The sequence below is a fragment of the Colius striatus genome, chromosome 7 (assembly GCF_028858725.1).
Source record: "Colius striatus isolate bColStr4 chromosome 7, bColStr4.1.hap1, whole genome shotgun sequence".
Lineage (NCBI taxonomy): Eukaryota > Metazoa > Chordata > Aves > Coliiformes > Coliidae > Colius > Colius striatus.
Window position 1 is genome coordinate 13,627,569 of NC_084765.1, and position 253,395 is coordinate 13,880,963.

General features: G+C 37.6%; 3 protein-coding genes across 11 annotated transcripts in view; 1 reads left to right on the plus strand and 2 right to left on the minus strand.

Moving 5' to 3' along the window:
• SOX6 (SRY-box transcription factor 6) overlaps positions 1–43,366 on the minus strand; it is a 366,925-nt gene extending 323,559 nt beyond the window's left edge. For 2 of the 6 annotated variants that reach the window (XM_062000289.1, XM_062000281.1), the window contains exons 1-4: positions 38,868–39,051; positions 37,373–37,543; positions 37,184–37,296; positions 8,878–8,990 (exon numbers count right to left, since the gene is read on the minus strand). The gene's annotated coding sequence lies outside the window, so the exon portion shown is untranslated. Of the gene's footprint in view, positions 1–8,877; positions 8,991–37,183; positions 37,297–37,372; positions 37,544–38,867; positions 39,052–41,029; positions 41,084–42,861 lie in introns of those variants that run through there. The other 4 variants (XM_062000290.1, XM_062000283.1, XM_062000280.1 and 1 more) reach the window with 3 other exon arrangements.
• Positions 43,367–78,655: 35,289 nt separating this feature from the next.
• C7H11orf58 (chromosome 7 C11orf58 homolog) lies at positions 78,656–84,726 on the plus strand. Its single transcript, XM_062000246.1, has 5 exons — positions 78,656–78,857; positions 79,070–79,150; positions 80,503–80,563; positions 82,328–82,437; positions 83,184–84,726. The coding sequence occupies exons 1-5, from the start codon at positions 78,798–78,800 to the stop codon at positions 83,388–83,390; spliced, it is 519 nt and encodes a 172-aa protein (XP_061856230.1). The 5' UTR covers positions 78,656–78,797; the 3' UTR covers positions 83,391–84,726.
• Positions 84,727–93,256: 8,530 nt separating this feature from the next.
• Positions 93,257–243,013, minus strand: PLEKHA7 (pleckstrin homology domain containing A7). Of its 4 annotated transcripts, none has more exons than XM_062000198.1 (27): positions 242,929–243,013; positions 242,701–242,777; positions 242,463–242,520; positions 159,019–159,102; positions 150,512–150,623; positions 145,797–145,901; positions 143,976–144,048; positions 142,657–142,757; positions 136,700–136,818; positions 133,170–133,652; positions 127,982–128,498; positions 125,861–125,947; positions 123,561–123,614; positions 117,968–118,036; positions 117,720–117,800; positions 116,348–116,497; positions 114,168–114,269; positions 110,536–110,644; positions 109,211–109,449; positions 108,603–108,791; positions 108,215–108,332; positions 107,381–107,460; positions 106,795–106,995; positions 103,594–103,746; positions 100,952–101,085; positions 99,984–100,126; positions 93,257–94,620 (listed from the first exon to the last, which is right to left on the minus strand). In XM_062000198.1, exons 1-27 carry the CDS (start codon positions 243,009–243,011, stop codon positions 94,598–94,600), a joined length of 3,744 nt encoding a protein of 1,247 aa, XP_061856182.1. In that variant the 5' UTR covers positions 243,012–243,013; the 3' UTR covers positions 93,257–94,597. The 4 variants fall into 4 exon arrangements, with proteins under 4 accessions (XP_061856182.1, XP_061856181.1, XP_061856180.1 ...); XM_062000197.1 differs by having other exon boundaries at positions 109,214–109,449; positions 136,700–136,878; XM_062000196.1 differs by having other exon boundaries at positions 136,700–136,878.
• Positions 243,014–253,395: the final 10,382 nt, after the last annotated feature.

Here is a 253,395-nt window from a genome sequence, read left to right on the forward strand (position 1 = left end):
ATCTTACTTCAAGACCTTATCACTGGTTTAACTAAACAAAAGAAAACAGAGGAGGAAAGAAAAATTTACAGGGAGTAACTTATATTTCTTTAAAAAGAAAGTTCTTTGGAAGGTGCTTCCAATTTATTTCTGTCTTGTGCTAAATTCCACAGCCATTGCTGTGGAATTTTAGGGTGGTTTCTCCCTTTTGTTTTTGAGGAACACCAGAGTGGACATTATAGAAACACCCATCAGAAATCATTGGCACACAAGTTATAACAACTCCCTGGCAACTATGAAGTATGTAGGCTGTTTCCTTTTTTTCTTAATAAAAATTTATGATTCCTCTATTTTGTTTTATCTAGACATACTTTAGAGGTCTAAGACAAAATTTGTCTTAATCCCTGCTCTCTTTCTCCAGCATATAGACCCTTTGGAATGCAGTGCAAAGTTCATTATTTCTGTATAAGTAAACTTACATTCAAATTTTCTAGGAAATTGAGGAAAAGGGAAATGTTTAAAATCTTAGCCAATGCTGCTTTCAATAACCAAAATCATAGTCACAAATCTTTCCCACTTGCCAAAGTTTTTAATCCTTACTCTTTCTTCATTCAAGAAATCGTAAAATGTTAGCTACCGTTTGAATGCCCACATTTATCCTTTCAGGTATTTTGTTGCTAACTACTACCTTGCTTACAAATAATCCACATTCTTTCCAACTAAGAGCATTAAGGTAGTAATGCAGGTTGCAACTATGTTCAAGACATCTTTGTTCTCAGGGCTGTGTAAATTACCGTAATGGGTCTTAAAAGTGTTCAGTTCTATGAGGGCATGCATTTGGAAAATAACAGTAGACACATTATTCAGCGTGAATAAATACGATCCCTCAAAGAAATCTATCAAACCCTTGGGACTGCCCCGAATTCACAGGAAAGCATGACTATTTTTGAAACGTGGGGTTAAAACCGGGCTGTACTTGATTTATCACAGACAACAATGATTTTAATGGATTTTATACTTGATTCTATCATTCTAATGAGGCAATGAGCCTCTTAGAAATTTTCAGAACTTGGCTGAATTATCAATACCTAATAATGCACTGCAAAGTCTGACACTACTATTACTACTCATGCCAACAATATACTGTGCTTCTATGTAACCTTATCTTACAAGACAAAATATTTCTAAACACTGTAGCTAGGTGATATATTTTCATCTGTACAGAATGCCAGCATAAAGGTTGTGGAAATTTCAAACTATAATTTGAGGATCTAGGAGGGAGATCAATCAATACACATTTCTAATACTGATACCCTATACTAGGGTCATTTGTGCAATTAAGCAACACCTTAATGGAAAGTCACTTCCTTAAAAATCAAGGAACAAGATTTTACTCAGTAAGATGAGAGAAAGCAGAATTCCAGTCTAAGCCATGTAGAGCTTTGCAAAAATCTGTAAAAATACTATTAAAATATTTTAAATTTTTTAAGTATTAAAAAATACATTACTCTCAGAAGGCAGATAAATCATCTCTGTGACCATGCTGACTCCAATTTTAACATGAACTAATCAGAAGTTGCTTAAGTGCATGTACAAAAATTAAGAGATAATTATATAAAAAAAAAATTACAATCTGGCTCAATGCCAACAGGAGAGTCGTCCATCAATCATACATGATACTCTTTTTGATACATCTCCCTACTTGGAAAAGCAGCTCTGTTCTATAGCAAGTCCCAAAAATCTTTAAAACCTGGCTCCTGCAGACACAATAAGAGGGTCTGAAAATGTAACCAATTAAGCCCTTCTGGTTTTGTTCACTGTTGTATGACAACATAAGAAGCAAGATTCTCACAGTTTATAAAACTCAAATTTCATGGTTGCACCAGTCTAATCCTACAAAAGTCAAAGAAGGTGCATGATATGTGACGGATGGCTATATTCAGCTTCATTATCTTAACTATGCCTCACCCAAGATGTGTCTCAACAAGCTGATACTGTAATCACACTACAGTCAATAGTGAAACTTCCAATAACTTCAATTACAACCAAAAACTAGAGTTTCAGATATGTGCAATAATTTTCTTGTATAAAAATCAGAAGTAAATACTAGATTCTCTGACATTTCTAGGATTTAGCAAGCATATCATCCAAATGCAAGACTCATTCAAATAAAATCCTTTGTAATTACAGCACACAAACTAAAAGTTGAATTTTAATAACGCAGAGGCAAATTGATCAACACTTCAAACCTGAATGACTTACTTTATGAAATCAAGCAATATTGCAAGAGGTATAAAATTAGCTGTGTGACCTGCTACTTAATGTTTTGGTTTCTTTACTCTTTAAACATGGCCTGTCCAAATTCCTATGATGGGAAAATATTCTAGAAGAACAGGCCACTGTTGAGCCATCTCAGACTAGATGCAGAAAATAAATATCACTGTTCCATACGTGAACTCAAAATGTAGGATATACTCAGATTGTAAGAGAATTATACATTAGTAGCATACTGTGCAAACTGAGCATGCTGGAAAAATACCAAGCTGCTCAAACAAAACCAGTATTGTTCATAATGTAGTTTTTCCACTTTGGAAACATAATTTGGCACCTTTATATTAGGCCCAAGTATTCTGAGTTTCAGATACTCCTACAAATAAGTGGGTTTTGTTCAGCTATATGCAAAGAAATAGACAGCTATTTCTTCTCTATATCTGAAAATAACTTGTCTCTCCCGAGAAAAAGTATGCCGCTAGAGAGGTTGGTAATTAAGGCTTTGGAGTTTGCCATCCATTAAAACTTGGTGATCCCACCCAAAGCGCTTCATCATCAGAACCATCTGGTGTTCTTTCTGCACAATTACCAAAATACAGAACATATTTTGACTTGGCACTTGCATTTGGTAGACACTTTAGTCATTTTATAAGCAACAAGACAGCGTCTTGCCAAAGCACGGCCTTGAAAGGAAATTTCAACACACCAGCATATGACTTCTATCCTAGGAAGCCCTACCAGAAAAAAGAAAAAAACGTCTTCACCTTCAGCTAGGGTCTTCACACTCACATACAAGATTCATTATTCTGTGCTTTCTCTATATGTTAATAATTCAGAGCATTATCTAACGGGTTAAAGGTAAACAGAGTAGCCTGTAGTTAGACCGTTTATTTGAAGATGTTTGTCTCTGAAATCAAGCTAAGGATCCACCAGATATTAAACTATTAGAAGTAAAAGGAATCAAAGCAATATCAAGAATATTTCACATCACATTCTCCCATCACATTTTTTTTCAGTGTCTCCACATACAGAAATAACATGAGCACAGCTCATAGAAATATAGAAAAGTCTAAAAAACAAAGGGAGAAGACAGGGAAATGTCCCTCACCTACAATCATCCCATATACAAAATAATGCAAACGTATTGGAACATAAACTCTAAGGAATTCATTTTAAATATCATAGGTGGAAAAATATACTACTCTCAGAGACTTCTAATTATGGAACATAGATAGTATTAGTCTGGTTGATGTCAAAATGAATCAACTGCTCTGAAATTTGTAAAAATATATAAAAAAAAAAAAATAAGAGGCAAATATTTTTAAAGTAGGACAGCATAGAAAATATATCCCAAATGACAACTCCAAGTTCCATATAAAAAAAATAAGCTGCCACGGTCCATACGGTGTGGAAATCTTTAAAATACCACAATAATAAATAAACTAGAAAACACAAGTTTTCAAGTGGAAATAGGCCACCCAGGGAGCTGGTGGAGTCACCATCCCTAGAGACATTTAAAAGATATCAAGTCAATAAAGTGCTGAGGGACATGGTTTAGTGACGAGCTTGGCAGTGTGAGGGTAGTGGTTGGACACAATGGTCTTAAAGGTCCTTTCCAACTGAAACAATTCTATGATCCTACGATTCTAAATTGTAATGATCCTATCAGGACATGGATTTGTACACATCAAAATTTACATAGACATGACTTGGACTTTTATAGGAAAAGAATAACAGATAAGACAGTTGTAGACATGGAAAATTGAACAAAATTTTACCAAAAGATTAATGAGAAAATTATGTAAGAAATTTGGATGGAAATTAACAGTATTATTAACAGTAACTTCATAAGGTTAGTTCCTCAACAAAACAACATTCTAAAGAAACACGTCTCATATAATTATGACAGTAAGATGCAAAGAAGAGATTGATAAAATATATAATCATACAAAAATACAAAAATATATTTTCACGATAGTAAAAGGCAGTGGAACTAATGAAAGGGAGAAATTAGAAACAGTCAATTTGGTGAAGAGAGCTACGAGTACAATCTGAGGAATCACAGTCACGTTCATCCTTATTAGACAAGCCATCAGACAGACAAAATGTAAGATACGAGCAAGTAAACATTTGACTACATACAGAATCATTCTCTTTAATGACATTCAAAAAAGTATGTATGTCCTCTGTTGCCAAAAACCAACTGCATATTGCAGCCTTATTTTAATATAAGATTTCAGAACAAAATTCCTAACATCAGAGATGTGAAAAACAAAAAAGAGTTTACTTATTTCCTGCGGGTATTTTCCCTTTAATTTTATCATGGCTAACAATACTGTAAGTATCAAATTGTTAGCAAGTCATTTTCTCATATGTTTTGGGGATCAGCATGACTTTCTTCAGCCTTTACCAACCAGTAAAAGGAATTAACTACTTTCAGGGAGGATATTCACATTACTGACACATTACAAAAGCATTGTGGGATCTCTCTGTTATTTTAACTACTGTCATCACAGTGATATGTAACAACTACAATGTGATTATAAGACACCATTCCCAAAAGGACCGACCAAATCAAAATGCATAACAATTAAGAGAGAAATCATTCAACTTACACCTTAGAATCTTGAGTAACTGCTATAATATCAGAATAACTTTCACAGGGAAAGGTGCTGCTGCTTTCAGGTCAGTGGGATTAATAATTCGTTTAAATTTCACAGCATCTAGAAAAGGCCAAACACAATGGAGCAGATTCTCTTAATGTGTTACTTCAGTTTTATTGCACTTTAACTTCACAACAGCAGTGGCATCACACTTGCTATGAGACAAAGCAATTAGGTCTAATGTCTATATCTCATAAAAGAAAAAACATATATGACAGGTCCTTGCTTTATCTTTTCTAATAAAACTATCAGTTTACCATTTATAAAAGTGATATATTCTGGTATATTTTCAATGTACAATAAATTCATATTTTCTGTACAAGCAATAATATGAGATAGTAGCAGACCTAAATTCCTCGAGCACACTAGGACTGAGCTTCCAGCTCTGAAAAACAGACAGTTTTTACAAAGTATGTGAGCTAGTCATGAGCCTAGCATATGGTTGTTTCTACAATTGCGTTCCAATCAATGTGAAGAGAAGCTGATGGACATAAGCAGAGAAAGATTTATTGTCTGGTCCTATTCTTATCTACCTCAAATGGGAACAAGACCCAGTAGAGATGTCCCAAGTCCCCCCATCCACATATATATCCATTTCTATATGTTTTGGCCTTCACATCTGTGAATCAGAAAGCAGAATCAGCCCAGAAATAACTGCAGTCTGCTTTCACAGAAATATAATTTTCTTGTTATACCTTACTATAGTTACATATCTTGTAATCTTATTTTTCTCCCATCCTAAAAATCTGCATCACTTTTCTTTTGTGCTTCAAGATGAATTCTACCTTCAGCTGCAAACTAGGAGTTCCAACAAAAGCCACGGCGGTTGCACTCTGGTGTACGGCGAGACACTGAACACAGAGTTAATCATACCCTAGGTATTAACACACTTCTATAGTAATATAATACAGACAGTTTATGTTCTGATTTAAGAATTTAAAACTAATCATACGTAAAAGTGGGCCATTCAAGAAATAACGGCCAAATAAGTTGGAATTAGAGCTTATATGAACCACTCAATGCTTGTATTTGCATGAGCAAACTGGAAAAACTCAGTAAGCCAGCAAGGCTTGGGTGCAGAAGCTGACGCTCCAGAAGTGTTCACAATCCCCTCTCCTTTAAACAATTAAAATAATCCTGCCATTTAATGTCAAGAAATAGGAAAGGAGCAAAGAGGAAAAAGGAAGTAAAGGATAAGGAAAAAAATGCTTAACAGTGTAGCCCAGAAGAATAATTATTTTTCAGAGTTGTGTAAAAAATTATTCTCTTCTGTTTAATTCTGAATGCATCTGAAGATCCTCCTTCTCTAGTAATTAACTATAATATAAAATTCTATTAGAGAAGGTAAAAAAATTTCTAGACCTCAAATTAAAAAAGTTGAAGCCTGCCAATAACAAAATCTATTTATCCTATTCTAATATGCGTTTCTCCACTTCCCATAGACATATTAGGAAGCATTTCCATCACTTTCTGGCAGCAAAATATCTGTACTGAAGTAAATACGCCATTTTTCACTAAACTCAGTGTAGATATTTTCCTGGAATCTAGGACTGCAAGTCTGTAACATGCTAAATTAACCTAGAATATCATCAGTTGATCCATAGATGACCAGGTTACAGCCAGTCATATTAGTCTTAGCAAATTATTGTGTTGCTCATATTCTGATATCAACAATCTTTAGTTCATTTTTCCTAGCTACTTGGCTGTTAGAATGAAATTTTCATCAGTCCTTTTGATAAACAAAGGAAAAAACAGCTGATCTATGATATCTGTGACAGATCAACTGCTTTTGGGGGTATTATTTTAGTTGACTATGTAACTTCAAATTATAAAACATGTTTTTTCAATGGAAAAAATGAAAACTTGACTGTTTCCTTCAACTTTTAAAATCTACAGGGAGTCTACAAGCTCTATAAGTTCATTCTTCTTTTTTCCCTCCCCCCCCAAAAAATTCTCCCTGCTTTTTATGAACAGAAACTGCCCTTTGACTTTTCGATATCGATTTTGATACAGAACAAATATGACAGGATGAACAGAACTCTGTTCCTGCAAAAAGGCAGAAGACAATGCAGAAAAGCAGTTACACAGGGAATACTGAATATGCAAAAGAAAACGACAGCCAGTCTTTCAAGGAAAAGAATGCTGAAATAACCGTACAAAACTGCAGCAGGTATTTAAAAGTACATAAAGTAAATCTGTCCTTAAACAGGCCACTGATTTTGTAAGATTCTGTCTTGAGATTACCTTGATTTTCCTACAGATGGTTCAGAAAATTAGTTCTACTGAATCTCAAGTTTAACCCTAAAAATAAAAGAATATACAACTAATTTCTCACTGAAAATGTTGACGTTTCATACCTTACAAGCTGCTGGAAATATACGGAACAAATTCCTTGAACTTGCAAGCTAGGTAATAGCTATGAGGAGTAATCAACCAATAGCAAATGAATTCAACCACGCAATTTGAACATGGCTTTAAGGAGGGAAAAATATAACCTATTAAAATGAGAGAAAAAAAACCCCAAAACTGACACTAATGAAAAGAGCTGGGTTATGCAAGAGGCCTGAGAAATAGCAACAGTTGTGCATTTGGCCTGTTTGTGGCCCTTAGGCAGATTTTCACCCTATAAAAAAATTAATGGAAACTCACAAATTCAAGCAGACATAAAATACCTTTTCACAGATGCAGATATATAGAATATGACATCTCAATATCTGTTTAATTACAGAGGAGAGAGTATAGGGTATTTAACAAGTCAGAGAAAACAAAATCTTATCACAAGACTGTTCTTACTAAAAATCTGGGCTAGCCAGATGCTGCTACATAAATGGATAAGCCATTTGTGTATGCTACACAGTTTGAGATAGTCTGGAGGAAAAACAGGGTAGGTAGACCTGATTAGAAGCCATCACTAAGGACCTACAGCTTTGGTAGCTAGCAAAGCCCCACAACTTCTGTATGGGCTGCAAGAAGCAGTTAAGATGTATCACCGTGCATCCTCTGATTCAGTTCTTGCCATGAAAATTCATTTGCACAGTTCCTGGCAAGCCTACTGTTATTTGCAAAGCAAATCTCTACTAGTGTTGCTGCTGGGGAGAGTGAGAATGTGTGCAAGGTGAAGAATTTGACTCTACATCCTTAAACACATTTGATTAGACTTGTGCAAGTGATCTGCCTGAACTAACTACTCACCAAACCTGTGTAGCTTAAACATAAGTCAACAGCCTCAGCACACGAGAAGTACCCACATATGCAGATGTATCAGTGCTCTAAGCTAATTAATATCACCATAAGGTGTCCCTGGTTTTGCCCAATTTCACATATATCTGTACCATAACTGTCTTTTAATGTGGAATTTACTAAAGACATCTGAATTGTCCTTATTTATCAGAGCACATTGTGAATACTTAGAGAGCAGTTTAGGGGAAAGCAACCTGGGGGTCTTGGTGGACAGCAGGATGACCATGTGCCAGTAATGTGCCCTCGTGGTCAAGAAGGCCATTGGCATCCTGGAGTGTATTAGAAGGGCTGTGGTTAGTAGGTTGAGAGAGGTTCTCCTCCCCCTCTACTCTGCCCTCGTGAGACTGCATCAGGAATATTGTGTCCAGTTCATGAAGGACAGCTGCTGAAGAGAGTTCAGCACAGGGCCACAAAGATGATGAAGTGGAGCATCTCCCTTATGATGAAAGGCTGAGGGAGCTGCGGCTCTTCAGCTTGGAGGAGGCTGAGGGGTGACCTCATTAATGTTTACAAATACATAAAGGGTATGTGTCAGGAGGATGGAGTCAGGCTGTTCTCAGTGATCTCCAATGACAGGGCAAGGCACAATAGGTATAAGCTGGAACATAAGAGACTCCAAAGAAACACAAGGAAGAATTTCTTCACTCTGAGGGTGATGGAGCACTGGAACAGGCTGCATAGATGGGTTGTGGAGTCTCCTTCTCTGGAGACATTCAAAACCCACCTGGGCGAGTTCCTGTGTGACCTACTCTAGGTGGTCCTGCTCTGGCACAGGGGTTGGACTAGATGATTTCTCGAGGTCCCTTCCAGTCCTTCAGATTCTGTGATTCTGTGATACTCAAGAAAAAAAAACAAAAAAAAAAAGTGGTTTTTTTTCAGTAAAATAATGGTAATATATGGACAGGTAATGGCTCAAATCAAAAGGCTGACCTTTATTCTTTCAGTGGCAATAATACAAAAAATTATATTGCTGATAGCTCTCAAATACATCAGTGCTTTTTTTTCAGACCCAGTACGTATGATTTCTCCACCATAAAAACAGCAAGCAGAACACTTGTGAATTATGAAGGTCCTTCCTTTTTAAACAAATTTAGAAATTGTAATCATCCTTCACAGGTGAGATATTCTGTTTATTCTATGGAGAATCATTTCAGTCTAAATTAAACTCTTCAAATGGTTTTGATAATTGCTGCTATAAGGACACAACAGGGAAAAGATCTGGGAAGAGAATAACACGTGTTAGATGAATGGCTGACAGAAATATTTCTAGTATACAAAAACACTGAGTTTTTTTAACCAAATATCAGTATTATTTTTTCAAAGCATAAAAACTAGTGCTGCTTATCTGTCCTAAGTGAAAATGCCAATCTGCACTCTCCTCTTTAATTACCTTCAATATGTACTGAGTGCTTAAAACATAAATAAAAGACAGGTATTTTCAGCATTCAAAAAACTGAGTGGTAGCAAAGACATCTTCTAGCTACCAGACTGTCAGAAAATCCTGTCCATTCACCATTTAAAAATGAGGCTTTTTTGAGTGTCTTGACTTTGAATAACCAAACACATGGTAAAGAGAAAATGGCTTTTCTGTTAAAAATTTAATACATAAGTTCTGACAGATTGCTTAGAATCTAAGCAACTCAGAATCTAAATGAGATATTGAAAGGACAAAGTGACAAAAAGGAAAAACAAACAAACAAAAGGGAGGTTAAAAGAACAATATAAATCTCTGGCACTCTCCGTTTTTTCTAGCCTTATCCTCAAACCTCACAGACAGAAAGGACATAACCAAATAGATGCCTATCAAAAACTTGTGGAAAAGACTGTTTCATATCTTCCCCTCTTCTAAGCTGTCTCTAAATTCCTACTTGTTTAACAGTATGATTAAGAACACTTCTGCAAGCAGTCATGGATATTTCACAGAACTACACCTGAACTACTGAAAAACAGGCACGAGATATGCTAGTACAGATTTTTGTTTTCTAGTATAATATGGCTGTCAGTTCATGACTTAAGTCAACAGCAAATATTTTTAAAGAGAAAAGATTTCTCAAATCCAGATGACTTAAAAACAGCTGTGTGAGGCATGCTATAAACTGTCTTTTCAACCTACAACTTGCCCATGCCCATGCTAATACTCTCATTTCCAAGGAATACTGAATGATCCTTTACATACTGCTCAAGGTAAACTGTAGCAAAACTCTGTTTGTCAAGTGTCTTCTCTAGGAACCATTTGTCTTTCTTAATGACATTTGCTCTCCATAGCAATGTACCCCCTGGAGGCTTTCTTGCACATACCAAGCAGTCAATAAACAGGATGAAGAAGAGAGAGAGGACCAAGACAGGCTCATTTCACCTCCCTGGATGATGTTCCCATGGAGACTCTTTACAAAAGACAATGCAGCTCCAGGCTGCACTTGCACTATTTAGCCTCCTCAGTAACAAAGAGGTCTCACTGAAGCCAATGTCCTTGCAATTATAGTTGAAACAGGCATAGTAACAGAGATCAGATCCAGACACACAGGGTTTCTTCATGGCAGTGCTCACTGTGCTGCTGGTGCCATGAACTTTGCCAGGTTTATGGACAAGATTGAGAACTACTGTACAGTTTGGTCCCTATCCTCATCATTACAATAAGATAATGAGCCTGATGGCAGACTCAAAGTGGAAGAGCTGAACTGCAGCTTAGGGTTAGACTTAAGGCAAGAGAAGGAAGTGAGGAAGATGACCTGGGATGTCATCTACTCTTGCTAGTAGGTCAGTCGGTAGAGTATGGAGCTTCTGAAAGATAAGGGGTCCAACCTACAAAAGGGTCATAGGTCTAAAGTTACCATTGTACATAATTAGGCAATAAGAAGCTTATTATGTGCCTGATTGAGTACCTCATAATTAAGGGCTTGTTCCAAAGCCTGTTTAAGTCAATAGGAATCTTTCTATTGACTTCAAAGGGGCTTTTGATCAAGCCCTGCCTACTTAGTAGGATACTTCTCTCCCTGTGTCATAACTTAGCAGTTGCCATCAGGAAGCACTCAAACTGACAGTCTCATGGCTTAACCACAATGGTGCCGGTGAGAGGACACTTTCATTTAAAGACATTTGACCCCATTTTGTAACTCCATCTGGCTGCTGATTTTCAGTACCTGGGACATCTACTTGGTCAAAAGAGAAAAAATTCATTTATATGACTTGAGGGAAAGGGTAGTGCTGAGAGACCTCTTGTGTTAACTGGGTCTAATGTTCATTGACGTATGTACAACAGACTATTGGCACAGAATACAGAATGCACACACACATTTTTCAATCCAAACAAAAGAAGTGGAAGAATTACAAAGTTCCCTCTAATACACATAACACATTATTTATATAACTCCCTGACGACTAGGCAGTATCATATAATAACCATTTATACAGTTATACATTCATGCATACATATTAATTCTGAAAATGCAAACTGTGTGGCCACATTGTAACTTGTCACTGATAGATATTGTGGAAATCCCCCTTATTTCATGGATCATTGATCCAATGTGTAAATCCTTCTTAGCTTGCAAGTCATTGACCAGATAAACCATAAGGGCTCCAAAGGGAAAGAGCCTTTCTGGTCTGTCGAGCAAATTCAGCAGTAGCACGTGTACTTCAAATCCACATGCAAAAACCTCTTTGAAATTAGGGTCCTGATCCTGCAAATCCTTATGCCCATAACCTCTTAAGTTATTCCAATACAATTCTGATACCCTTATCAGGCACTCCTAGAAAAACAATTCTATTCACGTTAAATGTGTTTCCAGAATCAGGACCTAAATCCAATTGGAAGAATAATGTCTAGAAATAATTCAGCCTTTTAACTAGGAACTGCGTGAATCAGGTGGGGGGGGGGGGGGAAATGGAGTTTTTTTAATTAATAAGTGGGAAAACTTGCATCTATATATGCTGACTTTTTTAATTAGTGTACTCTCCTAACTTTCAAAACAGCTAATTGGAGTTCCACACCATCTTTAATACTATTAAAAATCATAGACTTTAAGTCAATTCTGCAAATTTCCTGCTATGATTCAACAGCTGGATGCCTTTGAAAAATGTATCTGATAGTAATACAGACGATACTGTCACAATAATATTTTGCCTTTTAAGCATTTTGTTAGATAACCTCTATTTTACTTCATTTCAGATCGGAGGTGAATACAAATTCAAACTACAAAAACACAAACATTATTTTCTGTGGTGCTGGCACACTGTTATTTTCCAGATCACCCTAACATGAGGTAACTATTATCGATTGTGAAAGCACAACAGGTGGGTCACATGAAAGGTCACATTAGTTTTGTTCACAGGGCCAAACAGAAGGTTTTCATTATCCTTAATAAAAACAGAAGCAAGTAATAAAATATATCATTGCAATAACATATCTCTCCATTCATTTGCAATAACCTCATACATTAGATCCTACCATTTCAAAATACTGCTCTTGGCTCCAGTAGCATGATTATTTTTGCGGTTGCTACTTAGAAAAATCATATGATAAATCATAGTTTGACTTGCAAACTTCCACACTGTTCCTTAGAACTCCTTTTTGAAATGTTTTTCGGGACAAATCGCCTCAAAGCACGAGTTCATTTAGAAATATTAAGCACTTTAAATGGTCAATAAGGTAGCAAAGATTTTTCATAATTCCTGTGATTAGTTTAATAGCAAATCATGGCACCTAGAACTAGTTAGACATCTTGCTCAAATCCTGATGGTAAATTAAAGTTCAGTCATAACTCAGGCATGTTGTAAAAAAGTCAAAACATATCAGATCATTTCACAAGTTTTCAGGACAAACTGGTTGACCAGCTCCGTTCCGCTTACAACATATATGTACATACACACACACACACACATCTGTGCTTGCATCAGTGCACCAGCATGGACAACAAAGGTTTAGAGTTCAAAGTAAATAATACATATTCTTGCATCTACTGAAAGTATTTTAATTTTGTCACTTAGATTTCTTACATGTATATCATCCCTCTTAAACACATTTCAATAAAAATTAAATAAGGTCTGTATTTTAAAAAACACCAGTCATGGTTAATATTTTCTGGTTCTTTCCAGATAACTAGATTTAATTCAAAATTTGCTTTCATTTATTTCTAAATAATGCCTAAGGACGAATGATAATCAGTAAGTTTGCTTTGCTCCCCTGCATTTCCTAACTAGATTGTTCTCCAATGCCTTCTTTTGCTGCTGTGCATCCCCATGTCAGGGTGAACATACCTGGGTATTACCTAGAATTGAAACCAAAAAGCATAAAAGAAATTGGTATTTGCCTAAAACATTATTTCCCAGAATAACATGGGCTATACGCATCAGTAGTAACAGTTAACAGTGCCTTCCCATTGATACAGCAACAAACAGAAGGCTTGGTCTTGAAAACAGTAACTTGTTATCAAAAAACAACATGTGTTATTGGAAACAGCAAGTGCATGGAACAATGTACAGCTATCTGTGAATGCAAAATAACCCTCCTAGAATGACTTCTGAATTTGGTTCCAAAAAATTGAGCTGCTTATCAGTCTGCCACCTAACTGTGCAAAGCTCATCGTGGGGCATGTTATGTCTGCAGAATGACTTGCATTCTGGCAGCATAGCAGCCACAGACAATGCAAGGCCCCATTCCCTGGAGATCCCCATTCCTACAAGTTCCAGGACTACGCATTTCTTTTCAGAGACACACCTGCTGGCACTTCTGACAGACTATTTTGTCATATGCTTCCTTAAAGCTTTAAAAAACTTTCTCAAAAAACCAAAACGCAATTTAACATTTTTTCACACCTTACTCCTCCCCCCTTACATCTTGATGTGCTAATATTAAAAATCCTAGAACACAAATCAGTAAATATATTTCCATGTTGAGTGAGGCAAAGGTGAAGAGGATCTCAAGTATTTCAAGTCAGGAAAAAACTTCTCCTCAGTTACAGTATATCTGATACAGCCACACGTTGTGTGGTATTCTCCAGTTTACAGGGTATGCCAAAATCTTTATCTATAAAGTGCTAAAGTAAAAGTAGTGGCAGGTAAATAACTCAGACATGAAAAAAATGCATCTTGAAAGCATACTTTGACCAAACAGAATGTGCTTTATTCTCTTTCTGCTTAAGCTAAAAATTCCTAGGAGTTACTGGAATTATTCCAATCAACTTAGATAACCAAATTTGTGTTTCACTTTTTGCTTAAATTCTTTGTGTGCTGCACCAAAAGCACTTTACAAAAAGAAATATCATTTAGAAAAAAAAAAAACACCTCTAATCTCTGTGAACTTTAGAATAAATTAGTACTTTTTGACAAATTATCTAAAAGCACAGTGATAGAGGGGTGCAAAGGCTTTCCTTTTGCCTCCCATATCCCTAAATGAATCTAATCTAAAACATGGTATGTAGCTGACATTTTGTAAAGAAAATCTAGTGTAAAAAAATAAAAACACTGGAGGAAAATTTTCACTGTCAATAACACGATTTATATCATTTACAAAAGGTCAGTCATTTCTGGACAATCTTTTGAAATATTTACAATATTCGCAATTCAGTTATTTGTACATTTTCCATGGTATTGGCACTAAAATGAATATTTAATTTCTTCAGTGCTTATATCAAAGCATTATCTACACATTAAAATGGAGGATCTATGTACAAACAGCTCCTAATCAGGTACAGCCACATCTGCACTACAGACTGTCCCTCTGAGAAGCCATAAGTTATTAGATTTTTTATAAGTATAGGGTGAATTAAAGCTGATGTTTTGTTAAGATTGGCATCTATAGTAGCTGTGTCTAAAATTTAAATGGTAAAGAAGCTGAAACAGGAGCACCTAAAGCAAGACTCCTGAATTCCTAATGTAGCCACCAAGTCAAAGGTGGTTTGATTTTGAGAATGTTTGGCAAACATCTCTTCCTCGCTGATTTTAAGGGCAAGCAGCTTTCAGAAGTCAAACAAATCCACTTCGAAGTGTCAGTGTGGATCAGAACTCTAACTTCAGACATTCCTACTCTGAAAACATCATCCCAGTGTCCATGGGATCGTTTCAGTAAGACTTCTCTAGCCCGGATTTGCAGCATATGATTGTTTTCTTTCCCCCCGAGACCTTGCCTGATCAATACATAGCATAGTGGACTCATTCTCGCCACCCATCCCAACTTTCCCTGTTTTCATACAGCAGTTTGCACACCTCTGTACTTCATATGTTTCTGATTTGATGCAAATTGGGGTTTTTGGCTCAGCTTTGAAACAAGTTGCTGTCTAACAACAAACGTAGTGCTTTTTCAGTATCAGACACATGCATGTGCCCATTCACACACACACTTTAATGTACATGTACTATACACCCCTATCTAGGCAGAAAGACCAACTCTCTTCAAAAATATATGCAAACAGATGATAAACACCTGTTGCATTCAGTCCTTCTGTAGTATATCAGATACAGACTGAAGTGCTTTTGCATTGTTCCTATTTATCTGTCCCATGTCACACTGAGAACTGCAGGCATAAATGGCTAGTTTCATAAATAAATGTTATTTTTCATCTAAAAAAGGAACTGACAGTTTGGACTAAAATTTCAAGAAGGTCATGGAAACCTGGAAGAAAGCCACTGCATTCTGCATTCAAAAACTGCAAAGCCAACCTTAATAAATGCATCCTCCTCCCTCTCCGGTATTGTTCTTAGGTCTCAATTACATGTTTTCAATAGCAATGAAGTACATGCTAAATGCAACAACTTTGGCTAGCAGGAGAGCCATCTATGAACAGTGACACCAAATCAGAGGCTTAGCCTTTGGATTTTACTTGTGTGATTAATCTGGATTGTCTATAATCTTGATAGCACTCATACACTTTTAATTAATACCACTAATGCAGGTAACATACCCATTGACTTGAGGAAATTTCAGACTTTGGTCAGTACAAGAAATTATGTTACATCCTGTGGATGATGAAAAAAAGGAAGGAAAAACCTTTGTACCTACCGAATTGAGCTGTTGTGATCTCAAATCAGTTGTTCTGCACGTACGGATATAATGACAGGAAAAAAAGTAATTATAATTAGGTGTCTATTTTGATTTTTCTCTTCATAGTATCCGTACTGAATGTCATTTGATTTTAACAAACTATAAAGTCATTTCAGGCAGGCACTGTATATCATTGCAGTTACCACTCTACTTGGAGTCGCTAGTTCATTTGAACAAAATTTTCATATGCAAGAATTTAAACTATTTTAGGGCTTAAAAAAAAAAAACAACCAAAAAAAACCCCACTTCAACAGTGTAGTGGTAATCCAAAAAGGCAAACAAAAGAATCCTTGCTCTGAGAAATGTAATAACTGGTTTTGAGGGATTAAAATAGAGAAAAAAAACATCAAAATAAAACAAAAAAACCACAGAAATCAGTGAGTTTCAGATCAATTAATAGTCCAATTTTGTAATTGGAGCTACTCTACAGTCAAGACATGAGCCCAAGAGAAGTCTTATTTGACTTTTAATAAGACTCCATGATGTGGCTAAGGGCTTGTAACATATAAAGAGGATATTCGTGAGGATCAAGTCCTTCATTTTCACCAGATGCCTATATCAAAATTAAATTTCTATGACTAAGATGCCCAGTTTACTACTTTTACTTGCCTGGAAATTTTCACTGACATCAGCTTCATTGGCAGCAACAGAGCTACTCTCACACTTCATCGTTACCAAGAAATTGATAAATTCTTATCAGGGTATAGTCATGTCACATCACTTCAGATATCTAGCATAAATGCCTAAATTAGGAGCCAGGGCTTTCTACACAGTTGTCGCATTCCCAGAATCATAAAAGCAACATAAATAAGAGATTATCTTTCTCTATGAATTGTATTGTAGACAGAATCATAGAATCATAGAACAGTAGTGGTTGGAAAGGACCTTCAGAGATCATCTAGTCCAACTCTCCTGTAGAAGCAGATTCACCTAGATCAGGTCGCACAGGAACGTGTCCAGGCAGGTCTTGAAGACCTCCAAGGAAGGAGACTCCACAACCCCTCTGGGCAGCCTGTGCCAGGGCTCCCTCACCCTCATAGTGAAATAGTTTTTTCTTATGTTTAAATGGAACTTTTTGTGTTCCAGCTTCATCCCATTACCCCTTGTCCTGTTGCTAATTACTATAGAAAAAAAGTTATGTCCCAACCTCCTGACACCCACCATTTAGAGATTCTTAAATATTAATACGATCTCCTCTCAGTCTCCTCTTCTCCAGACTAAACAGCCCCAGTTCCCGCAACCTTTCCTCATAGGAAAGATGTTCCATTCCCCTAATCATCTTGGTGGCCCTGTGCTATCCAGAAGTTCTCTGTTCCTCTTGAGCTGAGGAGCCCAGAACTGGACACAGTACTCCAGATGACGCCTCACCAGGGCAGAGTAGAGCGGAAGCAGAACCTCCCTCAAAAGGGAGGTTGTGTAAAACAACTAAGCTTATCCAGGAAAAAAAACAATCTCAGGTTAAATAAATTGAGTATTTCTATTAAAAGAACATTCAGAATACATGTAGATTTCAGGACATGTCTAAGAATTACACTTCAAGAGAAGTTAGTCTTGGAAAGTTTCAGGGAGTTTCAAATGCAGATTCTCATTTTAAGATGTTCAGATTATTACTGAAGATTCTCCACTGGAGAAATAAGTTAGGTAAAGGAAATTAATTTGATACTGATGAAACAGATTGCAATAATAAATCCATCAACCTAAGGAATGTTTTCCCAGAGGTAGCAGTAAAAGTCCAAATACTCTGTGGAACATTTAAATACATACTAAAGGCGATAAGGAAAAGATATTTTGGAATGGCAATGATAAAGAAGAAACATTTATATTCATAGTCGTAGAATATTTTAATAACTTCCGTTTGTTACAGTAGCTTATATGGGGGGGGGGGGAAGTCTCTTTAACAATAGTATCCAAATAGTAACAAAATAGTATTCAAGCTTATTGGAAACACAAACTACTTTCAATTTCATATGCATACAAAATGCTGTTGTTGGTACTATATACCTGGCTTTCTGCTAGCTACATCAAGAAATTGAAAACTTTCTGAGCTAGTACCTCCAAAGTCAGTACTGGAGCTTCTCCAGTTGTCCAAATCACATTCAACTCTTCTGTATTTCTGCATGCTTCACAAGCGTCACAAAATTGTACCTTAGTAACCTAGGTTCTCTCTAATTAATCCTTCTTTACATAGATCCAAAAATAAAAAATAGGATGACAGTATTATCTTCATCTCAACACCACTATTTTATATGCAGACATTGTTGAAACAAGACTGTTTCACAAACACAGCTTTAGAAGTTGCATAGTCATTTTTAAAAGTGTTAACATGGAAAGATGTAACGATATTTCCTATTTCTATGCTCTGATTGCTCAAGTTAAAGATTTTGCTTCTTTACTCTATTGTAATCCATCCTTAAAATACATAATGTCAGATGGTTTCCTAGTCTATGAGAAACTTCCAGGACAGTATTATCATATCTAACAGTGCTGAAGTTGCATTTGTTGAAAAGTAAAAGTATTTCCAGGCTAGTTTTGCCTCCCACCCTGCCTTCAGTCTGATATCACCTTGATTTGTTTTTTCCAGATCAAGCAAATCACTTCTTCAATCCTATACCTCATTTTCTTTTACAGGCAGTTTTGAAGAGGCACTGGCATAGAATGAGCTGTGAAACTACACCAAAGGCTCAGACTTAAAATCTTAGCAACTGGATGTTCACTATCTTTTGACCTCACAACAAGTAAGCTTCTACCTTATGTTTCCCAAATGACCAAATCTTTTTAGATTAGAAATGCCGAGCAGAAAATTACAATCATCCTTTTTAAGTTTGCATCCTATAATGCTCTCCTTACCAAAGAAAGACAGATTATCTGACTGGTGCATTTCCTTTTTCATTTGTCTGGCCCAATCTAACACAGAAAACAAAGCTGGCATGGTTAAGTGTTTTTTCATTCTCCCTGGCCAAGAGGAAACACAGTTAGAGTCACCCTAACCTACTTTTCTCTACTACTTTTGCATATGGGCACCAATTAAAATATTGAATCCGTGAGTTAAATAAGAGGTATCTCATTCAACATTAATGACAACCCCCTGCCACACGTTGCCTAAAAGTTAAAATGAATACGTTTAAAAAAAAATAGTTTTTAGTACCAACAAGAATGTTAATTGTACTAAAATGAACAATACTGAAATTGTTTGAAGACAAAATTAAATTTAATGACATTCACAAACAAACTCCTTTTAGAAAGTAACAACAGTTTTTTGAACATTAAAGAGAAGCTCATTATATCAAGACAACTCCAATGTAAAAGGCAACCCAACTTCAATCACTGCATATCTGCATGTTAATGAACTTGCTGTGTGCAGCAGGGACTGAACAGGCTAAGTAATAGGAAGACTGTCTTAAAGCATACAGTACACTTTAAAAAAAACACGCCACCTTTAATCAATGAAACACCTTTTCATTCGTACCTTAATAGCAACTGAAATGATTTCAAACGTAACACAAAGGGAAGATGATACTCTAGTAAAGGTTTCTTTAAGACATAACATTTCTTGCACATTCTTTCTGCATTCACATGCTGTCAGCATCACTGTGGCAAAGACTTTCAAGTTTCAGCAGACAGATACCGCCTAGTACAAAGTCTTTGTCATAATAATTTCATTGCAGCCCCCTGATCAAACATCTAGACAAATCTGAGACTGAAAAGTGAGAGCTAACCAGTGACCTTTGATTAGAACCACAAGCACCAGTTTTAATAAAATGCCTCATTCATTGCCTTCCACTGCCAACAAGGAAGGTGTGTTTGAGTCTGAAAAATGTAGTCAATATACCATTTACACCCATATAATGATTCCTATTATTCACAGAATTTGTGACTGTAGCAAGTGAAACACAGACATCTTAAAATAGCTAAACGAAAACATACTGACAACATTCTACCTTTAAAATATATTCAGGAGCCTGTCTCTGCCTTTCTGTTGCCTGCTGCTGGCTTTCATGTCTTGCTGATCATATTGTAATAGGGTTGGCTTTTTTCCCCCCACAAACCTTCATTTACACAATGTTTGGTTTGTTACTAGTTCTCAAAATCTATGACTGTTGGCAAAGTCCAGTTTTAAGGGGCCTTTAAATTTGTACTTCACTTAAGTAACAGTGAACCATTCAAATACGCATTTATAAAGCTACCTTTTGTATATTATATGTGAATATTTATATATTAAATTTTGAAAATTCAAATATCCTATCAAATTTTGCAGGAAGGTTGTAAAAACACTCAGCAAACCTGAGCAGTTGTTCAACACAAGTTTTGGCTTAAAAATATCCAAGTTGTTGGTCTCTAACACAGATGTCCAAGGAAATACAATTAAAATCTATTTCACATATTTGTGCTGTAGCATTTCAGGCAAGAGGACAGAAAGGGGGTCTTATCACATTTATTTCCCACTTGAAAAGAGAAAGTCTTAAGCAGGGTAATAAATATTCAAATGACTTTGCACCACTGAGCCACCATATCAAGCTAATGATCTGTAGTCTGGAGCTCTATAAAAAGAAAGCTTACTGCCTGCCGTCACCTAGAGGTGTTGCTGTAAACACTGTGGGGGAATATTCTCCTCTCAGTGTGTGTGCACGTAACTACACTTAATGTTGTTTTCAAGACAGGATATATTGCTGAGTCGGAAAACAGAAGGACAGGATGAAACAAATGCAGAAAAATGCAAGGACAAAATGAATTAAAAGAAAGTTTCTGGAGATTTAACTTAATTTCTTCTTTCACCATGCTAGGAAGGAGTGGGTTTGCATTTCAGGCCTCACTTGCATAGCCACAAACAAGAGAGATACAGATACTCATTTGTACATATGGTGGGAGCTCATGGCTAGTTAACTAAGAGCACGATGGGTGAACTACACAGCCTGCCAGAGCCTGCTGCAATCTTGAACTCACTGTAATAGAACTACTGATGTTATAAAGCAGTATGGACCATTGCTTAAGAGAGCAGTCCCCTTCAGGCAGGAAGAAAACAGGAATAAATGACAGGGTTGTTATGTCTCGCTATAGCATGGATCAAGCAGCCATATGCTCCATCAAGACCCATGAAGAAAAAGCAGCTCCAAATACATAAAGAACTACTTCTAACTGCATATGTAACGGTATAAAAAGTCATATCTTTATTACAAAATATCGCACAAGAAAAAGAGAGAGAGAAGGTCTTCAATTGAAGCACAGGCCTGGAAATAAGCCATATCTTCCAAGTTCAAATTCTGGCTAGGACCCAAACCATCTTGAAACCTTCCTGCTTCAGTTTCCCAACTGGAAAAGTGAGAATAAACATACTTGCCTACAGTATTTCTCTCTCAAGAGTGGAGGATTAATTAAACACGGTGTACTAGTATCTTGTCTATTTAGAAGCTCCAATGTCTCTTAACATCTCTAAACAGCATATTGTCTCTTACACACATTCGCTTTTTAACCTGCAAGAGAGTTCAGATATGGTTAGGTAGGTGATTTAGAGAAAAAGACAGACTGAAAGAAAAATGCATGGAAAAGGCATATAGAATCGAAAGTAAAATCCTCCAAGGTCAACATTTACATTCTTCCAAGTCTTACTCTTAAAAAAGCTCTAGCCTTCTTCTAGACCTGGAGGAACATGCTTGTCATCAGAAACCTTCAGGTATCTCTTATCAAAACCAGCAGAGCTTTAAATGACAATTAGCCTGGAAATGGATAGCAAGGGAGGGTGAAACAATTTGTCTCTCAACACAGTAACATAAGCAAGGCTTCTTCTGTGTCTGCTACAGATTCTTATAGATTGCATAGCAATCCCTGCTGCCTCAAAGATGGCTGATGGATCCTTCTTGCCTAACATATTTAGCAAGCAGTGCCTTGACAGTTTTTTGGGCTTTTAAACCAGTTGGAAGAGCCAAAGTTCTGTTCAGTTGTATAAAAATAACGTATTATCAGATTCCAACTTTTGACCTACCACAACTCCATCAAGACTGAACTACTCAACTTTACTCAAGCAGTCATTCAAAGTCTAGGACATGAATCAGCCACAGTTTCTCCCACACCAGGATACAGCTAAAGATCCCGTTCAGCCTCAGTTCTGGAAGACTGTGTACACAGGCTTTTGCAGCTTCCTTCCAGGACCTGCCTACAGTACCTCCAGTGTTTCTGGCATCTCCAAAAATGGGAACCCTTAAGTATCCACTCTCCATTGACTTTTCATTTCTAGTAGACAGCTCTAAACCAGATCTGTCGGAAACAAAAAGATTCATGACTCTGTGAATAGAAATGAGATGTTAAATAAGAATGAGAAGCTAAGACAGCTGAGACCTCTGGAACATCTAAATTACCGTTTTTGGGGCAGGGGGAAGTAAAAAAGGGGGGAAATGGATCCTTTTTATATTTCATTTGAAGAAGAAAAACAGTTCTCCATTATTATCACCATTTTTGTATCATTTTAATTAAAAAAATTAACTTCAATTTACAAGGTTGGCTCATCTTCCAAAGGACACTTTCTGAACTGTCCAAGCACACAAGTCGAAGCACAATATATATGTAAACACTTTGCAACTACAGAATCAGGCTCACAGAATTTGCTTCTGTTTACTTAAGGCCTGAATGACTCCTGAAAACATAACACATATTTAACATCCTGATTCATTATATATTTACCAATGCAAATCTGAATGGCTGAGAGAAGAAACATTATCACCATCTACTGATGCTTTCCTGATTGTATTTTTAAATTTAAACATGCAAGAAGAGACAAAGACAACTGCTCAGAAGTGGAGTCTAACAAGGCAGGAAAACCTAGTTATCTATCTGAAGCTGCCAAGGGATACTGTGTATATACCTACTACACTTATATTGACTTGGTACTTCTTATTTTCATTCTAAAACCAAAAAAGCTAGTAACAGAGTAACCTAACAGAAGGTTAGATTTCCTAAACATATTTTAGATTTAGAATAGATCTGTCTCTGTTTCCTGTTGTAAATTTTTAAACTGTTTAATATCCATTCACGTTAGACATTTTTTCAAGTTTTCACTTGCAGAAAACTAAATATAATTGCTGCTGTAATACAATATAATACTACTGTTTGTTTCTTTCCTAGAACTGCCTGGCCTTTACATGAACATTGCCACCAAAATGGAGCAAACCAGAGTGTTACGCATTAGATCTAAGTGAACTGGTAACATGATCCGTTTAGTGGCACACTTATCAAGTCAGTTATACTGCTGTTTATTTAAACAGAAATTGAAATATTAGCTGTTCAACAAACTCCAGGCATTCTATGCAGGAAATTGAAAGGACTCGAGACCTTCCTATAATGAGAGAATTTTTGACAAGTTCTTCCTAAACAGTTTCCTATTCTGAAGTACAGTAACATCTCTAATAGTCAAGAAAAAGAGAAAGAAAAAAAAAAAAACCCAAAAATGTAAAAAAGTTGCAGGAAGAAAAATGTAGCCAGGAAAACCACAGTGCAGATACACTGATAAGCATCATTACTTGAGTGTAACAAAGTCCTTTAGGTTTTGTCATTACAACCTAAATTAAAAAACAATAAAACAATAAAATAGTCAAATGAATTCCTGATAGTACACATTATTTGCTAAGAAATGTGCTTAAAACTACAATTTTACATCATACCTTTTAAAACATGGAAGATAGGAAGAGAAATCTACCTACAATCTCATGCTCTCAAGGGCATCAGAAATATTGATCAACAAATACTTTAGATACAGTAGCCAACCAGACTTTATCATGTACCTTTGTAATCACTTTGAAAATTCTCTGCAATACATAGCTCTACTACCCACGTTTTCCTTTATATATACTTTAAATGTTGTGATTTGAGATTACAGAGCAAAAGGATAATTTTGCATTCCTCTGTTGCCACCTGTCAGTGATTATTTCCTAAGGGTACTGCCACTACTCCCAGAGCTTCAACCATCCGTATGAAGGGCTGAGTTTTCATTCTGAACTAGCTGCCTCTGAATGCTCAGCCACAAAGATTTTGATTTGCTGATAGGTGTGTTGTAATGCAGGGAAAGCAAAGCAGAAGTCAAGCAATGTTATCCAAATAAACTAAAACCATTATGCCCGATCAAAGTTACCATACAGCTTGTTTTGGTCAAATAGCAAAACATAAATGGCATATCCTTCTGCAATATAAACTTCAGAATGGACCCTGAAAGCTTTTAGTGAACAGAATAGCACAAAAATAACCAAATGATCTGTTTACCTGAGCAAGAACCTCAAAATCATAGCTCTTATCCCTGGCTATATATATTTTTTAAGAAAAAAAAGTATCCCACTGCAAAGCCAAAGGTACATTCTGAATGTATTTTTTCCCATGACTGAAAGTAAGAATTAAATATATAGCACAAATTACGCTGGTTTCTTGTTTATGACTAAGCAGTACTGTTCAACTTAGCTGGTTTTTTTAGCTAGACAAGTATTACTCTATCATACATATTTCCATTTTTCACAGATGATTCAGTTGCTTGATACCAAATGGAACAAATGCCTTAGTAACGTAATCAAAATATGCAGACATGTGTTTCCAAAATTAATTTTGATATTTCCTGTCACTGAACTTGCCTCATCAGAGCTTAATAGTAATTTTATAGTTGTAACAACACTGATTTCACCACAGAAGAATCTACAAGAACATTTGAAGTTGCGCATGTTCAAGAATTATTTTTTTTTTTTGTCACGAACAACACAGCCAGTTACTTTCAAATTCCTATCATCTTCCCGTTAAGTCAGACAGAAACTGGATTCAGAATTTCCAAAGAACAATAGTTGAAATTGCAATCTACACAGAGTTACAGTTTCTCTCTTACAAAAAGATGCAAGTCTCAGAAACCACTATTAAGCTTTTGCTTGCCATTTCAGTTGCATTCTTACTTTTTAAAATGTGTATCTTGATCTCTTTAGGTAATTGGGCAATCAGTAGGAAAAAAAATGGGGCTATTACAATTATTGTTCAAGGCTTAATTTATATATACATTGCAGGGACTATACTGAATACTTATTTTATAGAAGTCCTTTTTCTCATGTTTCACATATTTTTCAGAAAACAAGCAGTTGCACAAAAATGTTAACATATGGCAATATTTTTGTGACTGCTGTAGAAATTAAAGGCAATAAAAATTGCCTTGGACAAGAAAGGACAAATAGGCCAAACCAAATAATTATTCTTGCAGCTTTCTTTAACCACTAACTCCATTTTATATGCAGTTTCCAATCTCTCATATTAAATCTGATCATATATATTTAATTCCTTTCTTAAAAATTTCAGTAGACAACTTCAGTGCTAACCTACAACTGCCCTGTCAGAAAATCTTTGATGTCACAGCATAATAGCTCCTGAAAGAACAGCACTAATACTTAATGTAACATGAAACCAGGGCCCTGCAGTGGGGCTGTCTGCTGTCAGGAACAAACAGTTTCACTTCTGTTCCCCAGAAGTGACAAGATTGAGAACTAACAGGGCAGCACCTCCTCAGTGCTACAGGAGACCTGTGCACCAGAGTCACCGGCAAATTCAACTTTATCATTTTAAATATATCCCCATTACTAAAAAACAAACAAAAAAAAACTAAATAAAAATGCCCAGCATTGCAGCCATAATTCTGAGATGTCCTCTGTATTTGTTGTAAATACACTGTTCTGATGTGAAGGCAAATTATTCCCACACTGTGTTCATGCAGAATTTCTTCCAATTTTATAGTTGTAAATAAAGATATTTGTATTGTCCAATGCACCCTAAATTATTTTCCAGAATTTATTATTTGTATGTAAAGAGACCTTTGATCTCTTCTGGTTTGAGTTTAAATTTTAAAAGTATTGCTAGACGGCCTTCAGCAGAAAACATAAGATACTTTTCTCCATTGCTAACAGGTGATTACGGGCCCACCTCTGAACTTATTATCAGATTTTACTAATGAAAACCATTACATCTGACAGAAAGCATTAGTAAGATCTGATTCTAAAAACTTACGTGGCCCTTGTTCTAAGCAGTACTGAACAGCACTTGCTCAGTGCCCCCTTCAATGGAACTAAAGGCTCTCAGGGGAGGTATAAGATAACTACAGAATCAGGCCCCATATGTCTCTGCTTTGCAGTCTATATTTTTACCCCTTTCAAAAAAATGTTTAACATTTGCATGTAACATTGCTTTACATTATACATGAGAGTACTAAGCTCCCATGGATATCAGCTCCATTGCTGGAATTATTTTCCCTCTTGGAAAGCTGACTAGTCTATTTTATAAACTAGCAATAGCTGTATTTTTAAAGTTTATAAAACCTGGCCTCTGGCTAACTTATAAACATAGGATATATTATCCTTTTGTTTGTAAAGCTTAATCCTACAACTGTCAAGCTGGATAAATCTTTAGAATAATAGTAAAAATACAAAAACACCAGTCATCATTAACAGAAAATTGAACTCAGAACGAGATAAAAATGTCAGTGGCAAATTTTTGATGTATGTGGTAGTATACAGAGAATTGGGATCATTTTTGTCATTCAGATGTCTCAAAAGCATTATTTGACCACCTAATATTAAGTCATGAAGTGATAAATGTTTTTTACAAGTATCTAAGCTTTGCCATTCTCCTTCAATGAATCTCTGCTAGTTACCAAAAACAACTGTAATGTTTTAATCACGTAGGACCTTACTGACACTGAGCTGGAAATTAGATTCTCCTTCCAGATTCAGACCACATATCCATCCAGAAGCATTAAAAACTATCTGCTCATTAATTTGCAACTCATACCATTTGTTCCCAGAACATGCTGAAATACAATAACCGTGGTACAAACACTGAGTTCAGACATTATTTACACCTTGTAGACTAAGTAGATTACACAAGAGTAAAGAATGGTACTGTAGGTAAAGTAATGCATTTGCAATCACAGGCTCTGGCAGGACCAAAACAAAAGATAACGCCAAGTTCTTCTACCTCCTCAATCGGTGCCCTAAGTACCGGTGACCACCGCTCCCTGAGCTATGCGAGATCCTCCACTTACAAATACAGCTAGGACTGCTTAAAAAGCCACTGCTCTCCCTGCTAGAACTTACTGTCCTTCCACTTAGACATTACATGGTTCGAGTTGCTTCAGCTGTGGTTTCAACTAACTGCCACACAGTGACATTACATTTGAAGCATTCACACAGTCATTTACTGCACCTCAGCTGAGAAGCAGGAAAGAAGAGCTAAACGTATTATTTCTTCTGTCCCTGCAGCTAGACGTGCAACAACATGCCTGTCTACACTCTAATCTAGGTTACATATATATACTTTTCCCTAGCTATTTTAAAGATGGAGAATAAAAAGAAAGACAAACAGCTAGCACTTAACTGTACCCCTATTCCATTTTAGTGGGAGCAAGCGATAACTCTTACAAAGAAATCCTCTTTCCTCACTAGCTTGAAAAAATGAAGTTTTGTTCCTGCTGAAGGAGAAACTGCACCCATTACCTTTGTCTGAGTTTCTTTTTTTTTTTTAATTCAGTTTATTCAGTTGATCCTTTATGATTCTTGGTCAAGAATTTAGAGACGATTATGGACAAATACATAGGTGAAAGTTGTAAAATAATATTGGGAATAATCACACAATAGCATAAAGAGGTTCTCTGGCTTCTGTAATTCTAACACCATTGAGATACTGCCAAGGTTATGTTTTGTAGCAGAGCAGGTGAGAGAAGGAAGAAAACAATTACAGCATTACCTTATGTGGGCAAGACATTTTGAGTCAAGACCAAATATCTGACAAAATTGCCTAGAGATTTCAGTTCAGGTAAAGCTTACTGCTAATTACTGCCTGAAAAACACTCTATCAGAATGACAAAGAAAAAAAAAACCCACAAAACTGGTAAAAAGCAGAGATAACTTGGAAACAGAAAAAGACATTTTAAACAAATAAAACATATCTTCAGAACTTCGTATACTAATTGTAGACAGGCATTATTAATTTCTGCAGATAAACAACATAGTTCTAAACAAGGGAAGAAATAAAATCTGAGTCAAACGTTGGTCTCCTGATCAAAAATCTTAGCAATTTCACATTAAACATAAGTTGGTTATAAAGAAAGTATTTATTTAGCATCAGTAATTATGTAAAATGAGCCATTCCCTCTAGAGATTATCCATAGCCTTCTAGACAAAACAAGCCCCAGAAGTTTTTAATCCTGACCATGTTGCGGGCTGACTATTAAACAAAGGAGCAGGTCAGTGAGGAAATTCATAAGCCAAAAAAATATATAAACCACCACTAGAGAATAAGTATTCAGTCCTCCAAAGTGCTAAGCACATTGGCCCCAATCCAACAAAGTACTTAACTACATGCTGAATTTTAAGCACATACATAGTCTCATTCCCACTGAGATTATTCACGGGCTTTAAAGCTCAGCATGTGCTTATATAGTCTGTTAAACTAGGACCAGAGCACTTGGTATCTTCCAGGACTTGAATGCTGAGTATTATCAGCTGGATCTGAAAGAGCTTAGGCAAATGAATTTCCTACCTTCCTTAGCCAGTAACTCTCAACTTCAACCTGAGGATGTGAACCATTCAGAGATTATGAGTTCAGATTACCCTTCTTCCACAACTACAAGTAAAAGAATGAGAGCTTAACAGTCATTCCTACAGTCCATTGCGGCATTTTCTTATGATTTGAGTATCATCAAAAAAAAAAAATACCCTTAGACGTAGCAAAAGGACCAAAGACCATCAGCTCCTCTGGCTGAGAAAAGGCATGTGGTGCTGAGTTTAGTTGTAAGAATCATCATTGACTGATTTATTGGGAACAAATGGCAACTACCCAATGCATCATTGGTATTTATTTTAACAGAAAAATTGTGATAAAAGGCAAACTGGTCTTGACACAGCTGATCACGTTCAATACAGCTCCAATACCAAAGAACAGGCAGCCTGTGTCTGTCAATCACTTCTGGCAAGTAAGAATCTCTTACCCAGTGATTGCCTTTACCATAGCTCTGGAATTGACCACAGGGAGATTGCAAACCAAAAGTGACCTATGAAAATCTGTGTGACACGGAGTGTGCTTTCAGAGGAGCTAAAAAGCAGAGGAGTAAAATGCAAATAAATTAATTTCTCACATCAAACAAGTAATGGCTAATGCTAAACAGCCTATTATCTGTGTGCAAAAGGGGTTGTTTGTTTTATGGTCTGCCTTTTTTAATTTCAAGGCCCTATTAATTGCAAAAAATATATAGATAGCTAGATATACATCAAGTATTTTTAAACACAAGTAAAGGCATTTTGCTAGAACCTGAATTTTAAAAAATCTTAGTAAGACACCAGCACATTAATCAAGTGAGAATTTGCATAGAGAAATTTAAAATGAACCTTTCTGAAGGTCTGAAATTGGATTCAAAACAAATTGTGAAAGACTATTTTGTGTGGTGGCTGCTGTGCCTCATTTGGACAACTATATTACATTGTGGTATAGAAACTAAATACTGAACATGCATAACTAGTTACAGAGTGACTCCACAATTACCCTACATCATGACTGCCATGATGTAGCAGCTCTGACTAGACAGAACATTGCTACAGGGAACACTGGTCTACAGCATTCACCAAGAAAAGAGTTGATGTGTACCCTGGCATAGTTTTACACGCTCAAGAATTCCAATCAAGCCACAGTAACAGATGATCCTACTAACTGGACACTCTTAGGAGAGACACTGAGGACATACGGATCCTTCCCTGGGAAGTCTCAGTGGCTCGATGATGTTTTTTATGATTAAACTTCATATTTCTTGTGTTTTCAGACAAGTGTTCCCTGTACAACGTGAGCAGGCCAGTCTGTGTCTCAGATATTTAAACATGGTGCAGTGGCCCCAGCCCAGCCTAAGATTCACAACTGGAAGACTGTAAGGCATGGTCTAGTTCCTCTAAAATAATTGTCTATCATGAGAAGTCAAATAAAATTCTCATTAAATTACAAGAACTGCACAATCTTTCCAGAAAGATTAGAACATAGGAAAACTATTTTCTCCCTTTTACACAACAGAATATTCCCAGCTCTGGAGGTTATAAATCCCAGTTGTCAACAGCTGTTCCTTTAGTACTCCCACTCTAAGCTCAATTAATATCCCATTTAATTGTGAGTGGCAGAAATGCTGATTTTGATATCTCATCCTTGGTTTCTTGGAAAGAGGAAGAGTATAGGTGAAGAAGGAGAATAGAGTAATTAAGCGTGCCTTGAAAGGCTGCCTCCACTACTGCTAATCTGCCCCCACACATCCTAGTTTTTTCATGTCTCTTTGCTTCTCACTCTGTTCTTTTTCTTTCTTCTCCCCCTCTCATTTCCTCTCATTCAAGTAATCTCCCTCCCTTTTTATCCACAGAAACTACTTCTGGTTCTAGAGCACCTATTTCACTTTTGCTTTGTTTTTAGCTAGTCTCAAACTTTCATCACTAACAAGATCAAAAAAGCTACCCCTTTTCCACTCACAACTATTTTAAAGACATAAAATACAATTTAATTTCACATTCAACATTCAGACCACAAAATGGTGTGTAAGTGTATTGGGATTACTAATTTATACTGATAATTCAGAATCTGTAAAGCCTTCCAACAGTATTTGCCAGCAATCAGTGGTTAGAAAGATCAGTAAAACACAAAAATGTTTAAGATTCACGCTAAATATTTAGTCTGATCATGTAAATAATATTTATGTCAATATATTTGTTAAAAAATTACCAAAATTATCAAATCAACTCACTCAAACCTTTTCCAGAAGCCTACTTTTTCAAAGACACCAAGGACAGATAACTTGTGTCCCAAAGGATTCACTGTGAACAACTCAATGAACAGCAGAAAAGGAATATTGAGCTCAGTCTTGAGCACAGTAAGCACTAAAGGGGACTTTTCTTGACCACCGCATGTTATCTTCTTTAAAAACGACAGCATTAAGCCATCTACATAGAGAAGTTTTAATAATTTAAATATATCAAGACATTAACAAATACTGAGTACAGATGTTCTCTATGAACGTTCAACAGCAATAAGAGCATTGGTTACTATGCAGTTCAATACATTCACTCTTCACTTCCATCTTTGTCCTTTCATATCCCTTCCTTTCCCCTTCCTCTCCCTTTGTTTTTTCATCCCTTTTTCTCTCTCACACACTTTCATGAAGGCCCAATTCAGCACAGTGTAGAATGGGCAGAGCACTGCAACAGCTGCTGTTCCAGCTACAACAGTGAGTGGATTTAATTTTTTTTTGGAAGTGGCAGCTTTAAAGTTTGGGAGAGCTGTTTAAATTGAATATGTAATAACTCTACTGAGGATTTGGACTTCAGCTACACTCAATAGGAGTGCTTCATTACCTACTTGTGGGAATGCCACTTGTTTGTGATGAGGTCACAGCCTCCCGGTGATAAATTCCATATCTGCTGTTTAGCCCGGTCAGCTGAAAACAAACTAGCAGATGCCATGCTGATTTGCATCCAGTTGCTATCAATACTAAAGAGACAATATGTGAAAGACAGGAAGTATCATGTAGGAGCCACACTTAGACAGCATGCAGGGAAGTAAATGTTCACCTTCTTTATCTAATCTTCCCATGTTAAATTACTGAAATAGAAAGTCCTCTCCAAGAGGAATACAGTAATGAAAATCAATTTGGGTCTGAATTTGCCTCTTACTGGTTTATTTGTTATCCTAGGCATTTCTGTGCCACTTTGACTGAAAAAATAAAATAAAAGACATTTTTAAATCCATCAGAAGTAGAATCAGCAACAGCTTATGCCTTGAAGTTTACACTTCTGTAAGAAATCACTCTTACACATGATTCAGCAAAACAATTTCCTTCTGTTCCTTTTGGTTTTGGTCACGTTACACAACATACTCACATCATGAAAGACTGAATTCAATCTGTCCAAGGAAGGTCTTCATAAATTAGAAACTCCAGCTAATCCTCAGAAATTATTCTTTAGGTCCCTCAACTACTTTCTCTCTCCAATCAACATTTTCCCTTTCCCTGAAAAAACTACATATATAAAACCACTCGGAGCATTCGAAGCCTTTCACTTTTACACCATCATCTTGACTTTGGGTCTGTAATTCAATCCCATTCCACCAGTGTTGCACAACGGGGTTTTCAAATCAACTGTTAATGTACACATCCATTCACCCCATAAAATATATGGCAGTAGATCTGTATTAAAATACAAGCCAATGTATCTCCACTACCCCTGCTAATTAGAGTTTCTGTTACATTCTTAAAATAGACTCTACCAACTGAATCGTTGTTGTTAAGAAGCAATGGTGAAGATTAAAATAATGAGACTTTTCATTGACTGGGGTGCAAAAAAAAAAAAAGGAATCACAAGGAAAGGCTGTTTACACAAGCAAGGAAAAAAAAAGAGAAAACTTTTTCAGCTTTCACCAAAGGCTGAGGGAAGATCTGCAAAGCAGGGAACTGCTTGAATATGCAGTAAACATAGTACCCTGAAGTCTAGGTAGAGCATTGTGGGTGAGCACAGAGACACACTTGAACTGACTCCACCATGTCCGTATGAGTTCTCGTAGGGAGGCAGCAAAGGGTGAAAAGTTAGAGGGATTGTTGCACCTAATAGGTGCTACCTGAAACTTGCCATCCCTCAAAGCACCCTGCATATGGTGCAGAAGGCTAAAGGCATGATAACACATAAGCTAACATATCCCCAACCTCAGTAAGGCCTTCTTGAAGAATAAAGGGAGCCTGTTAGTTATTTATTTACCTGCAGTAGCAATATAGTTGTGAAGTAGAAAGGCCAATAGCATCTGCTTTCCGAGCCTAAAGAGGACAGATGCCAGAACAGCCAACAATAGCACATTCTTCCACCTTCAGGCAGCAAGGTGATTGCCAATTCAGCACTTCAAATCTAGACAGAAACACGCTTTTTTTTCTCTGGCAGATATGCTAAGAGGTCTGTAACTTGGGGTATTCTAAAAGTGATCAAAACACATAAATAACATCACTAGGAAGAGTACAAAAGATCTGTTGTGCTACTGCTCAGCAGAAATGAGAATGTTTCATCTTACTCCTTTTTCTAGAACATTAGGCGGCAATACCTTTATTTCTTGAGTGTTTTTTTCATGTTTTTCCACCTCATAACACTTCTCTAAACTCCTCACAGCCTGGGTAGCTGTCATCCTGTGCCGATATTGGTTAACTATCTTCCAGCTCATGAAATCAAGATGAAAATCTGATCATAACTAACTTTCTCTGACATGAGTAAAAATATTCCATCATTACTTCCAAAGAGAAATACCACAGGTACCATAATTTCTATGTGGAAAGAACAGGTCGTATAATGGGAACCAGAGCCAATAGAAGGCAACCAAAAAGTATGAAAGAGTTTTCATACAATTCATCTTTGACCTTTTGGACAAGCAATGAGAACAGATGTAGACAGCAGAATATAAGAACATAGGCATGTAAATTAGAGGTGAACATAAAAATCCCAATCATAGGCACTACCATAACAAAAACACTACTAAAAAATAGATTTAAATATGTCTGCTTACGTACATAAAAAATGTTCACATGCACATCTACATACGCTTGCACTAAAGGTTGAATAAAGTACATTCTTACTGTAATGGCCTACATGAATCCCTCATGAATCCCTCAGCGGTAGAAGAATATTGAAAGGATCTGCCCTCAGCAGATCAGGTGTGACTGAAAGAAAAAACAAAACATACAGCCACAGTTTCCTTCTTTACAGAAGGTCAGCAGCCAGAGTTGTCACATGCTGCATATCCCACACCAAAAAGCCACTGGAAGATTAGATATGGAGGGACAGTTGATCTAATATACACTTTACATTAGATGAGTTTCTGTTAAATGCATCCTAAAGCCATAAGCAACATTATGTAGATAAACCTGATTCCACCCTAACTGAAATCAAGTTATTTTCTACAGCGAACCCAACGCAAACAGGGCCTTCACATACAATCTCCCTCCCAGCAGTCATGGAAAGACCTTTCCATTGAATCCAGAAGGAACGGCATCATGTCTTAAGGAATGCCCCTGTGGCTAGAGTAAAATGGCATCCTTCCACTGGCAGATGAGAATCTGACAAACGATATCAAAATATTCCCCTGAAATAGCTGAATATCCAAATATCATATACATTAAACCACTCAAAATGTTCATTCTAATAATAATAATCCAGTCAGGCATATGGCACTCCTTTTATCCAGAAAGCTCCCACCATGTCATTCATTACCCAGTTCCACCTATTACTTCAATTGCTGGACTTGGTACTTCTGAGGTAAAATGCTGCCAGTGTCCTTAGCACACTACTCTACTGCATTTAGGAAAGGAAGTAAGGATTAACTGAGTCAGTTAAAGCTATAAGAAGAATGCAGACGGGCAACTACATCCTATCTTAGCTGGAATCAGGCCATGACATTGAGGTTAACCCCCCCACACTTGTGCAAAAATACCACAGGTTTTTGTTAACCACTAATGGTCAGGAACTCAGTAGAACAAGCCCATCTACAATAATAATACAGATATAAAAAGCATGCAGAACAATCTCTGAAAGTGTGATACTGTAGCTCAAACTACTCACATATTCATGGACCAATTGTATCTAAAACTAGACAAAATGAAGCAAGATTGTAAGCCATAATACAATCCTTTCACAGTACAAACATCTGTGTAAATACCAAGGCTTCATAAAAGTTTCACCTCAATATTTTTAGAGCATTAATGGACAGAGCCTCTGCAGAACACGTATCTATGAGTAATGAGGACGTTTGCAGTACTCACTGCCTCCTCCGCACTGGGACACTGACCAACACAGTTTATGAAGTAAACAATTCAACAGCAGCCTTTCCGGAACAGCTCCTTACCAGGGCAATCTACTCAGGAATTAAAGTCACATTTATTCCAGAAAAGACTATCCAGATAGGGAGCTCTCCACAATAGTTTACTTCAAATCTCCCACACTGTCAGATCCTTGGAATAATGTATTCATTCTCCTTTTGTGTAACAGTTAGTTGGAATTAGTAAATACATATTGTTCCAGCACATGCATTTAATTTGCCATAACGTATGGTAAAAAAAAAAAATCACACCATCTCAATAAATCTAAAAACATATTAGCATTTCTGTTTCTAATACAAGATATTTCAAGCAAGTAGTAAAATTTCAGTGGTATATGGAAGGGGTCTTAGAGAAACACACAAAAAAATATGACTATAAACAAGCCATCATTCTGGTAAGAGGAAATACAAACAACCAGAATAAAAATAGTTGATGCACAAAAGCCATAATGAGGGGGTTGCACAAAAAATAACTTCTACTTTGAATGGTTTGGATGAAATACAAATTATCCACAGAAAAGTGTGGACTGGCATAAATGTTTGTACAAAATTATAAGTGTATTTCTAGAAGTATGCAAGAGACAACCGCCTGCATGCTGCACAAGGTCCCAACAACGCACTGCGTAAGTGCTAGTGCACCGAGTCCAAACCACTGCATTTTAATTACTATGCAGCCTCAGATATATTGCCTTTGATATGGAAATGTTCTTGTTCTCTCATCTTCACATACGGTCTCATGCACAGAAATCTTTATCTGATTCATAAAAAATAAACTAGAATCCAATCTCTACACCTGACCTCAGTGCTTAGAAGTTTTTTACTAAGCATGGTGTCACTATAAAAAGAATGGGTAATATTGGTGTAAAGTTAGATATTTGGAGCAATGATGTGAAGGATTTGCAGTTAGGAATCAAATCAATACCGCACCTCTGAGGTTTCAGAATTTCCTGTTGCCTTATGTCAGTCTACCAGTGACTGAAGAAACAATTGACTGTACATCTTTCTGTCTAGCTTAAGAAGAAAGAAAACAATATTTAAATGACAGTCTGTCTTACCACCGATAGAAAAGATGCAGCTTAGTCATTTGCTGTATGAAAGAGGTTCTGACACAGAATAAATCACTAACAACAAACTTTCTGGCTTTAAAAAAAATCCCAAACTTTATGTCACATTTTGGTGCGTATTTTAAATGTAAGCACTACAAAGTTCAGATGGGAAGAAGGAAAATGCTTTCCAAGCTTTACTTTATCAAACAGATAAAACAAACATAAAGGATACTTGAAAAACAAATCCAGTACTTTTCTACATCTTATATTAATATTCTGCTTGTAAGAAGGCTAAAAAATGTTGCTTTGACAAATTCCACTAGTCATTCAGAAAAAAACATTAAATATTCAGATCCATTTAGATAATTCTACTCGCTCTACAGAATCACAGTCTCTTTTTATAACAAATATGAACTGTGTAACCTCTCTATAGAAGACAATGATCCATCTGTAAATAATTTTGTTGCAGGTTATCTGGTTTTTATCACTTCTAGTACCTGTCTGTTCCTGATATGATACCCTTAAACATGTTAACTTGATGGAATGTTTTGCCTAACTTCAAAAAAAAAAAAACATTGATGGAGAGATATTTATTCTCCATGGTAGAAAATGAATTACTCTGATTAATCTAGTTTACCAATATATCTAACTTTATATTGCTCTTTCCAATTCCCAAAGCTTAAGAAATATTCGATTAAGCTAATTTCCAAGCAATGACTTTCAAACTTGGCATAGTACTCTTTCTTCTTAATTTAAGGACACAAAACAGTAAACAAAAAAAAACTGATACAAGCATTTTAAAATATACAAAAGGAGGAACAAAATGTCTGTGTACTGATTCTTGTTCCTTTAAGACAAAATCCATTTTTCAGGTTCCTGTTGTACTAATTGAAAGAGAATTATTTAAAACTTCACTGAATACTTGAATATACGATGGGTATGTGTAGCAGTTTCACCAGTGCCAACGAACTCCAGACTTTCTGAAAGACAGTAAACTAAAAATTGGCAGGAAATCTCTTTACAATGATGTCACAAATATTTGTTGTTGCCACAGAATAATGTTTTAAAAGAACACCTACTTCTGTGCTGAAAAGGCTTTGGGAACATGTAATTATCCAGTTTTATCACTGTAGAAATCGGCTGCTTTCCAGAAAATGAGTCTCGAATCTCTCCCTTCTGCGCAGAACTACATCTAAATAAACAGACACGTATTTCATAGACACATCACACTAGTCCAGTACACAACTTTACTAAGGACAGGACTTTACCATATTTTGTTGTTTTCACAATATAATGTCATGGTCTGTAATGATGCATCAATAAATACTGTGGGAGGATCGCGTCTAAAAAATTCTGTAGAGCTCATATAAAATAAAAGGAAAACCAGTTTCTGTGGTTTGGTAACAAGTCCCTTTAAGTTCCCATTCTTGCTGTTCTACCTAAGGGAAAAATAGAAAATGGCATAAATTAAAATTGCACCAAACAGACACTGAAAGAGATGAATAGAAATCAGCTTACTAAGGCACAAACTCTAAATGTGCACCTTTGTGTTTGGCTGCTACTTGACAAGTAAGCCATGTGTGAGCTACGGAACACATCAGAAAGCAGTACCTCTCTCACAGGTTCTAACATCACGCAGAAACGTTTCAAAGCTGTCTCTGTGATTTACTCTATTATCTGAAATGTTTTAAAAATACGTCATTGTATCACTTCAGTTGATACAGCTTATATATATACAAACACCCATATTGACATAACTCTTAAAACATTAGGCATTACACACAATCTCTGCCAAACCAGTCCACTGATCTTTACAGTCACACTATAAAAAAAGAAGTATACATCACCCCATTGTATGGGATATAAAGAAAAGTGTGTCACAGCTTCTCTTTCCTAAGTAATTTTTGTTCTGTGAATAAATAAATAAATAAACAAGTGGAAGACTTTTAAGTGTGATCTGTACACTTTTAAGAGGGAAATCAAACCAACTGTAAAAGATTAACGGATGTGCTTCCTGAAGTGGTGTCTCCCAAGGTGATTACAGTCTTTAGCAGATATAAGGTAATGACTAAAGAAACTTTCTAATGCTCACTGAGATAAAATATATTTGAGTTTGCTATTATCATGCAAAGCTCTGGCCTTTATTACAAGATATACCAAGGCCTCCAACAACTGAGATATATGTCGCTACTTTAAACTAAAAATATGATCCAAGATGCAAAAAACACATCCAAAGGGATCTTTTTCCCCATTGAGCAAAAGAAGTTCAGTTGGAAGTGACCGCACACTGTTGTCCACATATTAAAACCACTGGCTAGGGAACAGGCACTGGCAGTTCCCACTTGTGAACAAAATCAAATTGACAAGTGAAGGCAACTCACTTTGGACATCAATTATTTTCTACAAGTCAGGCACCAGTAGGCTTACAAAGGAAATTTATGGGCTCCACTTTGTTTCTCTTCTCACTTTCACCAACATGTAAACACACAAAGGAAAAAATGAAGCAGAATTACATAAGTTCAGCAGAGAATCAGTAACGTGCAGGGAGAGACGGCCATCTGTCTCATTCGCTTGACGCTACGTGTTATACACATGGCACTAGTGTGCACCCTGCGATCTAGCAGGAAAGGGAACTAAGTGAGCTTTGAAGCAGCCCAGCTGAGTCTCCCATCAGTACTGAAACAGAGTAGTGAACTGCATGGAAGACAGAAAATAATGCATTTTGGCAGAGGGTGCGAGATTGCAGACCAAAGGGCCTCTTACATTCTCGTCGCTGAATGAATTAAAGTTCTAGGGGAGGAATCCGGAGAAATCAGAATGAGCGAAACGAAAAGTATGACAGGAGAAAAGGCGCCAGGAACCGTAAATCCGAGGACAGCGTGGAGGCACGCCAGCGAACGGAGACCGTGGCCCGGCGGCGGCTCCGGCTGCCCCTGGCTGCTCCGGCTGCCACGGGAGCGAGACCCTTCCTGCCAGCTGCTGCAGCTCCGCGGGGCGCGGAGGGCCCGGCCAGCCCCCCGCCGCGGGGAGGGAGCTGGCGGCACGGGTCGCCGCGGCGGCCGAGGCGCTGCGGTGGGACAGCCCGGGGGCCCCTGGCTGCCCCAGCCTGCGGCAGCGGGGAACTCGCCCCAGACCCGCAGCGCGGCCGGAGGAGAACTGCGCCCCACCGGGGCTGCCGCCGGGCCTTGGCCTCCGCGCCCCACCCCCGGCGGCGGGAGCCCGGCGGCGGCCAGGGCAGCGGCCCGGGGAGCGGCGCTGGGAGCGGTGCCCGGGGCTCACCTTCCCCTCCCCCCGGAGAAGGGCGCTTCCAAATGGCTTTGCAGGCGAGGCCGGCCAGGCTGCGCTTGGTGCGCCGAGTCCAAGTGCAGTGCCTGGTCTGGTTTCCGTATATTCTTTGGCTTTTAATAGCTAGCTGAGGAAAAAAGAAAGCATTATTGTTTTCTTTTTTCCTTCTCTCATTGCCTATTCTAAATTTGACTCCAAAGTTTAAGCAGTTGAATTGGCTAATTCTGAATACAGTCTATTGAGAGACCAGCCACAGCAGTATATCCCTGTATAGCAATAGATACAATGTGCTGAATTGGCAGTCTAATTATAAATGTGGCATTTGGACCTCCTTTCAGACCCAGTGCCACCTTACCTTATGAGGGAACTTCAACTACAGCAACTGTTCAAAACAAAATGCCATTACAGGATCAGCTTCACCCAACACTGGAACCAGCCAGGGGATTGTTTTACAAACAGCCTTTCTCACTTAGCACAAGAATGTATTATAAGGAAAAGTTACGGATAGTGCAGAGTCTGAAGAAAACACATATGTAGTTTCTGCCAGGTGTGGAGCGACTTCAAACTGCAACATACTCCAAATGACCTCATTATTTTCCTTTAAATGTACTCACTATAAATAGATTATTTCTTAGTTTTACTAGAAAGAGCTGGTAGGTACACTTGGGTGTTTATATTCTTAGTATAGTGTGTTGTGAGCACAGAAACACGCAAAACAGCCTGGCTCAAAACAAAAACCTGCAAAAAGATCTTGCCATAGAACCATAGTGTGCTGAAAAAAGTTTTTTAACCTTTCTTTTCCAGGGAAATATTTGTTTATAATGGCAGATTACATGCACATATCTCACATTCATTCTTATTATTTACTTTATGGTATAATGGCTTAATTAAATGAGTGGGCACAAGAACGTCAATAAAACAAGTCAAGTCAAGTCGAACTCTCAAAACAGGTTTCAAAATTACTCCATTACACGAATACAGAAAGGGAAATTCGTTAATTTTTGGACTCCAAATCTTGTTTGGGGACTGGAATAAAACTGTACTTCGGCCCTCACGGTCAGCACTGAAGATGGAAATATCAAAAATACTAAAACGAGGGTAAAAGAAAACTGTAGGAACAAAGTGCTGCTCGTGTGCCGAAGGCTATTTAAATTAGCTTAATAAACATACACCTTATCTACAAACAGCAGGCGAAGATATATTACTTTATCACAGAAAGTTTCACCGTCTATGTTTTTGGGAACCACCCCTAGGACAGAACTAATCTGTCGTCCCCAGGCTCCCACCGGGCTGACTTTCCTTACAGCCCCCCCGCTGCTCAGACACACCACTAATTGTCTTTTCACATTGCCACTTTCACTCCTTCCCGTCATTTAAAAGGAAAAAAAAACCAAAACAACAACCACCGAGCACCACCGTGAAAGGGTCCGCTCCGCAGCCAGACAAGACAGCAATCAGACCGATCTGATCGCTCCTCTGCCTGCCCCCGAGGCCCTGCTCTGCTGCAGCACGCAGCCCCGCTGCAGAGCGGGTTCGCTGCTCCCCGCTGCTCAGCACGACTGGGGAAGGGAGCTGGGGAGCTCTCCCGGCAGAGGAGCAACTCTCTGGCTGCTCAGTTATTAGTGCACGCGTGGAAGTACCTGCTCACATCACGCCTATATGTTCTCCCTCACGTTATCTACACACGGCCGCGCTCCCGCAGGGGCGACCCCTCCGCCGGTCCACGCGTGCATGCATTACACGAGCGGGCTCGGCGGCAGCGGCCGTGCCCGCTCCGCCCCAGAGCAGGGCATGCCGCCGAGGCACACTCATTAGCTCCCACTGGTGATTCCTTTCAGGATCATGAATGGAACAATTGTCAAAAAACTGCGGGAAAAAAAAACAAGCCCCGAGACTATTATATACAGACACAGCTTGTGTGCGCGCATGTGACAGTTGCCGGCAACTCAGATTTGTTCATAAACTCTTCAGCATTATCTGAGATAAAACATTAAATTGCTTATACGGTTAAAGAGGTTTCTCATCCCCAATCAAAACCCAAACCGCTTCGAAGGCAGGGAAAGTCAGGAAGAGAAGAAGCTTTCCACCAGACACACCTTGCCTCACTCGGATCCTACGGCAGCGGCTGTAAACAGCTGCGTTAGCTGGTTGCAACTGTCACTATTTTATTTTAAAAGAAGAGTAATAGTAAGGGAAATACTTCCTGAAAACTTACTTTGCATTTAGTTTAGGCACTATTCTTTTTTTCAGCTCGCAAAGGAAGCCGTTTTGTCCAGGTTAGGTATTGTCTACTTATGGATCAGCCTCTGGCTAAGGCTTTATTTTAATTTATGGCTTATGCATTCTTTTAAGGTCGATTTGCATGACCTCCGGCAAAGAGCTAAGGCAGCAAGAAAGCCCAAGTCCAATGTTGCCACAAAGCGGCACGCATCTCCCCTGTCCCGGGTGTAAACGCAGCTCTCTGATGATGGACTGCTTTCTTTCTCCCTCCTCATGTATTACAAATTAGGATGCGATATCAATTTTTAAGTTTTCACTATAACTTTATCCAAAGCCTGTGCTCGGGGAGATAAGAGCCGTAGCTCCTCGGGACAGTGCCGCGGCGTGGCCGCATGCCGAATTGCCGCCTCCGCTCCCGCCGCTCGGTTCCTCCCTGCTCGGCGGCCGGCACTCATTTGTGGCCAACTTCAAAGCAGTCATCCACCTCAAACTTAACGGAGGGTTTACAAGCACTACTGAACTCCCTTCGCCTTTCCCCATCGCGTGTCTTTTGGGGTTAGCCGTGAAGAGAAACCCACGCGAGCCCTTCGGAGCAATGACAGCAGCGCTCCGCTCCCAAAGATTTATTTCGGATTTTATTTTTCCTCTCTCTCTTTCTCCCTCTCGTGTTAGTTCCTTACGTACAATATCTTCCCGCACCATGTGTTCGCCTGCCGTGGGTGATCTTAAAATACAACGCTGATCTGTCACTACATTTTAAAATAAACTCTACTCGGGAAGGATGAGAAAGTGTTGTGATTTCAAGGAACTGGGGTCCCTTAACGTCTCGGAAGCCTCAGGATTCAAACAGCCCCGGAAACTCGCAGGGGGACGAGACTATAGCTACTTTTTCCTAAAGAAGGGGGGGGGGGGCAAGGAAAACAAAACAAAACAATAAAAAAAACCAAACACTACCACCCTCGTGGTATAAAAGTAAATAGTCGTGCAGGGGGAGGCGGGGGAAGGGGTGAATTCAGAGGAGAAAGAGGGGAAAAAAAAAAGCTAAACAACAGATCTACCTCCGGACGCTGCTGCTTCACTCTACTGCAACTAATAACCCATTAGAGACAGCGCAGGGGGAACCGGATTCTCTCCTGCAAAGCGACATAAATCCAGCGAAACCCCATTAAACCGCCGCCACCGAGCCACGCAGCACTACACACCACAGCAAACAACAGGTATACAACACAACAGGGCTTTCTTTCCTGGTTACCTCCTCGGGATCCAGTGTGGCACAAAGCACTGGGAGAGCTTCCTTTTTTTTTTTTTTTGCAACGCGCTTCGGTAATTTTCATTAAAAAAAAAAAAAAAGAAAAAAAAAGGGGAGGGGGGAAGGAGGTGAGAAGGGAGAGAGAAAGAGGGATAAATGGGTAGTAATTCGGTAAAATAAAATAAAAGAAATGAACTAGAGTCTGCTGGTGTTTCTCCGGGCCATGGATGTGCAGGATCCCGATCGTTAGAAGTTTGCGGATGGGTTGCCTGGAGATTTGGTTACAATCAGGTTCATTATTATTTTTTTTTCCCTCCTGAAACAAGTGAAGGCGATGGTTACTGCTGTCAATCTTGGCAATCAATGTGAGCGGCCATGTCGTAAGTATTCAAAGCATTTCCCGTCGTGCAACATCAGAAAGTGAGTGGCCAGGGCATTGATCTGAGGAAGGCAAAAGGAGGCAGGGCTCCCCCGCCCAGACAGCACAGGCAAGATGAGACAACACAGAGAGGGAGAGGGGGGGGGGAAGAGAGAGAGAGAGAGAGACTGAGAGCAAGCGGGCAAAGCAACAACTGCAGAGAAAGTGAGCACAAAACAGAAAGTGAAATCACCCCGGGCTGCCAGCCGCATCCCCGCGAAGCTATCACCACTCACATTGCTGTTAGACAAATGAAACCTTAAACCTCTCTCCTCTAATGACCACTGATTGCCCGGAGTGGTGAGGAAAGGTACTAGAAAGTTACTGGGGAGGGGGTGCGAGGGCGGGGCTGCGAGGGCGGGCGGGGGCCGGAAAAGGAGGAGGGGGAGCGGGGGGGCCCCGGGAGAGCCGGCTCGCGGGGCCGGGGCTGCGCGGGGGGAGCGGCGTGTTACGCGCCGGCCCTCCCCCGCCCGCCACGGCGCTTCCCGGGGAGTGCGTGGGGAGGCACACGCCGGCAGTCCTGCCGGGCTCCTGCTCGCCAGCACAGAACAACAACAACAAAAGGAAAACGGTCGAGAGACACGGGCAGGACGTGGGAAGGACGGGCTGGTGGGGAAGCGGGCTGGGAAGGAAAGCACTCAGCGAGCGCTTACTGTCAGATGATAAATGGGACTCTCAGGAGCCCGATCCCACAGCACGGCCGGGTTAAAAGACAGATGAAATGTAAAGTATAAGTTGTGCGAGAGCTGGGAGTCCGGCTACAGGAACCCAGGAAAGAGGAGAAGGCACTCGGAGCAGTGCCCACGGAGTCCACGAGCTATTCAGTGATGCGTTCATCAAGAAGGTGGAAGGTGAGCACAGTTGAAAGGGAAAGACAGGTATAGCCAGAGAAAAAAAAACGATCTGGAACGCACTTGAGTTGAAGTTGGGACTCTCATGGCGACGACTAGAGATTTTAGCAGCGGCAATATGTAAATCTCTCCTTGCCTACCAAAAGGCAACAGATAGGGACTTGAATATCAGCTTGAACACCAATTTAGGAACTCACGCTCCCTTGGAAGTGCTAATAGCGAGGGGGAAATCTGGGAGAAAGAAGGGAAAACTATGAGGAGCTGAGGAGAAGAATCAGCCAGTGGTACAAAGTACTTCAAAACCAAGAAAGTATCTCTGCTGTATTTCTACATGCCAAAGGTAAACATAAAAGAGTCTTTCAGACTGTCAGGGGCCCGCAGATCAGGTGGGCAAACAGCACTGCAAAGCTAACGTCTCCCGCTTTTGATATTATTCACACCTAGGCTAAACTGTTGTTAAGATGGGAGTGCGGAAAGCAACCTCAAGCCCACAAAATGAGAGGGAGAGGAAAGTTGTTGATTCATCCCTGTATTTTTGGCACTTTCTCCCCATTTTCCAGAAGGCGCCTGGAACAGTTAGTAACAGAGAAACTTTTTAATTTTAAAATAGCTTCATAACTTATAGAGGCCAAAAAGATGAGGAGAAAGGCTGGTCTCGCTTTCCTCCTCTCTCAAGCAGAAATGTGTGGAGTAGGTTAGCCCCAGAAGCATACTCAGACCCACTGTGGGTGAACCTTTCTTCATAGAGACGTGCTGAAAATTGAGTATTAACTTGATGGCACGGGACTGATCTGATCTGGCTCTAGTTCACTTTGTTAACAAGCTGTAAAACTCGACACACCACTGGCGTCGTGCACATTACATCCTCTGCCTTGCTCTCCGAAGTACTACCCTCCTTCTCGAGTCGAGCCCAGGGAAAATGAGTTTTAAGTCAAAACCTTTTGGAATAGCAGACCTATTTTATACCGTAGTTTTGATAATTCCACTGCAATAAACGGAGCAATCGAGTCCTATTCGGCAAGCAGCAAACACCTAGAAACAGAACTTTAGAAATATCTAGTAAAGTTTTATCATCAAATTACCTGGCTGAGGGCATAATAACTAATTTCCACGCATTCTTTGCATTTTAATAAAATATACTTTAAAAATGAAATTCGGAGACGGGGTAAATTGGAAGATTGTAAGTACTGAGCTTGTATTCACCTGCGCTCAGCTAACTCAAAATATTCACCTTGCTGCAGTTACCTGGGCTGTGGATTTAACAACAGGAAACGGCTTTCTTTCCACATATTGCTATGTCCTTTTTAACATGTAAGAATTGTAAGAATTCTCGTGATTGGTCCCTAACACTTCTCTGTAACACATTTAAACCTTCTGCAAGTAAAGGAAACACCTTGACGTTTTGTGTAACTAGTAGCTTTGGCGCGCTAAAATGAGCCCTGCAAGAAAAGACATGCAATCAGAACATAAGGACAAACCATCCTTCCCGAGTTTGCAACCCTATCCATTTGTTACTGCAAGTTTTTTTTTCTTTCGAGAAACAAACAGGAAAAAAATAGCAACCCGACACCCCTCAAACGTAGCGTCCTCTTTATGATGTACGAAGCGGTAACGGGACAAGAGATAATGAAGGCATCAGATAAATCTAACCGCCCACTTAGCTCCAAATTGGGGGAGCTTCTCGCTGCACTCCCGAATATCCTCTGTAGAGACTGACTCTGGGCTGGGGCAGGACCCCGCAGCGATGCGCCCACGGTCCCCGGCGGAGCGCAGTCGTGCTCTCCAGCTTGTTGCTTCCCTGTGTGATCAATTAAGTTACAGATGTAACACACAGTGCCAGAACTACAACTTCTCCGCGGTAGCAAAAGAGGGCTCCTTGGGCATTGTATGCAAATAGGCGTGTATGTGCGCAGCGCAGGAGTAATTGTGGGTCCCTCTTTGTTTGCATAAGTGAACACCCGCCGTGAGATACGTATACACGTGCCGAGAAACAAGAAAAGTCTTTTACTTTGAGCGTTACCATACGTTTAGAGACCGCGTTTTAAGTAACTTCCCTTGCTTTTGCTTCATTAAAGCTAAATCCAGACAGAGCAGGCAGCTGTTCAGGAGGGATGCTGAACTGCTGTGGGTCCTGGCAGAGAGAAGGGACGGGAGGCGCTCGGTTCACGTCGGGGCACTTACCTGTTCACAGCTGTCACTGCGTTTTGCGCCGTCTCTCTCATTAAATACGTTAAAGTAAAGCAATATTCAACAAGCGAAGGAAGCTGCCTGTATGTTAAGTGTTATATACTACGTCTTTTAACATGACGAGAAAACCTACAACTCCTGTAGAGTTGATGGAACAGCCTCAGAAGTTTTGATTCAAAGGGCAAGAAATTCCTCCTTAAAAGTCATTCACCCAATTCTAAAGCCTCCTCTATCCCCAGTTAATGCCGGACAATTAACAGGCACATTTATGAATTCCCTCTGCTGACACTCTCTGACAATGAAGACTTTTATAGGCTTGTTAAAGATGTTCAGAGGAACTTTTGCAAAATAATCAGCATCATCTGACACAAAGCTAAAGGAAAAGAAGTTAAAACCTGAATATCCGATTGGGAGAAAGTTTTGTTAGCCTGGATAGAAGCACATTACTGCACGTTTCTTCACAAGCAAACCCATCAGCTGGTACGAGTTCCCCTAGAACAAGAACCTCTAGCGATCTCCTCCAAATTTAGGGGACATTTGCATTTCATAACGCTCAAAGCTAGAGATCTGACTGAAAACAAAAACTCTGAATTCCTTACAGCGTCATCTGCCAACACAATGTATTGTCCTGGCGGAAAGAGGATCAAACAGATTTTAATTTCATTTGAAACTGTGCATCATCTTGATGGTGAAGCAAAAAGCCGCAGCAGCAATGTCCCTACTCCACCCCCCGTTCCGAAAAAAAAAAAGGGGGGGGGGGAGGACACGACACGACACCTGGTAAAAACACATAAACTTTTACAAAGAAAATAAAAGCAAGTTTGACATGAAAACCCCTTCCTGTCTTAGAAAGTTCATTTTAAAGGTCCCCTCTGTAAATCTAAAGTGCAAACACCAGGCTAAGGTAGTGAGTGGCTGGAATTTGCATGCTGATAAGAGAAGGCTGTTGTACTTACAGTGACAGAGGGCAGGCTGCGGAAGAAAAGCTGTTTGTGTTAGCCTGAGAGTCACCCAGGGCTGCAATGAGAGGAGAAGAGAGGAGTGGGAGTGCCAAGCTGGATACACCTTCACCGCATCTCATCACATCTGCCAGCCTCTCTCTCCCTCTCTCTTTCATTTCCACATTCCCTTTGTTCCTGAAAAAAAAAAAAAAATCTACACGTCACATCAGTCCCCAGATGCAGTCTACACCAAAGAAAAAAAATGAATAATTCAATCAAACTGTGCATAGTCTCTAAGGCAATAAATCTATTGCACTTAAAGAAACGAAGGGTAATTACCGCTATAGAATTAGAATAAGGCCAGAGCGTGTAAGGATCCCAGGGTCTGTAAACTCCACGGTCAAATAAAGTTTAATTTATTTAATCCTTTGACAAACCCAATGTAAACTAAAGGGGAGGATCAGAAGTTGTTCCAGTTGGGTTTGAGAATGCTTGAAGTGAATGCTACAAAAGGAGAGCGCCCGTGATCTGTAACAAACACAATGCAAGGAAGCAGAAGTGTTTCACTGCATCACCTCCAGGGTCCGTTCCCCCCTCCCTAACGCAGAGCAGACCACACTCCCGCTTCCACTAGCTTCTGCTGCTAGTGCAACGGGAATCGCTGGCAGCCGGCAGCCGCCTTACCTGCTCCTAGATTGCCAAGAAAGCCCGAGAAAAAGTCAGGGTAACCGGCAGTTTTGTTCCACACTCTGGCGGAGAGAAGCCCTGAGAGATTTGCACCGGCACGGATTGACTCTAAACGCTGCCCCTGACTCCTGGCTTTGTGCTGTGCCGAATTTGGGGACTGCCTGCCGGGGGGCGGGGGGAGCGCTGAGGTGCGGAGCCCAGCCGGGCAGGCAGCGGCAGCGCTGCCGGAGCCCTGCGACAGACCGGCCGAGGTGGGATAGAGGGGAGCCGCACTTTTCCCTCGCCTACCTCTAACGTTGCTCTCTCGGCTCGGAGGTAAGCAGACTCTATTGTGTTTATTCTCTCCGGGTAACTCAGGTCTCAGGGGCATGCTTCTGTATTAATGAAGGTGGAGGCGCAGGGGTGAGTCTCAGATCGTTATATTCAAATCAAGCTGGAGTTTAACGTCGGCATCTGCTGCTTTACACTTTCAATCACATTCTTTGGAAACTTCCCGGGGGGGCTGAGGGAGGAGAGAAACAAGGCGGGGGGGGGGGGGGGGGAACAACCCCAGGTGAGCCCGTGCTGTTCAGATTACACAGACTCTCGTCGCGATTCAGCCGAGCTTTGTGCTGGTCAGAAAGATAAAAACACCTTACACTGACGTAGAGCATCGTGCATCTCCTGTACTTGAACCGCTTTAATAGACAATTTTGATTTATCCAAAACATTAACGGAACTGTTACTCTAATAAAGGTAAACTAGAAAACACACTTGCCTCTCCGCTCACTTGGGCTTTGTTTATGTGCTTAAAACGCCACCGTGAGGCGACTGCAAATAAAGCAGCGAGAGTAGCCGCCTGCCAAGGAGCTCTCGGATTAGCACTTCGCAAAGCAAAACAAACAGCGTTAGCGGCAGCGCGAAAGTCGTCGAAGAAAGTGAGCGCCGGCGGGCGCGGGGCCGGGGCTCCGCGGCGGGAGCACGGTCTGGCTGCCTCCTCCGCCCCGGGAGCTCCTGGGCGGGCACGGGAACATTCGCGCTCGATTACGGGCGATAGAAAGGAGGATAGAATTTAAGGATGTGAGAACACACAAAACACAACTCCAGCAACAGCCTTTTCCTCAACCATCTGCCCCGAGTCCCTCTTCTCTCGCCTTTCTCCCCAGCGCCGAGCGCACTCTGCCCGTTCCCGCCAGAGCTCGGCGGGTGAGAGAAGCGTTTCCCAGCCTTCTCCTCCCGCCGGCAAGGTTTGTTCTCCGAGTCTGTGCCAGGGAGCACTTCTGACTCCTCTGCCTATCTTCTTCCTACTTCCTTCCCCGGACACAAACAGGCTGGTGGCACTGCTCAGGCTTTCCTTCACGAGTCTTTTCGGTGATTTCAAGTCGGAGGCTGGATTTACAGTTTATAATCTACACTCGATTTATTTTTCTAATGGAAGGGGAATGGAAAAAATAAAAAAGCACTATGACCCATGAACAGTATCTGGGGTGACACTGCTAGAAGTTGTGGGCAAGACTCAGCACAGTTTCTTAGGCACGCTCCAGGCACTAGAAAGCTATAGGAGTGTATCAGCTTTAGGAGACATCCTGTTATACACGGGCATAATGCATCACAAAACATTGCAGTTTTTAGTCCCACTCCCATGAAAAGCCTTACACTAGAAAGGGGGCCTCTTGTGGAACTTTCAGCAGCTGGTGGGGCTGATGGTCTCCCCAACTACCAGAAAGCATTCCTCATGTTAGGGCATCCCCGCACCCAGGAACACACTCATTGCTCCAAGCGAAGTTGAAGTCACCAAACTCTTGGGCACAAGTTGCTCTGGCAAAACAAGCTCTGCAAATGAATCACAAGAATGCTGATAACAAGCTCCAAAAAGAGGCAATTACATGCAGCAGTGATTAGAAATCACATTAAGATTGGATACCTGGTATTTTGTAGGTATAAAGAGAAAAAAAGAAAAACAGTAGGGTGACTGCAGAAGGTGCAAACATTTCCACTGAAAGGCATTTGCTCTTCCTAAGTATTTCACCCAACAGCTGGATTTGCCTACTTGTCAATTTATGCATTTTTCTACTCCCATGTCTGTAAAATAAGAGGATCGTAAAACACCATTAACATACAAAATACCCATTCAAGATTATTAACGATTTTAAAACTACTTTTTCAGAAGCAACCCAAAGCCATGCAAGAGACACTTACAGCAATCATCACAGACATACTAAAGCCTGTCTGCCCTGAGCATCCACCTGTGTAGTTTCACGTTCTATATCGATATTCCCAGCTTCATCTGGGAATAACTGAGCTTGTCTTGTGAATGAGGAAGGATGGGAAGATATACTGGCATATCAATACCTGCACAGACATTTGAGGATCTAGGAGGGGACACATACTAGAAGTCCCACTTATAGACCACTTAGTCCTATTTTTTTATTACAATCCAGAGAAAATTGTAAGTCAGTGATATAAACATGAAGGTTACTGAATATTTTTCCTTAGAATCTCAATCACAGAAAAACCTTTGATAGACATGACAGCTGTAACCCACTGTGAACTATTGTAAGGGTTTATCAGCACACCATGGTGCTTTTCTCTTTTCACTGTCAACATCCGATTCCAACAGCACAGAGTACGTACAGACTTTATAACAGTGTATTTATTCAGGTTTTGTTTCTCCTCTCCCCTGCCCCAAAAAAACCAACTCAACAAGAAATCACAAATGTTCAAGTTCTTGGCCCAACTATCATGCTACAAACAAGATACTATATAAAAAACCAAAAACCCCACCCTGAAGGCTACAATAAATATATAAAGCTGTCTTTCACCTGAGGACTGGCCCACACTGCAAATAAATGCATTGCCACTAAGCCACAAGTGTATGCCACAGGAGCAGAAATAAAAGGAATCCTTGAGATAGGCCAATGGTTTTATATTTTATATTACTGCTGCTGTGCACTTGTAGATTGCATGTTTTAAGATGTTCCTGTGAATTCGTGATAATATGGTCTAACCTTGTAGACTCATGTCATTTGCAATTGTTTCAACCATAAGCTCAAGTCCTCTGCATGCTTCTTATTGAGAGGATCAAAATGATGATGCTGGAAAGGATAAGCTGTTTAGAAAATATAAAGACAAAAAGGTGAAAATGTCTACAAAGAAACTTTGAGGTGCAGAGTTGTTTCCAACTGTCCCTTTATGCCCGGAGCTTATACATATCATGGCATATTGAATGGGTAGCATGGCTATCTTCCTTCTTTGATCACCTCTTAGAACACTTTACATTCTCTAACCAAAATATTCAGTGGTAACTTCTTGCAACAAAGTTGACTAAGAAGCAAATTACTGTATAAATCTTTCAAAACATGTTTAAATACGGCTTACTAAACTGGGAACATTGGGTAGAAACTGCTGAAAGTATTCAGACTGTTAAAAACGAAAATGCGACATGATCTCAACATATTTGAACATTCAGTTATATGAAATGTTTCTTCAACATAGTATCAAATTCAAGACTGAGTAAAGCAAATGTGATTTGACTACTTTGGAATCTTCCTAAGACAAATGACTGAAAGATCAAGGTGTTTTATTTCCTATTTGAATCCATGATCAGTAAGCCTTGTGCACAAGAATCATGTATTTTGAATATAAACCACATTTTTTAATAAGAGCAAGTTAGACCAAATAAAATAACTACGTCTTGGGAGCAAAACTCTCTATTTTTTAAGTCATTGCAATCCATATAATTAAGGAGTAACTTGAATAAGGCATCTTACATTGGTCTTAAATTTTTTACTCAAGTAAAACATTCATTGATTCCAATGTGAGTGTTGCTTGAGTAATAGAGTTCCCCGTCTAACTGGTCAAATCAGCTAACTTCTAAAAGCCTTCAGATTGATGGAATAGCATGATTATACTAGAGGTATGTATTTAATATGGAAAAAAAAATCAAGTTACCAGGCAAAGCTTTTTAATGTTTACAATAAAATAAGGCAGTAATATGAGTAGATATTTTTAGGAGATTTATAATTCGGTGGCTGGTCATGCAGACACTCATGCTTGTGACTTCGTTTGTGTAAGTCATGCCTGTGAATCAGTACTCTCATGTCACAGGCATCTGAGGTTTAGCATCTAGGACAATAGAAATAAGAATCAATTTTGCTAGTGGAATATTTAAAGAAAACAAGATTCTTTGTAAACCAGCTGCAGTGGATGACGCTGTATTAGCTATTTTGGAATGTCATACTTAAAAGTTTGTGACTGATGATACACATTTCTTTCTTTTGAGCGAATTAAGCTCTTCAACAACATTACGTAGCACACTTAGATTTTTAAAATGTTTTCATTAAAACTCCTTTACAAAAAAATCCAACATCAAATGAAAAAATACTGACCTACACCTTTTTCTGTTTTTTTAAAAAGAAGTATTGAAAGCTTAATTCTAACAAGACTCTTAAGTAAATAAATGTTAACTCTACTCAGTGGTATTAGCATAGTTGAAACTGTAGTTTATAAATTTTTGAGAGCATCAGCATCATGATATGGTTGTCATAGAAACTGCAACAATATGTCATTTTGATTAATTTTACATGCAGTGATGCTGAGGTCCGTGTAAAAATTCTTTTTAGAAGTTCTAGAAGTAAATATTGAAAACAGGAACAAAAATATGAATAGGCATCAGCACACTTCAATTATTATTTAATTAACAGAACTGGGAGAGTTCTGAATTTTTTAAAAACTATAAGCAAGCTGGAGAAAAGTAGTTTAGCTTTAGTTTAGTTTGACTAAAAAACCACCTAAATTAAAGTGTGAAAACTACAGAAATGTTCAAACTCTAACTGTATCTTTTCCCAACAAAACAGATCTGGAAAAATATGTTAAAAAGGATTTATTCCTGTGCAAGAAATATAAAACATGAAACAGTTTTAAATCTTGAATGTTCCTTCTGTGTGTGCAAGAAACACAAAGTCAAATGTTACAAATCCAGGACCATAATACAGGATTAAAAAAAGCTTTAAAGGTAGGAAATGTAACATGAATAGATTTACTTTTCCTGTATAATGCAGCTACTGTGTGTTATGAATGCTACCTTAAGTAAATCATTGCCAGGCACACCCAAATGACATTAATGACTTGATTATTAGAACAGAAAATCTAACCAAAATAAAGGCAGTGTTTTTAAAAAAACATGAATTGCATTGTATCAGTATAACATTTATTTCCTTATTTTTGCTGTTATAAGACAGTATGAACATATACTCTGGTTTTCCTATTGCTTATGTGTGATACGATATCTAATCTGATAGTTTATACAAGAAAGAAAATACTGAGCAGATCCTAATGAGAAAAAAATGTAGATTTTCAACACATTTTACACAGTAATCAATAATTACATAGCATATTTTGTTTAAATTCACTGAGTTGCCATACAGACTAGAATATGCAAGACCTTTCAAACTGAGACATGGAACAAGCTGTATATAAGTAAATAAAAACTATCAACATTAACAACAAAACTAAAAAAAGGGGGAAAATACCCCACCGAGAAGCCTAGAGAAGCTCTTTGCAGTGAGAAAGGAGAAGCATCTAGAGCTATCCTTTCTGATAGGATTAAGGAACGCTACAAAAGAAGCATTTAAATCTCTAGTTTTCCCTGACAATTAACAATGAAAAGCAGATGTTTACAAAGCTATTTTACATGCTCATTTATAAGATGCTAAAAGATGGTTTGTGGATGGTAAGAAGGAAGAGCTGGATAACTGCTTGTCTGGTGTATATTTAAAAGCATTTTCATTGGCTCAGTTATTGTTAATAATGAAAGAAACACTTTGTGCTGTATGGCTGTGACTATAGAAAACTGCCGTCATAAAGTCCTCAACAAACTCTTAAGATGCAATTTACAAAGATAATAATAACACAGAATTATTTCACTTCTCTGAATGGTACACATTTGCATACCAGGACTGTGTACAATATACTCATAATGCACATTCATAACAACAAGGACTTCTTAACATTGCAACAGCACAAGATCTGTGCATTAAAAATCTACAGTTCCAAGTTTTCCTTTTTGGTGGGAAACCATTTGTACAAACCAGATGCTCTGCATCTATACAGGGTAAGCCCACATTCAGTTTGACACCTTTACTGAATGAGATCATATCAAGGAAATTATGAAACACTGGAAGATAGCAACAATATTAAGAAATTCCCTCTCATATTGAAACACGACAAATTAACTGTTCCCATAAATTTAAGAAAAAGTCTGGTCTATAACTGTGAGTCAGGAGCTGTGGGTTCTATTCCTGGCTGTGCTACAAACCTACAGAATGTTTTTGAACAAGTCACTTACACCAAGTCACTTGAGTAGAAAAAATTCAAAGAATGCATGCCTTGAGCTCAATTTAGACAGATCCCTATCGTCTTATACTGGATGCATGCAAATGTAGGCATATGTGTCTGAGAAGCTGTGGCCTGCACTTTTTGGCCTTTGCACCTTAATCTATTCTTCTACATGGAGAGAGACTGTTAGCAGGCTTAATTCCTAAAAGACTCCTCACTTATCAATTATATTTATGTGTAGCAAGATTACCAGTCAAAGTCCGAGCCCTGCAAAGACTCATACGCACATTTCACTTCACACATTTGTAGTAGTCCAATTTACTCTAACAGAATTATTCACTCTCTATAATGCTAGGCTTATAAACCTCTGCTGTATCAAGAACTAAGTTAATGGAATAGATAATGTGTCAAAATGCCCATAAAAGTTGGCAATGAGATTCAGGCTTCACATTCTTTAAGTTCTCTATCACATTCAACAGAAGGATTTTTAAAACATTGTTATTATAATGCTTTGGTACAAGTCAGAGGAAGCACAACTGACTTGACATTAAAAATTTTGCTGTCTTATCATATCTACACTTTCAAAACAAACAAAAGCCTCTTGGTGACATGTAAAATAATTCCTAAATCTTCAGTTCTAATCATAAAAGGTAAGTCATACATCACCTGTGCATTGCCACCATCCAAGTTGATTTTGGGGTTTGCTTCACACACAGAATAAATTCTAATTTCTGTTACTGCCTATGCTGTCCCTACTACTTACTCAGTTGTGAACGAATATATTACACTAAAGTACAAACATATTTAATTCATGTTAGCTAGCCAGATTTCATTTCTTTGATGAACTCTTCTGCAACTCAGACTTCCCAGCTACAGGCTACTCTCTTGGACTAAAATTACGCTACATAGAAAACGATAGGTAAAGTAGGTCAAGGATCCAACTTGCAGCTACAGTCATCCTTAACTTGGCCCAAATGGATACTGCTCACATGGTTAAAACTAAACATGCATATAAATGTTTATAGAGTTGGGGCTGAACGTAGCAAACAGTCTTCCTGATTTGGATAGATTTTTACCATAACACAAATTATTTACACAGAAATCTAACAGTGGGGTATAATTGAAAATATTTTGCATAAGTTTCAAAAAAACACCCTGGGGAGAATACCTTCCCATCAGCTGTTACTGGTAGAGCAGAGAGCGACAAAAGAAGGAAACAACTTCTCCTTCGGGCTATAATAGCCTGCATTGGTATTGTGGTAAGGCTAAGGACCAAATTAGCTAATATAGTGCAGCTCACCACTGCCTATTTTTTCTTGTACATGTTCCTCAGGCAAGAGGCACAAAAGGTATCTTCCCTTCCCTTCTTCCCACAGAAATTATACTCCTGACTGGCTCCTTAAATACTGGCCTGCCACAGCCACAGAAGGGACACAATTTGCCTCTGTCTCAGTCTTTTGACGTTATTTTAATTCGATGGCATTTTAATAATATGGAATGGTTAGCTTTCTCAGACTACCATCTGAAATGCCAGTGACTAAGGTTTCTGTTCCATGCATTTCTTTCTTTTTTTATTCTTTTTCTTCTTTCCCATTTTGAACACATCTTTCAATTAGCTAATTTATGCAATAGAAAGGTATGACCAAGGTGAACAGTATAGGTTAGGGGGTTTTTAAAAATTTAACTTAGGAAGTGTTCAGTGTTCAGCAAAGGAGCACATGCTCATGGCAGCTGGAATTAGAAAGAAAAAGATTTTGAGCAAAAGGAGGAGCACTTTAGAATCAATATGGTCACACATACCGCAAATACCCAGCTCTTACGATCAGCAGGTAATAACTTCTTTAGTATGGTAATTTTCCACTTAAGCACTGAAACCTAAACCTAGATTGTAAAGCAGCATTCAAGGGGTCATAGCTTTTGCCTTTGCTTTTCCTGTCATTTCTAGAAGTCAGAGTTACAAAGAAAATTTGTCACATTATGGGTTCTAATGTGCAAAAGTGGGGTGAGTTGAGTGTGGAATCAGCAAGGTATTAGATTTGAACTCGTGCATCTATTGTAGCCACACATGATGAACCTTTTATAAAATATCCCCTGTAATCACTGTTTTCAGCACAGGTAGCAATTCCTAAAAAACAACACTAAATACACTGACATACTTTCTAAGGTTCTGGGTTAAAGGAGATGAAACAAGGATTTGTTAAGGCCTATTTAATGAAAGACTGAGATAGGAAAAGACTAAAGTCTGTGCTTTAAATGTAAAATGCCACACCAAATCCTTTTTCAGTTCTAAAATACTCAACTTTCTTCTATATGGTATTTGGCACACTTGTTTTCTGAGTGAGATTCAAACTTTCCAAAGCCCTTACGTGAGGACCTTGTTTCTTTTTTGCTTAAAAAATTAATGAAAGATACAAATCCTTTGATTTAGAGAGAAGCTTTATTTTGTGGAGAATATTAAGGGATTTTACTGTTGATATTTTCATATTAATATACATTATTTATCTCCACAGGGTGGTGAAAAAGAGAAAATTGCAAAGACTTACTGGGTGGCAGGAAGTGGGATTCACTATAATCAACAGCAGCAGGGGACTCTTTGAGGTTGTGTTGCAAGATATATTCAAGATTTTAGCAGAAAGAAAATAATTGCATTTAATATTGTGCTGGTGGGAAATAACATATGTTCAATCTTTCCCAGCTTTTATACTTACATTCAGATTTAGACTCTTGCCCTCTAGACAGAGAGATACTACTCCTAAGATCTGGATACTTTTTAGTACACTTATGCAGAGGATGGCCTGTTATTAACCAGGTTTAGCTTTGTGCTACTTGCAAGTTGTACTTAAAAAAAAACTACTATGGTTTCATGAACATACTTACTGGACAAAATAAAGAGCTCTAAGTTCAATAAGCAAGCTTTTACCAACATTATTTTATTTTAAATTTTTTAATGCAAACTCAGAAATTATATGCTTTCTCAGATGTTTGGTTGATTTTTTTTTTCTGTGTCAAATCACTGTACTTCTTATAAATACAGAATTTTATTAAAATGGATATAGTTCTGCCTGTATAAAGAGTAACTGATAAGTCGATGAAATATTTGAAGTTTGTTAATACCAAAAAAAGCTGCTAGTCATGTAAAGGTTTTCCACATAAAGGAGATAAAAATTTGTGCATGAAATAAAATATTGAGGCTCAATTTTGTCTTATATATGTTAAGGAAATAAAACTAGCTGTCTAGTCTAAGCTAACTCTATAGATTCTTTTATATTCAGACACATACTGAGAGATACCTCCATAGCATGTTTCAACGTTGCCCTGTTTTGCAGCCTTGAATAATTAAAGTAGAAGAGACAAACCAGCCAGTGGAGGAGTCTAGCCCTTTCTCCCAACTTAAAAAGAACCTAGAAATAATTAATTTAGGCCAGATACTTACCTTTTAGTGACTAGAGCAAGTGAGGTGAATTCTATCTTGCATGACTATTGCAACTCTTATCCAGTCTTGACATTTGCCTTTGGTCATTCTTCTTTGTGTTGCTTCAGAATGGGAGTCTTGGGCCAGACCATCATCTCTGTAAGATGCTAAAGGGTCAGTGATCATTTACACTGTATGTGGATCTGCCTGCTGCTCCCCTGTGAGGTTTGTTGCACACCTTAGGGACGCATAATTTATTTTTATTTTCAGTGAAAATCTGTTAGAGTCCTTGTTTCCTGACCCTATTGTTCACTTTATTTTCTGCATAAGTACAAATGGGAGTACATTTCTGGAATGTGAACGATGCCAAATCTGGGCATTATACTGACGTGGACTTAAAGGTGTCTGCAAATAGACTTAAACTGGAAGCTGTATGTTGGGGAAGGAGGTGCGAGGAAACAATCTTCCTTTCAACAACAGTCTTCTTAAAAGTCCTATCAAGGCTAAACAGATTGGTTACATTGATAAAATGCAATATATATATACTTCACAAGCTGCAATTCCACGGTTACTTTACCGGGCTTAATGGCTGGCATCACAGAATTTACATTTCTTGCTCCATTCTCACTGCCAGCAGTAACATTAGGTGGCTACATACCACTGAAAGAAACTGCTCTGGATTTGGGTGGCAGGGAGAGGGCATCTGTTGTGATTTTGAATAATGCAGCTGCACAAAAACTAGTGCTGCGCAGCACAAGAGGGTACAGCAGTGAGTGAATGGGTGCTGGTATGGAGATCATACCAGCTTAAAGAAAGAGAATTGCAGCCTGTGTGTGGGATCATATGGCACCTTAAACCAACAAGCATTCAGGTTGACAGAGTTTTGCCTCCCATCTTTTCTCTGCCAACTAAGCATTTCTGTTCTTTCCCCTGCATCAGCACTAACACCCACATAAGTGTGCAGGAGCCAGCTCAGGGAGGTGACTTGTCTGGAAGCTAACGCCACAAAAGTGAAAAAAATAAAAAAAAAAGGAACAACCAAACAAAAAAGACTTTTCAGCCAGATCTGCTCCAAGGAGCAATTCACAGAATGATCAGACAAGAGTTGGTGCCAGCACAGCACAGAAGGTGGAAACACAGAGCCAGAGGCAATAGAGGAGAAGACAAGGCAGCCCAAACTTAGATCAACTCCAGCTGTGATGGACCCAGAGCTGGAGCCAGCCTGACCGCTTACAAGCTTCCTCTAAAACCTCTGCACTTTCTTTGAAAACACTATGATAGAATGAGTAAGTATACAGAGTTGAAATTACCAAGATGCCAAAGAAATAAAATCAGTACTCTTATTTATACACTGAACTAGACAAGAAGCAAGAAAAAAACCCCATGGTCTTAAAGCTATCTAGCAGCGTTTCTGTGGAATGTATCAGGCAAGGACAGATCGTTCCTGACTGGAGTATGGGAGTTATACAGACCACACTTTAGAGTACATTTCTACTTTCCTAGTCTTCATTGTGTAGTTTTGGACTGACAAGAAGACATTAAAAGTGGCATTAGAAAGCATTACTCATAGTTTACAGGACTCCATATCATCATCATTATAAACCACATTGTCCTATGTATTATTTTTTTGCAATGCAGTCATCATGGAGATGAGAAGATAAGGTAAAGACAGCCTGAGAATTATTGGAAAAGACAGAAACTTAGAAATCTAGGAGCTAGCATTTGGAAAATCAGTACCATAGAAGACCAGACTTCTTTTCTCTATGCAAATATCTAAATTCTGATATCCTGCATACACAAAAATAGCAATTCTTTGTTACTTGAGGATATGTAAGATTTTATAACAACAGATTTACCTTACCTTTAGTTTGTAAGGCCAACTATGTAGACATGATGAAGTCTTAATGAGAAAAATCTTTATTCAAGAAGAAATAAAATCAATCACAAAAAGATTTCTAACATTACAGTCACACTCTAAATAAAAGTCTAATATGTTGACTACAGAAACTATTAAGTAAAAAAAAATGTTCTCTAAAAGATAGATTTTCTTAAAGCTTTGGAAATTGCAGACAGAAGCTTAAGGGAAGCTATAAAGGACTGGCATGTTAATTCCTGAAAGAGAATAGGCTATTTGCAAGTAACTTTGATTAGACAAACCACTTGGAGACTGACTCAGACCACTGAGATACTTGATTAGTTTATGTATGCAAAGTGCATAAATAAATAAATGGATATTTATTAATAGGTTTAGATTTCCCATTCACAGATTGTACTAGTTGGAAGATAAAGACTGTCACCGATTTAAGGGAAAACATCTAAGAAAAGATTGGAAAGTCTGATATTGACCACCTGACTTGCCAAGAAGGCCCAGAATGAAGGACTCTAAGACAAAGTGACATGTGGACTGTGAAACCTGTGTACCCACAATTATGCACTGACAAGTTAATAGGTCTTTGAATCTAAGTCGGATAAACCAGTACTTACAGATACATTTGTGCTCCCACTGTTGCAGTCTCCTCCTACAGTGAATTACAAATGTGCTAGGGTCCTCTGCTGATAATTTAGGAAATTAGTATAAATTATATGAGGACAGAAAAGTATTTTCAAACATTAAGTAGAATGGTAAAGGTATATTAAAGGTTAACACAAACATTTGAACACATGATGGGATAAAAATGCTTGTATCTGCAGGATAGCAGTGGAGAGCAGCAAGGAAAGAATGTAAAGGATACATCATGGGGAACGTGCTGGAAAGCAGCTTCAAAGGAATTCAAAGAAGAGAAAAACAGGCAGAGATATTTCACATGCAATCAATCAGTTTTCAGATTTGGAGAATTATTGGATCATAGTTTTCTAGAAATAAAAGTTTCACGGTAATAAAAGTTTAATGCGTGACTGTCCCCTGGTCTCGCAAACAGATACTGAGGAGAGGGAAGGTAAGGAATTAGATTTCTGAAGCTTTGATTACTGGCCTGCCCCGTTTGAGATTATAAAAGCAAAGTTTAGTTGAGTTAATCCAATTTGGATGTATATTGATTTCTGTTGATAGCAGCATTGCTAGGGTATACTACTTGCCTTCTTGGGCAAAGAGAAAGCTTCCTGGGAAGGGAAAGATATATGGCAATGAGAAGAATGGAACAGCACCTTTGAGGCTGGGAAAAGGAAACGTGGGCTTTGATGATACATCTGTAATAAACACCTGTAACTCTCACGTCTTTCTGGTCTGCATTGTTTGTACAGATTTGGTAGCAGTTCTTAAAACTGATTTCTCATGAGTCAAGCAGATTAAGTCAGCTGAACTCAAACTTCCTGTAGAGGCATAGCTCAAGGATCCAGCCACACTTAGTGACTAAACTTAATTAGATCTCACATCTGAATATATTTCCTTAGGGAATTTGTCACAGAGACGACAGTCTTTATTTTTATAAAACAAACAACAACAAAAAAGCAGCTTCATCTAAACAGCAGAAGGATAGTAAAACATGTGAATAAGAATACAAGGACCACAGAACGTCTTTCATATCTAGAGTATTTTAACCTAGAAATGCTAATTCTCATCTAAGTCAGTTATCACAGAGGAGATTGCTCAGATTTGAACTGATAATCTTTTTAACAGTATGCTTTGGTATACAGCTGTGTACCTTTGAAGGAAGTCTGGAACCCGTGTCTTCAGAGCAGACAATTCAGACAATGTTTTGCAACTCCCTTACACTGCCTACTAGAGGATTGTTCAATCCAACATGGCTCCTCACAGTCCTGCCATCACAATAAACTATGATACATACACAGAGAACATTACAAAAACACAATTATGAAGTAGCCACCCTAATTTACTCGTTCATATATACTATTCCAAAGCAATAATACGTTTCTTACCCAAAATTTAAAAGATTGCTACTAGTGAGGGGAAATGACTGCTTTCCCTTTGTAATAAGTTCATGATATCAAATGTCCTCTTTATTGGATGTTGGTCACTGGTAGAATTCATAGGTAATCAGTAATCCTTTAAAACCTGCTGGATTGTCAATCATCTCCTGTAATACCCCAAGAAGTATGGCCTTTTCTGATTAGACATTTTGGTACTGAGAAAAGACAATTCATTTTAAAAATCACAGTGAATTTAAGATATTCAAATGTATATCATTTGTGTATAAACTTAAAACAGTTATACGCTGAAGGTTCTTTTTTCATGCATGTTGTCCTGTACTGGGCATAAAGATCTTTTTTCTGCCCAACTGTTAGAAGTATTTTCAAGTTCACATAGACTCTGCACATTTCTCAGGAATTCTAAGTTTGAACATTTGAAGCTGAGAATTCTTAATTAAATTATGCATAATTACAAATTATCCTTTGGTGTCTTAGAATTTTAAAGTAATTTTAAAAATACAGCAGTTGCCTATTTTCATGTTGAAAAGTTGTACTTTAAATTGGAAACAGATATGGTTCCAATCTACTACTCATAATATGCAAAAAAATAACAAATACACACAATTCCAGGAGGCACTATACTTTATTATGTTAGCTTGTACCAAGGAAAACATTTTCAAGTAATTTTTTTGACCAGAAGTTTATGAATGAAAGTTGGAAAGGTGGCCTATAAATCAAGTAGACAATTTCACTACCGATGACTTTCTGCCTTGCTTCCAAGTATCTGTTGCACACAGAGACTTCATTAAAGTGGATTGCAAAGAAAAAATTATACAACAATATTTACCTGTCAGGTTGCAGCTTTAATTTACTTCAATATATTATCATACACTTCAAAATCAGTAATCAACAACCTTACATTTAGAATTCCTTTCACCAATAAAAAAATACTTTAAAAATATTAATTCTTTTAATAATGTCGTGAATATTAGTTTAATTGAAAACAAAAGTAAATTAATTATAGTGCTATCCAAGAATAACTAAGTTTCAAACAAAAAAAACCCCACCATCAGAAATGAAAAATAACTTTTGCCTTTATGTTAATTTCATTACATATTTAAAAGGTTGTTATCTCTGTTCAATTGCTCAACACTTCAGTATTCAGAATCAATATTTATGGCTCCAACATTCTACATTTGGTCACTTTTAGCCGTGTTATAAACTGACCAAAGACTAGAAACCCCAGCCCACAACTGCATCCTATTATACCAGGCACTATTCATACACACAGAAGATAAATGGTAAAATGCAAATCCTGTCCTGAATAGTCTGAAGTAATAGACAAGAGAAACAGAAGATGTGAGGAAAGAATGTAATGCCTAAATAAAAGCATGGAATGTGGGGCAAAGAGAAAGTAAGCAAGTGGCTCAGGGTCACAGAGGAAGACCATGACAGAGACAGAAATTACAGAAGATCTCACTTCTTCTGACACAAAAGAATTCCTATCTGCATACAGATAGCATTGTTTGCTTTTTTGCAGGTCTTAGGCTTTTATTAAAACTCAGAGTGGGATAAGCAAGATATTTAGGACCTTTACTCACTTTTTCAAATTAAAATCTGATCATTAATAGGCTAAGCAAGAAGTCCCAAACATCACCCATCAAGATGACAATGTCAGCTTGTCCCTTACCTGCTAATGGCTTTCTTTTACTCAGTGTGTACAGAAGAAAATTTAAAGTAAAAAAATTTCATCCAGCAAGTAAAGGAAGAAAATATAATCTGAAAGTTTCCTTTGACATCTTCAAATGGGAAATTGTTACCTTTAATCCCATGTCCTCATTCCATTCCTAATTCTTAGTTCACACATTCACTTAACAAGAAATATGCAGCTCTTTTGCAGTCAAAATTTTTACTATGGGTAATTTTTTTAAAGAAAAATCTTTCTTCAGCAAATTTCCAATAATATAAATGAAACATTTTCCTTCTATTTGAATGACAAAGATGTATTTTTGTTTCAATGTCTCAGCATTTCTAATCTCTAAAACAATACCTGCATAAGTAAAAACCAATTCACAGCACTCTAGCACTTACAAGTAAAATCAGTGCCTCATAAAAAAAACCCAAAAATGACAGAGGCCAGCACATAAAAGGAAAAAAAAAAGGGTTCTTTATGGTCTTTCTGACACACTTCCTCCTGTATCAAACAGTTCAATAATCTCTTTCATCCATTAATTCTCTAATCCTAATTCTTGCCTCCATGACAGAAGATACTAGTTTTGTGGCAATCAAAACAAAAGCAATGAGCACTAGGGATGTATTCTCAGAGAAGGTCAAAATACTCGTGGAAACAAGGAAACCAAAAACCTCTCCAAAATACAGCGCTGTGCTTTAACAACTTGAGACAAACCTTCCCTTCTCGCTTCTGTGTTGTAGTCTTCTACCAACATCTTTGTTCTGCTTCAAATGTGCACAGGTGTCACCAGTGCAGTCATCAGACTGGTGTTAAGGCCAGGTATTCACAAGCTGATCGTTTCAGATAATGGCAATACTGCTTAGCAGACATGCTAAGCAACATAAGCTATTTATTTTCTTAAACTCCACATGCTACTAGAGCCACTGAAGCCCTGAAAGAATTCTGCAGCGCTGTACCTACTTCCCTTGACAGGTAAAGTCAGAACCTTTCAAACAAAGGTAAGATTTTCTTTTAGATATAACCTATTTCTATTACTCTGCTGTATTTCTGCAGCTGTATTTGTCCACTGTTGTAATTTATCTACTCACCAAGTTATATGTTTTGTTCTTTGTTTTGCCCAGCAGAGATATTTTTGTTGCATAAGGGCACCAGGCAAAACAATAAACAGTTCCAAGTAAGTTCCCTTTACACAGCCTTGGATATGCTAAACATTTACCTGCTGAAGCCTGATCACCAGTGAAATGTGTTTGAACTTGGTCACTCCTTAAAACTGAAAGTTTTCTTTTATCCTGACATAAACATGATGAAATCTAGATTTAAATCACTGTAAAACAGAACTAAATGTCCTGTTTCTCAGTGGTGCTCAAGAACACTCAGAATGTTCATTTAAAAACAGAAAGTACATATCTGAAATAAAATTTATAGACTCGATAAACAGAAAGACCATTATAACAGCAGATCCAGCGCTATTCCTTTCTACTTGCACTAGTCCACTGTTCTCCTGATTTGTATTAAATAGGTTGCGGCCACTGATATGTCTCTTTGCAATTGCATTTGACATGAAAATTAGCAGAAGATTAATTTTAGAAATGTTTCAAGTATCCTTCTAGAAGTATATAATACAGGGTTTTTTTAATACACAAAACATCAAGAAGATAGTAGGCATTCCTTATATAAATTCCTTTTTTAAAGCCCAGGTGCTCCACGTTTCACTGCATTTCGGGAGAGCTGGCCATCAGTAGGGAACAGAGGGTCAAAACTGCTGAAATAATTGACGGGGCACTATGCAGACTCCAAAAGGCTTTCTTGTTTCCTAATTCTCAGAGTATATGGAAAGAGTTTATCCAATAAATACTTTTCCAAGTGTCTTAAAACATGTTACATAGGCATTGGGTGTTTTGTGAGATTTTACGTTCAAGTGCTCGGCATCTTTAACATTCTTCACAGAAAACCAAATTTGCTCAAACAGTTCAAAATGCAGAGGTCAGCCTATATTGGTACATCTAAAACGCATCTCCTTAAACAGCATACCATCAGTGTGGTTTTCAGACTCACTAAGCTTAGATTACTAAAAGATACCACCTTTTTGGAACAGTGGCATTGAAATTATGAAATATTTTACAAATCTGTACACTCAAAGCAGCCATATTGTATCTTTAAAAGTTATTGCATGCACCTTTCAAATAATAAACCAAATACCATCCAGCGCTGCCTGTATACCATCTCTGCTGTTCCTACAGAGAAACGGAGATCTCAAACAAGGACTTGATTTACCCCACTCACAAAGTATGTCAGAAGCATTACTGCAAGGAAACCTCTGACCTCTTGAATCCTTATGCCTTAACCACTCGGCCAACATAAACACCCCCCCTGCCTCTTCATAATTATTTCCTAAGAAATAAACGTAGCATACTTGCAAAACTGTAGCATAGATAGACTGAAACAACTCTTCAGCTGCTTATACTTACAGATATAAACAGTACATAGTTCATAATCCACCTGGAGTTTTCAAAAGGTTTTGATGTCAATGCTGTTCAAACACATCCTCGAAAATGTTGAGTCTATAATCCCTCAATATGTGTCAGATAAAGGATTTCTTATTGATTTGAGGTCAGGATTTCAACATAGTGTAACTCATGCAAACTTAAGGCTTTTTATGTTGTTTCTTTTCCTTTGTCTGGGTACTCTCTTTTCACTTTTAAACACGCAATCTGTGATCCATGAGACTTAGATAAAAATCCTAAACTGTTTTCCTTGTAATTCAGTACATCCAGATAAAACCATGCTAGAAGGTTATTATTGATGCCTTGTTTGCTCACACTATAAGCACGATCTATTATATGTAATCCCTGGATGTTCTGAAGAATCATTGCTAAAATTAAAGAAGCTTTGTCTGAACTTAAAGTTTCAGTGAGTGAAAGGCATCTGATAATAAAAAAGAAAAAAACAACTTAGAAAAAACTGCAGGAAGCTGTACTTCCTTACTGTTACTACTTTTGCCACAAAAATATCTCACACTAGGTAACCTCAACAAATTGGTTCAGGTGTCTAAGATTAACATTCAGAGGCCTTTCCTGGGACATATCTTGCCCTCCTTAACACATGCAGAGTTGCATCATTAACTCCTTACGTTTATTTAAAACTTGTTCTCCCTGTTTGCATGATAGGCTATAACAATCTGTTTTGTAAATTAAGCAAGTTTATTGTTGGTCTGTTCATGCAATGCTTAAGATTTGTCTGCATACAAAAGTTATGCTTAATTGCACTGACTTAATTTAATGAGCTTCAGCCCTGTACTGTGATGAGATCATAAGGTTGTTTTCTACGTGTGAAGTTGTTCTTGTTAGTGAACACAGACACAGGCCTTTTATATTATTACATTTGCAACCATAGCCAGGTTAAAAGTACTGACCCTGCCCTAGAACCCATGGTTAGAACAGAACAGACATCTGAAAGAGCAGATGGTCCTTAGAAGTGTTAATAAGATATTTCACTAGGAACTAAGATACTCTTATATTTTGATGTATACTGTTTTAAAGCTGATAAGACGTTCCAGATACAATAGTCAGGCTCTACCAGAAGAGAAAATGGTATAAGTAGCCAGAACTTTCTGAGTTTCTGCAGCATCTCAATAACTGAGAAAGTGTTTCAATTTCTGTGGCAAACAATCCCTAACTTTGGGTACTTTTAAATAGCACTCAGGATATATTTATATTTGTTGCTTAGAAAACTGAAAGATTTTAACAAATCCTAGTAAATACTTGAAATTTCACAAAATGTTGAAAATATCCCAGAATTTCTTTCCATTGAGGGTGAGGTTTTTTTCAGTATTTTGTAAAATATAATGGTTCTTTGCTACATGGTAGTATAGGCACTGAACTATAAAAAAAAATTGTGAAACATTAATAATTTGGAGTTTTCTTAATGGAAATATCTAATAAAAAACTGTAATCATTGATGACATTGCTATTTTTATAACTGAGCAGGCAATTCCATTTTAGGACACTAAGAACAGAGGAAAAATAAAATTCCAAAGCCCTAGAATATGTAATTTCACTAATGGAATTTCAACAGATATACATGGTTTTAATGAACATGTTGCTCTGTAAACAGTAATTTACGTGTAGCTACCAGCTGATTTGTGCTGTTTCACGCTCTTGCAGGTCCAACCACAATAATTGCCATTTGCTGCACCTATGTCCTGTGTCCTCTCCTTCCATGTTCCCCTGACCACTGCACAACCAAAACCTCAGGTTCCCTGCAGTACTTCACCAGGGAATGCAGCTGGGTACTCAGCTAGGAGCTGGGCCAGAGGCAACACGTGGTTCACACAGAAAGGAAGACAAGCTGTCCGATTGGCTATAGACACTGCTGCCTCCACTCCGCAGGGTCGGCTGCACAGAGGAACACTTTGCATTGCCCACTCTCCCTATCTAGTCACCAACATTTCTGAAGCTCCTAAGAACTTTAAACTTTTCAGACACTGCCCCACTGTCAAATTATATTGAAATCAGCCAATGTTTTCTGAGATACAGACCCACGAAGACATTGCAAATGTGTTTCTATTAGAAAGGAGTTTGAAATGCACTTGATGATCTCTAAAGGTCTCTTCCAACCCTACCATTCTGTGATTCTGTGATACTCTTTTTTTTTTTTTTTTTTTTTCCTGGAGATAAGTAGTTGTCCTGTTTTTCCTCTCCCAGATTCCTAAACATTGTCCCTCCATGGCTGGATAATATGAGAGGCCTAATCTTGCACAATCACAACAGCAGATAGCAGAATGGTATAGCCACAGATTTGTTCCATTCCAGCATCATCTATGTTTCTAAGCAATTCCCTACTTCAGTAGCATAAAATCATTAATAACTACATGCATATGATGACAGAAACATTTTAAATGGTATTGAACTGTAAAAGCAGTATGTTATGGACTCCTGAAATAGCGAGCAACAGGTTATGGAATATCCTATGTGAGTTTTCAATTTTGGAAAATAACATTGTTTGCATATGGAAATTTATAGGCATAATGACATTTCCTCACAAAATGCTTGTAGATTGAAGTGTTAGTTAGGTTTATATGCAAATGACAGGGTACGTGCAAGAGATTGTGTGCTCTTACTCATGTATGATAGACAGAGTATGCATATTTATGTATGAATTGAATATCTTATGAAATTCAGTGTAAGATAAGGAAAATAGAGACAGACTTACGTAGGAGCAGTTAGGCTTCTCACTCAAATTTCTGTTCTCCACTGTAAAGCAAAAATAGTCTGAAATGGACAAACATTCCAAACTGTCCTCAATACATAGATCTCTTTTAAGTAGATATATAAATGTTACACGTGGTCTAAAAAGTTTCATGTTGTAAATCACCTCAGCAATAACTGTAGATTTTCACCTCCCACTCAATAGTGCAAACAAGAGCTACTCTAATCCAAACCACTGGGATGGAGCAGGTTGCATGATACACCCTCACTCAGGACTGTTCAGATCCACCTAAGCATCAGCGCTGAAAGTTATTGGCAAGACATAAAGCATTTGGAACTGCAGTATATTTGCTATTGTTCATATTTAAAATCTCCTGTTAAATATTTTGTGACTTTCTGAAGTTTTATTAAGAAACATTTATGGTTTATTAAATTACTTCCCACCCTGTTGCTCTGGGAGACAACACTGCATGCTCTGAAAGGCTTGGGTGGCCTTAGAGGGTCTGTGGCTGTGTTTGGACTCCGCTTGCTAGATGTATTTAACTTATTTCAACGATTTCATATGGAATTATTTGTTAGTTTCAGTGCCATTCCTTCCTCTGAGCCAGCGTTTTCATTTTATTTCATTTTTATCTTTTAGATTCGTTTTTGCTTCTTCAAGGGATAAAGAAATTGAGGAACTAACTCCAAATGTAACTTCTTATGGCTTCCATCTCTTTCTGATAACCCTTTAGATTAGCAGGCACATGCTGAAAAGCACAATGATAGATTCCTTTGTATAGTGGTCTCTATTCAAAGCCCACAACTAAGCACCAAAAAAAGTTCCTAACTAATACGGAATTTCAGCTTAGATGGTCACAAATTAACCAGAGAAGGGTGTATGTTAGTTTAAACAAATTACTGGCATTTTCCATTTTTGGTCTATAGCACAAGAAATTAGATAGTTAATTTTAAATGCAAAACTTTGTACAGCGTGCAAATCATGTCTGTATGTCAAAGTAAAATAACAAATCTAATGAGAAATGTTAAAAAAGCAAGACCCATTAGTTTAAAGATACATGGAAGCAGCCAAAGATGACAAACATGCATAAAATTCAAAACATGATGGAAAAGGGAACAGGCACTGAACCACATAAATCAGTGTTTTGAATTCTATTTCTCAGTGGGTATAATTGTACCTTAGTTTCTTATAATGATTTATTGAGGTAAATAGTCTGTATGGTTTAACAGCTACAGCTTCAAAGTGTCAGGCACAGACTCTCCTTTATTCATGAGGCAGCTGAGTATTGGGATGTGAATTAGCTTCTGTATTCTGGGACTTGGCAAAGTTTGTTTTTAAGGTCCTTATAAAGGATTCATGTTGATGCAGCTATTCAAATGTGAAAAACACTGTGCTGTAATGGATGAAATAGAAAAGCTTTACAGTAATTCTGGAGGCAAAAAAGTAAAAATACTGAAATAAACCATTCAGAATTACCTTCAGCAAAAGAAAGAAATGCCCCAGAGTTAATTTTCATACCTTATATCATTTTGGAGAACACAGAAAAAAAAAATTTCTTAATGAAGTACAAAAATGTGATGGGATTCCAAAATTTACTTTTAAGTTAAAATAAAGTACAAAAAAGAAATGGTAGAAGTTTAAGCTGTGATATTCACATTTTGGGTTGATTGCCAAACCACACGTGCTATTGCTCTCAGACCAGGATAAACCAACCATTAACTAATCAAAAGAATCATTATCCATGAAAGCTATGATGGCATTTTAACAGTTCTTAATCTATTAATAAGAAAGAATAATTTGCAAAATATATTCCCTCTTCTGTTTATATTCATAGGGCCATTCTTAGCAGAAATTATATGTAGACTCCCATGGTGTGGAAACCCTATGAAAGCCATGAAAATTCACTAAGCTTCCTTACGTACTGTGCCAAGATATTCAGCAGGAACTCTGATGGTTGCCAAGAAACACGTGTGCCTCAGCTACAGAAGCTCTGCATGTACCAGTATTTCAACATTCCTGGAGAGAAATGTGACCCCTTGATGCATACACTGGTTTGCTGGCATGCTTGCATTCCTCCCCATCTGTCAGAGTGGCATTCTGCCTTCTCACAAGGTGAGATGCCAGTTTTGCAGCACAGGTGCCAACCAAATATAGGTTCAGACTAATACTCTGCAAAATGTGGCAAATGACATTTCACCTGCAAGATCGTCCTACCCCTGACCTATGCCAAATTAGGATTGCATGCTTCATTAGCAAAGGGGGTCATCAGCTGAAAATCACAGGCAGCACCAGAAATGCTGGCTTTCTGTCTCCTAGTTGAGAGTCTTAAGCACAGAAGCTTAATTTACAATACAGCAATTTTTCCCAACATTGCAGACATACAGCCCTTTTGAGAAAGCTGCAACAGACCATGGACAGAGATCTGTTGGATTCATCCTCCCAGACTAATTTCTGATAAATTCCAAGATTCTTAAAAATGGCAAATGAATTAACAGTGGGGGAAAGGCATAAGCAAAGATTTGTGTTGCCTCTAAGGGGATTTGCTAACAACACAAAGGAAACTACCCTTAATATGAGAGTCAAAACCCAAACCAACCACCTGTTACCAACCACCAAATTGCTCATATAATTCTAAAATTCTAAAAAAATATTTATTATTAAAATTTTCATACAATATATAAAAAGTTATGTTAGCTTTTAGTTTGAGAATTCATGCACTCATGAAAGCACACAAGTCACAACCAACCATTATACAAAAACCATTCAACATACAGTGATAATGCTGGATAATATAAAATGATTTTTCAATATCCTCAGAATAAAGTATATTTTAAACTCTTCCATTCATAAAAATATTCCACAGTAAATTAATCTAACAAAAAAAATAGATATTCAGTTGATAATAAGCAGAACAGCCACAATACAGTGTTGGTTTTGCTTCCAAACTAGCGTAGCCTACTTTATTTATAAATGTACAAACCAAAAATGAAGCATAGCTAGTCTGAAAATATCACTTGTTTTCAGGAAACAATTCATTATCCCTCCTTTGGTAATTTTCTATGATTTCCATAACTTTTTTATCCCAGGATGCACCTGATATATCATCCATCAGCTTTAGGTGTCTTTGTTAAACTGACTATCCAAAAATAAGAATCATATTATGCATAATTTTGTATTATTTAGGCTGTTCAGAAGGTATGCCACTGCTATTCCCTAATGACAAACTCACAGCTATTTATTCTTACTAGAATTAAATTACAACCCAATACATTGAATTCTATAATTGTAATCCAATACATTAAGATGCAGAGTCCTGCATCTGAGATGGAGTAACCCCATGAAAGAGTACAGGCTGGGGGCCAACTGGCTAGAAAGCCTATTTGCAAGAAAAAAAATGGAGGTCCCTGTGGGCAAGAAGCTGATCATGAGCCAGCAGTGTGCCCTGGCAGCAAAGGCAGCCAGCAGCATCCTGAGCTCTTTTTAACAGGAGCATGGCCGGCAGATTGAGACCTGATAATTTCCCTCTTTCTGGCACTTGTTAGATTGCACCAGGAGCACTTTCTTCAGCTCTGGTCTTCCCACTACGAGACAGATATTGAAACAGTGGAGCAAGTCCAGCAGAGACACCAAGTCTACAACTAGGAGGCTACAGCATGACATACAAGAAACTGAGAGCTGGGTTTGAAGTCTGGGGAAGAGCAGGCAAAGGCAAGAGCTTATTGGTGCCCACACTGCCTAGTAAGACAGTGTAGGGAAAGTAGAGCAAGGATCCTCACAGAAGTGCACAGTGACTTGGCAAGAGGTGATGGACACAAACTGAAATATTTGGAAATTCCAATTCAATACAAATAAAAAACCCCATTGATGGGGGTCAGACACTGGTCCAGGTTGCCAAGAAACACAGCGGCATCACCACCTTTGGAGATATCCCAATTTGATGGGAGATGGCCCTGTGCAACCTGCTCTAATTGGATCTGCACTGAGCAAGAGGTAGGACTTGGACTAGCAGTCCTTTCCAATCTGCATAATTCCATGTTGCTATGATACACATGATTGGATTTTGTATGCATGCATGTATACACATACCAGTTTGAACAATATACAGGACCATTTATGAGTATTGCCCTCCAGGCACTTATTAAACTATTTAGGGACAGTATACAGCCTTATTTTTGCTTTTCTCAGCTTCTCATTCAAACAAAGGCTTCAGTCTTTTGTATATAACTTACTTCTAGTAAATTAACAGCATTATACACATCAGTTACAATAAGCCCTCCCGCTTCAGACCTTTAAAGCTTTAGAAACAATGCATTACTTAAAATAGAAAAAGGCACCTGTTATGTCCCCAGTAAAACAAGGAAGGTGGCATAAAGTCAGTAGAACGGCATATTTTTATTTCCTGGCATGCTGTGCCTGTAAGTCACAGCCACTGTCCTAATGTAAAGGACACTGTTCTGCCTCTAGGCAGGATGCCACAATTCCATGACAGTCTCAGACTTATCATAAATATCACGATATTAAGAGGCCATCATCTTTCATGCCTAGGTTAATTTATTTAAAATTTATTATCTCAGACTATTAAAAATACCCTGATGCTTGGGCTACAAATTTCAATGCTCAAAGTCAAAATGTACATAAATTGTGGCAGTACTGCACCTGCAACTTAAAGTAATTTATTATAAGAGAATGAGTACCAAAATGGAAAGTCAACTTTAGTATAAGCAGAGTGCACACTAGATTCTTGGCAAAGTTGCCAGGTAGTTTATAGTTTCTTAATACAGTATAGAGCTTGAAAAGATCACTACATTAATTTTAAAGATCTGATGTAAGAAATAAGATGTTGGTCTTAAATAGGTAAAAGAGGAATTTCCCTTTTATTTCTGTGTTTATTGAAGTCTCTCAAAGCCAATAGGGTGTGACTGATACACAATTAATAATCCATAAGCCCACTACATGGACAAAGCAAACATGTATTTGTGCACCCTTTCATACCTTATAGTAGCTAAAATGAGCAAAAATCACCATTGCCAAGGAGACATGCTGCCTGTGTTTTAAATAACACAAGTCACCAAAACACATACAAATTGGCTACAACTGAGCTGATTCATCTTCCTATAGGCTCCTGTAAATAAGAGAGGTAACATAGTCAGAACATATACTGTCAATACACAAATTAATGAAAAAGTTTTTGCAGGAGGAAAAATCTTCTGATGCGGTGGCAGCATTGTGATAACCCATTGTCATGGAGATGTAGACACCGTCAGGAAAGAAAAATTCTCAGCAGTCTTCAAAGTTTATTTGGATGTTGGGTGCATATCAAAAGTCTATGTACTCCATCAACAATGAAAGTTAGGCAGAAACATTTATTTTCAAAAAGGACTCTGACTTGGGAGCTATGCAGGTGTACACACCCATTTTTTTCCACACCTGTAGAATGTACAGGTTAGGAAGGAGAACACAGAGAGACACTATTTTTCCCTTAGCAATTACACTTCCTTCAGATTTCTCTTTGCCCATACAACGAAAGATTGAAAAGCGTTAGGAACAGGAATAATTATATGAAGAGATAAATTTTTTAAACAGACAAATTTCAACTGACTTCAGAGACTTTGGCTTTCACAGCACCACCTGACAAAAAAAAGGCCAATGTTAATTGTTCAGCCTTCTTCAGCAGCGTCACACACTGAAGTATTTTAAGGAGTGTTTTTTCTATGTCATTTTCACATTAACCAATAACTTAAATTCCCTAAGAGGAACGTTATAGAAATGTTAGATTCCTTTATCCTCAAAATATCCTGCTTTACTAGAGATAGATGAAACTGAAGACATACCAAAGGAAGAAAACAGTGAGTTTTCACTCTAAACAAACACAATTCATTTTGATAATAGTGAAGATTTTGCCTCATCGTTCAGAGTCTCAGTAGAATAACTGAATTTGGCAGATACTTTCCGTGAAATGTTTTTATTGCTGCTTTTATATGTCAGCAAGCACAAAAGAAAAAGAAGGAAAAGAAGTGAGATATATAAAGCTGTATCTTCCTTGCAATAAAAATGATTTTTACTCAGGCACAATATTCTAGCACTGCACCATGTGCAGTGGTAAATGAAGAGGCCTAGTCAGTCTAATACGATGTAAAATCCTAGAGGAAGCAAAGCACTATATTTCTTTATTTTGATGTAGCTGGTTCACATCAACTCCAAGTAAGACATACAGTTGGCCTTGGCTGGCTACACTGGCATAAAATCTGCCTGTGTCCTATCTTCACTAGGATTACAGAAAGTCATCCTAATTTACCTTTTATGATGTTAAAAAATGGGGATTTAAAAAATATTAGTATTGAGGACAAAGCCTAACACGTGCAACGGAACTGGAAGCCTGCACAGTGCTAAGTTCAAGGGCATAATTTCTCCATTCCTTGGTTTCTTCATTCGTTAAACTGAGGCAACAACTTTCTTTCTGTCATATTGAATAATGGCCTGTTCTTCTAGCCCAGAAATAAAAGTAAGTGAACATAGTCTTTGTGTTGATGTGCTGCCTGTCTTGTTTACGATAGAAACTACTTTGTTTTTTGAAGGGAAGTGTTCTAAGAAAAGCTTTTATAACAGGTTCAGAAATATAAAAGCCATTTCAGGATTCGGACATCTCTATCCTTTATTTTGTTAGTCCTTGAAAGGGCTTTTTAAATGTTAACAGTTATGACTGCCTTCCCTCAACTGACACTCACTTCTCAGCAATCCTTCTGTTGACATCTCTTTGTTTGTTCTTAGCTTGTCTGTCTGTCTTCCCAACCCCTTAAAACAAAACTTAGCAAAAGCTTGGAATTGAACTTCTGGCAGACACTGGACCACTAAAACACACTGAAAAGTATGTTTCATAAGTCAGATTTCAAGAAAAAAATTCTCTCCCTACCACCAGTGATATACAGAATATTTTCCACTCTGTGACAATATCGCAGTGACAACTACTAAGCAGAGCTGATCAGAAAACAGGAAGACTTTCCAGCTTACAATACTGAAAGAGATGAAAGAGTTTTGAAATGCCAGGGTAATGTCCTGTTTCCATTTTAAAATAAATAAATCTTTCTGCCTAAAACAAATGTCATTTAAGTTGTGTACTTAAAGCAGGTGTATGTGTACATACTTAATTTTTTTAATTATTTCAAGTAAAAAACAAAATAGTAGTTTCCTTGTTAAGCTTTCCTACAGACAGATTGGCAGCATTCCCTGTCTCATGGTGATAGCTGCTTTGAGTATCAGTTCATTAGTAACAATTAGAAATTCTACAGCACTTGAGAAGAGGTTGATCCTATTTTATATGGCAATGTCAGGTAGCATATTCTAAATTACAGTAGTCTAATTACACTATAGCTAATATTTAGCACTTACATATTGCTTTGCACGTACACTGTGGATCTCTTAATTAATTCTTAACGCTGGCATGTAGATATATTATCCTAATTTCACAGATAAAGCAGAAAGGTGTGATAATTTGCTAAAGGCCACTTAGTCTTATGTGAAGTCAAGACTATAACAGGGAAAGATTAAACTCTGAATTCATGTTTTCACATCCAGGGCTGTCCAATACCTTGGTCACCTTGTGATAGTTTTCTTACCATAGCTTAATCAGTCACTGCACAGCAAAGACATCCTTATCACATTACACAATTGAAAGAATTCTTTTATCTCTCAGACCTAGTTCTACTTTACCTTATCTGTGCACAGAGAGCTCAAAAAACACCCAAACAACCCAATTTGAAGATTCTACATCAGGTTCTTAAAAAAAGAAAGGCTTTCTTAAAAAAAAAAGCAAGCCTCAGCTTTCCCGTGCCTAGCTTTTCTAAGCTGTTGTCTGCCTGAAAGTTTTTATAATACAGACTGATGAGGATCAGAACTTGGAATTGGACTAGGGTGGAAAATCTTCATTGAGGTAGTTTTTCTGATATTTTCTGTTACAGAGCTGGTGGTCACTTACCTTCCACCTCCAAAATGTTCCCATCCATAGACTGAAGCTCACTACAGAACCAGAAATACACAGAAAAGTCTAAGACAGAGTATGATTGGACATGACAGTGAATAATTTTGTTTGTTCATCATTTCACTTCATTTCACTCTCACTTTCTATCTCTGTTGACTTCCAACAAGAAACCTCAATGTTCCTCCCTATTCTGCTTTAGCTATACTGATAGTCAGTCACTTAGTTGGTTTAGTTAGGAAGCATTGCTTTGCTGAGAGAGTGGTCAGACACTGGAACGGGCTTCCTAGAGAGGTGGTCGATGCCAGAAACCCGTCAGCATGCCCTCAATAATATGCTTTCACTTTTGCTCATGCCTGAAATGGTCGGGTAGTTGGACTACACAATTGTTGTAGGTCCCTTCCAACTGAAACAGTAAAATAGTCAAATTCAATCCAACTATTGAGAACTGAAGATTTGGACCATATTCTGACCACCTATACAAAGCATGCAAGTAGACTGAGGGAACAAGCATGCATAATTTATGGATACTGCTGGAGATGAAAAATCCATGGCAGAAGTGATTGCCTTTATGTACATGGACAACACTAATGTACAGATTGTCACTCAAAAAAAGATCTAATTAAGACACCAACTTTGGCTCTTTGACCAAACAAGAAAATTGCAATAATTGGTTTCAAATCAGTTGCTAAGGAGGTTTCAATAAGACTACATACACTTATGGATGCTCGCATCTGTTTTAATCTGGATTTACCTCATTTTAATTTCAGAAATCCTTAAGCAGCCAACTTTAACCTTAAACTAGCTAGGTCTGATCTGCAATATGAATTGGCACACATCATTTGCACATTTCCAGAGACAGGCAACAAAGCATGAGAAGGTTCTGGAGAACAACTCTTATGAGGAGCAGCTGAGGGAGCTGGGGATGTTTAGCCTGAAGAAGGCTGAGAGGAGGTATGATTGCTGTCTACAACTACCTGAAAGGAGTACATAGTAAGGTGGAACAGGTCAGCCTCTTCTCTCCAGTAATGAATGACAGCACAAGAGGAAATGGGCTCAAGCTGCACCAGGGGAGGTTTAGATTAGATATTAGGAAGAACTTTTTCACTGAGAGGGTTGTTAAGCATTGAAACAAGCTGCTCAGGGAGGTGGTGGAGTCACCATCCCTGGACATATTTAAAAGACACATAGATGAGGTACTGAGGGATACTGTTTAGTCTAGTGGTGGGATTGGCAGTGTGAGGTTAGTGGCTGGACTCAATGATCTTAAGGGTCCCTCCCAACTGTAACAATTCTGTGATTTCAGTGTACCCACCTTAACCTCCTGTCATTAGTTGGACGGCTATGGCTTTATTGTGGGGACAAAGTCACTATGAAATTGAAGAAACAAACCAAAAGGGTTTTTCTGAACATTAAGACCTGAAGACATGCCTGTTCAAGGACTCCAGAATGTTATCACTCAATGGCAACCCATTCAAACTGGGTTGAAATATGTGAGGAAATACTAGCCGGGGAAAGTAAGTAAAATTCAGCTTTGCACACGGCAAAAGATGAGATGTAGAAGAGATGAGGCCGCGGGAATGACAGTGATGGTAAAAGGCCAGAGCACCTGAAGGGTTAACTGTGAACACTGAACTCCAGAGAGTTCCACGCAGGTTCTCCGTAAGAGACGGCGGCACCGACCGGCGGGAGGGGAGCCCCGCATCACCCCAATGCGGTGGCGAGAGGGAGTTCGGGCCCGGCTACTGCTGACGGACCACAGGCTGCTACCGAAGCGATCCTCACCACCTCAAGATGAGAACGGCGGGAACCTCGCGGCGTCCCGTTACCCGAGGTGCGAGGGAAGAGGGGGACGAGGGGCGCTACCGCCGCCCTCCGGCGGCCGCTACCCACAAGTGACCCGACCTGAGGCACCGGCAACACCAGCGGGGACAGCGGCCGCTCCCGCGCCTGTGGCTCGCGCACTCGACTGAAGCCAGAGTCTGCTTCCCCTCAGTGGGGCAGAAGCGCAGCCCCAGCAGCCGGGAGCCTCACGTTGCCCTCCGTCTCCCTGCAGCACATCCACATAGCGTCCCGTCCCGCCCCACCGGCAGCCCCGCCGCGCCGCGCCGCGCCGAGCCCCGCGGCCCGGCCCCGGCCCCGCCGCCCCGCCCTCCCGAGGCGGAGCTCGAGGCCGGCCCGCGCGCCTGCCAATCACTCAGCGCGGGGAGCGGCGCCGCTGCCGCGGGGGCCTGTGGGACGGGTAGTCACAGTCCGCCCGCGCCGCGCCGACGAGGGCCGAGCCACAACTACCGCTCCCGGTGCGCCCCGCGGCCGCGACCCGCCGCTGGCCCAGGGAGCGGCTCCGGCAGGAAGGCGGCGGAGGGGCACGGTCACCCAGCCGCAGCGATGAGCTCGGCCAGGGAGTCCCAGGGCCACCACGGCCTTAAGCGAGCGGCCTCCCCTGATGTAAATGGGCGCGGGGCCTGGGGCAGCCGCGCGGCGGGAAGGGAGCGGGGGGAGGCTGGGAGGGAGCCCCGCGACGACACGCAGGGAGGGCCGCGGCCTTCCCAGCCGCCCCATCCCGCGCGCTGACGGCCGGCGGGGAGGCGGAGGCCTGGCGGGGGGAGGCTGTGGCGGGGCTAGAGGCGAGCGGGCCCAGTCAGCGTGTGCTCCCGCAGGGCTCCAGCAGCTGGGAGACGGCGGACCTCGGCAACGAGGAGCGGAAGCAGAAGTTCTTGAGGCTCATGGGCGCCGGGAAGGTGAGGCCGCTCCGCTCCCCGCTGTGCTCCGCGGCACAGGGGGACCCGACCGGGAGAACACAGATACACAAACACATCCCCCCACACACACACACACCGCCCGCGACAGCGATTACGCGGCGTTTTTTCTGTGGCTTTTTCAGGAGGCTTTCTGCAGGCCGCCGAGCTCTACCACTCGTGCCTTTTTTCTCAAAAACAAGTTCGCGTTGGGACTCTAAGGAAGATTTTGGTTTTACAGCCATAGCTGTTAAGTTGCACAAGTGCAGCGCGAAATATTACTCTGAAATTGTCAAGTGTCTACGGCAGCCTCCAGCCCACCCCTTTACATTTTGAGACCAGCTATTAAACCAATTTGTGGAGCTCTTGTTACAAACGTAACAAACTGGGGCACTAGGTCTGTAAAATTCAGCCTCATTGGTAAAAGAGAAAAAAAAAAGATTTAAAAAGATGATAGCTGATACAGACTAAACCAGTAAAATAGGAAACCCAAATGCATAACCCAGAAATCATTTTTAAAGAAAAAATGCTCTAAACCAATATTTCTTGAAAAAACTTGCTGCAAAACTTGTAAAATATAATTGTACTTTTCCCATGTACAAAATGGTGGTTTAGCATTACAATTCTTACCTTCAAGAAACGTAATTTCACTTAACTAGCTTATTTTGCTTGAATACAGTATTTTTGTAAGCTAAAATGTTTTACTGTACTGAAGAAGTAAAAGTTGATACATCCTGGTATCTACAATACTCTGTTAAAACATCTCCCTACCACTAATCTTCAGTACCTACTCGGATGCTTCAAGCTGCTTGTTGTGTGATGCCAGTTCTTACATCTGTTAATAAGAAACTATTGAGTCAATATATTAATGAGCACCGTGAAGGTCTCACCCGATACTGTGACCAGTCTAAAAGTGGGATCATGTAAGATGCACAGACTGAGCTATTGTACCAGAGACAGAGACCCAAAGGGAAAATTGGCAAAACCTAAATTCACACTTGTCCAGTGTTGTGTAGTGTCTTTTTCAGGTGATCACCATTCTTCCTTGTTTAGCTGACATACTAGCATGGCTTGTCTTCATGTTTGGAGTGGCAAGAAATGGAATGAAATAGAACGAGCTTTGGGGGTAGGGGAAGAGTGAAGAGCATCTAGTTGGTGGGGATTCTTTTTCAGAAAATGTAACAAAACAAAGATGAGACAAGTCCATCAAGAGGCAGCAGTTGTTAGCTAGTAAAACTTACTTACAGTTGATGGTCGAGGTTTGACAGCAAACCTTTTGCTTTTGAGATTTCCACAATGTTGGCAGAGCTGTCAGTGCACCCTCAAGCTCCAAAACAAACTACCTTTTCTTTTAGAAAGAACATACTGGCCGCCTTGTTATCGGAGACCACAGATCAACCTCTCACTTCAGGACAGGTCAGTTTATCCAACAGCTGATACAAAGTTGGAAATCAAACTCTTAATGTAGGAACATCCCACTACTTTGAGCTTGGTGAATATTGTAGGGATGGATTTTAGGTTTCATGGCTGAAGCTGAAGACAGGTCAGGCTGTGGAGTGGTGTAAGTTCCTAATTTCTCATTAGATTACTGACAAACAGTTTCTCTGACTGCACTTCCTTGCCTTCTAAAGTCTAGGTTCAGCAAAATATTTGATGATCAGTTCAACTTTGTGTACAAATGCTCTGGAAATCAGGGCCTCTATGTCTTCAGTCCCATACTATTATCAAAATGAGAAAGTAAAGTTTTATTGCTATTGGTATCTAGCAGTATTATACTTCTTGCTTACTGCCATGTATGGATATCCAAACCTGCAAGTCATTGTGCATGGAAAAGAACAAGGTTGATTTCTCTCTCCTCCCACGTGATGACCTGTCAGACAGAAAGATCTCTGCCCAAAGACATCAGGCTTCTCTTTTCATGCATAATCTAAAAGATCTGTAAGGTCATCTTGGCAATTGGCAATAATTTGATGGCATGTAATCTATGACTATGGTAACTTCTTATCAGGCTCGCTGAGGTAGTAAGTCAAAGTACATTGAACACAAGTTGGGCTTGACTGAGAGAAGCTTTGATAAGCTGTATGATAGTAGCTGTCAGAGTTCCAGAAAACCTCTTTCCCTGATAGGCTCTGCTAGTAATTTTTCAGGTGATTGGACCAAAACACTGAACAAAGCCTGGGGATTGGTTCCAGGTTTGCAGAGCGACTGAGAATTGCTTCTTTATACCTGAATTTCCTAGAAGGGAGATGATGCTTCCCCTAAGGAGTCAGAATCAGCACTGCTTTGTTACTAGCAAAAAGACACTGTTGGTTTTTCCCCCCAAAAATAAAAGTAGTGCTTTTCTTAGTGCTTTACTTCTTTGTCCAACATATAGTTGTTGTTCTTTTATAACAACATACAGCTCCAGCTTCCAAATGAAGAAACATTAACTTACAATACAAACTTTTCATTTTACAGAGATACAAATTAAAAACCAGTGTTGTAGGCCTGTTGGAGGATAATTAGAGATTCCTCTCTTTCACAGGAATAGAGGATTATTGACAATTTTAGACCACATTTTCCCTTAGTAAAAATGGGGTTTTTTTAATACTTATTTGTTTGAATTAGTAAAAAGGGCATACAGAGGTAGCTCATGACAATCAGTTTTTCTGCTGTTTCCTGAGGATGGAAAAATGTTGAGCTGTAGTAACTGCTGCAATCATTTAGGATACATTAAATAGTTTCAGGTAGAGCTCTATACACAAGAGTGGTGGTATTGTCTCAACTTCTGCTGCTATACATTAATCATGGTTTAATCATCATAATCACACGTTACATAGTGAAGGTCGGAAACTTTCTTCTTGCTGTGAGATGGTGCAGTATTGGCAAGAAGGACAAAGGAGTTGTACTAGTTACATTTACAATGTTTTTGTAGAACATATGCTACACATAGTAGAGCTCTCTGAAGGCTTCAGGTCTTGGGAACGTAGTGTCCCATCTTTGTATCAAGGCAGGTTTGCTTGCACACTTCCTACAACTGCTTACAAAGCTGGTGGTCTGTATGCAGTAATACTCAATCCAGTAGTTTCAGATGGCTACATTTTTCACATATGTAGTGATAAACTGAAAATGTGACTTCATGTAATTGGATGTCTTTGTTAATTCGAATGAACCATAACCAAAGTACACTGGACAATGCAGGGGAAGAAGACAAGAAAATGAACGAGGAACTGGAGTCTCAGTATCAGCAAAGCATGGACAGCACCATGTCTGGGCGGAACCGGCGCCATTGCGGACTTGGCTTCAGCGAGGTACTGAGTTGTCTGTTTCCATGATGCTTTGGCTTTCTCTTCATTAAGATGTGACAGGTGGTTTTAAAGTCCAGTTGCCACAACTCCTGGCAAACCTCTGCAATTTAGGTTACAGGACAAAATTAATGCAGGCTCTTGACCCCTCTTTGTGTAAACTGGTGGCCATTGTTCTGAAAAATTATATTTCATGCTCCATAGTAGTCAAGACTGATTAGGACAGAAACTGACAGGATGTTGCTAAGGAATATTTAAGAAGGCAGGATAACCATGTGCATTGTGGCAAGGCAATGGTCCTGAAAAGTGGCTATAGAGGGGTCAGGCAAGGAAAATTTGCTGTACAGAGTCCTCCAGCAAGTGGACACATGGATGGTCTTGTACTTGCAAGGAATTCCACAGGGACACACAGGAAGGGAAGCGTGACAAAAAAGAGAGTTTGGTTATTGGGACATGTCTTCATCTGCCAACTGAAAGGTGCAGACTGACTTAATGGTGTTCTTAGGATTTCTGCTCTAAACCAGAATAGGGCTGGTGAAACCATGGATGTCACAGCTGGTACAGCTAACCACTTCAGGGGAGTTGCCTTTTGTGTAAGCATTTGCATGCTAAAAGACCCGTGCTAAAAGACTAGGCCTATTTTAGTACTAAAATGAAGGATTAAGCAAAACATTCTCAATGGAAAATTTTAAAAGCTGCAGCAGAGTTGCCAGGAAACAATAGTTTATCTGTCTCATGATCTGAACTTCCAGTTTCAGGAAGATGAACAAGAAGAGGCAGGTGGACACTCCTCTGAAGAGAGTTCAGATGACTCCGAAAGTGGCTCTGAGTCAGAGCAAGAGGAGTCTGCAGAGGAGCTACAAGCTGCTGAAAAACATGATGAAGCTGAGGTTCCAGAAAACAAAAAAGAAGCCAAAAGCAACTATAAAATGATGTTTGTTAAAGCCAGTGGCTCATAACTGCAGATGTAACAGCTTTGTATTTGAAGTACAGTAAGCCTTATTGTTACAGTGCAAAGTGGAGGACTGCTACAGCACAAATCTTTGTATTATGATTTTAAAAAGACCCCCTTAGATGACAAAATGTAGTGTTTGCTTTCCGTTGCCATGGATAACATTTTTATGGGCACAGTGACATTTCTGGTTTTTGTAAAGTGTATAAAATACTGGATGGAGAAATAAATTCTTTTTGTTCCTGCCCAATCTCTACAATGTTATCTCAGCTATCCCCCCTCTCCTTATTCCATTCCAGATAAGGAAACTTCATGTTAGTGGTTTCTTTTGTTAGTACCCCAGTCTTGAATTTTTAACTAGTACGATGACATGTGAATTACTGGATGTTGCATTAGTTGTAAAATACCAATGTCAGCACTTATTCTGTGATGTACTAGAGCTTTAAACAATGATTTTGTCTATAGATGCTAGTGTCGACAGGGCCAAGAGGAGAAATCACTCACTTTTGTGGCAGTATTAATCACTATATCCATCTGAAGTCCTACAGCAGCTGCACGGGAGAAGATGCTTTACAACGGCATAACACACCAGAAGGCTTCAGTTGCTGCTTTGGCTTTCCAATGAGGGATGGCCGTAGTTCTTTATACCTTTGAGTAGAAGAGATTGATTTTTGAATTATTGGTTCCAAGGTCATAGCACTGTTATTAAAAATAACTCCTCCCGAAGAAGCCAGTTTAGTTTGAAAGAGAAAATATACTTTGATAATGGAAAGGATATACAAATCATTTAGCTTTTTTAATGTGGAATACAGAGTTAAGTACGCAAGCCCTTCTTCCCTTTCTCCCTGTACACACGTTGCTTGGAGGTCTAAGTCAATTGTGACAAAAAGGTTGTACCTCTCAAGTAAAGCTGCTTCTCTTACAAAGTTCCAGTAACACCTTCCAGCAAGAATGAGGCACATCCACTGTAGTTTATTGTATTTGAGGAATTAATTACATACCAGAACTTCTTAAACTTTGTTTCCTCTTAGTATATCAGACAGATCAACAGCCTCTCCTTGCTGGGAGAAGTGAACATCTGATCTGTACCTGCAGCACAGCCACATTCTGCCACAACAGCATTTCAGGAGACACTCCAGCTGCTTGCGGAGAAGTGGCTGTGTCTCTGTGCAGTTGATGCTGTGCCGACAGCTTTTGCAAGGCAGCTGGCTCACCTGCAAGCAGCAGCATGGACTGTCAGTGTACAGGTTTATTGAACATAAACAGTGCATCATCGGTTACTGGGGAAGGACTTGGAGTAAGTTACCTTATGGAAGAAATAAAAATATGATTGTAAATAAAAACTGAGTGTAGGTTTTGATTAATCTGTTTTACTATATTTGCATTTAATACAAAATATTTCAGTGTTAACAAAGGCTACAGCAGCCACTGGTCAGTGATTTGTGTGGATTTTGTTGTTTTCCGAATACTGTAAGCTTCTAACAGACAAAAATTAAAGTTGCTTGTATGTGGTTAAGAAAGAAAACCTCACCATGGCTGATGAGAGCTGCTCTACCTCTCAAAGAGATGGAGGCTGCCCTTAAACCCACACCTCACATCCTTTTAGACGTGGCTGGTGGCTGTTTATTGCCTTGAGTGTGATTACAAAATTAAGGGGCAGACTGCAAAACGTGGTCGAGGCACTGACCTCTCTGCCTTCGTCCCAGCACTGCTGCTGGTGCTGCTTTGGTGGACATTTCTTCCACCAAGCCCCGGGCTTGCCCATCAGCCTGCACCTACACACCCACTGGCTTCATGGTATAGTCCCATCCTGCCATGGGCCCTGCTGCTTTCCTGAAAGCAAAGGAAGGGCATGGTAGAACCTCACCTGAAGGCTTTTCTCCACAGTGCAACGAAACTGGAAGGACCCAGCTCCAGCTGGCAGGCCCCACACGGCTGGCTGCCACCAGAACTGGCTGCCACCATGAATGACATCAGGGGCCTCTGCCACTCTGCTCTGCCCTGTATTGATTACAGCCTCCTGCTTGTAGAACTCACTTGTCCAACAGTTCCAAATATAATAAATGGACCACAGAAGGATAAAAAATAAACTGAAACTAAGCTATTCTAGTAACAGCTCTGACCGTAAGAAAAAGTTAGGAACACAACTTCCGTTCCCCAAAAGTATGACATCATATTGTGAACACCTGGTGAGGGCTGGTGTAACTTTTATGATGCTGACCCAAGATTCATCTCCTCAACACAGGAAGAGTTCTACACAATCACGTCTGTTTCTGTGTAACACTTAGGAACATACTAAGAATTTGTGGAGGCGTTTGTGAAGCAGCCTAAGAAGCTTCTCCATATCTACTGAGAAAGGCTGATTTAGTTCAGCATAGACTAAGCAGTAAGTGTTTTAATGCAGGAGTCAGTGTTAGCAACATTTGGCCTAACAGCAGCAGTGGCATGGATAGTAGCAGCAGTGTTCCAGCTTCTCATACTTACTGGAGACTGAGAACACGGGGAAAAAAAAATCAAGGTTGGTGTCTTGGTTGATTCTAGTCAGTTCTTGGCTTTTTCAGGTTGGTGTGGAAGGGGCTCCCAGAGATGATAGCAGACACATAAACAGACACTGAATAATTTGTCTTTTAAAAAAAGATTTGGCCACTTAAATTCCTCAACCCAAAGACCAGCTTATTCCCATCTCAACAGAAAGGCAGAAGTCTGCTCTACTCCTGCATGTCTTGGGAAACAACTGATAAAAGTTCTCTTTGTCACAGAGCAACCATTGCATCTGGTAAAAGTTTTCATCTCTTTCTAAACCACACTGCAAATTTACCTACAGAAAGGCCTGTGCAGATGCATTGTCAGCATCAGGCTCTTAGAGACAAAATGTTCTGAAAAGGTCAAAAGCACCGGTGTGCCCATTCCTCCCATTTGCCCTGGAACAGGGAAGCCCTCAAGAAGAGTACACCATCACAGCCCCACCACCCACAAGGTCCTGCAGTCCCAAGAGAGGATGCTTCTAAGCCAAGTAAAAAGGGATTCTCAACATCATATAGGAATTCTTCGAGGCCAAGAAAACTAGATCTGTAAGTTGCCCTGTAGCTTTATGCAACTGCTTTACAGTTTACTTTCCCTTTCTTCCTGAAGAGGAGCCTGACAACTTGATTCCTGAAAGCACAATTTATAGGCCAGCTTCAAAGCTATAGGTCCTTCTAAGGCTCTGGTTGGGGAATTCACATCAAAGACGACGTGCACATGTTGTTCTGATGCCAGAGAGGACGGCTGGTAGAAATCTCTGTGGATTTGCTACAGTCCCCAGTACAGGGATTAAATTATGCACTGAGGCTGCCTCTGTAAACTGCAGGAGACAAAGAGAATAAATGGCAATGCAATATCTCATAATCAAAGCCTGGCACAGTTGTTTGCATCAGTCTCTTGGAAGCCGTCAGGGGATTAAGAGAAGGGACATGTGTCAAGGTACCCTCACTGAAGGGACAAAGCAGATGTTGGTTTTGTTTGCTTTTAAAACTGCCACCTCAACTGCACTTTTCTTGAGGAAAACACCTTAGTAGTACACACGTCTACAACATCATGATGGGTAGATAAGTTTCCTTAGTTTTTTGCACAGCACTATAAAAAAAATACTCTTGGATTTAATCTACTTTGTTTTGGTTTTGATGGGCAGGTGCAGAATGAGATCACATTGACAGTCTGCTACTATCTATCCAAATCCAGTACCATCTATGGCGTCCATAGCTCAGGAAGGTCTAGTTGAGGCAAAAAGAGGAAAGGAAAAAAAAAAGAATAATGGAGAACAAAGACTGTTTTTGTTATTATCACCAGATGAACAATATGGAGTCTTCTATGAAAAATAAACTTCCCTGCTTTGTACTCTTTCATAGCTGCCCACCTTGACATACAGAGAAATTCCCTCAAACTGTTTCATATGTAACTGTTCTCATTGCGAGTATATCCAGCTACATTAAAGATACAGAAAGGTTTGATAATCTGAACTGGCTCCTTTCTGCCCTCATATTTCGTGATAAAACTTTAAACCAAATGCAGGTGAAACTTACTAACCTTAGCTGATTGGGGCCAAGTCGTCTTCTTCCTGTAACAGCCACTACAATCTAGCAATTGTGATCTGCTTGTAAGGATGCACTAACAGAACATCTCATGCCAAAGGTTTTTTTTTCTCTTTTTGTCAAAAAGACTTCTTCACATAAGAAATTGATACTGGGGTAAAACCGAAAAAGTCGTGGACTGATGGAGCCACTACCCAGATCTTGAACAAAATCTCCATTAATAACCACTTGAAAAGTAACTTTTAAGGTGGATTAAGTGAAGAAACTGAGAGTCCTCATAGAGGTGATTTTGAGATAGTTGAGGGACACGGCCACACTACGAAATGCTACTCTCTCCTCCCTCTGAGCCTCTCATCCAGGTTAGGACTTGGAAAGTAAGCAGAGCAGCCAGCGCCGGTACTCATCTCAGCAGTGGTCCCTCACCTTTTGCCAATTCTGTGTTTTAACATCACACTGTCATGGTTTTGCAAGGAGCTGCTTTTGCTTGCTAACGGGGAGCAGGTTGCAGTGCAGATCCTGTAAAGAGTTCTCAGACTTTCCCCCGGGCTCTTGGGTTCAAACCCCCCTCCAGCCTGGCTGGGCCAAATGGTGCCTCTGCCATCACTATTTAAGGAGGGGAATTTGAAGTGCTTAGTAGGAGGTATAAGAGTAGTACAAGATGGAGGCAACCACGGAGACCTCACAGTCAGAGAAGGAGGAAAGAAGGAGGAGGACCAGAGACCGCTCTGCAACCCATGGCGAGAAAACAGACTGTGCCCCTGCAACCCATGGAGGGCAATGGCAGAACTGAGAGCAACCAGCAGCTCCAGGTGGGTGCTCCTGGATGGGCAAGAGATTGTGTGAAGAGGCAGCCATGGTGCAGGCTGTGCTGGAGAGCCTGCAGACACCAGAGCAGACCCACACAGGAGGTGGAGAGGAGCTGCAGCCTTTGGGATGAACGCACGTCAGAGCAGCCTGTGAAGGGCTGCTGGGTGTGTGAGGTACCCCATGGAGAAGCAGGGAGGATCAGTGAGGAGCCCACCTGCCCTGAGGAGAGACATACGGCAGAAGCCATTGGGAAAGGACTGACTGAAACCCTCATTCCCTGCCCCCCTGAGCCGTTCAGCGGGGCAAGGAGAAAAAGACACCAGGACCAAAGCTCTGAGGCCGGGAAGAGGGGAGGAGTGGGGAGAAGGTGGTCTTAAAGTGCTGGTTGTACTCTTCATATTTGTACCACTCTGTGTTGCTTTCTGTTTGTTATGTTTTGAGGTTTTATAGTTATCCTTTAGTTGGTGTTAGATTACATTATTTTCTGTTTTCTTCCCCAAGCGGAGTAGCCTGGTCTGTCTTGTTCAGGACCATAAGCAGCAATTAAGCCCTCCCTGCCCTTTGGCAATTCTCAAGTCTGTGGTACTTGAGTCTAATCGAATCTAATTGAGTCTTTTGTCCTTGGATGGCCTAAACCATGACACACACAAAAGCAGAATGGGACCAGGACAAATGCATACATGTTCATACCCTCAGCACATACACACAGACACACTGCAACCATGTTAAGCAGCAGATAAAATCCTGCTCCATGACTGGGAGAAAGAAGATGATGCTCAAAGGCACTCTATGGAAGAGGCAGAGCAGAGACACAGAACTGTTTAAGCTTGAACTAGGCAGTCAGAAAAGCCAACAATAAAGACAATACAAGAGACAGAATTAGCAGTGACTTCTCTGATGTCAACTTTGTTTGTACCCTAGAGTGGTACAACTCACTGTCACCAGCTACTTGATTTCATTAGGGTTACACCTTGCTTAAGCCATCAGCCAAGGTTTCAAAAAACGTCCACAAACCTCCCATGTCTCAAGAGATGAACCAGAAAACAATGTAAAGGCTTTTCTCAGTTCTGACTCTACGGATAAAAATCAAGTCAGTCTATCCTCCCTGACAGAGTAAGAGAGCTGAGACCAGAGAGCACAGCAAGCCATACAACAGTCCTTTCTGTGCCAGCATATCAGCTCCTGAGAAACACACACTTCAGCCAAGCTCTGTGCCAAGGGAGGACCAACCATTTCCACTCCTGGCTCTAGGACAAACAGCTTCTACACAGAATAGTGTTTCACTCACACTAGCCATTGTTAACTGCATTTTGGCTTAAAAGAACAGTGTATAGCAGCTAACAATGGAAGACATAAGTGACCTGTTACCAAAACACTACTTCAAAGTCATATGGGATTCTCACTTTCACCTACTACCACTACCAACACTCTGTTTATCCCCTTCACAAGGGGTTTTTTTTGTACTACACAAGGGACTTACATACTTAGTTGCCAGCTATTCCTGCTTATCATCCCAACTACAATTTAGGCTTAGTCTCAAGGTTTTTGCTTCCATCCAAGTCCACATACTCCAGCTCTCTAATTTTTTTTCACTATCTCTAACCTCAAATGTGGCTGTTCTCCACAGTTTCCTTCAGCCTCTTAAGTCTTTAAGATACTCTTGCCATTATTTCGTACAAGCTCATTACTCACCTGTTTTCTTAATCTCTTCCTTCTTTTAGTGCTTGCTTACGCTCCTGCTCATGGTAAAGAGCTTCTTCAAATGGACATTGTCCGTCAAGCTTACATCTTAGAACACAATTTCAATAACTGCTCCAAAAGTGCTGTCTAACTCAGGTACTGTTTTCTTTGGAGGCTGTTTTAGACTCTGTAAGGCAACTTCAAGCACCGACAACCAAATAACAAGTAAACAGTACACAAATGTGCATGTATGCAAAACTTTCTGATTTTACTTACTTTTAGAATTAGCACTGAAAGTTATTCTGCCATCTCCCAGTAATTTCATGGTAGGCTTTATAATCTTACCTTCTTCTTAGGTTTACCTGTAGTTTAACATTCAAAGTATGGTTGTTGCACAGAATACCTCCACAGACTTGTATTAAAAATGCTCTTTAAAATTACAGAGCTTTGAACTAAAGAAATATCTCAAGAAGTTTTCATGGAAAGTTCATCTCAGTTGGTTCAATTCAGCTACAGTTAGATGCACCTTTTCAAATAATGGAAAAAAATGTAAAGGGGTCAGACCCAATCAATACAGTTGTTCAAACAGAATTTCAGGCACTGTGATGTGTGTATTTTTTGTGCTCTTTCTTTGTACTGCTCCACTATGAAGAAAGGTTTCTTTTGCTAGTAGAGCAATAAAAATCTTAGCCTTTTGAATACAACCAAATAACCAATAGGAATGTTTACCAGGTGTGGAAAATATAGCAATTTTTCATGCTCTTCTTGTGGATGGCTTTTTTCTTTTTATAACTATGCAATATATAGACACACACACGCACGGCACAAGCAAACACTTAAAAATACCCAAAGACAGACATAAATCAGAGGAGTAGCATTAGATCGTGCTTTCCACATCTAAATTTTGGCACTAAGTAAATCTGGTCTTGCCTTTATATAATATCCACAAGTTAATTGCTAAGACACATGGGAAATATGTGGTTTTACAGGAGTAGATGCAGATATAAAACACATATAGGTATATTTGAAGAGCTGGAAATGAGATGAGTAAAGGTGCAGGTGGAAAAGTAACAATGTAAACAACACCAGAACACATGAGGAGTGCTCTGCTTTCTCCAAACACCAATTCCCACCTCCAAAGGCCCCGAGGGAACCCGAGATCACCTTGCTGTACCTTCAACTTTTTGGGAATAGCACCGTACAAGCTTAGTAGCATCTTTTAGTTCCATATATAACTTTCCTGAGTAAAGTTGTTTCCTGAAAAAAACCTTCCATCTAGGGTTTTTATCCAACTGTTCCAAAACAGTCTGGATGCCTCTTAACTACCGATATGCTCCTTCAAAACAAAAAGCTTTGTACAAATGTACAAAGACAAGTAACAGCTCTATAGCTGAACAGCATTTCCTAACAGCCCAGCAATACCTATCCACTCCGTATCAACAGCAGGGACGCAAAAAAGGGAGTGGGGGGTAGCATTATGCAAGTTCAAAAAGGTGAAAGCAGGGCTACTTAAGAGTATCAGGTTGTGATTTTACAAATTCAGCTGTGCAATAAAAATTTAATAACTTTCATTAAAGAAATTGAAAACAGATGAACAACGGGAGAGAAGTCAGTCTGTATAATTTCTGCTTGCTATAACATTACAAATCACTAATCGGAAAACAGTGCCTTCAAAACAAGAACAGAAACTGCTTTCTAATGAGTTTCTTTTTCTTTAATTATAATTAGTCCCAAGCACTTAAGCTGCTTAATAGGCAGAGGAAAAAAAAAAACCAAACACTTTCTGACCAAGATGATATTGGTCTGCAAGCAGATAGCATCTTTTTTTTTCCAGTCTTAATATTAGAGCATAGTCTCTGACACCCTAAAATCAACAGTCTGATTAAAAGAAACAGAAGTGAAAAAGTAACTATATACATATGAAAATTAGCTCTATTTAGAATTGCACCCATCCCTGCACAAAAAAAAAAAAAAAAAGATGGTCACTGCAGAACAGCATTTCACATACGCAATAAAAAGTTCTGGAAGAAAAATTATCTTGATAAATTTTTCCCCAAATATGAGATTAACTATAGATGGAGACCAAAGAACAGAAATATTAGTATTGTTGAAAACATTAACGGTACAACTAACGTAGGGCAAAATCCTCTCTTTCACTCATGCTTGGATGAGCAGATTTTGTGCATGTGATCAAAGGGAAGAAAATTACCATCTTCCAGAAAACTGCAGAGCTGAAGTGCCAGCAGCCCTTTCCCTTCACTGCTAGGGCAGCAGAGAGAATCAGGAGGCAAGGGCTCTCCTCTGCACTCGCCAACAATTGGCCAGCAGCTAGGCCCTCCTGCCTTACACAGCTGCTGGAGAAGGAATGCAGCTTCAGTGAACCACGAAACCTGTGGTCAAACGGCCTTTGTGTGCCTGAGAAACGGGATGAGCACAGCACAAGCAGCTCAGCTCTGAGTTTCTGCTGCACACATCTGAAAGTCAAGTACTTACATTCTCAAATAGTTGCTCGCAAGTTTGCAGAGTCCTCACTAAGCTGCAGAAATACCTCTTACTGCTTCTTTACATGCTGTACTAGAGATTAAGTTTCAGGAGAATTAAACATTTCCACTGCTCTCCATCAAACTGATGTCATTTGACAGAACAGTTAGTGTCAATCACTACTGGTTAGCTGCTAGTGAAATGTGCTTTGCAGTTCCCACCAGCCCTCTCTTTGGTCAATATTCTCACACAGCACACACATTACTGTGTGACGCCTCCAGTTTTTTGGGGGGTTTTCTTTTGTTTTTAAATTGTTACTTCTGATACTTCATTTCACCAGAAACTAAAGGGCTGAGAATGTGACACACAAACATAAGAATCTGTGAGACAGAAAGGACAGTATTGTAGTCATTGTGTTCAGAGGAGAACTCTGAAAAAATCTCTCTATTCAAGAATGAAGACAGATTTAATCAAAAGCTAAGAAACGGTGCTTAAAAATGAAAATTAAAATTAAGTTTTGGTTTAGGGGATACTTGATCTGAATCCCAGTGAAGTAAATGCAAAACTGTGGAACTTCAATGTGATTTGAACCAAAGAAGGCAAAATGTGATAACAGGAAAAACGACTCTGGATTTTCAACCATGTGGGCGCTGATAAGAGAGGAGAGCAGACAAAACAGAGGCAATAGGAGACAATTAGGTTAATATTTTAATCTGTACATATACCATTTTCCAAACTGTTACATTTTATTTAAATTAATGTTTTCTTGCAAAATATTCATTTATGCTTTCAAAACTTTTTAAAAAGGCAAAAATAAATCATTATTTTGGCAAAAGGTTTTGAAGTTGATACTGGCAGTATTGAGGTAAAATAGATTGCATTAGCTAAATATATACTTTAAAGAGTATAGTTATTATAATATGATTTATCTTAAAGTCTGAAACTTGAAGGTCAATTTTAAGGGTTCTGTAGCTATTACTTGAATACAGTAAGTGAACAAGTTAGTGGTTTCATAAAATACTGCAGAAGTATTTCTCACTCATTTCCAGAGCTGAACCCAATAATTACATAATGGGCAGGTTTTTGCATGTCTTGCATTCAATGCATACACAAGGAGGGTTTTTTTCAAGTAAATTAGTTGCAGCAATTCATTTATTTTCTCCTTCTTCCACCCTTTCCCCTATACATAAGTAAAACACTGTATTTCAAAGTTTGGCAAAGTTAAGCACCAAGTGAACATACACAACAAATGAGTGGGTGCCATATTACATCAGTTTTGCTGTTTCCAGGATAAATACTGGTTAATACATCTCATGGTAATGTTTATTTTAAAAAAAAGAACAAACCAATTGAAGGAAAACCACATATTTACTAGTAAAATGACATATCCTATTATATTTTTTATAGCTTAGTTCACGTATTTTAATTAAAAGTTTTCTTCTCCCACATCTCAACTTTTAGAAAAACAGAATTTGTTATCTGTTTGCTACTGAGGGGACAGCACTACTGTCAAGAGAAATCTAGCCTACTGCATCCTCATACCAGCAAGTTAGTCAATGGGATCAAAAAAGGGACACGGGAGTTAAAACTGCCTTTAGTTATGGCTTTTGTGGAAACTTTCAACTACACAAGTCTTTATTGACACTAGAAGTTCCTTGCAATTTATTATTTCATAGGCAAAAGGGTGTGTGATGACAAAAATACTTGATCCCAAACACCCTTTGGCAAACCTCTCACTTGAGTAAGCTCTGCTCATACCTCATGAATGTGTTTCTAGGCTTGTTCAAATTTATTTTCATCAAGCTTTACATTCTGCATCTGAGCCTGACGGGGAAGTAACAGCGTCTTTTAACATCTACGTAAGTAGTTTCTCTTAAAATGAATTCAGCCCTTGATTTAAAAAAAACTAAAATACATTGTTCTAAAAATACATTGTCAGTATTTTACAGAGTATTAAAAAGTGCCTTTTATTTGTATAAAAAGTCTGAACTAAACTGGTCAAAATAAAATGTTTTGCAATTCTCTTCATTTTCATAGAAAATCCCCCTATTATTCTCTGAATCTGTTTCCAGAAGAACATGTCATCAGCTGATGAGTATCTTCACAGAAAGCTGGTAAAGAATCTCCTCTTCCTTCCACATGGCGTCACGAGGTGGGATTTGCTTCGCATCTTATGTCAGTGTTCACTTACTGCTTTGGCTGGCATGAAGTAAAATAAGACATGGTTAAATATCAAAGCGACTACACTAATGCCAAGCAGTAAGCACTTTAGGAAACATGTTTTTATTATAGCCTTCAGCAGTTTGTCAGAATGAACAATTCCTAGAGAGACGTTAAGCGAACAATTATCTCATGATGCCAACTGATGCTCAAACAGCTGTGTCCCCTACATGTTGCTACCTATTGCAATTGTTTTCTTGATAATTTTCCTGAAGAAAATGTAAGGGATTTTTATATATATGTAAAACAGTACCTATACATACACATGTATGTATATTTATATAGACATGTGATACATGTGATTTTAAATCAGTCTGGAATCACAGATGGTTAGGGTTGGAAGAGACCTCTGAAGTCATCTGGACTAAGCCCCCTCTCAACTCTAATACCCTGGGTTATCCTTCTGGGTTCCTGCAACCATACGTGGACACACTGTTCGCATGCAAAGATCTCACATGACCGTGATAATCCACCAGCATGTCCCTAGACATAACAGCAGAGTCAAGTGTTATTCAGATACAGCAAAGATGGTAGAATCTGGTTCTCAAAAACATAAACTGAACCAGAAAAGCAAAGAGCTATTTTCATCAAGCTCTGCGGAGGCTCTGAATGTCTGTACACCTCTCAATGTATATTTGTCATTTTTCACAGGCTTTGTACAAAGCAGGTCATTGCCTCTTTGGGCGTTTTTTCTTCTTTGCACAGACACTTGACTGATTAGTGACAGTGAAAACAGGTATCAACAGATTAATGCTATTGAATGAACTCTCTTTACTACTTCATTTTTATTATATCTTTTGGCCAAATTCAAGCAACAACATTAGGCCAAAGGAAATCAGAAAGGTGGGAATAATTTGAAAAGAAACTATGGAAGCATGGCAAGTGTCTTAACTAAGGGCACACTTAGCAGTCAAGTATCATAATATTTAAAGATTTTCCTATTTCAAATAGAGAAAACACTGAAAATACTACTGGGAAGAGATGATACATGTGCCTTTATAAGGACAATGAAACCATTTACTATTCAAAATGGCAAATTAACCTAATCAGAGAGATTAAAAATCATGTCTTCTGTTAACACAATCCAATGAAAAACACAAAGGCATGAAAAAGCCAAACACAATACTATTGAAGTAGTTATAAAGGGCCAAATTTTCAGCTCACCTCAATTAAGACTCCGGTGTCAGTTCATGTGTAAGATATCAGCCCATAAACAAACCCCCTGCTTACACAACTCTGCACTTTAGATTCTCTTGAGCAACAACCATATATGCCACGCACAGGCAAAAATACCTATGCATCCCAACAGTACCCACTGGAGTACAAACTGCTGCTGAAAATCTGGCCCCATGCTCCCAACAGTACAGATATCTCTTTCCTTCACCACAGTAAGGTCACAGAAGCATCTTAGCTGTAGAGCAACAGCAGTTATTGGAAGACTTTATTAGCTCATATGTTAGCTCAATAGAAGCAATATTTACAAGAAGAAAAGGTTTCTGAAAAACAGATGCATGCGTTTGTTTGGATCTAATTCAGGTTTAGTGAAAATGTTAAAAGTTCAGCAAGCCACAGCAAAGGTACAATGGCGAATCAGACATGCTGAGAGCAGTTAGTTCTTACTTTTAAGGTGTTTAAACAAATGTGTAGTGAAATCCATTGCTTAAGGGGGAGTGAGGTGGCTGTGGTACAGAAGGTGAGGGTGCTTTAGATGGATAGGTCAACTGCTGAGCTAGAAGGGATCACATACAGGAATTAGGCTGCATAATCAAACATTCCTATTGTAAATGGAGTGACCTTAATTTTCTAACACATGAACAGGAAATGTGATTAGTAACGCAATGAGGTGTTACACTACTTTAGTTACACAGAATGCAATTTAAACGTTTCCACCTGCATTTTTCTTTCTATTAGTTGCCCAAGTTATGCAAATAAACATTCCTGCTTTGATGAGACTATGGACAAATTGTCTTAAGGTGAAGTTTTACTGGAACATTTTAAGGCATCCAACACTGATATACACAAATCTAGGCCTCCTTTTAAAATAGCACCTGTAATTTGATTTCAAGGTTTCACCAAGGTTATAAAGGTTTTCAACATTTCCTTTGTTACGTGCCAATGAGCAGAAAGAAAAATAATATTAAAAAAAACCCTCCACACACTGAAAAAAAATACATATGCATACAACATTTTGCTTAGTACAGTGCATTATATAGTAAGCACATTTTCATATGTCAGCATGAAACTTCAGGATAAAGCGTACAATGATTAAAACTGTCCTTGTTTATAAAAGAGTAATGGTTTTGTATTAAAATACAACAATCACAAAACTAAACAGACTGAAACTCAGTCTTAAATTCTGCTTTTACATTTTGGAGAGCCAAAGGTAGACCTAATTCCAAAACATACAGTTTAGCTAATGACTTCATGATACTCCTGCATTTCATTATAATCTTCCAGATTCTTGGCATGATTTCTATTTAGAAGGTTGATTTCTTACTAGGAACAGAGGAACTCCAAAATGCTGCTCTACAAGGATTAGATACATGTACAATTAACTTCAAAATATTTATATTATCATAGCATCTTCATGAACTTAACTGCTTCCTCCTAAAAAATGGGAAAAGGTAAGCTTCACAGTTTTTCATAGGAAAATCTTGGTAAAAAATACAGATATTTAGTTTTTGATTTTCAGATATGATCTGCTTCATCAACAAGGAGCAAGTGACACCTTACATTAAAAATGAGACTAAGAAAATCAGAATATGAAGGAATCTGTAAAATTACAACAAATCATAGAATGGTAGGGGTTGGAAGGGACCTTTAGAGATCATCTAGTCCACTCCCCTGCAGAAGCAGGTCCACCTAGATCAGGTCGCATAGGAACACATCTGGGTGGGTTTTGAAAACCTCCAAGGAAGGAGACTCCACACCCTCCCTGGGCAGCCTGTGCCAGGGCTCTCTCACCTGAACAGTAAAACAAGTTTTTCCTTATGTTTAAATGGAATAAGAAAGTACAATCAGCTGTGCAAAACATCAAATGCTATTCTTTTAAATCATTTTAGCTTATCAGAAAATAGGCCATAACTAAAAAATCTGAGTGTTTTTATGGTTTGTGTATTTTCTATCAAAACCGAACCAATCTCGCTTTTTTGGATTCTTTGGAAGGTGTTTGTTTTTGAAGGAATAAGTAATAATTGAAATCACAGCAAGACATGTTACAAGATGTACATGAGAAAAATGCATGGACATAAAGCTTTGAGCTTCCTTCACGAATTAAGTCTTTGGCTACCATGTAGGATTTTTAAGTGTCTGAAAGACGAAAGACCTAGCTGTTATACTTCACAAAGAAAATTAAATTATAAATCATCTCACAACTAACTGTCATATTTTCAAGCAGCATTTAAATGTTTCAGTGACAATACACATTTTAATTCTACCTTTAGGAAGAACTTTGGGGAGGTGCTCAAGCATGTCCAGAGACAGCCAACAGAGAGCTGGTGAAGGGTCTGGAGAACTAGTCTGATGAGGAGCGGCTGAGGGTAAGGTTTAGATTGAACATTAGGAAGAATTTTTTCACTGACAGTGTTGTTAGACATTGTCCCATGCTGCCCAGGGAGATGGTGAAGTCCCCTTCCCTGAAGATATTTGAAAGATGCACAGATGATGTGCTGAGGGATATGGTTTAGTTTAGTGATGGGCTTGGCAGTGTGAGGTGAGTGGTTGATCTTGATTATCTTAAAGGTCTTTTCCAATCAAAATTATTATATAAGAAATTAAGCTGATTTCTGTGGTTATATATACCCAAGACTACATGGTTATTGCACTTTTAAATAATGACAACAAAAAAATTAAGATATAAACAAAAAAACCTATAGTAATGAAAACACAGTTACTACATTCAGCATACAACACAAAAAGATGAAGCATGTTTCAGTACTGTACTGTTACTGCAACTTCATCACACCCAGAAGTTAACTAGCCAGATGAAGACTGTTTAGTATGGCAGACACTCTGCTCATGCAGTGACAATAATTCCAAGTATGGGCTACATTCACTTTGGTTGATCTTAGCTTTGGTATTACTTTTAGGCAAAAGCAGCTAGAACTCAACATGGCAAAGTGCTGAATTGGCTTGTCATAAAGCACCAAGTTCTACTTTATAACCAAAGTGTACAAGGACCTGGTTACTGGAAGTGAGAATAGACTGCCTGCAGAGAAGCCATTTTGGTGCATAGATGCCCGAAGGTCCAAAAGGTTAATCCTCAAATGCTTCACAGATTGGTTTTAGGTTTTATAATGTCCAGCCTCCTTAGTGAATCATTTTATCCCTTCCAGTTAACTAAATAACCCACAGACCCTCTCCAAAGCTTCAAGATTCCTATCTTGAAAATGTATTCTAACTCCTCAAAATCCCATTCCCCTCAGGTTTAGCTGCCATTGCATCCCTGAGTAAACAGCCACATTCCATCATCAGTCTCTTACCACAGATGCATGTTGGAATATCGGATATTGGAATAATCTGTCTTTAATTGTGAGGTCTTAAGGGTTTCTGTGGCAAGTGCCATAAGTTTAAACAAACAACTTCAGATGAGAAATGTGTATATTTTTTCTCAATCATAGTTGAGGATTCCATTACTTTCATTCTCCACTGGAACAGTGAACTGTGCCAGTTACAAATGGCCAATCAGATAATTGCTAGAATAGCTGCTGCACATGTGTGAGACGAATCTCTTGATATTTCTTACTTAATTCCACTAAAAAGCAATCAAGACTGAAATAATCACTTTTAGTAACGTATTGCAAAGGATGTAATAAATTCCGGGCATCAAGCAGAATTCATGACAGAGTTCTTGCTCTGACCTCTAATCTTGGTCACCAGACAAACTCTTTTCACAACATCTTTTTCAGCCTGTTGTCATACAGCTCAAGCTGCAAATGATCGTACTCTAATGTTAGTCAATAGATCAGGGAGTCTCTCTGTTAAAAAGAAAATAATTTAAAATACCTTTGTCTTGTTTTTTAAGTCACAGATCAATTTATGTATTCAAAATGAATATAGAAATACCTTATTTAATATAATTATGGGGAGATCACTGGAAATGTTTGGGTTTTAGTACTATTAGTAAGAGCAAGTTTCCAAGCTCTGAACTTGTCATATGGTTTTATACCCTTCACCCTGTCCATTAGAGGCCAAATACTCAACATAAATGGTCTCTCTAAATTTCTTATCTATAGAATATAAACAACAAAAACTCTCTCTTATGCCAGAAGTTCAACAACAACCCACACAACTTTAGAAGCTAGTATGAAATAGCTGTTATTTTGTAAATAACTAAGCATTACCTGCTACCTCCTTGCTCCTCTGAGAGGCTTCAGAAGCCAAAGCGTATGATATGGTAATGATGCGCTCTTGCTCTTGCAGCTGTGAATCTAAATCAACTGAGTTGTGCTTGTCCTGGGCAACAGTAGGCTGGAGATTGTGCATACTAGTGGGAAAGTGCAAAACAACATTAACATTTGCAAACATATAGAAGAATCCATCACGCTGATAAGAACAAGCTTGAATGCATACAGCAGTTTTCAGATGCTCTCTGTCAAGCTCTGCATTTTACTGACTTTTTTAAAGTAGTGTTAGATATTGTATGCAAGTGACTACAGTGTACAAAGGGTGCAGCCCTTACATGTTCAGTCACTATTTCTGCATAGCCTTAAGTACACATGAAAGCCCTTTGTTGTAAATACACTGTTTGTATGAAAGCACAAGCGAAAAAATGCTGTTTATTTGAAGTTGTTAATACAATTTATTAGTGCTCAGAGAAAAAGTTTTATAACCTGGTAGTTCTCAGGCACAGCCTCTGTGTCTTCCAGAGACACTGCAGATCATTGAGGTAATCAAAGTCTTGAAACCAAATATTTCAACTGACTCTACATTAGCTGTAAGTAGGCAAAGGTGTTCTTTCAGAACTCCAGCTCTAGAGACACAATAGAACCTTGCTCTCACACTGACTTTTCCCCTGCTTTTGGCCAGATCTGGGCCTTCCCTCCCCTTCACTCTCATTCATAAGTTGCTTAGCAAAGACTTTTTCAGGATGCCCTGAACAAGAAAAAAGACATACACAAAATCTGTTATTCTCTCCACTGTTTTAGAAGGAGCTTTAAGTACACTACATAAATTCTGTGTGCATTCTGTAAAAGCCACAAGTTACACTTTCAAAATTCAATAGGAATTAAGAGTGTTCTATGAAGTTAGTTACCAATGTTTAACATCAGCCCCTATATAAGATTTGGGAAAAAAACATCCCAAAACTGACCTAGATTTAGTGAGAATATTCTTTATCTTTTCTGCTTTACGTTGCCTTGCTGCCAGTTCTTCTGTAGAAAGAGGCTCTTCGGGCTCCAGTTCAACATAGCGTTCTGGAATTGCAACCTTCTCAGGTTTTGACAACTGTGGAACAAAAGCAAGCATCACTCTTTTAATAAGAAAAGACTTTTAAAAAAATATTGAGATAAATGCTCCTCAATGAGGGAAACACCATGAAAAGAATAAAGCCTGGGTTTTCACACTCAATGCATGTACCTGATGCTAAACACTCCCTCTGGATATGAGATAATGCCCTTTTAACTGTCTTTTCCCTCTGATTCGTTTTACTTTAGAAGACAGATTGAACAAATATTAAAGTGATTACAAAAGAAATCAGAATCAACAGTGAACCTTTCTTCAGCTCAGGCTTAGAACTCTAAGTAGGACACTGCTTAAAGTTGTGACAATAAAAGAAGTAACTACAAGAAGACTGACTGGACAGTCCGAGATTTTAATGTCACAATATTTATGTGATGTCAGCAAGGACTTCCTACAATTGAAAGGAAATATCACCTAGAGTTTTAATCTAGGGTATCATGTGCCTGCATAACCTTCTTCTGTGGGCAACAGAGAGGAAAACAATCCAAACGCCATCTTGTAATCATCTTAGGAAATTCTTGGGACTGTAAAATCTGAAATGCTAGGTGTTCAAAAGTTGTTCAGGGAATTGACCCAGAAACACAGTCACACTGTGTTAATTCTAACAATACACTGCATACACATAGTTCTGTAGATTGAGAACCTTAATATCAGCACATAAAAGCTAGTAGCAAGTTTTTGTTAGGATCAGTTCCTTTGTGGGAAATTTTTGCTCCATGTAAGCGATCCAAATCACCCAATGAAAATGTAGTTGACAAATGGACTTGGAAAACCAACATTTGTGGTTACAGAATCGGCTGCTTTTGAAAAGCACAAATAGAGGATGTGTGAGTAAATAAAAAATAAGTAAAGGGGGGGAACTGTTTTTTTTCTTTTCCTCTTTGAATTTGTCTTAAAAACTCTCATAAGGCAATGAGTTTTCAAAAAAAGTCAAAGTTTTAAATAAAAGTAATCCTGAATTTTCCCCCACTGAACTTAGTCCATATGTGAAGTGGCCTGACCTAACCCCTAGTGATTAAGGTCAGTAATTCACAAAGGCAATCATAGGCCCAAAACACATAATACAATCATTAGCACTTATAAGCACGTTAAAATCACAACCTCAAATTTTTATATTTCCTTCTCAGTAAATCCAAGACCAATGCTTCCGGAAAAACCCTCCCTTCCTGATACACTTCCTTACCCTCAAATTCAACTCCTTTCTGGAGCTTTGTAGCTACATGTTATTACTTCTTTTTGTTTGGTTGGTTTTTAATTTATCTATCTCCACACTATAACTAACCAAGATCAGCTCATCCTGCCACTTACAGAATAACAAACCCAGTTAATACGGGAAGAGCAGATGTATTGGCCTTAAAGACACAACTGAATACATTTCCTCACAAGGCACAAAAGTACCTCAGGTATAGAAATGCCTGCCAGGTGAAGATGACAGGTAAATGAAATGGAAAAGGACAACTTGGGTAACCTGAGAAAGAAACTTTACATTCAGAGCTTCAGACCTGCTTCAGTTACAGTTCAGTAAGACAGAAGTGCCTGTATGCAAAAACGTTTCCTACCCTAGGCTTAAGGTGCTAATTTGGATGTACAAACCAATTCACATAGCCCTGGAGACCTTCCAGAAAAAAACTTCATAGCAGAGTGCAACAAGGAAAGGCAACACAACAAAATAAAGCAATTTTTCTGTTCCTGAAATTTAACACTTTCTGTAGAAAATGTACAAAGACTAAGTGAAAGCTACATTCATTCATAGAGATCAAGAGATAATGGCTCACAGATTCAAACTCTTACAAATATCTCTCTATAGAAAATGATCCACTGCCAACTGCTTTCAGAAGAGTAGAGACACTTACTAGTCTAATTAGCATTAATAATGTAACAGATTTTCCATCCATCACAGCATTTTACACAATGTGTAGTACCTACTGAAATCTTTCCACTTGCTATATTCTTTCTTTCCCACCAGATGGCTCAATCGCATTTCAAACAAACACTTTACTCAGCTACTAGAGCTAAGAAAAGATCTAAAAAAACATCAAAACTTCAATGGAGTCATTTGAAAAGCTGACATTTGGTTTTTGTTCTGACCAGAATAAAGCTGCTGCTTCTCTACCATATCTTGCCATCAAAATGAAGAGTAAGACAGCTCTGCAGAACTAACTTCTCCTTCATTGTTCCTTATTTTCAAATACCTTTGATTTTGTCTTCTCATCTTTTTTTTCCAATTCATATAATATTCCCTAATTTAGTCACTTTTCCCGTTATAAAGCCTGAGATACATATTTCAAGCAGGAGAGCCAACCTTTCAGTTTCTTCTCTCCACTAAAGCACAAAACATGCACAAGCCTCACAGAGATTCCAAGTGACAAGTAACAAATTTTCAGTACTCAAAAGTCTCCTTTTAGTTCAAACTTCCAGCTAACTTTTGGAAGAATTCACTACTTATTATTATTTTGAGACACAGAATAGGAGGCAAAAAATGATAAATGTTACCTCTCTGCTGATATCTAGGTCATAGTCTTGAGGCTCCAGGTCTGTTTCTGTCACCGCTACTGGCTGAACTTTTAACCATTCCTTTTCATCCTTGTCTTCTCCACGAATTGCCCTCTCAAGTAACTGCAAATCAAATTCTTGCTCTCGTTTCCACTGGTAATAGATACAAAACAATTAACAACATTCAACCACAGTGCCAAATTCATCATTTAGCAATGTACATTAACGCTATATGGCTGAAAGAATCCAGAGCAAACTCCTAAACTGACAAGAAAAAGACAATCCGACTCTATTTCTTGGAATATACGGTTGGAAGATTTGATCTCTAGCTGTGCTGCACAGATTTCGGAGCATTGTTTAAATTTGCAGGTAACATTCAGTAGTACTAAACTCCAATGCATGTATTAATCACAATTCCTCATATGCTGATTAACATGGAACTAGCTACACACAAGCATCTTTGGAAGTGCAAATGTCAATACGATTCCATGGACTGTCGTAGTCCTAAGTATTCTAACCAGACAGTGCTGTGTGATTTTGAATCATCACACAGAAAGGGTACTTATACTGCAGGTTGAGAATTACAATTTGAAAATTTTATGTAACTTTTCAGTATCACACCTAGAGTTTAAAGCTGGTATTTTATGTACTAGCAGTAGCTTGTCTTGAACTAAACCCACTAATTTAGTAACTTCTAAGCTCTTCTGACTTATTAAAGTAGTATCTAGCTACCTGCAAAGATTAAAAAAAATCTTTCATGTTCTGTCTCTACCAGGTAAATATTTAGCAATAACAAATTCAGAATGTATTTAAATTAAGCAGTGTAAGTAAGAGTTCCCGAACCATTGCCTAGTAGCTCCTTCACAACTCCACACAATACAGCTGCAGATAAACTCACTCTTAAGAACACTACCAATATTTTTTTTCTCAAAAAAATTAAGGTCAATTGCAGCATTATTCCATCCAGCAGATCTCAGCAATTTTACCATACAGAGTTGAAACGTGATATTAAAAGCAGTAGGAAAGAGAAGGAACAAAAATAACAACCAACTAAAAATGGCCTCCTTGAGCATTCAGGGGCATCAATAGGAGAATGTGCCATTATGGTTTTTTGTAAGTATCTCCAGTATTTCTGTCACAAATCTCTGGCTTATTTTGGCTGAATTTTGAAGTCCTAGACTTCATTATGCTACTTGCATTCACAAATGTAACTGAAACCTATTCATGCACAAGCTCTCAATATTCACTCAGAAGATACACATCTTCCATGTAAATTTAAAAAGTTAAATACCTACAAGATAATAATATCTCAAAAATTAAGATGCTTCTTTACAGAATTCAAAAGAGAAAAAAAAATTCTCTCATATGAGTACTCCAAACTCATTCTTCTACTCATATTCGAACCAGGCCTGATTGACGTACTAGAGTTTAAACACACAGTATCATTGTCAAGTTATTATATATAGGTAAAAAAAACATCAAACCATTCTTATGAAGCAGTATTTTTATTGGCTTTGATGTTGCGACTTTTACATTAAAAAAGCATTGTATATAACAAATGAATTCATGTACTGTGATCAATACTTAAAATGTCATACTACACTTGAGAGATGACCCATTAAAATCAGTTACACATACAATGCATGTTTAAAGCAAATGTTACATACTGAGCAGCACTTCAATTATACATTTACTTGTTTGCCATTTTGGCTGCTAATTTTTAATGCTGTAAGTAATTGTGCTATCAAACATGCTTTTTGCGTGTCAAAGCCCTGTAGGTACAAGAGATGACCTCTACAAAACACTGCTAGGGCTGAAAGATTTTGGATTCATTCTTTATAGAAACAAAAAGACCAAGATGGCACCCAAACTTAAAGTTTTTGCCACAAATGCTAATAAGTAGTGTTATGAAAATGTTTAAATTCAACTTGTGTATGTTATGTGAGTCAGAAAACACAAGCAGCTCAGATTCTTCTAATTAATTCTTCTAATTAAAATATGAGAATAATGGTGATAATGTCATTCTACAGTTCCCAAATATTATGTGCTATCTTTAATAAGCTTGTGATTGCAAAACAGAAGACAAAATGGATTAATGTCTCCAAGTAGTGCACTCATATTTACTGGGAAAGTAAATACAAACAACTGGTTGTAAATTAGTGCTACTGAAGAGTAGGAACAAAAGGCTGAATATTATAGGGGTTTTTAATGCTAACTATTGACACACGTGTACTAAATGCAATTAAGCCTGGTAAAAATTGAGTAGTCCAGTTAGAAATTTAAAAATAACTACAAAATTCTGCAAATTAAAAACGAGCAAACAAAAAAAAAAAAGAGGCATTAGGTATGATGAGTGACAAATCTAAAAGCAGGAGATCTTGTGCAATGAATTAGGTAAAACAAGGTGACCATTCTAAAGCTCTAGTGTACCAAATAAAAAATAAAAGACCACAGCAAAGTGCAATTACAGTAAATTCTTGGTTTAGCACCAAGTGAATGACTGAGTAACTTCACCAATTAGAATTGCTTTGGTTAGTATCCAAAATGCATCGTTACAAACTTATCTGTACAGCATATAATCTCAGAACACAACAAAAATCCTTTTTTTTAAATCTGAGCCTTATTAGAATATTCTTTTTGAGCTTAAAATAAGAATTTGTATCAAAACACATTAGCTCTTACATAAATTTCTAATCAGTGCAATTAGATTTTTAGAAGTGATTAACCATTTATCATCCCTTTAAAACAAACACACACACACACCACCTTGGTCTGCTATTACCATGACTATCTTGCAGCCTAATTTATGGATTAAAGAAAAATACTCATGGTGAATAAGAACATTCTAAAAGGCCCATTCCATTATGAAGCAGTTTTAAAACTGTACAAGCTTCTTATGCCTTCTAAATACAATTCCAATAAGAACATTCATGTCTCTGAAATCATTCCAATATACTCACATCTCCAGTCAGCACACTAACCTCCAACCAACTTACCTGCTGAACCTGCGACATACACTGTAACTACTAGCAAAAAAGATCATCTGTTCCTCACACTCTCTGAACTAATTTTATACTGGTATAGCACTAATTTAATTAGACAAGAAGCATCACGCACACCCAAGTGAAAGTGCTGGCTAGGAAAAAAAAATAAATCCAAAGATATTTTTAGTTTAGTCCTTTTAAGGCATATCTAACATACTGAGCCTATGTCTGCAGAAATGGGCCTGATGAAAGACCGAGATGAAACAGACTGCCTTTCTCCTTGGCTAAGAGTTCTCTTGCGTTCACGAACTAATGCCTTCTGATGTCGCTTCATTCTTTCTAGTTGTTCCTCTGCACTCATCTTGCCTCTTTGGTGGTCTCCAGAGTATAAACGTTCCAAGGCACTCTTTGGTCTCTCCTGCAGAAGCCACAAGGCACACAAAACACATGTTGTAATTAATACTTTATAAGTAGTACACAAAATGTTAACTCTTTCTCCTCCCTTATTACTAAATTATTTTTGTTCTACTCTTTTTGCATTAAATATTTAATCTTCACATTTTCTATTAGTAGTGATGATTTTTGGCTCTAAACTTTGTTTTATAAATCTCTTTCCAATGCAGTAAGTTGTCTGTCTGCTTCACGATTCATTCAGGTGACAAATTTGAGATTTTATTATATCAGAGGTGTTCATCCTCTCCCATGCTACCACAATCCCAGTTCCTGCTATGCAAAATATATTCTGGGCTTAATTATCTTGAACACTTCAGACATTTGCCTTCAGAAGCTCATTTAAAACTTACCTTGGACCTATCCCTTCGAAGTGTTGCATAAGATGATATGGTAGATGACTGGTGCAATCTGGAAGTTGATCCAGATAAACCTTTATAAGGAAAAAGAGAATGCTTTAAAACCAAATGATTGACAAAATGAAAACAAGTGTCAGATACTTTTCAATTATCTTTTTTCTGTGCCATTCTGGTTACTATTTTAGAGCACTTTTCACATTTTGCAGTTCAGAAGATCATGAGAGGCATGAAATTTCATTTCAGACAGAGATAATGTGATTCATGTCACCATTGATCGAAATTCAGAAAGATCTACAATCATTTATATGCTTATATTAAATGAAGTATGCAGTGAACTCAGCTGTGCAGCAGAAGGTAAAATTTACAAATAATCACATCTATGAAGAAAATCAGACTTTAAACATTCACAGATAGAAATGATAGAAATAAGAAGAGAATGGCTAAGAAATTAATTGCTTTTCCCTCTCTGTCCTCGTTTGTGAAACACTTACAGGACTGTGTTTAAAATAAATACTTGCATTTGTAAAAAATCACACAGAAATTATGAGAAAAAATAACTCTGAATATATGAGATAGGTCTAATAGCTAATTTCGTGTTTTACTACGTTTTTTTTTAAAGTATTATATTTATTAAGCTGTTTTGCAAAAAGCTGGTTGTCTGTTACATCACCATTAAAATGCACAAAATCTCTAGACTTTCATGGTATTGCGTAACTAATCTAAAAATAATGACTTGACAATGAAGACTGTCTCCAGAAAATCCTAGGAAAGAAAAGCTACTATACAGGCACTACTGTTAAAAAAATCAAGGACAAAATCCTGGCTTACCACGGGTGGGTAATGTCTGGTATCCACTGCCAGAGCTTATCAAACCACTGGAAGATTGGCTGAGGTCACCACCTATCATTGCTAGTTCTGGTTCACTCATGTATGAACGTAGTTCCACCTATATGGAAAAATACTCATCAGTTCAAATGAAACCAAAGACAGTAATTCTCAGTAACCTTAATCAAATCCTAAAGCTTTCCTTCTCTATTACTAAATCTCTCTCTGCCATTATCAGACAGCACAGATCTCTCCCTGCCATTACTACCTCTCTCATTATCTCTCTGTCCCTATTACAAGATCTAGAGGTCCATATATTTCACACTACTATCTTTTTGTTATAGGTCCACATATCTTTAAAGTGCAGGTATATAGGTGTATGAGTGCTCACCCTATAATCTCCATTTACATACTGTCCAAGTTCTCTGTCTCTCTTTCTTTCATCTGACTGACGTTTCAGGCCCCGCACTGATGTGTGTCTGATGACACTGGCTTCTCTGGGGAGAGGTGGAACAGCTGGTGGCTGATCATCAGGACTGTACAACTGAGGGAGAGGAGGTCTGGGCGGCGCTTCATCTTCCTGGTAACAGCAAAGCACAGGCATTTGGCAAAAGGTCTGAAAAGAGTCTGGCATAAACTGACTGAAAGCTCATTACATTATATGAGTTTTTTGTGACTGCTTTAGCATGCTCTCCTCTGTTCATACCAGGAGCCTGACACTTTAAAAACCAAACAAGATCCAAGAATGCAAACTAATCAGCCACAAAGCATCACCAAGGCTCTGCAACAGTATGTTCTAAACCAGTACATGTCTACTGTACAAAACACTCCAGGTTACACACATATATTCTGCTGTCAGTGCTATTGCTGAGCTTCAATACAAAAGTGTCTCACTTTTGTTTCTTCACACTGTGTACACTTTGTAACAGTGTGACTTTCACTATTCCTGCCAGAAGTAAATGGCAACTGTTGAATGAATGTCACCAGAGCAGTACTTACAACCTTTGGCTTGAGTTTAACTGGTGATGGAAGAGGCGCCTCAATCTTTTTCAGCTGCTGTGCTTGGTGCTGCGTTCTGGCCTGGAAATAAGGTTGTGGATACAACCTAACCTCCAGAGAGGACTTCACTGGACTGGCTGGAGGGCTTTGTGGAACTGACAGTTTGCTCTCCGTAGGTGTGAAGGAGGCTGGTAAGGAAGGCACTGAAGACTGAGAAAACGAAGGCACTATTTTTCTCTCTAGAGGAGAAATATGCAGATGTTTCAGGTCTTGTTCCTTACTTATAATGTTCAAAAGAATAGTAATTAATGTCCTTAGATTTCATAAAACAGCACTAAAACTCCACTTGTTGCTTTGAACGTAAACAGTGGGGTTTTTGGACGTAAAATGTTTGATTGTTACAATGGTGGTAAACATTTTCTTGATGAGGATCAAGCAATCTTTTCAGGCCAAAACTACACACACACAGACACACTTTAATATCATCCAGTAAAATTCCTTGGAGAGGGCAGGGGAGTGAAGGAAGGAAGGAAATGCCAGAGAGTCATACAAAATCAGTTCACGGGTTGTATGTGGTCTCATGCCACAGGCTGCTGACGATACCTATACATCTAGACAAGCGTAAGCACCTATAACCATATCTTAAAATAAGATCTCACCATCTCAGAATTATTTTATCTCTATATGTAGAAATTAAGCAAACATACTTTATATTTAAAGCGAATTTTCAGTAGACTTTGAGAGTCTCTTGGTATCCCAATGCATTAAGTGTTTTCTTGGAAATATAGTAAGGTAATTGAAATGCAGATCACGCATTCTTTCCCTTCCTCTTTTCCATAGCTGCTGTTGTTGCTCTGCCCACCAAACATATGCCTGAAGAGGGAAGGGGAAGGCAACTGCAGCAGGGGCAGCAGGGCAGCATCCAAGGTGGGAGGAGAAAAATAAAAATTAAAAACCAGAGGAGAGAGGTGCTCCTGGGGAGAATGCAGAATAGATACTATGGTGTTATGAGTCTGACGTGACAGAAACTCTGTTCACAACTTGAAGAACTTAGCCCATTTTTATTACTGTTACCTTATTTATGGTTTGTTACATTTTAGTGTCATCAGTACGTGAAAACAAACAACATCAACAAAAAAATCTTTTTGCCATCTCAACCAAAGAAACACCCAGTAAACATGCTCAGTCAATGAAGATTTCTGATGTGGCCAACAGCAGAATTAACTAGATTTTGTGCAGAAGAACAAACTTCTAGACTATTTGCAGATATCCGAAGATCCAGATACATTTGTGTATTTTTTTTGTTTTAATTATGTTCTCCTTACCTGGATTCTTGATAGAATCTACTATGGTTTTGTAGTTTGCTTTATTTGCACTCAAGCCAGCTGTAACATCTTCAATTCTCCACAAGTCTTTTTGAATTTGTGTTTTCTCCTGAGGTTTGTAGTAAAAGAAAAAAAGAAAAATCAATTATATCTCATTTTTAATTTATAATGGGCTTATCCTTCTTTTGATACCAAACCCAATGTTTGATAACTTGAAAACCTAGGAATCAAGAAATGAGTTAAATTATTATTATTTTTTTTTAAACCAACCAACACAAACACACACATGTTGTCCATAAAATTTATTAGAGTATTTTTGAAGTCTTGAGAGACTTCAAGTAGAAGTCTAGGGGAAAGAGAGACCTCTACATTTTTATCTACAGTATTATTCAGGCTACAATCACCTATTTCAATGTGCCACAAAAAATAAGCTTACAGAACCTTTTCATTTGAACTTTGTTCTTAAATCCTGTTCTAACACAGTTAAGACTGCTAAGGCAACCTTACGAAGCTCATCTTAGTACATTTAGGATAAATGTCTAATACTAAAAAAGCAAAATTCAGGTAGTCTCCCTGAATACTACTTTGAACTGCCTGCTGGCTTTTAATAGATGAAATGTAAAACCAAAAGTAACTCACAAGGGCTAACAAACTTATTTTCAGCTTCTATTTGGGCTTAGGCCTATCAGACATGTTGTATTATAGGTTGAAACATATATTGCTGTTATTCCAGGATTTGGTCTCATCTTGCACCCTATTTCCTCTACTGAGGCTCTTCGGGAGGAAAGAAAGTGAAGCTCTGTCTACAGTCTGGACTCCATCTTTCAGCCAGAGCCCTTGGCTACTGAAACCACCACTTCAGTCAGATGTTCATTGCAATAATCATAAATAGCTATTCTCACATACTTAATCAAAGTCTGGCAATTCTGCCTTAAGAAACTGGCATTAAGAATAAACTTAGCAATACCAAAATAATATTATTTAAGGAAGTAGAAGGCAGTGAAGCACTTTAGTTAAGAATTACTTACAAACTGCTCAAGAGCTCTAGAAATCCATCACTTGCCATGAGCTGTAAAATAACTGCTAATTAATCACATAAGCCAGAAAGAGAAGAATTTTAGTAAAAGCTCTTACATCTCATAGAGCTAAGGAAGGCACATAAATCGCTTTCCACTTTCTGTCTTAGATCAGAAAATATGTTCAGCCAGGTTACAGATCAGCAAACAGGGTGCCAAGAACACAAACATTTAAATGATGGAGAACGTTATTTGCCTGTAGTAAACTCATGCGATAGATGGGACATATCTTGAAAGACTGTCAGGATACAAACTATAAATTTGCACATTTCATTTCATTTTTCCAAAATTAATCATACTACAAGGACTCAAATGATGGATTTACAATAATCAAGCCTCAGAATTGCTTTAAAAAAAAACGCCCACACATACAAAAAAATAAAATCCTGCTTCTGAAACCACTCAGAAAATGTTCAATTAGTAACATACAAAAGCCAGGAAATCTTTTAATATTATGCTTTCCCATTACTTAAATATTGATTTGAAGAGAGTATTTTTAGATTAAAAAATTGCCTAGATCTAAAAGATAAATAGATACTTTTGTTTTTAAATTATGAAATGCTGTTTACGAAAGAGTATAAATATACTTTATGGGAAAGCATGAAAAGGTAACTTGGATAGATAAATCAATTTCTCTCAATTCCTTCATTCCTTATGTTCCTGTAAACACAATTTGGAAAGATTTATAAAACCAGAGGAGAAATACTTAACAACTAAAAAGTTATCATTGGGAAAAAAACATATCTCAGCTAATTTCAGCATGCCTAGATCCTACCAACCCTTAAGCAAAAGACAACGAAGCTATACTCTTAAAAGGAAGATTTATTCTGGCCAAGCTGCAAAACATTTAATTTTTAACCTCCCAATTAACGCTATATAGAAACATTAGCTGTTTCCCACAGCAACTTGAGTCTGTAAATTTATCGATTTTTAAAACAATATTCCACAAAGACTGCATTTTTTAAAATACAGTGTGTATTAATTTAGTGCTATTGAAAACACTAGATAAACAACCTTGAGCCTACATATCCTTGGGCAGAGATCTATTATGGGTACTTCAAGTGAGACTTCCTTGAAGAAATGTAGTTTTAAGAATATCTCAGTACTTTCTGAAAAAAAATCAGCTCCCCTTCACATCTCAAAAACAGATATTCAGAAACAAGCTTCAAAATCTTAGCCAAAGATAAACATACCTGTGCACAGATATATATACATATAAGTATGCATACACAAAAAAAATAACCTGCCCACAGCTCTGTGTCTGCACATGTGGGTTTTTATCATTATGCAAGTGTGTAATCGGAGATGATAATAAAACTGGGTCTATTTTTTTTTTATGCCAACTACCTTCCCTTCTATATGTATTGCTGAATCACATGCCACATCCAGTATTTTAAGCATGCTCAGTGCATAACTGGAGATTGTTTGTTAAAGTACTGTAACAAAGCATATTTTGTTTAAACTTGTAATTTCTCCTTGTTCCATAAAATAATTTCATACAGGAATGATTTTATTTGAAGATATCCCTGGGGGTTTTTTTTGGAGGGTTGTATTCTACAGCTGAGCTCAATTACTTAATATGCTGGCTCTAAGAAAGTGAATCACTTTCCCATCCATAAAAACTAAAAGTAAATGAAAGTGGACTTTGAATTTTGATGTAATCTAGAAAGATTTTACAACTCTTGCCTTAACATGAAACATTTCTTCAGTAATAGTGAAAATAAATAGACTTCAATTCACATCTGAACTGATTTGTTGTATACACATTGAAAAGTTTAACTGGCGAGCTTTTTTGGTACAGGATATTTGGGGAAAAGTAGGCTAAGATTTGAGTACAACATATAAATTTGCTTTGTTCCTTGTGTTTTTTTCTTTTAAATAAAACTATTCTGCTTAAACACAAGGAAAATAATCTGGACTGTATTCATTGATCTAAGAATAACATCACTAGTTGTAAGTAGGTATGTAGAAATAATCTGGTATGCCACATCCAGCTCAGCAAACAGAATAATTTAGCTTCAAACAAAGCTTGTGAGATTAAAAACTGAATAATTGATTTAAAACCATGATGCCTTTCAATTACTGATGGCTGTTAAACAGTTATTCCACTTCACAAAACAATCTGCAGAGATAAATCTTCCATAAATAGAAGAACATGACAAAGAACAAGTAATGACAATAACAAGATAGTGACTGATGTTTTTAAAAATGGATAAAGAAGCCAACAATGTCAGATCAAATAAATGGAAGACTAAGAAGTCCTGCATAGTCTTATAAATTAAATACGTTATCAATGTCAAGATGTCAGTATGTAATAAAAACATAATGAAATAATGACAAATTTGCATAGACAAGTTATGAGAAACTATTACATATGCTGCAAGACAGCTAGTTATGCACAGCTGTGCTGTTGCACAATATCGGAACTTTGCAAACTGAGATACATGACAGCTGAATACAGTGCAAAAATTACAGAGAGTTTCTTTTATGAGATGATAGTTTCCAATTCAGACAAAATCATCTCGTAAGTTATCCAGCATCTGGAAATGGACTCACCTGAGATACCAATGAACTATTCATCTGTTCCTGTAAGGCCTTTTTCAGCTGGCTCACATCCTTCTCTAATTTCAGATATTCATTCCAGGCATTTTCCATTTCCTATTAACAGAGGGAACACTCTAACATAATGCTATGACAAGCCTTCACATCACTCTGTCCATTCTCTAATTGAGCACCAAAGTGTTTTTAAGATGTTCTTAAAACATCTTAAAGCAGCAGAAAATCCATTTTGCGGTCTACATTTTTTGTTAAGAGTTGATGATAAACTTCAAAATTCTTTATAGCTTCCAAGGTCAAGTAAAGAATCCCCAGTTAAAAAACTCTGGCCACATTACAGTCCCTATCTGCTCATTTAATGCTCATTCTTAAGCATAAAAATGGCATGTAATAGAATCTGAACAATGACTAACATGCCATGAAGGAATCAAGTCTATTCCAGTTTCACTTTCTTTTACTTTAGCTCTCTATTTAAAACAAGTTTATAATTAAAATTCAGACACTTAAACCAGAACTCATGTTTTACAATACAAAGCGGGTGATCTTGTAAAGTTTTTACCTTTAGCATTAGAAGCAAATAAACAAGCAGACACTTGGGGAAAAAAAAGGCTATGCAATCACCTTTGCTTTACTTGGATTATTTCCAGTACCCATAGAACCATAGTCTCCCTTCTGACCCAGAACTGAGAAAAATCAAGTGTCTGGAGTTATGTAAGGAATGATGAAATAAGCTTTTTCTTTGAAGTATGGAAAAGAGATCACTTGGGATTGAGGGGAAAAAGTAATGGAGGTCTAGAAAACAACAAATAGCATGGAGAAAGCAGGTAACAGATGATTGTTTCCCATTCCTTCTCACACAAGAATAAGGGTCTATCATATGAAATGTGCAAGTCAGGCTCAAATAAAAGAAGGCGGCTGTCCACACAGTGGGGAAAAGAACACCTTGCCAAATGATGCTTCGGATGCCAAAAGTTCATAAAATTTAATAGGAGACTGAAGTGGTTCTTGGAAATGAGATCTACTGAGGATTACTAAATAAACAAAAAAACTCACCAGTCTCAGGAATTCTCTAAGCAGAAAATAGAGGCTGGATTGGTTACAACACCTCTCCTATCCTTACCCTTCTCTAAGCATCTGCTTATGCCTACTGCTAAAGTCAGAACTCTAGGCTACAAGGAGACTTGGACGAGACCAATACAGCTATTCCTACAATTACTTGCTATCTATATCCTGACTAAGTTTTAAATGCTGTCAGTTTTTCTACACAAAACAGGCACAAAACACTGCATAGATACATTTAAATAATACTAATATTTTAATGATTAGATCTTGCTATAAGAAGAGTGTTTGTGCAATTCTATTTCTTATGGAGAGCAAGTCCCATATTCATTAAGAGGTTGGAATAATACAGTGAGCATACAACATCTAGGTTTAACTAGATGATCTTTCCAGGTCCCTTCCAACCCTAGAGATTCTATGATTCTTTCAAAGTCAAGTCTTAGAAATATTTTTATTAATAAAAATGCAACATTAAATTGCATTTGAATCTTATTAAGTTATAATATTAACAGTCAATTTTTACCAAAATATTAAGACTTTCCCAATTTCTTTTCCCCTGGAAAAATACCATGGAATCACATCTATATTTTCAAAGGACTAGCTGAGAGATTTGTAATTTAAGCCCCATACACAATGAAAAAGGTATAAAACAGGTTTTTTGAGGTTGCAGAGGTTGGGAAAGGTGCATTGAAAAGGAAAGCTAGTGAGACTGTTTTCATTCTTTCATAGAATCATAGAATGGTAGGGGTTGGAAGGGATCTTTAGAGATCATTTAGTCCAATCCTCCTGCAGAAGCAGGTTCACCTAGATCAGGTCGCATAGGAACACATCCAGGTGGGTCTTGAAGACCTTCAAGTAAGGAGACTCCATACACTCCCTGGGCAGCCTGTGCCAGTGCTCTGTCAGCCTCACAGTGAAATAGCTTTTTCTTATATTTAAGTGGAACTCTTTATGCTTCAGCTTCATCCCATTACCACTTGTTCTGTTTTTGTTCTGGTTTACTATCCTGTACATTCACCAAGTCAGTTCAGAACAGAATACAACTTTACAACGAACAATACAACTTTATTCTAACTGGTACTTTAATTACGATTTTCTTGAAACCACCAAAAAGCACATACCGTTGAAACTTTGGATATTTCGGCCCGAATATGTATGAGATCCTCTTGCAAAAGTCTCTGCTGGTAAGAAATTTTTTCTGCATGTTGTGGTTGGTCTTTGTACTGTTCCATCTGCCTGTGTAAAACCTCCAAAACAGACTCTAGCTGATCCTAACAAAGAAGATAGCAGTAAGTTTACAACGTTTACATGAAATTCTACAGGAATATGTTTACCTGTGGAAATATAAAGGTTGATTTCCATGTCCCTAGTCTTTCCTATAAGCCTGTTGTGAAGACTTAAGACATAAACAAAAAAGTGCAAGAGCCTTAATTAACTATTATAACCAACATTATCTGATATTTTCCATTAAGCAACCAAAACCATGGGAAATACAATGAGGAATTCTTCTATTAACAGTCTGTACAAAACCATAGTTTCCAGTTTCAAAAAATTCCCTTAAGCAGTACAGAACTGTGTCATTCCTATCATGGCACAGCATTAGCTGTTTATCTAAGGACAGACAGGTTCTCATTCACTGCTATAGCTGAATTCACCATCAAGGGATTAAAATATCGTCTAAAACATGAAGTAGGTCCCAATCAGCACATCAAGAGTAAATAATGCTGAATCTTTTTTGCACAGTAGCTCTTCTAAAAGATCCACCTGAACAATACTTTCATTTTAGAATCGTTTTTTTTTCTGAATCACCTTGATTTATTGACAGTTGTAGCTGATTGGCAGCGAATCAGACAAATATATATACAGGTAAGCTACTGTTTGCTATTTGAACTCCAACTTGAATGGCCACAGAGGGAGGAGGTACGTTCCAACTACAAACTTTTCACAGAAGATACTGTAGCATTTCAGTCATAACCTTCATGAGTTCATGGTACTGTATATAAACAAGCACAGCTTTCTGAAATTGCTACAAATTTTAATCTCTTTCCCTCCTCACTTTTTTTTTAAGAGACAATGAAAACCAATAACAAAACAACAAACCACATCAGTAACAGTGAGAGCACATGGTAGCATGTTGCTGTCTAACGCAACAATGACTGTGCAGGTGGGAAGAATTGCAAATGAAACATGACTCAGTCTCCCACATACGTATTAAAACACAAAGGACAACTACACAGAAAAGTGTACATATCCCAATTTGTAATAAATGTTAGAAAATTAAATATATTTTGTTTTAAAACATTCATTTTCAAAAACATGTTTTCTAAAAGTGAGTTCTCAGGATAACAAAGTATTCCTTTCAAGTTTAGACACATGTCCAAAGAAAACTTCTACCATGTAAGCAGCATCCAGCTTTTTTTACTTTGTAATTCCATATTTTATTATTAGATATACGTTTTTAATTTATTGTAAAACTCTTTTGAAACTACTTACTTTATTTTCCTTAAGGGCTCTTATTTTGTCTTCCAAGTCCTGTAGAATTCTGTCCTGCTCACAGAAAATGCTCAACTTGACCTGAAAATGAAATTATGTGAGTATGTATAGTTATATTTTTAAAAAGTGGAAAAGTCTCCACTAGCAATACTTTACCCCAAAGAGCATAATAATGTGAACACATAATGGTACAACGTATCAAAAAGCCATAACAATGCAAGATACCTGAAGTGGTATTTGATACTTACATCAATATCACTTTCCGCAATCTTGACAGGTTTTGTACTTCGTTCCTTTAATGTGTCCCGCCCTGTTACCTATCCGGAATAGGTTTTAAAGATGTGAGACATTTATTGCAAACTGGAACCTAATTATGCTTCAACAATTAAAAATTTTGTTAAATATGCACAGTTCTTAACAAAGATGTTAACAAAATATTTTTTAATATTTTTTTAACAAAAATTTTGGACACAAATCTTTTAAAATACGGTTTAAAAAATGTTATTGGAAAAGGTTAGTAGTTATATCAGGCTATTTAGTAACTCCTACAGTAGCTTAAAGTTCTGTATAAAACAGCATAATCCCACGTCTGTGGTTATAAAGTTCCTGTTCCTTCAAAACCTAGTAGTTTTAACAGCTAAGCTTTAACAGTTTTCTTGAAGCCAAAGGACTTGGATAGTTCTTTAAATGGTGGTTGTAAGAATAACAGCATTAATTAATGACTAAAAATACAACTTTTTGGCAACTACTTATTTTTACAAAGGATAGCCTCTTCCATACTACAGGGTGAACTATTAAGAGAGCTATAAAAGGGATAGAGTGGAATTAAATATAATTAATCTATTTCAACATGTTTATGATAGATAAAATTTCTCATTTCATAAACCACTGTTCTCACTATTCTGGTGAGACTATCTTCTCACATAACACAGTTCTTAAATTGGTATAGAAACTATATTATATTACACTTTCAACCTTCACAGCAATCTTAAAATGAAGGTGTATCCATTTCTGTAGAAACATTTATTATTTCCACTGTCTACATGAGACCCTTTTTGTGACTAAATAAAGTTAAGATATTATACAGCTCATTGACCACACATTTTTTAAAAGTCTTAATATCTAATGACTTACTATTACTGGATTACAAACACATTTAAAGATTCCATCTTACCAAAGAAACATCTGGTATTTACAAGTATACTACTTAAATACATTTCTATTCATATACAGGAGAGAGTTTATGAATTAAAATTCACCTAAATACTGTCTTTAATGAGACCAAATATTTTAATATGACATAAGTTGTTGGCTTTTTTGGTGGAGCAGAAGGTGTCATTTGCTTTTTTACTGACTGACTGATGAGGTCCAGACTTGAAGCTCTATAGTTTACTTACTAACCTAACAGGCAGCTACAAGATGATGCCAGCTTTTTACAGGAAATTAGATTTTATTCTAAGTGTAGATAAATCTTTGATATAATCTCAGTTTCTCATCTAAAAATGTTATACAAAGTTGTTCATCTACACATAGTATTTTCAAATAACAAAGCAGGTTAAAGAGAGAAGAATATGGTCATCATTTATGTTTACTCTCTTCTCTCCCACGGCAGACTCCATTCAAAGACCTACATATTTTAATGGGGTCAAATGTTACCTTCCCATCACCAAAATCAATAGCATTTACTGTCTCTGAAAACTTTTTATTTTCAGGTATTTTCATTTTCAGCAATTGTGTGTTTTCTGTGTTTTCTTTCAAAAGCATTAATGGAGTTATTTAGATGCTAAATCCTGTGTATAATAGTAATAAATAGTAAAATACAAGCATAAATACTAGCATGTCAAAGTAATATTTTTGCACATTTAATTATCTGCAAACCAAGGGAACGCAAAAGCCTCTTTCAAAGCAATGGAATTAACAAAAACTAGTGTCTACAGATTCAGGAGATATTTTCAATTACACAATTAGAACTTTAAAGAATTTATTAACTATCAAGCAGTGAACGTGAGAACATAATGAAGACTTGGCATGCTTTCACATTTTCAAAATCACACATAGGAGTCACTACTTGACACAATCATTTTCGAAGCATAATAAAATGAAACCAAACACTGAGGTCAGCCATAATTTTGCATACAGACTCCAAAAGGGGAAGTGAAAAAAAAGGGGAGGAGAAAAAAATTAAACCTTACAGAAAGCATTACTGTTTACCATAAAACACCTGCAAAAGCCAGAATATGTAAACATTGACTGCTATTTTAAAGAGCAATGGGATGAGCACATTTCAGATGCAAGCAGTCTTACATGTATACTGGATAGTAACCCTTGTGCTGAGTTCTTTAGCACTTTGTATATCATGTTGATCAGAGGTCCATTATTTTCTATCTGTTTCAAACAAAAGTTTAGTAATAGTTTGTTATAGGTCTAAAAATTAAAAACCTCAAACCTTACAATTCTAAACTCCATAAGCAGCACTAATCACATGTTGTTATGTCACATTGATCCTTGAGGTTTATAATGTATATAATCTGCTACTACGGAAAATGCAATTGCGTTATCTACCAGTCCTATCGTATTGTAGGTAGATTGTTCATCCAGCCATAAGACTTTTCTCCTGTTGCAAAGCATGCATACAAACACACAACACAAATTAGGATTTGATCAGACTTGTCCAATTGCACTTTCAAGAGTGCTAGAAATTACAACATATTTTCTGTCATAATATGTGACAGCTCTTGGTTGCACCAAGAGCTCTATATTGATCATTTGAGCAATCTAATTAAAAACTCAGTGAAACAAGTTCTTCCAGACACACTTACCCGTCCTCCCATAACAAATACCTGCCATGCACTATTTTCTTCATTATCTATGTAATACAAATTGGCACTAGCAAAGTCTTTCAACTGTAGCAGAAGCTTCAGATATGACTATATGATTGCAGAAAAATGAAGCAGGACCACTGCTGAACCACTGAGAGAGCCCTAGGTTTGCTTCAACTGGTTGCATCATTCATATTTAGTGATAAAAACTTTCCTGTACTTCATCATCCACCTTTGTATAACTTGCTTGGGAATGTTTGTAAAGTATTCTGAAGTAAGGCTGCCCATCCTTCCCTCCTGCAACCTGCTCGAACTTGATTTCATAGTGGAGCTTGCTTCACTACTTGTCTTTCACATTACTTGCAAAGTCATCTTAGAAGACTGTGAGGAAGACAGTTTTTCTTTCCTTTCCTCTCTCTTTTTGCCTTTCTAACACAGGTTCTATCCACTTCAGAGATAAAAAAACCCAAACTTGTAAATCCAACTGTGGAAATCTGCTTGCAGAAGAGACACAGTTATGTCATGGCATACAGATACATACCATTTCTTTCATGCTCCACAGAAGTCTATTTCATGAGTGAAAAAATAATAGTCACAATTGTGGGGGGAAAAAAAAGTTCATAATCTATGGGCAATGTTGTTAAAGGAAACCACCACAATGTGTGGTATTGGAAAAGTTCAAAATTATCATTTTTCTTCAGTGTAAGGAGACAACCTTCACACTTTTTTTTCCATGTAAGAACTAGCTTACATGCAAGAGAAAATTACTGGAATGGATTAATAACTCTAAAGCATTTTTATCTCATTTATACTCATGTTACGACAATGCACTTATAATGTTGGACAATATCATCTTGATAGTAACATAAAAATTATTTCTTAGATAATATTTTAAACTCCTTAAATAATAAAAAATAAGTTCATATAAAAGGATAATAGCAAGAGGGGATGACAAAACATGTGAGTAATGGTAACTACTGAATGCTGTGTAACCAGCTAGTGTAATCAGTTTTACATGTTGAAAAGATGTATTTTGAAACCTCTAAGAGAGACATTCAGAAATATTTTTTTTCTTTTCACTAAATCCATTAACTCCAGTTGTAAAATCTTCAGTGTTATCTGAAGTTGTTTAATCAGAGTGGATCTAACTCAAAAAGCCCAGTGAGGTCAAAAGAGAAATTTGAATGAATAGGCTTTCTAGCTAAGCCTTCAGTGTCTTAAATGAAAGGTACCAGACAGATTAACTGTGAATTTGCCATATTCCACCATTAGTAAATCAGTATGTAATTTGCTTAGTTCCCCTCTCCACTCTATTCTTTTTCCCTTGTACTGCACAACAAAGCAACTCTATGTTTAGTGCCAAAACACAAATTTAATGAAAGATACCTTCTCAGTTTGCACATGGTATCTTTAATCTCTCAGCTATCTGACCTGAATTTTTACATTTCTGGACCGCTTCTGAGAGAAATGCCCATTTTGAAAAATTACTCTTATGCAAACACACTTGACATTTTGACTGTTGAAATTTTCAAAAGGGAACTAATGCTGACATTAAGTTTCTTTTCACAGAAAGATCGGGTGGCCCCACATATTTCTTTTTCTGGCTGCTTTCATCAGGTACTATGCAGACTGCAAGAATGCACAAGAGGAACTCCTGGGAGACCAAAGAGCTCTTCATGTCTCCAATTGCAACAAACCAATCTGGATGGAATCCACTAAAAAGTTAAAAACCCTAATAATTCTAATCCCAGTTATCTTGCTAAGCATGTAACATTTTCAGAGGCTTAAACTTGTGGCCACTTTTACCAGTTGAAAATTGTTTTTTATAATAGACAAAACACTGTGTTTATTAATAATTTCTCAAACTGTAGGACCTTTTAAATTGAAATCTGTCATGAAATTGAGACGATGCCTTGGGATGCTGTTACGTTTGGTGAAGCCACAAATAAATCAAGAAAAATGTCTGAAGTGAAATGTGTCCAACCAGTTTTGAATTTGTATATTAATAACACCTTACATATTTGACCATTTAGCACAGATATTATTTGATATTCTATCTTTATATATGACATTATACATATGTGTAATATATTTTACTCATCTTTCCCATTAATCTATTTTGTTATATATTCATCCATTAAAATGTCAGATAAAACTGAAACATATATGTCAGTAAGTTCAGTCAGCTCATTAGTTGCACATACGCAATTCCCCACAGCATCAGTGAGAACTACATACATGAAAACAATAAGGGTAACAAGATGATGCCAAATTTCACTCCACCTTGATTTTTGGAAACATATATATATATATATATATATATATATATATATATGGTGAGACATCCTACACACCACAGAAAGTGGTAGACTGCTTTGCTAAGAAAAATTATTGGTTTTATTTCCTTTGAAACATATTAGTAAGTCTAGATTTGCTTTCAAATTGCCAGTTGTCAGGCACAGCAGATACAGAAGCAATTTATTTCAGATGGACACTTTGATATTTGAAATATTTTACTTTTTTTTAAAGGAAATACCACGTAACATTATTTGGATGGATGGATGAATGAATGAGGGCATTTGAAATCTCATAGCTGTAATAGTATGGAAACAATGACAGGTGCTAATTAATCACCTCTGTCACAAGAAAGCAAGGCGTTATAAATATAGGATATTAAAAAAACAAGGGAAGTCATCTCAAGAAGATTTAAAGACAAAAAGCTGGATTAAGAGAACACCAGTTTTAAGGAGGAGTTAACTTTATATTGGTTTCAGTGCTGCAGTAGACAAACATTTTTAATCAGTTTTTTATTTGATTTCACTAAACCCACACAATATCATTCATCTGGAGTACCACTACAATAAAGACACTCGATATTCTAAACATAGCAGCTACAGAAGAAGACACAGAGTTTCCATCTCTGAATAGAAGGTGATTTGAAAACTGACAGGTACAAAGATGATATACAGAAGACCACTGGGTTAAAAAAAAATAACGGAAGTAGACTGCTATAAAATTTTACCTTTAGATCCAAATACTCCAAATCCTTTTTCAACTGGATATAAGTGTCATCCGCCTCCAGGTAAGTACATAAGGAAAAAACAATGCAACAGATTTGAATGTTTGAAATGATTTCAGAATACTTGGATTGGTTATATATAAGAAAATGGATGAAAACAGAAAAAAAATAACAGAGTAGGAAGTACATAAAAAAGCACATTTGCTCCACCATATTGCCATTTACTGCTGAAAAATGGGCAAAATATTTCCCAAGAATATTATTACTTCATGCCCATCCTCCAAGCATAAAAATTAGTTTTCCACCTCAAACGAGAGATAAAACTAACTGAAGAGATTTCTACTGACTATCCCTTCACCAGAAAAGTTAAGTTTTCCTTTCCAGCTTGATGTGTCTCTTGGGGAGAACAGAAGACCTGTACCTAACTGAATGTCAGATGTAACTAGAAGTCATCATGTAACAAATCATAGAATACTTTTGATCACATTTCATACACATTTTAAGACATCAATTCCTTTATTCAGGGAAAGCATAAAATAAGTCTTGTGGAAAAAATATTGAAAAAAAAATCTCACTTATTATTAGAGAATCCATTTTGTCTTTTAAGCAATTGCATTCAACTTCATCTTTATTTTTCATTGGCTCCCTTGTAACTGTTATCAGATTAGTTTTACAGTTACATTAATCTAGCAACATCTTCATTATAGTTGCTTCAAGAAAAGCATGCACAGAAGTGGTAACAAAGTTTTTCTTCTTTTTTCAAAATGGGTATTTGCAATACAAAACAAAATTAAGTTTAACTTTGCAAATGTGCTTTGTAGTCTGACAAAATGCACCAAAATTATTAGAATTTTTACTGCTATTTTGACAGGATTTTATATCCAGGGTACATTACATTTCAAAATAAAAAAACCCCCACAACTATACCTTTTCTCAAAATATGAGTCAATGAGAACATGTTGTTAAAAAGAAAAGAAAAACCCTTTACAACGTAAAATTAACAGATCCCACTTGCACTTATTTAGAGGAGCTGACTTACAATTCTGGTCTGATCACCTACAAATCTAGCCAAGGACTTGACTAGAAAGTCTGTCCATTTTCTGAGAATTATCACCCATCAATTGTTCTGTATGTGAAGTAAGTTGAGAAGTGAAACTTTTCCAAATTTTAAAAAAAAAAAAAATGTCCTTTAGTTTTGGGCAAATTCACCAATTCAAGAGGAGTCACTGCATTTTACTCCCAGGTGGCTCCATTTTTGAGGCTCTACTATGGACTAAAGAGCTCTATAAGAACATTTCTGTTTGATCACACATTTACAAGTTTCATACATCAGTGCAACCAAGAGCACTGCTGATGATCCGAGATGCCCTTGAGCTTTTATGAACTAACGTTCACCTGCGGAACTGACAGTTACAACCTCATATGAATGTACATACTGTACATTTCAATTTGCAGGTGATGCAGCATGTGGCACTGGGAGCCAATCTCATGATGAAAGCAGCACAAAGAAATGGTTTCATTTTAGAATGAACTTCTCTAATTTTAACCCACATTTCTGAAGATGCAGCATTTTCAGAAATAGTATAAAAAGAAAGTATGCGTAACACTTCAAAACATATGCAGTGGCACTCTATAACTTAAAATGCTCATCTTTTATAGCAAATACAGTAGCAAAGAAAAATGCAAACGATCTGGGAATCGTAGAATACCAAAGAATGGGCGAGAAAGCACAGACTCAAGCATGGCATTAACGAAGCATTTGCAGAGTCACAAAATGTCATACTGCACAGATGAGCCACGCAGCAGCTGACCTGATAGGTGGAATTAGTTGGCAAGTGCTGCAGTAATTGTGCGATTGTGTAATTTCGTATACTAGCCAACTTAGCCTGATGTCTCCTTAATCGAATGAGAAGCAATGTTAGCTCTTCAGGCTGCAGGTATTTAGACACATTGTAAAGAGGAAATTAGCAGTCTTCAGGAAGAGTAACTGTAATTACATTTTTCACCTCAGTGCCCAGAAAGCAGTTACTTGACATGATTAAGCAATTATTTCATTAACTCTGCATTTGGTCAAACAAACGTAATAAAAGTTGAATTCTGCAATAACAGACAGCTTGCCCCTGTTCATGTTGCTGCTAATCACAAAATTCCTACAGGCTTTACAGGGAGCCAGTTAAGATTAAATTCTCCTTCACGTTATTTATGTTTTAACTAACAAAGGTACAACTGCTATGAAATGAGAAGGATTTTAAAACTTAACTACACTACTATGATGACACAAAAGGAAAAGTAACTGCTCTCACCGACTTGCCGTGCAAACTGGGTGCACTCACGGTATGTGTCATGTAGCCCATAGCAGGCATTGAGCGTCGATCGATGTGAGTTGAGCTCTGTAAGAAGCAACAGATAGAACTGTAAGGATTGTTTCAAGTTAGAGATATGTTGTACTAGAGGGAAAATTCACAAGATATGAAGCTCTATCACAAATTTTCTATTTGAACCCACAGCATGCTTAGATCAGGGTAACACTCAGAGTCAGCCAGGTCCTTTGATAATTCAAATTTACAAATGAACAAATGAAAATGTAGCCCTTGTGACGCTGGTCAGATCAGTGGATTCTGGCAGCTTAAGATGCTTCAGCAGAACATGCAAAATGGCTGCCAGTAAATACAAAAAAATATTCACAAAGTTCCCCCACACCTAATGTCTCCACAGAGAAAGGCTGGTTGGCTTGTGCCCTCCAACAGCAGCTTGTACTCCACACAGTAACAGCTGTGCATGCCCTCTTTCAGCCAGGAACACTAAGCTACTGACATGAGTGACACCTTGTGGCAATAGGTTCCATTAGTACCAGGGTTTTTAAAATAATCATAGTTGATCTGCCCCTTTCTGTTTATAATGTGAAAACCCACTGCACATCCATTCTCTCATCTTTCTCTTAATGACAAACTTTTATGGCTTTCTTCAAGGTAGGTTAAATGTCTCATGATTTACTTTTATTCCTATCTCTAAACTTGAATGCTGGTGAAGGCTGTTCTGCCTTACCCCCACCCCTTCCTTTTTTTTTTCCCTAAGTGTAACTGGATGGAATTTAATAAAGCATTCGTAGGAGGGAAGAGTATCACAGATCTCTATAGACATCTACATTTAAGTGTAAAATATGCTTACATATAAAAACACGAGTGTTTTCCTCTAGAAATTTTGACAGAAGTTTCATAAATGAGCAAAGCTGTTTCTCTGTATTAGTAAAACCAACATGACATAAAAAGAGTTTTATTTTATGGGTAAAATTTATGCAGATACATTGCACAGGAAGTGAAAACGCTGGTGTACATTCCTTCATAAGGGATGTAATGCTCCTTCAACTTACATGTGCAGAAACCAATGTCTGGTTTGATATAAGCAGGAGTGAAAAAATATTAATTTCCAGTGCTGCACAGCACTAGACTATTTCATCCTCTGGCAGAATATTACAAATCTATAAATGTTGAAAGACATCCGACAGCTACAGTGCATAGGAAAAGTCCAATCTGTGCACATAGCTGGAGTGCAACCTGAAGTCACAGTCCCAAAACCCCCGCTGGGTATCTGAATTTACAAGTCTCTTTCTTTGCAAATACTCTCCCCATCAGAACCCATGGAAAGGGTCAAAGACTTGGGTGAATACAGAAGCTTCCATTTCCATTTGTTCCAGTCTATGAGCTATGAAGACAAGCTAATTCTACATTGATTCAGTCTTGAACTTCCTCAATTTTATGAGGCAAGGAGAGCCATGTGAAGCACCCGATAGGGAAACCTCTGTCACCTCTAGATAAAAAGGTACAACAGTGCCTACAAAAACCCACACTGAAATTCTGCAGAAGGTTAAAGTTTCAAACCAACACTATCTGATTTTGGTTAGCCCAACGATATTGATCCTGTAAAGGGCTTAAACTATCAAATATATGAAAAAAAAATAGTTATTGATTAGAAAATAATAACTGAATCAGCTGTATGGCTAACTACAATAGCAAAACATACGGAGAAAGCAGACACAGCAAACAGCGAAGAGTATGAGCATAAATAGATAACCAAGGAAGAGTCTACCCTGCTGAGTTTTATATTCTTGCCTATATACTCTATACAGCAAAATACTACAATGTGTGTACTTTACACATGTAAACATATGCCTTCCAGCTTTTGGATAAAAATATTCCAAACCATTGTGATGTGCCACTAATTTTCCTTTCCTAACCAATGAAAGTGAATAAACCTGGAATGATCAGAAAAGTAAGAGCTTTAGGAGAAAATTATTCATTGTATTAACTCTACAAATCCATGATCTTTGCCATACTAGGAAGGATACCATGAAAATAACTAAATTAAACTATCAAATGTATGACACCACATAGAACAGTTTGCTTTCATTTATACTGTATACAAACCTTTATAGCATGATTTCGTATCTTCCTGGGTGAGCCGGCAAAAGGAACATCTACAGTCTGCCTCCCATCAGATGGTTTAACTGTAAGCCTTTCTGCAGGAGTATGTGGTCTCCTTGGAGGAAAGCTTTTTGGAGGTCCAGGTGGAGGAATATCAGATGGAGAGGGTGGAACAGATATTGATCGTGGAACATCTAATGAACTTTTTGACTTACCACGATCAATAAAGTCCGAAGAACCTACATAAGGTGGGGCAGTGGGGCTGCCATGTTTAAATTGCTGTCTCTGCTGCCATTCATATAGCTGCCAAACAGTTCCATCCTTATTTGCTTTTCTTTCCTCCTGAGACATCTTCAAGTGGCTAACACGATCTTGTGCATATTTGTAGTCACTCGGCAAATTGCGGTTTGGTGGTGGTGAGCTCCCTGAAGGCTGCCTGGTGTTCTTTGGTAAAGTGTGATAGTTTTCAAGAAAAGGTGGATTGGGACCCTGACGTGTAAGAGTCTGATCAGAAGCAAGGCTGTAAAGGACAGAGAAAAACAGGTAAATTACAGCATACATAGACGAGCGGGAGTGACTGATTAGAAAAAGTAATCCCTCATGACATGAACATAGGAACTACAAAACAAAATACACAAGAGTAATTTTAAAAGCATTTATAGAAATATTAACAAACTGTTAATGAACTCTATCCTGCACAAAAACAATACACATGACAACAGGCAAATGGTATAAACACAGGCTTTTAATTTTGTGTCTAACCTTGTATGACCTACTAGAAATAAATTTAAGAGACAGTAGCATTATGTACTCAGACCAAAAAGAATGTCAAGAACATAAAGAAAGGAATTATTGTTATGTTTTAAGAGCCAATCCATAAATGAAAACACTTCTTTTCCCCAAACGCCTGCTCACCACTGGGTGGTGCAGTTTGCGAACAACAAATGCATGCTCGTTGTAAAAAATTACCGTAAAGAATGAGAACTCTCACCAATCACTGAACGAGCAGCTAGGATAATTTTTTTTTCATATGAATGAAGCAAAAAAAGGGTAAGAAATTGCACAAAGTCCCCAGGTCTGTATGACTTATGTTCATCTGACCCAGTGCTACTGGCTCCACTGTTTTTTTGTTTTTGTTTTTTTTCGCAAAAAGCGTCATGTTGCCTAACTGACTGACCATCTAGAATAAAAAGGCATTACATCTTGGCTTTAGTACTGCATTCATAATATACTTAAACTGTAGACATTACATCATTTGGTAAGTAGAGAGCTAAGACAAAATTGGCAAAAGTGTGGTTATCTTCCTCTCCTACTTTGAAGTAGAAATCTTTCTGCAGCCCCATGAGTAAGAACCTGTCTGTCTCATTTCTCATTCTGCAGATAAACATCTGGATGTTTTGTACTTGCAGTCATTTGTTCACTGATTGAGGATCTGTAAACTGAAAACCATTCCACTAGACAGAACATCACCACAAAACCACAAATGAAGAAACTTGGAGCACTTTCACGATTCCACCGGGTAGACTCCACTCTGCATGGCAAGGAGGGAGACCCGACGGTGTGAGAACTACAGGAATTCCACATGAAAGAAAGGGCAGGATGGAAAGGAACATCTTTGGCATCCAAGAATAAGGAAGCAGGGGGGAAAGATTTGCTACCAGTAACTGCTGCTCAGTGGCTGTCTCCAACTCCTTCCACTTGAAGGATTTGGCACTATTGGGCTGTCCTGAAATATGGACGCTCTTGAGAGGATACCTAATTTATGTCAGAAAGCAGAATAACTGCCCTGTACTGCATGGAGGATTACAAAGTCATAAAAGCTCTACTCTCTCACACTGCAGAACTTTGATCTTACCTCAAATTACATGAAAGCAACTCAAAGATCAACATTTAGTGGTCAAGTACCCTCTTATTTGTCTAGTTCATTACACATCACGTGTACTCTGTAGGTTCTGTACTGTCAATTTTTTCCACATAGAAATCAAAGCAGTTAGTAGAAACATATTTTCTCTACATAGGAATGAGAATTGAGAAAGCTTGGAGCAGGTTATGCCTCAAAAAGACATGTGGGACTGGCATAAAGCTAGCACACATCTTTTTGGTGATTTCTCTGTGGAAAAATGGGAAGGACGGTTGACAATTCCTATACTCCAACCTAGTGGAGTCCTCATAAATCCATTGGCAAACTATTGGATGATTCAAACCATCTGTGTGTGGTTATTTTCTAACTGGACATGGAAGTGCTGAGATCAGCAGGAATGAATGGTCGTCAATGAAGTGATCAGGGCTAGCTGCTTCAGGAACAAAAACAGTCTGAAACTGAAGACCCTGCAAGGTGGAGAGAGAGAGAGAGAGCAAAAATCATGCCTTTCTTCTACAGAAGGCTCAATTTGCCTGAGAGGAACTAAAAACTGTTTGGATTAAAGCAATTACTTGAGTAGCTGGGAAGTGCCATGCAATACTTCAGCCTGCTAAAAGAAAGAGCAAAGTTGCATGTGCATAGCACAGAGGTAGTCATATTCAAAGACGAACTTTAGATGCAAGTAGCTACATACACGTTGGTTTCAATTTCTCAGCAAATGAAGCGGGGAGAAACCTCCACCTAAGATGATAAGCTATAAGCAAGTGGCTTTTCTACCACACAAGGTTTCAAACCTTTAAAAATAATTAATATTGTATAAAAATAGGCACTAAGACAACATACCAATTTTGTAACAGGAAAGGAACAATGTTCTGACTCAAATTAGTCTACAATGGACAATTGCTTTCTCAGGGATCAAGAGTAAAAATGAGCAAAAGCTGCTGTTCTTGAGAATCTCCCTCTCTTGAATGAGGTATAAAGCATTTGAAAAGGAAAGTAGCCACTGAAGAGTGAAAAAGGGTCTGATACCATATTATATGATTACTGGCCATGAAAATAATTCAGGTTCTGCAATGGGATGCAACTGGATAGAAGATATTGTAAAAAGATAAAACAAACGTCAAAAATGTTCAAAATAAACCAAATAGAACTATTGGAAACAATATGTCCATTCATGGGAATGCACAGAAGCTAATACAGACAAGTAATGTTTCTTCTTTAAGCAATTCAGGAAGGAATGGAAAGTTCTGCATAACAAGAAATGTTTAGCACTGTATTTGCAAGGAAGGAAATTCCTCAACATGACTGCATTTAGTTGGGAAATATTAAGCTTACATTTATCTTTTTTTTAAGTGCAAACAAACTAGAAATAGCAGATTCTCTACAGTTACGCATTCATTGTGTCTATCCACGTATTGAAATCGGATGAAAGACTAATAATTTCTTGACAGCTACCGCTTCATGGTCCTGAACTTTTATTACTTAAAACCAAAATCTCCTGAAAGCCTCCTTTCAAACTTCCTTCCGATTCTCTAGATCTGTCTCAAAGGCTGGCATAAACCTTACCAAAGCGGGTATTACCCCTTCCTGAGAACAGAGGAAGTTTAGATGACTACATTGTAGTGCAGCTAACAGTTCACTGTCCAAGACAGATGAATCTCCAAAGTGACAGCTAACATTTAGTCATTCACAAACAGTTCTGAATGCTTTATAAAAAGGGGAAGTAGGAGATCCATTTGAAAGATCTAAATATCTATATAAAAAGATGTGATCTCTGCAAATAATTACACAAACAACTGCTGTATTTTTGTGAAGAGCCTCTAGTTGAAAGAGTTCTTTCTTGTCAAAATCAACTTGCTGGCAAGCATTGCATCTTCATACATCTGATCCAGGAAACAAATAGTACTGTACTCTGTATTCAAAATTTATAAAGCCTTCTAAATCCTCAGAAGTATTCTATTTGTAACATTGCAGGTGTAATAACAGATATGGTAATTTGATTGACATTCCATTTTCATTTTAAGTATGAGTAGACCAATTAATGCTCTATCTTAAACTTCTACATCTTGAAATCAAGATGACATTTGACATCTACTGTGCCACTTTTATCCATCAGCTAAATGTACTGCAACAACCTCAGCAGACTGAAAGAAGGTGCCATTTAAAAAAAAAAAAAACTAAACTAAAAATCAATGCATTAATCAGTCTAGGAGAACACTCAATGAAATTGAAAAGTATGAGAGCTTCTTTAAGAGTAATTTCAAAGATAAGACAGTAGAAGAATGGACTCTGCAAACCTTAAATTTCTTACTGGATCCAAATGACAAATGTTAGCTTCAATAAGCATTCAAAAAGTGCCCCAAAAGTTTGCTAACTTCTAAAAAACCACATGCTAATGTTGCCTATTGATATACATTACAATTACATTTTAGCAAATTTATAAGGTACTAATTCAGTAAGTTACACATATTTGAAAAATCCTCACCAGCAACATAGAGCCCAACCGCCCCTGTGGCCACTTGACACAAGGTGACATTCCAAACAGACACATACATAACTTCATTTTTTCAACTGGTACCTAATCTAACTGCACACTTTGAAAATAAAGCACTTCGGAGATTCTCAATTCATAAAAAGCATCCTCATGTGCATTCCACCTTTTAGTACAATTTAGGTATTTTTCAGGGATTGAAAAGGGAAAAGAGAAACTTGGAGAACATGGGAAAATTCCAGGACCTCTTCATTAACTGAATGAATATACAGAGACCTTTCAATATGTGACGCACACAGTTAATGTGAGTGCAGTGACCTGATGTAGAGAAGGGAATGGATGTTTGGAACAGCTACAGAAGGGAGTTGTAAAAAGAGCCTTTTTCAAAAAAAACCATAAAAATCAGCATTTGTTACTTTTAGGTGGAAAACAAATGATAAACTATAATTTAGATTATGTAGGAATGTTGTTTAGGAGTAAGAGGTAATAGGACTGCACTTCACTTTCTGGCTCTAACTGTAGAAAATTTTAAGAAGGTTTAAGCATCCATAGTGATTAAAAACAGTAAAAAAAAAAAAAAAACCAAAACCCAGCACTCTAATTTCACTTTTTCTCTTTGCAATGTAGTAACAACATTAAAGGGATTTGATTAGGCAATCCCATATTGACTTTCCCATGAGAAAAACACCTGAAAAATACTACTCTGCACTGAAGAAGAAAGTTAAGTTTTGTTATATATCATTTTTGTATTTGCACTAAACATATTATTGATATATGTTTTTCTTTAACTTAAGAAATCAACATTCAGCATTCTATCTAAAGATGGGCCTATTACTAACCTTTTTGTATCGCCTTTTTGGACTTTTACCCAGTGTTCCACTTGAGCCATGTTACTTTTTCTTTGAATCTGTTTATCTGGATTAGTTCTTGGAACAAACCCTCTTTTATATGAGCTGGTACCATTCTGCTCCACTAGGCCAGCACTCAAACTTAATGAACTAGGAAGCGTTCCATTTTTCTCAGCTGGCTGAGGCTGAGCTACTTGGGACCTCGATGCGTTTAAGTCTGGAAATAATGAATCAGCTTCTGTTAACGCATGCTTAGCCTTTCCCTTCTTAGTTTCCAGAGTTCCTTTTCTGTGAACATAACGCTCCTCCTCCTCTTTTTCTCTTGTTATTTCTTCCCGCTTATCATATCCAAGCATTTCAGATGATTTTTGATAATTTTCTTTTACATCTGTAATCTCCGTCTTCACACGCTCATTACAGGCATCCACATGATTGACTTGGGGAACAGCTTGCTGATCCACTTTTTCAGTTTCTCTGAAAAGAAGACACACATCACTAATGAACACTGCTTAATTCTGAAAAGTTGATGCAGTCTTGTTACTATTTTAGATAGTATACCCACGAAACAGCTTCTCCAGGCTATGATAGAATTAACACGTTAAGATAGATATGCCTGGTAAAACTCTGTTGTTATCCCAGTTAGACAAAAGTTACCTTTAGAGTGCTATCAAGGTAGCAGAAGTCATTTACATGCACCTGTAAAAGTTACTGAAAATACTAATATTTCATGAAAGAAGTGTTCAGCTGGTGTAATAGTATTTACAAACAACTGTAAAAAAATCCCATTTGGGAAACACTGAAAGCCAAAAAACCAGAACCAAATTGCACACTACTCATTTCAAAGTCAAAAAAGTCTTTGACATCTTTGTAGATGTCTTAGGGACTAGATATTTCTGGCCAAGAGGACATGTACATTTGAGCCAGTATTGTCATTTTCCAGGGAATTTCTAGCGTGATGCAAAGCACAACAGTTTACATATTTACCTTATTATCTAAGTATTTCAAAATCCAATACTAGAAATCTTGATATTAAACTCACACACACTATAAAATGTCTAAGGATCTTAGAAGTTTTATGTTGCTTTTGTCACATAACATACTTTGTTTGCAATTTTCTTCATCTCCTTATAGTGATAAGCTTCTTGCCAACATTTTTTTATCTTATAATTCAATCAAGTATCATTAATCCTGGAGTAGCATCTCATCTTCTCTGGAACTAAGTTTATCTTCTTTAAAGCTTTATGGAAGACAAATTCTGAGTAAGTGCCATGTAACAACTGCTTGCACTTCAGTCTACTTAGTGTCCATAGTGGTTTTGCCTTGGCCAACAAAGATCTGCCAGAAGCTTCTCCTGTTGCCGATAGGGCTAATGACAATCAATTCTAAGATGTGCCTGCTGCTGACCCAGGCCTGGCCAATTAATGATGGAGGTAATGACTCTGTGAATAACGTATTCAAGAAGGGGAAGAAGTTCCTGTGCAGCAACAGGGAGTCAGAACGTGAAAACATCTCCACAGACATCAAGGGTCAGTGGACGAGGGAGAGGACGTGCTTAGGATCTGGAAGAAAGACTCCCCTGTGACCTGTGGTGCAGCTCACAGTGAGGCAGCTGTGCCCCTGCAATCCATGGAGGCCACCTGGAAGCACAGATCCACTCGCAGCCCATGGAGGCCCCCACATCGGAGTGGGTGGATGCCTGCAGGAAGCTGTGAGTCTGTGGGAATCCCATGTTGGAGCAAGTTCCTGGCAGGGCCTGGGAGCCTGATGGGAGAGAGGAGCTTATGCCAGAGCAGGCTTACTGTCAGGAGTTGTAATCCTGTGTGGGACTCAGGCTGGAGCAGTTGGTACCTGAAGGGCTGTTCCCGGTGGATGACCCACGTTGAGGCAGGGTGTGACAAGCTGGGAAGGACCCATGTTAGGGCAGTTCATGAAGAACTGTAGCCCATGGGAAGAACCCACGCTGGAGAAGTTCATGAGGGACTGTCTCCTGTGGGAGGGACCACACAGTGTTGCAATGGGAAGTGTGAGGAGGCCTCCTCCTGAGGAGAAGGAGCAGCAAAGTCCATCTGTAATGAACTGACCATAACGTCCATCCCCTCTGCTGCTGGAGGGGAAGGAAGGAAAGTTCTGGCAAGAAAGAGAGGTGGGAGGAGGTGTTTAAAGATTTGGTTTTATTTCTTATCTCCCTGTTGTGATAGCTCATTAATAAATCAAACCCTTTCCTCCCCAAGTTTAGTCTGTTTTACCCAGGAGGCTAATTGCTGAGCCATCTCCCTGTCCTTAACTCACAAACCTCCCATTACATTTCTCTCTCTCCTGTCAAGTTTAGGAGAGGAAGTAATATTATGACTTGGTGGGCACCTAGAACCCAGCCAGGGATAAACCACAGTCTCAAAATGAATAGTCTACTAGGAGGAAGGACATTAGATTAATACTCCTAATACACCAGACTATCCCAATTTTCTTTCAATTATTCCTATCTTTATAAAGAAGATAATTAAAAACAGGTAACAGGTTACACATGTTATTTGAAATTTAAATTAAATCCAGAAAATCTTACAACAAAAGCATAGAGGATGCAAAGCTCTGGAAGAGATGTTGATCCTTTGATTATATTTGATTTGCCCAAAGCAAGCAGCAGCACGAGATACTCTGAGAAAAATGCACTGTGACATTTTAATCCTCACAGCCTCAAGGGTTAAAAGCAGCAGGGTGTTCTCACGGTACAGAGTCTTCTTTCACAAGAGTTGTAGGGAAAGAATCACATTCCAAAGTCAAAACATCAAGAAGGCTACATATATTTTAAGGAAAGGGGAAAAACTGGAAGCACCTGAAGGCATATCTGAACTCATTTGCCTCTGGCACCAATTAAGAACAATGGGACAAAGGATATCCCATCTTCGTTTTGTAACAGCACTTTTTTTCCATACAGAGAAAAACAAAAAAACCCTTTCAGGTACTAAAAGCCATCAAAGTGGGTTAAAAAAATAAAGCACATAATACCTAAATATCCATAACTCTATGCACATATGAGTTACCCATCTTTAACATTCTTTTCCCTCTTAACAGCATTTTAATCCCAGGTCTAAACACTCATTTGAAACAATTTATTACTCTTCTGTCTTTTACTGTTTTCTCTTCAAATTAGCTGCTGCAAGTGTATGAAATTTGCTCAAATCTGTGACTTTTTAATTGACATTTCATAGGAATTTATATATATAGGCATTCATAGGAATTTATATATATACAGAAATTAATCCATGGTACTAAATGTGGGCACACAATTTGTGTAGATACAAGAAACAACAGGTTTTCTTAATTAACATTAGTTAACTGATTTGCAATACAATGTAAATTAATATTTATTTCATTAAAATGGGAATGAGTTTCATGTACAGTCTAAAAATGTGACTTTCAGAAATCATTACCAATGTAGTTTGTGTATGTGTGTGTATATATATAAAAAAAAAACATGTATTCAAAATGTTGTTAAAAGCTAATAGTTTCTGTATTTAACTTGCCTCCTCAGTGAAGAGCGTGTCTGCATAAGAGCAGCTTGATTCATAGCCCGGACCCAGCCATTCATATCCTCTTGTGTATCTGCACTGAAGTAATATGTCCGCATCCCTGAATGCTCTGCCTGAGAGCCAATAACAGAATTCTTATTATAAATATATGCCCTCATACCTGTGTGAACAGCCTGCAAGGAAAAAGAAAAGAAATAGAAGTCAAAAGAAAGTCAGACAGCCCTTTCATTTTTCCCCCCCCAGAAAATTTACTGTAACTTTTCCTGGTGTCTTTTAAAAATTTTTCAGATTATTTGACAGTTTCTTGAATTTTGGGTAAAGTTATTACTGCCACAATGGGCTATAGCGCAGCCAACTCAAAAGGCACCTATGTGACTTTTACTGCTATAAGTGGCAGCACTTCTGTTTTTCATAGTACAAAATCTCAGCTTTTCATTTTCTCTTAAGTGACACAATTTATTTGCCATAAATACCATACAAAACAAATTCAAGAAATCCTCACTGAGACATGCATAAGCAAGCCAATTTTCTCAGCTCATTTAATAAAGCCGTTTAGACAAAACATAGACAAAAATCTTACCATTCAAGCAAACTGCTTATTTAAGAACTGATTATAATGCATGTTAACATCTTTCAGTTAAAGCGTGCACTTGAACCTCTGTATTAGCTGCAAAATCACAAGACTTACTGATAGTTAGTAATACTGATAGAATAATCACAGCACATAAAATATTGACCTCTGCACACCAAAATACTCCATGAAATTCCACTGCAAACCAGAGGAATTTAGAAATTTATCTCTAAATACATTCAATAGTCAAATGTATTCAATATGGAATGTCTTTGTAACTCTAGGCTACTTGAATTTAATGAAATCTCATCCATATTTGTATAAGCAATAGTATAGGTATTACTAAGTCATATTGGTTCTGAAACACTTCACTCTGCAGAGTTACATTACACACATACTTCAGATTAGTAGGGAGAGATTAACTTCCTTACTTTCCAAAAAAAACTGAAGACAGTATACATGCTTGAAATCTCTTATAGTGATATTAAGAACAAAATAGTAATTTAAACTGCTGTTTATAAACCTGCCATCATGCACAAAAGCTAGAGGCATGAAACACTGCTGAGACAGGACTGGGTTTTTTTAAGGGAAAAAAAAATATTATCTTAACTTTTTCATTTGGCTACATCTGCTTTTAAAGGTTAAACATATTTCACAAATCTTCCCAAATGACTGGTCTTTTTATTTTGATTAAATCCTCCCCCCCTCATTATTACCAATTAAAAAACTCCACTTTACAATCGCAGATGTCTTCAGAAACACAGCAGTAGTTTTGACAAAACCCAGGCTATTTAATGCAGTACAGCTCTCCCTAAATGTTGTAATTTCAGTTCTTTACCCTGAATTTCCCAAATTACCATAATCTTAGAGATCTATATCAACAACTCCAAACAGCAAAATATTTGCTTGCTATTACAATGGTCAAAATAAATATGATTTAGAAGCATTTAATTCATTCCAATTTACGGTTTGCATCTAGAATGAGAACAAAAATTGGCAGCTCCAGATGTAAAGGGACACAGTGATTTTAACGCTAGGCCTTATGAATATAGGGTCCCTTCACAGGCTACATAGAGTCCCTTGAAGAAGATGCTAGAATTCAGAAGTGAAGTGACTCCTGTGGAAATGCAGGCGAAGTGTGTTCTGCTGCAGATGACACAGTACGGCCCTACCAGTCATTGGTTATATACTTGCTGAAAGAAAAAAACTCAGAACCTTGGGAAACTAACAGAGAAGACAGTGTACCACATCAATAAATGGATTTAACAGCTGTCTGTTTTAATTGACCTGTACATCCTGATCAACATAACCTATTTGCCTTTCAGGTTCTCTTTCAGTGGTGCACAGTGAATGTAGCTGAAGAGGCTGTAAGTGAAAATGGGATAAAAATGCACAGTATGTTACACCATTCCCCCTTGAGAGAAAGAAGCTATTACAGCCATAAATGTTCATAGCTTCAAAAGGGATAATGGAGATGGTGTGCTATTATCAACATATATGACATTCTGAAGTTTGTAATATATAACACTGGTTAAAGAAAAACTCCAATGTATCTTAGTTATCAGCAGCGTGTTTTATATGCAAGAAAGCCACTTTGTACCAACGTCATGTAGTTGTCATTGCTGGCAGACACAGAAGCTAGAGGTCTTTTTTTCTTTTCTTTAAAGCAACAGCTATTAGGAAGACTACAGCACACTTAAAAGCCTAAAACACAGCACATGCGCACATGTACACCTGACACACAACAGGGAAAAAATAATACTGGTACCTATTCATGCATTCAGGTGACTTAATGTAGACAGATTGAGAAGAAAAGCAGTCTCTCTCCCATAATGCACAGAAGGAGAAATGGACAGTAAAACCCAAGAGCATTTTGATAGGACAAGACAAGGACAAAAATTAAACAAGTCAAAATCATGAATTGATTCATGTTTCTAAAGAAAACACAAACGACTATACCAAAAGTAACTAATACCTAGAGCTGTTATGTTTGACTCAAATAATTTGAAATTAAAATACTACCCCGAGCATTCACTATAAATGCAACTGCATACTCCAATCTAATCTTTCACCCTCAAATAATACTGAGACTTCCAGAAGCTAGAACCTTTCCTTTTCCAAATTAAACATATACTTGCATACATCTTTGCATGGGTTTGTTTTCTTTACAGCAATGGTTGGTAGGCCTTCCAGGTTTCTCAATTTGTATTACTGTCAGATTCATACAAATTAGTAGACTTTCGGTATTCTCTCGTATGTTTTAACATAGAACAACTTAACAACCAACTAAAAATACTTGTCATGGTTGAGGAAATTAGGCCTCTAATGAGACTGCAATGACACAAACCTTCATAAATTGATACTATTCATGTTTAAATTGTTGTATTACTATAAAGTGCAGCCAATTCTCTATTACAGGGAGTATTTTCAGATATAATGTTCTGTGTATTTTCCACATTAAAATCTGTACATTGGATTTGTGTCCCCTCACACTTATATCAAGAAAAAATTACTGTATTAAAAAAATATGGCAATATAGATTAATTACATGTCTTTAAGATGTTGGCTACTGAATTAAATATGCAGTAAGGTTCTTGAGTTCTAAAAGGCTGTCACACAGCTTAGTGCTGGCTGCTTACAGCTAGTCACACAGCAGTTTCCTTGGGACAAATAAACAATGTGGAAAATTTATTAAGATAGATACTTAAAAGCAGAGTTCCTAAACAAAAACAACTTAACATACATATGGCCACACTTCAAAGTAGGTTTTTAATTGCTTTTGAACAGCCTGTGTGTGCTTCTGCAGGCCTATAATTGCTGAACAGCTAGAGACACACAAAAGCTTAAAGCTGCACCTCAAGAGACAATGAAAGGAAAAGAATTTTGGGAACCCATATGGTGTGCATTTTAGCAGTTAGGTTTTAACATATATCCAAGTGAGCATGTATTTTACAAACTTTCTTCTGAATCATTTGCAAAAAAGTATCCATGCATTTGCTAAGTAAATTTCCTTCCTTTAGTTTACAAACCAAAACATTGAATTTTTTCACAGTTTCACTGTTTCCTCAGCAGCAAAAACTGTTACTTAAAACAGCCATTTAAAATGGGAGCTAATGCCTCTGTTTTAACAGAGGATTTACAACATAAATGACAGGCCAAATGTAAAAGGTGACATAGCACATTCTCCCACTCATTCAAGACTTAAATGTGAAAAAAGTCTTATCTTTATTTTGGGCTTAATCTGCTTTGTGTTTTCTATTTCTGGATGCACTACACCATAAGACAGAATGTCCGTCTACGCTCTGGATATCGAGGTGTACCGAAGAGATTAGATAAAGGTAATGGCTGCTGAGTGATGGAATGCCAGTACAGCCATGTCCCTAACACTGTGTGCCCACAGCCGGACTCCGTGACCACTGAATGGTGTTGAACAGAGTTCCTGGGACAGGAATCTTACTAAGTCCTCCTACTGCCCTAGGAGTTGGTTCTAAATAAAACGAAACAGCAGCACCAAATCTGCAGTCAATCACTGAGCACCTAAAGCAGAGTTAAGATTGGTCCAGCAAACAATACATGAAATGTTTATGTTCTACATAAAGTTTCTTTTGCTATCAACTACTTCCATATCAACTTTTATGTTATGTAGAAAATGTTGAAAGTCTCAGGTTACTGGCCCATGCTGATTTACAGAAAAAGACTTGGATTAAAGACTTAGTAGAGCTAACTAAGGTATGATAACCTAAAAGGAACACACAAAGTCTACATTTGCATCTGAAAACATTTCACTGTGATCACACTATGGGTTCTGCTCTATAACAAAGGAGAGGCAGTGGTGACTTGATAACTTCCCTACATAGAACATATTGCTTGGAAAATATATGTGTGTATGTGCACATGGGGGCAGAGGGGGTCCATCACTGAGTGCATTAAACTGGTTAACAATCCTAATATACATTCTATTAACATTTTACAAACACTCTTTCAATAAAATAAAAAGCAGACTGAAAAAAAATTCTAGTCTAAAGCAACTAGATACCATCTCTCTATCTCCTTTGCCAGTCTACACTAATAGTTATTCAAGAGACACAGCAGCCTAGAAGTACATCAGGTACTCTTTCACTATGTGCTTCTTCCTAGGAAAAGGCTCTAGAAGAGAAGAGCTTTATGAATGACACTCATTAAATATTGGAGTGGAATGTTTTTCTTAAACAAAGGTTCCTTTGTAGCTTGTCTTGCTATGTCATGCTCAATGCATTTGAAAAAGTACAATAAACGTTTCCATAAAGTGCACTGGGTCTTCTTTTAAACACATTTCCCAAGTTAATATTTGTTTAATAAATTTCAAAGCATTATCCAATTGAAAATAGAACCAAAAGCAATAAAAGACAGTTTTTAATTTTAAAACACTCCAATAATAAAAATGCAAGACAAGGTCTAAGCTGAGCAGATATTCTTTGTAATTTCAGCACAGAAGAGACTTAAAGTTTCCTTCTAGATCTCCTACAGTATACCTGATCAAGATCTGATTGCTAAATTTGGCTCTTTCAAAGTACATAGCTCATTTGCTTGAAAGAAAAACAAATTCTACTCCAAGTATTGGTGGAATTTAAATCCCCAACATACACTGAAGTTTCTGAACTTTGCCTTAGTGCTGCAGCTCAGACAACCAGAGGTGGATTTTTCCACTGTCAAGAAGGAATGCATGTTTTGTTCTCATAGGTTTTTATAATGAAGAACTGCTAATTAAATTTTTTTCTGCTTAAAGAAAAAAAACAGAAAATCAACCTCAAAAACTCTATCAAGCTTTTTTCTTTAAAAAAGTCAATGTCACTTAAGACTGTTGCTCTCCCACCACCACCCCAACTCTTCAGAGGAAAAAAAAAAGTTACTCATTTCCCCCTGAAATGAGGAAATTCTACATCAAAAGTTACAGTGCTGTCAATTTCTAATTGTGAGAATTGAGTTGATTATTTGATTTAAAAAATCAAAAACCACAAACCCCCACCCAAACAGCCATCAGTCCACTATGAGATCAAATGCTCTACAAAGAAAAAAAGACAACTTTTTTTTCAATTTGTAAACAGTACTGGCACAACTCATCAATACTAATTTGTGATTTTACAAACATGTTCTTTACTCAAAGACATGTTACTAAGCTCTAAAGACACTTACACAGGAACTGACACATATGAATGTAATTTCATATGCAACAAAAAAGTGCTATGTCATGTTGGAACAGGCAGTCAATAAACCAGTCTACTTAAAAATACACAAATAAAATAGGAAAGCAGATGATGTTTCTGTTTGTTTACAGCAGCATTTTTTCTAATGCAAATAGACATTTTGAAATAAGATTGGCTAATAAGCTTTGTAACTGTACCTTAAAAGAAAATTTGCGGTTTATACGATCTTCAGGTCCAACTGGAGATATGACATAACTAGGCAATGGTATGCTGCCCAAGACAGATTCTTCTCTGCTGTCTGTTGAATAAAAAAAACCCAAAACAATTCAACACACTTCTTAGTGGGCTAACAATATATTTTCCTTGATAGACGTACAGACTACAGGCATTAAGTAGAAGGAAAAGTGGTTCAGGCTGGATGTAAGGAAAAGTTTTCCCCATGAAGACAGAAGAGCAGTGGAACAGGCTGACCAGGAGGGCCATGCTACCTCCATCCTTGTTGATTTTCAATGCCTGATTAGATTAAGCCTTGAGCAACCTGGGTTGATTTCTTTCCTGCCCCTGGTTTCACAGGTGGCTGGACTAGATACTTCCCAAACTGGACTAGAGACCATCTGACCTGAATATTCTTGTGTCTCAACATCAATAAAACGTGGGAAAAAATGTTTCATCTTTAGAGAAACAAGATTGATTTCTATTTTTTTGTTTAAAGAAAATCAGTTTGGTTTTTCATCAAGGTTTATTTTTTTTTTTTTTTGGGGGGGGGGGGTGATTTTTCAGATTCAGAAAGAAGAATACACTTTGCAAATAAAGCTTATTGTGACAAATGAACTCTGACAAGCCACATTGCATGGCAGACCTTCCATTTAGAATTCTGTGTCCAGGCTAATTGCTATAATTAGCAAACTTCCATTACTGTTGGCTCTAAAGTGATTAGCAGCAGAAATGAAACTCAGATTCCTGTTTCTAGGAGCTGCATATTCTGTAATGCTTTCTGAAAATTGTGACACACTACACAATATCCAAAACTCTGAAATAACCTTATGCAATAGCACTATTCCTAGTTCAGCCTAAGATTACATCAAGCTTTTATTCGTAGAAATACTCAGTTTCTACTCTTATATTGCCCTTGGACTAGAGCTGAATCAATGTTTTGATCTGGACATAGGGCATTCTCAAAAAATCAGCTGTCCAAGTGCAAGTAAGCAGGTAACACAACACAGACCAGCGACATGATAAATCTTAAACTGGTACTGCTGCCAAGTATTTAATAACATAAACTTTGGGATATATAAAGATAATCTATGTGCAAAAAGATCATACAGCACATCTTTGTTCTCTAACTCTGGCCTGAAAAATGCTGCACGTTAAAGACATCTAGATAAGTAATTGTTCCACTCTGCATCTTCTCAGAATACCTAACTGCATCTGAAGAGTTCAACTAGTTTACACTTGCCATGTGGTTTCAACAGGTGAACTGTTACAGACTAACTCAAAAGAGCTAGCATCTACTCACCTTTGTAGTAAAACAAACAATAATCAGCAAGCACAAACCATCGTCTTTTCCATAATCGCATTCCAGAGCTATCCTGAAATGGAAGAAATATAATACACTTTTCATTTAAGAAAAATAACAGCTTATCATACAATGCTGTACCAGTGGGTAATTCACCACAAGATTACTTAAATATGGTCATAATTGCAAAAATAAGTAGTTTATATTGTGCAAAATATTATGTACTAAGAAAGTTAAGAGGCAAAACATCCAGCTATAATAATTAGGGTATAATAACTGTTAATTTTCATTAAGTAATTAAACTCAAATCCCAAACAGAATTCAGAATAACCTTATACACAACCAATGCATATTTTAGCTAAACAGATTTATCTCCAATAAAGAAACAAAGTATCTAGATGGCACCAACTCCAACAAAGACTGCCTGCAGACCAAGATGAATATCACTGCACAGCTGTTAAGTACGGCCTCACATTTCAGACAATGATCTCTTACAATTCTGCAGTTGATCTACCATGTGTTACCCATGCCTAAAATGTAATTTAATCAAATATTCCTTAGGAAATAAAACAGGGTGCATCATGTTCAAATTTTAATGATGAATAATATAATATGCCTGTGGAGAGAAAAATATATTTCTGTATTTAAAAAAATCTTGTCAAAATGAGTAATATTTGTATTGAAATTAATTTTAGGAGTTTGTAAAATTGTCAGACTGTAACTTAAGCAAGTACAACTTATTCAGCTGAGACAGGCTCTTATGAGACCAGCAGCACAGAAAGGCCTTAAGTGTTTGCAAGTACAAGTAAGGGCACAAAAGAAAACAGTTAGAGGAACCTCGCATATACTATTTCCTTTCCTCTTTCTGCTGTCATATTAAGTATATAAGGAGTTTCTTTCCTTTCCTTTTTCATGCTAAAACACTGTCAACACATACAGTGTCTGAGATCTGATTCTGTCTTGAAGACTAACGGACTTGGGTAGTGGATGTCAATGGAGTTGATAGCAGAATACAGCTCTCCATGTAGGAGGAAGCAGATGGCTGTCAGCAATTTCACTTTCCTGTATATGTAGAATCATAACTGGAAGCCTTAGGTTTCAGCCTTCTCCTACTCATCTCTAAACCTAGCTGCTGGTCTCTAGTTATAAACTGATGGGACAGCCACTGCCGAATAAGAAACAGGAAAGTATTCTCATGTAACAAACAGCTTTATTTTTTGCACTCAAGGACATGCTTCTGTCAGCTTAAGAGTTTAAGCAGCAACTGTACAATTCTTTTTACTGAATGAAGTCCTATAATCCAGCTTTCGCTTGGACAGTGGTCTTGGTGACACCAATGTCGAGTGAATGGGTCCCTATTTCACTTCTTTTTCTCTATCCTGCTTCAGGAGAACAACAGGCATGTGGGTTGGAATTAAGATCAGTGTGTAAAGGCATAAGCAAGCAGATAGAATAAAGCCTTCACAGCCAACCTCAGGTTTATAATGCATTCTGAAGGAGACTAAGATCAGCGTAGCAGCAAGCCAGCAGGTTGTAAAACCGGGAAAACAACCAGATTTAGACAACAAAGTTATAGCCTCAACATTAACCACGATGGCGATGTCCATTTATCAGTTTCTACTTTGGAATCAAGCCTGTATTTAGAACTTGGTTTTCACGCTGAGCACAAGCCCCTCATTACAGAAGCTTGTGAGAGTAGCCAGCACTGCCCTACACCACCAACAGCTGAGCTTCTATTTTTTCACGTCCTTGGAAGGCACATATTTTTATCTGATGATTGTATTGAAGTATACGACCAAAATCAGATAATTACATGCATACCTGTTTGTGTAGCCAGCCTCTTACTATAACAGGAACATTGGGATTCCTCCTGATAGCTTGTTCTCTCTTTCCAAAGCTATGAACTTTGTTTCCAGCCTTCACAACCTGTAAAGAAGTATAATGTACCACTGTTTTTTAAATGGTAGTGAGACTCATTTCATGTTACAAATAACCTCACTGCAATAATTCATAGTTCATTACACAGAAACAAAGTATTTATAGTATGTTCAAGGATAAGTAAATAGACAATGATGTTTACACCATAGTAGAGTCAGTCTTCTGCTTTCATCAACATATCAGTGCCAACTCCCTGTTGAACATCAGTGGCACTGGTGACTCCAGTCAGAAATCCAGAACTGCTAAAGTTTTACTGTGCTTCGAAGTATTATTGAGCGCACTACAAGAGCTGTGTGCAACATCGTCCAAGTCTGTTACATGCACAGGACTTTAGGCACAAGAACCTTACTCTTGCCCTTTGTTGAGTGGGGAGGGCGTTTGGTTTTCATTCCTGTTTAAATTCAATCAACATTGATAGTTTAATAAAATGCTTGGACTTTGATCCTGCAAATAAAAGTAGAAGACAGAGTGACACTGCTAAGGAGGAGACTTCTTATACTGCTGTCTACAGTAGTAAGTGGAAATCACAAAGACTAGGAAATGGTTTGTGTTTTTATTGCAACCTCAGGCTTGACTCATATGAGCAAACTATTTCAAAAACAAAGAAGGAAAACTTATCAGTCTGAAAAAAAGACAACGAGAATCTACAGATTAATGACTCGCCTGTTTTTTTCCAATCTCAGCACAGTTTTCTACTGCAATTGCTTTGGGAACCTGAGGTACACAAACCACCCCTACAGCTGCTCCCAACTTCTCCAAGGGAAGACTTGTCCAGATTCACACTCTGTCTCCTTCCCATAATGTCCTTCCTTTGCTTGAATCTCTCCTCTCAGGTAGTTAGGGTACTGATGTCCTGTCAGCTGCAGACAAACAGCAGCTCTGGAAATCAGCACGTGTCATATGCAAAGGATCACTTCATAAAAATATCTCAGTGTACTGCTTCTGACAGTCAGAAAACTGGACTAGAAGTCAGCATATAAAATAATAAAATATTCTACCAATATATGAGAACTTTACATGGATTCTGTTAATTTTGAGGCCAGGCTTTAACATCCTGCACTAAATCTCACACATTTCAGCAGACATAAGCACACATCTTAATGCGACATTAAGATAACTGCAATAATCAGTAAGGAAAAATCAGATATCTACTTTTCCTTGGTGCCTTAGCATATAAAAGATCAATGTAGATTTAATATTTGTAAGGAGATATCAGACGGCAGATTTTACTAGGTAGTTTCCCTGAGGTCTGTTTACCAGGAAGCAGCTCTGTTGAGAAGTCAGGTGAACTGCATGTCACAGTCACTTGTTTATTAGGAGACAGTAAGAATGCCCCGTATGGGCTTTTCCCAGGGAGGAACACCTCACTCGACACCTGCTCAAGACTCATCATGGCCCAGGGCAGCACAGGAGACCACTTGAGCAGCCCAGCTGCCTAGAGCTAGCACAAACCTAACAAGCCAGGTTGTGAACTGCAATAGGTTTCTGAGCAGCTGGCAATCACCAATTCACAGTAAAAGACAAGATCTCCCAGCTCATTTCTCTGCCACACCTGTCCTAAGGCACTCAGCTCACAGGCTGCAAGACCCTGGCTCTGTGCAAACAAAATGTGTCAATTGTGACCAAAAAATGTCTCTGGGTACCCACTCACAAACCTACAAGCAGCAAGACTGACACTAAATGAAGGAAGAAACAAGATGTTAGGCATTTTGTGTTTGCTGTTGAAAATGTTTCAAAGATAACTTATGCAACTGTGTCCAACTATCACTTTAAACCAACAAAGATGTATGAGGATAGCTGAGCTCTGGATGATCATCAGGCTAAGCCATATATTTTTTTTGTTAAGAAAAATGAGAAGTAAGAGATTCAGTGAAGATTTTAAAAACCTGTAATATTACTAGGGTGATGAAAAACAGTAAGGCCTAACTGTTTAAGGCTCTGAAAGTAAATAAATAAATCAATCTATCCTTTTCATCTGAACAGAAATCAACTTATCAAATGTACAGAATCCAGTTTCCTAATTTTTTTTCTCATATTTATCCCAGGAAAGGTGTATGGACTGTGGAACAGTTGAAATTTGCTTTTTTTTTTCATCAGATCCCCTGTCAGTGACCAAGTACTTCGATTCTTTGACCTTATTTAATTAGCAAAAAAGGCTCATCACAAAGTAGAAAAGTCATCCTTAGGCCTGGTCAAAAGACTAAACAATTTCTATTACATACAGTATGCCCCTTTGCTTTTTATTCCCTCAATTCTATACACCTTAAACTTCAAAAGGAAGGGTAGACTATCTTGATCTAAACTCTTCAGACAACTTATCCAGCAACCCAACGGTGGGATCCCAAGAATCTATGTGCATTTCTGCAAAACTGCCCATCTCAGGTGTCTCACCAAAATGTCATTGTTTCATTGATGTGCATATAAATATATATGGCTTCATTTTCTAAATATATACCTCATCTTGGCTTTTTTTTTCTTCTTTCCAACACACCCCTCTTGCTATCCAGTGTACAACTGACATTGTTGGACAGAACATGTGAAATTCTTTCTGAACAATTACTTTTTATTCCATAATTTTTATTCAGTCACATTTCAGAACCGTACACTTCAACGAGCAAGGCAGAAGCCCTCATCTCTTTCATTTTGCATTGAGAATGACAAATCTGCTGTCAGTTTACCTTCGCCCCTCCATTCCAAATGTAGCAATTCTTAGCTGTCAACCTCCTGCAGAAGAATCAAGTGGAAAGTCCTGTACCTGTTCCTGCACTCGGTACTACTTCAATGCACACAGTTACATTGAAAAAACAATTTGAATTTGGCTAGGATTCCAATATTACACCAACACAGTTCTGCAGTGGTATTTGGAGAATAAAATTATGCAAGTATTTCCTAAAAGATAAGTATTATCTATGGGTAGCTAGAGGCCTTTGCCACAACAAAGAGAACGTGTCTTTGGGTTCATGACTGTGTCTCAAGCCTGCATCTGGAAAATCACTCTTTGAATTAATTATTATGGAATTCATGGAAGAAAATTATTAGAAATGGATTAAAGGATCTTAAAATCTACACTCAATGTGCCAAAAGTCAACCTCAAAATGGAGGACACAGGTTATTCACTCCACAGCCTTTGTTCTCAATGCTAGTTCACTTGATTTTGTGTTAGGCTGTGAAGGAACTCAACAGATCTGACTACAGAACAAGAGGAGTGATTTCAAGCCTGGAAACGGATGCAATGATGAAACAAATCATATATAAGAAAGATATTGGTTTTCTGTCTTAATTAAAACTCCAGTAAAGTATTTATCAAAGGCTTGCAGTAGGATGAATCTTATACAAACAAACTTGGAGAAGTGCAAACATATGACAAAGGGAAGCAGCAGAAGCAGACAAGAGATGAACACTTTGTGGCAGAAGCATGAGCTTGGGAAAGTTAAAGTCAGGTATGACACTGGAGAAATCCCTAGCTCAAAGCAGAGTATCAAGTCCTCATTTAGTTTCCTCGTTTTAAGAGTGAAAAAATGAGCCCTCTGACTCTAATGCTGGCTTTAAAAGATCAGAATATGTAAACACAAATGCCCATGTACTTTGATAAGTTCAACTGATAGAATATAAAAAAGAAACTTAGTAAGTTGCCTGAATTACTGGATAAGTTTACTGTTTTTAACCATAACTTCATCTAGCATTTTAAAGATAACTGTATTCTTGAGATTTGAGACCTGGCTATCTTTATGTTGGTCCAATAACCTATACACTTTGGATATAAAGAAATAGTCATCCAATATTCATCCAAGCATATAAAAATATTAGAAAAAGATTAAGTCATTCCAACTCAACAAAAATCTTTACAATCAATTTGAAAATTCTTTTCTTTAACTCTGTTAATTCCTCAACAAGCTTCACACTTTTGCCTTTAAAAAAAAAAAAAAAATCAAACAAACCACAAACCAAGAAAAGTTTGGAAACTGGAAAAGTTAAAAAATCCATCTTATTTGCTAATAAGTGTTTTTTGCTTCTTTTTATTTAGCCTTCTTCCATTCTCACGGTAATGTAAATTATTGTAAGGTCCAAGAAGCATTAAAATAATTAGTGACACTATTACTTTATTATATTTTGTGCAATAATAGACACAGGCTCTTTGTCAACAACAATTCAGAAACTCGATGTCTCCACTGTTTGTGATGGCAGACAAGGATCTAAGTTGTTACTAGGAGGAGGAATAGCAGTATGGTTTCATGGAAAAATACAAACTATGAATTACAGTTCTGCAGCACTTTTTGCCATACACGCGAGAGTATCAAAAGCCTTGCTGGAATACTGGCATTATATCCACTTACTTCCATTCTTAAGAAGCCTCTCAAACTTTACAAGTCACAATAATATATTTTTAAATATCATCAACGCTATCATGAGGATATACAGTGTTCCTATGCTGTAAAAATGTTGTTCCTTGGGCAGAAGGTAATACTATTTCTTTGATCTATGTATTAGACTTCTAGACTAAACCCACGACCCCATTAAAAATTGCATTAAAAGAGTATTCCATTTAAAGCCTTTGAAATTCCAATCATTAAGCTGAAACAATAGCCTTTTTCCTTTACCTTAGAGCCAGGTTTTGTATCAACGGCAGATGTAGTTACTGCAGTGGAGGTTTCACTGACCATGCTTGAAGGTCTTTGGTTTATTTGTTGCTTGGACATAGATGAATTCTGTCTAGAAAACAAACAAAACCAGATTGTTTCAAACAGCTTTGCCTTCTTCTACTTAAGACTCACAGTGAGCAAATGAATTACAGGCTAGTCAAACATTTCCCATACATCTGCAACTTTTTTTGCATCACCTGTACTATTTTTATTTTAGATATTTCTCAAGCAGATGCTGACAGTGACATATGATGATTGGTATTTGTCTATGTACTGTGAGGAAGAAACCTGCCAAATTATCTGCAAATCCAACAGAGAATCAAGATACAACAAAGAGCATCCACAGAAGATGCGGCTAATGCAGAAAAGCTAAACTGTGCCCAACTTAGAGGCTTGGCTGCAAACATGCGAAAGAGCCAGTACTGGGCAGGGAAGGCTAGGAGACAGCACTTTGCAATAACAGGTTACGTATTTAAAATCAAATTTAGACTACCCTACTCTTAGTTTTTTCATTAACTTAATGTTAGATTTTTGAATCTGCCAAAAATATGATTCATACCACAATATAAATTATTAAAATATATTTTAAGTGAAATGGTGCCATTCATGTCAGATATTGTTAGAAATTACTTATGAGTCATAGTAAGATTGAAGAAATTTTGATAACTAGCTCAGATGCAGATGCCCCTTTAAAGCATAGGTGAGATCAATCCTACGATAAGAACTTGTTCAACAAGTAAGAATTCAGCACAGCTGCCCAGATGAAGAAATGAGAGAATAAACAAAAGTGCAAAATCTTGTGCAATCCCATGTGCAGGTTGTGAAGAGAAGTCTTAGCAACTGAGCTCAACAGCATCTTGTGAATTAAACCCATAGGTGGTATTTTCAAAAACCATTACCAATATAGTTTAGCAAGTTGTATTTTGGGAATAAGTAGCAATGCAGTGACATCAGAAAAACAAACCAAAGTTGTTAATATCTATGATTTATCTTTTCCCATCTCACTAAGTCACCAAAATCTTTTATTAAAAAAAAAAAAGTCATGCAAGCCATGCCAAACATCACTATTTCTACCAGTGAAATTCCATTCAGTTTTGCACACAGAACAGAACTGAGCAGTTACCACTCATAAGAACAGAGTAGAAGAGTTTGTAGTACCTCAACAAAGCATTTAACTGAGGATGAGATATTTGCCACCATTACTCCTGCTCAGATACAAACTGAACAATTACCTGTCCTATACCTGTATCTATAAAAAGCTGTTCTAGTTGATTTGGTGTCTGGGAAAGCACATTTTTCCATTTGTGACCACACAATTGTCATTAAGCTTGCAAGGAAGTAACACAACTTTGATCCCATTTCCTTTATGCTTTGCTTAGCTGGCATAAATTCCTTCTTTCTAGCTTTTGTATGTAAACTTAGGTCCAAGGTAGGAGAAAAATCTACAGCAAGTCCCTAAAATCCCTGGCTAGCCTTTAACACATGAGAGCTTCATCACATCAGTTTGCCTTACCTCTTATGGACCAGGTATACTACTTCAGTATTTAACTAGCTTTAGGAATATCCAGTTTCAGCAAAGAATGGGTTAAGACACCTCCCATATATAATGCTGCTTAACTAAGCTATTTTTTTAATCTAGTTCTGTTATCTGCTTTTGACTCTATTCTCACTTGTTCCCTTTCCACTCTATAAAATACTTTCAAAACAAGCAGAAAATGAAAACTTACAACGTGCCTGCATTTTACTTGCCGCCTTCTAATATTTACTTATCAAAAAAGTTCCATTTCCATGCTCAAGGCAACTTAACTGAGGTAAGATGTTTCAATGAGGGAGGGACACTTGTAAAAGAGATATGACAGTCTTCTACATCGTCTCCTCAAAATCAATCTAAAGTATTACACTTGGTATCACTAAGAGGGCTACTAGAAATGAGTTGCAGAAGTATGAAAACAAAACACAGCCACGGAAAAACCTTTGGCCTTAGATGACGCAAAATCTCTCTTCTTGCCATGATGTTTAGATTTGTTACAATGTTCATACCACAAACTATTAAGTTTTACACCATAGGACAGTTGCACAATATCATGCAGATACTCACTGGGGTAAGGAGGGAGGAAAGGAGGAGGTGGAGGGAAGAGGGATGAGCATGTAACATATACGTTCAGAAAATCTGTAGGCTTTGCAGACTACAGATTACGTTTCTTCATTTTACAGCGTAGCTACTTCATAGAGAGCTAACTTTCTCAGGAAAGACAAAAACAAAAAAATAAAAATTAAGTTACAAGAAACTGGAATTATTTTTTCCAATAAAAACATTAACACAGAAAGAAAAGTAACCCCAGAGGAATGGTTTTAACCTACGAATTGAACTCTAATGGAACAGATTTTCACTATTCCACAAGCTACTGTTTCACAGTAGGTTAAAAATACTGCAGGGTTTAAAAGAAATATATGGGACCATAAAGTGATTCCTTTTCCACTTGCTACTTAAAGTGATCACTGCCAATAAATCAAACTTTCCTCTTCTTGTAGTACCAAGAATAATAATGAACTTCAAATTCACAAGGAGAAAAATGTTTGATTTTTTTTTTTTAAATGTGAGGTTGTTGTCATGTGGAAGAACTCAAACAGCCAGCAAGAGACAGTAACTCCATCAAAAGAGAAGATGCATTACTATTCTCCTAAAAATTGTCTCTGGCAGCAATGCTGATGATCTAAGCATTCTGTACCTGAGATGTAACTGAAAACACTAAGCAACATTGAAAATTAATTTTGGAATCTGTATATAGTATTTCAAGGATAAAATTGATTTGCTGCATGAAACCAGAACATAACAAAATCCAAGTATTCCAGTGTCTTAGTAGCTAGTTAATATTCCCAGTCTGCTCTTAAAACTAAACATATGCAAAATTACCTGAAACATCTCAGCATGCTGAAGGAAAGAACACTGTCATAACTGTATTTACAGGTTCATCTTTAAAAGTGACTACAGCATTAAACTTGTTCATTCAAAAATACTAGTTCAAAATCACTATTACCAAAGATGTTTGATAATATCTGTTACCCAAGATACTCCACTCTGTCTTCACAGTGATGTTTTCTGTCTATTTTCAGGATAGTTCTCTTACTGCTTCCCCCATGTGTGTGCATATACATGCAGTACATGCATCCAGAGCCCCAGTACCTTGTAAATTTTTTAAAAATACCTGAAAGTAACACTCTATACAGCATCTCCTGCCAAGCAACCTCCTGTTCTGTTTAAGCAGTGCTAGTGTGTGTACAGAAATCACATTTACCAGCTAAAAGAATTAGGTGAATTTTGGTTTACTAAAAAAATACCACTGAGCAACAATGACAAAATGATCACACTAGTACCTTACATTTAAAACACAATAGAGGGAATACATTACTTTTCTCTAAAGGATCATAAAGATTAGCCAACTTAGCAAATCTACATTCAAATCAAAAACTTAAAAAGTTGGAATGAAATACAACGCAATAACATCATGTCAATCTAGTTTTAATGCTAACAACTGTCCTATTCAGCTATATGAAAAATTATGTGTCCTAGTATTTCTATACATGTAAACATGGCAGATACTTATTTTGAGGTTGTTTGGATTTTCTCCTTCCCTCCACCTGATATTGTTGCTGCTATAGTAACAAAATGCAATAGACAAAATAAGACGGCTCTCTCCCCAGAGGTGATACACAGACTTTATTAGATGCACAAAAAACAGATAAAATAGAAAAAAGGGAAAAGGGAAAAAACCATAGTGTGCTTAATTTATCTTATATTTTTTAACTTTAAAGTACTTCTTATTTGCAAAGATGCTATCACAAATACATTTTAAAGCTTCGAACCCACAACTACTAGTGTTTAGCAACAGATACCATTAGATCCATGGCTGTAAGTGCCTGCTTCTTCCTTTCTGTATACAGTTATTATACAACTTACACTATACAACAGTTATTTAAATAAAGATGAGAAAGAAGAAATCTAAACATTATGTATATTGATCCTGAATAATTCTATCATAGATTTTTCAGAGAAATATGCGTATAATAATGTGGTTAAACTATTTCCATCATCTGTCCAGCAGCGTTATTATTAACGCTCATTTTTCCACTGGTCATTAGAGGAAACGTCCCTTTGTGGATTAAGGATTTATTAAAATACAAAAATAATTCACAGAAATCAACAGACAGTGTGAAATGGAAGAAAGCTACCAGAGGGGCTTCACATACAGTCAAGATGCTCCAATTATTTAAAGGTGATCCTGAAAACTGTGTGGTCACCAAGTCAGCTGAGGACAAAAAAATTTTGGGCAAAAGCTGAAATGCTGACAGGAACAGATATAAAAATAATCTTCAGATATCAGTAACCATGTGAATGATGCCAAACTGAATTCAGTGTCAGCAACAAAAAACTGATTCAGACGAAGAAATTAAAAACATTTCAGTAATTTTCATGCTCAAAACAACACTGGCAATCTGAGGAAAGGACATTTTTAAATCTTAGTACAGTGGCAACAGCCAAAGCATACGAAGAATTATTAGGAAAGGAAGAAAAAGTACCATTAAATTATTATAAAAACAATGCACTCACACACCAAATATTGCATTCACCTATAATCAATCATTCCATCAGAAAAAAAAAGACAAACCTAAAAGTGTCAGATAGAAAAGCCAGCTCTCAAGCAGGGCTGGTGAAAGGTGCAGAACACAGGTCTCAGACACTAAGTGATCAAAGCTAAGCTTTGAAAAGCTAAGCTTGGAAAAAAGAGAGCTAGAGGTGGGGATTTGACAGTGGTTTCAGCTAAGAATGTGTTAGGAAAGAAGGAATTAATAATCACTATTTCTCAAATAAACCCAGTCACCTAAATATCAACACTTTTAAGAAGAAGGAATAGCATAAGAATCAAAAGATAACATATAACTCAAAAATTACAGTTTCCAGGCAATACTCTGTTTTATCTTCCAGTTACAACAGAGTTGAGTAAATGAGATTTCTGTTTAAAAAGCATAATTAATGTCATATTGTTTAAAAACATAAACGCCCTAGGAAAACACTAGTGAAATACAGTCTAAGCCTTCTACTGAAAGTATCCAGTTCTCATTTGATCAAGTGAAGCTAGGGCATCTGGTTCATAACGGACTCACAATCAAGCTAAGATCACATCATTCATTGACATAATTTACAAAAACTTTCTTTCAAATCTTCTTGCCAGAACATTGCTTCCTGGATGAGAAATGGCCAGAGTAGTGTATACATTCATCATTTTGAGATTACTGTAAATGGCTTTTGTGATATTAAATGTGTCTTTTTAACAGATAACTTCTCTGCAGCCTGAAAAAGTTTGTGCTTACTTTTCCCCATTAGCTCCCAGTCAACATCTGGTGACAACTCCTGGCTTTGGCCCTAATCTTGAATTAAAATCAACCTGTAAGTAATAAATCACATCACACAGCACTGAAAAATAAATTGCCTTTTATGAAGCCTTCAAGAGTACTACTACTTCATGAGGTTCAATAAGGACAAGTGCAAAGTCCTGCATCTCAGAAGGAACAACCTGATGCACCAGTACAGGCTGGGGATTGACCTGCTGGAGAGCAGCTCTACAGAGAGGGACCTGGGAGTCCTGGTTAATAATAAACTAACCATGAGCCAGCAATGTGCCCTCGTGGCAAAGAAGGCCAATGGCATCCTGAGATGCATCAAGAAGAGTGTGGCCAGCAGGTTGAGGGGGGCCCTCCTTCTCCTCTACTCTGCCCTGGTGAGGCCTCATCTGGTGTCCTGTGTCCAGTTCTGGGCTCCCCAGCTCAAGAGGGACAGAGAACTTCTGGAGACAGTCCAGTGCAGGGCCACCAAGATGATCAGGGGACTGGAGCATCTTCCTTATGAGGAAAGGCTGCAGGAACTGGGGCTGTTTAGTCTGGAGAAGAGAAGACTGAGGGGGGAATCTCATTAATATTTACAAACATCTAAATGATGGGTGTCAGGAGGTTGGGACATCACTTTTTTCTGTTGTATCCAGTGACGGGACAAGGTATAATGGAAAGAAGCTGGAACGTAAAAAGTTCTATTTAAACATAAGGAAAAACTATTTCACTGTGAGGGTGAGGGAACCCTGGCACAGGCTGCCCAGGGAGGGTAGAGAATCTCCTTCTATGGAGATTTTCAGGAGCCACCTGGTTACGTTAATATGTGACCTGATCTAGGTGGACCTGCTTTAGAAGGGGTTTGGACTAGATGATCTCTAAAGATCCTTTCCAATCCCTACCGTTCTGTAATTCTGTGTGATACTTCAGATAGGATTTATCAGCTATAGAAAAAAGTACTCTTGGTCAAAAGGATCCCATGATGCAAAATTTCCAGAGACTGCATCCTGTTTGTGAAAGTCATTTCATCACAAGATATGATCTACAACACTGATTCCAAACTAATACACAATCAATACCATTCATGCCAAACAAATCCCTGATGTCCGAGGGAAAAGAACTGAAAATGTGGCATAGCCCCATAACAATTCCTAGGCCTAAAGATAGGAGTTAACAGCTCCTTTGATTTCAGCAGAGACATATGTCAATAGTGTCAATTAACAGGAATTCTGATATGACCATGATGAAGAGCATCTGTGTAAAACCCACACTGTTGCATAGAAGTGGTATAAAATTGAGGAAACCAGAGCAATCCACACACTTGAAAATGACATCTTGGAAGCAATTTTAACATCTACTTTTAAAAACACTCTATATGTACTTCAGGCCAATAATAAACCAGAAAATGTTCTTGTAAACACTGTTTCCTCAGTATTCACTACAAGCACTCTCTATATCCCTCCAGCCATTTCCTCTCTTAGAATAAAAACCACTTGTCTCTATTAATTCTATTACATTGTAAGATCTTCTTCCTGCTTTTGATACCATCTCAGTGTAACTGATTCTGTACCATTGATCACCACCCTCTGGGCTCTGTAATTCAGCCAGCTCTCGATCCACCTCACTGTCCACTCATCCAGCCCACGCTTCTTGAGCTTTCTGATGAGGATGTTATGGGAGACAGTGTCAAAACTTCTAACACTTCAATTTGAAAAAGGAGTTTTGGATAACAACCCCTCTCTATTCACTGAAGGAAAAAACCAACTCTCTGGGAACAAAATCAATAACAGCATTAAATGAGTACTGGTTGGTAAAGTACATAAAGATAGTTTTGAAAACATTTTTTTCATGCTCAAAGACTAGGCTATTACAATGAATAATATAGGAAGTATTCAATTCCTTCCCAGCCAGAACTGAATGCAATATCTGGGAAGGAATAACCCCCTGCACAGGCTGCCCAGGGAGGGTGGAGAATCTCCTTCTATGGAGGTCTTCAAGACCTGCCTGGACATGTTCCTATGTGACCTGATCTAGGTGAACCTGCTTCTGCAGGGGGGTTGGACTAGATGATCTGTAAAGGCCCCTTCCAACCCCTACCATTCTATGATTCTATGAAATAACAAGTTACACCTGCTCATCTGATTGCCCTCCAAATAAATTGCTCAATTTCTCTCTCAAAAAAAAAAATTCTAACATACACAAAAGATCACTGAAACTACCCGAACCCTGCAAGTTGTTCCTGGAATTCTGCTTTTAATCTTTCATCTGCTACCATGATTACAAAACCAGAAACAGACAAAGGAAGTGAATACCCTGGGAGCAGGGTCTTAACATAGGCCCTTGATTTGCCTTGGTCTTGGGGGAGGGCAGCTGTTGAGTTGGTTTTGGTTTTTTTTTTCCTGGGGTTTTGTTGCCATTCTGTTTTTGGTTGGTTAGTTGGTTTGGTTTTTAAAGCATTGAAGAAGCACCACTTCTTTCCTCTCCAGGTCCACAATAAAAGACGTTGCCAGAAAAGTCTGTCTCCTAGGACTATGATGTGGCCCTTTCTCTGGACCTCTTTTCTCTTATTGCTATGCTGTTTACATTTAATGTAAAGCAAATTAAATATCTCACAACTTGAAACATATAGTGCTCAGAATCGTGTGGGCAGCCATACAAACAACCACATCTGGGCCATTACAGCATGGCATCCAGCCTCTGTAATACATGAAGGGCTAAGAGGCTGCTTAAACAGTTTTGGAAGACTAGGATGGAAAGGAAAAGCTATCTGATGGTGTCCCATTCCTCTTGCGTTTTGGAGTGGTTTTAGAAGCGATACAGGATAGTGGATTTAGAAGTGATTATTTATATTGTCTTGTTTGATTATTTTAGGGAGATCATTTGTTTTAAAGGTTTTCTCCCAAGCCCTAACATGGAACAGTGCTAGACTCAAAAACATACTATCACGACAACAAATAATTTTTTAAGCATAAACCACCTCTATGATATTTTTGCTACAATACCAGAATTGTCAAGTCACTGAACTACTGTAGGTAAACGTGTTACTGGTTTAGACCTCTTGATGTGGGTATAAAACTACTTACTCTTCTCGCAAAATAAATTCAATATTTTCTGGAGAAACCTGTCCTGTCACTGGATGTCTAAATGACGTGGTCTGATGATTATGGCTGAAAGAAAAAAAAAAGAAAAAAGAAAGAAGAAATTAATATTGCTAAACTCAATAAAATATATTTATGATCTCTAAACTGTGTAACTGTTCATGTTGATGCTTTGCTGCTGCTATTCCACAGAGTAAACATATTTGAGGTATTTTCCAAGCCAGAATTTTTTCAGCTCCTTCCAGCACTCCTGTTGACTTTGCCAAGGGCACACAGTACTATTTAATTATTAAACAGGTTAATGTTTTAGTTGCAATGCTCAGTTAGTGAGACATACTTGAATTTATGATTATTTACACCTTACTGTTGCCAGATTATTTACAAAACATGGAAATTATAGAACATAAATTATTGATTTGTATTTCTGTAAGTTTCACAAAACAGATCCAGTAAAATACTGTAAAACGTTGCTGGACAAAATTTTACACACTTTTCAATATCTAATGAGATCACAGAGACTTTATGGAAGCCATTCGCTGCAGGGGTTTTTTTCCTCTGGTACGGTGTTTCTCCAGTGATTTTTCTTTACACCTCCATGCTGAGGATCATGCATAGCCTTAGTTGTTCAGTTGCATAGCCTATATAAAACAATATGATTTATTATTTCATCTCAGTTGAATTAAAACTGGGATTTTTTACCAACTTTCCCCTCAAGGGTACTGTCTAGATGTTTTTCTATCCTTTGTGAAATACTGCTCTCCATTAAAGACAGTTATTTTATCTGTGTAACTGTACTCATAGTAAAAAAAAAGGGAGTCAAGAAAGTTTATTTCAAGATTAAAGTCTTCCCTCCTCCTCAAAGCTGATATTTTGATTAATTGTAGAAAAAACAGAAGACAATTTCTACAGAATCTCATACCTTTTGAGTCCTTTATACTGCAGCCCTTTCCAGTGAAACAATCTACAAAATTCATATATTTTAAAGAAATAAGAAATTGAAGATCTTACTTCAGAATTGAAAAGATCGTGGCTTACAGGCTGTTAGGGAGCCTTAGAATTAGAGATAGAAATGAACCAAGAAGTCATTTGTTTAAGGCCCTGAATTTATACAGGTTTAGTTAACAATATTTAGGTAAACAACATAGAATCACAGAATGGTAGGGGTTGGAAGGGACCTTTAGAGATCATCTAGTCCAACCCCCCTGCAGAAGCATCCAAAACTAGAACTCACATCAAAAGCAGCAAAATATTGACACATTGTGAGTATACTCAGAAAAAAAAAAAAAGGCAGACATTAAATAAATTATACCTCAAAGAGCCAAAAATGAACACTTCTTCCAATTTTTTTTATTTTCAAGATTTGGGGTTTTTCTTCCCCTAATGCTCAGCAATTTCAGCTCTTACAGAGCTAATCTAATTGTCTAGCATGGCAGGATGTCCCATGAGAAACAGAATAAGGAAGTCACTAAGAACTATTTGGGGGTTTCAAAGTAGTGGAATTCCAAAGAGACAACACTCTGTCTGTACAGGACAGCTAAAATCAAACAGCTCATGCAGCTATAACATAAAAATGTAAATAGCTCAGGATTTAAAACCCACAACCAACAAACAAATTCCACCACCAAAACCAATCAAACAACTAACCCCCCAAAACCACAAAAAAAACCCCCACAAACAAAACCACTAGTGGCTCACACTGAGTCCCACTTGGACCATGAACAACAGAGGATAGTTTGCGTGTTACAAATCTTTCTACCCTTTTCCAATATGCCTTGCTAAAGGAAGGCATATATAAGGGACTAATATAATTAACATCATTAATGATAAGCTGAAAGCTATGACACCTTATATAACATCAAAACGATTTTTTTTTTCCCAGCCTCATCTATTACAAAAATTCTGGCCCTACAGCCATTGAAATTTGTGAATATATTAGGCCATGAACTACCCCACGGCACCAGTTACAGCATTTACTCCCCAGGCTGGCAAGAACTGCTAGAGCAATGGGTTGATGAAGTACCTCCGAGGTTTGTAAATCTTCAGTTTTCACATGAAATCAGAGATTAGGAGGAAGTCTTTACAGTAAGCCTGCAGTGCTAACATCTACAAAGCAACCATGACCTTTTTCTCACAAGAGGACTGAGGAACACTGTTTTCTAAAGAAGAGCTTCTATGTGGGTTTATAGTCTAGTTTCAGCTATACACCCAAAGAAAAGAATAGGAACTTGCAGGTGTTTTCAAAGGTAATAATAAGTAAAAATAACAGCAAAAATTAAACTCCACGTTTGTCACACAGTCCAGTTTTAAGCTAAAAGTCTTTCCTTACAGATGAGGATTGAAGCAGTCTGTTTAACATTTGATACTCAGGTTAGGACTACTAACAAAATGCACATACATTGTTAGCTTTAAAAATGAAAGTACCATGCCAGCTTTATTTTCTAGGGCCAGAAAAACTGTCAACAAGCTCTTCTCCGCAGACTTTTAGTAATAACTCACTCTATAGTTCAAACTAAGAAAAAGGACTATATTCCTGAAGTACTCCAGCATTTTTACAATTTGTTTCTTATTTCCCATGAAATAAATTCACCAGGGCTTCAGAAGATGTAATTAAAGAGCAAGTCCACTACTAATAGACAATTACTTGCTAATAATATGTTGCAGCTAGAAAGTAAACAGTTCTTAAATACCTGAGCAAAAATATTTTGTACTTCAAATAATATCAGCAGAGATAAACAGAAGGATAATTCTCTAACTATAAAATGCAGAATGACAAGAAGGCACACAAAACCAAAACTTTCTGCAAATCTGCAGCTTAAATACTAAGGACTTGATTGCAAAGAGAGAAATTAAGCCAATGCCATTAACAATTAGTTTTGCAGAACACAGTGGTTTATTTGAATTTGAAAAGCGAGAGTTTAAGTGTTTTGCCTCATAGGACTCATTAAGAATAAGCAATACTATTTGAAACAATCTATACAACAGATGGCTAATGCCTTGCAACAAGGAATTAGATAGCAGGGAGATTTTCGTCCACAATGAGAGCAGTCAAACATTGGAAAAGGTTGCCTAGCAAGGCTGTGGAATCTCCATCCTTGGAAATATCTGCAACATAGCTGCATAAGGCCCTGAACAACCAAATCAAACTTTGTTTCCAATTTTGAAACTGTCCAGGCTATGAACAGGAGAAGCTGCATCTACAAGCACCCAGAGGTTCCTTCCAGCCTAAATTATTCTGATCTATCATTTGCTGCTCCCTCCATCTTTCTTGGCAAATATCATTTAATTCTTACAATATCTTTGAAACTTTATCATAATTTAAGTAGATGTATCCCAAGGATATTAGATGTACCTTGTTTAGATTAGAATGAAATTTTAACACTAGATTTTTAGATTTTATCTTTCTGTTGTTGTTTTCATGCTCTATAAACATTTGTTCAACATTAATATCTGTTTACATAACGTTTTACTCCCATTTCGCTGGGGCTTCCGCCATCCTAATGAGGGTGGGGGTGAATGGGGGCACTGAGCGAGAGACTGTCGTTGTGCTGCTGTGCTAGCTGGGCCAAACCATCGCTAGCTGGGCCAAACCATTTCACAGAGGCCCCAGCGAAATGGGAGTAAAAAGATAAGCAAGGTTGTTGTGGATTGAGACAAGGGCAGGGAGGGCTGGCTGCCAGTTACGGTTCTGGGCAAAACAGACTCCAGTACTCGACTTAGAGAGGAAAGTAGGAAAGTTTATTCTACAAGAAACAGAATGGAATAAAAGCAAAAAGGGAGTAGGATGATGAGAAAATTACAACCAGCACTTTAAGATCTCCCTCCCCCATCCCTCCTTTCTTCCTGGGCCCAGCTCACTGCTCCCGATATCTCTACCTCCTCCCCCCTCAAGGGGGCAGGGAATGGGGGATGTGGTCATCCTCTCACACATGGGCTCTGCCACTTCTCTCTTCTCAGATGAGGACAAATCCTGGCATTCTTCCCCTGCTCCAACACGGGGTTCCTGAACTTCTAATGAACTTCTCTGGTGTGGGTTGCTCCCAACAGCTGCAGCTTCTGCCAATACAGGGTCCCTCACACGGGATGCAGTCCTTGGTGAATATCTCTGGCGTGGATTCTTCACCACAGTTGTGGTTTCTGCAGTTACAGGGTCCCTCTCTCGGGACAAGGCCTCTTCTGGGCATAAGTTTAATGAGCTGCTTTGTCATGGGTTCCTCCTCACAGTTACAGCTGTGGATATTGGGTCCCTTCCTCGGGACACGGCCTGCTCCGGCCATAGTGATAAAAGGTCCCTCCTTTGGGACATGGCCTCCTCTGGCCATAGTCACTGTCCCTGGCTCGGGGCCTTTAATGAAGTGAATCGCTGCCCCTGGACTGGGGCCAGCTTTAGCAAAGTGAGTCTCTGCCCCTGATATGGGGTCATTATCAAAATGAGTCTTTACTGCTAATGCAGGGTCTTTAAAGAAATGAAAATAAATCTCAGCTTCACCAGTTCTCTCCATAGAATGCAGGGGAGTCTCTGCTCCTGCACACCTCCTCCTCTCTTTCATCACTGACCTTGGAGTCTGCATGGTTGTTTCTCTCACTGTTCCTACTCCTTGCACCACCACCAGCCAGAAGAAGAAGAAAGGGGCAGAAGAAGGAAGAAGATGGAAGAAGAAACCTCCTCTTCCGGCTTCTTCTTAAAAAGTGATCATGGAGGCGTCTAACTGGCTCAGCCCCAGAAGTGGGTCTGGCTCTGAGCTGGGGAGAGTTGTGAGCAGCTTCTTACAGGAGCCATCTTTACAGCCCCTTCCCCCTTACCAGAAAAGGCTGTCGTGTCAAACCATGACACATGTAAACAATGTTAATATATCTGGCTAACATTAGCCACCTGTGAAAGCATGGTGCTTGAATGTCTAAGGTAACTTCTAAGGGTTCAGAGGTAGGGGCTGGAGTCACATAATCTTACAAACTGTATGTTATTTATGATCCTACTGGGTGGGTGGGAGCACAAACTGACCCCTGTATCCTGTGATAACACCTTGCTGCTTGCCATCAGAATGCAGCCTAAAACACTTCTCAGGTGCTAAGTAACTCTGTAAATCACTTGTTTGCAATAACTTAACCTTAGTATGATGACATTTAACTTACTTAAACACAGGAGATTATACAATTACAATGCAGTCTCCAATCCTATAGTATAATTGATACAGGCAGGCACTTTTGCCTGCACTGATCCTTTTGCAGACCTCATAACTAATGTGACTTCACCTTTTTTCTTTTCTCTTTTTTTTCCCCCTTTCAGTTCATTTGGTATTCAAGTCAAAGTAAAGTTTTAATAATTAACTTTTGGACATGACTGATGCTGATGACCTTACATTTGATGTCAAGCAAGTTTATAGATTACCTCCAGAGTTAAATGTCCAGGCAGATGAATCTTGAAATGTGTGAATCAACTACCAATTGAGTCTGCATCATATTAACAACAAATTTGTAAGTTGCAAGAAAAAATAATATTGTCATTGGACAGATTGTCCTACAAAATATTACAAGCCCTATCTACAGTATTTCTTTTGCATGTAGGCTGACTCCTCTATGCTTACCCAAGACTAGACACACATGAACACCTTTATGCTGAATAACCTAAAAGGGCGAGCACCCACACTTCTATGGGAGTTACTGGTATAGGTGCAGCCAACAGAACTTGCTCAATGAGAACTGCTGCTCAGTGAGTTATTACTCCAAAGAAGAGAAAATGCTTGTACCTAATTAGGCAAACAGCTGGCCATAGTTTGCTCTACCTTTAATATGTTTCTGAAACACATCAATAGCTTCAAAATAGTTTCAGCCTTGCTTCTGAGTACTTTTTAGGTACTGGCTTTTCAAATTTGTTAGAAAGAATATCAATGAATAGTCCAAGAAAATCAGTGCTAAAGTTCTGCAAATAATATTATTGGAAGAAAAATGCAGTGTAATACAAACATAATTTGGAAGAACTATTAAGAATATCAACTAAGTGTACTACACAAGGAATAGCACCCACCATAAGGTGCAGGCATCCAAAAGTACATCTTTTCAAGATACTGAACATTATTCCCACGTTAAGACAGTAGTGTCCCTCAGAGTAGCGGTAAAACCCTTGCTACACTGTAATCAGTGTCAGGGAGCCTTTCATATGTCAAAATTACATTCCCTCATACAGTTTAATTAGCATCTTAACCTATGAACGATTGCCTAAGAAATCACTGAGTCAAAGTGATTTTCTCAAATCTCACATTCTCCTGAGACTATCACCCTGAGAATTCCTAAGTGTTTAGTTACTTAGAAGACAATTCTATAACTATCTTGAGAAGCTATGTCTGCAACTGCAGTCAGTCAACACAAAAGCCTGCTTAAAGATAGCTAAGGTGACAGCTGGCATGATGTCAGATTACATCAGATTTTCACTTTTCTTTATAAAAGCTTGCACAAAAGAAACATTTGAAATTAATAGTAAACCAAAAGTCATGCTCTCATGTAGTGTCCCTCCTTCTACCTAGCTCACTAACAATGAGGTTAAAAAGCAACTGAAAATTTCTTTGGAACTGAATAATTTTTTTTTTCCTCTCTTAATGAACCACTAAAGAAAATTTATACTAATAGTAGTACCAGCAGGAAAAATTCTGTTGCTAATGAACAACCTTTTAAAAACAGATCTAACAAATCAATAGTAAGCTAATGGGGAAAATGCCACAGAATCATCACAGATATTTTCAGTCATTAAAAGAACAGATAAAAGGATGAATATACTATCATCACAGGATCATCACAGATTTCTGTAATATAGGTTGAGGTCAAGTACTAATTCACAAATCCTGTTGATTCCTGTCATAAGACACCATCAGGATTTTATTAATACAAAAAAAGGAGCTCCTTATAAAAGGACATGAAAAGTGACATTTTACTCTATTTCCTTGCTATCACAGTTTTAGAAAAATTATAGTCCCTGTGTTCAAAATGAAAAATTAAAAATCTCTGATCACAGCAAGATAAACTTTGAAAAGCAAAAGATTACATTATTGCATCATCTTAATTCAGGCTTGGAACTCACTTAAGACTGCTCCATTCTTTCCTCCTGAGGTATCTGAAGATAGATGATAATCAGACTCCATATACCTCCAAATTCAAATGTCGCTCCTTCAAAACTATCTATCTGAATTGATTAGGAACTTTGCTCCCTAGCAAAACCAACCTTGATTTTTAATGACAATGAAATATCACTAACATCACAACATAAACAGTAGACTCAAACGACTGTATGTTATTTACAGATATTCCTCATATGAACATCGAAGTAAAAATTTGAAAATTGAAATAGAAACAGGAGAAACTCCAATAGTTAAATACATGTACTGGTGACATATACAGGTGTATATATCACTGTATATATACTGCATACAGGTGTGCATATATATGTGCATATTTGGGCTATACACACACATCCCCCCCATCTGCAATGCTGACACAGATATTTCCGCAGTGATGTAAACAACTGGCTCCTACATGACTAAATGATTGGGATAATTGATCAGAACAGTTCAATTAGACACAGAAACTCCAAAGACAGATGCTCTTGTAGAAAGCAAGTAGTTTTTTCAAGGACTTTAGGAAGTATGGATGTGTGGTTTTGTTTGTTTTTCCACTGGGGGTCATTAGTGTGACAGGAAGACATCAACTTAAACTTTTTCACTGCTCAGTTCTGTACTACACAAAGCAGTGTTTGCCCTGTAGCCTTTCACCGAAAACTACGTGGACCTAATGTAATCATATTACAGTAGAGTTGTAGAAAGAGTTATACATGAAATGCTGCTATAGACCAGTCCTGCTCTGTAACATGTAGACAGCATTGTGTCATGTTATTTTTTTTTAAATTCTGTATCTGATACACAAACTGAATTAATAAATTCATTCTCTAATTAGAAAAAAAAAAGTGATTATATCACTAAGTAATACGATTCAAAAACCCCAGGTAAAAGCAGTATATCCTTAAATTACAGCATCAACCAACAATAACAAGTTTAGTGAGGAAGCTCTTCAATGAGCATTGCCATAGAGGCATTTTATTTTGGAAAAAGTATTTAAGGGAAAATTTACACTAAAATATTATCTAGAGGTCCCTTCCAACCCCGACCATTCTGTGATTCTGTGATCTCAACTTTTAAGCCAAAACAAAAATGGTTAAAAGAGAAGTTCATATGCATAGCATCTAAATTTAGCAATGGAGGCTGAAAACCCTCATTGTTCCTATCTGAACATATTTTCCTTTGATGCAAAGACTTACACAATAATAGACTCAACAATGCATATTGTTCTAAATGTGAAAGCCAATACAAGTTTTTCAGCATCCACCTAAGCAGCAATCCATACAGTGCAGAAAGCTGAAACAATTTAATACAACAGCTACAGAAATTGAATAAAACAGCTTTCAGAAAACTTTATTCCTCTGCCATGTAAGACATATAACCTCAACACATTTTCTCTTCATTGGCTTTTTAATATTCAAGACTGGTTTTAACTTCTTAAGACAAATGCACTTCTGATTTATTATTTATTAAGTTTAATGTATAATATGAAAAAGTGATTATCAGAGGACAACACTGCAGACTGAGTTGGACTGCTATGTGTGCCCTTGGACATGGAAACACATTGCCCTTTGCTCCTTTCCATAAAATGGAAATGCTTTGTCCAAAAGTTTTAACTAAGTATTACTTTTTCCTACAAAACCACACATGTCTAGGAACTGAATTAAAGAATTATAGGTGGTATCCATCAAGTTCTCTAAAGGTTATTATCTGGAATACTGCATCCAATTTTGGATCTCCTCATACAAGAAAGGCGTCAACAACCTGAAGTAAGTTCATCAGAAAGGCACCAAGATGGTCAGGAGTATCTGCTGTGTGAGGAGAGGCAGAGGGAGCTGCCTTAGAACCATAGAATGATAGGGCTTGGAAGGGACCTTTAGAGATCATCTAGTCCAATCCCCCTGATAAAGCAGGTCCACTAGGCCTTCTTCAGCCTGGAGAAATGACAGCTTTGAGGTCACCTATGACCTACCAACAGGCACCTCAGGTAATCAAGAAGGCTCTTCACAGAGGTGCATGACAGCAGTAAAAGAGATAACACACATAAATTGGAACAAGAGAGCTTCACACTGTACATAGGAGAAGCTTTTTCACCTTGTGAAAATGAATATATATAGTGAGGACAAGTAAAGCACTGGAACAGGCTGCCTAGAGAGGCTGTGCAGTCTCCATCCTTGGAGGTTTCAAAACTAGAGTGCAGGAAAATCTGAGCAACTCGGTCTGACCTCACCACTGACCCTGCTTTCAGAAGATGGTTGCACTACAGACCTCCTGAGGTCTCACTCAAATTGATCTACGTCAATTTGTCAAATATAGTTCCTATTTCTACAACAAAGCCAAAAAAATGCACTCAAACCCCAAAACAACCAAAACAGTTATGCAGAACAGATCTTGCTAACAGAATTATGTAAAACCTCCACATCATTTAGGAAGAAAAAAACAGCATTAAAAGCTGGTTTCTGCCTTGAATCTTTAATAACACCATTAATTAAACTTCTTCACCAAATAATGAAATCCAAAGTCCATTTACATTCTACTAATAAATAGTCCATGAGATAAGACAATTTACACAGTCTGGGCTCCTGTGGTTATGCGTTTTTTATCTAAGAGGACATGTGAGCCAGCTGTTTCTGTAGTTAAGGTCATGCAGAACACTCACAGTTCTGTGTCACTCGCTCTCTAGTCCTACCCATAGCCTTAATGGCTTCACAACACTGTTGAGGTACTGACTGTAATCTTGCAAATCTCATCCCCTTCAGACACCAACCTAAAGAATGAACAGACATATTAGCATTATATGCACTGAGGTACTAGTTACTATGAAACCACAATTCCCACAGTGTACACCTATTCTCGTGGGTTGGCTCTTCCTGTTTACCGCTCTCTTCCAGTCTATCTTGTGGTTGACTGAAACATTTCAAACTCCACTTATAGACAGCTTAAGTCAAAAAGAAAAAAGCTACAGCAACAATTTCCTTTGGTTTGTGTGATTCTTGACTGTTTTAAAGGAGTTCCTCCTTCCCCAGTCTCATTCAACTCACTGTGTTGAGCAAAATGTCATGTCACCTCCTCCAAATTTGAATGCATCTGTGAAATATTTTTTCCCTATTAAGTTTTAAACACAAAATGGACTACAGCACTCCTGAAAGGCACACAACATCAAGCTTTTGCTTCAGAGAAGACTAGTAATACAAGATCATCTTGCCTACAGGAACAAGTATAAATTAATGGAGTTTAACAGAGTAGTTCTTCAGAGCTCTAATTACACACCTACTGGTTACTTTCCTTTCCAAAGAAGCCCAGCATCTACAGCACTGAAATACTAAGACATATGAAAGCCACAACTTTGCATCAGTTCACATAAGAACACTACTGTCAGTTACATGCAAACCCATGCCAACCTAGAGCAGAATTTACATGTCACAGCCAAAATCAAAGGGAGGCCCATTAACCAGGGGCAGTGGGAGCCATTCCTAGCAGAACCTCAGGGGTCCCTCTTCCCAAGCCTTTCCTCCCTCCTGCATGCAGTGCAGACTGTAGCCCATGGGCACAAAGGCTGGCCCTGGGGCACACCAGCACAGGAAGTATACCAGCAGCACAATGCTGTATCAAGCGTGGAGGGCTGATACCTACTCAGTGAGAAAAACAACTCAACACATTATAAACTTCCACTGCCATTAAATAAGACTTAAGAGATTACAGAGAGGGATCATTTGCACTGTCAAAGACTAATATCTTCTAAAAAATATTTTAATGGGATTAATCAATACAGTATTATAGAAAGAGCTTTAAAATAATAGTGAAGGGGGATTAAAAAAAAAAAAAACAGGCCCACGAGAGCTGCACCTAAGAGTGGCAAGCCAGTGTTGGGGGCAAATCCTACACACTCCACTACCTTCTTGAAATGCCTGTACACCAATGCATGCAGCATGGGGAATAAACAGGAGAAAGTGGAAGTCTGTGTACAAGCTATGATGTGGAGGCAATTACAGAGATGTGGTGGGACAGCTCACATGACTGGAATGTGGTCATGGATGGCTATGTCCTTTTTAGGAAAGACAGGCCAGTGAGGTTCTGAAGTTGCTCTTTATGTGAAACAGCAAGTGGAATGTACTGAATTCTGTCCAGGTGAGGATGAGGGGCACACTGAGAGTTTCTGGGTTAGAATTAAGGGGCAGGCTACCATGTGTGACACTGTAGTGGGTTTCTATTACAGGCCACCTGATCAGGATGGAGAAGTTTATGAGGCCTTCCGCAGGCAGCTGGGAGCAGCCTCAAAATCACAGGCCCTAATTCTCATGGGGGATTTTAACTACCCAAGCATCTGCTGGAAGACCTACATGGCTAGTCACTTACAGTCCAGGAGGTTCCTTCAGTGCATCAATGCAAACAGTGATGTGCCAAATAGGAGAGGAGCTCTACTGGATCTTGTACTCACAAACAAGCAGGATCTGTTTGAAGTGGTAAATGCTGAGGGCAGCCTTGGCCACAGCAACCACAAGATGGTGGAGTTCAGGATCTTGTGTGGTGGGAAAAGAATACTAAGCAGGATCACAACCCTGGACTTTAGCACAGCCAACTTTGGCCTTTTCAAGCAATTGCTAATGGACATCCCGTGGGACAGAGTATTGGAGGATAAAGGGGCCCAAGATAGTTGGTCTGTCTTCAAAGATCACTTTTTCCAGGCTTAGGATCAGAGCATGCCAGTGGATACGAAATCAAGAAAGGGAGCCAGGAGACCCACATGGTTAAATAGAGAACTGTTGGGCAAACTCAACTGGAAGAAGAGAGTATATAGATAATGGAAGGAATGGCCACTTGGGATGAATATAAGACTGTCATCAGAGGGTGTACAGAGGCAACTAGGAAACCTGAAGCCTTGTTGGAGTTGTACCTTGCAAGGTCAAGGACAACAAGAAGGGCTTCTTCAAATACATTGCAGATAAAACTAATGCTAGAGGCAACGTAGGCCCACTGTTGGGAAGGAGCTGCTAGAGAAAATTCAGTGCAGGGCCACGAAGATGATGAAGGGAGTGGAGCATCTCCCTTATGATGAAAGGCTGAGGGAGCTGGGGCTCTTAACCTTGAAGGAGAGGAGACTGAGCAATGATCTTATTAATGTTTACAAATACATAAGGGGCGGGTGTCAGGAGGATAGAGGCATGCTCTTCTCAGTGATGTCCAATGATAGGACAAAGGGCAATAGTTACAAACTGGAACATAAGAGGTTCCAAAGAAATACAAGGAAGAATTTCTTCACCATGAGGGTGCCAGAGCACTGGAACAGGCTGCCCTGATGGGTTGTGGAGTCTCCTTCTCTGGAGACATTCAAAACCCACCTGGGTGAGTTCCTGTGTGACCTACTTTTGGTGGTCCTGCTCTGGCAGGGGAGTTGGACTAGATCATCTTTCGAGGTACCTTCCAACCCTTGAGATTCTGTGATTCTATGATTATGAGTTACTGTGTATTAATCACATTATTTCATACCTAAATAAAAATGGTTTTGAGACCAAAACTATATAGAAGATAAAACTCAAATGTTATTTACCTGAATGCTTCCATCATACAAGTCACTCCATTGTGCAATGAGAAACCTACTGATTCATAGGCTAAAACTAATTCCAGTTTAATACTGTAGCAATTGGAATTGTATAAGAGATATGAAAGATTCTCTTTTTAGATTGTTCAGAGTTTATAGATGATCCAGAAATGTCTTTTTCAACAAAGAGCTCTTTAGTATGTAAAAAAAAAAAAAGGGGGAGGGGGGACACAGAGGGATTTATAGCTGTATCAGTTGTTGATAACTTCAGTCAAACTTGTTCAGAGAAATAACATAAAGCCAACTCATCTTTATGGAGATGTAGAAATAATCAGTGGCCTAGCCACAGAAGAAACATTTGCATTTGCTTAATGTCTCTAAGCAGAGATATTAACAGTGTTCAAACAGCCATCTCAGAAAAATACCACAGTAGACACAATTATTTACAATATGAACATCTGGTGGCTAAGGAAAACAGTACATGGAATGGATAAGGAAACACATTTCCACTATTTCCATCTCAAAAATACCTTTAGCTAGCAAACATTTTTAAAACTCCTTTGTTGGTTTTCTGTGAAGCGATTCAGAGGTTTCATTTATATCAGCAAATAACAATATGCATTATTAGATAGCATGCAGTCATCTGGGGACAGCATGCATCCTCAAAACCAGCTCTGAATTCGACTCTATGTGAAACCACATTATCTCATCGGGAAAGATGAAAACTACTTCCTTAATCACATGAAGAGTGATGTTATATTTTGAAGTAACTGGAAGGATGAAGCCTGGAAGTCAACAGTCAAATAAAATAGCCAATATATCAACAGTCAAAACAGATTAAATCAGGCTCCTTCACTTTAGCTCATGGAACAAAGTCAGCTCTTAGTACGTGACTATATATAGTGGAGCTATCAGCCACATTCCTCCACACCACTTGAACAACATGTTATGGTGGCTTTGTCTGGTTCTTGTCCTGTAGCTCCATGTACTGAAGCCCCCAGCAGGGCACTCCATTCTCCCCAACACAAAGCCAGGGCAGATAACACCTCCTCCAATACAACTGCTTTTGCTGCTGCTTTATCAACCGGGTTTTCACAGCCTACATGGCTCCATGATACAGCTCACATGGCTGATTATCAGAGATATATGCCTTTATATATAACCTCAGCCAGAGGATCTACAACATCACCCACCTCTCACTCTTGTAATGCAAGGACTAGTTCTCTGCCATGTCCCTGAACTGGCCAGCAACCAGGAAAGACAGTCCCATGCTGGTTTAGAATTACAGAATCTCAAAAGGACTGAAAGGGACCTCGAGAGATCATCTAGATCCAACTCCCCTGCCAGAGCAGGACCACCTAGAGTCAGTCAAACAGGAACTCATCCAGGTGGGTTTTGAATGTCTCCACTCTCTGACCTCAAACCACCACTGCTTGCCACTGTTAAATCACACAGCCAGAGCAGAGCACAAGCAGCACTTGAGGAGTGCTTCAGCTTGCATGTCCCACTGCACAGGTGGTTTTTTTTCCAGTAAGCCATCGCACAGGCATGGGTAATGCACAAGTGAGAGAATCTGGCATCAGGTGAGCTCTCACGCTGCTGATGAGCCCTGGGGTGAAGATGGGGAATGCTGTCAGGATTAGAGATTGAAAGAAATTCCAAAAACTTCTTCAGATCCTACATTAAGTCATTTAAATGCCAGGAAAGTCTCTTATCAAGCATATGACTGAAACTTGGCAGATATGAAGGTGAAGTAACTTCACATGAAATCATGTTTGTTCTTTAGGTAATTATTTAACAGTACTTACAATGACAGAATGCCTTCAAACAACGTCTATCTTCCAATAAACTTTGTGATCTCGTGAAAATATACATATTAAATATTCCTTCTCTATTCAGGAAATTAAAAGGGGTTTTTCTACTTCAGATGCAGCAATATCAAAAATAAAGTGCTCAAAAGCACATGAGTGAGCAGAGTCAGACTAAGAGCTAGACACTCTAGATAAGTTGAGACCAGCACTACAGTGGAAATGGTTGTATTCAATGCTAACTTTTAAAATGCAAAGAACTCCAAGGGCAACATGATTATTATATGCATGTGTCAAAAGAATTACAAGCAGGACAGTATCTTTTCATGTTTTCAGTGTTTCACTTGCATTTAAATTTACTAATTTTAAAAATGCACAATATTTTAAAAAAATGCTTAAATGTATAATCTAGCAATTTAATTATTTGCAAAAGAAGATTCAGCTGTTTCAGAGGGCTTCTGTGTGTTTGTTTTAGTTTTAATTTATATACCAACTATTTTGTACAATTATATCATCTCTACACATCAATATTTGAAGAATTTTTTCCAGAACTCTAAGGATTTTCCCCTCCCCCCAAACTACATTGGACACTACAAAGCAACTGAAACCAAAGCTAAGATTTAATTCCACCTTCTTGGACAGCACACAACAATATGCTGGAAATATTTTAGCTTTAACTTCATAAAATGTACTTAAACGTATTTGCTTTTCACTTTGTACAACTGTAAAATATGCTTACTACTCTTCAGGCATCCTAGCAGCTTCCATTAAGTAGTTACAAAAGGTAATTTGTCTGCATAGCTGCTGACTTGGTCTCTCATTCTTCAGCACGAATTCTGCATGCTCCTGGAAAAGCTGTAGCTTAGAGCAATAACCTTCAACAGAAAGGGAAAAGCTCCAGCCCTGTTGTTTCGAAGCTGGTTAGCTGTGACTGCCACATTCATCTTCTCTGACACTCTGATTACAGAAAGTCAAAACTTCCAAACAGAAAACTCTCCTCTGAGTGTACAATAAGCAACTAGACAAACCCCAGATTATTTCCTCTGAGGACTTCCTAAATTCTGCATATAGAAACTTCACTTCAGATTAATTTCTATTTTAATTTCTCCCAATCAGCTACTGGAACTAATCAAGGTCATGAATCATGACTCTGAACATTTGCTGTCAATATTTAACTCTAATAAAGTAACCAACAAATGACATCTATTCCTAAAACATACCTTAGTAGACACTGCAATTACAGTACTTTAAAAAAAGGTAATACATCTGTAAGTAGCACAGAAAAGAGTAAGACTTCAGAGTGACTGATTTTTGCTGAATAAGTCATCAGTGACTCACAGAGTGATTATAATGCCAGAAGACTCTGCTTCAAGGTTATATTCATCAGTTTTGCATTATAAAGTTGAAACAATTTGAATTTATTGAGTGATGACATTTCAGTGATTTCAGATACTGGATTAGGACTTTGAAATGTGTCTTCTTCCACAAGAAACTAGAAAGAAGTGTCTAAATTTGTAAAACCTGAAGTGCAGTAAGTTCTTATGGATTAACAAATAAAAATGTTTAATAGATTGGCACTACTACATTGGGATTTGGAAGATGAGGATACAGGTCTTAGCTCTGAAGCATACTTCTTGTGTGACATCAAGTAATCCTGAGTTTTTTTGTTAAATCACCACTTTATTAACATTTTGGACTTTTAAGAGCAAAGGTGCCTAGCAATTCAGAGTCTTAACCTTATTGCAGCTTTCAAGGTGCTACTGCAGTACAAAGAAGCAAAAAACACTTACTGTTTTTCAATAGTAGCAAGGACTACCTTGACCTTCCCAAAGAATTCCAGCAAACCTGGGAGGTGAGAGTGGGCTGAAATTACGGAATCTAGTTAAACAAGATGCATTACTGCCTTCCAAGTTTAATTATTTACAGATTTACAGAAAAATCTCTTCCGATGCATAGAAATTTCTTCGTTAAATCATTTATATGAAATGCAAAAGAAAAAAGAAAGCAAAATTATTAGCCAAGATTAAATTGCCAATGCAGTTCTTCAAAACTGAACCAATCAGTGCCACCTGAAAACCTGGTACCCAAATATAAGTCTCCAAAACTAAATTCACTTAAATTTAGTCCACTTAAACTCCCTTAAATTTAACTTTCCTACACTACTTAATCAAAATCTTTCTATTCAGTTACTTCTTACTTGCTATCAACTTAATTCACTTAGGTATGACCTATAAATAATTACACTGAAAATCAAGTTCAGCCTAAAATGCCACAGAATATGTTTGCTTTTGTGGTATCACACACCGTCATCTTATTACTATTTTATATTTTTTAAAAAAAGTCCAAGAAACTAAATGAGTGATGCTACTACAATAGATGACATTCTAGAAGCAATGAGTAGCAATATTCATTCATCTCCAAGATTAGAAAGACACAGCTTCACCATAACACAAATTACCATCAAATCAGAGCAAATGCAGAGAAAATGCCCTGTTTCTGATTAAGATACTCTCTAGGAAGATGGAAAATAAAATAATTATTCCAATTGTATATGAAGCAGACTTTGTTTTACATTCAGCATTCTGGGACCTTCATGTTACGTGTCATGGATTTTTTTTAGTATCTTAGAATGTAACTGTTCTCAGCTCACAAATTCTACAAATACCATGTGCATATTTTACATTCTTCTGACATTAATAGGTTGTAGAGTAAGACATGGCATTCTTAAGACATTAAGAAAAAGCACCTCAAACTTTCTGGCATCTTGAAATGTCTAGTCCTACATACCTTACATATCTACATACCTGTTTTCACTCTCAAATATTTCTATTAACATGAATGTGAATTTTATCTGCATGGGAACTAGAAAAGAGACACAAAAGCTATCTTGTTAATACATTAGGAAATGACAATTAAGAGTTACTGAAGGAAGAAAAACCCACTAGAGTTCTACTTGGACAAAGTCAGTTTTATTTTTGTTTAATGGTCTAAGGAAAATAAACAATGTAATTGAATGAAGTTCCAACACTGAAGTTTCTGATTAGTCAGCTTGCCCTACAGGGAAGGGCAACAAAAATAAGAAATTAGTCAGGTATTTAGTTGTTAATTGTGAGACTACCTCCCAGCATTTGGTACTAAAGAAATGTTGCAGGAAAAAAAAAATAACCTCGACAGCAGGACCAGGTAGTTTATTAATAATCTTCCCCAGAACTTCACATGAAGGAATAAACAAGGCAGGTGTAGCATTTTTGTCAAGTGATCTTACCCTACCCACAAAATCAGAAGTGTAAGGACTGTGGTCCCATTTTAAAGATACCCCCTGCCACAGCGAAGAGTAGATTCTTGAGAAGAAAGTCGGACGGAAGTACAGACGGACGGAGAGACGGACAGACACAAACATTTATGTGACACATTACACCAACTATCCTTGAAGCAAGGAATCTTCATCTAATGCCAAGTGGCACGTAGCGAAGATACATGCAAGATATCTCCTTCTATGACAAGATGATGCGCTTAGTGTATGAGAAAAAGGCTTTGGATGTGGTTTTCCTGGCATTCAGTAAGATCTTCTGACCCAGTCCAGTCTCCAACAGCATCCTCCTGGAGAAACTGGCTTAAATGGACCCACTGTGATGCATGAAAAACTGGCTCATGGCCCGGCCCAGAGAGTTGGCAGCCAGTCATCAGTGGTTTTTCCCAGGGCTCAGTGCTGAGGCCTGTTTTAACATCTTTATCAATCATCTAGATGAGTTCTAAGGCTTGGGACAGAGTAGCTTGAGAGCTGTCTTAAGGAAAATGACCTGGAATGTTAATCAACAGCCATCTGAAAATGAGTCAGCAGTGTGCTCAAGTAGCCAAGAAGGCCAATGACATCCTGGCTTGCATCAAAAACAGTGTGACCTGCAGGACCAAGGAGGTGATTGTCCCCTTGTATTCGGTACTGTTGAGGTCACACCTTGAATACTGTGTTCAGTTTTGGGCCACTCACTACAAGAAGGACATTGAGGTGCTGGAACATGTCCAGAGATGGGCAATGAAGCTGGTGAAGGGTCTACAGAAGAGGTCTTACGAGGAGCGGCTGAGGGAGTTGGGGGTGTTAAGCCTAAAGAGGAGGCTGAGAGGAGATATGATCACTCTCTACAACTACCTGAATGGGAGTTGTGGTGAGGTGGGAGTCAATCTCTTCTCTCCAATAATGAATGAAAGAACAGGAGGAAATGGGCTCAAGTAGCACCAGGGGAGGTTTAGATTGAACATTAGGAAAAAAATTTTCACTGAGAGGGTTATTAAGCATTGGAACAGGCTGCCCTGGGAGGTGGTGGAGTCACCATCCCTAAGGATATCCAAAGAATGCATAGATGAAGTACTAAGGGATATGGTTTAGTTTAGTGATGTGCTTGGCGGTGTTAGGTTAGTGGTTGAACTCGATCTTAAAGGTCTTTTCCAACCACAATGATTCTATTCTATGTCAGTTTTTTAACTGCTTACTAAGAGAAAAAAATCTTACTGATTTCTCTCATGAAATCATTAGTAAGACAATCAACAAATAAGTACAAGGGAATAACAGAAGTTTTTCAGTGACTTTCCTTTCAGTTCCATTAATAGTTTACACAATCTGATTTCATTACATGCTTGTAGGATTAGTATCACAGAATCACAGAATCGTTGGGGTTGGAAGGGACTTTTAGAGATCATCTAGTCCAATCCTCTGCTAAAGCAGGTCCACCTAGATCAGGTCAGACAGGAACAGGTTTGGTCTTCTTTGCTGAACTGGACCTGTTTCCTCAAGCAACATGATAGGTAGTCAGGGCAGCTATATCCACAAATTTGGTAAAATAAGTAAAGAGGTCACTTAAAATATCAGAAGTATATTTTATCTATGTTGTCACTTTATTTCATTATGAAAAAGTTACTGTAGACCACAAACCACCTCAGTCCATAAGATAATTACAGTATTACATGGTTCCAGCACCAGTGCAGCGCTGCAATCAATGTATCGATAAGCTAGAGGTCACACATTTCACTTAATCTGGATTCTATAAAAACTGTATTCAGTCAAAATAATGTGATGTGTATATAGGAATTAAAGTAACTTAAACATTAATACCACAGAATCACAGAACAGTTTGTGTTTGAATGGACCTTAAAAGTCATCTAGTTCCAATTGTTCTGCCATAGGCATGGACACCTTCTATCAGATCAGGTTGGTCCAAGACCCATCCAAGCTTGGCCTTGAACACTTCCAGGGGTGGGCAGCCATAGCCTCTCTGGGCAACCTGTTTGTGTCTCACCACCCTTGTAGGGAAGAACTTCTTCTTAATATCTAATCTAAACCTACCCCAGTCAGTATAAAGCCATTATTCCTTGTCCTGTCAACTACATGCCCTTGTAAAATGTCCACCTAGCTTTCTCCCTAGAGCCTTCTCTTCTCCAGTACATGTCAGGAGACAGAGGAATGATGTGTACAGGGCTGCAAAATGCTCACAACAAAAATGAATTCTATGAATTTGTCAGTGAGGAAAAGTGAAAAGGTTCAAGATAGTTCTGATTCTATTACAGGAAAATTATCTTTAGAGCTCAGAAACAAACTACTACCTAAAACCACAACACGTGCACCCAAACTAGCAAGAAATTGCAAATTCTTCAACAGGCACATGGCATTGCAGCACACACAGCCCAGGTCACCATCTTTTCTCAGGACTTTCCCTTGAGGCAGACAAAATTCCAGCAACTCAAGGAAATTGTATACGTACTACAGGGATTTTTTTCATTTCCTAATCCTCTGCAACTGAGATGTTCTGTTCTGATCCTTGAGCTCCCAATTGTTCCCTGGGGCTGGAAGCACAGGTAATTCCAGCTCTGTAAAGAAATATCCTGTCTTCTTCTTCACACCACAGCTAGAGTATTAACCATATTATAATCATCTATGTTATATTAATATGTAATTATACAAGCACGATAACTACATATTCATAAATTCAAAAATAAAAAATTATGTCTTAACTGATCTATGATATTCCAAAGGGAGCAGACTTCTTTAAATGCACATATTCAGAATGCCAAATACAGGACATTAACAGCAGCAGTTGTTTGTACAAATTAAATCTCAAAGGTATCAGCAAATTTCTCAGGAAATAAAAAAGTAGGATTTTCTATTCAGTCTTCACAACACTGCTTCTACTGCAATCTCCATAACACAACAGACTCTTTAGAAAACATTCCATCATAAGTTTCCTCAGGGCATGTATTTATAATATTATTTTGTAAATGAGAAGTTGCAGACACTCCTATCTCCAAATACTATAGCAATGCTACAAAGGTATTACTACAGTCTCTCCCACTCCAATACTTCTACACTATTCACCTCTGAGCAGGATTATCACTTTGCACTACTTTCAGTCCAATCATCCCGTCACATTACTGTGCTCACTATAGAAATCATGAATTAGAAGTAAACAGACTGCAGAGATGTATTTTATGTTCCAAAGAAACCCAAATGAACTTCAAGATCTATCCATCTTGGCCTTTCTTAAGAATATTTGACACCAACTTCCACACTTTTCATTATGGAGAACTATCAGACATCTGCAAAAAGCTGGCACCAAAATGTGCAGAGAGAAACAGAATGTAAGGTCTTCAGTTAGAGAACCTTGCTCTGACACACTTTCACATACTTCTATTTTTTTCCAGCTCTATCAGGAATACCATTTTAGATATTGGACACCTCAGTTCAAGAAGGACAGGGAGCTGCTAGAAAGACTTCAGTACAGGGCTACAAAGATGATTAAGGGAGTGGAGCATCTCCCTTATGATGAAAGGCTGAGAGAGCTGGAGATCTTCAGCCTGAAGAAGAGGAGACTGAGGGGTGACCTCATTAATGTTTACAAATATATAAAGGGTGAATGTCAGGAGGATGGAGCCAGGCTCTTCTCAATGATGGCCAATGATTTTAAGAATCAATACTCATCAGATGAGTCAAAACAGAGCTAATCTTAGAAAGACTACTTATGAAATATAGAGAAAAGAGGATATTTAAAACTTACTATGCAGAAAAAAAATACGTCATTGCTCTTGATGTAACGCATTCAACCACAATTTCAAACAGCACTTTTCGTGTAAGGATGTGTTCTGAATTACTGAGCTCAAAGCTATGAACCAGAAGCAAACGGAAAAATACACACAACATCCTTAGCTCGCTGCTTAGCAAATTAAACCAAAATCTGTCAGAGCTGACCAAACACAGAATGACAGTTCCCATCTAAGATAATTCATCACCTCTGAGGAAAATCTGACCCATTTGTTCAAATTCACAGTTATGAGTAAAATTTCATTGTATAATCTCAACAGTTTTCTTCCACAAACACAATAATCCTTCAGCTCTCCAATTGTTCCAGTGACAGTCTGCAGAAAGTAAGGCTAACAAGGTGTCCTGAACTACTATGTGGCCAAAAATAAAAATGAAAATTATTTCCTTTTGCTGCCGCTTTTCAAGAAAAAATAGCAAACCATCACACAAATACAAGTTTACTGATAGATTTACCTGTAACATTTATTTATATATATATATACACACACACACACACAAAACAGTGTGCATGTATGAGCACACATACATAGTTGGGATTTTCATTTTGAGGTTCTAGAGACATCAGAAGTCAGGCAGATTTCCTAAAGACTCTTAAGACTTCTTAAAATTCTCAAGGTTGATCTTACACATACTTAGGAATAGTATGTAGGTTTTGAATATAATATGCTGATGTAATTACTTACATTGCATTTTAGAATAAAGATATCAAAGCACACAAACATAAGAGGTACCATAAAGGATGGAATGAAACAGTTAAAATCCAAGAGAAACCTTCAATTCGGCATATTATCTGAAAGCTGATAGATAGTAAGCTACTACAAAACAATTTGTGTTTACAGTGGTAAGAACATTAACTCAGGCAGCCAGGTGAACACATAATAACGATCTTCAGGAATTAAAGCTTTTTTTCCTGAAACAACTCTCAGAACTTAAGAACCTCCCCGGATATGTGTAGAACTTTCATTATTCAGAAATGGGATTCACAGGAATCTTTTAGGCTCTGAAAAGCAAGTATAACTCTCAACTAACTTTTCCAATATAGTCTTCCAAAAATAAATTTTATAAAACCATTTTACATGTAAGATCTTTGTAATCCAATGCTGTTCTTTTAATAAATGATCCATTAAAACTTGTCACCAGAAACACATTACAAATCCTAGAATCATGTCAGTTAGAAAAGATCTCTAAGATCAAGTCCAACCACTAACTTAACATTGGCAAGCCCAGCACTAAACCATGTCCATCAAAAGGCAGTAAACACAACCTTGTGTATACACACTGTACATTCATGAACACAACATGCATGTTCCAGGATGAAATGCATATGCATCTCTGCCCTAAAAGGAAAGAATATTAGAGAACAATTCAATATAGAAGAGCTGCAGAATACTGTGAATTGTAAGTGCATAAGCTGATAGTGTTCCTGTGAACTTGTCCTCTCTATCAGAGCAGGGCAAGCAAAAACAATTAGCAGTGCCATTTCACATGGCTTTTCAATAGAATCTTCTGAAACAAAGTCACCTAGACATTACCTCTTTATACAAAAACATCAGGTTAAAAAAAAAAAAAGTTTTGGCTAGTAAAGGAATCAAGGAATCCTGTTTTTGTGCTGAAATACTTTCTGAAACGTTGTAAATGTTCATAATGGAGCTCTTGGTAGCAATTACTCACTTTGAAGTTGTCACTCAACTCTCACCATAACAACAATTAAAAACCTTTTCAAGCATAGAGAAGACAATAGGAACTTTAATTACTAACATTCATTCTGTTGACAGTTTGAGAGAAACAAAAGTCTACACTCTAAAAAAAAATACAAATGCCAATTTAAGATTTCAAAAATAATATCACTTTTTCCCTCCTCAGATTTCCTGCTCTTTATCAGTTTTTCCCCATATTTAAATTTCACACTTGCTATTTACCAAATATTTTGGTGAAACTGAGTTTTAGAATAGATGGCACAATTCTTTTCATATAAATGCAGACTAAGTTTTGTAAGTCACCTCAGTAGGAAATCTCAAATTGTTATCAGGGACAGATTGGTTAACAGACTGGTAAACTGCAAAAGACAGGAACTGTAAGCAAAGCATCGCATATCTTTTTCAAGTGTTCTCAGCTGGATGCAAGACTTGAGTTTTGGGGAAAAACAAAGATCATTCTAAGTGCTGTTTACAATAACATTCTATCTGCTATTTTGAAACAAAAAAATAAATACATCACGTTTTGGATCATGCAGACTCTTAAACAGAAACCCCTAACTTGACAGAGCTATTCATTAGTCACAGTGTGCATAAACAATCCTGGAGACTAGAAAATATGTTCAGTTCCTGATAAAAATAAAAGGGGATAAAAAGAGGAGCATTTGGTGGTAATTTTTCTCTATGCAACCAGAAAACACAAACTACAGGAGTTAGTTTGTATAATCACATAGCAATGTTTTTCTCTAACAAGCTGGCAAATGGATTCAACTTGATAATCTCATAATTTGATATTATTTGTAGTTGTTCATACAGTATAGCCTATCATCAGCAATAATATTCAAAGTACATTTGGTACATCAGGTTAGATCATGAACAAAGAAAAATAAATTACTCTTGGCCTAAATCCACCATGACATGTCCTATCAGGAAATGTAAAAGAAGCAGAAACTCAGATGATGCAAGAACATATAAATTAAGACAGAAATGCAAAGTGGCAGAAAAGTTGGTATTTATACATGTTTGAGAGTAATAACTTTGCTTAGAAATTTTATAATACACAAATAAGAGTTATGGATCAATTGGAAAAGTACTTAGCAAAAAATTACTTTTGATATTAAGGACATTTGTTTAAAATACAATTGAAAAAAACCCCACAACCCAAACAAAAACCTGGACCACTAGGCGGGTAAATTTATATTATGCAAAAAAAATTCTAGAGAATATATGATACCCTATTAAGTTTTAGGGTTCTTTCTCTCATGTTTTTTTAATCATGCATACCTATTTGTCATTAACAGTTGCATCCATACAGATTCTTCTGTATTTATGAATGTCAAAAAGCCATTCTATTATACACCAACAGGTACATTTACGGAGTTAGAAACGTGTGTCATCTTCACAGAAATATGTGAATAGATGATATTTTCAATCCCTTACTTGAACAAATGAAACACGTAAGCAACAACAGTTGTTTATAGAAAAAACAACCACCACCAAAAATGAAAAGTAAGGCAGAATGAATGAGAATAAATTCAAATTCTCCAGAACATGAAGCCTTGATGAACTTTTTAGGCAACGATTACAGGCAACATGATGAACTCTAATATAAAGACCAAAACAAAGCAACAGAAGAAAAGTGCAAAGGAGCAAAGACAAGTTATTCTGAGAGTACAGTATATCCTGAAGAGGAAATACAGATTCATTCTAGAAAAGCACTTCCATTATTAGATTTCTAAAACAAACATTCAAGGAGGACACTTGGAAAGCATCAATACTGAAAGCTTTCATGTTCCATGGGGAGAACAAAAATGTGTTCAATACAGTGAAAAGGTTCTTTATTGATCAGTAAGGTTTTCACATCAATGAGAAGGTAGTGTTACGTGGAGAATTGTGACTTAATTACTGATCTCTTCAAAGTAAGAGAAATGATAGGAATCCCAAAATTTGGGGAGAAATCGTGAACCAAACATATGGTTTCATATCACAAGTATTACTGAGCCTTATCAAAGTATCAAAAGCACAGCACTGACACAAAGTACTTCACAAGTACCGCAGAAGCCTCAAATCTGTCTAGAGATAACATCCCAAGAGCTTTTTTGCAGGAAGTGATCTAACCCACTGCTAAACCATTAAAAGAATACAGGCAGAAAAAAAAAAATCTCAGCAAAAGGTAAACAGTTCACTGCTGTTAGATATAGTACGTAAAAGAATTCTCATCTTAGTATGTTATTTCCTATGCATTGAATGTTTTGGTTTGTTATTCTTCCTAAATCAAGGGCATAATTTCTGTTGTCATCCAGAAGTCATTAAGGCACTCAATCAAGTAGCAAAGGACAAAAAGGAGAGTTGACTATTCTCAGAAAATACATACATATTTTTCTGTTAAAAGAAGTGTCCTTCTATGAAGAGTGTTGAATTACTTGTTACTGCAAGGGCAAGAAGGGACAGAGAGTCAATGTCCCTTATTTTTGCATATTGTTCCAAATCATAAGCAAGCAACACTGAATACCAATTGCCATTTTAAAATGCACCAGTTAGCAACAGTCGGCTTATTCATACAACTTTGCAAGTTCTACTTTAAATCAGCACCAAAAAATCCCCAAACCTCTGATTATATATTGATTAGAAAAATCAACTAAATAAAACCCTATGGCATTAATACTCTGTATTAACTTTGTAAATACTAAGGGAGACAAACAGAACTATTTACACCAACATCTCGAACTCAGACTGGATTGATAAAGACAGTAAATCACTAACATATAGTGCCTGAAGAGAGGTTTTTATGAAATATTAATGTAATCAATCCTTATCACAAAAGACTCAAGTGGTATCAATTGCCAGTATCACTTGAGAAACCCAAGCCTTTCTAAGAAGCATCAGAACTAGCTATTTGTCTTACAGTTGATCACTCAGCTACACTTACAAGGAGAGTTAGGTCAGTTATCTGTGTTATTGTTACCCAATCTGCTAAGATGTGGTGTATTTCACCTCAACAACAGATATGAATTTTGGTGCAGCAAAAGAAAAAAATGTATCAGAATTCAAGATGAACAATCCACATTTTGATAGATTAGAGTTATATCTTTAGATATAGCCATGACAGTGGTAATAAAAATAACAAGATTTATACACACACACTATTATATTTCATAGCTGTATTTTCATTTTGCTACTAAAACTTGTTCCTCCGTTATTTAAAGCTTAACCAGTATTACAAGCAAATGGATCTTGGCTCCATGGAGACCTATTATCTCTTTAATTAACTGAAAACAAACTGTTCCTGAAAGTCACATCTAAAACAAAGAATAAACTTTCATTCTGACAACTACCTAATTATTAGCTTAAATCATACTAAACATTTTGCTGGCTCTCTTTATACTTGCACCTTAATCATATACCATCTATATAATACATGAAAGGGTCAGGATTCCATTAGGGTAATCTTTGGCTTTCCTTTGTTCTGGGTAACAATCCTTGTATATTAGCAGTATCTCATTACATTTGTATTACATAACACTTTTATGGAGTTTTTTTAATATTTAAAATTTTATTGACAAAATTATGAAGTGATGGAAGCCAGTATCAACTATCAGTATGCACTCATAATATTAATTTTTTTTTAAACCCGAAAGAGTAATTCCAATCTTACTTGAATTGCTCAATATGAAGGCTTTGTAATGCATCATCAGATCCTATAAATGCTACAATTTTTTACTATGTACAGAAGCAGTTAACTTGTATCAGAAAGAAGAACATCAGTTTTGCTAGCAGAAAGTAGCAGTGACTCAGAAACAATAGTTTCCAGATGCCAGTAATATTAATCATATTAATCAGGCTATCTATTCTTAGCCCAAGGGCTACTGAAATAATTTTACTGAAAGACATTAAACATAAAGAACTTCCAAATGTACAAACATTAGATGCATGGCATATAAGACAAGTAGTACATTATAGTAAAATACAGATATTAGAATTTGCTTTCCCTTTAAAATCTAAGTCGATTATAACCACCTCTTTCAAAGTAGCACATAGAAAAGCAGTACATTTTAAGTTGTGTTGTTAAGTTGTATTACTGTCCTAATAGACAGTAAACAGGCTGCACTTCCTTTGAAACATACTTACACAGAATTGGTACTTTGTAAAGTAAAAATGTGTTATGAAAATAAGACTACATTTCATTTTAAGACTCCATTTTCCTTTAAAAAGCCAAACCTGGATAAAATCTAAGAGCAGCAGAAAAGCAAGCTGGATGGGAAGCATGATGGTAGAGAGACTCAGGATGCATAGCAACAACCTGAATTTCTTCTTTAAACACTATTTGTATTATTGCTTCTTCTCTCATTACTTTGGCAGCATTTTTCCAGAAAAGAACAACAGGATGCCTGCTTAGGCAAAGACTCAATTGCCAATTGCATCTGACCAAGGTAACAGAACTATGGTGGTATTTATGAAAATACTAATTCAAGTCCATGCAGCAGCTTTACAGATGTCCAATATTAAGACTGCAAAGTCACTTTTGTCCTAGAGGCATCTCCTATTTCTGCTTTCTGCCATTTCTTTATGTCCAAAGAATACTTCCTCAGCTTCTGCTTCTGTGCAGACACCCAAGAACACCGCAGTACACACAACGGAGCACATCGTGACCCAAGCCCTGTCATGACAGCTTGGAATCCAGAATGCATCAACAGCCAAAAGGAAGTAACAGATGCCAACTGGAAACAAATTACAATGCTTTAAGCTCAAAAGAATGGCCTTAGTACTGAGTACTCATGATCGCATAGCTCTGGGTTCCAAGTTTTAAAGATACATATATTGTCATGTATCAGAAGGCTGATGCTGACGATAGTACAATAGCCCAATAAAAGCAATCCTTACAGTGGAACTGTGTCTGCATATTCATACAGGACAATTCATGCCATATGAGTTTACAAATTTGCTGTAAAGCAAATTGTCTTTCCGCTGCCCAGAAAGTGAATCTTTCTTTGGAAAAGCTAATTCAATCAGTTGAGTAACATTTCTAAACTTGAACCACAAAGGGTTGCACAATGCATGGTGGGCTGGGCTGCAATGAAGGTTGACAGTATTGCATCAGATCTCTACAAAGTATATCAAGATTTCTGGCTTGGATCAGAGATGCATGTCCCAACATTTACAAATCCACTTACAAATTGGTGCACTTAACTATCATCAGCAGAAGAAAAATGATCACTCCACCAAAAAAGTTCTGGCTAGTATTCAAGCCAAGCTTAGTACGTTGTACGTGATGCAATAAGAAGTTGAATAAACTGTCAAGAAAAATAACAGCATAAGGATATTCACAACTGGAAAAACAACTAATGAACAGACATTACTTTAAAAATAACAGAGAAGATAAGTAGCTGTGTCCCAATACATGAATCCATTAACAGAACTAAGGAGGAAAGAGCATTGCTTCAGAGAATCCAAACACTTATTGCAGTTCCTGACCTGTCCAGTAAAGAAGTAGAGAAGAATCAGTGCTGCAGCTTACTATTTGTAATGCTTCTGACTTTTAAAAATTTGGACATAAGACAAAAGCCTGAGATTATGGGAGAATGTGGACTTTGATAAAACATACTGTACTCCTCTACTCAGGTTTAGGCTGAATCTAGAAAGAGTAGAGAATATTTTAGAATATTTTAATATATGTTAATATTAGTAAACTACACAGGAAGTTTCCTTCAAATCACTGCAGTAAGTACACTTTGCAAACTTACCAAATACAAATATTCAATAGCTGAGTTGTTAGGAAAATTTAGATTTTAAAACATGTAAAATTATGACATTTAAGCAACTGAGGTTTCAGAATAGCTTGTGCTTAGAAATAAATGGCTTATCTTTAAGAGCTTTTAGCCTCTGAAATACAGCAAATCATGTCCCAGCAGGGTGAGAGTGGGCAGAAAAGAATACAGAGAGAAGGCACAATGGAGTGAAATCAAGGCCCACCAAGTATAGCAATAGAAAATTTTACATTAGCAAATCAACCTCACATTTGCCTAATGTTTTCAGCACATAGAAATCAAGCAGGCCCTTCAGACAGCGGTAACAAATCCCTAAGAAAAACATTCTGCCAGTGAAGGAACATAAAAGAGTCTTAGCAAGCCTTAATAGATCAGTGCTGCTTTTCCTCAATTGGAACAATTCTGAATTGTGAACTGAGATTTTAGTGTTATTAGTTGACATAGGCCACATACTAAATATTCTGCACTTCATCCATCTATGGTAGCACAGGGCAGAGAGGAAATAAAACTGCCTGTAAAGTTTCCACATGAATAGCCAAAATTGGAACAAAAGCTTAATTGCATCTTTCCCCGTCCAAAAGCTTCCTACTGTTCTTCAGATATCACAGAACAGCTCACAAAAGCTGAACTTCAAACACCATAAATATCTTGTGTACACACCTAAAAATCCTTCTAATTAAAATCCAGTTGTCCTGCAAGAAAATATACATATACTCCTCTAATCAATATATATATGCTGATTTTTCATTACTGTGAGCAATTTACAACAGAAATACTCTTGTGAACAATCTGGATCTTCAACATCACCTGGAAGCCACCTTCCCTCACATCATGCCAGCAGAAGACAAAGGCAGAATTAAAATACTCCACAATTATAGGTAATGCCCTAAAGTTTGTCTTTTACTTCCCTTCAGGAAACTTTTAGAGCAATGGGAAAGACAGAATTGCTGTAGGAAAACAAAGGCAAACACTCTCTCTTTCACCTTAAAAGGGACAGAAGGAGGGGAGGGAAATCAGAAACATCCAAAATAGGTCAAGAAAGACTAAATAACTAAGTTTTTAGAAGAGTTAATAAGTGAATAATTACTCTTAGACACCAAGAGCTACCAATTCTGTAAACCAGGACATATTTTAAGTCTAGAAATCTTACCTAGTCAACAGCAGACAAGCATAAATTGAATCATTTTTACTACAGCCACATTTGAATAGCCTTCAAAAAAGGGAGTATCTTGGTAGAAACTACAGGGGGACAGAGATGATGACACAACTTAAAGCAAGAAAGACAAGCCTAAACTTGATGTAGTTTAACAGTAGAGCAAAGAAACGGATTTTAAATGGATGATGTAGTTAAAGCAGTAGGGTAAAACATGGATTACTTACATGGAATAAGGATGATACGGGAAAGTGCTAATGAGCTTCGAGAAGTTAAAATAACCCTGCAGAGACACAAGGCCTCTAACAGGAGGCTCTGTAAATCTTAAGTGGAAAAGGAGCAGGTCTTAAACACTTTTGGGGAAGAGGCAGCAAAGTGCAGGCACAATTGGAATTTGAAGAGTAAAAGAAAACAGCAGAGTTACTGTCTCACTTCAGGAGAAGGCAGTAACCACAGAGAAGATGGAACTAACACAGCAATCTTACAGCAAGAAAAGCTTAATAGTAGAACACCCAAGAGTTTCCAAGAAAAGAGAGTAACTCACAGTGATGCCTGAAAACAACACGGGTCTTAATTTCTGAGAAAGCTCTCTATGCTGATTTGTCACTTGGGGCAAATCATATGCAAGACAGAAATGCTAGGGAAGCAGTGTGGTTACGTAGTGCCCTGGCACCCTCCCCACACAACACTACCATCTCAGCAATTACAATCACCATTATAATTGTTTGTCTTCAACAGACAATTATTCCTTACCTAGTTATGAGCAAATGAAATCTCTTGCAGGAGTTGAAAACCTGATGTAAATTCTGAAAAGGCTAGCACCACCAGTATTATCTGCATTGCAGTCATCTCAGCAGTGTACAGAGGCATTTCCATGTCAACAGCACTGACCTCTGCTTCAAATAAGTGTCTTTAGTATGGCTCTCCTCATCATGTGAGAAAGTAGTACTCTATTTGTTGCAAAAAAAAAATCTAAAAATGGAATATATAAGTATCTATTTATTAAATGTTCAAAGGTATGCTCATTTGCTGCAGGGAGATGTCCTTCAAATGAATTGCAAGACTCATGAAACTGGATTAACAATCTCATAAATCACATATCTGCCAAAGTAACAGCATTAAAAGTGAAGCTAAATATATCCTACATCTTATTTGAATAGATACTATCTATATTTAACAATTTGTTATAATATGAATATTAGCTAACACATTCAAATTTTAACATAAATCTCTGCATTAGTTATAATTTCCCTATAGTTAATAGGTTTTTTAATAAATTTTCAGCTTCTGTGGAGTCCTCATTCCAGATTTACTAAGTTCTGAATTTGTATAAAGAAGAAAATTACAAATGTATGCCTTACCAACTTTCTGCCAGTGCTTCAACTTTTACTCTCCAAAACAAATTGTAATAAATTCCTAGTTTACATTTCTCAAGTTATCAAGTAAATGCTGTGCAAATCGAGATGATTTCTAGGACCATCCTTAAACTACAATATTTATAACACGAGAGTGCTTCCTTTATGTAGATCAGTAAGAACAATATTCCTCTCTAGACTCAGTTTCCAAGACAAAAATGTTAGTTTCCATATTTCTTATCAAAACATTCAAAGCATAAACTCTCAATTGTATAGGATGGTTCTTTGATGTAAATTTTTCTGCATAATCTGGACTCCCAAATACATCAAGTAAATCTGAAAAACCTCCCAGATACATTCCTGTAAGGATTTTTAAAAGATCCAAGAGGTATCCGGATACCTTCATCTTTAAGAGAAGCAATCACAGTGTAAATCTTGAGAAGCACAATAGTGAACTAAGAACTATGATAATTCATTAACTTAATTCTGTAAGTAGATTAGTCAACTGCTGAGGCAGAAATGGTAACAGAAAGAAGAAATGAATTCTGAAAAACCATCACCATTCAGGAAACCAAGTTAGTGTACATTTATACCAATGGACCAATTTTGTTTCAGAACAAACTGCCCTTTCACGCCAAAAATAAAAGTACAAAAGAGTTTAGATCTAAATCTTTTGTCACACTAGACATTTTCCTTTTTTTACAAAGAAAAATATGTTAAAAAATAGGTGTTAAGAAAAAAGTAACAGAACTTGTTGTAACTGGTTCTGCTGATCAAATATCAATGTCATTAGAAGAACAATTACATTTCTGTGTATAAGAGTCCGAAATACCAGATATCACAAAATAAATGAAAAGAAATATTCAAAGTTTAATTCAGAATTAATTAGAAAAGAGCTATCCACATCGGAGCTACTGCTTTGCATCATATGCAGTTTCTACTTTTGTCTCCTTTTAAGAACATTTAATAGATAACATTACCATCATGCTCACTTTTTTTTCCCCCTCAGAGTTTCCTCTTGTCTGACAGAATGATTTATAACGAATTGGTGCAATCTGCCAGGCATTCATCTGATTACATCCTCACCAGCAAGCATAACCAAAGGCATACTAAAAATGTGGAAAGACACCTGAGGAGCCAGAAGGTAACATGGGTTAAGCAAGCAAGAAGGGACACATGCCTGAAGAAAGCAATAGCCAATACAACACAAGACAGGAGAAACTAGTGATGTACCATGGTTTCACAAGCGCTGAGTTTCACATGGGACAGCATCAGCACATGAACAGTTTCATAGTCCCACAGATAAAAGGCGAGTCATGTGTGAAATTGTCTCAGTTTACTGGTCACTTGCACAGAGTGACTTCATTTCCAGTCCAGGTATGACAAAAAGGGCAGTGAAGCTGTGGAGTTTTCTTAAAGTGAATAAAACAGAGTGAAGAAATAAGAGGGGCTGAGGAGAGGTAAGACAGATAGGAGATAAGGAAGAGAGACTTCCCAGATCAGAGGCATTTTGTGAGAAAAACCTTACCCTGCTCCACTGTTCCAAGGATCCGAACAAAAGCCCACATCTTAATCAACATCTCTCACTCACCATTTGAGTTTGTATCTTCTGGACAAAATTTAGAGGTGGTTATTTTGCAATCTCCCTTCGACTTTCACACTTTTCCTATTATTTTGTCTTCTCAGAGAGCAGCCTATACCTAAGATTTATTCCCTGCAAGCAAAACTCTTTTTTTCAAGTTCAGTCTTGTTTAATGAGTTACTTTTTATTATGTGAAGCTTTTTAATGTGCTGTTTGTTCTGTCAAGCCCAAATAACTGCTGACATTCTAATCATCAGGCCCCTTGGTAAAAAGATTTTTTTGCTTAAAAGCAACCTTTACATTTGCCTGTAAAACAATTATATCATGTTTAAACTATTTTAATATTAAAATAGTCTGCTCACATTTTAAATACTGCTGAGGATAAAAATATATAAAACTGTCATCTTTAGATTTTCATCATCCCCTCTCTTAAATCTAAATTTAATATTTTCCTTTTTAGACACAAATGAGAGGGCTAGTGACAGCAGCACCAACTTTCTTTACCAGTTCTTCCCAAGTCCTGAAAAAGGAACTATCCATCCAAAAAGCAGAGGAGTGTTTCTCTGTTCTAATAGGAAAGCTACATTTTATTGTGGGCATACATAAAATCAAAAATCTATGGAGAAATAGCTCCTAAAGCCAGCTCAAACTTAGCCCACCACGTTCTTGCATATATTTTGTCAATTTTGTCAAAAAACTCTGTCTTCCCCTCTATTCTCCTCCCTACAGAGGAAAGGGAACAGCTGTAACCCAACAAAAAAAAATACAGGAAGTTTTGCTCAACTAATTTAGTTATTTCAAGAAAAATGCAGCTGGAAATCCCTGTTACACACATGCATGCTGCCAAATATTCAGAACAGGAATCTTAATTAACCAAGACTTTGGTTAATGCTACAAAACAAACAAATATTTGAATACATATATTGTTATTCTTGATTGCTATTTGCCTAACCTTATTACTTCTGAAAGATTTTTGTTTAAACTTGTCAGATGTTCCCTTTCCTTCAGAGCACTCCCTGTCTCCCAACACTCTACAACATGGAGATCATTAAGATTTATTCCTCTAAAAAACAGTAGCTTCTTCTTTTATTTAAGAAATGGATGCTAATTAAAGACCAACATTTAAAACAGGCAGAGGCTCCCTCTTCAAAAGAAAAGCAACAGCTTAATGCTCCAAGACCTCTTCCGTTTCCACTGTTAAATGCTGTCAGTTTGTTGCTTTGCTTCCATTATAACAACTTATTCACAATATTGCAACAACCAGGTAAGATTTGCATTGCTGCATTTGGAATCAACTGCACACATGCAATTGGCTCATCTTGAATCCACAAAATTACAAGTTTACACTCTCCCCTACTGGATAGCCTTTTTTTCCTTTTCCTAATTAGCATGAGACTTCCAGGGAAGTCTTGATCTGAACAGCAGCCTTCTGTTGTGAACATAGTTTCCATCAATATGCCTAGAAAATGAACTTCCAGTCTTACAAAGTGCCACATAAGGTTCTGAGAGCGATTAAACCAAAGGACTGAGACAACCCTGATAAACCTTAAAAACTGTTCTGCTACTTTCAATGTTACTGCTGTAAGATCTCTCTACTATGCAAAACACTCCTATGCACTTGTGTCAGAAACAAGATTCTTTCTAAAGAGGAATCGTCCTATGAAAAGCATCACAGTCTACCAGATCACAATCTAATTGCTTCATAGTTGAGACAGGCTTGGGTTTTGTATAATCCTACATTTCTGTGTGAAGGGATGTAACTCCTCCTACTCAAAAAGGGTCTTCCTATTCAAAATTGGTTTTGATTGTCTTTTTTTGAGGCAAACAAAAACCATGATCGTTTTCTAAAGTGGCTACAATCTGCCAGTATCCCAGTGGAGCTGAAAGCTCTGGCTTCTATTGTCAAACATGGCTAGGAGAGTAGATTTCTTTTATCTTCGCCAAAGAAAAAAGCTCACAAGGCTACCATCTTCTCGTCTACAAGACTAAAGCAATGATAAACAGCAAATGTTCTTACAAAAAAGGGTCTCTTGCCATATCAGCGTAACTGGGGAAAAGACAAGAGCATCGTCTTTGCAAGCTCTGCCAGAAAAAAAAATGTTCTTAATCTCTGCTAATTCATCTTATGAAAAAGATAACAGCATTATAAATAAATTTTCAAAGACTTCTGAACAAACTTCCTTCTACACTACACGATATATGAAAGAAAACTAATGTTGTAATATTAAGCAGGTGAATAAATGTCTAACACCATTCTAGACACTGTTAACCTGTTAGCAGGTTGACCTGCATGCTGTGGCTACCCTTTAAAGTTTAACCACCAATTTCACATTTGTTGCTATTTAAAGTATAGGAATCATAGATGGTAATATTTTCTTTGAATTTCTATATTAAATACCAAGTCTGTAAAAAAAACCTTGAGAAAGTGTTTCTCAATCACATGGAGTATTTTCTATAACTAATATCTAGATCATATCTCTTAATGATGTGCCATAAAAGAAACAAGAAATTTGTTACCATCTCAACATAAATTCTATTAATCTGTAAGTTTCATCCAAATATCCAAAAACTCAAATTCTGCACTGCATGGATACCAAAAATGGCATGGCTCAGATCCTCAAGATGAACTCCAGATTTACTCAATTTCCTAATTCACAGTCAACCAGAAGACATATCACCCTGAGTGACCTAGTTTTAGAGACTGTATCTTGGTCATCTCCAGGATAAGGAATAAACAATGTCCTAATGATTCTTTAGAAAACCATAAATGAAGAAAATGCTGATACAGCTCCTCCAGAACAGGCTATTATTAATACTTCAGGCCACACTATATCATCTCAAAACTATTACTCCTTATGTGTAATGGAAAACACAATCCATTGCAAACACCACACAACTCCAATGATAATTCTAAATTCTAGAAAATTAATCTTGTCTATACAAAAGGCAGTTTCCTGAATACAGAGCTTTTCCAGAACTCTGTTCAAGACTTACCCAGTTGATTTGCCATCCTAGTTGCAAGTCATATTAGATTAATGTGTCTGCTAGCATACAAATGTAGCATAATGCATACTAACTCTCCCCACTCCATAGAAATCACAAAGCAATTATGCCAAAACCAGTTTCACTATCTACTTATTGTACTGGAAAATGCTCACTCACCAGAATATGACAACTGGAACAGAATAAAAATCCTAATTCACTCCTATCTCTGTAATCTTTATTACTCCCCAGACAGAAACAGTCACATGTTACTGTTCTGAATTAAAATACTGCACTGAGGATAAACTCTACAATGACTGCAGAAATACTTTTACATAGTTGGAACTGTCAACTTCTCAGTAGTTGTACACAATGTAAAGAATTCTCCTTATAGGTATTGAGACAAGAACAAGAGTCACAAAGTTGGAATGACTCAGTGATGAAAGTCCACCCAATTCTACATACATAAAAGAGGATTTAATAATCTCAGTTGGATATCACAGAAACTAATTATCTTATTTGGAAATTACTAAACATAGGCTCCACTGAAATGAAGAATAACTATTTAAAAAGATATAAGAGACAAAGGGGTAAATGCTATTAAATATCATGGATCCAAAAGTTCAGGAACTTCAATCCATCTCACTTCACAGCAGAAAGGTAAGGACTTGGAACTCATGAAACCTTCACTCTGTCCATAAGGTCACTGTGGAAACCAGAGAGTTTTGATCTTAAGGAGTGAAAAGGTGTGTGTTTGACTACACACATAATGTACTTCCAGAAAGAGAAGGCTTTTACATCAGCTGCCATTTACTCAATTTCTGTCTTCTTTAGTTTCCAGTTTATTCGTACCTATTATCACAAAAAGGCCAGAAAAGAGGAGAAAGGCTAGTAGGATTCAGCACGTACCAGAGTTAGGCCACAGAACAACCACCATGAACAGTCATTGTGGCTGACCTCTAAATGGCTAACTCTGTTTTCCATAAAACTCTAATGGTACCTTTGCCTTATAGTGCTAGAGAGAAATAAATAGGCAAACAAGTACAGGAATTTATTTCAAGAAACACATAGAAAAGCAGTTGAATGAACAGCATGCAGAATCATTTTTGTTTCTATTCAGAAATTACTATCACTGCAGCCTTACAAAACTAACCCATACCACTGTGTATGCTACAGCTTATGAAGGTTATTTGTCAGGTTTATTCTCTGGATATGAACAAGTCAATAATTAACTTATTCTCTTACCCTACTCTTCAAATGTGTAAAGATGAGTAAGAGCACAAAACTCCTGTTCCTACTTCAATTTTCCCCTCCCTCTGTTATTGTTGCAGCATGAAAGGCAGGGATTTCATATTTAGACACAATAAACAGAGATTACATTCCTTTATTAAGGTGTGCCAGAAACCTAAAGTCTTTCAGCCAAAGAAATATTGTAACACATTCCCTCTAATTATTATGCAATATTACAGTATTCCACAGCAGGAACAGCAATTTCATGGTTAGAATCCAACCCATTCACTAGAAAACTGTTACACAGCATTGTCAGAAGGATTTCTAATACAACAGGACTGTTGAGTCAAAAAGATAAAACAACAAGAAGCTTTTATGATTAAGCTTCATGACATACAGCATTTAGCACATTTCCATACAGGCACATTTTTTGTGAATTGTCTTAAGGACATAATGACAGGAAATACTTTTGTTTATTTACCTTATGCAATTCTATTCATGTTTCTAGAAATCTGTGTAATTTCTGTTTCTTGACACTATAGATGTCTGATTCCTAATAAATTACTGAAATATTTGAACACGTAACTCATAAATCTCAAGGGTTCCAACTTCATTTTTATAGGTAAAACACCTCAAAGTATTTGCTTTATATAAATGCAAATCTAATTCTAAAGTCAGGCACAAAGCATTCTAAAACTGTATTTATATTTCTGAGCTTCTTAATTCTCCAGTTTCATTAATTTTTTCAGAGAACAAAGAAATGGAAACAAAAAAATCTGTTAAGACAAGCATCATGCTACAGCTCTATATGCAAGCGCATGAAAAGACAAAACTTATAACACAATATACCTGCATGACACCTGGTAGAATGGATATCCTGGCAGAGGAACAGAGTTTGAAAATCCAGACTGACTCGACATTGCCTTCAGGTATTGTATCCACTTAAATTGCTTCTATATTCCATATGTTAATTCCTTACTGAAAAAATATGTGTATATCCATCTGTACATTTGTTCAAAGCTAACTAATAAGAAACCAAGTGCATATTCGAAGATCTTGAAGATTCTGCCTGCATTTCAAACTGCTTCCTCAGTAGTGAAATTCCTAAAAGCCAACACCCTCATGACATCACGTACTACAAAACCATAAACATGCCAATTGTTTCAGTAAAGCAAGGACAGCCCGTCGTTTCTGACTCGACATAAAATCCTGCACTGCATTCTTCTTGAAAACACAGTGCCTTTCAGGCTGGCGAAAGGCAGAGACCTGCTGTCTTAAACAGCAGCCCTGCTTTGGCAGCCATCCAGCCACCAGCAGAACTTATTGCCAATGCCGCAAATCCCTCCTATCAGCTAATGAAGATCCAGACTGCAGGTGAAGCACGATTTTAACCCATGACAAGAATTTCCTTGAAAATGCTCAAGATTCATGACCTTGAACTTAATGACAAAAATTTCTTTTAAAAATTACAGTTAAATGTACAATGCATACTACTGCTCTATAAGCAACATCAGATTGCATTGCACATTACAGTAGCATGGAAAAAAACAATACTGGGTTTTCTCCTGCTAAAAAAGAATCCTATCATGCTACACTCTCCACTGTGGGAAAGCAGGAGGGAAGAAATGGAGGTAGAATCTTAAGCCACATTATTTAAGCTACTGAATATAAAAATAACTTCTGTGCATGCACTGCTGTAGTATTTTACTACAGCTTAAATCAAAGAAATATCAGAAGCAAGATCTCTTTTGATATACAGTACAATAGTAAGTTACATGAAAGTTTATTTCGGCATGCCTTTCTCAGGAGAGGAAGAGACAACTGGAAAGCAGGAAGACATGTGAGTAGCCACAATATAGCCCAGTGGCATGACTAATGTTAAATAGACTTATATGATTATCTACCTACACTACTCTTAGAATAAAACAGGTGTACACTACCCCCACATAAAGACTTGCTTAGTTTAAGCAAAATATGAAATAAAATGATATAACTCTTCTGTTTTTCTAGTGTCTTAACAGCACTGTAATGTTCTATATTGCCTATTATGTAAAAAAGAGCAGTCTATTTGTGAAACATGATAACAACATTTCAAAAAATTGAGAGAAAAAAACCCAAAACAATCACAAGCTACAGAATAAAGGCTTTGTCCTTTAAAAAAATTGAAAAGCTTGTCGATTGTCATTAATTGCCACACACAGAACTCAGTCAAGTAATTGACTGTTCCCACCAGATAGAACTTGGGGAATCACAGGCCCCTTTACACATTAAACGCAATGCAACACGCAGATACAATAGGTCACTGAATACAGTACCAATTTCAGAAGTCCTATAAAAATGCCAGGATACTGCAAAGAGAGCACAGTTTTCCCAAAGTAGTATCATTTTTCCTTTTATTAGCCCAACTGATATGTCTTGAAAAACAAACAAGCATGCCATTTGGCAAAAGTTTTTAAACTCTCTTGGCTCTAAACAAAAAACTTGAAAAGGCAATTCAAGGATAAATTATGTTGTGGCATCAGACGAACTTTTAACAAACAGATTTGAAAAAGCAGCTTTTATAAACATAATCCCTCATTACTTAATCCAAAACCCATAACTCTCAAAAACCACACAGGTGACAGCAAAAAAAGTTATGTGCATGTGAGAGAACAGAAAACTCTAGTAGGCCTGTCACTTTTCCCTGCCACATAATCAGCGATGTTAGGATAAGTACTGTTGGCTTTCACCCTACTGCCACAGCTGTTGAGGGCTACAGAAGTCGTTCTGCTATGCTGCTGTGGTTGAACCCGAGTTGCTGTTTTGTGTGCACATCCCTAGAACAAATTTCTATGATGTGTATTTATTCCTTTTTATTTGGTGCCTCCTTGACATTGATAATCACAGCATTAACACATTTATGTGGTAATTCTCATCTCAAAATAACTCTTTTTAGTCCTAACCAGGATTTAGGGTGTTTCCATTCGATTTGTCAGCTGAAAAGAACGTTAGTGTCAAATCAGCAGATTACAGGCTTATAAACCAGAAGTCTTAGAGTCTGCCAGTAGCTGCCATGCCATTTTGCAAATATCACTTAGATCCCTTAATGCCTAGCTTATCCACATAATAAGGAAAATACTGGCTGACAGCAAAGAAATGATGTGAGGTGTTTTTGTTTTTTTTTTTTTTTGTAATTAAGTACTGAAATCCTCTGATTAAAGATTTATGAAGGGATAAAACAGCTGTAGCATTAGAGTGTGGGAATATTCAGAAAAGAGCTTTCTTTTTGTCTCCTGCTCCTAGCTCTAACACAACAGAAGCATTATTGCACTGAAATTTCAATTTAAATGTAAAAGCCATTTAAATTTAAAATATGGTGGAAACAACATAGTTTTTAAAGGAGTAGACAATATTACATAGCATTTAAAGATAGGTATAAGCAAGATGATATTAGGCAGATAAAAATTGAATTTAAGATAATCTTTACAGGAGCAGGATCCTTCATTGGTAGGCATCATATCAGTTCAGTGATTTGGAAACAGGAATGGCAAACATGGCATAAGAGGGAGAGAGAGAGAGAGAGAAGAGAAAATGTGTTAAGAATCAAAGAAAACATCTCCACACGATGATACCCAACATTTACCAAGTGCCCTTTTCATTCCTTTCCTCATGTAGGCTTGGTCACCGTACAGAACTGCTTTTGAGATCCAGACCTACTCGCCAAACACCACTCCCAAGAAGAGACAAGTAGGTTTTGTTCCAACTGAACTCAGGTTTGTTTGAACTTTACTTCTGTGTTTCAATGCCAACAAAGTTAAAAATAACCACATTAGCATTGTTTAGCATAGCGTGACATGTACTACTTGTTACTTTGCTGGAATAAAATTTGTTTTAAAAAAAGTTTGAGGCACAAATATTGTGTGTTCTAGAATTTACAGTGACCTTAGTACTGAAGTAACCCATCTATTAGCCATTACAGCATTTAATGCTGCAATTTACAAAGATATGCAAACCTTAACTGCGGTGTAAATGCACTTCAAAAAGCAAGGATAAGCTGAATGACTGGACAAGAGCAAGCTCGTGACCACTTTCAGGTATTTCAAACAAGTAGCATCCTTGGTAAACCAATTGAAAACTCATTTAAGCTAAGAAGGTAGACTGAAGGAGAAAAAGAAGTTAAATTCATTACTGCAACCTAAATAAACTTCATCAGGTCTAGAAACGAAAGCAGGTACATTGTAGACAGTTATATAATGACATATCAAAATGCATATGCAATGTTTCTTATTTATAAAAACAGAAAGAAACGTCATGCAGAAATGATAACATCAATACCATAGATCAGTAATATACTCCCCTATAACATGTTATATTTGATATTTTCCCTGCCAAGAAATACATTAAGCACTAAAATAGAAGGAAAAAATATTATAGAAAATGTAGGGGAAAATATTACATGGAGCTTGAAAGTAATTGAGATATTACTTATAAAGAAAACATTACAAATACATTCAATATAACAAGCAGTACTTGGAAGACATAATGGAAAGTCTTTGATTCTTTTCTGTATAAAACGCATGAATTGAGAAATAGTCAACAACACTGAAGAACAATGGCAAATTTGAAACTGAATGAGGACACTATTGCTGAAGATTCAAAACTCCTCCACTTAAAGACTAACTGGATATTTATATAGGGAAAAGCAAAAACAAAACCCACAAGTGATAACAGAAAAGCACTGGAAGGAAAGAGCTGCTGAAGGATGTATTTCAGCCTTTTCTGAGACAGACTAGTGAGTTCAATGAAAATGCATAATCTCCACTGCACTCCTAAACTTGTTAGTCAAACGACTGAACTAGGATTTTTTTTTTCAGTCTAGTTTGCCAAGAAAACTGAAGTGATCGTTGTCACATAAGCAAGTAAAGAATAAGCAGGTTATTTACTGTTTTCAGGTAGGCTACCTAATGAAAAATAAAGTGAGCAACCTCTGAAAGAATATAGGCAGCACATGGAGATGTTTGTGTTCTATCTGCATTTAAACTGGGTTCTCCAACACAAAAAACACATCTGTCTTACCTTTTCTGCTCTCTCCTACCCCACCTTTCAGGATATGCCTGCTTGCTACCTTAGTCCTTCCAGACATTCTTACTTGGATAAGAAATAATATTTTTAATAGCTTTGTTCCTATCTGCAACCAAAAAAAAGCAGAAATTATTAAATTTTCATCTAAACAAGATGATATTTTTAGCCCAAATGGAAAATTGCTCTTAGCTACTTCTTGACAGGCCGTAAAGATTCTCAAAAGTCCAACACCAGGGCCCTGACCTGCAAGGCAACCTAAACAACATTACTCAAAAGCCATTCCAGCTACAAAGAGTTACAGTGCAGCCTCCACTGACCTGATGTATTCCAATTCTACATCAAGACAAAAAAATCACAGTTCAAGTAGTAAGCACACATTGTCATTAGTACCTGAACGCACATCTTCATAGCCTCTGTGCCCAACCTGGAGCGGCACACCTCCCTCTCCTGCCTCTTCCATTCTTCCTGGAAGTTGCCACTCCCCATTTCTAAGTAGCTCAGGGCTTCATTCCTTTTACTGTCTTCTAGGTGCTCAAGAGAGAGGATCTTTCTTCAGGCTTCACATATTAATACTACTATCATCCTTCTACTTTATGTCCCATGGCATCTACAAATATCAGATTTAGGACACTATTCTGTAACAATGATCAATATGTAATGGCTGGAGGTCCATATGGATGCATGTATCAGCAGCAACTTAGGCCTCTTCACAAAAGGACCCTTTATAGTAAAGTACTTGTTAGAGGAGATAGCTAGTATGATGTTGAGCACCATTGTACCGCGAAGCAAAAGGAGATATGCTGTTGCGTGAAAAATCTGCATCACTAAACAGCAAAACAGAAACTCACACGTACAGAAACAATCGCCACCTGTGCAACACTGTGTTTTACACCATATCTTCCCCATTCCTCACACATCACACTTCAGATATTTTTAAACAAGACAGAACTCTATTTCTCTTTTCAGCTCCAGCACTTTACAGTTTTATTTTGAACACAGAAGTCGGGATAAGTAATGGCATAGGTAACTACGCAATTGCGAGCAAAAACCTAAAGCTCATAGACCAAAAAAAGCCATTTAGGGAGTCTGGAGCCAATAACAGACAAATTTTATTTGATATAATTATTTCACTTATTCTGTACGTTGAGTGACTTTTACCATCAGATTTTTCAATAGTCGGCCATGAATTCTCAATAGCTTTCACTAATATTGCATGATAGCAAATACGGGAAGGAAGCATGTACTAGAATTGAGACTAATAAACTGCAATCTTGATCTCGATATCAGATAACCAATGCATTCTTTATTGTTTAGCAAGCATTCAGGCAGAAGCTAAACAACTCTTTACTGTGGCCAAAGGTTCTCAATTGATTCTTGAGCAACTGAACATGGTTGGCAACCTGCCTGCTTCTCCTACTGAACTAGAACAGTGAATCTTACTGCCTGCAAACCTAAAAATCACAATAAAGTTGCTATGTAACCAGCTAACCTCATTCTGAACCAGCCCATCCTGCTGGTTAAATTAGTCCACACCAGTTTGCAGAATGAGCAAGAAAAAAAATTCTTGTCAACAATAAAACATTGGGATATCTTCTGGGGCAGAACAGGAATACCTGAGCTGTAAATTAATCTACCGCAAGATATAAAACCCCATAGATAAAAAGCTACTGACCATGACACAGAAAGGAAGGGGAAGTACCCCCTTGACAACCTTGCCTTCCCCTATAACTGCAATTCCAGCTGAAACAATTAGTCACAAGTAACCTTGCATTGGGTAACTTCCAAGACCACCTGATTGCTACCAGCAGCCTGAGGTGCACACACGTCAGCTTTTTGTACCATACACATAACCAGTCGGTGCTGTACTTTTTTGAATTCTAGCCTACATAAAACTGAGGGGGATCATCTCATCCTCAATGCTAGCAGGAAACGTTGCCTTCCACTTCGAGGTTCACTTTATCATCCCTATGACTTTCACTCAGGAAACAAAGTAAACATATCACTTCTATCACATATTACCAGCAACCTGCCAACAGACTCGAAGGGGGAGACTGCATTTGCTAGAAAGCAAGAGGTTTGCAAGCGACAACTCAGGCTGCAGCAGTGAGCATCAATGACACAGCATTTCATCACTGGAACCTGGCTGGCCTGGCACTGCCCTCACATCGGCTTTGGACGGGAGGTGGCTAAAAGACCAAATGCTTCTTTCCTGCTGATGCCTACAATAAAACATTGAGGAAGTTCACATCAAATATAACAGTATGCTAGAGAAAGACTGCAGGGTTCACATGCCTGAAAACCAGTGCTATTGGAGCTGTAAGGCTGTGAACTCACAGCAGCACAATCACTGTCCAGAAAAAGGATTCCAAAACAAACCAAGCAAAATCCCCCAAAAAAACACAGAAAACCCCTAAACAAGTCCAAAACAAACCAGAATCTCGCCTAGTTCCTCATAAAAGGGAATTCATGGACTTGACCTTATCTATTCAATGTTTTTCCTACAAAGCAAAGATTTTCTTTTTTTTTTTTTTTAAGACTTGTAAGGCCTGTACCAGGTATTGACTGTCTCCAAAGACCATTTGGGAGTGATCATGCTATTTTCTGCTTACCGCGCTTGTAAACACAAAAGTATAAATCTTGTGTGCTGCAGAATCAGCAGGTATTCCACATTTCAGTTCAAATAAAATCAGAGAATCAAATTACATTCTCCATCTGTATCAATCCCATATTTCTAAACCTGAAATAATTCTTCTAAACAAAAAAAAGGCATTCATAAAGACATAACATTATTACATTAAAAAAAAACATGCAGAGCCTGAAATGGAATAAGCCACTTTATCCTACTTCAAAATGAACTAAACTGGATCAAGTCAAATATTTATTGCCAAGCAACACAAAAACATTGAAGAGAAAACTAACCAAAATGATTGAACAAAAAAACCCGTAGTCAGCTAAATAAACTTTACAGGAACAAACTTTTCCTAAAAAAAGAAACAGGGAATCTAGTATTTCACTGAGCATGGATGCATATAAATTGAAGTGATTTAAGAAAAACAGTCACTACAAACACAAGTAGGAGATAGAATGTTGGTATTATAAGCAATTTTTTAGATTACTTTGAATTTAGAAGGCACATTCCTCTCTACAGTGATCCAAATAAATCTTAATTTTGAGCTACCAGAATGTAGTGAGCTTCTCTCTCCAACAGACACAACTCATTAATAGAAACATATGCCTAGTTAATGGCATTAAAACTTCAGCTCACTGTCCCTTGATGAAGCTCCAGAGTATAAAATGTACATGTCATAGCACTGCAAATAAGCAAGCCTGAGTCCATTTTTGATCTTCAAGATGAATCAGTTAAAATCTTCTACATAAGAGTACTGCCATATGGTGACCTTTTTAACTCAGGCACTTTATATTAATAGACTTGATAAATTTGGATCTATAAGAATAGCCTATTCAAAACTCTCTCTAGTAAATAAATTGTAACTATAATGCCTTGCAAATTGTGCAAATCACATATCAGACTACAGAAAAGCATTACAAATAGAGACAAATGAAAGACTATCATTTCACTTTAAAGTTGGCAATTTGTATAATTAGACATGCCTCAAAAGAACAAGAAGAAACTGTAGAGTGTACAAACTCCTGAGGCCAGGGTGATAAATGAAGTCACTTCCAAAATAAGCTTTCCTAATTAAGGCTTCTAAACCAGACCTGGCTTGCATTCAGTTAATATCACTGTTACAAGTAATCTAAAATATTCTTGATAAAATATTTTTAGTATCACCTCCTGCATATTAAAATCAAATGAAGGTCAGTATGAGGATAAAAAAAAACCACAACAAAGTTCAGACACAGCAAACTTCACAAGTTCATTCCGAAAAATACAGAAAACGTTTTGAGAACTCTACACTTAAATTGGGTCAAGATGAATTGTTCCTTTCTAACTATCATCTTAATGTATTTGAACCTCTGCATTAAACAAAGAAATAATGTACTTTTCAGTTTCTGAATTACATCTACTGAATTCTACTCATTTGTCTCCACAGGCTTATCTGAAATACTAAAAGCAGGGTGAGTGTTTTTCAGTTAAAAGCCAGAAACACTGTATAAACAGTTTTAATCAAGTTTATGTCATCCCAGCCTCCCTGAAGAAATATTTAATTTGCTTAATTACAGAGATGGCACTTTTTATTATACTTGTATTTGTTCAGTGCACTCAAGAAATTTCATTTGCATAGCAAAACTTCATTTGCTAGGTCAATTCATGTGCCACTAAATGACAACTCAGCACTATAAACTAAAGTAGAGAGAAATCTAACTTATTCTCCGAGATTAAAATATTTCATACTACTCTTTTTAAACAGTCAATTGTTTAAACTCTTCATTCTATGTTGGTGCAAGAACTTATTTTATTTATTTATGAAAGCATATTCTTTCATGTCACTGCAACGTTAGGGGAAAAAAATGCTACAGAATCCTTTACATTCCATTACAATTTCCATTATCACACACCATCCTGAAACGGAAGACGTGAAACTTCACCATGAAATTATACAGCAGATTTGAATCACAATAACACTGTTAAGAACTGAACAGACTATATAGAATTCAAAGAGAACAATGAGATTCGTGGAACAAACCAAAAACTGTAGTGCCTAGAAGCACAAGGAATGGCAGCAAGCAAAGTAGCTGGGCCACATGCTTTTCAAGGGTATGGGATGTGCTTCTATGCACGGCAGAGCAAACAAACAGGACAATTCCTTAAAACATACACTGATTTATATATAAAAACCACTAACTATATTTTGGTTGATTTTCTGAATCCTGTGAAATTATTCTTGTTTACAACAGCTAAATAACCTCAGGTTCTTTGTCAAAAGAGATGAAGAATTTTGTTTGTTTGTTTTCTCCACCTAAGAGCCACAAGGATAAAAACGCAAAGGATATAGACTCAAACCTGGACAACAATACCTATGACTTGCCATTATAAGAAATAGCTAGATATTTTCCAAGATAAGGCATGACTTCATTTGCATTTGAGCTTTTGATTGCTAGAGCAATTTCATTATTTCAGGAGGCATTACAAATACTTACACTCTTCATCCCTCATAATAATATCCGAATAAAAACTTTTGAACTAATGTAAATATTTATTCTCTTTGCTAAGAAGTAATCATCAATTTGAAGGCAAAGTCCATGATGATCAATAAACAATCCTACTTTTCTCATCAGGATCTGTCACAAACCTGGAATGTAAGTACTGAAAAAGCCAGTGTTAACAGTATGCGCCAGGAATATCCAACATTCAGTGCTCTAATTATTTAAGATAACAGTACTCAACTTTCAGGCAGGTATTTTAATCACAACATTGCACTAAACAAAACCTGCACATTTCAAAGTTACAGGATGGAAAACAAAAAAGCATTAGCACGAGATCAGTACAAATCCTTATATCATCTCAGGCATTTGGCACATGAAACACAGGAAAAAATACAGGGTTTCAAATGAAACATTACAATCTTTCTGCAAGGACTGAACACTGATACATACCTAGGACAACACTTTTTCACAGCACTGTTTACAGGCTGTCAGCTTCAATCAGTCATTAACTGTTCTCATGATTAAGCCTGAAGCATTCATAAGCATTCAAAAGTAAACCACAGTCATTAAATAGGATCCCGTTTGCCCTCTCCCCACTTGCCGAAAAAATCACTAACGCCTTCACTCGTCTCTTTCTGCCTAGGGAAAGAAAGAAAGGGGAGGGGAGATGATTAGAACAAAATACCGCCTACCTCATTAATATCCTTTCCTCCCAACAGGTCATCCATACATAGAAAGAGCACTAAAACTGAACTTTAAACCAGTCTCAGTGTTTCAGACTAGCTTAAAACAAACAAACCATAATTAGTTTGTTTTCTAAGTAACTGATATGAGTTTGAACATGTTAGTTGATTTTACACTGATGTTAAAACCAGTCACTCCTGAAGATACTCTAGCATGATCGCATCCACTTAGTGCCATTACTGTTTCACAAGTTTCAAGATAAAGGCAATACATTTGAAAACCAAATATCAAGGAACTAATCATGATATTATATCCTAGATAATTATTAAAACATCTATTTCCTAGTTTTAGCAAAGTTGCATTATTTTAATTAGCTCTTAATGTTAGTCCTTGGCCACAGAACTTCTGTGGCAAAGATGACCGCAGCTTTGCATAATTACATTGCAGACAATCACTTTGCAAGTTTCCTCCCATCTAGAACAAGTTAATTGTCTTGTTGTATTTAATTTGGTTTTATATAACCTTTCAAGAAAATATCGCTCCTTAGATTAATTACTCAAAGCAAAGCAAGAACAGTATTGCAAGCATGATCTCAATGAAAGTTCTTATAAAACTGGAGCACTTTGGAATGGTTAGATTAAATCTGTAAATTTCTCCTCAGAGGTATGAATTAAAAATCTCTGCAGGTTTGTGAAATAATAGATTTATTAAAAGAGCTTCGACATGTTCCATGGCTCTTACTTCAAATTAACTAAATTATGAGAAATTATTATGCCTTATTTTAAAACTGCCTTCAAAATACTGCCCATCTCGAAGTGATTGGACCAGAAGTCATTTTGAGAAGATTAAAACAAACCAGTCAGAATACTCACTGTAACTGCTCTTGGTAACTACAGTTTGTCTCAACTATATGCTGCATTAAAACAATTATCTAACATCTTATGCCAATTTAAGTGGGTCACACTGCCTTGAAGCTCTTCCGAATAAACCTAGTTGCAAGAGGAGTGTTTGCCTTCCTCTCTCAAAAAAGTTGTTCATTTAAAATATATTTCTCTTTGAGAGACTAAATGCATTCTCTGACAGCTATAGCAAAGTACAGAGGATGTATTTTATATTAATTTTGTTATGCTGCAGATCCACAAAGAAGTCTTTGTAAAAATATCAATAATTTACAAATATACAACTGAAATTCTTTCCATATTTGGGAGGACATGGGGGCTAAAGGGGGGTGTTATCATGAAGCTGCTATGACTGCACTCTCATCATTGAAATGCTGTTCACAGGTCCTGTAATCTTCACTGTTATCTGTATTTGTACTACGGCTGTGCTCAAAAGAGCAATATGCAATGCCTGACAAAACTGGAAGAGGTCCATCTTTACAGCTTAAGCATATATTAACTATATTTACATATAGCATTCATTTAAAAGCAAAAGTGCTTTAATTGAAATAAAATGCAATGCAAATAATAGAAGGCAAAATTATCACTGTCTTTTTAATAAGGGATATCATTTTTATAGTAAGGTAAAATAAAATATAAATCTGTAAAACAGCAAACCTTCTGTTTCCTTTCCAGTTCAAACATAACTGTGAGAAATTAAACTTAAGGAGTAATGGGAGTATTTCCAAACTCATTTACCTTATAAATGACATATGAAAATACATGTAAAGAAGTGGTTATAGGAGTAAATACTATACTATTTCCATTACAACTTAACAGAAGATGAGATAGCGAGTGAATGACTATCCACCCTCACTCAACATTTGTGTTTAATTACTTTGTGAGCTCCTGAAATTAAATGTAGAGCTTAAAAAGTAACACCAATCTCTGATTACTACAAAATATTTTAAGCTAGAATCATAATATTAATTAGTTGCCAGTAGCTTATTTTTTCTTTGAAATAATATTTACATAATGTTACATCAGCAAACACATCCCAGGGGTACACTGAAAGCAGAAACAAGAACATACAAGGTTTAGAGCAACATCAGGAAGAAGCTGTTCTATTTCAGCTGCAGAGTCCAGACAAATTTTCACTCTTATCCTTTACATAGATATAACTGCAATTATTAGCACAATCTGACACCAGTTCCCACATTGTTCATTCGCACAAACCACATGGCCCAGAAAGGGATTAATTCCTTCCTGCAGTGCTACATCTCAGTTTCAAAGTGTCTCACCCTATTGAACGCTTCTTGGAATTAACCATGAATGCCTTCTCCATGTGGAGCTACCCATAAAATCAGTTCTTACAGTCCTGTGGGCAAGCAGGTTTTTTGCCTACAGAAATTTTTAATCAACACATCTGCCAAGTAATGTTTTCAGACTGCTCTAGCCAATTCTTTTTTTATATTTACGCAATCACCTCCCTTCCCAAGATTCTCTCCATTCTCCCTGTCAAAACTGCACCATCCTGGTGACTCGGTCATTTTTTTCCTGCTCCCTTTTCCAAGTCTCCAATACTTCATCTGCTGCATCTGCCCCTGATAACTTCTGAATTTAGGAAGTCTATAACATGAAATCTTCTTATCATATTCAGGCATTTGCAAACCTTTTTTTTTCTTCAATACAAGACCAAGAAATCCCGGCCATTCCTCATGGAAGTATTTCTTCTCAACCCGTTGCAAGTTTTGTTTTGTGGAAAATGCTTAATTTCATCTCTTTACCCCTCTTCAAAAATCAGAACCCTCTGGTTTTCAAGAAGTACACACGTTTTACATTCTAATTTGAAATTCTAAAAGGGAAGAGCTGTTAAATATACTACCAAAAAAAAACCACCAAAACACATTAAGCAGGAGAACCTCTTTTCCCACAGCATTTAGACTCAACAAGCTAAAGCTGTCAAACTTACTTCTGGTTACTCTAGTATATCCAAATAGTTTTCTCAGGAGGAAGGGGAGATGGATGAGTCTTTACATTAATAATGGAAAGAGAAATATTAAGCATAAAATGAGATGCAATTTTCAAATTTCAAAAGGGCCACCGTAATAAGTTAATAGATGGGAATATCAAGCTCTGGGATCTGTGTGGCCAGTAAATAGGTGAGAACAAGATTAGCCATATGATGTCTGCAAGGATTTGTGGACCTGTTTTCTGGTTGTGGTACGTCATCTAAACCAAAACAGAACCCAGGCAATAACAACATGCTGAATAGCTTTTTTGCATAAAGAGGTACTTTGAAGCTATGTGAAGCTGTGTAAACAGCTTCTGTAAGGTTTAAGCTTTTGGCAAACAAAAAATAATTTTGTAAGAAGTTCAAATTAAAATTATAATGGCTCTAGAAGTATTGAAAGACACAAAAAAACCATTTCAATGGATTTCTCTAGACCAAGATAACGTTCCCCCTCATGCATGACATGTTTAATATTATAAATAAATTGCAGCTGGAATACCAGGCTATATAAAACTATTATCCTCTAAGACTGTACATGATACTTGAAATTCTGATTTATTCCTGATTTAACATCCTAAAATGTCAAAGCCATTCCCAGTTTACTTGTGCTCCAACAGATTAATTTTGCCATCTAAAACAGAGAAAAGCCCTGCAGTTCCACTACAGAAACTTTCAAGTGTTTGTTCAGCCTAAACATACATCATAAACTTCACATCATAAATGATGTGTTATTCCACAATTTTTTCCCTCTGCACTGCAGACTAAAATAATCATAATAAGGATCTACAGAAGGTGTCTTGTGGTTTTTTTAATTCCAAATATCAGAAGGTAAGTATACTACAGGTTTCACTGTATTTCTTTTAAAAAATAAAGATCATCAAAAGTGCAGACACTTGAACACCAGACCTGCCTAGCTTCACTTTTACACTTCATCTTATCTCCAAGTGCTTATGCTTGAAAGATTTTAAAAGAATTTTTTAACTAATTTAATTATGCAAATGATGCTATTAATTCCATAGGCATACTCAAGGAAATTTAAAAGGTGCTTCAATGGTCTTAACTCAGAATTATTTAACTAATGAACAAGTACCACAGTGTAGAAGCAGCTACTTGTAATAAGATTTCCTCATGATGGCAGCATAAACCATTCTGATGAAGTGCTAAATGACAATCCACATTGCTACCATTCAAAACAGTGAGATTTCAACTGCTCTACAGTGTTCACCACTTTTAATTTTCTCCTTCTTCAAGCTTCCATTTCTACACTACTTCACAGTCTTCTCATTTAGTTCTCAGACTTCCATAGTATTATTCTACTTCACATACACAATTTCTCAAGAAAGAAGAGGCATCACCCTACCAAGTATTTGGACAAGTGATAGGTGATTTTATGCACCTACCCCATATGCTCCATTAGATTTTGTATCATTTGCATATTCCATTTTGAAAAGCCTGACAACTGCACAATCCATGTAGTTGCATGAATCACTAAGCTGAGGCTTCAATGAAGTTCTATGAAGTTCTTTTACAGAAAGATCTTCCATCAAGTTCTCTTTGCTTTTAACACTTCTGCATTACAAAGAGGACAAATACCATGACCTTGAAAGACCCTGTTATTTTCTTGGAAATAACAGTACTTTGAAAATCAGCCAGGAGGAGTCTGAAAATCTTGCATTTTATCTTACTGACCTTACACGGTATGTAAATTACAAAAACTTATAGCCAGTTATATGCTTTTATAAGGCATGAAATTCATTGACTTCATAATCCACACAATTTCAGGTCACAGAAAAATTATAACTTATCTATTAATTATAATTATTATTACAATAAATTACATTATTATTATAGATCAATTAAGTCTGTGTTGTTGAAGAATAGATTTGAGATTAAAAAATATCACCATGCTTGGAAAGATTTTGTTTAAAGGCTATTTCTAGTGCAAGTCACTCTTTTCAGGCTATGCTGCGAGGCAGTGCTGAGGCTACTACCTCTATAAGGTCACCATTTCACACTTGAAAAGGCTAATGTCCCCACCTCAGATCAGCCACTCTAACTGTACACACAGTTGTTCTTTAACCCAGTTTATCACAATCATCTTAGGTTTTTAAAACCATGCAGTAGAGTATCAAGTCACACAGATCACAGAGACACCAGATTAGGAGACAATACACACAGTTATGCTGGCTGAGTTAAGCAGAAAGTAAACTCCTGGAGGAGAAACAACACAGAAGTAAAAGAAAGTGACCATCTTAATCTCATGCTCAGTTGCAAGTTTCATATTTTTCCACAGCCTTTTAAAGTGCACCGAGCCCCTACTTCTTTCTATCTTTAGAACACGTACACAATTTTATTTCATCTTCACATTACAGTCTAGCTGTACTTAAATGTACCTAAAAAACTCAGCAATTTGTAGTTTTACACCAGCTCTGATTAATTGTCAGCTGCTTAAAGGAAGTAAGCTTGAGGCTCTGAACTGAAGATAAATTGTCACTCACCCTATTTCTAGATATTAATAACAACTAAAAAAAAAAAAAAATCACAAGGAAAGGAAAAATCAGTCTGTATTAGACAAAACAGAAGCTAGAAGAAACAAAAATGAAATATGTTTCCAACCCATGAAATGCAGAATGGATGTATTTGCTCTAGAATTTTAACTCATATCACATATTGTAATACCACAGCCTATAGGCTTGGCAGTTCACATGACTTGGGTGTTCCTGGACAAAGCAAACAAACATGCTTGCACACAGTGAAGGATTTTTGGCTGCAGCTGAGCTTTTCTTTAACTATCTTTTTTCATGTCTTGGCAGTTTTATCGCCGCTATGTTAAGGAGGATGGTTAACAACAATTTTCTCAAACCAGACTCTGATTACACTAACTGAAAGAATGGGCCACATCTTAATTTGAAGGTTTACAACAAGAAGATTAAAACAAACCAGCAGCATCTTTGTTTTTAAGCAATATATTCACTGCATAGCAAATAGACGTTCAGCACATCAAAAAAAAAGTACCTCCATAATGAAAGCCCATCTTTCATCTCCTTAATAGTTATGGTTTCTAATAAAATTATCATTCCTCTAGAAACTTGCCATTTTCTTCTCCAAACACCCTTACAGTACACCTTTGGTCGTGGCAAAAGCAGAGCTTTACCACATTTCCTCTGCTAACAGGATTTTTCAAGTGAGCAACAAAGACTTGGGAACAGCTGGAGCTTCAGAAGAGGATTGCCTCATTACCAGTAGCAATAAACAGAATAGGTCAAGCAGAGGAAAAAGCCAAGTTCACCACCTAAAGGAAAAGTTACTAGGTTTAAAAATCACTGCCTAAAATCAGCTCTTTGTAGACACAAATGAACAATAATATAATACTAGGAGTCCTATATGAACTTACAGCTTTCTGTTCCTTTAAGTAATGTTAGTTTAATTCAAGGAACATTATGAGGTCAACTGAGTTATGTGAAAGAGCTACCCAGATGTAATTAGAAACCACAACTTGTACCGTTTTCAGTAAGGCACTTTTTCAAACAAATAGTCATGGTCATATTGTGACAAAAGAGCCTACAAACAACTTAAAAGAACCAAGTGGAATTGCATGACAGCCTGTCAATCAAAAAAGGACAAGGCAAGACAAACTTTCACTTCCAAATTATTTTTTCCTCTAGTCTTGATTCTCATTGTTGGAGACTAACAGAAAATACTGGTTTTTTTATAGAGAAGAAACCATGTAACAAATATAGAGTCAAGAAATTTTTTTTCAATTATCAGACAACAGGTTTCATATGTAGAAGATAATTATTCAAATACAAGTAAGAAAAAAAAAAAGAAATTTTAAAAAGCAAGGGAAATAGAACATTTAGGATTAGATCCAAAACATGACCTAACAGCTGAAAGTTAAGGAAATGCTGAGATAATGCATAATGTATGTCTGACAGTAAACTGATCACTGAGAGGTACCCTAGCATGAGTCACTACTGTAACATAGCAGTGAAAAACACAAAGTTCAATGCCAGGACACAGCATGACAGGTATTTCCAGAAGAGACAAGGAAATATTTTAAGTAGATTTTAACTGTTTCAGTAAGACTTCAACATGAATGTCCTACACCATTGGAGATAATCCAGATGTACAAAATATCAAGTAGATGCATGTAAAAAGGAGGAATTTCTGTATCTGGAAAAGAGATCAGGACACATCACATACTGTCATTTGCAACAAGTTAGGGTACGTCTACTTTGTACAAGGCAGAGAAACTTGAGCTAAAGCATGACAAGCTAGTGTCTGAACTGGACTGAAAGAAGATGGAACACTACAAGACATCTGATAGCCCAGGTACATCATCATACAGACATGACTATACTGCTTTTGGCTCAAAACACCTCTGACTTGCATTGTGCTACACAGGTATACGAGCTGGGCACAGTCTTCAATCCACTGCACGGTGGAGACACGCATTAACATGAAGCTGTAGTTGTGCAAACACCTACTTGTCAACTTTAAAACTTTTGAATCAAGAATATTTACATGATCCGTAGTACATGAGAAAACAATCTATTACGAGTTTGCCATGCTAAGCCACTATGCAAACTGAAATGAAACTCTACTGTTATTTTCCTTTTATCTTAAACTGCCCTTTAGACAAGAAGTAAGCAAGAGCTAACGATCATTGCTGTAGAGCAGAGGTCCATACATTTTTTTTAACCCTCAAATAATATTTTAGTTTGCTTAAAAAAAGCATAGTTATCCCATGTCATGTAAGCATTACACTATACAATACTTTAAAACTGCTCTAGATTCTAAAAATAGTTATTTCCACAATAGTGTACTTACACACAAAGCTCAAAATAGTCAATGCATGTTTCTTGGATCAAGACAGTTCAACATCTGTCCAGTTGAATGTCTCATACAAATAATGTCTTCCTCAGCTAAGAAATTATCTTTTTTCTTTTTTTTTTTTTTAAATTAACATACATGGGGTTATCTAGGGAAAACTCACCACGTGCTAATCATGTGCTGTCTGCAGTTTCTTCAGCCCAGCAAAAGAATACAACCTGAATTCCTGCCTTCATCAATCTGGTTCTAGCAGTGGTACTAGAACCTCCTCCTTCATTCCCCTCAGAAGCTGGGTATTTTCTTCTTGCTGGCAAAGTAAGGCCTCAATTATCATATACAATCTCATTAAGAATATATCTTCTTCTGAAATGATCCTAAGTCCAGAATGTCAGAAACTTCAGCTTCCTCTGGAATCATTAAATTATCCCAAAGGCATAAAACTAATTTTGTTGCAGTTCAACCTATATGTTCAGAATACCTGATCTGCTGAGACAAGGATGTTAAAAACCTTAAAATGCTCAAACTACATATAAAGAAAGGAAGCAATCCCCAATTCATCCAGAAAAGGACAACTAGCAATGCCCAAAGTCTTGCCCCAAACTAATCAGAGGAAGACTTTGGAGTACGAGCTTTACCCTTTCCTAGTGAAGAATCACAGAGATGTAAAAAAGCCTAGACTGGAAGGAGTTTCAGGTAATCATCCATTTCAACCTTCTGTTGAACACAATGCCTTAGGCCAGATGACTCAGGTTCATCCAAACTGAGTCTTGAATACTTCCAGCAATAGACATTCTAACCCTTGTCTAGGCAACCTACGCCAACATTTAATTGTTCTCACAATGAAGAACCACCTTTCCCAGCTGATGGGGAATGACACTGAATGCTTGTGAACACTAAACTTGGATGGCAGAGGCACAGCTCCTTCAAGCCTCAAAGCCCCTTAAGCACAATCCTTGACATGCACAAGTTTCTTATGGGAGCACTTGTCAAAAGCAAGGGAAAAGGTGTCAGATGCATTAAGCTCCTATCTATGATAGAGACAAGTATTACGCAAATGCAGTGTTAGTATATTTTTCACCCATCCAGTGTAAGTACCAGACTTGGTCTCAGAACAGCTGACAAGAACAGTCACACTACAATATTTTGGCTAAGTGGCACTTGCATTAGATTACTCTTCTTGCTGAAGTGCTATAGTGGCATTAGTGAGGGAGACACACATTTCCACTATTTTGGGACAGTCTTGCCTTTAATTTAACTAAAAGGTTTTGGCGAGCAGCTAAGAATTGACATTTGCAACCAGAGGTGATATTTAGCATTTTTATTAATATCCCACTTCCTGGAATCATGAAACAACTTAAGAATGCCTGCTTTCATCTTAGAAAAATGTTCCCAATATCCACAGTTTAAGAGAGTAAAAATAGACCATGAAGAGGCTCAGGAAACAGATATAAATATGCGGGTATAAATAAAGTGCAAGAGTCCAGTAAATTTAGAAATCATTAAGCAATTCTACATGAGAAGTATAGATTTCAGGTGTTCTACTGCACTCCATAGATAAATTACAGTAAGGTCCAGAAATAAGCTGGTTTTTAAATCCTCTTTTTTTCTCATTTTACTCAGAAGTAACATTACTTTAGTGTGTTCTTTTACCTTCCTCTCAAAAAAAATTGAAATTTGACTCTGTAGGGACTGTATCAAAATAAATTTAAATAAGAACAAGTGCAATTCTTTGGCTTCACTGTTTCTCAACTGCCTCATCTATGCCTCATTTCCATTCCTCTAATGTACTATATATCCTCTCAAAAATAAGCAAGTCCTCCAAACTGTAGACATAAGCAGTGCAAGAACTTCAAGCAAATTCCATGAACAAGCAAAGGCTATTTACTGATTTTCAAACAAAGCTATCATAGCCATTCACAATGAAGATCAAAATGCACAATGAAGATCAAAATGCACAATGAAGATCAAAATGCACAATGAAGATCAAAATGCACAATGAAGATCAAAATGCACAATGAAGATCAAAATGCACATCTGTAGAACCAGTTGAGCCAAGCACAGTAAAGTTAAGACAACTACAGATGCCTGTACCAGCATTTTTAATTGTAACTTGGTTTGATGTTTTACTATAGCATAACTGACATAACAGAGTATAATCCATTTGGTTACCTCTTTTGCTTCAGTAACAGTGGTTTGATTGTAAAAACAAAACAGGTTTTGGAAACCTTAACATTAGCTACAAATATTTTAGCTCACACAGTGAAGCACAACAAACTGAAGATTTCAACAAACATTTCTCTTACAGAGCTCTCTACCATTCTTCAAACATGTACACACAAGAAAACTCTATACACCAAGCATTCAACTTCTATGTTTGTCAAGTTTACAAACCTCCATACTTGTACTATATTACATAAGCAATCAGAGACAGAATATATGAGTGCTTTGTGCACTAGTGGAATAGGATGCTGAAAGTCAGACTTGTCTTTAAGGCTGCTGATTTACCCTACTTTCTTATATAGCCTCTTTTCATGATATAGAACTAAAGAGGAAGCCGATGCAAAAGTTGACCAAAAGCCATGTTTAATATATAAATCTTCTAAGTTTACTACAAAAGTCAGTTTTAAACATCTCTTAAGAGGAAGAGCTGCCATTTGAAAGGCTTTTGACAGGCTGGAGAAATATGCTCACAAAAACCTCATGACACTGAGGACAAACAGTTGCAGGCTGACACACCTAGGATGGAATAAGTCCATACAGCAGTAAAGGTTGGAGGCCAACTTGCTAGAAAACAGCTTTGTGCAAAGGGACCTATGGATCCTGGTGAAGAAGTTGAACATAATTTATTTATCACGCAATCTTCGTTCTGGGTCTTGACCTCTCTATTACATTACAACAGTGACATGCAGAAAATAAACAACAAAAGACAGAATCTACACCAAGAGTTTATTATGCATTTACGTTTTCTAGAAAAAGCACCACCAGAAAAACAGGAAAAAGGAACAGATATCCCTTCTCTCAAAACCACTAACTAGCACTAGCTGGTTCACTAATAAGGACTGTCATGCTCTTGCAGAAAAGTATGGCTGACAAAAACAATCACCAAAGCCTTAAGAATACTTTGAGACCAGAAGTTCTTTATCCCTATCACTTGGAAACCAGACTGGGAAAAAATCAGTTTCGGCTTCTGTCATTTCCAAAAGGACTCTCCTCATACACAGAGCTCCTCTGGCACTTTGGCTACAGTCTCCAGAAGACTAGTACATTTCCATTATTTTCAAGAAGCTGAGTGTTCCCATTGAAAACAAAAAATGAAGCTTTAACAATGACAAAAATGTAGAGGAAAAATTACACTATTAATGCTTATTGCCTGAGAGAGATACAAATATTGTGCTCTTTGAAGTATGAAGATTTATAAGGTATTTCTACTTTTAAAACATACGATGTTCCTCTAAAACAGGCTCGGATAAGAACTCTTTGAATTACTTTTTTTTTCAGTTTGTTGTTATAGAATCACAGATTCATTTAGGTTGGAAAATATGTCAGGAATAATCTTGAACCCCAGACAGCACCATACACCGTTGTATTCTACAGATTCATTGAGAACTTTTTTTTGTTTAAACCTGTATTCTTTAAAACATACTTTTCAACATCAATTTTTATATTCCTCCTGACTGTGTAAACACTGAATGTGTAAACCATTTCTGAGGATAGATTTTGTCTAAATTTTATTCACTCTTTTCCTTCTGTAATTTTATTAAATTATTTCTGAACTATATGTGGAATACTGACAATTCTAGTCCCTCAACAAAACAGAGACACCTAAAATGATTGTCACCTTGCACTAATTACAATCTCATATTTCCAGAGAGGAAGAAATGCAGAGAACAGAGTGCATGGCAGGCTGATCTTTAGGAAATCTATTGGTGCTATTAAAAATTTTTACTTTTACATTAGACAGTATTCTATTATTTAGATACACTCACAACTGATACACTGGAGCTTAAATTTGTAATTATCTTTCCCTGGTAATGTTCTATAATTACCGCTATATTCTACCTATATAGTTTCCTTCTGAATATTTAAATGTTACTGATACCAACACAAAGCCACAAAAATAAACATAATTTGTCAAATACAACTCTCAGGCCTTAGCAATATTTTGGTAAGGTTTGTTACAAAGAAACCTAACAACACCACAACAAAACACTAAAAACCAACTCACAATTCTTATGCTCTTTATTGGATTTCATTAAGAAATAAAAGTAGGGCAACATTCAGATTCACTAACTCAAGTTAGAAATATGAGTTTGGTTTTGCCATCCATGGAAACTATTTTGCAGTTAGTCAATACCTGAAAGATCAATGAACCCAGTAACAGGCTTCTTTCCTAGGTCTTTGCAAATAACTCCATATTAGCATATGAAGCAGACAGTAGAAGATTGCAGTTTACCTGCAGTTATCAACATGACTACATAAAGGTCTGAAGAACAATAAACAGCTCATTTTACTTATTCAAATGAATCATTTCAATTTGCTCACCAGGAATTATATGGTTAGATAATCCTTTGGCCTTGTAGGCTACATAGAAGCTGCCTCCTATAATTTGCTTTAAGCTACAACTGCTTCAAGAACACCCTCCAGCAGCAAAATCACATTCTCTACCTTGACAATGTATGTCTTCTGTTGAACTGTGGGAAAGGCATGCGATCTTGCAGGAAGGGCTCCCATTGCATACATCTCCACAATTAAGCTGGTCTTTCTCGAAGCTGTTAAGCAACACATTTTGTTAAATGTCATACCAAGTGCATTCCATGAGATGGAATTTACGTGGTGTCCCTGCAGAAACCATATCCGCCCACCACAGCTATAGATGTCAATGTTCCTTTGTATCCCTTCTTTGGAAGAAAGGACAAAGATATCCAATCCTTCACAAAAGTAACTCTCCACATACCAAAACAATGCCTTAATATTTTGCAATGTACTTGAAATGGACATTTACTCGGTTTCCCCATCTCAAAAGGTAGCAAAACAAAGTGGGTATCAAACAGTATCATATCTCCCTAGGAAAGTCTATGTATCATAAATATGTATCAGAACATATCAGTGATCTAGCCTGGGTGTCTGCATGTCTTTACATACAAACACTCAAACTCCATAAATGCCACCTCATATTCTAAACTATGTTAAAAGCATCCATATTGGAGAAGTGCCAATTGTTTACAAGAAAAGCTTAAGAATTGTTCTTTCAATAAAGCTTAAACACAGATGTAATTTTGCAAATTGTTAATTTTTCCTAGCTCTGTCAAAAAACTTTGGCACAGTAACTTCACTTCAAAATTCACATGAAATCCAAAGTAAGCTTTCACAGGTAAAACTATTTTATTTTAATTATACATTGTTTTTATTTAACTGGAGCTATTTTAGTTATGCTCAGTGATGTGACAGCTGTAATAAGCAAAAGTTAGGTGACAGGTATTTAAGAAAAATAATATTAAAAGAGTAAAATAAAATTACTTCACATGGAAAGTGTGTAAACCAAACTGTTTAAAGACATCTGCCAAATCTCAGGGAATATATCTTGAGATGGGAGATCTAATTCTCTTAAGATGTGCTCTATTTGATTTTTATTTGCAATGCAGTTCCACTAAAAGTATAATTTTCTGAAGAGCTTAAATCTGACTAAGATCCCTTTGCTACTGAAAGAAAAAATCCCACCTCCTGCATTCCCAATGCTTCCTCTGAACCAGCACTGGTGCTTGTACAGCTGTGCACCAAAGTGAAGGGCAAGTTATTCAGCTGAAATCGGTCTTCCCCAAAATGTGTTTTTTCAGCTAGGTGAAAGAATTGAGCTGGAGCGTCAGGCTGCTAAAGAAGTGTTCCAGGAGTGGTCAGGAAAGGGTCACAAAAGAAAGATACAGTGAACATGTTAGCATCCCTTTCACTGACAGCTCATTTTTAGACTAATTTAAGCCCTTCACAACATTTATTAGCTAGTCAATTTGTGTTCTTATCATGCACAGCAATCAGAACAGGATTTCACGTCTTTTTCTTCTAATGAAAGTGAAGAAGTTGAATCAATTTGCCTCTAACTCAGCCATGCAGTAATCCAAAACTCAGTAAAATCAGCAAGCTTCAGATTAGACCTTTAATGACCTGAAGTGGTCATAATTTTTTACTTATGTTGTTACTTTGTAATAATATAATATGTTTATTATAGTAATAAAGTAATTTGTTAATTATGTTGTTATTGTTAATTTGGTACATAATTTACTTTTCTTGTCCTTTGTTTCTACAGAAATACTAGAAACAGACACATGTTCATTCCTTTGACTCCCACACACTGGATTATAAGTAGCCTGCTATCTGGTGGCAATAACTACTTCAAACAAGCACATAATTCCCGTGTAATAAAAACAGTAACCTAAGAAAGAAATTCTTTTCAAGTTTTCAGAAGCAACAATAAACTTTTCCAGGCATCATTTAGAACTTCTCAGAATACACAATACAAATGCCAGTTATGGGGTGACGCGAGTGGCCTTGAGAAACGGTACCAAACAGAAGAGTGACGTATAAAACTACTTGTTCTGACACTTAAAACTACTGTGGTTTTAAGACCATTCCTCAAATACCTTGTGTCCCTTAGTCAACTTGTTGCGGACCAGAACTATAACGGCAACCACAGGTTCTGCTACGATTTCCATATAGCCTGGAAACTTAACTCTATCAAAACATTTGCCTATGTTAGAATACAGTATTTCCCAGATAGATAGAAATCATGTTCCCTTTACAAAAATATCCTGCTTTGAAATGCAAACTCTGACAGCAAAGTTTTCCCAGCTTTAATAAATATTTGAGAAATACTCGAGAAAAAGTTAAACCGCAGGAGAAATGCATGTCAAGAATGCAACAACACACAAAAAAGTATCTCTAACAAGCCTGGGGTTTATAAGAGTATAACTACATTAACTTTCAAGACATTTAGCTTTTTCTGTAGTCTCACTTGAGTGGCCCATTATTTAGCATTCCTCATTTTCCATCCATTAAAATTTCACTTACGACTACTTCTCACAACCATCAGCATACTCTGTTGTTAAAAGTTCATATTAAAGGAAAAGATACTGCACACAGATACTGCAAGTTTACCTCAGAGAACAGAAACAGTTTCTGGAAAAAGTCAAGGCATAAGACTTAAAGATGACAGAATAAAGCCTTTAATTATCATCCATCAGATTATCTAAGCTAACTTCTTAGTGTGAAAGTAAGCATTTGGTTCTTCAAACTTTTCCCACAGTATTTTTGCCTCCGATCTTTACATGTATTTGCTAATACTACTTATGGGTAATTTGGTAGAAAACCCATCATAATAGATGACACACATTCTGGCAAAACATCATATGCAAGGAGGACTTACTAGAGGGAAGGGTAGTGGGATCTCAAAAGTGTAGTTTCAATATTCAGTACCTCCGTTACAAGCAAGATATGAGGTTCTCCAACTGCTAACTTCAACTTTCACATAGAGATGGACACTTCAGTAATCATTTTAGGAGAGCAACAAGCACATCCACAGGTGCAGAGTTAATAGGAAGAAATGCTGTAAACAGCCTGCTTCTTTACACTGTAACATTTTCCCATGTGTTTCCTTCTATGCGTAGTCTCCATCAATGCTGCTCTGAGTTACTGATATCTTTTCCGTCTTTGCTAGACTCTTGGCTTTCTTGTCCTTTAAAGGCTACTTGACACTGGCCACTGAGGTCTGGCATTTGCCCACGCAAACCAGACCACTGTTCACACATTCCCATATTTCTTTGGGAGGCTGCTGAATACAGTATCTCCATTACTTTTTCAGCTGATGACAACTCAGATAACTGAATGGAACTTGTGAAGCAGACATAATGAGAGTTAATTATTTTCACATGATGCAACTGAATTTATGGTCACGCAAAACCTCAGTTACTGTAACAATTACACAGACCTAGCTCATGTACAAGCAACAAGAATACCACAATGACACTAGAAGAGGTAAGACAGGACAAATGTGCACATTAGTACTACCCTAAGGCATATACATATAAACCATGGCAAGATGATCTCCCAAATCTTCTACATAAAATTTATTGCACATATACAAAAGCATCATACCATCTTTATACATACAGTTCTAGACTAGGATCTAATTACCTAAGAAACACACATGGTTATTCTGTTTTTCAGCAATAAGATTTTCTTACTCTGAGTAGTTTAGCTGTATAAATTTCAACCTTTTAAGTACAGACAGAAGCCCAACTCTAGTAAGATTCAAGATTGTGAATGCAAAATCTGTCATCTAAGTTTGTCATTTAGCTTAAAAATAAAAGGCCTAAACAAATGCGTCAAAATGGATGACAGGTTTGAAATTTAACTGCTGAAGAAATTTCATTTTCTAAAGAAGTACCTTCAAGGTCACCAGCTGAATCATCACCAATGAATGTTGATATAAATTAACCAATCCAGACATCATCTGTTATATTTCAAGATTCCCCCTCCCATAATAACCATAATGGAAACAAGCCAGTAAATGGAACATCTCTAAATGTATCTTATGCCAAATATAATAAAATGGAGATGAAGTAAAAAAAAAAAAAAACCCAAACCAAATACATGTGCTAAGTAATAGAAAACACAACTTATATTAACAACTTCATTATTCTCCTATTTATTAAATGTTTGCACGAGAGACTTTATAAACAAGCAAAACTCTGCTATATATGCTGTTATCAATTGTTATTAAAAGACTTTTGGATCCAGTCAAATGGCTATTTTATCCAGATTAAATAAAACTGCCTTCTTTCCCCTTTTCAAAATCCTGAAGTGTCACATTGAAGTACGATGCCTGTGGTGAGGTATTGTACTCTCTACACCATACAATTTTGTCTGCAATAGAATGCCAGCACTGCAAGAACATGCACATCATGGTGAAATTAACATTCCCAGGATCTGGCCCTTATTTAAACCACCAAGCAGACATGCTCTAGTTATATACTGTGATGTTATACTGTTTGTTTTGATCACTACTGTACTTTCTCCACACCAAGTAATACAGTAATCCCAGAAGTGAGGACTAATGTTTACCATTTATAGATCAGTACTCAGCTGTGTAACCTCCTAACAATTTATTGGAAGAACACATGCCCAAACATTATGTTTAGGAATAAACACATTCTGTACACATCCCTCCACTAATTCTTTCCCTCTCCTGTTATGAATTGCAAAAGGTAAAAATTTCTTAGGAAGCACATAAACACACCATTCACTGTTTTAATAGCTCAAAAAAAAATTAAAAGCATATATGATTCAAATGTTTCAAACAAACGTTTTTCTAAAGATGTTTTAATGTTAAATTATAAAACTATTATGAAAAATATACAGTCTATAATGTAAAACCTGTTCAATAATCTATCATCTTAGCTGAAATTGTTTTCCAAAGCCATTCTGAAGACACTAGAAGTTAAACATCATTACTTGTAAAGTGCTATTTACATCACATATGCCAACAAAAGCAATCATTGTCTTATGTGAATAGCCCACAGCATTCTTGACACTGCAAGAGGCCCATTATTGTACTATCCCAGAGCTTCACCAATTTGAAGTAACAATGAAGTTTTAATGGAGGTTCCCTGGAACCTGCTGCTTGGTTTGTTGGATAGGTATTCCCCAGAAATATTTACAACATTAGCAGCACCTTTATAAAACCTTACCCATTCAAAACATGACTTCTGGCAAAACATTTAATGCCTTATCTTCCACAAATAGAAACGTTTTTTTTTTCCCCTCACCTGTATGGAGACAAGTTCTGTAGTTCTACACTGATGTAAACGTTAAATTCTGTAATTTCTACACATGCATGTGTAGGAAGAGGGAGGGTATGTTTGTTTTTAAATACAGCTAGCACAACCTGTCATACTTGCCAGACTCTAGAATTAGAACAGAAGGGGTTTTGAAAAGTGTTTTATTGGCAGTATGAGTTCCAAGTCATGGATGTATCTGCAGGCAAGTACATCTGTTGTATAGGTGTGTATCTTTGGACTTCTACCAGCTTCCACTGCAGTTTAACCCCAATTTATAGCAGAACTTCTAGAGCAAAACAACAGAGATTCCATGAGCAACTCAAGCCAAGCCTCAAATAAGACTTTCAAAACAGTAATTACATGGTGCCAATTATGACAGTACTTCTTATATGAACATGCTTTAACAATCCAAGAAGGGCTAGCCAAAGACTGTAAATACTTAGCCTTTATTTAACAGTGTCTTTTAAAACACATATAAATCCAAACGTCCAGCAGCTCTGAACATTTCAGATTGTTGCCCGTAAGACTGTGAAAAGGATAGAGCTTTAGTTTGGAACTAGTTATTTTTGCTTTTCTATACAAAAACAAGCTAAAAAGATTTTAAAATAGAAACAAGTAAAAGGTCTTTAATTGCCATCCTACTGTTAATAAACTCTTAACAACTAAAACACTATTCCTTCAGGGTAAACAATAAGAGTTACCAGCACATGCACTTTCTCATTGCAAAAAGATTAAAATTCCCTAACAGCTTCAAAATGTAGCTGTTAGAAGACACCGGAACACTGCAGAATCCAGTTTAAAAAAAATAAAAATTTAAATGTTAAAGTTATCCTTTCTGTCAGCATGTATTTAGTTTGCTACTTCCCCTTTCAAAGCACTTGCATTACAATGGTGTTTTCACAAACTCCTTAGTTTTTATTTATTAAAAAAAACTAATACAGTAGACTTTTTCAAGGAAAAAATCCCAACACAATAAACAAACCAAGCAATGAGGTAACCTGATTATTGGCAAGCAAGCCACAAAAACAGGCACATCGTATTCAAAAGCACATAAATGGCAGGGAAAATACACAGCGCATTTTAAAAAATTCCCAATAGAAAATTACATGAGCAGAAGAATTAATGTTTTTCATAATGCACCACGACAAATCTAAACAAATAGCATTTAGATAAATAAGCATCCATATTATCTGATATAGAAAAATTATTGGTGCCATCGTACTCCTCCACAAGAAGCATTCAGGCAGCTTCAACTATCCTTTCAATAATCATGAAGGGATGCTACAGAAACAAATGACAGATCCAGTTGTCTGTTTTTCTTATGCAGAACATACCACTGATTTCTAAAAGCATTATTTCAGGACAATTTTCATTTATGAATTGGAATATTTTAGAATGTCAACACAATAGCAAAAAATACCAACTGACCAAAGTAAGTAAAGTTAAAGGTATTTATATAACTTAAGCTGTTATAGACCTGACATTATCTTTGAAGCTAATAATGCATGTGCTAGGGGTTTTTGTTGGTTTCAGGGTTTTTTTCCATTTGAAATGTGATTTAGTGGAGAAAAAGTTACATTAAAACAGTCTTGCCACATTTTGCTACTGATAGAATTTATGTGTCAACTTTCCCAATAATGTTGCTTTTCTAGTATTTGCTAATGTCTTCATTCAAAGTTTGGCCCTCAAATCTGTAAGCAAGACTTTAAATTGCCACATTTTAGAAAACAAACAAACTAAATGTTATCACAATTATGTCTTCTGTTCAATGAGATCAGAAAGTCCCTGATGGTTAGTTGAGCTGGCATAACAAACTGAACCTGCCAGAAAAATTCATCTGACTTGACATGCTGTTCCTTGTGGCCATATTTCCTGAGGAATGCTCAACGACAGACATATTTCAACTTGGATAAGCTCTTCTGGCATTCTGCTCCTGCAGCTCTCTTTTATGAGTAGAAAAATCCCTTATCATGATAGGTTTAAGAATGAAGATAAACAACTTCAGTGCATGAATGTATCCTCTCACCTGAGAAGAGCACGTGCTGGAGGACACCGGCACACATGGGTCCCAGGAAAACAATGAAGCAATCTCATGCAGATATCTCATGCACCAAGAGAAAGCAACAGGCATAGGTCATCTAAGTCTTCCTGAAACAACCTGTTGCATATCTCACTATAAAAGGTGGGCATTTCTGAATTAAGCATCAATGCAAACTTACTAGGCACATTTTTTTCTCCCATTTACAATATTACTGATCTTCAGTGATAAATGCAAAATGCAAACTCTATAAAATGTTTGCATGATAATATCCTGCATTATTTAAAGCATTTTATGTTGCTGTAGGTATAGTACATTTCTTCTAGTTTTACTAGTCTTGTATTCCATATAAACAGAACAACAGTATACACTGTTCTTATTATCATAATCTTCTGCATTGAACCATGCTATTTTAAACTACAGGTCCTAAAAAGGAAAACAGTTCTAACATCATATTTTCTTCAATATCCAGCTTAATTCCTTGTAATCAATACTAGACAGGTCATTTAAATAAACTTCATCAGGTACAAAATTCTGAATCTAACTCTACTTGGAATTCTCAGGCTTTATGTAATTACAAAAATAATCCAATAATTCCATGTTAACTAGGACAACCAAGATCTCAAAATGTTCTTTCTTAGTTATGAAACAGCGGAGCTTGGAGAAAAGCTGTATCATGTCAATTCTGTTTTTCAGGATTAATTCATCTAATGTGAGATATTTTAAAGCACGTTTATTCCTTAATAGTTGCAAAGTTGGCTCCAAAAATGCCCTCTTGTGGCACAGCAGAACCCTGCAAAGCCTGCCCTCAGTTCTTTCAACTTAAATTTTTTAAACAAGAATGTACTACTCAGGGCTTATTCTGAAACTCTGATAGAAAAGCACATAAGCTAAACTAAAATTACATATATTTGTCAGAGTTTGAATGAATCTTTGAATGCAATTTCTCTACGTGGTTCTTTAATTTTCCTTTTTTAGAGTGCTAGTGTAAGTAGCAGAAACATCTGGTCCCTCCTGTAAATCTCAGCATAATCAAGTTCCTGGGGAAAGCTGTCCTGGGAACAGAGCACTGTCACGTGGGCAGATTCCTGAAAGAGGAATCTTTGTGCTGTTTGAAATCTTGTATTAAAGAATACGTGTAAAACCAATTTTACTGGGAAATTATCTGTGCACTTAGACATTTCCAACAATAGGTAACAACTTGCAACTTTGCCTCACCTTCATCCCCACAGACTACTAATTCCCTGAGGTGTACCACTGAACATCAAGCCACAAACAACTACCCAGCAGATTTGTTGTCCCAAGCAGCAAAATTAGCACAGTACACATTCTTCTGTTAATAGAAATGTGAGTGTGATGGCTTTGATTCCCTTATTTGAAAGTGAAATCTTTTACACAGGTTTTATTTTTTGCTGCTTTTTAACTCTTTGTCTGCCAAAATGACATTAACATAGCAGTTCATTTGCAAGAAAAAAACAACCAACCAACCCACCTCAAAACACTAGGAAAGTCTTTCAACTGAAGCCAAATCTCAAAAGGTCCTGAAATCCTAATGCCCAGTAAGGGAGGGGACTCACTCCCCCATCTTGCTTCTACGATACAGCACAGTTAAGAGCACGTTAAACAGACCTCTCTGGGTTGCATCTAGCCAACGGATGGCAATTCAGGCCGTTGGCAGCCTGCCTGATTAGTCATGAAGACAGTCACTAACAGCTCCTCTCCCTCCTCCTGCTCCTTTGTAAACAGTCTGCTGTGAAAGGTGTTACTCTGTTTTTTCAAAACACAGCTCAAGGAGGAAACAATTGTTTGTAATCACAGGAATATCCTGTTTCAGCTGCCAGTTAACCTGCAACATCCCAGAGCATGGGGATATCTCGTCAATGCATGCTCATTACAAGCTGGCAGTGGCAATCACAGCACATGAGCAAATCTGAAAAGTGCGAAATATCTGAGAGAAAAAAAGAAAAACAAAACCACATTTTGGTGAAATTGGAAAACATTCAACCAATATTTTTACTTCAGTGCAATAATTAAAACCAAGTAAAAAAACTTCACACAACACTTCAACAACTATTAACCCTCAGTTAAGCCCAAAATTTCAGCTAGAATATTGAGACAGCCTTAGAAAATAGCAAAATGGTTTAATTCCATGAGTATCTGAAACTCTTTTCAGACAGAAACCATCTATGTTTGGTGTACACAAAGGCATATTCATTGTTTCCAATTGAAGTTTCAAGCTCCAATTATTTTTTTTTTAATACCTGTTACAAAAACCATGTCTTTTAAGATAAAGCTGTCATTTAATCCTTAGTGCAATCACTGTGTCATATCACCTGTAAGAGCATAGAGCTAGACTGAAAGAAAATAAAATCTCTTTGACAAGTGTCACCAAGCTTTTTCTCAAAACTTGGTTTGCACATAGCTGAGATACAAATCTTCTTGTTAAGAGTCAGATGCACACACTGTGGGCTTATTGGTATCCCCTATTTTTGTATCAGTCTGTGCCCCCCAGACATCACTTCAGGCAATGGTCACAGAAATGCACACATCGCTGACGCTGAACACACAAGTAGATTTCTTGGGACAAAGCTCAGTAAGCCATGCCGCAAAGCTACTCAGTTCAGAAACCACACAGGATTATAACAAGCAAGTTTATCAACCCAGCATGACAACATGGGAAACCAGTAGTATGCGAGATATTTTTTATCATTTTGCTCATGCAGCTTTTTCTGTAAAGATTCTCAAAGATAATCAAATCATTAAGGTGCATTCTTAAAGGTGTACCAGTCCAACAGCCCTTTTCTCTCTAAATACAACCATGTTTTTCACCCCTTTTGAAATATATTACTACTTCCTTTAAGAATTATCCCAGTTTATGCCTATTTTCTACAACCCAGTCTTGCTACGTAAAAGGAAAAATTAACTACCAGACACTGAGTAAAACCAAGCCATAGGAAGATCTATAAAACTAGTTATCTGGTCAAGATCCCAGCCTATCATCAAAGCTGCAGTCTTTTAGGCAGTTCTATGCAGTTCTCCTCAACTGCCTCCAGCATATAGGAAAACATGTATCCGTGTACACACCCATATAAAAGGAGTGGAATGGGTTGGGGAAGAAGACAAAAAGAAATTAACAAGTTTGCTTATTACCTGAGAACAGCTATTAAGCCACATCTAAGCCTGGAAGAGAGAAGTCTCTGATCAGTGCTATGCAGCCGTGAAAGCCTTCATCTTCAAGCAGTCTTCCTCAGGCCTATCTTAACAAAAATTCCTCTCTCCATAATTTTGCCCAGGTCACTAACCTGCGCTGTTTCAGGATGTCTGCAGCTCTCTTAGCCTCTCCCTTGGTCTTCTGATTCTGGAAGGAAATCCTCAATCTCTGTACTCACCCACTTTGACTCAGCAAGTCTCCTCTCCAGAGCACCAGCCTACTCATTCAGGCAGAGAACACCATTTCCCAACCCCTACAGGAAATAACTCCTCATAATCCTTTGGGCACTGGAATGCTAAGAAGGTCTATCCTTTAAAATTTCACTTCACTGTATGCATGTTTAAACAAACAGTATTGATTACACAGGTCACAAGTTTCTCAGTCTTCTTGAACCTTGGAGCACTTTCCAAATAGTTACAGTACCTACACCATCACTAGTATCAATGGAGTAAAGAGAATGCAAGTATTCAACTGTCTATTGTAGTTCCCTTAGCTGTCTATAGCTACTCTGAGCAATTAAGACTACATACTATACAGAGCATCCTTACACAATTTAACTTATACAAGGCAGCTGTGACATTTAAGATAGCTTTATTTAGCAGGCAATCAAAGGAGAAGCCTTTTTTTTTTACATGCACATTATTATGAAATACATACTAAGAAATAGTCCATTTGAGTGGGTTAGTCTGCCTTTCTTCCAAACAATCAAATTGTTGCTTTCCAAAATAGAACACGTCTAAAACTTGTTTTTATTATAGTCTTTTAAAAGTTATTTCCAGAAATAAACTGTAACTATAAAGCTGGATTTTGTGTCCTTGTAGAAACCATTTTCAACACCGGAGACAGAGCGAAATATTAATCTAAGAGCCAGAAATCTTTAAAGGACATGCCTCTGCTGTCATGTTTCAGATTAAGTGCAAACTCCTTCCTCTAATTGTTAAACCTGTTGACAAAAATGTAGCCATCCTCATGACTAGCCATCTTAAAAAAAAAACTAAAAGCTTCACTGTGAGAGTTAGCCTAGTCTACCTGAATATTGAGTTGGTGAAGAAAGTCTACCCCAATCAATGGTAAAGGTCCACACTTTAAAAAAAGAAAGAAAATTATGAGAAATATCTATAAGCTAAAAGTTTACTGCAAATCTGACCGACCTTTTAAGATCTCAAATGGCGTAAATTCCAGGAAAGACGACAGAATTGCTCCTACCATTTTCCAAAGCTTTAGAAAAAGAGATAATTTTTTTTTTCCTAGCATCAAGAAAAACATCCAATACAGAAATATTTTCTCAAAGCCATCTGTCTCAATAGCAGAATATTTATAACGATGTCTCATGAAGACGGCAAGTCCTCACCACTCAGATTTATTTATGCAGCATGAGATACAAAAAAAACTTCCACCAGTCTTTGACCTGCTTGAGCTTCAAGAAAACTATTTGCAAGGAGAGGAAAGAAGCTGTTAGCTACATCGTTATAAATGTATTTTAATATAAATGCACTTTGACACAAATTAATCACGTAGAAGGAATAACTTCACTGTGCAAATCTTCCAAGAGTTGTTCTTCTTTCCTAAAGAAAGCAAGCCATTAGAAAAGCAATTTCTATCTTAGACAAAATGGCTTTTTTTTTTTTTAACATATAGCACTTAAAATTCCAGAGGTTTGTGACTGTTTTTTCCCCAATAGCAGACTAAGTATAAAGATGCAAGACTGTATTAGGAACTTTTCAAAATGTATGCACACATGATTATTTCAACACACCACCACCACATAAACACCTCCTATCACATCAGAAACTGCACATTTTAACATCACCCTCATTAATTTAACTTGCCCATAACACATGGTGATAAAAGTAATTCTCTAAACTGCTTTCAGAAGTTTATTTAATATTTTCACTTCTGGGCAGGCAGAGATAAATATTTCCTCTTCTTATTCAGTTAGTTCAGTTAACAGCTATATCAGAAGCTGGGAAAACTCCCAGGAACACACTTAAGCTCCTTTTCAATTTTTCAATTTATAACCCACTAGGAATGGAAAAGCAAATTTATATGGTTCTATATGAAAACCAGCATTTGAAAACAAAAAATTAAATAATCACTTACAATTTAGAATTATGTGAAGCACTCAAAAACAAAGTGTTTAAATAACCTATTTTTATCACATACTAATAAGGGACATTTTATTTTAGCTTATTTGAGAAGTGATGTGCAAGTGGGATCCACATATTTAGTGCCACAATTTAAGTTGCTTTTTGACCTGCACTCCAGATCACCAAACATTAATTTCCAGAAACAGTGGTATGGCATGAAATATCCACCGAAGGACTTAAATCCAGAAAAATCCAAACTATTACACAAACAACTACAAGTAAGCAAAACGATTTCAATTGTTAAGCTGGGAATATTTCACAGATTGAAGACATTTCATTTATGAAGACAGCTAATGATAATTTTTAATGATCCTCTAATTCCCCATAAAAAGGGGCTTTGTTATTATTATTAGACAGAAACTGGTTTTTGTCTACCTCATAAACACTTAAAAGCTTCCAGGAAGGTTGTTTTTTCTCAGAATAATCCATTCCTATATGGCAGGTTTAGATATTTCCCAAACACTTTTTCACTGCTTTTGAAATAGGGCTCAACCTAAAGAAAGCCACTACCATCAACTGAGCTGAGAACACTTTCCCAACACTACTGTTCCACTCTTAATTCTTCACACCAGTACTCTTCACAGACCATAGCAATCTGAATTCACACCTTCTTTGCATTTCTACTCACTTTCCTGGTAGACAAGGCTTATAATGCAATGTAACTGTTTCACTACAAACTTCAATAGCCAAAATAAATGGGATGTCAAGTCAATCAGCATAGAAGCTGCCGAGACAAAACACAAAAATTACTAATACAGTAGAGTTTATAATATATTTGTAGAGGTCAACAGTCTCTCAGATTTCTGTACTACTGCAGAACCAAGAAACCTTGTGACAGAATACTTTGTTAAATCAATCAAACAAATAAGAAATAACTTTGTTAAATCCATCAAACGTATGCTTGATTTATTTTCTATTTTCACGCGCACGTTTTACAACTACCACTAAGAACAGCACTCTCTGCATGTTTCTCCAATTCAGTTTCACCCAAAACCATTACACAGACCTGATAACAAGTAGAAAACATGTTTGGTATCATTAATGGAATTCCTGAAAGATGAGATGAAAGAAAAAAAAAAGTTAATTTTTCATTAACATTCTGGGGAAAACAAAAAGTATTGATGCCAAACTTTTTTCTTAAACTGACTCCATCTGCATTCCCTTACTTGGAATTATCACAGTTTATTCAGTTTATCAATATAATTTCGTATTGTCCTTCTAACTGTAGAGATCTTAACAGTTCATCAGAAATGAACCATCTGAAATTTTCTAAGGGAAACACACACCATATTCACTAACCAGCCACTATCTATAAAAACTTGTGCTTTTTTTTCCTATTTCCACACATAAATGGGGAAAAGGCCTATCAAGTACTTCATCATAATTAAAGAAACCACTAAGAAATTAGCTGTATGACAGCCTAAACATAAATGTACAAGACTTCTCATCTCCCTGCACAAAGTTCTCTTCTGTACATCCATAATTCAAAAATTATTGTAGCTTTACTACTCAAATTACTTAAAAACACAATCTACAACCACTTTTTTGTAAAGATTTCAGGCAATGCTTAATCTGACCTTCCCAAACCAGTTTACTTGAGCTTCTCCTGTCTGCCTACCACAGCAACACAGGAACAGCCCGCTGGTAATGAGAGACACCCCTCACATTGCTAACTGTAGCTCCCATATGAAATCCATCGAGGAAGGTGAGCTGTAAAAAAAAACTCCTGTAACACCCCTCTCTCTGACTGTTACTTTTCTTGTGAGGAAAAAGTCCCGTTATCCATACACAGAATCTTCAGTTTTCCTCCTTGTTTTCTCTGTTTAGGTCATCTTATTTATCAGGTACCATTGAATTGTTTACTTGCAATTATTTTCAATCAATATTTTCCAACACTCCCTCCACCACTGAATTTTACATCCTGTCCACCACTGGTGCAACAGTTTATGCTCTCCAGCGAGTTCTCCCTCACCTACGCAAACATCTAACATTGTAACTCCCGATCTTCAGAAAAATACAAAGAAAATATTACTACTGCTGCTTTACAAACCAGTGAAAATTACACACAGTGAATCACACCGATTAGCATAGTTTTATCTGCAGGTGTGTTTAAGCATTCTGCTGAAATAGATCTAACAGATTTATTACTTTAGGTATTAGGATAAGCCCTATTTATTTTCCTTTGATCTAAAGTAGGCATTGAACTCAGGCACTAAGAGCTTAACTGGAGTAACATACATTTAAAATACCTAAAAATTGGCTTAAAATGACACCTATTTTTAAACAAAAAGTACATTTGCTCTTTGCCCTCTGATTTACACTGCTTGATAAAGGTGCCTCTAGCTTTTCACTGCTCTCCATTGCATGAATGACCCTACTTTAAGTTAATCAAAGTGAGCCTTTTGCCTAGAAAAGGGATAGAAACAAATGCAAAAGCAAAGAACTGAGTAAACATGAAAAATAAGTGAAAGCTGCTGCTTAAGCATTTTACTAGCTTCAAAATGTCAGCAAAAGTGTGACACTTTGAAACAAATACTAGCTTGCAAAGAGACAGTAATTGTCTTTTTTCAGATGAAATAAAGTAGAAAATGAACAGCGTCTTATCTTACTCATATTTGACAATCAGTGTCTGTACAGAACTCCTTGGGGAAAAAAAAATCACCTGCATGATGCAGAATCAACACATATGTTCAAAACACTCAGTACTCTGCTCCTAGTTCAGGATATTTGGCCTCTAGGAAGTAAATGAAAATATAATAAAATTCTTCACTTGATAACTGTATTACTGAAATGCTTCATTTCAGTAGTGTATCCAAATCTTGGTTTAAAAGTTTTGGTGGGATTGGTTGTACATTTTATTAAACTAAAGATAAAACTTTTAAAGATACAGATAAGCAACAAGGAAAACAAATGTTTAAACAGAAAACTTCAGGAAGAAAAGCACATACCTCCTATGGATTGGTAACAGGCTTTTGTACCTGTCTAGACAAGTCAGACATTCTTGCCAAGTACTATATGGCAGACAGTCAAAAAGAAAAGGGTTGGGCACTTAACCAGATTCTTCTTGGATTTTAACATCTTTTAATTGAAAAGCTGAATTTTTATTTAAGTTCTTCTTCTCAGGACAATATCTCAGAGGAGTCCTTGTAAAACTGTCTAATAATGCGGCAGTAAAAGACAAACTACCAATAAAATGAGGTTTTAGCCCCATCCTTTACCGTTATCCAAGCCCTGGACACAAGAACAACAAAAACAATTTTAAAAGCACATCCAGGAGGCAAAGACCAAACAAATTAGATTTAATTGTAAATTAGAATGTACACTCATATAATATAGAACTGAATATGACACTAAGTAAACGTGACACCACATGATTCAAGTTCATCTTTGCAGGGATGCAGTATGACAGTACTGAAGCAGTATACTTAATCTGCACCACTGAAATGTAAATACTTGAGAAGATGGCAAAATTTGATCAGTAGTGAGGTGAAAACTCATTCTCATATAATCCATCTGCAGCAAACAAAACGATGGCAAAATGCAGAGCATAGAGCCTGGAAGAAAAACCTGCATCCATGTGCTTCACAGCACACACTGCTCTCTTCACCAAAGCACTTGCTAAGATTCTTTAGTATTGTCTGACTCATCTGGAAAAGGTACTTTTTTTTCTCCATTACAGAATTTAAAACAAACAAACAACAGTGTTGCATGATATATTTGCCTGCAGGTGGGCAATTCTTCTAACTAGGTCCATTTGCTAGAGAGCTTAATTAACTGACAGATTGAAGCAGCCTTCTTCAACAAACTGTGTAGTATTAATATCAAGATTCTCCTGTCCCAAATTTTTTAGATTCTCTCTTTTCTGGTAGATAATGGGTAACAAATAAAACAAAATTAGAAATGTTGAATACATTTTCTGTTTCCTCATCTGACGTGGTAGACCTATTGCATACTTCTAAAGCCAGACTGAAATGTAATATAAGACTATGAAAGCTATCTTTAAGACTATTGCAATGCCTACCCAGTACAACTGTATTTATTTTTAATCTTTCTATTTGTGAAAAACTTCCAGGAATATCGAAACTCTCACTGCAACACACAGCTTCCTAAAATATACACACATTTCACCTGCACACAGGCTCAATGAACGCTGAAGTGGACACTACGTGAGGAAAGAGGCTCAATGAGTGAAGTTTTTCTGAGAGATTCATGTTAAAGAAGCTAGCAGGTATACTGAACAAAATGTGGACACTAGCAGCTCTGGAGAAATGGTTCATGCCCTTGTTTCTGAGTTACAGCACACGCAAGTCACATAACCCCAGCCAGAACAAAAGAATGTTACTCTGTTTCCCAGACAACACTGATTTCCAGAAGTGTTCAATACCCAAAATAATGTCTCAAGTTAATGGGAACTATGTTTAAATCTATGTTACCCTTGATGGCCTCCTTAGACAAAAATCAGTTTTCCAACACAAGTATATTTTGGAACAGCAAACAAGGACTGACAAACCAAGTGCTCTTTGGTGCAGCCTTGCTTTAAAAACAAACAAATCCCATCACTTCTCCTTACACACTGCACCTCTCCAAGGAACGCACACAATGTTTCTCCTCATCCATATACATCACTGAATCAAATCACACATAATATTTTCCCTGTGCACACTTCCAAACCGGCTCTTCCAGAGGGCACTCTGCAATTCAGGTAATACAAAGTACTTGTTTTGCTATCTGCAATCACCAGCAATCTCTGTCCAAGTACAAATCTATCAGCATTTACTTCACTCTTTAATGAGTGATCTCTCATTTTAACTATCATCAAAAAGGGACTTTTAATTGTTTCCCCAACACAGAGAAACTCGTACAAGCAATACTATTAACTTTCACTGTAGATAGTTCTTTTTTCCCTTTGCCCAAATGGAACAGTCTCTAACAAGAAGTTAGAGAACAGCACGAAGCAGCAGCCAACGGCAGGCGCGGCGCGGGAGCTCCGCTGCCGAGCGCGGCCCAGCAGAGGGCGCTGCCGGCCGCCCGCGCGGCGCGGCCCGGGGGCGGGAGCGGAGCAGTTTCCCGCCCGCCCGGTTCCCCACGGGAGCCACCTCTAGCGTTTCCCTTCCACTTCGCCATTTCATAGCCTTTGCTACCCCCGTACAAGTTCTCTCAGTGAAGTCTAGTCCCCTCCAGGGCAACTCTTGATTGAATTCTAGTAACCAGTCATAACCTACTGATTGCTGCACATGGTGCCTCTCAAGATCTATCCAACCTAGAGTTTTACCCACTGCCGTGGAACCAGTATAGCTTGCTTTCCCTTAAGGTTTCCCAATGACATTTTACAGTACATAAAGTCTTTTCATTTTGCCACAGACTATCCTCAAATCAATTAGTGATGGTGTAAACATCTTCATTTTTGGTTAGTGGAGTTTTCCTGTGGTTCCCACTTCATCGTTTTTATTCTGCATCAGAAACTCCACACAAACTGTTAGACACAGAGAGTAAGTACTTCATAGACCAGCTCCTCACAGGAGGATTTCATATTGATTTATATGCTTATAGACTAATTTAGATCTTTTATCTAAGCATGGGTTCAGGAACCACAAAGGACATGACCTATATTGAAGATTTCATCGTGAGGGACATCACTACTCCTTACTCACAGTAGTTAAGTAATCCAGTACTTGTTCTACAGCAATAACCATCAAAGAAAACAGAAAAAGTTAAAAAAAAGGAAGTATTTGCATCTGGCCACCAAATGCATACAGTAAGTAGTGCTTTAGCCCACCTAAACAGCCAGCAAAAGTCAGTCTTCAACATTTTGCTAGCAGTGGGGAAGACAGGAATTTCTTCAGTGCAGCAGAAACCTGTTGATTTATGTATGAGATTATATAACAAACTTCTCAGCTAATTGAAAAGACTGAATTCAGTAATCCAGATGGTCTCTTACCCTTTAGGCTTCTGTAATAAAACAATCATTTTTTGGGTATCATCTATAGTCCACACCAGGTGAATCTGAGCTCTTGAATCGTTTTCAGCAACATGGTATCTAAATATACGTTTGGCATAGTAGAATCAAGGTTACAAAGGCAGATGTCAATTTGGTGTTCATCAACTTCTATGTTCTTTCCAAATACTTGAAACAGATTTCATGTGTATTTTGTGTATACAGTAAAAGCTAAATGAAAGAATTCAAGAATGATAGTTGCAAACTGTTACAGACTACTGCTATAAACAATGGCCATTTTGTAAATAGCTTTGTTTCCTATATGTCCCTTGTTACCTGAAGAAGCAGACAAGCTGGACTAAAATCTGATCTCAGAAATAAACAAACAGAAAGGTTAACTTCAGATATTTAAGTATTGATTTCCAGTGTTTTGTTCTTAATTTTGGGCCATAATTTGAACTCAATATTACCTTTGAGATGTGCAGTATCAAAGCAGCTTTCTAAGCTTCTAGAGCAGCCATTCACCTTTTTTAACATACTTTAATATAAGCCAGTTAGGTATCTATTACTGGAAGAATGGAACCTTGTGCATAAAGACTCATTTCTATCTTTCAAAGCTACGAGAAGGAAACAAAAACATTCCAGACTTTCAAAGTTTTCCATCTTCCCCAAGTATTTTGGATAATCAGAAGAAGATAATAAGCAAATGGAAAATAAAGCTTAAACTATAATGCAGACGTGCTGGTTTTCCATCAGTCCCTATTCTCCCTGCATGTCACAGGTCCTTCCCCAAAACCAGTCTGCCAACCAAACTCACCACCTCACATCAGCAATCCAACTACCAGAAGTAAACCAGAGCAAGCCTTGTTAAGTCTTCATTCAATTTCACATACACTCAGCAAGAACATCCTTTGTGCAGTGCCTCTAACATAACAAACAAAATGTATTTGAAAAATATTAGCAAAAAAAACAAACTAAAAGATGGAAAAGAGCAGCACCAGCTGTTCTCAGCACTCAAGAGTGAGAAAATGTAACATCCAGGATACTTCCAGACAAATAAACATCCAGTCCTATGATCATGCCTAAATCAATATTCCTCTTAAAACAGATCGAAGGTTGGCACACCAAGCAAATCAAACACTCAATTTTTTCTGCTTAAAAAAAAAAAGTTAAATTGCTGTTTTAACACATTGTCATTCAAAGACGAAATAAATCATATTGATGAAAAAAAGGTAACAGTTCATAAGTAACAGTGACCAACTTGCAACGTTTCTAAATTGTTATGTACATTGAGTATAGCTGATTAAGGCTTGTCTTTATTTGACTATGAGTAACAAAGTCGCTGAGGCTACCTATGTGGTAAGTCATAAAATTGTATTAAAAATTATTCCATTTTCTCCTTAGGACAAGCAATTTAAATTGCAAATAACATGCAAGATTTTCCCAAAATGATCAAGTGGAGATCAGGAAAAAACAATATATATGCAATTTATTTAATGCTTCATTTAGTGATTTTAGGATAAAAGGCAGGACTGTGCTAAATGTGTTTGCCACTATCAAGAGAACCTGGAGAATAATCAGAACAAAGAAAGTAATTCTGGAAGACACAGATATGCGTAAATGGGAAGAGCTAGAATATAACTTCATACATGGCTTCCTAATATAAATTACTGTCCTAAAAGTCAAAGCACTAAGGGAAATGAAGGATCTGGTCATATCAGGCAATTCGTGGCACTCACACATGCTATCAGTGTGTGTGTCTTCCCTAAACAGGCAAACAAGCTAAAATTCCGAAAGCTGACAAATTTTTAGAGCCAAGAAAGCACTTTTATTGTCTGAGAGTCTCACAAAAGCTCATTCCAGCATACAGTTCTGTTCACTCACAAGCAACAAAGATGACTTCATATTGCAAGAGGTGCAAAGAACTCCAATCAAACACACGGAGAGCCCTTTTAAAAGAGCTGGACAAAGAATTCAGCTTATTTAGTTCAGCAAAACAAGACTAAGAGAGTATGTCTTATACATCAATACTCATAAAACCTTCTTGAGTAAATAACCAAAGAGAAAACAGTCCCACTTAAACTACAAAACAGCACTCGTGAAAAACAAACAAAACTCCACAAAAACACAAACATTATAAACCAGAACAGTTAACTTGGAAAGTTTCTATGCATCAGAAGTAGAGTTCTGGAAATTTTTTGTACTCCCACCATGTGGAAGTAAGAGAAAAGCTTACCTGGCCTTGACGTTGAATTTGATGAACTTACAAACCTTTGGTTTACTATGTGGTGTTTCGAGGTTGTCCCAAATGTTGATGAAAGTAATAAAGACATGGAATGGACAGAAATTAATTCTATTTTTTAAGTCAAAGACAGCTCACACCTAGTGTTTTATCTAACATTCTGATTACTGCTGTACCAGAAATCAGTTATGTAAACAGGGCTAGCCATTATACATACAAAGAAAAATGTTTGATACTTTCTCCTACATTAAATTATCATAAACAGAAATATTCCTCTAACAGCAAACACTCCTGTAAGCTGAGAGCTCTTATGTTGTGGAAGCAACACAGAAGGAATGAACAGAGCAGTGAGATACAGAAATCTTCGTCTAAGGATGCTGACGTTTACAGGAGCACAAGAGGAGCTCAATATGTTCATAGAAGAAAAACTGAGACATTCTACTTGGCTCAGGAAGCCTCTGAGCTGAAAATAGAGAGCCTAGAGCAGTGCTGAGGAAGTATCACTGATGAAGAGGATACTATATCTGGCAAGTCTTTGGTGTGAAGCAGCACAGCTGAACAGATTTGTGTCAGAAAATTGCTGTTGCTCCTTACAAAACTTTGCTTGGCTAAAGATGGTCGAGTTTATCCAATTGCTCTGTAAAGCACATGCTCCATTGTGTATTTCATGTCCTGCAGCAATTCCAGTTCAAGAATGCTATTAGCAAAAGTTATGACAATGCACTATACACAACTATAATTTAACAGATCAGAAATTAAAAGTTTTGTAATTGCCTGACAAAACAAGACACGAGAAGAGTCTTCCAAATAAAGCTGCTGGGAAAAGGAATCTAAGCTGGTCTACAATTGCACCATGGGGCTCCTGGAAAGGACAGAAAAAACAATAGATGCAATCCTACAAATAAGCAAGAAGGTTTTGTTAATGTTTGTGTGTAAAGGAGCTGTTTATACTACACTGACAGATTGTACAGTCACCTATGTAACCAGAAGAGCTTTTATTCCTTTCTTTCAACACACTGGTGACAGTTAATAGGTGGCTGCCACTCTCCAATGCCATGTTGCTATATTCTGTTCATGACTTGAGGGCTAAACTAACTGTACAGTCTGGCACTACAAGGAATTCCCTGGTTCAGCCAGAGACCAATGGGCCGATATCATTCTGAAGTTTGATCTTTACTAACATCCTCGTTTGACAGAGCTTTTGGGGTATGTTCTACAAGCATTTCAAAACCAGACATCTGTGACACTTGTCAGCGGTTATAGGGGACTGAAGTTAATGACCTGAGTTAACCATCAGTCCAGTACTGAAGCAATAAGGTTGAGTGTCTTCCAACCTTTTTTTGTTAATTTCATTGAATCTGTCATGCATTCAGATTTCCAAAGGAAAATGCAAAGACATTGTGAGACACAGCTATATCCAGGGTATACTGGTTTTACTAATTTGATTAAATCACTACTTTTAAAAGCCTTATATACGTCCTATTTGAAAGAAGCTTTCTTAATTATCCTATTTTACTGCAATGTATTTGCACCTTAGAGATTAAAACAGCCTCAACAGTCAGCACATCACAAGTTTATAGCTGTACTCTGAATAAAATGTACTACATAAAAAAAAAACCAGCCACCACCAGCCCAGGCAAAGCAATTTCATCTGTTCAGCCTCGTCTCAGGGAAGAAAAACTGAAACTTCCCAATGCTGCATCCACAGCCACGAGCCATTTAAAAGAAAAAAAATCCATAAAAACACAACAACCATCACCTCCAGCCATGACCGGCGCTTAGCAATGCAACGCTCCACCTGCCACAAACCGCACTTTAAATAGCAGGAAGGGAGGGGAAAGAAATAACAAAAACTGAAGAGCCGGCAACCGGGAAACCTGTTGCTAGCCACGGAGAGCGCGGCAGGCGGGGGCCCGCATCCAGCCGCGGCCGGCGGCCAACTTTCCCCATCCGCCGCCGTAAACCGCACACCTCGTTGTCACTTTCCCTCGCGTTATTAATTAAATGGGCGGACGTGCCGCGTGAGGGCGAAGGGAGAGAGGAGGTGGAAACGGCCCGGCGCCCCCACAGCCCCCGCTCTCGCCTGAGGCGTCCCCGCGGGCGGGCCGCGCTGCCGCCCCCCGCCGAGGGCGGCCCGAGGCCGGGCAGTACTCACTCGATGAAGTAGCTGGCGCCCTCCTCTGAGAAACCCTCCTCCCATCCGCGGGGCAGATCTGCGAGGGGGAGCGGGAAGAAAAGAAAGCGGGGAAGGAGGGTGAGAACTTCGCCCGCGCCCCCGAGCTGCCTCAGGGGCCGCAGGGCGGGGGACGAGGAGGGGGAGCGGGGCGGCCAGTGACGGTGTGCGGCACGAGGGCAGCGCGGGGGCAGCCTCCCCGCCGTCCCCGGGCACCCACCTGAGCGGATCATGTGGCCGGAGTTGACGGGCTCCCCGGTGCGAGGATGCAGCCAGGTGGTGTTGCGGGTCAGGTCGCTGGGAGAGAGAGGCGGAAAACATGCACCTGTTAATGACTGCGTGCGGCCGGGCGGGAGGGAGAGAGGAAGGCGGGCAGCGGCAGGAGCGGGGCCATCCTCCACCCCCGCACCCCTTCCCCTGGCGTCCCCGCCCGCCGACGCCCCCTTACTCGATGAAGAAGACGCGCCCGTCCTTGCAGACTCCGTAGGACCAGTGCTCAGGTAGAGTGTCCCGCCCCACCGCCGCCGCCATGTTCGCCGAGCGCGCAGCCAGCCAGCCGGCCGGGGAGGGGGTGCGGGCGGGCGGCCAGTGCTCGGCGCCCAGCGCCCGGCTCTGCTCGCCAGCGCCACCGCGGCTGCCGGAGGCGCGGCGCCCTGGCGCGGGCGCGGGGCGACCCCTCCTGCCCTTCAGGAGCAGGCGCCTGCCCCAGGGGAGCCTGAGAGGCTGCCTGTGGCCGCCGCTGACCCGTGCCCTCCCCTCACGCCCAAGCCCCACAGGGACTGGCGTCCCCGGCCCCTCACGCCTAGGAGGAGCCCCCTGCCCAGGGGAGGCGCGTCAGCCCCCTGTGTCGACCCCGAGCTGCAAGGCAGGGGCGCTGCCGGGGCAGCGAGCAGCGCACCCCGCGGGCGAGAACAGCTCGGCAGCCTGACGGAGAGAGGGTGCATCCTTACAAGCGCCCTTCACGCACTGAAGAGGCCAGGTGACTCTCCTGCTCAGGTCCTGGAGCCCTGGCTACCGCGCAGAACGTGTCAAAGGGAGGGTAAATGCACGGCTCGCACCATGTCCCGGGATACACTCTCACCGAAGACAGAAGGTGAGGCGGGAAAGGCCGTAGGGACTTCGAACTTCGGGTACAAGGAACGATCACTGCAAGGTTAAAAGATAGCAGAAAGTCAATAGCAGTCACTTGACAAAGTAGAGCGGTCACCAGTACTGCATGGGAACTGTGCCAATCGCTGTAGTCATCAATGACCTAGAAAAGGAGGGAGTGGTAACATGAGAGAGCCTGCTATAGGTGAGTTTAAAGTTATTTGTTACTCCTGCCCAGCTCAGACCTCTACCAGTGCTACTGGTGCATGGGGTAGGCAAGAGCTAAGGACAGTGAAGTGCTCCAGTCAAAGTTGCAGTCACAGGAGAATGGTTTAGGGACAATGTGGGTGGAAGTGCTGTGGTACAGAGAAAATAGTACATACATGCTTTTTCTTCTAAATAACTAAGAGAGATTCTCAGAAGAAAGAAAAGCAGTAGCAATGGAAAGAGAGAGGAGTTTTAGACAAGATGCAGGCATGGTGCATCAGGGTGGCATTGTGTGGGGCTCCTTTTTTGGCCACTGTTGGAGAAGATGACACCATGCTAAACCAAGAATGGTCATTACTGTGGGACACATTACAGGCTAAGTGCGGAAAGAATTTTATTTCAGTTGCACATGTGAAAGCATAGTCTTGAAATCAAGAGTTTGGGGAGGAGATGGTGATGATATGAAAGTCCAGCAGAGTCTTACACCTGCACTATAGTTAACTCCTGTAGACTTTTTTCTGCTGACATTACACCATCCAAAACTCTTCCCCAATATTGTGATCTTCCAACAGTTCACAGAATTTTTGTATCCACAGATAAAAAGCAGGATAGAGTGTCTTCTAGCCCTTTATCTTAGTAAAACTTCTAAAACTAAAACTTCTGCACTCCTTTTCTTTGAAACCCTAACAATTTTGAGTAATTCTGGTAACATGGTTAGATGTGAGTTAGCACAGAACCCACAATAAAGTCAGTTCACATGCAATTAAAAAGTAAATCAAATACAAGTTGCATGTTTAGATACCTGCAGTTTTGTAAGACAAACTGTTGCTCTGGAGAGGTTGACTTACCTTGATGCTATGAAACAAGCCTTTCATGCTCTGTTTGCTGCATGAACTCTTTGAAGTTAGCTTGTTAATCCACCATGCTTTGGCCGCTTAACCACTGTGACAAGATAGCCTTCTCCACTTACAGTGAATAGCGACTTTATTGAATAAACATTATTGTGTTGTGTATTTCAGGTCCCAAAAGCACCTGTACTGCATCAAACTAAATGTCTGTTTAGCCTATTATTCCATCTCAGATCTCAACAGAGCAGGCAGCAAAGAGTGAGAGAGCTGGACAATCATATGCAGCTCCCCAGCTTCTTCCCTTAACTCTAGAATCTACATCTAGTGCTTGCCTTAAGCTGTCAGCTCAAAAAGCTCTCGAGCAAGATGCTGTTTCCATATGTTAACTCCTAGTAGATCTCTTCTGTGAGCCTGCCTGGACTAGAGCCTACATGACGTCGGTCCTGCAAAATAACCAATAGCAAAGTGTTCTTAAGTGCTCACCTGAACTATGTAGGAAGAATTACCTTTTGGGGTTTTTTTTTGAACCCAGCTCCTATATCATTGATTCTCAGCTCTTGCCATGAAAGAGATGGTGATCAACTCATGTAAAATCCTGCAATGTCAACCTTGAGTTTCGACCGGGTGGTTCAGGCCTGTGTCCAGGTAGGATCTGAAAACCTGTAACAAGAGAAAGTCTACAGCCCTTCTTAGCAACTTGTTCCCAAGTTCTTATGGTAAAAAATGCTTTCATTACATCAAGGTAAGAGGCTCCTGGTTTCAATTTATCACCCTTGTCACAGACCAAAACTTGAGTTGCTGCATCATGGCACCTGCATTACTATTTTGCATTATTGCAAAAGTATGTTTCATTACAGTAACTTGCAGAGCTTTATTCTAAAATTAAGACCAAGATGAAAACTTACTCTAAATTCATAAAAGTTCACAAGCTGACTTGTGTTGAGCTCATCAGGAGGTACTTTTGTGATTTAGAGCCCTGGAGGAAGAATGCCTCCAGGTGTCATTCATTAATAAGACTACCACATTCTTCTGATTTTTTTTTTTCCCCCCTGCAAACAGCTGGTGCTCAAGGGCTGGTTCCAGGTCTTCCTTGGGGATCTCAGCCACTTTTATTTTCTATTACATATCATTCATTGCTGTCTAGAGGCTCTATCTGGAAGAAGCTATTTGGGGTTAAATTAGGAGTTTCAGGCCACACTATCACTATCTCAGCTAATGGAAGTGAAATATGGTATTCAACAAGATAATAAAATTATCTTGTCTAATAAAAGCAGAGATTTGAGGCTCCATGTGTTGATAACTCAGTAATTCAAGGAGACATGCCGAGGTCCCTGAGTACTGCAAGTTTGAACCCGCATTTGGCAACCTATGTCTGCATCCATCGGAGCACTTTTTTTTAGATGACTTGGTTACGTTTCTTCTTCCTTGGGAGAACAGTGATATGTTTTAAAGCATGCCAGAATCTGTATCTACATTTTGCTATTTGCAGAGTAAAATCATCCAAATCTTCTCATTTCTTTTTTTTTCCACCTTTTTTACAAACACCACCACACCCTGGCACATGCAGGTTTGCATGTTTCCCTTTTTCAGCCCTTCATACACTATACATTTTCAACAACAGACGGAGTAGGAATCTAGAAATAACACTGAGGTCACTTTTTATAAGCATCTCCAACCAAAAAAAAAAAAAGTATGATTTCCATTAGTCTCAATTAGATCTGGTGTGCAGGAGGTTTTCAGATGGATTTCATGATGCTGTGTATTTCTAATGATCTATCTCCTATTTTTCTGAGAATTGAATATAATTGAATTTGATGGTCTTAAAGGTCAAAAGCTGCTGCTGTTTTGGGAAACAACTGAAGTGAGATACCATGCATAGACAAGTCTGCTACTTATGCCTTCATCATGGCCTGTACATTTTTTAAAGGACAAACACAACCTATAAAAGGTATGAAGTAGAGCATTGGAGGAGAAATTAGTCTGAATTATTAAATCCTGGTTATGAAAGCTCATAAGCCATCTTGCAAAATATGTATAATGCCTTTTAGCATGATTTTTCAGCTCTGCTCAGAACAGATGAGAAGATCTCAAAAGTTTTCACCGTGAGACAGATTAATTTGCAGGACAATTTTAGAGCAGTTTGCCAAATTCTTTTTCTGATTATACTCAAATATAGGTTGTACAAACTAACTGTTCTTCAAGATTGCGCAGTGAGATTCCCCTCTAGCAGTGGCAAGTGCCCAGGAGACCAGAAATCAAAACACTGATTCTTATAGGTAGAATAATATGTTAATCAGACAGTACAGCAAATATGAAGGAGAGAAATTAGGCAAATCCACACTCCAGGAAGATTTCTGAGGCTGGTTCTCCAGAACTGCAACACAGGTAATGGAGGAACTTCACTTAAGAATAGATGTGGTATATTTATTCAAATTAGAGAAAACAACTTCCACCGATGATCTCTTAAACAGCATGGGGGAAAAGCCATCTCAAGAGGACAGTATTAATGATTACAAAAATAGCATAATAATAGTAATTCCTCTGTCCCTGGGTAACTCAAGGAGACATGCTGAGGCTCCCAATTTCTGCAAATTTGAACCCATAAAAATGGTAGACTTCAGACACTTGGGACACTTCTGTGTAGGTTTTCTTCAAAAAGAATTATAAGCAAAAAAAGGAGAACATATGTAATTGTTTACCTCATGTCAGGATCTCAGTGCAGAATAAAAATATTAGTGACATCAATGGGACTCTTCAATAACCTGAAAAACAAAATATGGCGATACACCGCTAGAGCCAGTGTCATGCTGGTTCTATCATAAAGGAACACTAAAAAAATTGACCAAACATGCTGAAAGGTGGGGGCTTTTTAAGTCTAAGGTCCAAAAATTGTTTACAACAAGGAGAGAACAAATTAAAAAAGAACAACCAAATATTAACTTACTGGGTAGGGAAAGCAAACAAGGTAACAAAAAATTCATTATTCTTTCAAAATTAAATCAAGTTTAGTCCATGTTTATCTGTTTTAGGATGAGTAAAAATCTGCTTGAGTTACACCAAGATAAATTTGGAGACAGATGCTACATGGAAATTTTCCCAAATGTAATTAGCAGTAAATCATACTGAGTAGGAATGTCATGGCATTCCCTTCATCACCGATTTCTAAAGGCTGGTCCAGACAAAGCTTCTGTCAGGGAGGTTTGAAGTATACTTAGTTTCTGATCAGGAGCCATGAACAGATGATCTCACAAGATCCCTGTTAGCCTAGATTTCTATGGAAACAAGCTCATTCAAAATGGTAAGAGTTTTAGAAATAGGTGGATGTTAAAATTGTAACCACGTGATATCTGCTAAAGAGGACCATTATTAAGTGTCTGTCTGGTTGACAGGAAAAATACATTAAAGATTTGTACAATTTACAAGAAGAGGAAGAACAATCCCTGATGTAGTTAAGAAAGATAAGCAACTTACACAATAGTACTACTGATGACATGACTAAATATAGAGCACATGCTCATTCCTCATCTGGAATGTTTTGAGTTGAACGACACAATGCACAGAAACCAGGAGAGTTAGACATAAGGAGGGTTGGCAAGAGCCACAAGATATGTACAAGTGAGGAAACCATCTGCAAGGTATCACCCATTTCCAGCCTAAATACTTTCCAGAACAAGTTTAATACATATTGCTGATGATGCCAAATACATACTGAATAGAAATGTATTGTCACCAATGGGTTGTGTTTTATCTTTTTATAAGCACTGACATTAAGCATCTTTTGCATTTTGCACACAGACAATTTATGCTGTGTGGAAAGCAATGGCAAATTTTAGACAAAGTAAGATTTTTAGAACCTGCTTCTCTTGCAATAGATTGAGACGTTTCCCTGCATTTCCATGGAACCAGTGTCAGGCAATAGAATTCTATGAGTGCCAGAGATAAATATAACTCATAAGGCATATTAAAGTAAATCTATTGTTGAGGGAATTCTATTATGGAAAAAGGAACTATTCATTTTCCTGGCCTCTGGTAAGAAACAAATTGTATCCAGTTCCTTTGAGGAAAATATGGAACATGGCAGACATTATACAGTTTTCAGGCTGACTGTATCACTGTGCAGTATGATCTGACTGATGACTGCACACATGGATCAGCCAGGGCTATAACACTGCTGAGCAAGACAGATGGGAAAATGACATTGAGAAGACAACACTCATGCTGCATAACAATTACAAACTTCTCCTTCCAAACAAACTGAACTCTCCCAAGAGTAAGAAAAATTGTAATTATCTTTAGTTAAAAGGGTTTTGTTTTTTTTTTTTTCTAAAGCACTGTCAGTATTTAAAAGTGTGTTAATGATGAAAGTACCCTTTGTGGAATCCAGAAGATACCTTCAAAACAATTCTATTTTCCTGACAAATCTCCTTCATTTTTAAAGACATCTTACTGATTTACCTTTTACATGCTAATATCTGAATATATCCAATTACCTCTCTCACCTGAATATCCTATTGCCCAGTAGATTTGTATTTCAGGAATCAAGCTTGTCCCCTGAAATGCACAAAAATGCATGCAAAAGCAAAACTGAATGAACACATTTCCTAAGGACTACGTCAATTTACAGTTTTCTGTCACACAAGCTTTTATAATTACTATATTTAACACAGCCCTATCACCACTTCGTTTTCTCTCTTTTGTGTTTCACAAAGTCCCAATAATATATCTAACATGTAGAACCATTGTACTAAGATATATTTGGTAATCAATAATTAAATAACGAAGAGTCATCGTTTTGTCATGACACATCATTCTAAACGCAAGTGCCAATTGTTAGATGCCTGCACAGTGTTCAAGTTACTTGTACAAAAGAACAATTACGTGCCAAAGTCACAGGATCCTTTCCAGAAATTTAACTAAGATTTTTATAATGAACGGCCAAGGGACGTTTTATAATTAACAACTAAGGGAAACCCCCAGTTCTTCAGTATTTTATCTGCCTGTGACTATCAACATTTGTAAGCAGATGCGTGAGTCAGTTCCACATAGTCATGTGTACCTGAATATTAAGAGGAGTTCTTTTTTAAAAAAAGAAATGAGACAAATGGAAAGATGGACATCTCTGAACTTTATGACTGAAAGATTTAACATTTTAAATTAAGCTGTTGAATTCTCTGAGGTTTCTTCACAGATTGTGCACTTTACTCCTTTCCCCAACATGAGATACCTGACTTCTGTATTGCCATCATAGCTCTTTTCTTTAGTTTTGAGTCCACTATCCTGTGTAATAATAACCCATGACTGGTATTACCCTTTTCCAGCACCTCTGGCAGTTGCCATTACCATATTTGCCTTTGGGTTTTTGCAACTACATACTGCACTCAAGGCAAGCAGAATGTCCCATATGCCCAGTAATGTTCACTAAGACATTTTTTAATAAAGAAATAAAAGACCTCTTAATTCACTGTCCAGGCTCCTCCTGAAGTTTGCTCCTCATTTGCTTTGCAATACCCAAAACTTCACCCTGGAGTCCCCTTAATAACCATCCACACACAAAACTCCAGTCCAGATTCAATTTTAGCATCTTCTGTCCTGTCTTTCCCAAGACGCTGTTTTTCAGCAGGCTTGCAACTCACTTAGGTCTTCGCCCTCTTTCTAAATCAGCTTTTGCCATAGCAGAGTTCTCTTCCCACTGTGGTTTCCCAGTTCCTCTTTCAAAGACTCCTTTGCAGAAGAATCTAAGATGTAGGCTATCTGCTTTTCTGCAGAAGGGAATAACTGCAGGTTAACCAGGCTCCTTGATTTTCCTGGTAGCATGAAGTGTACGTACCTCATTGCAGGTTTTCCAATATGCTGCTTCCTTCTTGTTTCTTCTTGCTTTCTGTTACAACCCTACCAAGTGTGCCTTCTTGCCAGTCTTCCACATCTGTTTTTGCCTTTTCCTATGCAGGACTCGGGTCCTTCTGTGGTCTTCCAGACTCCTGCTACACATCTGTATCCCCTCCGTTCCTGGCTTTGATGGTTTGCAACAGCAGTCAGTTTCTAAAGACAATGTGATAAAGAATCTGTATGTGAGCATGACACGGCCAGTAGCTATAGTAACAGAAAAACACACTTAAAACAGAAATGGAAATAAAGAGATCTCACTCATCTTTTTCCCCATTATACAAATGGAGAAAACCTGCTAAATGTTGCAAGGTTTCATAAATATCCTCCTGCATGTCTTCACCTGATTGTATGTCCCTCTAGCCCAAAGTAGGGTGAGACAGAAATAAAACTTTCCTTTGCCTGGTTTAAGAAGGAAAATAAATAAATAATCACACACAAAAGTAGAAAGAAAATATCATCTCTTTCTCAGAAAAAAGAAAAAATCTGTAACTTGCAAATCCAGGGTAGGCAGAATTGTCACTGTCCCAGTCCTGCCTTAGTTTCAGCCATAGGACCCTTGTGGGCTGTGAAATTAATTTCCACTGTTCCCTTTTTATTGTTTTGTTCACTTATTAATCTTCCCTTCTTGCCATAAACCATCAGCATGACCAGCTCCTCTCAGTTTACAAGTCAGCTCAATCTCAGATGTAATGGGGCTGAATGGTTTACTCTTACTCTTCAAAAGATGTATGGAATGTAAAGGTCCAGCTGTTTCTTTTGGGTGATAAATTGGTCTTCAGGGCAGCACCACCGAAGGGCTTCACTCAGGACAGGCTGGCATCACTGTCCAGCTGCACCATCCTCCACCTGCAGTCCCCAAATCCCAGGCGTGCAGGTGGATTTGCAGGGCCATACTGCCTGGAATGGGAGCCAGCCCCAGGGCTGGGAGTTACACAACCAGTTCCTGTAAAGCAGCTGACCACCTTGGGTTGCTCTGTGGGGACTACTGGGGCACAAGTCCCCAGGGAGTCCTGGGAGCAGTTTGGGAAGTTATCAGGGGTTTGGGAGAGGACATTTTCCCCACGGTGTCCCTGTGCTTTCTAAAGATGTTTGTTTTGATCCTGAAGCAGTAGGACCACGCACTGGTCCTTGCCACCCAACTCCCTGATGCAGAAAGCTGGAGAGCAGTTTATAATCATTGAAAATAGCACAAGTAACTTTTAAAAAATCAGATATAAAGAGAAAAGCCTTCAGCTAGTTCTTGAGAAAAGCTCTTGAATCTGACTGGACTGAGTCAAAGTATTAAAGAATATATGCTTTTTTTTTTAATCCTAATATATTCTTCGTTCCTCTGCAGCTTGTGTAGGTGGACCAAAATAGACCGGGTGCCTCAGCTTGCTTTACCACTAGAAAGGTCAGCAGGGTGCAAAACATTGTTCAGTAATTTAATCCACTTACACGTCACACCTTTTTATTCCTGCTCTTTAAATTATGCATGTTGAAACAGAAACAATACAGATTAAAATCCTACAAAAAAAGATGCCTAGTGAACTTCATTATTTTCTATAAATTAAAAGAGATTAAACCTTCTTCATTTATTGCAGTATTATCTTTCAAAAGTTATTCTTTCTTATTCTTAAAGCAATACAACTCTTCCATTTATCTTTTAATGATATACAAATTTGTTCCTGTTCACAGTAAAACCCACTTGAAATAGATTTCCTTTTAATCAGTGATGTAGGTAACTGCAATTAAGGAGAATTATGTATTTCATCAAGCTATATTCTGACAACATTGGGATATCAAACTGGTATATTGTTATACCCAATTCAGTTTTACACAGACATCTCTCCATTATTATTAATGCTTAAAACTCTCTCAGGTTGTTATAAAACACTGTCATAAATAACTTTTATTATTTAGATACTCAATGGATGTGATCTCTAGAAATGATTAATTATGTCCCACTTGTTAATTACAAAGACCTCTGAAATTTAACTTCAGTACTAGCTGAGCAGATTAAATACAAAAAAACCACACAAAACCCAAAAGCAAGGCAATTTGCAAAATGATAAATGTATGGGGTTTTCTCAGCACTGTAGTTTTTCTGTGTTGTAACATATCTTTCTCAATATCTTATTAGATCACTGTAATATGGATTAATGTATTGATTCATTCAGTTTCAATGTCAATCATAATATGAAAATGTAATAAAAAACAACTGTAATTGTTCTTCAGAGACTTAGCAGTAGTTACTCCCATATCAGTCAAGGAGGTGTCTTTCACATTGTTAGTTTTCAAGCATAACAACTGTACATTTCTTTTGGGCACTGCATACTTCTCAAATCAGTATTTCATTCACTGTTGATGGCTGCATTAACAACATATCACATAGGGGTTACACTTGATAAAATTGGAACTGTATTCTGTCAACAATAATTATGTGGGTGTTTTGCTCACTTCCTGCTAGAGCTGTCCCATGGCAACAGTCTAAAAGCAATACTCATTTTTTAAATACATAAAAGACTCCTTAGTTGACACGTTTGTGGCTCATGTTTGGCAAAGGCATGGTGCAAACAAAGACCTTTTTGAGAAGCTATCACAGCTACTTCCATTATATGTAAATCTGTAGGGAATGTTCTAATTCCTGAGTGGAGGGTGCAGCTTTGCTGTAGCAGCAGTGGCCTGAGGCATTTCCAGAGGTTGATAACAAGCTAGCAGTTTCACTCCAGGCCATTCTCTCCACTTTCTGGTGAAGTTCCCAAGGAATGCCACAACTGAAGGTCATTATTCCAACTAACATTGCTGGTGGTGTTCTTGCTGCTAAAGCAAAACAGATAAAATCATGTTAAAAATTCCACTTCTTATCAGCATCACGTCCTTCTGGAGCTGATGGGTCAATGATG

Coding starts and splice junctions, on each gene's coding strand:
- C7H11orf58 (XM_062000246.1), top strand. CDS start 78,798: ATGAGCTCGGCCAGGGAGTCCCAGGGCCACCACGGCCTTAAGCGAGCG. Junction 80,564..82,327: donor AACCTCTCACTTCAGGACAG/GTCAGTTTATCC, acceptor TGGACAATGCAG/GGGAAGAAGACAAGAAAATG. Junction 82,438..83,183: donor GCGGACTTGGCTTCAGCGAG/GTACTGAGTTGT, acceptor CTGAACTTCCAG/TTTCAGGAAGATGAACAAGA.
- PLEKHA7 (XM_062000196.1), bottom strand. CDS start 243,011: ATGGCGGCGGCGGTGGGGCGGGACACTCTACCTGAGCACTGGTCCTAC. Junction 133,653..136,699: donor ACACGCTCTTCACTGAGGAG/GCAAGTTAAATA, acceptor TCTTCTTTTCAG/AGAAACTGAAAAAGTGGATC. Junction 106,996..107,380: donor TTCGAAGGGATAGGTCCAAG/GTAAGTTTTAAA, acceptor TGGCTTCTGCAG/GAGAGACCAAAGAGTGCCTT.